The sequence below is a fragment of the Ursus arctos genome, unplaced genomic scaffold (genome assembly GCF_023065955.2).
Source record: "Ursus arctos isolate Adak ecotype North America unplaced genomic scaffold, UrsArc2.0 scaffold_16, whole genome shotgun sequence".
Lineage (NCBI taxonomy): Eukaryota > Metazoa > Chordata > Mammalia > Carnivora > Ursidae > Ursus > Ursus arctos.
The window spans coordinates 20,105,755-20,393,376 of NW_026622830.1; the positions used below are offsets into that span (position 1 = coordinate 20,105,755).

Sequence of the window (287,622 nt, forward strand, 5' to 3'; positions counted from 1 at the left end):
ATGGTGAAGGAACGGCTGCCCCGCAAGAGGTGGAGGCCCAGGGGCAGATATGCCGGGAGCCCGGCACTCGGGCAGAGATGACGCCGTGCTCCCTCCCGTCTGCGCACACCCCCTCGCCGGCACCATTTGTCTGCGCTCCCCTTTTGCAACTCCAGTCTCTCCGCAGAGGGTGTGGATCCTGTACCCTTTCCTCCTCCCACAGCAGCTTATCACGATCAGCCCTGGTTCTAAATTCAGACTTTATAAAAATAAGTGTTTCTGACCTCTCTACAGAAAGATCCCAATCAGAAACTGGCAAAAATTAGCACCTCTGTAGGACTTTATTTAAACAACATCCCCTGGTTTGCTCCCATGAGCTCCTGAGGGCGTATGGTCGTGCTGATCTTGTGATATGAGGCTTCCCGCGTCCACGGAGAAGCCAGAGCATCAGGTTTCTTAGCTAACATCAGACCCTCTTGCAGAAGAACTCACTGGACCATCTTAAAATACAGACCACAAGTACCACGGGCGGGAGGGAACACATTTACTTGAGGTACAAAGGTTTACTATTGTTAACAAGTTGTCACTATTATTTACATGTTTACAAAATGGAAATAAAAATGACATACACGTTTGGTGCCAAAAGTGGCACATCCAAACTAAGATCTGTACAAAAATAAAGTTTCAAGCCACGAGTTTTTGAAATAAAGGTCACTGAAACTGTAAGGGGAGAAACCCCGCATCGGGCATGTGCTAAATGCAAACGTCATCCCGGCGAAGCAGCCCTGGGGTGACGATGGAACCAGTGCCTGCTGGGAGGGCCGCCCTGGGTTCTCGCCAAACCCAAGCAAAGAAACAAAAAACAAATATACAAGTTATGTTCCTGAGCTACAGAAGCTTAGAGCCTCTAAACTGTTGTGAATTCCTGCGACAGAGGGTTCCCGCCAGGGTGTGAGCGGATGAGCTCACTAGTGCTCTGCTAGTGTCATACGCGAAGAGAAAGCTAAGCCCACTTGTGAGAGACAGAAATCCTTCCCTAACAAAGAACAGTGCACACGAGTCCTGTCTGCCGGCCACCTGCCACACACGGACAGGGTCATGACGCGGAGGGAAAACAGAAGCTGCTTGGTTGGAGCCCCTGTGCCCGCCAGCCATGCCCCTCAGAGATTCTGGCAGAAACTGCAGTGTGGTCTCATCCGTCCACAGACTCACGCTCATTCACACCCAGCAGCACAGCCGTGGCCCCGCCAAGGAAAGCAAGGGCGGCCCAGCACACCCCCCAAGCACCCCACACAGCGCTCCAGCCCGCCGTGGGCAGCTTCCCTCCCCGTGCCCCACGAAGCTGGGCCAGAACCGTGCACCTGCCGGAAGTGGCATGCTGGGTCAGCGGGGGCACTGCGTGAGTGCTGTGTGAGCAGAGAGCACGGCCCTGCCTACTCCCGCTCTGCCTAGGTGCAGCGCAGCGGGGTGCCCGCCCAGGCACGGATTCCCCCGGGATCCCAGCAAGGAACGCAGATGCCGAGGGGAGGGAAGGAAGGGGCTAACGAACGGGCTGCGGCCCACTTCAGAGCAGCAGAAGACTCCACGTGAGCTGAGGCCAGCTCGCCGCCCAGGGCTGGGGGGCCACAGCATGGAGGAGAGGGCGCCAAGACCCCTGCGGCGGCAGCCGAGCTCCGCTCACTGGTCCTGGACCTTGGCCCTTTTGGCTTTGAGGGACAGGTGCTGCAAGAGAAGAGAAACCATCATCATTAGGGGTCGCTCAGACTGAGAGATTGGAATCAACAGGACCCCCATATCAACAACCATGCCAGCGCTGCCCTCTGGTTCGCACATTCTCGGTACATGCCGTGCCCCTCAGAAAGCAGTGTGGAGGGGAAAAGCCCAAGGAACCAACAAAGGTGATGGCCTTCAGCAAGGCCCGGTAGCCCAGGGCCCAGCCTGCCATGGCCGACCTTGGTCACCCAGGGCTCTGGGAAGGTGTCAATGGGACACACTCTCCCTCTGCCACAGCCCCCAGGACAGCCACAGCCAAACCCCTGTGCTCAGGGGACTGGGCTCGGGCTGGATGTCACCTCACGTTTCTATGAATTTCTTGCAAATGCTCAAGGAAAGGTACCCTCCCCATAGGAACAAGGAGATCCATCATTTCACCAAGCACCTCCACATGCAGGTACATGTGCTCAGGGCCCTGGCCCTCAAGGACCTGCAAGCGCTCATGACGGAAGACACACAAGGAAAAGAACACCTCCTAGCGCCACCCTTTCCTTCCAGAAACATCACTCCCCACCAGTATAAAGAATACAAGATGCATAACATTATAATCACAGGCATCAGATAATAGGATTTAGGGATACAATTATACTTTACATTCTAAGATAAAGCCAGAAGTGCTGTCAATCCTAAAGCACGTGTTTAAGGCTGAGTATGTAAACAGAAGCTTTCAATAAAGGACCTCTGTTCACCAACTGACGTATCCCTAGTCCCCCTCAATCATCATAAGCAAACAACCAAGAGATACCCTAACACACAGTGGGATCTTCACATGAGGAACTCCCAACCTGACTGCTGGTCCCCAACATGCTCAGTGCCCAACCAACACTCGCACACCCACATGGGCTGACACATGACAGCAAGGCCACTGCTGACGGGGAACCATGGGCCCTGAAAGAATGCGGTGTGCAGGAGACCTAACCCACCGTCCAGTACCTGTACCCGCTGATGGAGTGAATGGGACAGAGGTCTCAGTGAGCTGCAGGAAGTGCCTTTCTAACCACATGTGCTGGAGAAAGGACCAGGACAGGTTCTTGCAAAGGCCTTGGTTAAGAGGGTTCTTCCTAGATCCCAAGGACACCTCTGAGAAGCAGGACACAAAATTAAAGACTGGAAGGCAACTCTCTGAGCAGGCCACCCTGTTCCTGGGGGTCTTGTTGCATTTCCATCATTTCTCTCCTCCCTGCACTTTACCTGAGAGGACCCCTCCAGCTACTGTTAGACACTCCCAGCCCTCACTTGGGAATGGGGCTGATGTCATTGTGCCTGTGCACAGGACCATTTTTGGTGTTCGTTTCTGAGAAGAATGCAGAGTATAAACACAGCCGACTCTGGACCATTTCAGGCCTCCATACAGGGCGAGAGTGACACTCTGAAAACAAGAGCAATGGAAAGTCACCAAATGTGCCAGGAACAGAGCCAGGGACCCTCTGTGGATGGGGGGGAGGCCACGTGTTCAACAAAGGACCGTCTACCATACATGGGCTGCCAGCGGAGACCTGCAGGGCTCTTGGGGAAATCCATTCATTCCGGACAAGTTAACAGTACAACTACCCTTGGACTGATTAGGTTAAGAAGGGGCCAAGGTTCTTGGGGGGTTTGGGGGCCCTCGTCCATACAATGAAGCTGTGGCACCAGATGACTCGTAAGATCCAGGCATCTTTAAAAATATTCTGATCATAGGCAGTGATCAGAATGGATCAATGAACGGGACAAGAAGCATCTAAAGAGAAGAGACCAATGCAGACATCTGGGATTGTCATTTTCTTCCAACTTCTGGGGCTACTTGCTCTAACTTGGTGGGCCTGAACTGTAGTTTTGAGATGAGAAGGGAAAATGACTCAGCTTCTAGGTTAATCCTGTTCTCTAAGGGTCTTAATGGATGTGAGACAACTTCGGGTTCACTCCCCCCTCAAATGCTCGCCTCCTCCAACTTGAACCACCAGCATTCCACTGAACTGTTCTCTGCTTCCAGCCAGCGGTTCTCCTCACTCCTCCTGGACTTCTGAAGTCTGCTGCTTCCCGCCTGAGAGGTTTTAGGGGAAAGACTCTCTCTCACTTGAGGTTCTTGTCGGCCCAACGCAGCACAGACAACACACTCTGAATGTGTCTTGGTGCCTGCCGCTCATCTGGTTTCTAGCGGAAGCATCTGTATGAGGATATGCGAAGAACTAGATAGGCTTGAAATAGTTTTCATTCGATCGGATACGATTTAAATACTTTAAAAAGGTTTTAAAAGGACAATTTCCCCTGACATTGGAGGGACGAGAAGAGCCTTCCATTTACGGGGTCACACTCAAATGTTTCCAGGAGTCGAGCAAGTGAAGCAAACAAGTGAAACAGGACTGCAGCACCTGGACCGCATCATTCACAGCGAGCAGCCGTTCCTCAGCCCCTGTTGATTGCTGCCAAGCAGTAATACCAGCCCAGCTCCGGCAGGTTTTCTTTCTTTCTTTTTTTAAAAAGATTTTATTTATTTATTTGAGAGAGAGAGAGAGAGAGAGAGAGAGAGAGACACTAAGAGCAGGGGGAGGGGCAGAAGAACAAGCAGACTCCCCGCTGAGCAGGGAGCCCGACGCGGGACTCGATCCCAGGACCCTGAGATCAGGATCTGAGCCAAAGGCAGCCGCTTAATGAACGGAGCCAAACAGGTGCCCCTAGCACTGGCAGACGTACCATTTCTTTTAGGAGGAACCTGAAATCCGTATATACTCTGAAGTCTCCCAATTTTTAAATGCACTTGTTAATCTAAGTTTTGGGTTGAATACACTGCAGTCTGGTTACAGCCCTGATGAAGTAAGAGGTCTGGACTTTCCTTTCTGGGATAAACAGTGGTAAAACTGAACAAACTATCTGAAACCACTGTTTTCAGGCATTGGGCAACAAAGAGCACAGGCAGTAAAAAAAGAAAGAACTTATTCAGACTACAGAATGCAACCAGCAACGCAGCCGACTTCAATCTAACCGTATCAACAACAGCATTAAGAGTGACTGCACTAAACACTCCAATTAAAAACATGACGCAGACCAAACAGAATGAGTCGATGGAAGTTTGTGAACCCTGACTTACCTGTTTTCATGCCAGCCTTCCAAATATAACCAGCACTCAATTACAGATCTTGTTAGAAGAATATATGGCCTTCCCCACCCTCCCAATGAACAGACGATTTTTGTGTGTGTGAAAATACAGAAAACAAAACTACGCATCTCCTCTACGAGGCTCACTACGCTGCTGGTCCCGCACGAGGGCCTGCCCCGGCAGCAGAGCACACACAGGAAAGCCAACGCCCAGCAGCACCACCGCCGTGCAAACCACCTTGAGTGTGAGCTTGCACACCAGTTTATGTTCTCTGTGGGGCAATCTTCATCAGACAGTATTTGTGCCACTCCTTGTGAACATGGTCCAAAGTGTGATGGAATTTCTTTTGAAGAAAGAGAAGCGGAGCGGGAAAGGAAGAGCCGAAAATACATTCTCTTTTTTGTCTTGTTAAGTTGGAGGGATGTATTTCTAAATGCACTTCACTATGAGCGAACAGTATAGTGCTTCCACCCAGTATGGGGTAGAGAATGGGAGTGGCCTTTCCACCCCACGCACTATTGGGGGGAACAAATTTAGGGCATGAAACTGGAGAATCGATGTGTACTTAAACATACAAAGAGGCAGCTAACAGGTGTTTTGAGGGATAGTCCCCATTCACCCCTACCGTTCCTTGTTGATAGAAGTGTGGAGCCAGCTCCAGCAGCCAAGCGGATTCGATAGCAGTCACGTCTCTCATGTAATACTTGGACGTCTGGATAACTTCATTGTAGATAACCCTGAAAGCAGGAGAAAACAGGAATCTCCTAAACCTTACGGTGAGAACCCAGAACCGCAGCAAGCAGAGCAGGCGCGTTCCCCCCTTTCCAGGGACCTACTGTGTGCGCCAGGGGCTACACTAAACAAGGGCACCTCAGCCTCATGAGCTGAGTGGTGGGTGACAGTGTGTCCACTTTATAGGGGAGACTCAGTCTGACATGACTTCCAGAACATCTCACTGCTCAGCGCAGGACCCTTCCGGATTCCCAGTCTGCAGAACTCACAACAGAGCACTGACTTTATCAGAAAACGGAGAAAGGGAAGTGAAGTCTTGCCTGATTCTGAAAAGGGATGGAAATTAACTGTAAAGAGACACAAGGCAACGTTTTAGAGAGATGGAAATATTCTACATCTTACTTGGACTATGGGTTACCCGGTGTACACAGCTGTCAGTACGCTCACTGTACAAAAATTATACCACTACTCACAGGGGAAAAGGAGGGGCGGGGGCCGTGCCTGATGCTGAGGTAAGAGACACCAAAGAGCCAAGAAGAAAACTTCAAATCCCCAGATTTCCGAGTGCATGTATCAGACAGACATCAGCTTCTCCGAAGTGCTGACGCAGGGCTCGCCTAACAACTACAAACACCCGGCCACACCGCCACTGTGCGCTCCTGGAAGCCGGCAAATGACCAGCTGCTGAAGGTCGGGCCCAGGAAGAGGGAGAGGCCCTCTGCAGAGGCCGGAGGGGAAGCATGCTCCCTTTGCCACCCTAGGATGATGGGGCTGCTTCAGGACTGGCTCTCTTCAGCCACGCTCTCTTTGCCCTTCAGGGCTCCCTGGGAATGAAGCAGGAAAAAGAAGTCTCCCAAATTAAGCAACTCCCAAATTAGTCACCCCAAAGTCAGCAAACCCTTGGGAAAGACTCTAGAACCGAGGTTTGCTTCCCTTTTGCAGTCACCCTTCATGCTGATGGACATCGGGTGAGATTTCTAAACCCAGAACTGACTAACCAAGTCTCGTTCCGGCTAAGCAGCTTCTGGATCTGCACGGGTTACAGGATAAAGTCTAATTCCTTGGTCTCGGGGAAAGGGTGTCAAGCTTTACCACCCATCAGAACTACCTGGAGGGCTGCTGGACCGCACTCCCAGTTTCTGATTCAGTAGGGCTGGGTGTGGCCTGGACATCTGCATTTCTAACCGGCTTCCGGGTGACGCTGATGCTCGCCTGGAGACCGCACTTTGGAAACCACTACTCCAGGGTGCCAAAGACCTTACAGTGGGCCTTTCTGCCTGCTCATTCTTCTACCATTATCTCCCCTCCCCAGGCCCGCTCTCTCCTCTGCCTTCTCCACTGATCTGTGGGGAAGAACCAGTTGTTTTTAAATTTTCCAATCCACTGTGAGAGCAATATTTTTCTAAAACACAATACAAATGAATTACTAGAAAAATGAGCTTTTAAGAAGACATACAAAAGACAGGCTCCAATTTTTTATTATCAAATTGGGCAGGCAAAAACTTAACCTACTAAAGTGCTATTAAAAGGTCTAACTGGGGCACCTGGGTGGCACAGCGGTTAAGCGTCTGCCTTCGGCTCAGGGCGTGATCCCGGAGTTCTGGGATCGAGCCCCGCATCAGGCTCCTCCGCTAGGAGCCTGCTTCTTCCTCTCCCACTCCCCCTGCTTGTGTTCCCTCTCTCGCTGGCTGTCTCTATCTCTGTCAAATAAATAAATAAAAATCTTTAAAAAAAAAAAGGTCTAACTGCCTCCTCTTGTGTGAATCTCTTCCTTCGCAGGCATGGTCCCAAACTCACTCCATCTCACAGACCGCCTGGGGGTAGCCTGGGCCCACCACACCAGTGACTCCCCACTTCCCAGACAGGAGGGTCCCTCACCTTCCCGTGGCTTCGCTTCTGCTCCTGCCTCAAGTGTGTATTCCCTTCACATCCTTTTCTGCCGGAAAACTCCTATCTGCAGGCCCCAGAGCAAATGTCACCTCCTCCACGAAGCCCACCCTGACTCTCCCTGGCACGTGAGGTGCCAACCTCAGTGCTTTACATCCCCCACACACACCAGGCCCTTCTCCTGAGCTGCTGGCATCTGTCTGACTTTGTGTCGCCATCAGGACTGTGACAGAACCCCAATCCACATCGCTGTGCCCAGTGTAGGGTTTAGCACCTAGTCTGTGCTGAAGATGAAAGCTTGCTGAGTACACGAGTGAGGAGAGGAATATCACCATTTGCGTAAGGAAATCTTTGATAAGAGCAGAACTTCTGTAGATGACTTGGCATAACAAAGTCAACAAACATGTATGGCAGGTGCCATGCCAGACCTGGGGACCCAGGGATGAACAAGAACCAGGCCCTGACTTCCGAGCGGTCACAAGGCTCAGAAGTAGGCGGTGGCTTACCAGCGAGGCGGCTTCTCTGCATAGAGGACCGAGGCAGGGTGGATATGTAATTCATGGTCGTCACGGATAGTCCTTGCAAACAGAAGAATTTTATCTGAAGTCAGTCTGAAATACTTCGAGTGGGACTCTCCCACAGATGTGTTTCATATTATATAAAAATGCACGGAGATGGTACTTCCCTCGAACAAACTATTCTCTCCATCTTCTCTAGTGCCCTGGTTGACCCCTCGCCCACTGCCACCCGAGAAGTCAAGAACAAGTCATACAAAAAACAGCATGTGGCTATTCAGGAAAAACATGGAAAATATACTGCTCTGCCCATGTTCATGTTTATCTTCCGTATATTCTCTCTCAAAACAATTTTCTTAGGGACAGAAATAATACATATAGTTACCTGTATAAACTTTTCTATTAAACAAAGTTAAATAATAAATATAAAGGCTATGGGGGACATAGTAATGGGGAAAAAGAAAACTCAGTATTGGACTATCCATTTGTCTGAGATAATATTTCAAATTTCAACTCAGATTTGATTCAATTTAATTCAAAAAATAATTACCGAGCACACAAATATCGGTAAGGTCAGATCACAAGAGAGCATCAACAGATTGGGAGGCTGCTGCCCAAGCCCTAATTATGGGGTGTTTCTGTGGGGTCCAGGGGCCTGTGTGTCAGGGAAGCGCTTCGAGCACCATGACTGAGCTCATCTCCAGCTCTGTGATAACATCAGCACCCCAGGGTCCTGGCTGTGGTACCAGGTGGCCTGAGCTGATCGACTCAACTTCTGCCTCAAAGGGACTGACTGACCATGAAGCTGACTTCCCCTCAGAAAACAGGAATGTCGTATTCTCTGAGCGGAAAAGGCTAATGACAACATCACATATGAAGGAAATGCGAAGAAGAGCTGGGGAGGAAGCTTTGGGATGGCTCCCGTATGAGAGAACAGATGCACTTTTAGACAGGCTGGGGTGACGCTCTGGGCCAGAATGAGCCGAGGTCCTGAGGTTATTAGGAGGGCATTCGTGACCAGTGATCTTCTGCCCAGGAAGTGGAACTGGAAGAAACGGGCTGTGGTCTGTGGCAGGAGGCACATCCAGCGCATGAAGAAACACTTGCCAACATCCAAAGACAGCAACTATGGCCACAACGTCCCACAGGTCTCTAGAAACAATGAACTGCCGACGGCCAGGGCTGTTTCTCCAGGAAAGATCATCTCTAACAGTCCTTTCTGTTAGTTCTGTTATTCTGTTATTAGAATGGAAATATTTCCAGCCTCCAGGCTTGTAATTACCATCCTTCCACAACACACAGATAAGCTGAATATTTGAGAATCATTTCCATCAAGTAAAGATACTATGCTGAAAGCTACGTAGTTAACCTCAACTCATCTTTGGAAGGAGGCAGGAGATAAAGAAAACCTATTTAACTTAATGTCTGTACTTCCCCGGCAAACCAGCTTTCTATGGGGTTTGGATCATTTTTAAGATTTCTCCTCTTAACAAATGACTCCACAAAGTATCGTGTTACCTATAAGCTCCGGTAGAATGAAACCTTGCTGCATTTGCAAAGAATCCCGAAACAATGCACCTCAGGACTGGATCTGGATCACCTGCACAAGGCAGCAAACAGAGTGATAGGTAAGTCCCTTGCCTGCCCTATGCTCTGCATGCTCAGGCCTGTGATGCGAGGCCCCAGCCCAGGCTGCTTTGAGCCGCCTCGCAAACCTCCCCTGAACCAGCCCCAGCCCCATGCCTTCCAGTGGGGACACCTGCCCTGGCACCATCTACGCCCGTTGAAGGAACCATGCTAGACTGTTTCTTTCACTTGGGATACTCCAACTCCACCAGGCCACAGGGTGATAGGAGCAAGGCTGGGCACCAGAACCCAAGAGAGCACACCACAGGCTGGCCAATGACCCCCAAAACTCCTTTTTAGGAGAAAATCTTAATGTTTCTTCCGTAAGACACAACATTACGTTATTTCTGTAGTTATAAGCTACAGCATGTAATTCTTCACAATTTTTCAACTATCCCGTTTTAACTGGTGTCTGTATTGCTACAGTAAACATCTTCCAAGGATAGAGCCCAACCATTTATTAGATGACTTCCACAGGATATATTCCAAGTGATTATGCAAAGAATAATGTCATGTATGTGGCTTATGACACATCACATTTCATCAAGTCTAAGACTCACTCTTTTCCCCCCTTTAACTCAATGAAATCAGGGCTGCATTTTTTAATTACAACTGGCAGTACTTTCTTCTTAGTGGTACATAAAATAGCGGTGTGCCTTACAAATGATGGCATCTTAGATCCAATGAAATACAGAACGTTGGTAAATAAGTTCCCAAAAGGCGGTATCATTTACAAAGCCATCAACAGAGCATGAGAATGTCAGTTTCACCGCATTCTTACTGGCAATGTTTTGGCAAAAAGGTACCCCTTCTTTTATTATACATTTATGAATTAACTATCTGTATTTCTTCTTTTGTGAGTTTTCTGTTCCTTTGTCCACATATCAACTTGGAAACTAGTATTTTTTCCTAAGCATGTTAAATGAACTCATTCTATGATAAAGTTTTTAATTTTTCATCTCTTATGTCTGCTAAAAATATTTTTACTATTTGCTTTTTAACACCTAGAAATTTTAAATTTGTACATAATTTATTGTTTCCATGATTTTCTCTATTGTTTCTCAGCAAAGAACTGATAAATCTCAAATCTACATTTCTAACCATAATCTGATCCAAGATTCAGTCTCTTCTCTCTAATTGCTACTCAAAAGAAACTTCTACGTAGAACATACATTCTTATTAGGGGGACATGGCTTCCAAAGGGATGAAAATTGGTTCTTCAGGGCAGGGAAGGGGGGATATCTTAGATACTGCAATGGCTGTGGCTCACCAAGGCTCAACCCTGCCTTACAAAATCGTATTTTCCTTCATATTTAATTTCTCTCGTTAAGTTAGGAAGAACTTAAATTTAATGTCACTTTTCTCCTGAGCAAGAGGTTGATAATGAAAAACAGGTTAAGAAACACAGATGGAGAAGGAAGGTTGTCATCCGTCTGTTACGTGACAAGCACTAGATCAGCTTCTCCCCAATTAGCTGCCTCTGGAAGGTTCCCGTTTCTATCAATGACACCAACTTTACCCAATCAACCCGGTTTCAACTCTCCCGTCTCCCGTAAGCTTCTTCATTCATCAATATTCTGAGCATCTAATATGGCCCTCACCCCAAGCCCGTCTCCACAGCCTCCCTGCCCCATGCCTGCTAGTGCAACCAGGCTGCTGGACTGGACCTGGCCACTCCTCGAAGCCTGCTGTGTAACCTCCCAGGCCCTGCCCCGCTGGAGTCCTTCCTCCCTGTGCTCCTATTATATCTGCCACCTCTGTTTGCCTCGGGTACTGACGGGTCTACTCCTCTAACTTCGAAGAGAACTGAAAACCTCCCACTGTAGCACTCTGTCTACCTGCATCAATCTCTCCCTTCACTTCACTGTTTTCTGAGAGTCAGAATGTCTTGGCCATTTTGTAATCACTTGCTGTTAGGGTAGAGGCAAAAATAAGGCTGAAACAGCAGGAACGAAACTGCCCGAGTTCGAGTTCTGATCCCAGCACACACTCCGTGTGTGACGTTCAGCAAGTTTCTCTTTGCCTCTTCGCCCACTGATCTCATCTATAAACAGGGACACGAGCAGCATACATTCACTGGATCGGCGTGAGCATTAAATGAACTCACATGTGGAAACACTCGGCACACCGCCGGCCTGCTCCCAGCACTCACGGAATGCTAGCAGGTACTCACGGTGCCGAGGGCGGCAGGGCGCCTGGTGCGTGGCTGGCACTCACTGGGCAATGGCCGAGTGAATGAGCAGAAGAGCCACCCCCTCAAAAGCACTGGTTATGAGCCACACAGATCCGGCTCAGCTGAACCAGCTGTGTTGTCCTCAACTCTACTGAATTTCTCCCTAGGGCTTTAGGACTCATGGATAGTATTACCCACACCTCACAGGGTGGGTGATTAAGTGAGGGAATATTTGTAGAACCCCCTGTTATGGTGTAAGAGTGTGTCCTCAATTAATGGTAGTCACAGTCACTGCCAGGAGCCAGAGACCGCGTCCGATGCAGCACTCATGTCTTAGCCTAGGGACTGCTGAGGCTCCACGCATGGGCTTGCAGAGTAATGCCTGCATTTGAACATAAAATGTAATTTATATAGAATAGCCCTAAATACTGTCCACTTAAAAGCAACTTTTCTTGCAAAGCCTACATGGGGAAATTAACTACGTAACATGCGATGATGTGAATGCTAATGATCCCGAAGTCTTGTCAGGGCTTGTCGTTTTTTGTTTTTTCTTCACTAAGAATAGCTCTCAGAAATACAAACGGACCTCCCTGGAAAAAACATGATACTTTTACACGCTCAGCTTTTCACCGACACGGGCAATTCCGTGTGAGCCCGGGGGAGATAAGGAGCACGCCGTGCCGCCTCGCACCAGCCTCGCACCAGCCTCGCACGGACCGTCTGGGAACACAAGTGAACAGCACGAACGGGGCGTCGCTGGGTGTGGGGGTTTGCTCTTACCTTCGCTAGATTTCTTGGGCACTTGAAACTTGACAAGAAGCTTCTTCAACTGCTCTCGCACTGTCGCCGCTCTGACAAGACCCTTGTAATTCAGGAAATGTTCCTGACACCACTGCGAGTTTTTATTGTGCTACAGGGCAACCAGACAGAGGGGGAGTGAGAGAAAGGCGACAGGTTCTGGACCACGGCTACACCGCGAGGCGCACTGTTTCCTCCTCCCTCGCTTGCTTACTCAGTGGGACAAGATCTTCCTGTCCTAATGGGCCCCTTTCCGCCCCCTCTCCCTAAACAGATGCTGACCACCACGTGCACCATCGGACCGCTCTTCCACCTCGTTCCCTGTGCCAAAGGGCAAAGGAGCACTAACTGACAAGCAGTTATTTTCAATCTGAAACACCCACCCGAGTGGCGAGTTATCAGAAAGAACCACTTCCCTATGGGTCTTTGTACATCAACTTTCTTTGAGTCCATCATTCCAGAAGACTACAGGCAAGCAAGGACACTTGCCAATTTAGAAATAATTTGCAAATTACTATTATTTATCCCCAACATATGATTTTTCTATCAACAGCACTTAATTTTATTCTACATTCTTAAGTAGGACCATTATGTCAGGTTAAATTACTGCTGTGGGGATGTACTTCTGCAATTCTACTCTAAGCCAGAAATGAAAGCGTTTTAAATAAGAAAATGTCATCCACAGAAGATTTTCCAAGACGGCGACTATACACGAATGCGGTGTAGACGTGCACCCGCCTTCCGCCGGCAGAGCAAGCTTCAGGGTGTGGACGGCACTCTGCGCTCACACAAATAAATTTTAACTGCCGTAGCTCATAATTCATGATGTCAGTAAGAGAGCAGGCTTTTCTGAGGACTGTTCACTAACTGAATAATCTCCCTTAGATCTCGGGTGAAACAAAAATTTAGTATTTCTTCTCTTCTGAGAGAGTATTTCAGAAACAAATACAAGATACTGAAAATCTGACATATCTAATTTCCCCCTCCCACCCTTTCCTTTACATAAGAGGTTTCTTACAGTTTTCATCATCTTTAGAGCTCTCTTTTCAGCAATTTTTAGTGAGAATTTTAAGCTGTGTTATTTGCTTAGTTTTATAAAACGTTGAGACTATTACAGGAAAACACAATAAAAATTAACACTGCCTATGGCTAAACAGGGTAGGGCATGTGACTAGACCGAGTCCTCCCCACACGTCCCTCTCACGGCCAGGCCCCACTGGAGGAGTGGCGGCTGACACAGTCTCAAACTCACAGAGACCGCTTTGAAGATTCAACTCAACACCACACACTCTTGGCCTCACTTATTTGGCAGAAAATAGAACAGGACTTGCTATTCAGATGTCTGCTAGTGCCGGCCGGCAGCACCGGTGGGTGTGAGACGGTTGCGGGGCGGGGGGGGGGGGGGGGGTGCACCGTCAGTGCGGGGCTAGCAGGTCACATCTCCAGGCAGGGGACAGCCAGGAGCAACTCCTGTGTTCTTCCAGGCAAAATCACACCACAGACCCAGATAGGGGCCCCACCCATGGATTGGAAGGACTGGCAATCATCTAAATAGAAACATACTGAGGTCTCTTGGCCATTCCTTTATAAACGGACCTTCTGGAAGCCTCACTCCTAGATCACCTTGAGTGGGCTGAGGGGCCTTTTGAGTGGGAGCTGTACTTACCTTGATAAATGCTTCGTACACGTTGAGCATGGTGAGATGGTCACCCTCCTCCACAGCAAATTTCCGGTGCACTCGAATCTGGAAGGAATAGAGCACCATCTAGAAGCCGACTGCTATGAGCCTCTGGCACTGGGCGGTAACATGACACGCGGAACAGCTCATGCCTTGCAGAGTCAGAAAGACCCGGTCTGCACCAGCTCTGGCAACCGCCACCTCCTGAAAATCTCAGACTGGTAATGGACCCTTTCTCGGCCTCAACTTCCTTATCTGTAAAAATCGGGATATTAAACCTACCACGACTGCTGTGGGATGAAGATGATACGCTGTAACGCCTGCCAGAGGTATCAGAGAAACGTTAATGCTCTTGTCTCTCTCCTCCTCTATCCAGTCAATACCATCTCTCTCAGAAGAACCGCCCCCCACAGCCCCCCGCAGCCCCGGGGGAATGTAAGCTCCAGGAGGGCAGGGGGCCAGCTGTCCAGCATGCGGTAGACACTCTGTATTCGGAGGCTACCACCAGCTGCACCATCCTTTCAGACCCCATCCCTCAGTTCTCCTTTCTGTAAGATCGGGGCAACACCACCCTGCTCTCCCATGAGTTCAAGCAGCTGCACATACGATACCTACATAAGCACACAAATATACTCAGTATCTCTAGAATTTTCTCCTGCCATGCCGGGGCACGACTCCTTACGTCACTAGCGTGGCACCCGGGTCACTCCCAGAGGAGCCTGAAGGCCAGTTCCCTTATGGGAAGGTCAGCAGGTCACTGTTAAGGCCAGGCACTCCGGACTGTGAAAGGCAATTGCCCCATGGCTGTGCAATCACAAATGAGTTACCTAACCTTTCTGTGCCTCCATCTCTAAAAATGATGAGAAGAGTGTTTACCTCCCAGGGTTACGGGGAAGACACTAGGGAACACGACCACATAAAATGTCTGGTACAATGTCAGGCACACAGCAAACACTCAGAATGCAAGTGGATCCCATCTGCACAGCCCTGTCTCAGTGGTTCCCAGAGAGTTTCAACAAGGGGAGCCCACAGTGAAAAAGACTGGTATGAATGGCTTGGGGAAAAGGCTAGACTTACTGCCTGAGACTTCTGGTTTGAGGGGACCACAAAGATATTCTGGATTTGCATCATGGCTGCAATGCTTAGAATTTCCTGAGAACAGCCAAAATTTCCTATAAAACAAAAAACATGTTTGATTTCAAACAGGTACTGTCAATGAGAGGTGAAAGACATTTTGTTATTTTCCTGACACCACACTACAAACTAAAGTCATATATTTATATTCAGTTTGTTCAAGTTCGTAACATATCAACACTTTACTCTGCTGAATGTGATGTCCCATATGAGGCCCAGATGAACGGAGGCCCAGGAGGACTCTGAGAAAGGGGCTGCTACCGCACGCAGCAGCTGGGACATCGAGGACTCTCGCTGCACCACGGCGGGGCCAGAGGAGCCACGTCACTAAGGGCAGGTTCACTCCACACCTGTTTCCTACTCCCATCAAAACAGCTAGAGTCCTGGCCAAAATCCGAGAGGGAAAGGGGGGGCAGGGAGTTTGTGGGTTGTGTCCCTTTTGCAGTCTCTCTCTTCCTAGGCCCTTCTCTGGGGTGGCCTCTCTCCTGACGGGGCTCATCTGACCTGGCAAGACCAAAGGCACGCCCAGACCAGGGAAGCACTCTGTGGGCACCGGCTGCTCACACCGGGGAACAGGGTCTGCAGCCGTCAGTGCTCCAGGGCACTGGACAGTGACAGCGAACTGCAGTGTCCATCCTCCTCCCCACAGCTTCCTGCCTCATGGCCGACACGCTCCCCTACCCCCAAACTTGAGTCCTCTTTCTCAATGTAAGCCTGAGGTCATCTGGGTGTTTCAAAACTAAAGCTAACTCTCACCACACTTAGTCTGAAATACAGCTCTGTAAATTGCTAGTGAACATACAAGTTAGCCAAAAGCAAGAAAAAATTCTTATTTCCTTTTCTGGGAGGGGTGGTGGGTGGGGGGAGAAACACATAAACTATATTCTCTAGATGATTCTGACTTGACCTCTAACTTATGAACTTTCGCCCCTTACTCCTATCCTTGCAAACATTTGAAGGTGTCAGAGAAGTTGGGCCCCTTGTGTGCTGGTGGCAGGAGTACAAAGGGGTGCAGCCTCTGTGGACAATAGTATGGTGAGGCCTCGAAAAATTAAACATAGAATTATTGGATGATCCAGCAATTCCACGGGAAGCAAATACGCAAAAGAAGTGAAAGCAGGGACTCCAACAGACGCTTGTATGCCAATGGTCAGAGCAGCCTTACTCACGACAGCCAGAAGGTGGAAGCAACGCAAGTGTCCGTCGACAGGTGAACGGTACATACACACAGTGAAATACTGGTCAGCCTTAAAAAGGGGCGTTCTGACATAGGCTACGACACGAATGAACCTTAGCAGACAGTACGTCAAGGGAAATGAATCTGTCACAAAAGGGTAAATATTGTAGGATTCCGCTGAAGGGGGGTTCCCAGAATCATCAAATTCATGAAGACAGAGTAGGAGGGTAGCTGCAGGGCTGGGGGCAGGAGGGAATGGGCAGTTGGTGTTTCATGGGGACAGAGTTCCAGTTTGAAAAGATAAAGAAGTTCTGGAAATGGATGGTGGTAAGGGCTGACTGACAATGTAAGTGTACTTAATGCCTCAGAACCATACACTTAAAAATGTTAAAATGGTACATTTTACATATTTTTTACCATAATTAAAAAAAAGAAAAAACTTCCCTGTTTAAAAAAAATCAGGCATCCATTCTAGGCCCCCAGGAAAACAAACAAAAGTGTTTACTGAATTAGTTAATGGTGACTGACACAGAATCCCCAGTTAACAACAGGCCCCAAATCAGACAGCGTTAGAGGAAAGCTCCTTCACTACTCGGAATATATCGTGCCCTCTTCCGCAGGGTGCACAAAATTCGAAGAACTAACGCTCTGACAGAATCAATGAGAACTATTGCTCTGCACCTACCTGATTCAAGCAGCATTTTTGCAAACATGGGATTCAAAGGAAACTCTGCAATTCTCATGCCAAGCGGTTCAGTTAGGCGACAGTCTTTGTCCAGACCTGCCGTAAGAACAACAGAAATCAGAAGGCGTGTCCCATTGTGTTGGAAGATGTACGGTTATCAGGAGGATAAACGATGAGGTACGCTAGGAAAAGGTGTCCAAAAGATGAATCATGCTGCCAAACTCAATCTTACATCAGAGTGCTGTTACACTGAAAGAAGAAAAGAGCCCCTCTGAGCTCCTGAACAGCCAATTTCGAAAAACTGATACTTCTAATAGCTTCTATTCAAGGACTTCATTCTAAGGAAACAGCCCTGCAGCCTGCTCTCGCTCTCCACTTCCCTCACCCACCCCAGAGACCGCTCCTCCCAAGTGCAAGTGCAGATGTCCCAGAAGGCCATCCTGAGCCCTCTGCCCTCCCACACTATGAGAGCAATCACAAGGCCAGCGACTATAAATCTAAATGTCTGCCCAGATCTCTCCTGATGCCAGCACCACAACCGCTCATCCAGCTGCCTGCTGGGCAGTTTACTGAACTGGATGGACTCAATTCCCCACATCCCTCCTCGCCGCTGTGCCACTAGCCAATATTCAGGTATGGGATTCCGGAGATGCTGACTATCGTCTTATTGATATTCAGACTATTCCCAAGGTGTGCCATTAAAATACATGCTGCAGAGCTCAGAGTAAGACAGGAAAGGTAATTTCTCTTCTGTTCCCATATAATCATCTCTTGAAAGGTGATAATTCAGCTTGTAAAACTGTAAACTAAGTTGGGTGGTTTCCCCTGCCTTCTCCAGCTTACTTAGGCAGTAAAGAAATATAAAATGTTTTAACTTTCATTCTGTTGGATTAGAGGCAAATCAATCCAAATGAAAAACTTCCATGTTTGTCAATGTTCTCTCATATCCGTTAAGATTATCCCAGGAAACCTTGCTTTCAGGGTCCTATTACACCCCTAAGAAAAGGGATGGGAATCTACTCCGGCACACACTCACTCTGGGCGGACCTGATGCAGACCCACCTAAAGGCCTTTTAAATCACTGACGATCTTTTACATCAGTAATTGGTCATTCTTTTGCAGGGAAGTATCACAAAAGGAATGAACGAAGATGGACCACGTATAAAAAATTTAACTCAAAAATGGAGCACAGCCTTACTACATGTAAAAGCTATTAACTATAAAAACTTTTCAAAGAAAACCCAAGAGAGAGCTCCATGCCCAAGGGTTGGGCAACGGTTTCTTAGGTAAGACACCAAAAGCACAAGCAACGAAAGAAGAAATACATACACTGAACTACATGAAAATATAAAACTTTTGCACTACAAACGATACCATCAAGAAAGATAAAAAGCCAACCCACAGAATGGGAGAAGTATTTACAAATCACAGATCTGATAAGAAACTTATACCCAGAACACATAAAGAACTCCTCCAACTCGATAATAAAAAGACAGTACCCCAAGTAAAAATGGGCAAAAGATTTGAATAGACATTTCTCCAGAGGAGATCGACACGTGGCCAATAGGCACACGAAAAAGTGCTTAACACCATTAGTCATCGAGAAATGCAAATCAGATCCACTTCATTCCCACTAGGATCCCGTAACACAGAAGACAGATAACAAGTGTTGGCAACTTGCTATCGTGGGAAGCAAGTGGAACCCTCATACCCGACTGGTAGGAATGTCCACCAAGAACTAGCACATAAATGTTTACAGCAGCATTATTTGTATTAGCCAAAAAGGGGAACAACCCAAATGTTCATCAACTGCTCAATGGATAAGGATATTATGTGGCATATCCAATCCATGCACTGCTGTATTATTCAGCAATAAAAAGGAATGAAGTATCAACACATGCTACAACACAGATGAACCTTGAAAACATCGTGTTGAATGAAAGAAGACAATCACAAAAGACCACAGATTATATGACTCTATATGTGTGAGACGTGCCGGACAGGCAAGTCTACAGAGACAGGGCTTAGATCAGGAGTTGCCTGGGGTTGGGAGGAGGGGAAAGGGAGTGGGGAGTGAGCACTCATGGGTACAGGGTTTCTTTCTTAGGTGGTGAAACTCTTCTAAATGTTCTAAACTTGGGGTGATGGTCGCACAACCCTGTGAATATACTAAAAACCCCTGAACCGTACATTTTAAATGGGTAATTGTATGGTATGTGAATTATACCTCAACAAAGATGTTAAAAACAAACAAACAAAACCATCGCAGAGGACAAAACCTCCACCGAAACTTCCTACCAAACCAGACATTATGCTCACTTGGGGCGACACTCACAGAAGACAGGTACTTCCTCAGCAGGTGAATTCAAGGCTACCATGTTCTCTATCTTAAGAGTAAACACTCCATTTTTAAACACGAGAATAGAGGTGTTCCAAAGCATGGTGCTTCCTTGCCCCCAAAGAATTCCACGGGCTGGTCATCGACCCAGTTCTCCACAGGGAACTCCAGGAATGGAATGAGGGAAAGCAGGGAGAGAACACTGAGCCAGAGGTTGCAGGATGGGGTGGAGGGACTGAGAAACAGGCCTGGAGAGGAAACATCTGAAATACTGGTAGGGAATATTCTAGATGTCTTTTAGGAGTGTGGCTCTAATGATGATTATTAGTAGCTCTTGATATACCTACATGCTTTATAAATTCATTGTCCTAACTGGAATTCATGTACTATTAATCTAATCATGGTCCCACCTTTTTATTTCCATGAAGCTTAAGGGTTGTTAAGAGGATTATATATATATGGGGAGAACCAGTCCCATCCCTGAAGATACTAAGAGCCCTAACGTGAATACGGCCTAACCAATACCATCTATTAGCGGATCAGAGAACACGTAAGAGACATGCATACCTCCCAGAGCATAGAGTAACTCCAACGCTTGAACCATCGACTGTGCTGGGGGGGGCTGTAAAAACATAAAAATCCTCCTAAATTAATTTCTTCAGGTAACAGACATAAAATGTGACTATTTCCTGCTCAAATCCGTTCTTCCCTCTTATGTGCCCCATACATCCCAGCCTCCGTGCTTGTATTCATGTTGGCGACCTTGAAACACCCTTCCTCTCCTTCTCAGCATCCTTACTACTACTTGGTCTTCAATCTCAGCTTGATTAAACACAGACCCTTGGAGCCCTCCCTCATGCTCCCCTCCACCAGAAGTGATGGGTCCCTACTTTGAACAACTTCCCTGTTTTCCTACACTCTCATCAGACACTTCTGATTTTTTCCTTCATAGTCTCAACCTTCTACTCCAGCAGCCCTGATGGGTAACACTGCACCACCCAGAGCCCGGCGTCAGGCCTCGTCCCCAGGGGGCACTGACATACATGGAATCCGAATTTCTGAAAAGAGAAAACACTAGGCAATCTGAACTTAATTTAAGCAAAGCTGCTACTGTGATCTTCAGTCTGATTATCCGGACCCAAATCACATCTCCAGGACTTTCCCCCAAACACACTGACTAGTATTTCTCTCTGGCCTCATCTGATTCGGGACTATATGCAAACACGTTAACATAGTTGCAAGGACCGCATATGGATAATTTTAGTTTGTTTTTCTGTATGGTTTTCTGTTTTCACTGTCTTTTGTTTTTTGGTTTTTCTAACCCAGAGAAACTTCACAGTGATTACTTGGGATGGCGGCATAATATTCCAACAAGGTCATACTCCATAAAATACACAACTGTCTTCCTCCTGGGCAACTGAGTTGTTTTCAGTTCTTTGCTACTTTAACTAACACTGCTAAATAAACAAAATTATATGTGGCCCATGATTTCAACTGTAAAAAAACAAAACAGAACAAAAACCACAGTTTCAGGAGAAAATAACTGGAAGGGAATACATGGAGATGAATGTGTATTTTCCTCATTCTCCAGGTGTCCAAAAGTTTGTGATTTTCATTATTCTATTTAAAAATTTAATATACAATTATACTATAAACATGATCATGCTATATACATTCTTTTTTTTTTTTTTTAAGATTTTTTTTATTTATTTGACAGAGATAGAGACAGCCAGCGAGAGAGGGAACACAAGCAGGGGGAGTGGGAGAGGAAGAAGCAGGCTCATAGCAGAAGAGCTTGATGTGGGGCTCGATCCCAGATCGCCGGGATCACACCCTGAGCCGAAGGCAGACGCTTAACCGCTGTGCCACCCAGGCGCCCCCATTCTTTTCTTTTTTTGAATTATTTTTTCAGGAGAAATTTCCCTGAGAAGAAATACCAGGCATTTCTACGGCTCATAAAATAATGTTAGAAAGCCGTCCAGGACTGAAGAGGAGTATGAAACTGCTTTCCCAACCTGGGTCAGCTTTGGACTTTCTCCTTTTTCTTCCTGTTTGGTCACTTAACTATTTCAATTTGCACTTACTTCTCTTCTAGAGAAGCCAAACACGTTCCAATGTTAGTTTACTATATCTTCAGTGGATATTCACTCCAAATGATGCTTGAAAAACTGCAGTTTTCGAGATGCTGATATGTCATTTTTGCCATTATACGTTTTCCTTTCATCTTAGATGGGAGGCTTTTCTTAAGCTTTTAATTTGCATACACTGTTTATCCTCTCTATAATTTCTTGCATACACCAATAATCAAAGAGTATATTTTTTCCATACTTATGATAAACACACAGTTGTTTGAGAGAGAGACTGATATTTTCTATTCCCTCATTCACCTAGTTCATCATGACATATATGACATGAGGGACTTTATTATCTGAGAATCCAGGCTTGTCACACCACATAACTATGCAGTTGGGACACAACAAGAGTTAAAATGCTAGTCTTCAAATCATAAAAATTCAAGAAGAAAATATGACTGAATGTTTACTAACTGACCTAGAGGTGCAGAAGTGCTTCATAAGGACAGGAATAACCGAAGAAATCACAGAGACAAAGATAGATTTTACTGTGGAAATACTTATAATGTCTGCACATTAAAAAAAAATTATTAAAAAAAAACAGTAAAATACAAATAACTAGAAAAACCATTTGCAAGAAATACTATAGACAGAGGTTAATGTCTTTAATAATTAAAGGACTCTTAAAAATCATAATAACACTAATTCTAACAGATAAATGGCTTAACAATTCAGAAGAAATATAAAGTGGACAATAAATGGGTTTTTTTTTTAAACTGTTTTTTTGAGAAATCAAATAAGGTACAGACATTTGTCCTCCCTCCCTTTCTCCCTCCTGACATCAATCAAATTAGCAAACCTCTAAAAGAAAGTAATGCGGCGTGACCGAGGCACAATGCATGGGGCAGCGCGCGCTGCTGGGGCTTACAGCAATGTGGCCACACATCAAGGATGTACAAAACGACTATGGCTGTTGGACCCAATAATTCCACTCCCGGAAACCAGCCTCAGGAAATAAGCAGAAGGGCGATCGGCCACGAGGACGGCCCCTGCAGCTCTACCACAGTCCTCCTGGCTCCCCCAGCTGTGATACTCCCTCACATAGGCCTCCACACGCTCTGCTGTCCCGGATCTCCCCCCACCCTGACCTGGTGATATCCTACTTGGGTTTCAGGTCTTACTTGGCACAAGACTAACCAGGCTGGGGGCCCTTTCTTTCTCTTTCAGAGCACTGGACCCACACATGGCAATTACCCACTTACTTGTCACGCCCCCCCACCCGGCAGGCAAGAACAGGAATTGCGTCTGCCCTGTCTGGCCCTGCTCCCCCATACCCTGCCCGGGGCCCGGTGCAAAGCAGGCACACAACACATGAGTTAAGTGGAAATTTAAAAAAAATTTTTTTAAAAAGTGATGCATTCTATCTAATGTCCCGACATTCACCCGTGGGCATTCCAGACAGAAGGCAGGACTTACCGACATGAAGTGGAACCTGAGGACGTTGTCGATCCCTAGCGCTTTCAGCTGTAGGATGACAGGCGCCAAATTGCTACGCTGCATCTCAGGGATTGTGCATTGAGGCAGCTTGTCAAAGGCTTCCTCTGAGGATAAGAAATCAGAACTGTTTGGGGTCAAATGCCACAATCAAACTCAATCATTATGCCCATGGGACAGTTTTCCTTCTCTAACAAGAGGCTCGAAGATTCTAGGATCAGATGCACTATGATATCATGACACAGAGTTGTTTCATATTTAGAAAAGACCATTCTATTTAAAAAAGACCTCAGCAGTTTATATCTTTATAAATTATACATCTTTATATATCTTCATAAAAGTCTGTTCTTTTACTTCAGAATGCTTTTTTAACGTGCTTTTGTCAGCAGAACATGAAACCAAAGCCACAGGTATGTGCTGGATCACGACTGGCACCCGGCACACCACCTCTGCGTGGGGCTGCAGTAAGTCTAGAAGGCAAGAACTGTACCTATAAGCAAAGAACAGTCTCAAAGTAAATCACCAAGATGGTAACCAGAATGTAAGAAGTGACCAAATCTTACAAAGAGCAAAAATGGTCCAAAGCTAACTTTTAAAACCAACGAGCCAGGCACGCATCACACTCAGAAACTAATGCTGCCCCAAACAGATGAATGAATGCTTACGTGCCCCATGAGGAACAAAAGCTGACCTCCAACAGGAAAAAGCACCACAAGGCACAGCAGTGCCAAGATGGGAGGGGCAGGAGAGGGGGCGGGGAGGAAGAGACTTCAGAGGCCTTTTCCTAAAAGCCTGACAAACAGGGCGCTTGGGGGGGGGGGGGCGGGTGAGGGAGGAAGGGATTAAATCACTTTGGTATCTATTCAGAAAGCTTACGGATTATACAGAGAATGCTCCACCCACAAAATCCCTCTCACATCAGTCAACAGTTTAACTGCGCACACCCTCCTTAAGACGAGGCTGGCCCAAGCTCCATGTAGATCCTAAGGCTTTCGTTAACTAAAGAAAACAACAACAAAAGGTGTCATGAAGAACTCAGCGCTATCACTGAAGAATTTTTTCAAGAAGGCTGTGAGTAAACAGACAACCAATGTTCTGTGGATGGACCGATACAAATGGCCACAGGCACGGGTCTAACTGGGAGGTGCTGAAGAACAGGCAACAGCAGGAAGTTCCAGATGGGATACTCCCTTGGAGTTTCAAGAACATTTTGGGGCTAGCCTTTTGGTAGGATAACCACATTTCCCAGCATACTGCTGACGGAAGGAGAAGCGAAGTTCTCAGATGCCAAGACAACCCTGCTGAGAAGCCACTCACAGGAAGCAGTGGGGCCCAAGAGTTAATGACCTTCAGTTAAACTCTACTGAAGACCGAGTGTGTGATGCCCTGAGCCAGGAGTGGCAGGAGCAGCTTCCAGAAGCTTCCGTGATATGAGAGGGCCGGGACCAAGACCAGAAACAGTCACCTCCAAGGCTGGATCCCAGTGAACAGTCTTCCTGAAGGAGAATGGAGGCTCAGGGAGTAAGGAGCAATCATTACAAAAAGGCACGTGAGGTCACTTCATGAGGGAGCTGTCATTTGAGAGAGGATTTGAAGGATAAAGGGGAATCTGTTGGGCAGAGGAAACAGCCCAAGGAAAGGTATCAAAGATAAGAGATGTGGATGTGGGAAAACAGAAAGTACGTTCAGGAAGAGCAGAGTGCAGCTGGGATGCAGTGTAGGGCAGGTATGTGGATAGGGGGAGAACATAAGCCAGGGAAAGTCCTGGACGGTTCTGGGAAATAGTTCGGAGTCTGAGCAGATAACACCCTGCTCAGGACCACACTCTGTGAAAGCTCATCTGGAAGCCAGTCAGCCAAGAAAGCCTAGAGGCTGGAGGCTAGTACACCCCACTACTATCGCGTGGGCCCTACCCAGCCCCTCTCCACTTTACTGCTCCTGCTAAGGAGGCCAGCGACCTTTCAACCGAATCGACCTGCCTGTCTTCAGTCTGCATTCTGTGACTTTATTTCTTTGGAGCATGAGATAATGCTGGCCATTTCCTCTTTAAAAATAGCCTGATGGGGCGCCTAGGTGGCGCAGCGGTTAAGCGTCTGCCTTCGGCTCAGGGCGTGATCCCGGCGTTCCGGGTTCGAGCCCCACGTCAGGCTCCTCCGCTATGAGCCTGCTTCTTCCTCTCCCACTCCCCCTGCTTGTGTTCCCTCTCTCGCTGGCTGTCTCTATCTCTGTCAAATAAATAAATAAAAAATCTTTAAAAAAAAAAAAATAAATAAAAATAAAAATAAAAATAAAAATAGCCTGAGTTCCTCAAAAAGTTCAACATAGAATTACTGTACGACGACACAACTCCACTCCCAGGTATATGCTCAAGAGAATTAAAAACAGGCACTCAAAACACACATTTTCATAGGAGCAGTTATTCACAAAAGCCGAAAGGTAGAAACAATCAACTGATGTGTAGATCAACTAGTTGTGGTATATCCATCCATGGAATATTATTCAGCATAAAAAAGAACGAAGTACTGGGGCGCCTGGGTGGCTCAGTCAGTTGAGCGTCCAACTCTTGATTTCAGCTCAGGTCATGACCTCAGGGCTGTGAGATGGAGCCCCATGTTGGGCTCTGCGCTGGGCATGGAGCCTGTTTGAGATTCTCTCTCTCCTTCTCCCTCTGCCCCCACCATCCTCCCTCTCCCTCTCTAAAAAAAATTTAAAAAAAAAAAAAAAAAGAATGAAGTACTAATACAACAGAGACGAACCAGGAGAACATTTGGCATTCATTATGCTAAATGAAAGAAGCCAGACACACAAGGCCACATGTTGTATGATCTCATTTATACAAAATATCCCAAACGGATAAACCCATGGAGACAGAACAGAGGAGTGGTTGCCAGGAGGCAGGGACGAGTGCAGAGAAACTGTTTAGGGGGTATGGAGTGAGGGAAATATTCTGAAACTAGACAGAGACAGTGATGCACACTGTGGATATAATTAAATCCCACTGAACGGTTCGATTTAAAATGGTTAACTTTATGTGATATGAATTCCACCTCAATACATTTGTTTTCAAGTATCCTGAAACTTTCTCTTCTAAATTTCCGGATGCACTTTAACCTCGGTTCTCTCTTTCCTCTCCCATCTTTCCTCCTTAGAGCCTTTGGTGGTGGAAGACCCTTACCACCCTGGCCTTGGGCTCTGCCTCCCCCCTCCCATAGACACTCCCCTTACCTGCTTCCTCCCCACCGAGTACACAGACATTCCATTCCCTCTGCCTGGGGCTATCCTTTCCCCTGGAGAACCGCAGGGCGCACTTGGCGGCCAGTAAGATCAGGCACAAATGCTCAGTTGTGAAGTCCTCCCCAGTGGGATAACTCCCTGCTCTCTGCTTCCAAGGCTCACTCCGGAATGGGGACCCTAACATACCGTAATATGACAATCTGTTTGCGGGGCTATCTCCACCACCTGGCTGTCAGCCATGTGCCCATAGACCACATCTCACCTAGCCCGAGATCTCCAAACCCCGGCACAATGGTTGCCCTATGGCTCTGTAAACATTCGCTACAAGAAAGAATAACATCAAGGACTGAACAAGGGTGATGGTTACCAGAAGTAAAGAAGAGACAAATGACAAAACTTCCGGATGTGGGAAGTGAGCATAGATGGATGTTCAACAGAGGAGAGGATTAAAAATGATGTGAAAATTGGGGCGCCTGGGTGGCACAGCGGTTAAGCGTCTGCCTTCGGCTCAGGGCGTGATCCCGGCGTTATGGGATCGAGCCCCACATCAGGCTCTTCTGCTCTGAGCCTGCTTCTTCCTCTCCCACTCCCCCTGCTTGTGTTCCCTCTCTCGCTGGCTGTCTCTATCTCTGTCGAATAAAATAAAATAAAATCTTAAAAAAAAAAAAAATGATGTGAAAATTAAGTCTGGACAACTAAGGAGAGATCTTGGGGCCATCACCCACCAAAGAGAGGCACAGAGAGAGAGAGAGAGAAGCTCTGGACACATCACTGTCGAAGGCAAAGCTGCCTTCAAGCTGGAGAGAAAGTTCCTGAAGGGCTGAGACCGTCTTTATCATAATTTTATCTTGCTCCTTCAGAGCCTAGCACAGTGCCTGGCACAGACCAGGAGCTGAACAAACATCTGCTTTCTCTCAGTGGTCTCAGCACAAGAGTCTGCCATTTTCACTCCACAAAGATGCTCTGAACCAGAGGCAAAGATGGAACCCACTGCAAGGCCCCCCCAGGAGTCAGGATTCTTGTTCCTCTCAGAACAAGAAAGCAGCACGTTAAGGTGAGGGAAAGGTAAGAAAGACAGGACCCGAGACACGTGGCCCAGGCTACAGGGAGGTCTACGCCCAGACGTTAGGCTGGAACAGGGGGACTCACGGGCCAGCCTCGGCCAATGGGAGCAGTAGCGAAGAAGTGCTCCATTTAGACTGAAGAAAGCAACGGGGGCCAAGGGACATAGGGCCTGGTGAGGGGGTCTGGATTTTATGTGAAGTTCTGCCCACGGGGGGAAACATCTGTGATACTCTCCACTGCTCAGGCTACTACGAGAAAGTCAAAAGCCCTGACGGAACGCCACACTAACCTGTATAAAGGCGGTAACATTTTCCCGAGCGGCTGCGGCCACCACGTCCTGCGCGCTGGTTGGCTGACGCCTGGGACACTGGGACCACCACCAAGCACTCAATGGCCGTCCTGGGATTGTAGGCTCGGAGTTTCACAAAGCCGCAGTCGATCACATACACAACCCCGCTGATTGTAATGGAGGTTTCAGCCACATTGGTGGCCACTATCACCTAAGTCCCCACAGCAAGAAAAGAAAAAAGAGAAGGTACTTGGTTCTTTTCACTTTTAAGAAACTACTCAAAATCCTGAAAGATTTATTAAAATATTTCCAACAGTGTAGAAGCTGTAAGAGGCAGTTTAACATACTGGAAAGAACAGGAGTTTTAGGGTCAGTGTGCCCTGGATCTGAATTCTCCAAGGTGTGACTCTGGACAAGCTGGACTTGTCCAGCTTGCTCAGGGGTGGTTTTTAATCTGGACTGCTGCACAGTCCCTCATCTACAGAATATTCACCCCCGCTTCTGGATTGTGGGGGGCATCAAACACGAAATATCCGTAAAGCAATTACAGCCTGGTGCTTGGCCCATAATAAATACTCAACAAATGTAAGTTTTTGCCTTCTGCACAACTAAAGAATATCACCACCTTGAATATCTTTATTCATTAATTCACTCACATTTAAACTATTTTCTGAAGGTCTGTGCTTTGCAGGCACTGTTCAAAGTACTGCGGATGGTGAACAAGGAAGACAAGGCCCCTGCTCTCCCAGAACCTGCATTCCAGTGTGAGTGTCTGGGTGGAGAAGCAGTGACCATAAACAAGCAGATAACCTCAGAGTGACCAACCGGTGAACAAAATGCAACAGAGCAGTAATATATTATATAGTATTTGAAGCGTTCCCTATGTATTATGTTATAATAGTGGGCTGTGTTACTTTGGATGGCCAGGGAAAGCTTCTCTAAAAGAAGATTTTGAGCTGAGCCCTGAGTAACAAGAGGCAGGCAATGCTCTAGAGATCCAGGCAGAAGAAATAGTTCACAGAAAGGAGAAACAGCCAGGGAGGGCAAAATCCAGAGGAAGGACGAGATGAGGCTGGAGGACAGCAAGGGCCAGACCACGTGCTGTCTCTGGGCCACTGTGAGGTGTTTACATTTTATTTCAAGTGCACCGGGCGCTGTCCCTGTAAGGTTTCAAGAAGCGAGGAACACATATAGATAGATAGCACTTAGAACTAAAGGTACTTTTACATCTATCATCTTATAAAAATCTTCCTACCATTTTTATCTAGTAGACACTTAAGATTTTATACCAGAGAACCACCAATCCAAAGGTTCTTATTTATGGTTCACAGCTGAAAAACTGGGCTCGAGGGTGAGTAACTCCGCCAGGCACCGAGTAACGCAGGCACAGAGTCCAGGCCGCCTGACTGGTTGGCCACAGCTCACATTTGGCAGGGCCAACTTGAGTTGCTCCAACCCAATGGCCATGAGGCTGCACACCTTCTTCCAAGTGGTCTGAATTGAGAGTGGACCCTCAGACCATCCCTCCCCTGCAGTCCTCTCTGCCACCTGCTGATAAACAGCTACAATAAGCCAGCTTCGGGCCCGTTCTATGCCTTCCTCATCTAATGGGGAGGAAAGCCGAGTAAGGCTCCGGGGGTGATGAGCAGGACGCAGACTGGCTGCCTGCTGGTACCTTCCAACCAGTGCTTCTCACCACACCCTTCCCCGCCCCAATTTCAAGGCTAAATATTTTTAAGCCACACCTTGAATTAATTGATTAAAATTTGGCTCTATAGGCTAGCTGATGCCTAAAACAAATGGTTTAGAAACCATTTGTAGTAACTTATCTATTGTTCCTGACTGATCACAATTCACCTGGACAGTCACTTAAGCCAAGCTAGTATTGTGCGTGGGGCAATACCGAGCAGAGAGAAAAGAGGCAAAGAGAAGTCACTTGCTCTGATAATCACTGTCAGAATGACCCTTGTGTGAGGCAGGTTTAGAAATCTCTACAACATACTATTTACTGTGTGCTTTTACATCTACTGCACAGAAACACAGACCTAAAAGTCTTAAAGAAACCTTCCTGTTAAGCAAGTTTCACTTCAATTAAAAAAAAAAAATATTTCCCAGTGCATAGGGAAGGGGCACCAGCATGACCACAGCTGGCTGCAAACACCCCTGGTCACCGGGTCAGTCTCACCTTTCTGACGCTGCGGGACACCCTTTCAAACACTTTCATTTGCTCAAAGGAAGGTAGTCCCGCGTACATGGGGAGAACCCGGAGGTGTCTCTTCATCCCAGTTCGACCTAGCGCCCGAGCCTGCTCGATCAGCATAGACACGACGGTTTCCACTTCTTCCTAAAGACATCCAACCAGGAACCAAAGAAACCGAGATCAATCTGGAGCATGTCATTTTATCAGACTTGAAAGAAAATGAAAGTCGGGATCGGAGTGTTAAGTATGGACGGATTCACGATTTCTAGGGTGACCGCACCCTGCTCGGGGGTGGTTTTTAATCAAATGCTACTGAACAGCAGTGCCTATGGGGTGAAAATTTGCAAGTGTCAGATTCATTACTGAAATCTATGCTATCTGCAGTGAAGAGAAGAGCTCCCGATAAACAAAACCAAAGCCTATCTTACTTGGCTTTCATGTACTGTGGCAAACAAAGCATGTCATACATGTGGACAAGCCGTAACATATGAAATTGCTAGAAGCTTTCCCCAGAAGAGATTACGGTACCGTGGAAAGTGCTGACAGTGGAAAAGATTACGGCTGGAGGACGGTTCTGAACAGTGCTCTTGGGCTTGTTCAGCTGTCCTTCCAGAGATGTGCCCACCTACCACCTCCAGGATGAGCGGTACCGCTGGGAAAGAGGCTTACGGGAGCAACACACACGCACAAAATGTACCCAACGCAATATTTCACTGTGGTAAACAAAACAGCCCACCGACTACATCATTTACTTTGGACTCAACTAATAAATTTAAAATATACTGAACCCTCTACAGATAGAACAGGTGGGAACTAATGATTCCCTGACAACTTGGTCAGCAGATGAATGACATCAATCCAAACAATTTTTTATGCAATTAAGTAAACACAAAATACAATAAAACATGAAATGAATGGCTAAGTAAAGGAACAGGCCCCTGTTTAATTTTGGTGCTGCCTTAACGTGTCTGCTCATCAGAGAAAATTCCAGTGGAATTACCTGTCCAGTCAGAAATGCTAATATGTCTCCATCTCCTTCTGTCTGGTGAATTTTCATCACAGTTTCTACAGTTGATTTGATATAATCTGGAACAGGACTGAAAAGATGTATGAGATAAGTTCATCACTAGGACATGCTCGTTAATTATAGATTAATTACCCTAATAATCTGGCAGCAAAGCTTCATGAAAGTTAGTTTGGGCCTGCCTGGCAGGTAAACAGTATATGATGAATAAAATAAACATTCACTCCCTTTTTTTCTTTTTTTTAAAGGCAGCATTCAAAAGTAATGCATAATTATATGTATACCATGATTCTTAGCTTTATTTGCAAAGAAATAAAAACCCATGCAAACAAATGTGCTATCGTTAGCGTGCGAAGATGCCTGGTCAATGCAAATCGGGGGCTGCGGTCCCAGTGCTAAATCCCACACTCTTTCCCCTTTCCCTCCCGACCACTAGCAGCCTGTCTGAGTACGTTGTTCAGAGCTGATGGATATGCTATCCAGCGAGAAAAACTCCCAAGTCACACCCACAACTCTCTGGATTTATCAACCACTGTACCATCTCCTGGTCTTTCTCTAGTGACTAGGTGGAGAAATTAGGATGGTCTCTTCCTATCTAAGGGGGCTCCTCCCAATCATGTCAACCAGGCCTTCTTGCTAAGATGCAGAGAGCTAAGAACCAAATGATTCGCATCATCAGTGCTGCCCTCACAGGCAGGCAGTCTGGGAAACCCCAGTTCTGAAGACTATCAAGCCTCCTTCCTGTAATCTTGTTACCACTTTGCTCTTTCCAACTGAGCTACTGACCACAGACTCATAGAAATTTGCACATCAGTGTCAAGAGTTTCAACTGCATTCAGTGGTGACACTGAGCAGGGTTCCAGAATATCCTATCAATGACAGGAGACACAAAACATGCTCCACTCAGCAAGCTGGTATATTGCCCTTGGGGCTGCAGGCAGAGACAGTGGCTTCTCATTCCATAACTCAGGCCCAGTTTGCTAATCACCATCATTAAAAATGCAAGTATCCTTAAGGGTTGCATACTTCTATGGAGTAAATCTGAACAAACCTACTCCTTTGGAGTAAAACTTAGTGCTTGCTGGTTTCCAATTGTAATTTACCTTCTGGTTGGAATCTGAAAAAATGAAAACCTAAAGAAAACAGGTGAAAGTTCCCTGACTATTCAGGTGAACACACACACACACACACACACACACACACACACAAATTCAAGTACCATCAAACCTTTGTAGATAAAAGATATCCACTGGAAATGTTCGCCCTTCTACTGTAAGGATCACACAGGTATCCCTTGTTGGGTCACTGGTTTCATTCTGATTAAAGAAATCTCGAAATTTCTATTAAGAAAAAAAAAAGAATACTTCATTTCTCTCAAAAAAAAAAAGTTCACAGTAACTCACTGAAAGAAAGAAAATAATAGAAAACTGGCAGAGCAGGGGATGGGTAGTAGAAACTGGATATCTACAACTCAGACTATGGGTTGCAAAGTAACTACTAAAATTCCTATTTTTATTATTGCAATTTTGAGGAATCACATTTCAATGCCAGACTCTTTACTAAGGTTTGAAAAAAAATAATAAAGGTTAGATTTCAAAACTGTATCATTCACTAACGCATCTGGGTCAATGTGTAGCGGTAGTATTACATCTTATTTTTATCCCCTGGATTTTATTCAATAGAAAATTGGGTCGAAAGGTGTGATTAGAATTAAATACAGAGTAAATCAGGTTGATGTGTAGTTTTAATCTGAAAAGCACATATCTGATCACATAAGGTTATCAATTTATAAAGAAAACTTGTATTTCTAGGAACACTAGGTATAGTACTAATATTACAGAGACATATATATATTTACTACAAGCTCCGCAGACTATTGGCAGGGACAGCGTCTTCTCCATCTCCCATGCCCTATAGGAGTTAACACAACCCCTTGTATGGGGTAGGTCATCCACTATACACTTCTCCGGCACTCCCATAGTACCCCGAGAAGAGAAGTAGCTCCTGGCAGCTTCTCCAGTAAAGGTGGCCACGTCTTCTTCAACGGCACTTGACCACCAGACTGGCAGTCTATAGGGAGGCCCGGCACGAGAGCTCTGGCCAAAGATGAGGCAGGGAGATACCACATTCCCTGTTAGGGAATGTGACCCCAGATACACAGAGAAGCTGGCGGGGGAGTGAGTGCCAGAGGGGAAGCGGCTCTGTCAGTGGCAGAGGGACATGGAAATCCTGGTGGGTGGAGTATGCCATCTGAGTCCCACAAAGGATATTCCAGTGCCCCTGAGGCCTGGCTGGGCATCGCTTTCTATTATCCTAGGAGGTCTGGCTATGTAACCCCACGTCCTGCCTCCTTCACTTCCCCGTGTATCTTTACAAACCATGCCGATGCCTGCTCCTGGACACCGGGAGCCCGGGGAGCACTGAGGACTGCATCGAACACAGTGAATGGACACGAAGGAGCACTTCTACAAGAGTCGACTGGACTGAACTACAGAATAATGGGATGCGATATGCTGACCTCCAGGTTGTATCTGAGAAGAGTAAGCACCGAAGTAAAAGTGCTTCATGCCAACAAAAGAACCATGCTGTGCTATGAAGAACCCCGTGGCACCGTTCTTCACTTCCCTTTTGGATCAGTTCAGTTCAATGACTTCAGCCCCCTGTCTCGCATGGGGTGCACAGCACAGGCACGCTACAAGTGATACACAAACAAGTGAGAAGAGACAGCGCCCCCACACCCCGAGAGTGAATAATCCAGGGGGACAGGCACGTCAAGAACCAATCATAACACAAACCGAGGCAGAACGACCACATGACCAGAAAAAAGCCCCAAGTTACTCAGAGAGAACAAAAGGTCAATGCTGAGCGGCTTCCAGGGAAGGCTTCAGGGAGGCAGCAGTACCCCTGCCAAAGTCTGAATGGGGGAGGAGGACTCCTACTGGCTGGGAAGAAGGGACAACCCTTCCCAGGATGACAGCAGAGTGTAGACTAAGACATAAAGGGGCCACTGACAATGGAGGGAGCCCAGGATCTAGGGCAGGAAAGCCCCGTTCTGAGTTAGTCCTCTCATCTACAAAAGGACAAACTGCCATCTACCCTGGGTGCGACTGCAGTCGGTACCGGTCTGGCCTAGAACGTGTCCTCAGTAAGTGATCGTATTATCACTCTGAAGGGGCCCAAATGTCATGCTTCATGGGCACTTCATTTGCTGGGCAAGACAAGGCAGCGAGCATGGGCATGACGTCATGAGACTGTGTTGCAGATGCCTGGCTCTGGTGGCTGTTTTGGAGGAGGGCAGGGGCAATAAGCGAGTGGAGGCAAGCTAATTCAGGAACATACTGGAATAGCTCAGAGGAGAGAATGAAGGCAAACACTGGGCAGGGGCCGGGTGAAAGCAAAGCGTGCAAGAAGTATGAGTGATGGGGCCTGGCAATGGCTGAGTGAGAGCACATGCACGTGCACTCTGGGAAGGATGGGGTTACTTCTTAGTCATGAAGAACACTTCCTAAAGCAAAGGAAGCCATAAGAGAGGGACTGACATAGAGAAGCCAACAGTCACAGGGCAGCAGGACTCACAGGTGTGTGAGTTTAGCTGGCTAACGACCGGCCAGCTGCTAACAACTCCAGCCGGAGCGCAGGAACACAAGACAGCCACAAGCACAAAGCGGTGGCTGAACCAGGGGCCATCGAGGTCGGCAGCCTCGAGGAGGAAGAGCAGCCGGCAAAGGAGTCTGAGGGAGAAGCCTCAGGGAGGCAGGAGGGAGGGGAGATGGCAGGTATCCAGAAGCTGCTGATAGAGAAAGATTTTAAGAACGACTCAGTGAACAGAGCTGAATGTTACCAAAAAGGCAGGCAGAACAGGGAGGATGGCTACGCCTCATTCCTGAAGATGTGGTGAACAGAACAGATCGGTAGTTACTCTTTCAAGAAATAAAATTCAGCATTTACTGAGATCTTTATGCTTAAGATATTTATCTTTTATCTTTACCTGGAAACATAAAATACGCACATACAGACAATTACAGGCTAGAGAGTAAATAAATCTAGCGTCAACAGCGTACGCCTGGTGGGCCAGTGAAGGAGCAGCAGGAGTGAGGTGAAGGGGAGTTCATTTCACCGGGAAAAGGAGAGTGCGAGTCAGGTTTTAAACAGGTGGGCTCACACCGACACAGACACACGGCAAGGAACATAATATGACAAAGAGCAAGACGACAGTCTATGAAACAGAAGGTAAATGACGTGGACATCTGCTGGGCCGTCCTCCCAGCTCACCAGCTTCCTTCGCTGGTAGCTGCTCAGACCTGACCCACAGGAGAGGGCTCCCAGCAGCCATGTCTACCCAACACACCCACCCTGGGCCAACAGCCCTTGCTCCATGCAGATTGGTCCCAAGTGGGTACCTGACCCCAGCTGACCCCCAGTTCCTTCTCTAGGACTCTGGAAAGAGAAATTAGTCTCTCTCCAAGAAGCTAGATAAATGAAAAAAAAAAAAAACTGTAGGAGTTGTCAGCAACCCTATTTCCCGCCACGTGGATGGAACCAAATAACAGAAAAACAATAGCTTGTGATACAATGGTCAATTAATACTTCATAATTAAGGGCGCCTGGGTGGCTCAGTCAGTTAAGCACCTGCTATCAGCTCAGGTCATGATCCCAGAGTCCTGGGATCGAGCCCTGCATGGAGCTCCTTGCTCAGCGGGCAGCCTGCTTCTCCCTCTCCCTCTGCCTGCTGCTCCCCCTGCTTGTGTTCTCTCTCTTTGACAAATAAATAAAATCTCTGAAAACAAAAAAACAAAATAAACCTAATTCCAGAAAGTCTATCTATTCCAACTATTGTAGGCGGAACAGAAAGAAGTTTTTTAAATCTCTGTGCCACACCAAAACGCAATGGAAGGATATTGGAAGCAATACGATATTAACGGTTCTAAGAAAATACTCGGACATGATAATTTTCAAACAAAGTAAAAACTGTTGGTTTTTAAAAGAGAGAAGAGGGGGTGACGAAGGTAAAAAAAAGTAAAACAGAGGAAGACGTTCTGTGCCACGTGGGCATGGAGGCGATGGCAGGAGGTGAGGCTGGGTGGAGCCCTCAAACCAGCGTTCCGGTGGGTGCCATGGCTTGGGGGGGGTGAGAAGTAATTCAAGAGGGCAACAAAGAGCTTTGATCCAAAGGCTATCAAGTGCAGACTGAAGACAACACACTCCTACAGCCTGTGAGAAGGTCCGAGAAACCAGCCAGGCTACACAGGCAGACACCCCTCTTAGCCACACTGAGTTTTTTCTCTCTCCAAGCTGCTCTGCAACCCTGAAGCCCAGGAAACCAGGAGCCAGGAGCCAGGCCCTTTTCCTCTCTCGGCTGGAGACAGAACTGGCCTGCTGACTGGTATCTGCACAACTACTCTTGCCTCTTCTACACAGCACCCACAGCGATCTTTCTAGAACTCAAATATGATCAAGTCACTGCCACACCTCACACCATCCCAGGGCTCCCAACCGGGTGTAGGGTAGATCCTTCCTCCTTTGCTTGGCCTATAAGGCCTTCCATCACCCGATACCTACCAACACCTCCATTTTAATCACCCATTGCTTCCCATTCTATCAAAAATCACTGAACCTAAAGCATCTACTCTGTGCCAGACACTGTTTTAGGTGAAAGGGATAAAACAATGGGTTAAGACATTCAAAGTCCCAATCTTCATGGAGCTTGTATTTTACAAATGGAAGACACACAATAAACAAACACTCAGCTATGCATGTAATGCTAGGTAGAAGTGCTCAACAGAAAAACTGAGCAGAGCAGGACGCTGGAGAGCAGCAGGGCGCTGTTTCCATCAGGGTAGTCAGGAAAGGCCTCGCTAACACATGGTCAAGACTGGACTGAAATGAGGGAAAAGTCATGAGAATGTGTGGGGTGAGAACGGTCTAGAGAGAGGGAGCCCCCGGAGTAGAAGCATACTTGGGTTCTTCTGAGGAACAGCAAGGTGAGGCTGGAGCGTAAGGAGCATGGGAGAGACTGGACGGAGAAGAAGTCAGAGAGGTGACAAGAGAGGTAACTGGGGGACAGAGACCATCCCCCACAGGCCCTACGGCAAAGTAAGACTCCAACCTTCACTTGCCTCCCAGCCCCTCAGACACATGGTTTCACGCCCGTGAGGTTCCATGCATATAAGACACCCTTCCCCACCCATGGCCCATCCGGCAGACTTCTGTGCAGCTTTTGAACCCAAATGGGATGTCTGACCTCTATGAAAGCTTCTGGACATCCTCCAGCCAGGTAGACTTAAGCAGCCCCCTCCCTAGCTGTCTCAGCACCTTGACCTACTGATCTGTAAACATTTATTTATGTGTCTGCTTCCCGAGAAGTCAGGGAGGGTTATAAATCACCTGCAGCCAGCACCTCGCTAAGCATGTACGTATATATATTCATATATTCATATTCATATTTACATATTTACATACATATATTTATATATAACTAGTGGTCAAAATTATTTGAGTTTAACTGCTGTTTGAACTAAAATATTAACTGGTAAGGGAGAAAAAATAGTATGAACTGAGCCATAAAAATTATAATGTAAATTACTACACGTATAGGGAAAACTTCAATTACACACAAAAAAATCTAAACCTAAATGCTACAGTCATAAATAAATTTCAGAAATACAACCTCATACTGAAAAAAAGTAATAAAAGGAAACTGCTGTGTGGGGAGAAACACAGTATGTAGAGAAACGAGACAAGTAGGTAATTACGAACTCAATTAATTACAGGCTAATTTCCACCCACAAGCTAAAAAGGAGTATCCTCCGATCATATGGAATCCAGGACATCAGATGGCCCCATAAGGAAGGTAGGCCATTCTGTCAAAGATAAGCTCTCACTAAAGATAACTTCCCAAGGACACGTCCAACAATTCCAGTGCTCAGAGGGGACAGCATGGGGAGGTGGGAAATGCTCCTACCTCTGCATCCAGAGTTGCTGAAGCTACAATCAGTCGAAGATCCCCTCGCTTTCTCTGAATCTAAAAAAGAAGGCATTAGGAAACAATGAAACAGTGCTATACGTACAGATGCTATCTTTTGGTACCTGCAATATACTTCGGAATAAATCAGCATGTATTTTGGGGGAGTCAAGGGGGGCTTATAGAAACAAGACTGACCACAGGTTGGTAAATACTAAAGTCATAGGTGAAAAGGTGGTTCGTTATACTATTCTTTCCAATTGTTTAAATAGCAAAATTTTCCAAAATAAAAAGATTAAAAAAAATGTTTATAGAAAGTTCAAAGGAGCTTTAGGAACTGAATTAGAATTTACCAGAAGTAAAACCATTTCTTCCTGATATTTGGGTCTCTGGATAGTCAGAATCTATGTATACCCAGTTGAAGTATGAAAAAGTACATTAAAAGTAAACAATAAAGGATAACACTAAGACAGAAATACAGACAAAAGATCTTAACGGTTACTCAAAGAAATGATCAACAGGCAGAGAAGAAACGATCATATAAAGTATAACAAAAATATATAATAGCATGACATTACTTTTTCATTTACCGAACTGGCAAAGATTTATTTAAGGCTAATACTCAGGGCTGGCAAAGATTCAGTGAAATAAGCCTCTTATTATACTGCTCCCCAGAGAATAATAAGCAGGTGGGATAATCCGTCGTTAAGTATCAAGAGCAGAAATCTTTTCCCAAAAAATAACATCACGAAAACAACAATGATAACTAACATGTACTGAGTGATGTGCTGTTCCCGGGTCTCTGCACACGGCCGTGCGTACACGCACTGCACAGAGATGTCCGGCTGAGGAGGCCGGGGGCGTTGGAGGTCCAGAACACCCTCCCCTCACCTGGCGGGGGGCCGCCTCCACGTGTGAGCATCTTGCTCTAATTTGTACACAGGTGGGCCTTCATAGTCTATTTGTGACTCTGGGCCAGGTACCATCCGAAGAATTTTACGCCTCACAATAAATGATGACCTAGAACAGCTCTGTCCAAGAGAGCTCCCTCCAATGATGGAGAGGTTCTGTCCAATGCACGAGCCACTAGCCACGTGTGGTTACAGAGCTCTTGAAGTTTAGCCAATGTGACAGAGGAACTGTATTTTCAATTTTATTGTATCTTAATTAACTGAAGCCTAACTGCCGCAGGTGGCTAGCGGCTGCCCAGAAGGAAGCGTAGAGACTTCTATTATCCCCATTTTAGAGAAGAGTAAACTCAGCAGGCAGAACCTGAACCCAGGCAGTCTGACCCGGAGTCCACGCTTTTAATCACCTTGGTCTACCCCTCTTTCTAGACTCCTGTGATTGGGAATATGTCCCAAGGGAGGAAAGGTAAGGCTGAAATAAGGCTGGCCATGAGTTGTGATAGCTGAATCCAGATAATGGGCACAGAGGGGTCATTAAACCCTTCTCTTCCTCTGCAGTATGTCTGAATAAAAAATAAAAAATATTTAAAAAAAAGCAAACAGAAATGCAACAGATTTCATTATAAAGGTTCTCACTGCAATATTTAAGATTTTTTTTAATTATTTATTTGAGAGAGAGAGACAGAGAGTGACAGAGAGCACAGGTGGGGAGGAGAGGACGAAGCCGATGTGGCACTCCATCCCAGGACCCTGAGATCATGACCTAAGCCGAAGGCAGATGTTTAACCGACCAAGTCACCCAGGCACCCCACACCGCAATATTATTTAAAATACTTCAAATCTGGAAGCCATATAAATGCTTAACTATAAGGGAAGAATCAAATACTTTATGGTAGAGTCATATGATTGCATAGACATTATTAAATACAATGTCTTCAAGGAATGTTTAATGACACAGAAAAATGATTTTGATATAGTATTAAGAAAAACAGGTAAGATACAAATTAGTGCACACAGTCCAATCCCTATTATGCCAAAAAACAGATGCACACAGACACACAAAAAGAAGAAATATACCAACATTCCACCAGTGATTTTCTCTGAATGGGTAGAATTATGCATCATTTTAATTCTTTTCCTTCATATTTGAGTGGATTTTCCAAACTGCTACAATTACCTTCCTAATCAAGCAATAAAACAAAATGAAAACACAAAAACAAAAGTCTGGCAGCGAAGTCACACCTTTTTCAGCAGGCCAATGGCAATGTCTGTGTACAAGGTCCTCTCGTGGGCTTCATCAAGCATGATGGCACTAAGAAGCAAAGGGAAGACTTGGTGAGCATCGAACAAACCACCCACGTAATCCCGCCCAGATCATCAAGGGGACTTGTGTGTGTCCAGTCCCCATGCGATCACCTTGTATCAAAAGTTGAGCTAAGTAACTCCCTTGACAAGGAGGGAACTATTAAAGCTAATAAAAATGGTGACATCAACGTATCTTGGTGAAGAAAGCCGTATATTTATTGCTACCTTTTAAGAGTTTTATAACCCACAGTGGATTCTAACAGGACCCTAATACCTAATTTTTAAATTACGATATAACACATAATCCCCAGAGCACATAAAAATCAGAACAAGGCCCCACCACCTGAAGACTGTTAAGCTTCAGAGAACAGCACAGAGACGCGTGATCACAGCTGTGTCGCGTGTGTACCTGGGACTCAAATGTAACGTCCTTCCCCAGAATACCACAGAGGCTGTGTAGGACAATGTCAATGCCAAGAGTAAGGGACAAAGACGCACAAAGAGGGAGACAGTGTAAGTAACTATCTGGACTCTGCATATCACGTGACACAAAACACTGCCCAGTTCTGTGCTGTGATCTGCAGTCACCATCAATCCTGGGACATAACAGAGGCAAGATAAGTAAGACAAGTCAACAGATTATTCAGATAATGACAGGGATTGTAATGTGCCCATTTTTTACTGTTAGTTAATTCTGAGAAAGCATCAGAGGTCCAGCCCAGGTAAAGAGAAAAGCTTTGGGGCAGCTGAAGGCGGTCGCTAAGTCCCAGCTATGAATTACAACCGCTTCTCAATCTACTTGGGGGCTTTCAAAACTTCACGAAAGTTACCATAGGAAAAACATATTTACCTATATCTTGTTAATAATGGATCAACCATCATTTCCCTGACCAACATTCCATCAGTCAGGAACTAAAAAACAAAAACACAAAGTTTTAGAAATAATTCATTTACACCGTACATTAATGATCTTTTCAAAAAAGTGCAAGGGTAACCAAATGCATACAACCCCTTCCCCAGTGTGTGTACGAGACAATTCCCACAAAGGACCATGAGGAAATGCCCCAACGCTTTAGGAATCAAGCAACGGCACTGGTCACAAACAAGACTTCAATCATGGGGTCCGCAGCTGGGGCCTGCAAATCTTCCAGCAGAATGCCACCAGCATTTACTATCTGAACATTGGCTCGGCCCTGTTTCCTCTGGGCCTGCGCTACTGGCACTGCGGACGAACAGGCAGTGAAGACAAATCCTGTCTGCACAAAGGAAGGCCACGAGTCTGAGATCGTTGCTCTTAAAATGTCCCAAAGACAGCAGACCAGCAGCTCTTGAGGCTACTACCGTCAGCGTCGACTGCTATTCCCTTAGAGAGGCTGCACAGGGCTGTGGTTAAGAACAGAGGCCTGGTGTCAGTGCGCTGGGAGCCCAGATTCTCATTCTGCCTCTTACTTACTAGCTGTGTGAGCCTTGGCCAAGTTACCTATCCTCTCTGAGCCTGAGTTCTCATTTGTAAAATGGAAATAATAAAATTATCTACCTCAGAGGGTTATTGTGGGACTTAAGAGAGACAGTACAGGTAAAGTGTTCAGCACAGGACCTGGCACACAGTGTTCAAGAGTATCGGGAGGGGCCTGGGTGGCACAGTCAGTTAAGCAGCCGACTCTTGATTTCAGCTCAGGTCATGATCTCTGGGTCATGGGATCAAGCCCCGTGTCAGGTCCCATGCTGGGCATGGAGCCTGCTTAAGATTCTCTCTCTCTCCCTCTCCCTCTGTCGCTCCCTCTCTCTCTAAAATAAATAAATCTTCAAAAAAAAAAAAGAGTATCAGCTATTATTATTTAGGATTAATGAATGTTTATAAAATGCTTCAGAAACATGCAGTAACAACACGTTATTACTGCTGCCCAAAATAACTCAGTACTTGAACAAGGTTAACCATCTCCCCTGCACGCTGTAGCTTAGCGTTTTTACTTTTTGTTTCATTTTTAAGAACAGGATATGTTTCCATCCCATTTTTCTTGGGCCTGGTACCAGTTGCCACACATACACACAACAGTGAGGAGGACCTGCCACGAATGACAGGCACCAGTTAAGAGCAGAGAGCCTACAACGATGACCAAATGGAATACAAAAGCTTTTCATGAAAGATTCAAAAACAACCATTTGGTTACATAACCCACTAAAAATTACCTACTTTAAATACAGTTGATGGTGCAGGAGAATATTCTCTTTACCCAGCAAAATGGATCTCAAAGGTAACAAAATACAAAAATTTAGAAAATAAGATCCCTATTCTTATAAATCACTACCTTGTCTGGTTCATCTGATTATTTTCAACTTTCCTCTGTGGCAATTGAGAGGAAACTGAGATTCCCATTAAGCAATTTCCATCCCACTGTTTTGCGGTACCATCCGACCCACACGACTCCAGCCCTGGGCTGCAGAGCACGTGCTCTGCTGATGGAACACTGATACCTACGGATACTCATGAGGTCAGCAGCAGCAACTAGGTCAGAGGACACGCAAGTAAAATCCATCATCACGCAAACGTGAAAAAGTCCTAACTTGTGAAAATAATATTTGTGAATTCTAGACTTTATCAATTTATACTGCCTTGTCCCTGTTTTTCAGTCTCTTACAGGCAAGTTTCTGTATTCTGACAGCTATGTGGATTGGTGGAAAAACAATAAAATACATATAAGAAAGGGCAGCCTTGAGTCTTGGCTCTATCACCAACGGTCACATACGTCAAGCAAGTCATTCGACCTCCCGGGCCCTCAAGCTCTTCATCTGTAGAACCAAGGGCTCAACCTTCCTCTCGAGGTCCCTTCTGGGCCATGATTCAAGGACTCTCTGAGACAGCTCCACACCTCCCCACAGACTAAACTCCCTGAGGACAGGGTGATTTCATACACTTTCTGCCCTAGTATCAGGGTCCCAGTTAGCAGTGATGTTACATGTCTTTAATTCCCCCCCAAATAATTTTCTTCCTGGTTTGCAGCAGCAAAAGCAGTGTGAGCACTTCACCTTGATTCTCGTGGCCAGCGGGTCGGTGCAGTCGTCAAAGCGGATGCAGTAACCCACCTCGTGGCCCAGCACTGCACCCCTTTCCTCAGCTACTCTCCCTGCAACCTTTGGGAAGAAAGAGCATGCTGAAAATAGAGACATAGAAATTACTGCACAAGCACATACTACGGAAAAGCTAGTATTTTTTAAAATAAGTATGTGAACACAGCAGAGAATGGGAAGAAAAGGGGCAGGTCATTAGAGAACAAGCGATTTATTCACTTTGTGTCTCATGCCTCCCACAACCGACTTGGGGCAACTTATAATTAATTTATAATGTATCCTATAACAATAAGCAACACAAATGGAATCACATAAAGATGTTACAGATCAGGACCACAGAAATGGCAGATAAAATGCAAAAGAGAAAAGCCAATGAGAAAATTTTAAAACACAGATATGCCTAAATTTTTCAGCTGAGCCACAAATCAGCTCAGCATTTCCTGGCAGTTGAAGCAAAAAGTGGAAGAAATGACAAGATTCACTGCAGTAAAGCTTTCTTAGCTGGGGAAACATTTTCACATCTTTGTGCCTCGAAATAAAGTACCTTCTACTGGACCATGAAGGCGGAAAGACCAAATTCAACATTGGGCCAAGGTCACCTTCTCTTTGGAGGCAGAACATTTCCTGAGCCAGATTACCTAAAACAATTTGCAACAGTGCCCCAGCTACCAAAAGCATTAAAAGGGGAAATAAAACAAGAATGCAGGTTAAAAAATGAAAGCAATGAAAAGAGGGAGAAAAGCGGATGAGAAGGTAAATGAAGAATCCAAGCTAACATAATAGTGTAAAAGCAGAAAACAAATACATAATAACATATTATGAAGACCACAAACTACAGATGTATTTTTCACTTACCAATATATGACAAATAAAAGGTGAGCACAGGAAAGACAAAACAAAAACCCAACAGCAAGATCTCCTTCTACCCCTAGAAGGCTCTTCAGAGGTTATCAAATTCTAATAGAAAATATTTAAAATGATAAATAAATCGAAGTGGAAGAGCAATAAGAAGAAACTAAAGAGTTGAACATTCATTATATAAACTGCCTAACTGTAAAGAACTAAAGGAAAACCATATGAGAGGCTTCCTGGGGACCTGGCACAGCGCCCCCCATGTGAGGCAGGCAGTTAGTGCCCCCCCTGTCTGCAGGTGAGGCCACCTCTCCGCGGACTCTGTGAGTCCTGAGCCTGGAACGTAGGCTGGCACAGGAGGTGTCCTGAGGCACGTTCCGCTACACCAGGCGTTCCCTGGCCATCGGTGTTTAAGAAACTGAAAAGCAGGTGAGGATTAGAGGGGCTCTGCCTAAGGACTTGGAATTCCAGATCTGGCAGGCCAAAGCAGAACCAATCATTCCGCAGCTGGTCCACAGCACGCAGTCTTTGAAAGCTCCTGAGGAGATCAGAAATCCATCCTACATTGTTGCCCTACCTCTGCCAGTTCTATGTCCTGCCAACCAGGATTTCACCGCGAAAATTTCCTTATTGTTTCAATTTCAACTCTACAGATCATTATACTACAAATCTCAGAAAATGGTACAGACAAAATGTGTACATAGAGCTATGAGGAGTTAATGGGAAAACAGGATTGTAACAATGAGTATAAATGGACCAACCCTCTCCATAAAAATATAATCATTTTATGGATCTAGAAGGTAAAAAGTCAAACATATTTATTCTTATTATTTCGCTGTTTGTATACATTTGCTATTAAACATATTTCATTTTAAACTCTTTTATTTTATTCTTTCATGTATGATCACACCACTGGACATTTGAAAGGTCAGATATTCTATCGGCTTTCTAACAGATTTTTACCTCTATTATTTAAGTTTTACTCCCGTAACTTCATCAATTGGACTGGGTAAATACTATCTATTTGACTCAGGCAAAGAAATACAGGGAAAGGGAGGCCCAGAGAAAAAGAAAATCCCCTCACTGAGCCCTTACCACCTGCAGGTTCTAGGCTCCAAGTTTTCATGAACTGTATCTCACTAAATATGCATGCAGCCCCCTTGTTTTTACAAAAAAAGAAACTGAAATAAGACAGGTTTAGAGCTTGTCCTGAGTCACAGGTCAAGGCAGGGCCTGGTCTGGAAGACAAACCCAGACCCTATGAGCCCAGTGAACATGCTCGTTAGTCTCTCACTGAGATCAAGCAATGGCTCATGCCATCTGTTCTTAGGCTCTGAGACTGTTTTCCGAGTTTAGTCTGCACACAAAGTACTGAGATGTACCATTTCAAACTTGACAGCTCTATTAATACTCCACCGTTAATTTATACACTCTTTGCTCTTTCAAGAGAAGGCATGGAGCTTCATGAAAATTATCCATAGCTACACATTTGGAGCTAAATGCAAAGTGATGAAGAGCAAAGATTCCCAACTACAAACAGGAAAAAGTGCTCTAATTTCTAAGTAACTGAGTCATCTTTCGGTGACATAAAAGGTTAAGTCTAAACACTGCAGTATAGTTTCCCAACTGGTATCTCTATATTTACTTAACACACACAAGACTCAGAAAACATCTATCAGGGCGCCTGGGTGGCACAGCGGTTAGGCGTCTGCCTTCGGCTCAGGGCGTGATCCCGGCGTTATGGGATCGAGCCCCACATCAGGCTCCTCCGCTGTGAGCCTGCTTCTTCCTCTCCCACTCCCCCTGCTTGTGTTCCCTCTCTCACTGGTTGTCTCTATCTCTGTCGAATAAATAAATAAAATCTTTAAAAAAAAAAAAAAAAAAGAAAAAAAAAGAAAACATCTATCAGTAATTTCTACCTTGAAGACAATTAGAAGGTGAACTCTGGGGAAAAGGATAACACAATAATGAAAACTTAGTACTGGGCAAAAGTAACGCGAGGCAACAGAATTAATTTCTTGTCCAGGTCAGGATGACCAAATAAAGGCACCCCTCATCTCCTCTGAGAGCTAATTTAAAACACCAAAAGAAGTAAAAATATTAGCAACCAAACCCTACATCTTCGATGAAAGAAGGAAACAGCCACAAGCCCAAACAATAAACTAGGAAGCACGGCTGCCAAATACTGTGAGGTCTGAGTCCAGAAGAGAGGCTCCGGCCTCCCCACAACCCCAGCGCACTGCTGGCTCTCTTAATATAAATGTCACCTCCCTACCAGGCAGGGCAGACAATGGTTACTTTAGGAAGACAAGAAGCAGCAGGGTGTTCAGGCACAGAAGACATAGGAAATGTTTCCAGAGACCCATTTTGAGAGCAAACAATCACGAGGGAGAAAGAACTGAAGGAGAGGCAGGCAGCAAGTATCAAGTCCTAAATCAGACAGCGCACAGCATTTCGTCACGCGCCATTACAGACCTCCGCAATCACTAAGGAGTGCACCTCCAGACCCTCATCCTCAACCTGTCCCAGCAAAAGAGGAGAAGAGATTTGGTGGGCGGCCTTGCACGAGCCAGACCAGCACAACCTCACAACTCTGCAGCCATCAGTGGTTCAACTCAAAGATAAGTAATTATGATCAAAGTCCGAACGCCAGCCCACTGCATTAAAGCTGACCAAGAAGGAAAGAAAGACAGGAAAACAAGCAAAAAAGCAGTTTAAAAAGAAACTTTAAAAGTATTTTCCAAAGAAACAGCAGAATTCAGTTAAAGGAATCCAGTTTCAAAGAAACCATAAGCTTGAGCTAAAAACAGCTTAAGGCAGAAAGACAAAGTCAAAGGACAGTCAAGGAGACACAAGGTCTGAAATGGACAGGTCAGAAGCCAGTCTGCGGAGGTCCCCCAAAACTCATAGCTCGGATATGACAGACACGTGAGAGGCTTTTCTCAAATTTGAGAACAATCCCCAAATTTATACAATGCTACAAACAACCAGTTATAAAGTTAAAGAAACTTTTCCACAGCGGCAATAATAAAAAGCAAATCTGAATCAACTATGTTAGGGAAACACTAAAATATTGCTCTACTCCCTCCATAAGAAAAGAACAGAAAATCATTCTCACGTGAAGAGGTGACCCATGAGAATGTAGCCAACAACTGCAGGAGAAAAAGATTTACAGAAATGTGTCAGGCAATGGGTGACTCAGTAGGTTAAGCATCCAACTCTTGATTTTAAGCTCAGGTCATGATTTCAGGGTCATGAGATCGAGCCCCACACTGGGCTCTGCACTGAAAACGGAGACTGTTTAAGATTCTCTCCACCACCCCCCCACCACCCCTCTCATGCACTCTCTCTTCGAAAAAAAAAAAAGAAAAAAAAAAAAAAGCAATGTGTCAGGCACATTTGAAATTGTTACAGGTAGTTTCCTGTTACAAAAGAGCAAAGGCACACTTACTCTTTGTACATGTCCCCGTTTGTTATGTTACTCTTCTGGATTTTTTTAAATGTTGTCATATTATCAGCTTTTCAATCTGTAATGTATTGTAATATCTCCTCCCATTCTACATATTCACTTCTCTTTTAAAGAAAAAAAAAAAGTGACTCAAAGAAGTGATTATGAGACCCAGGTAGACATATAAAGGAACCAAAACAGGATACCTTTGACTAAAAACAATCATGAACATTGTGAACAGGCTTAGAGACACCTTACAAAAGAAACTGGAAAAGAGCAGATGATTCCAGAGATGGTGATAAATACTAAAAACAAAGGAGATTTAATACACACTCAGCTGATGCCCTTAGAAAAAAGAAGAACATATATGAGAAGATATAACAGAAGAAAACCCAAGATTTAAACCTGAAGACTCAAAGTTCTTTCATATTTAAGAAAAAATGAGACTGAACAATCAGCATCAAGATACTTGGCACAAGAACAAGCTTATAAGCATCCAAGCAGGAAAAGGGAGCCAGGAAGGAAGTGGTGAGAGAGCCCGCTGGAACTCAGACTTCTGCACAGTGATCCTCCGTGTCAAAGGGCGGTGCACAACGTCTGCACAGTTCCCAGGGGAAGAGAGGGCAAAGCCAGAGTTTCATAACAAACACCACAACCAAACATTCTCAGGCTACGGCAAAATGAACCATTCAAGGTTAGCAAAACCATGGTAGAGAATTAGTGATGAACACTGCATCTATTTAAACTAGAATTGTTACAGAAAAGAACATGCACTTATGCCCTTGAAATGAAAGTCATAGCACTGCATCTATAACAAACAGAGGGAGAAATGCAGAAAGAATAAGCACGCCTTTGTTCTTCTGTAACAGGAAACTACCTGTAACAGTTTCAAAAACAAGTCACATCATAAAGCTTTCTATCATCTTGTTTCCTAGTTTTCAAGCTTCCATACATTCTCGTGGTGAACACATATTTCTCCAAAGTTCAGTAACTACTCCTGTTTCACTTCAGTTTCCCCTTTTGTGAAATTCAACAAAAGCAAATGTATAGCTGGCATCCCATTTCTGTAGAATTACTTCTATCCATCAATGCACCACGCAGCTTCATGTGAACATAACAGCAAAGCTTGGAATGATGTTCACAAATGCTCACAAGGTTTTCGCTGGGTGGTGACATTTTATTTATTTTTTCTTTGTTTTGACTTCCTCTGACTTTATCACTACTTAAGAATTTCTAATGTACAGGTGTCAATTTTACAAAAATAAGCAGGTCGTAGTTCTTTTTCGACTGAAGAATTAAACACTCTAGGAGCCACACCATATTCATTTGGGGATTTGAGGAAACAAGAAAAAAATAAGTCACTGAAACAGAAGACACAGATGGAGTTTTTGCAACATGGAAAAGAAACTCACCGTAACAGCAGCCACTCTTCGAGGCTGGGTCACTCCCACCACTCTTCCTTCCGCGGTCCAGCCGGCTTCTGCAAGGTACTGCAAATAAAACCACACCTAACTATGCATCTGACTCCACTTCTCCACAAACAATTTCTCCCAAGATAACCCTGTATTGTCTTAAAATCACTGAGAAAGTTAGTAACAGCTGGTTTTTATCCCAGCAGACGTTTTAGAGATTATTTTGCAAATGAGGGATCTGAGGCTTGGCAATGTTAAGTAACTTGCTTACATTCACACCAGGGCTGATCATCAAAAGAACCAAGGCCCAAGTTCAACATTCTGACTCCCCAGTCTTACACATTTCAGTACCAGAGCTGCCTGAAGGAATAAACAACAACTATCCATGGGCCACACGGAGCAGTGCTAAATCTATAGAACAGAAAATTTTAAAGTAAACACAGAGACATCTCAATGTAAGTATCAACCATACACAACATTTTTGTCAGATTAAATAAACATAACCAGATTTTGTACATGTGTATATATGCCATTACGTATCAGTACACATAAAATTCAATGGTATGTATTTATCTGACTTATTTATGTATTTATTTGCTATACATATTTATTTGTTATATATTTATTTGATCATATACATTTTTTTTTAAGATTTTATTTATTTATTTGACAGAGATAGAGACAGCCAGCGAAAGAGGGAACACAAGCAGGGGGAGTGGGAGAGGAAGAAGCAGGCTCGCAGCAGAGGAGCCTGATGTGGGGCTCAATCCCATAACGCCGGGATCACGCCCTGAGCCGAAGGCAGACGCTTAACCGCTGTGCCACCCAGGCACCCCTGATCATATACATTTTTAAAATTCAACATGGATAACAGCTGTTATCAGAGTTACATGTTTATAATGTCCAAACTGTTTCACAATGTATATTTTACAGTAGGAAAAAAATTAAAAATGCTACTACATTCATCTGCTCATTTGTTCAAAAGAAACAACAGAAGAAACTAAAGAGAATGGCTGTTTATGGAGGACTGGGAGGAAAGGAGGAGAAATGAAAACAGAGCAGCAGGGGATGAAGAGGGAATGACAATGCTCCAAGTAGATGTTTCTGGGGAGCTCCGACTCTTAGAGCCAGTCATGCTTCACATTGCTCTTCAAGTGCCCAAAACATAAACAAAACCAACCAAGATGTATGCAAAGGGAAACTAGGAGGAAATACAAACACTAACAAATGGCCCTTTCTATAGTACAAATGAGTTATGGGACCAAAGGCAGTGGAGAGGACATAACCTAAGTAACTGGAAAACAACGTCTGGACTGGATGCTGGAAAGCCAAAGACAGAGAACCATGATCTAGTTAGTAAATGTTGGCAAATAACCAAATGGGGGTATAGGTTAGTAATTCTAAAACTATTTTATGTTAATATTAGAATTCAACAAATAAGTTAACATATTGTAAAAACGAGGACTGAGTTACTCACTGTAGGAGAAATTTACAAACAAGGAAAGGCTATAATGAGCCCTATGGTGTTGGATTACAATCAGAAGCATCAGCATAAATTCGTGGTTTTTAATACATATACAGATTGATACAGATATACAGATGTGTTTATGTGTGGGGATTAGTAGTCATATATGTATTTCCTAAATCTGCCCACCAAGACTTATAGCAATGACACCTCAGTAGCAATGAGCACCCTAGCACCCAATTCTTGATTTCTAAACACCATTCTCCAGTAAAGGAACCAGGCCTCCTTGGAGAAGTGTTTGATCCCAGTGCAGGGAAAATATAAGCCTGAAATGCCCTGTAGTACTAGAAAGTAAGGAAAGATTCAAAAAAAGGATGGAGGGTTTAGGAAAGAACATAGGGCCTAACTAAAGGAGCTCCTAATGATCAAGGTAACAAACTAAAGAAGACAGTACTGGAACTTAAGCCACGGAACAAAAGATAAATCCATGAATCCACACTGATGTACATAAATAACTGAATAAGTAAGTAAATGAGGGAGAAAGAACAGTTCTTCCTTAGAGAAGATGCCATTTAATGAAGGAAAAAGGGAAAGAGAAAAGCATCAAGCAAACCCCGGAGTAAGTGCTGCAGACAAGATCCGCTGAGGGATGCTAAAATTAGGAGGCAAAAGCTTGACAGGAAGGAGAGTATCTACAGTCTGAAAACATCTCCCTGCAAGATATTTACCAACTACCAACAAAGGGCAAGACAGTAACTTTAGAGGCAAAAACCTGGCACCTGAACCAAGGTTAACCTTGACGTGTCAGACATGAGCACCTCAAACCCCGTCGACAACGATGCACTGAGGAGGACACACCATTTCTGTGGTATTCTTTCCCAAAATGCACCAGCTCATTCTAACCATGAGAAAACATCACACAAATTCAAACTGAGAGGTGTTCTAGCATATAAATGCCCAGCACTCTTCCAAAATGTCAAGGTCCTGAAGGATGAGGAGGAGAGACTGAGGAAATTCTCCCAGCCTAGAGAAGCATGGGGAGACGTAACAACTCACTGCAACATGAGGTCCTGGATGTCGGAACTAGAAAAGGACACGGGTGAGAACACTGAAGAGATGCGTAAGACCTGTGGCCCAGCTGCTGCGCTGTACCAGTGGTGATGCCTGCTTTTGATTACTGCACCAAAGGAAGTGGTGGGAGAGGTTTAAGGGAATTCTGTGTTATTTTTGCAACTGTTCTGTTAGTCCAAAATTAGCTAGAAATAATAGTTTAAAAAAATGACTGTAAGGAACAACATGTTTTAGATAATGTAGGTTTTTGCTATAAAAACTGTAAAGTTTTTCTCTCTTGTATTAAATACACACACAAAACACTACCAACCACACCAATCAACACAAAAGCAAAAACAGAACCACAAGAAATAACAGCTGAGATTCACAGACTACGTTATTAGGTGCCAGGAACCGTGTTGAGCAAGGTTGCATGCATTAGCCCATTTAATCCTCACAACAAATCTATGAGGAAGGTAAGAGCATCATCAACAATTTAGAGATAAGCAAACAAAGAGATCACATAACTTGTCCAAGGACCTGGGTAAAAATCTAAGAGCTGGGATTTAAGCTTGGCAAACCACAGCCCTGCCACATAACCACACAATTGTACCATCCAAAATAAAACACACATACTTGTAGTCAATCTCTTAGCAACAGTGGTAAGCAACAGAAAAATAATTTCCATAATAATCAACAACCTGCCCATGAAGCCAGTCTCCTCGATACACCTGTGATTCAGACTCCTGCATGCTTTCGACTGCTGACAGATGGAAATTTAAAGATGCTGCAAAAGCAGGAATAGTGGCGCTATCAAAAGGCAGTGGACGTCACGCTGAATTCCATCGTCAGTCTCTTTAAGGGTCACCAAATCTGGTGTTCTCATTACGGAGTGGGGTAAGGAAGCACTCCATCAAAAACAGCACTAATAAAAATGGTAGCAAAGAGCTTGTTTTCATAGTCCATTGTTTTGACAGAGCTCTGGGAAAAAAAATATCATCTGGGTTCCACAAATAGTTCGTGAAATTTCAAAACTGGTGTTTGGTGCTTCAGCATGCAGTACTTTTCCAAGGAAAGACATTATATAAATCCAGCAAGATGGTGCGTTGAGAAAAACCTGCTCCACGTTCTTGCCGTGACCTTCAGCTCCTCAGCCTGTCCAATATTCCTACGCCGTAACTCAAATTAGCATCACAAGAAGTTGTGCTGGTCTCAGAGAAGAAAAGCTGCGTGGTGAGGAAAGAGGGACGATCCTTCCACAAGAGGGGTGGTCGGTATTCAGACCAATAATACAACCAACTATCACAACAACCCAGTCTAGTTCATCAGCAAAGCTTAGGAGATTCACGCTTCACCGTTATTCTCTTGTGCTTTTTGAATTTTGTACCATGTGAATGTATTCAAAAAACACAGTGCTTATAAGGAAACAGTTTCTTAAAAGCAATTAAATTCAAATGTATATGCTCTCTGATCCAGCAACTCCATAACTACTGTATTTATTCTGTAAGTATACCCATACATGTGCAAAATTCTATGCAAATTGACTCACTGCATCTCTGTGATAATACAAAACTGGAAACAACCCAAATGCTTATCAACTGGGAATTGGTAAAATAAATTATGTGCAATCTATGCAACTGAAAAATGATACATTAAGTGGGGGGAAAAAAACAGTACATTAAAGCATGCACAGATGCTACCTATTTGTGTTTTAAAGAGGAGATACACACACACACACACACACACACTTCTTATAAATGAAGTTAAGACAATCTCTGAGGAACTAACGACATCAGTTATATCTGCATAAAGGAAATGAGCATCAGAAGACAGGGCAGAAGACAGATCTTTCTCTTTTTATGTCCTTTCGCATCTCTTGAATTTTAAACCATGTGAATCTATTAAATATTCCTTCAAAATTAAAAAAAAATTACCTGTGTTCGCTGCCACATTGCCCAGGCTGGATTCTCAGACCCTGCTCTTTCGTCTCCAGGCCATTCTTTCCCTGGACGCCCCCCTCAGCGGGCGCTCTCTGTTCCCTGGCAGCTAAGCCTTGCTGGGGAAAACGACCAGATCGTTTTGCTGTACCGTATCACAGATCCAAATATCTGCCACCCACCCCAGTGGGAGGATTCCACACACTGCCACCCCACTGCTACCAGGCCTGGCCATGAAACCTGCCTTGTCCAAAAAAACGTGAACAGAAGTCCCACTTCCAGTCACAAGTTCTAAAACTTGAGCCATCTCCTAATCCTGCCATTCACCCAAAGCCCCACATAAGAGCTGGGCCTCATCCTCGGTCCCAGTGACGTGGAGGAGCCATCTTGGGTCATCAACCCAAGAAGACCACATAATAGGAGGTAGAAATAAACCTTTGTGTTCTTAAGCCACTGAGATTTTCAAGTTCTTTGTTAACATAACAGTTATATTGAGCTGACTAAATAACCAAACAGACTTACTCCTAAACAAACTGAGACCATCTCACCTCATGTGGCCCATCTTTCACCCTGTTCTGTGTCCCCTCCTCTACATCGCTGCTCTCTAATGTCTTCAACTGTAAAAGTACCTGCTGTGCAGGGTCACGAGGACTAAACAGATTAATATATACAAAGTGACCACTTTACAAAGCACTTACTTATCACTTGCTTGATAATGATGATGACGATGGTAATGATTATTACTGCCCTTTGATAATCTCTCAGTAATTCAACATGGCCGCTGTTCTGTGTCTGTAAGAATCAAGTAATTTGCTAGGGTCTTGATACCACCTGCACATATGTTTCCCTCCAGGCCACTACATGCTCTGCTGTCCTTTCTCTACTGCTGTCCGTTCCCTTCTCCTTACCTTTCCCTAACTGCACATTAATCACTGGGGATCTTTTAAGAAATGCCTGTGCCTGGGCCACAGCCCAAATCCATTATTGGGTTGGGCAAAAGAAGCTATATTAACTCTTCCTACAAGTTCAAAAATAGAAATAATCTACGGTGTTAGAAGCCAGAATGAGAGACACCCTTGTGTGTTGCACAGGAAGCAGGAAGAGAGGGCAGGAGACCAGAAGGGGACACAAGGGGACTTCTGGGGCTCTGGTAATGTTTGTTACGTTTCTTGATCTGGGTGCTGGCAACACATATGTATTCACTTGTGAAAGTTTATCAAGCTGTACAAATATAAGTACTTTGTGATATACATTTTATAATTCAATAAAAATCTACATTAAAAAGGAAAGAAAAACCTGCAATGACTCTCATCCCTGACCACTTACATATCATTCTACACCCTCCAAGTCAAGGCTCATAAGACACACTCTGACCTCATCCTGTCTTTCCCAGCAATTGCTGAGTCCCAGACACTTCTCACACCCCAGTATCTCTGACCACAACATTCCCTGGATGAGAACATCTTCCTGCCCAGCTCCCACTGGTCGTTCAAAGTCTACTTCAAATGTTATTTTTTTGTACAAGGCCTTTCCCGATCCTTCTGTCCACTGCTGTCCACACCAAACAGGGGTTTGCCTTGTAACGGGGGCTCCTTCCACAGTACCATGTGATTCTTTGGTAGTCCATTTTTATTTACAACTAGAGCAGTATTCATTCATTTCACCCTCCTCTTCAATTGTAAGTACTTGAGGACAAAAGCCAGGCATTATACCTCTTTGAAGGAGTCCCTACTGTTCCTTTCAGAGTAGGGCTATTCAATCATTATTTTGGAATTATAATAAATCAAAGACGACTGTTACTTCAACGCTAATCAATCACAAGAGCCAAAAGTTGAATAAAAAATATCTAGTTGGGTTGAATATTTTCTGACAGAACATCTTTAAAAAGCAAGTTATAGTAAAGAGAGTTCTCAAGTTACAAAACCCTTCCAGCCAAGTGTAAGTGCAAAGACACATTTAAGTATATACTCACTTGCGGGATCTGCGTGCTTTTCCCACATCCCGTCTCTCCAACAATCACCACTGTCTGATAGTTTTCTACCAAGTATAATATATGATTCCTAAGCTGAAAAAGAGAACCGTACATTGTAAAGAGGCATACGTTTTCTCAAAAGACCTAAACAAAGATATTTAAACATTATGAAATGAGCTGTTTGCCAAAGGAAAGTAAATTTTATTTTATTTTATTTTTTTACAGATTTTATTTATTTATTTGAGAGAGAGAGAGACAGCCAGTGAGAGAGGGAACACAAGCGGGGGGAGTGGGAGAGGAAGAAGCAGGCTCCCCGTGGAGGAGCCTGATGTGGGGCTCGATCCCAGAATGCTGGGATCACGCCCTGAGCCGAAGGCAGACGCTTAACGACTGAGCCACCCAGGCGCCCCAGGAAAGTAAATTTTAAAAAGAACTATCAAAATATATTTCCATCTCGCAGACAGTGTTGGTGTCCGTATAAACTGAAACAAGTGCAATTGAGACCAATAATTTACCAAAATATACAATTCACATACCTTTAATTCAAGATTTTTACTTATAAGAAGTTATACTACAGACATACTAAGAATACATATGAACAAGCATAGTCACTGAAGTGTTGTTTATAATAGCCAAAAATTCAGTCTAAATGTTCATCAACAGGGTTAAATCAAATATGAAACACTCCACCAATGGAATATACACAGGTGTTAAAAAGAACAAATGTCTACAGGAAACAAACTGAGGGTTGCTTGGGGAGGGGGCAGAGGGATGGGGTGACTGGGTGATGGACATTAAGAAGAGCACGTGATGTAATGAGCACTGGGTATTATATAAGACTGATGAATCACTGAACTCCACCTCTGAAACTAATAATAAACTACATTAATTAATTGAATTTTTAAAAAAAGAACAAAGGTCTATTTGTACTGATATGGTATGGTCAGCAAGATATGCTAAGAGAGGAACTCAAGGTGCAAAACAGTGTAAAAAATATACTACCATTTGTGTTTTTAAAGAAAGGATACATATATGCTTTGTACAAGCTATCTTTGCAGAAAATAAAACAAAACAAAAAACTGGTCATTGTACCGTTTCCATGAGCAGAACAGGGTAGCCGGGGAGCAAGAGTGTGAAGGAGACCTTTACATTTCTTACAAATTATGTATTATCTAATTACAAATTCTTACATTTTTTAACGGGGGGAAAAAAGACAAAAAGAATATGCTTTCACCTCTACCTCTAAATCCAAGTTCGTAATAAAGCACCCATAGGTTACACCTATATTTCAACTGAGCCTTCCTTTACCCATTCGGTGTGAGCAGAAAACTCGAGAGATCATTCCAACATCCTATCTACTTCGCTTCAGACTGTATTTTTGTACCCACATTTGCTGAGAGATGCACCTAGTGGTCTGGAAAGCCATGAAGGTATTCCATAAATACCTGACCTGGAATGAAGTAAACCCTGCCGAGTACCCCCACTGACTACTGCTCGGCCCGTGTGAGTGGGCACCGACAACGTGGCGAGGACTGGGAGAGCGAACATGCTGCCGAACTGCCGCACTAAGGTATTGGCTGCTCTGGGTTTTTGAATTTGGTGTTATTTGGGAGCTAAGTATACAGTTCTCACATCTTAGTGTGAAAGCCTCTTAGGCTATTTGTCAGAAATGAAGATTCCTAGCCCTATTCCCAGGGTTTCTGATTCAGTAGGTGTCGGATAGGGCCCAGGAATCTGCATTTCTCAAGCCCCGCCCCCCCCCAGCAGATCCTGCTGCCGGTGGTCAGCACTAGTGTCTAGACACTTTTCTGTCAGTTGCCTGGACTTGGTGCTTTCTTTCGTTTTGGGGAGGGAAAGGTGAAAGGTTTGGGATCTTTGCAGGTATTTTGTGAATGGTAGATCCAACCAATGGGTGGGTGAATGGATAGATGGATGGATGGTAGACAGTCAAGGAAAACTTGAAAGATAATCTTAATAGACAGAAACAGACAAGGCATTCCAGGAAAGGGAAATAACATAAGCAAAAGAAAGAAGATGGAAACAAGCAAACAATACAAACTCTATCCAAGGGCATCATCAAGAGCCCACAGAAGGCTCCAGGTATGGTTTGGAAATGAGTTATGAGACAGGTAGTCCGGGCTTCCCTGCGGAAAGCCGTGCATTCAGAGCGAGGGTCTGGACCTTCCCTGGGGGGCTGGCTGGGCTGTCAGTGCTACACCAGACGAGACTGAACAGGAGAAAACTGAAGGCAGTAACTCACACCTCACATACTAGATATGAAGGGCTGCACATGGAGAAGGTCCAACCTGTGACATTCGAGAGAGACATGACAAGGCTTCCAGTCCGGAGACTGCGAAAATGACAGTAGTGCCCATGGGCGCAAGCAGGGAAATGGAGAAGGGCTGGTGTGGAGGAGGGGACTGAGCTTCAGGGAGGCAGCATGTAAGGGAATGAGAGACCATCCTGCATAGCAGTGTCCAGACCACAGCAAGACCGTCAGCCTACGGGAGGCAGTCGAGGAGAAAGCTGCCTTGTAATGGCAGCAGGGAAAAAGGAGTGACTTGAAATGTATTGCCCCTCTAGTCTCAATTTCGGTTTTTAAAGCTACTTTTGGTTTTAAATAGGGGAGGGGTTGGTGAATGGGTCACTTTCACCCTTTTCATCTTCCAGATTTATCTTTAACATCTCATGAGAGCCAATATGCTTAAATTCTGTTTTGGTTTTTACCCATAACCCATACCATTTTAACTTCCATCAATATGTTAAACCTTATTACTTTTTCATTTGTTTCATTTATCGTATCTTGTACGTTCAGTTGGAGGATGAAGAACAGTCAAGAAAAGGCCAAAATTAAGTACTTGGTGAACAGTAATTATCTTTGTACTTGAACACTTACGATGTATCAGGTACCTTGCTAAATGCTCTACGTGGATTATCTCATCTGGGCCTCGTAACGATACTGTGAGGCAGGTGCTATTGGCCCCATATTACAGATAACAATGCAGAGGCTCAGACGGTGAAGCAAGGCCACACAGCACGAAAACAACGAGGCTTGGGTCTGAGCTCTAAAGTCTAGCTCCAGAATCCTGATACTTCCCCAGCACTCACACTGGGTCCCTCAACAGTGAGGCAGCAACAGTGAACCTATAATCTTATCTCCTGAGGGGCAAACCAGCTTACACTCACACATACTGGATGAGGTTAACACCGGAGGGAGAAACCCCGAAATGCCAGTGAGTGACTAAAATGTTATGGGTCACATAAAACTCGAATCAAGGTGACTTGCCTAAATTAAGAAAGATTCATTTTGAATCCATTTGGAGAAAGCACATATTAATAGAAGAGGAATTATTAGCACAGTCTAGACAAAGTGACTCCATTAGTGTGAGAACTTGGCAGCTTTCCCCCAGCACCGTCCAGGAGAAAAAGAGAGAGCCACGGGTGCTGGTGGCCACACCTACTCGGGTCATTCCAGGGGCATCACGTGAGGCTGGGAAAGCGCAACACCCTTCATCAGGGGCTGTATGAAAGAAACATTCTTCAGCTCTATCTAAATGGCCTTTGGCCTAGAGCTCACTTCCTGATTACCATCTGGCTTCCCATGTGGTCTTGGCAATACAGAGAAAGTGAGCCCATGGACCATGTCTGCACCGGAGAACTACGGTGACAAACAAACGTATTCTGAATTCTAGTTTATGCTTTGGTCTCTTGTGAGATGAACATACGTCCATTTCGTGAGACCAATGAAAGCAAGTGCTGGATGAGAACACAGTACAGGATAACCACCCAAACCCCGTCACTGCGTCAGTGGGAGTTAACGTCTTCCACAGAATCCTCCTCAGATCTCCAATTAGTCTCGTTTAAAGAAATTCGCCTTTAAAAAGAAAGCTAACATTGGCCATACGCTAGTAATCTGTTGAAGCTGGAGGCACAGTTCATTGTGCTGTTTTCTCTACTCTCCTGTATGTCTGAGTTTGTCCGTAATTGAAAGCCAAGAGGGGGGAAAAGAATGTCATTCCACCTCTTCCAGTTTTTCAATTTGTAACAACATCTACCTAAAGAAATGTTAAGGACTTTCAAGATTCATGTGGTTAAGTAACACACACATATTCTGAAGTTCATCCCCTCGGATAAGGGCGGCTCCGAGCTCACTGTGTCCTACGGAATCGCTAAGAGGAAGAGGCCATGACTGACGTCGGTACCAAGTCTGCGGCCACCGCACACTGCTTCAGGCCGCCCGACCGCGCATGCTTGTTCGGCATACCTTGAACACTGGCAGCTTCTGCCTCTGCTGCTCTATAGAAAGCGCAGCGTAGGGATTGTAGACCACGGTGGCGGCTGAGTTTTCAGCTAGACTCTGTCTCTCTTCAGAGATGCTCACACCTGGTCCCTCTGTACCTGTAACAGAAATGCTTTTCTCAGCTTCTCTGATGCAACCAATGGACAGAGAAATATGCAGACGTTACAAATTCGAAGGCAAGGATACAACACAAGCCATGCATTGTACCTCAAACTACTAGGAGATACTAACCTTTAACTTCAGGAAAGCATCGAGGAAAGGACCTAGGAGAACACAAAAATCTTCCCTAAAAGCTTCACCGCGGCATCAAGAGCAGAGAGCAGCATCCCACCGAGCTCCCAACCGGCCACACGTAACTGCACTCCAGAGGACAAAGTTTTCAGGTCTGGCCCCGACCTGTTATATTAATTACCACTCATACAAGCGACAGAAACCCAGTGGGAACTGGCTGAGGCACAGGAGTGCTGCTGCTGCAGGACGGCAGCAAGGCCCGGGGACACAGATGCTGCCTTGGCTGGCTCCTTTTCGCATCCCAGCGCCTCTCAACCAGCTCCTCTTGGTCCCTAAGTCTGGCTCCTCAGTAGGAGCTGGAATCAAGGCTGTTCAGGCTCACAACTCCCCACCATCCAGGCACTCACCCGACAAGGACCGAAGGGTGAGATAAACCACAGGGAACACTCCAGATGCTACGCCCTACCCTCGTGGGGCTTACTTGTTCCTTTTACTCCTCCTCCATGCAGGCAGTGGTAATACGTGCTAAGGAGAAAGTAAAAGACTCAGCAAGGGGGTTTGGGAGACCCCTGTGTGTGTGGTCTGGAGGGGGGGAAGGCTCCTCTTCCCCCAGCTTAGGTCCAAAAACCAGCCTGATCCAACCAACCATGGCCAGTGGAGCGGGATGCAGGAGACGGCAGCCCCCATTTGGAATCACAAAACTGGAGTGCTTGGGTGTGAAGTACCATTCCAAGAAACCACTGTGCTGAGCCGAATAAACAACAGCTTTCCATAACAGCTGCTTGGTAAGAACAATGACAAACTGGTGCTCCGCATGGTGAAGAATAGGGAGGCCGTAACCCATCATGCAAAACTCTTCAAGGTACCACGGATTTTAGCCTTTGAAAGAAAATGCCTTAAGAGGAACATGGGTTCAATTTTTATGATCAGCTTTCAGAACTTTTCATGCCAATTTGTTTATGTAGCCCCTGGACAGAACTAAGAGTAATAAGTGACACATGGTTTGGAATTCAAGGCGACACAAGGAAGCTATTTTCAAAAGCTAGAGCTGTTGAGCACTGGGGTGTAATGCTTTTGTGAATCATAAAATAAAATTAAAAAAACCCTCCCTGGAAGTTCAAACACGGGCCACACAGCCTTCTGCTGGGGGCACTACAGGGGTAATTATCATCTCTCAGGACTTCTGAACTCAGAGTCTGATGCCATGTAAAAGCAAAGGGGCTTTATGACAAGCACCTTTAGCCCAGTGATTGTGATTTATTCTGACATTTTTTGGAGGTCCCAAATCCCTTTGACAATCTAATAAAGGCTATGGACTCCCTCTCCTGAAAAACACACCAGAATGTAATGTATCTGGATACAAAATGCTAGTGGTCCCTAGACCCCCTAGAGCTAAGTTTAGAGTCATTGTCACAGATCTCAAATTCCTTTTCATTTCTAGGAACACAGTTGTGTTCCAGAAGTCCAAGATTGCCAAAAAGCGGGTAAGTGGGACACTGATATATTGTTTTTGCCAAAATGCTGACCTTCCTTTCAACAAGATAAAAGACAGAGCAGGACCTGGAACAAAGCCTGAGCTCAAAGAGGCAGGTTTCCTTTCTTCCCTTATTATCGCCACATCTAAATAACTTCTTATAAGCCTTCCCCAAGAAAACGACTGCAAAGAATACCTCATCCTCATCCGCTCTCTTTTTGTTGCAAATTCACTCCTTTTCAAAACACGTTTTAAACCTTTCCAGCCTGTCTTAAAGCAATGTTAGCATTGTTCCTGCAAGGTCTCTTCCTCCCACACCAGGGTTTAATCCACCCCAGTGTCTTCTTCACTTCCCCACCCCTCCCTGTCTCTAGCCTACAGCCAAGTCCACTCAGTACACTCTGTCACGTGATGTTTTATAAGAGCCACTGTCAATCAATAAGGAGTACATCTCCTCCTTACAAAGGACTTCATTCAGCCAAATCAGGACTGCCTCCCCTCTATATACATCCCACGGTCCATTCTGACTGCCTGTGGTTGCCTTTCTCTTGAGAACATTCTCTATACTTAAGGGAGAAACAAGTTTGTAATCCTGCAAACCAGAAATGCCTTCATTTCTCCACATACAAAACAAGGCTGACAACAGCACCCCCCAACCACCCCCACCCAGCATTCCCTCTACTTTCAATTTTTTCAATTCAATTTTTCGATTTGAGTGATGCCCCATTAGTGGGTTATGAAATGAATGTAGCGGGGTCATGACCAGCACTTTTTTTTTTAACTAATGAACTAGAAACAGAATAGCGTTATCTCCTGCTTTACCCCAAAATATACCCTATCACTTAACACCATCTCACTACTCAATTATTTTGGTTTTCTGGACATTCCTGAGGCACACTTTGCCTTGGTCATGCTGCACCCTTTGCCCAGAGCTCCATACTCCTACCTCTCCAAGGAACAAAACCTTATCTGTGCTTCACAGTTCACCGCGAAAATATCACTATCTGTATGAAGTACTTCTTATCCACATATTCATCTTTCCCTCTCTTCTATGCCTCTGTGTAATTATAATAGTTAATATGTATCTAGTACTAAGAGCTTTACATGTATTCTCATTTAAACCTCAAAACAATCCTTTGGGTAGGTGTTGTTATGCCCAATTTACAGACGAGGTCACTGAGACTCTGAGCACTTAAGTGACTTTGCCAAGTTAGTAAATGGCAGGTTAGTAAAGGGCAGTCAAGGAGAGCTTTACAGTCTGACTCGTAGAACCTATCTCCCTTACCACCACTTCTTCCTGCCTCACGTTAATTATCTCTTCTGAAGGATATCTAACTTCACATTATAACTGAGAGAGAGAGGAAAAAAACAATAAATCTTGAGAGCAGAGCAGCGGCCTGGTCATCTGTATTTCCCTCCTGATCACAAGGTTGGGTGTTCAATAAGTACACCTTCAACAAAGGAACTAAATAAAGGAACAGAACTCTTCGAGTAACCCCGTGTTCTTTAACCAAAGTAGTATCCTGTTCTGATTAGCAACGATTCATTTGCGCCTTTATTGTATTTAACACTTTGACCTGTTATTAAAGGTTTGAATAAATAAAATAGAGAGTATCTCATTACCTAATTCAATCTTAGTTCTGGCCGCAAATAAAATTCAGGATGGATAACTGGCTAATGATTTGAAATACTGAATAAAACTGTCATTAAGGAACAATCCACAGATTTTTAAAAAGCATTAACACATCCCTTGCTTGGGCTTGTCTCCCACATCACAGTATGTGCATGGTTAGTATCTCAGGACACCACTCTAAAATACCCTTTAAAAGCTTTCCCTGTATTATTTTCTCCATCTTATTTCATTTTTGCTGCAATATACTTTGCACACCCAGACCTGCAGAGGCGCAGGTGGTGGAAAAATGCAAGCTGGTTAACTGTTAAGAAACTTTTGTTTTTCACAAGAAACTGATGAAAGGGGAGGAAGCAAGGCATCTAGCAGGATCTGACAAGTACACATTCAATAAAAGCCTGATTAACAAGGAAACTAAAACACATCAGGCAAAGCATTTTGTGACTAACATTCGTGTTTGCCTGAGAGAGAAAGCGGGTGACAGCCAATACCAAGGAGGGTGGTCACTTTCTGGTAGACACTCAAGATGGGCAAGAATTACCCTAAAACAAAATAAGGCACTTTCCCTTTTTTATGAGCACTTAGTCTGGGTCAGACAAGGCGCCGTGCTCGTTATTCAAGCCTACAGGATAGTTATTATTCTACCGTTTCACAGGTGAGAAGGCTACGGCTCAGAAAAATTAAGTGACTTGCCCAAAGGAACTCTGCTACTATAGGGCACAGGCGAAAAGTCGAACCCAGACAACCCGACTCCACAGCTTGAGCTCTTAAGCCCTGAGCAGCACCGCCCGTCCGGCCCCAGCGTAGCCCCAGGGCGGTAACAAGACACGCGTGGGCGCTTCAGCGTTTCCCCACCGTTAGGCAAGGCAGGCTTCACGAGTGAGGAAAACGAGGCCCGGGGAAGCTGAGACTCGAACAAGGTCACACAGAGAGTTTCTGCTCAGGCAGGGGGCGGACACCAGAATCTGTGGGACCACCGTGGGCGCCTGAGCCGCAGAGCCCACCAGCTCCAAGGCTGCGGTGGCCAGGCCGCCGAGGTCAGGCCTGCGAGCAGGTCCACAGGCCCCAGGGCGCCGGCTGCGGGGCCAAGACCAAAGTCAGGCCGCCGCATCTGCCCAGCGTTTCTCCAAGGGCCTTACCGGGTCGCCAGAACTTCACCGGTCCCACGGGCGCAGCCATGCTGGGGTGAAAGGTCACGAGGGAGACTCCACCCCTCCGTTGAGCGCGGAGGGGCCGGGGGGCGTGGCCCGCGAGGAGGCTCTGCCCAGGCGGTTCCGGCGGAGTTCCGGCAGAGTTACGGCCACGCCCCCGTGGCCGCCACCGCGCCCCCCCCCCCGAGCCACGTGATCTACGGCCCGGCTCCAGGAGCGCTCCGGCACCGCCCGCTGACCCACGTGACCAGCCCCGCCATATTGGGAGAAAGGGTACCGTTCTCCGAGGTTCTTAGTGTGGTGTGTGAGGGTTCCAGGTGGCCTTCCTAGCAGCATGGCCTGGGCCGGGTGGTGGCCGTATGCCCCCGGAAGGGCAAGGTCTGGGAGAAAATTGTTGGTGCGGGAGTCCCGTGGCTGCCAGCGGCACGCGGAGGGCACGGAGATAATGGATCCCAAAGTAACTGCTGAATACTGATTATGTTACAAGCTGTTCCCAGCTTGACTGTTTCTCTTTCAGTCTTTGCCGTATTTTCAAATGAAAGTTAATAGTTATCTCATGGGTTTGCTGGTCCAGTAAATAATTATTGGGAGCCCACTGTACGCCCCGGTACTGCAGTTTCATCCCCTTAATGCAGCGTCTGTCCAAGGTTGGGGCGAGGGTGAACAGTAAATAAATGCTCAATAAACGGTAGTGTTTATTATCATCGGTGAATAAAACAATGGGAAGTGGTATGGAAATCTCCTGGGGCCTTAAGAGTAATGCTGAAAAACGGGGGGGGGAATGGGTTGGAATAAGAGTCTTAGAAATGGGTAGGTCAGTTAGGCGATGGCACCCACCCAGTGTTTCCTCCAATCTGACTGCTTTTAGGATTCCAGGGCTTGGTTAAAAATACAGATTCTAAGCCCTGATCCATTCCTGAGTCAGAATCTCCAGGGGCATGGCTTGGGAACTTGCATTTTCGGAAGCTCTACGGATGATTCTTCCAATCAACAAGCTAGAGAAAGATTCCACTAATCCAAAAAAGAGGAAATATTTTATGGGGAGGCACCTAATTGGAAGGAAGAGGTTTCGGAATTTATGCATTTTTAGAGCTGCGATGAAAATTCTGCATTCGTTATAAGAAATGGCATACTCGTGGAAAGCTCAAGAGCTTTGAAGGTAAGTAGACATGATTTGGAATCCTAATTTTGCCATTTCCTCGGGCCTAGCTGTCATCTAATGTTAGTTGTAAAATGAGGTCTTAAAAGGTTCTGTTAAATGAGATAACATGTAAAACACCTAACAGTGTAAGACATAAGCATTCAGTCAGTATTAACTCTTGTAAAACTTAAAAAGAGCAAATCCACCAGGGGGGAAAATCGAAATTTACATGCATATATTCATTTTCCAAATATCCCCTTTAATTATAAATATAAAAATATTATAAAATATTATTAAAATAGGGCTCAATACATGATAACCTCTCTGCCAAGAAATCTTCATTCATCTTTACAGTATCTTTATATGGGCCAGCGCTAAGAATATTCCTAATTCACTGGCTTAAGCGTTTCCCCTCTAGACTCGGAACCTGTGTGCTGACTTTTGTGGTACCATTTAGTTGACCTATAGTTAATTTGCCTCTACTATTAACATGGGGAGCTTCTTAAGGACAAAGATCATGTCATATTCATACTCAGAACCCAATAACGAAGTACCTGTTGAGTAATGTATATGGGAACACCATGCTTTATACTTAGTTTTAATTCTTCATGGCGCTGATCTGTCCTTGTTTTATCATATTTTCAGTAATAGCTGAAGTATAGAAAATGGGGTTTATACATGAATACAAGGGAAAATGAAATAAATGCCACTTTTTATTCTTTCTGTATTTTATAAATTACTCTGACTTATGTGAAGAAGTCTTGTTTACAAAGAGACAGTAGATTGGCCATGCTCAAATTACTGGATCATAATCTTGAAGCTAGAGGAGACTTTAGTCAACATCTAGCCTAAATTCTTTGTTTTATGGGAGAAAAAAACTTTGGCTCATGGAGATTAAAAGGACTTGGTCACACTCAAAGAGCTAATTTTAGTATCAGAACTGAAACTAGAATTCAGCCTTTCTAATTCCCAAGCCAGTAAACCACATAGGCCATTTAAAACCATTAGAGCTTGGCTCTCCTAGATGAGAATTAGTTCATCTGCCTCAGAAAGTTTTCAAAGCCCAACTGTCCTAATGGGTTGTTTTGCTTTCACATACTTTTATTAGAGGAAACACCTAAGTAATAACTAGATGCTGATGGTGTGGTTTTATTGTCACAAACTAGCAGTGGTCTTAATAGACTATCTTTTCCTTCCTAATTAACTATTTTTGGAAAGATTGGCCTTAAATAACTACTCTAAAATTAAGATTTGTTTCTTAAGATGACATCCAGAATTTATTTACTTCATTTCCAACAATTCCATGAAAGTTTGATCATTTTTGTTACACGGGGGTATGTTTTGCCACTTCTGAATGATAATTGGTTTTTCAGAAAGAGAATATTCCTCAAAATTATGCTTCATGGATATGTTAAAGAGGTTTCTCTGTGCCTATGGTAGTTAATTGTTCCTTTCCGCCTTGAAACATTTCTAGTCTGACCATCTTAACCATGGTTAGGAAGCATAGGACTTAGGGGTTTTCATCCTAGTACAGGTTAAGGCTTTTATGTAATAAGTGATAGAAAACCCAATGCGTTCTCTCTTATGCAAAAATGGCTCGTATAATTTAAAAAGTCTAAGAGTAGTTCAGACTTGAGACACAGCTGCATCGGGACACAGAGGACATAATCAGGACTCCCTTCTGACCATAACATTCTGCGTTCCCCTGACATGAGTGACACATGGCTATGTCCGCTCACGCACCACATCCTTAGCACCAAGCCTCTTTCCAAAAATCCCTGGGAAAAGTATCTAACTGACCACATATCCATCCCTGAACCAATCACCAGGGCTGTGGAATATGACGTGCTGACTGGCTTAAACCTAGGTCACCCACTCCACCCCAAGTCAGGTGTGGTCAGCCTCACCAGAACTACATGGGCTAAGAGTTGGAAACAGAATGGTTCCTCAGAGGGAAATCTCAAAGTGAAATCAGCAGAGGTGGAATGAAGGAACCAAAAAGAAGAGATGTCCATTACGCCGTCCCTGGATTCATGTGCTAGAACCCTTGGCTTCCTAAGAAGAATCCTGACTGCCCTTGGGTCTCCTCCATGAAGCCAGATCAGAGAGAGCTAGCTATCCTCCAGCCTGAAAAGTAGTCCTAAGCAGAATTGCACGACGCTGGGATTTCCCCCTGGGTCTAGGTGTAGCCCTCTGCAACTTGTAACATCTGTAAACCTGTCTGGTTTGTTGGCTTGCACACAAACGAGCCAAGTTCACAGATATATTAGCATAAGCAAAAGTGTTACTTAGCCCCAAGGATTTGGGTACAGAGGCGTGGAGATCCACCAGGGAAGAGACTGAGCTACCAGGAGAGTCTCTGTCATGTCCGTCTGAGGAACAAAGCCCATCTAGGCAATTGGATGAGTTGGGGAGGGCCTCAGATCTGCCAGGGGCTTTCAAGATAGGATGACAGTATGGTTTATTGTCCAAATGGGACACTTCTCTGACTGAAAGGGGGCCCTCCCAGGCACAACCTGGAACTCCGCCAGGCAAACTGGGGCATCTTTGTAGGCGTGAGGCACCAGTGAAACTAGCGTAATGATGCTTATGTGAACATATTCAATGTAAGGTACATAGTCCCTGCTCACAGAGTATGTCCGAATATAAACTCATTAAAGCTTCAGACAGCGGTCCTGGTGGGCTGTCTGGGCACACCTCAGAGCATCTGTCGTAGGGTGTATCATCAGGACGTTTCTGTCTGAATACCTCACAGTATCATCTTTATTTCTTTTTAAGTTTATTTAAATCTCTGCACCCAACGTGAGGCTTGAAGCCATGACCCAAGATCACGAGTCACAGGTTCTTCCAACAGAGCCAGCCAGGCGCCCCCATAGTATCATCTTCATAGGAGGATCCTGGTCAGAAATTCTTACCCGATCTTAGTAGCAAGAATTCTTCCTGAACCTGGATTTAATCTCATAGACACTGCGAATGGTGGATCTGACAAGGTTTCTCTTTCCGCCTCGCCTACTGAGAAGCTGAAAGAGAACCGTGTGGTCTACCAGTAGGCTGGTCATCATGGCATGCACGTGCAGTAACCTCATCCCACTTCACCCTCGGGCTTCTTCCATGTAACTTTTCCTTTACAGGAGCTTCTACCTTAGGTTTTCTTGTAAGTCGCCTCAAGTTCCCTTAGTAAAAGATAAATACTCCCCAGTCCAACTGCCTATGGGGGTGGGGTGGCCCGCTCTTCAGCTGACTCCTTAAGTGTTTCAAAAGAATGTCAACCCTGCAGTCTGATTGGGTTGACCTTGCAGTTGTATGGTTCTCTGATCAAACGAATCAGCGGGGAGAAAACAAGACAACTGAATTTCAACACTATTTGCTGCTGTTGAGAAATTTTTATTAAAGTTGTTTAGGTAGGATCATGGAATTGTGGTTGTTTTTAAAAGTGAGCTGTTTTTTGTTTTGTTTTGATCTTTTACAGATACATACTGAAATATTTACGGCCGAGTTTGCAGTGGCCAAGTCTGACATTGGACATATAAGGGAATAATTCTCTCCCAGGAAGGGGCAACCAACATTTTTTTTTTAAGATTTTATTTATTTATACTGTATGGTGACTAACAATACAATAAAAAATCATTTAAAAAAAAAGATTTTATTTATTTGACAGAGAGACAGCCAGCGAGAGAGGGAACACAAGCAGGGGGAGTGGGAGAGGAAGAAGCAGGCCCATAGCAGAGGAGCCTGATGTGGGGCTCGATCCCACAACACCGGGATCACGCCCTGAGCCGAAGGCAGACGCTTAACCGCTGTGCCACCCAGGCGCCCCAGCAACCAACATTTTTGAACCAAATGGTCTGCCTTACTCACCCTCCCCTACCCTGGGAGCAGGGCCAATAGTGGACATTGTAAACAAGGACCCAGCTCACTCTCATGCCGGTGGTCCTCAGACCTCATCTTGACCAACCATGCCCTGGAATATTCTTTCCACACTCGGGTGCCAGAAAAGCTTTGCTCACTCTGAGAGACCTAGCCATTTTCTTGGGGTCCCATTATTTCTTTTGTTCTAATTTCTAAGCATTGGCAACACCTTCGGAGAATGACGTTAGTGAGATTGTTTACTCTCAGCCCATCAGCAGATTAACTGCCACTACTCAAGGTCCACCCCGTAAAGCCTCCACACTCCCTGCAGACAGACAGTCGTACGACCCAGTACTGGACTCACAGTCTGAAAACCTGTGTTCCATGCCTGTGTCACCGTTTACCAGCCTTGCGACCTAGAATATGCTACTTCATCTGAGTTTTTCTTTCTTTGCTCGATTATTGGGAATAAGCTGTCCCAGCCCTACTTTGTTGCGAGGGTCAAAGACAGAACATAGGAAATGATCTAAATCTGCAAATGGTTTCAACCAACAATATGGTTGTGTGAGGCTTAGGCCCTGTTTACAACCGGACATGAACTTGTTGTCTGGCCGGCTTCACAGCCCAGACTAAGGCACGAACCAGCAAATAACCAGCCCGGGGACCATCAGGGAGGCCCGGTGCACACATGAAAACCCACAGGCATGCTCATGATCCATCAGCCTGTGCGTGTGTGGCAGAGGACACCCTCCCCTGAGACAGAGCTCTCTTGCTTTGGCCAAATCAGGAGGAGGAGGCCATCCTTTCATTCTGCTTTGGTCTGTCCACACAAACGAGACTGGACAAAAACAGGATTCCACAGCCATACCAATCCGGATTAGCAGGGTGTAGAAACCAGTTGCATGGCCTGCCACCAGATCAGGAATCTGGGATAATTGTCAGTGTCCTCTTCTGCCCCTACTCCAGGATATGAGATTGCTAAATCCCTGTTAGTACACCCATCTGATGAAATTAGGCCCATGGGGCCACTAGAATTAATATCAGGGGTGAATCCAGGAAGGCACACAAAGGCCATCTTTGGCAGAGAAGCAGCGAACCAAGTTCCATGTCTAAATAGCTCAAGCTTTTTTTTTTTGAAGAAAAGACAAGCAGAGCACATGAAAAGACCTGCCTTTCCTGGCAAGTGCCCTCCTTCAAACTATATAGACAGTAACATCGACTTTCCTATCACTAAGGAGGGCACGACCCTGATACTTATTTTATGTCTTCTAACTTTTAAGTGGATATTTTCTCTTTTAACAGTTCAGATCATCTACTTCCCCATCCCAACACTATAAAAAAATAAGAATAAACCACGCTGCAAAAATAGCTATCACATACATGTACTTGTGACACACTCCTAGGGTTGTAAAGAGAAAAGTGCCAGAGGGGAAAAGTAATACTCGAGCCATCACCACACAAAAGTTGTTTATATTTATTTAATGCTAAAAACACAGATATCCTAAAGAAGAGACAGACAATACGAAAGTTTCTTCTAAACAGGATTTTGATCATAAAAGCCAATAGTTCAAATCCCTAAAACAGAAGAGCACACATACCAAGAAAAACACAAAACATATTTTCTCTCTTACCCGAATTAACCTGAGAACGCCTAAACACTCTCTTTAAGAGTCGTGCAAAGAAACTGTACCCCTAGTGTTTCAACCGTAAAACCAACACCTGGTTTATATGTGACAAAAATAAGATAAAGGCATGTAAAATAATGTGCAGCGTATAGAAGTCGGGGAAAATCGGGGTGACCAAAGGTCGGGTGAGCAAGCTGTAAAGCAGGGCGCTCGGAGCACAGGCGCTGAACGCCGAGCGGTCACGGGTAGGAGGGATACAGTGCAGTGTCTCTCACCACCAGCAGATTCACCGACGCTCTGGTCACATTTCCGGGATGAGAACCGAGATAGTTCTCAGTCAGGAACGTTCTCCTGGAGAGCATGGCCAGCATGTGGTTGAGCCGGGACCTGATGCCAGCAAAGTGAAACTGGCGCTCTTGGTTCAGGTTCCTAAAGGAGTCTCGCAAGCACAGATCCAAGTGGGGGGCGCCCCAGAACTTGGTGTGTCCTGCGGGGACAAAGTCAGTGGCTCTGCTGGACCCCTGGGAGCCCAGGGAGCTCGCCACAGAGCCCTGGGAGGACAGAGAGGAGGAAGACCTCAAACTGGAAGATCTCGACACGGACATCCTGGACACTGGCGACCCTTCTTTAGACTGGGTGCCCTGAGAAAAGAGAACATTCTCATCCACATCAGTCTGGGTGGTGGCTGACGTACACCGAACCGCGGTTTGGGAGCTCGCGACCCTGGTGGTGACTGCGGTCTGGGTCCCGGCACACACCGTGGGGACGCTGGCCTGGGTCCCCGCATCACTCACGCTCACTGGTGCTGCCTCCTCTCCCGGCTCCGTCTGAGTGGCGGCATCAGTCATCCTCCCGCCCTCTGGTTTGTCCCTGCGGCTGCTGAAGTCACCCTCGTCACTGACGGCAGAGGACTCCGAATCACCGCACTTGGCCTCTGCCCTGCCCTCAGTGGGCGCCTCGCACCCCAGCTCAGCCTTCTTGGGGGTGCTTGAGAGCCGGGCCAGCCGCAGGCGCAGCAGGCTGCCCAACGTGAGCTCCTTAGACAGGGGCTTCGGGTCGACTAGATGGTCAAACTTGCCGCAGATCCGGAAGTCAGACAGCAGCTTGGAGCTGATGGGCTTCGACTGCGCGTACAGGATTCGGAACTCCAGATCGAAGTGTTCGACCACTTGGCCAGACAGGACGACCAAGTTACTGCTATTTAATTTGCCATCCGTCCACGTAAAACTTAGGGATTAAAAACAAACAAAGAGAAGCGGGTAAGGATGCGCAATCTCCTTCCTGTTTACTTACCGTCACACTGAACAGTAAAGCCTCCAGGAGGCACAGCTCCGGTGACAGCATACCCACCACGCAGTGTAAATGCAGCCGGCCTTTCCCCGGTGTGTAACATACGTATGCATTAAGAGAAGTAAAAAGGCCAGCTGTTTACCAACACACTAAGACCTGCACCTCCTCAGCAACTAGAAAGGACTTTAAAAATACGTAGGCCAGCGTCCTCATTTCAGAAGTGAGGAAACTAGCTAGTGATGGCACAGTGGGACGCTAGTGGTGGACCCCAGACCAGACCCCCGTCCTTAAGCAGTGCTGGTGCTCTTGTCCTCCAACACCGCCATTTTCCAGGGGAGACAGTGCTGTCATTCCAAGGATGGTGCTGTTGCTCCGAGTGCATTCGAGCTCCCTCGCGGCCGTGTGCCCCTGCCTGTCCAGCATCCCTTCTCCTCCTAGTAATAGAACCCCGGCCACCCCAGCCAAAAGGCTTTCCTTCATGCATCTTCTCCAGTCACAATACGGGTGGACGTATGACCCAGGCTGGCCACCAGAGTACCCCAGCCCCTTGGGTCAGAGATCTACCCAGGGTGAGCACAGCCGGTGCAAACAGAAAGAAAGTGTCTCTCTTTGGGACACGGCTACTAATGGCCATGTAAGTAAGCCTGGATCTTTGCCTTCAAAGGGATAAGCCTGACTGAGAATAAAGATCAGCTAGAGAAAAGCAGAACCAGGGGACAATATTCTGATAAACATATGCCCTCCAGGTCAAGACGAGCTGAAAACCAACTGCATCTTTCCACACTTCCAAGTTATGGGACTCGATAAATTCTCTTTCGCACAAAGTACTTCGAGCTAGCTTTCTGTACTCACAGTCACCCCACTGATAAAGAAGTTTGTATCGAGAATAGGAGGTTTTAAATGAGATCATAAAACACAGTGTCAACTGTCCCTGGCAACCAAGAATCCCTGCTGGTGCAAATTCTACCTGGAGAACTGCCTTCAAAGCCTGCAAAGATTCTTTTGAAAACCCTCAATGAGGGTTGAAATTGAAAACCCTCAACCTTGCAAACAAGACACCTACCCAACACCAGGATTATGAAATGCCCTCAACAGACAGAAGCTATCATCCTCATCCTCAATGGTAACATATTTTTTTATGAAGAGTTATGTAATTTTTTATATTTTATATTTTCGAAGAGCCAAAAACCATTTGAGACTAAGTTTGTGTAATATAGATAAACCTATTTTGGATGAAAATCTAGTTTCCTCCAGTTATTTATAAACGTCTTATGAAAGGAGGTCTCAAGGAAGAGTGTGAATTTTGCTCTGAGCAACGACAGTACTGTCTGCAAAGACAGGCATCATGAGTTTCTTGATTTGACTCCCTCAGCTTCCACAACCCTTTCCATGTCCGCCTTTACCCAGGGCTGACACGCCATCATCACCCAGAGTTTCGTGCGTCTTCAAAAAGGAGTATCTCTTTTTTAAACTCAAGACATACCTCATGTAGACCGCTAGACAATCTAACGTACAGACACCCACCATCGGAGCCATGGAAGTTGGCATGGTATATCTTAACTTCTGGAGATTCATGTTAACCACTCATCTCCACCCTCTTCACCGTCTCGGCACCCTATCATAAGGTGCCAGTGCCAAGGTGAGCCTCCAAAGGTGGGGCCAGAAACAGACACCCGGACTTCTTAGACTAAAGCACTAGGTTACAAGGCTTGAAGGAAGGTGGAAGATTGAAGCGTAAGGTGACAGCTTCGGCTCTGGTCTTCGCTAATGCCAAGGCCTGTAACGGCCCTTACCTGCAAGCGAGCAGGGACGAGGGACGGGGGAGGTCAAAGGCCCCAAAAAATAGGATTTGAGACTGCTCCTCTCACTGGGAACCCCTGGTTCGGCCACTGCAGGCCTGGCCCAGGCTGGAATCAGGACTCATTCACTGGGGGTCTCCAGGCAAGTTTCAACGTCTGCACTTTAGTTTTGTGGCCCATAGGGCAGGGGAGGTGACCCCACACCCGACCACTTCCCGCAGGAGGAGGCTTTGACTGATGTACTCACACCCACGGATGCACACCTGTCAGAATGCCTGGCCACAAAGGCTCACATCGAGAGGAAAAAGCAGCTTTTACCTTTTTACAGCATGCCCCTTCTACCAAGGTTAGAGTAGCAAGCACGGGCAGGCTAGAGACTTACCTATAGGAGCCTGTAGCCACTCGAATGCCATCAATCAGTGTGAACTTTTCATGAACCTGCCCAACTATCTTAGTTCCCGACCTTGCATAGTAAGTATTTCCAGTAATGCTCCGAACGGTCATCAGCTGTCAGCGGGGAATGGGAGAACAAGAAAGAAACACAGTCCAGTGAGCAAATGATAAAGAGGGCTTGGTTTACAAGTCCCCAGCAGGCGCGCTAATTGGCAAAGGAGTGGTCCCCAGGCCCCTTGAGGAACAGCATACGGGGCACACGAGCCAGCAGGGCTCACGACTCAAGAAATGAGATCTCACTGAGTCCGTCTTCTTGTGCGCCCTTTGCTCACATGGACTTTTGAGACTCTCGGTCCATGTGTACATGTGCTCAAAAAGAAGACTGTTGGGGCTATGACACGACAGAATCCAAGAAATGATTTTGAAACAAAATGTGGGGGATAAAATCATCAAAGAAAACACGCTAGTAATAAATATCATTTTAACAAAGCCTTAAGGAAGCTAAGCTGCTGTTTCTCCTACTCTTTTATTTAACAGCATCAGTAATGAATAACAGCCCATCCTCACTTACCCCACACCATGAGTGCGGAGATCAGGACAAACCTTCTCTAACACGGGCCTTCTGAGGCTGAAACACTCCTATCACGTGAGGCTTAATCAGCAATGTCACAACTCTCGTAAGAGCGAATGTACCAAAAGGGCACCAGTACACTCGGGGCCCCACAGTGTGTATGTAGGCATAACTCTCCTTGTAAAATGACACTTGGAAACGTATATCCAATGGTATGATTCCATTTATAGAACATTCTCTAAATGACAAAATTATAGAGATGAGGACCAAATTACTGGTTGCCAGGGGTTAAAAATGGGGAGGAGGGCACAGAGAGGGGAGCCGATGGGACCACAATGGTAGCGAGAGGGAGATCATTGTGACAGAACGGTCATGTATCCTGACGGTGGTGGGACGTTCTGTATAGTGATGGCAGTGCTGGGTATGACCACGTGCGATGAAATGGCACAGAACTGCAGACACACACTGTACCAACCCCAATTTCCAGGCTTTGATTTCGTACCGTAAGTTACACGAATGTAACCGCTGGGGAAACTGGGTGCAGGACGCATGGAAACCTCCATCTACCTTTGCAACTTCTGTGAATCTGTCATTATTTCAAAATACAAACAAAAGCCAAAACAAAACACTACGGTGTGACGTAACATCACTTCTATGGTCTTACCAAAACACATCATCTGAATTTGGCCATGAGGCAACATCAGACAAACCCAAATTCTACAGAAAACTGGCAAGTGTTCATAAAAAGCATCAAGACCCTAAAAGACAAAGAGAGGAAGAGTTCCAGATGAGAGGATGCTAAGGAGACATGACAACCCAATGCAAGATATGGTGCTGGGTTGGATCCTGGACAAGAAATAGGGCATTCGTGGAATGATCAGTGAAATTGATAAGGTCTGTAAATTAGATAATAGTATTATATCAAATTTACTTCTCAATTTTGAAATCTGCACCAAGGTTTATAAGATGTTAACATTCAGACAGTTTGGGCAAAGAATGTTCAGGAATTCCCTATATCTGGGGGCGCCTGGCTGGCTCAGTTGGTAGAGCCTGTGACTCTTGATATCAGGGTTGTGAGTTCGAGCCCCATGTTGGGCATGGCGCCTACTTAAAAAATAAAAAATAAGTTAAAAAAGAAGGAATTCCTTATTTTTGTAACTCTTGTAAATCAAATTATTTTAAAATAATGTTAAACAAAAAAATTTAGGAACTTCCAAAGAGTTGTACATGTACACGGAGCAAGTGGGGGTGGGGAAGGCGGGGTGTGGGGGTGGGAGGGTGGGGGAGTGTCCCTTCCCGGAGGAGATGCTGATTCCCGATCCAACCTTTAAAGGATCAACATACAATAACAAGCACTAAAAAATATCACTATAGGTACATTTGGGTGTGGTTTTGTCCGTCTTTCCCTTTGGTGCTTATCTGAATGTCCTATAGGCCTCTGTGATTGTGGCCAAAGCACTTTTCAGTGTCTACACACAAATACGGGACCAAGTTCCTACAGAGAGGACACCTGTTCAGAACCAGCCGCAGAGCCAGGTGAGGGTACAGATTCACCAGCAGACGCACCCTGCTGAGAAGCTGCCAGAGAAGATGGTGTTTCTCTAGAACTTAAGACACTAGAAAATTGCTGAAGCCAAAGGTACAGACCTCCTTTTGACTCTTCCCTGGGGCAACAAGCGACAGTGTGCAACCAAGTCGGTCGATAACGCTGGATTTCTGCTGAGGGGATGGAGCCGAGCCAATCTCGCAGTCAGAACTGTGGCCAGAGTGGCTCTGTGATTTCTTGCTGCTGGCATGTGGCCTTAGTTTCAGACAGAGAGCCTCGGTGTTCCACAGCAGCGTCCTGCTTTGCCTCGCCTGGCTCTAGGTAAGAGCCAGCACAGGCTGGATGCTTGGCTACATGAGAACGTGCTTTTTCCACGCCCGACATGCGTTTTCCTGCCCCCACCCCACCTCCTGTTTCAGCTACTGCTGGGTCACGTGGCTGGCTCATTTCATTCCCTCCCTTCCCCTATGTTCATCTGTTTTGTTTCTTAAATTTCACCTATGAGTGAAATTATATGATAGTTGTCTTTCTCTGATTGACTTATTTCGCTTAGCATAATACCCTCCAGTTCCATCCACGTCGTTGCAAATGGCAAGATTTCATTTTTTGATGGCTGAGTAATATTCCATTGTGTGTGTGTGTGTGTGTGTGTGTGTGTGTGTGTACACCTTCTTTATCCATTCTTCTATTGATGGACATCTGGGCTCTTTCCATAGTTTGGCTATTGTGGGCACTGGGCTGCAGGTGCCCCTTCAGATGACTACATTTGTATCTTTGGGGTAAATATCTAGTAGTGCAATTGCTGGGTCACAGGGTAGCTCTATTTTTAACTTTTTGAGGCACCTCCATACTGTTTTCCAGAGCAGCTGCACCAGCTTGCCTTCCCTGTGGTTTCCTTTCTGTGAGATTTCAGGCAAATGGCTTTGCTCATGGCCTCAGCTGCCTCTCCTGTACTGGTGTCCCCCCCCCCCACACCCCGAACAGCCCATGTAGGTCGTGGACACTCAGCCATTACCGCTGATCGGGGGGAGACTGGGAACATGAACACAAACCTTCTCCCGCTCTGGATGCACTTTCAGATCCATGCACATATCCAGAAACTGCGAGAGCAAAGCCTGGTCCAGAAGGATGTAGACGGCAACTCCCTGTTTCCGACTTATTTCCTGCAGGTCCCTGAAGATGTCAATGTCCGTGAAAACATCCATCACCACCGCGATCACCTACAGAGGGAGGCAGCAGAGGGAAGAGCAGGCTGTCAGCTCATGGGAACACCAGCTTACAGCTCGCTGTGAGGACTCTGGAGCCCATCTCAGAGCCAGGAAAGGGTCCCTGCCCTACAGCACCCCTTCCCTCCCTTCTTCTGCACTATCGGTTTGCCCCCAACCATGGATACTCCTTCTCCAAAGACACTCAGGCCACTATACCCTACACATGTGGACTTGGCCCAGCTGAGCCTCCTGACCAGCGGCCCGCAGCCACTGTCCTCTGCACTGCCCTGGACCAGTCCTTCCTCCTCTCTAACAGCACGGCTCTATTCATGCCTGCCGTTCAATCTTCCACACTCAGCTCCAGTTCACAGCTGCCTCAGCCACGCAGCCCCAGGCAAATTACAGTCATTTCCAAGGTCTGGTCCTGAGTCTGCAAAATAGGTGTGTAGACAGAACTAAATGACTGTGTTACATGAAGTGCAGGGTACAAAAGATCCCTCGAGTATCTGTTCGTTGATTCCCTTCACCAGTCCAGAGAATGAGCTGTCCAGACAGTTCGACCCAGGGAGGCATCTGCCAGCTGCTGGCTTTCCTTGCTGGAGACAGGCCGCTCCAGGCACCAAGCCTCTTGTCATGCCCTCTGCGGTTTTCAGAGTGGGGCCCTCAGTGAAGTCCCGGCAGGGCTGTGGGGGTGTCGAACATGAAGGCTTAGTACAAGTCCCTGAAAACCAGGCCAGAGTCGGGGCCTGGAGCTCAGGAGACAGCTCCCTGAGCCCCCGATAGGAGCAGCCTGGGCTGGAAGGGGGTCTCCCTCCTCCTCACTTCAACTGTGAGAACTTGTGCCTCTTAGGACCACAGTAACTCCTTTTCTGAATGTTAAGGTAATTTATTTATGGGTCTCATGTCTTCTGTGGGAACGGAGCCCCTGGAACAGGATGAATTAGGCTCCGTGGCCCCAGAGGACTCGAGAGGGCACCTGATAGTCACAACACCTTAAAGCAGGTGGGTGTTACATAAGCAACACAGAGACAAAGAGGAGACTCTGTGGTCTTTCTCCAACATCCCAGTCTCACCTACCAGGATGAGGGACAATGAAACACCAGCTCCCGGGAAGTCACTGCTAGGAGGAGTCTGCGAAGACCAATTTCTCTCTCTGGCTGCCTTCCCCCACCCCCACCCCCACCCCCAGTGTTAATGAAGCCCCAGCTGTTGAGCTATTCTTGGCGAAGGATTTAGCTAAAACCCCCTGGACACAATGATTTAAAAAATAAGTGGTTGTTTTTGTTTTTTTTAGGTAGGCTCTATGTCCACCATGGGACTTGAACTCACAACCCTGAGATTGAGAGTTGCATGCTACAGTGACTGAGCCAGCCAGGGCCCCCAGATTAGTGTTCTCTCGGAATTGGTGGCATCGTCAGAAGTTTACAGCCTCCCACGTGGTTTTCTGCGTCCCACGCGGAGTTGTAGCCATCCCCCTAATCCAGGACATCTAACATAGTGGGCAAATGGCAGAAAGGCCTGGGCACCAATCCCAGCTCTGCAGCTCACTAGCTGTGTGACCCTAGGCAAGTTCTTCAGCTCTCTGAGCTTCAGTTGCCTCCTCTGGAAGAGATGGCTAGTAATGGCATCTACATCAAAGGGCTGTTGTGCGGATTCCACGAGACAAAGACAGGAGGACTTAGCTCAGGCAGGAAACATGGGCTCCATCACGCAGCTGCACCCCTTCAGAGTCGGCTGCCGGCCGAACCCTGGACTAGGCGGCAAGTCAGCTAGAAAGACTCTGACAGACACCGGACACACCCCTGGCTGCAGTGGACGTGCTACAGGCACGTAAACGTTCACCAGAGGAGAGCAGAGGAGGATTCCTGGAGGCGAGGGCTTTTGAGCTGAATCACAAATAAGGACCAGTTTGGACAGGGGAGTAGGGAAGAGGGCATTCGAGCAGGAAGCCAGGTGGTGGCAGAGGAAGAGGCAGGAAATGATGGAGTAGGGGCCAGTGTGGCCAGACCTGGCTGAGAGGTGTACAGGTGAGCCGGGTCGTGGAGGCCCTGAGTGCCAACCGCAGTCATCACCACACAGGCAATGGAAGGGGGAGGTTTAAGAGGAGTAAGGAGGGGGCGCCTGGGTGGCTCAGTCAGTTAAGTGACTGCCTTCAGTTCAGGTCATGATCCCGGGGTCCTGGGATCAAGCCCTGTGTCAGGCTCTCTGTTCAGCAAGGAGTCTGCTTCTCCCTCTCCCTCTCCCCTCTGCTCATGCTCTCGTGTGCTCTCTCTCTTTCTCAAGTGAATAAATTAAAAAATCTTTAAAAAAAAAAAAAAAAAAGAAGAAAAGAGTAAGGAGTTCCAGGGGTGCCTGTGTGGCTGTTGGTTAAGCATCCAACTCTTGATTTCGGCTCAGGTCATGATCTCAGAGTTGTGGGATCAAGCCCCATGTCAGGCTCCATGCCCAGCCTAAGATTCTCTTTCTCCCTCTACCCCTCTCATGAAAGAAAGAAAGAAAAGAAAGAAAGAGAAAGAGAAAAAGAAAAGAAAGATAAGGAGTTTGAAGTGGCGAACCCAACAGGAAAGAAGTGGCTGCTAGAAGACAGGTTGGTGTAGGTTGGAGATCTGGCCCCACTTCCCGCAACCCAGAAGGCACTTGGTTCGGCAATGTTTAAGAGGACTAATGACTGAAGGAAGAAAAATCAGGGGTAGGGGCTTCCACGATGGGCCAGGGAGGAAGCAAGGAGGGTTGCAGAGAAGGGTAGGGAAGGGGTCCATGCAGGAACCAGACAATGCACTATGCGGGGGAGGAGGGGCGAGGGGGGTGCGGCGGGGGGAGGCAGAGGCACACTCGCCTCCATGCCATCAGGAAAAAACCAACAAGCTTGAGAGGGAGGCTACAGAAGGCACTGGGAGGCCTTCACAGAGAGTTCGAAAGTACTCAGACAGGGTCGTGTGCAGAACTCACGAGAGAAACTAAAGGAAGACAAATCCAGGGTCAGTCCCTGTCCTCAAGAAACCCAGGCCAATGAGGGACACAGGCGACACCCAGTATGATGGGGCCGATGGACGTGCACCCAGGTTGCCCGTGGGAAGGGACCGAGGAACCATGCCAGGCTGGCTGCCTTAAAAAGGGTTGGAGGGGTGCTGGAGGCAGGGACCCAGGAGCCGGGCCCAGAGTATAAGGCGCCTGCCAAGCTGGACTTTGAGTCACCACTTCACGAAACAATCGTACAAACACCACCTCTGTTAGGTGGTCAGTAAGTATCTGATTTGCTCTTGGTTTCATTGTTTGGTTTTAAAGCCCCTGCCTTTCCTGCGTGCGTTGAAAATAATTGGATTTGAACACTAGGTGTTTAGAGGGTGGAGGGAGGTGTTTCTCCCTGTAACTTCCCCTCCTGTGCCCAACAGCCCCTCCTCTCTCACCAGAGCAGAAGGCTTGCAATGGAGGAACAGCCCTGTGCAGGAAAAGCAATCAGCCTGCCTTCTTTCAAGCCTTCATCCCACTCCCCTATAATCTCCCCCATGCTGGCCCTGTGCAATCAAGTCCTGATAGGCTAAACTAGATCGGAGGCTTCTCGAATTTCTGAAGGGACAGTCTCTTCACTGAGCTCAGCAATGACCTGGACTCCTTCACTGGCCCACCGAGTGCTGGCTTTCTAAGGCCAGACCTGTGTCTGAGGGGTTGGTGTTTCTGCTGCAGGCCGATGGGCCCTGGAAGGACACAACTTGGAACCAGTCATTGCTCCTGCTCCCTGAGGCATCGTGTGGGACGGACAAAGGAGAGACACATCTGGAACGCGGGCATCCTGTGCCCATCAAGCCCCCACACAGTCACCGTGGGCACTGCCCTGTCCCAGCCTGTGCTGCAAAGAGCCCGCCCGGTCTCTTAGGGCTAGAAAGCTCTGCAAAAGGTCACTTTTGAGAGTCTGTTGCAGGTCAACACCCATCTGCAACTGGGTGCCAATCAGTCATTACATGAGACCCAAGGAGGAAACATCCAGCTGCCAAAAGCTGCCACCCGCTACCCCACAGTTCCTGCACCTCTCCAGCCCCATCTAAAGTGACCACCCTGCGTCGAGTCCCACATCACCCTCGAAGGTGACAACCCTCCCCCAGTCACTCCAGCTCCCCCTGGATGATTTAAACCAAGGGACACAGTGATCCACAGTTACGCAGCAGCAACCGCTGTGCTATTCTCGGTCTTGGGGACAGGCACAGACCATTTATATTCATTTTCACATGATCTGGAACCTCTTCCATCTGCTTTCTTGCACAAAAGCTCTGAAGAGATATCTAGAGATTTCAAAACCCCAGTAATTATCTCCGGTTTCCTGATGAGAAAAATAAGGCCTGAAGTAGTCAGGTAACTTGTTTACAGTGACACACTGAAGCAGATGCGGGAGCTGGAGTCTCAGCCCGGGTCTGGGCGACTCCAGAGCCGCCTATGAGAAGAGCATCAGATGAAATAGTATTCCAGGCAAGCCTAAGGTTCGGTGTCCAAGGGCCTGAGAGCTTGGAGCGCATCCTGAAAGGATCCGTGGAGCATTTCACAAAGGACACGGGACGAGCCCATCAGAGGACGATTACTAATAACACGAACTAGTTTGCAGAACGAACGTCAAGAAAGCTTGCGGTGCCCTAGCACATCGGTACCTTCTCTCTGCAGGTGGTCCTGCTGACTAACCGAGAATGGACTCAGGCAGGAAACCTCGGGAGCACATTCTGTGGACAGGCTATAGGCACAGACCTGGACGTGGATGCCGGCTTCTCCACTTTGGAGCACCACGTTCCCTCTGACAAGATACCGAAGTTCTGCTGCCTCCTACAGCCTGCAGACCACTGCCCATTCCTCAGGGTCTGCGGTGGGCTCGGTCCAGAGAGAACCCCAGACAGCTCCTGGCCCACAGGAAGCCCTCACACGTCAGCACGTGGATATTATCCCCAATTCCGCCGCTGTCCCTGGGCAGTTCGTTCCACCTGAGCTCAGCGTCCCCACACGAGGTCCCTTCTAGCTCTGCGGTCTGACTCACATGCCGTCCACGGGTGGGGCTGGGCCCTGGCCAGGCACCTGAGCGGCCTCAGAGGGCCACTCATTCCAGCTCTCATTCCAGCTCTTCCCCTGCCAGAAGCAGGACATTCGTGTCAATCACCCCTTCCTACTGCACCGGTCTCCCTCCCTCACCACCCACAGCCAGAAAGCAAGGACACGTGTGCGACATGCCTGGAATTCTACCAAAGGTCTGCGTGCCTTCAAAGATGCCTCGGCCTGCCCAGCGGTCAACAACAGCCCGACGGCTGCATGCTTCCCGCCGACCACAGGACACTCGGCCGCCTTTCCTTCAGGTCCCCAGGGCTCCTGCCACTTACGCTTCCCGAGACAGAAGCTTGCAGAGCAAAAGACATCTTTTTCTCCCCATTCGCTACAGGTTTTAATAGAACAGAAATCACATCCTTGAAATTTCTTTAAAAATGTTTAAATAACTTGGTATTATCTTCAGGGTTTACAAATAAAAAGAGTAAATGTCCACAGGGGACCCTAAGTTTGCTCGTGCCTGCTATTGTACAGTTAACCATTTCAGTACCAGGACAGAGGCGCTGGCGTGGGGCCGGTCAGCAGCGGGGCACAGCGCCTCTCCAGAAAGACAGGGAGCAGCGCCCCCCCGCCCCCGCCCCATTGGCCCTGGGCAGCGCATCTCCTCAGTCATGTTCCAGGGTGAAGTACCTAGGCCAGCTGGGCTTTTAAAAAGAAAAAGCATCCAGAGGGGTTTTGGGGAATGCAGGGGGTTGTCGTTCTGAGTTATTTTTATGTTACACTTATGTAAAGCATTTACCTGGGTCCAAAGTCCGATCTACAAAACAGGGTGCTCTCAGTGTCCCCTTGCTCCCATCCTCGTCCCTTGTGCCTCCTTTCCCTTCCTCCTTTCTCCGTTACGATAAGGATTTTGTCCGTTCTTGGATGGTCTTCTGCTTTCCTAAATATAAATAAGTATGCCTATGTAGGTACACACACTGTCTGCTATGAACATAACATCTGTTCACTGTAACAACAGATAAAAGGCAGCACATGACTCACAACGTTCTAGAGCGATGCCAATCAACAGAACCTTCGAGAGCGTGGAAATGTTCTAGCTCTGTGCCAGCCACATGGTAGCCATAGCCACCAGTGGAGACTGAATACTTGAAATACAGCTAATGAGACAGAGAAACTGCATGTTTCATATTTCATTTTAATTCATATAAACTGAAATCGCCAGATGGCTACTGGTGACTTCACTGGTGGGTGCAGCTCTAGACACTTCGTCACAGGAAACAGAAAAGGTCCTCGCTCCTTCCTGAGAGCTGCAGGGGACCCCACTCTGTGGACGGGTCAGTTGACTTCGCACTCTACTGAAGGACATTCCCGCTCCTCGGGTCTCTCACTATTGTAAATAGTGCCGCACACAGCCTACTGCACGTGTCTATTCGTGTTTTTGCCAGTGTGTCTCTGGGACAGACACACGGACGTGGAGTTGCTCGGTCAATGGGTAAATACAACGGAGATGTTGCTGGATATTGCCAAATTCCCCTTCACGGGTTCTATCGTTTGCATCAGGATTTTTAAAAAGCCCATATATCTGGTACTTTTTTTGTGAGAGAACTGATCCTATATCCATAAAGGACCCGGGATGATCGGGCAGCCTCTCTGCTGTCTGACAGACGCCAGATGAAAAGAACGAAGGAATAATAGAGCAGAGTGTGGCTGCAGGGCCGAGGGGAGAGGGGTAGGAGTCCCTGTGCGATGGCGACCGAGCTGCAGTATGGGAAGACGACACAGTTCTGAGGCGGACAGCGGCGATGGCTGCACGATGCGACTATGTTAATGCCACTTCATGGTAAAATGGTAAATCTGGTGTATTTTATCACAATTTAAAAAAAGAAAGAAAGAAATGGCTAACGATTCCAAAATCCTTCACCTGACACATAAAATCAAAAGGAGAGATAAGTAGCAGCCACACTGTCTGGTGAGCACATCCTAAAATTGTGCATGAGATAGGCCTTCTAGGCCAGTGGTTCTCAACCAGGGGCAATTTCCTTTCCCAGGGGACATTCGGCAATTTCTTTTTTTGTTTTTTAAAGATTTTATTTATTTATTTATTTATTTATTTGACAGAAAGAGAGAGAGAGCGCATAAACAGGGGAGCGGCAGGCAGAGGGAGAGGGAGAAGCCGGCTCCCCACTGAGCAGGGAGCCTGACACAGGGCTCAATCCCAGGACCCTGAGATCATGACCTGAGCTGAAGGCAGACGCTTAAGCAACTGAGCCATGCAGGCACTCCTGGGCAATTTCTTTAAATTGTGGTAAAATACATGATGGATCCGCCATCCTCATTATTTTCGAGTGTATTTTCAATGGCATTAATTACATTCACAATGTTGTGCAATTGTCACCACTATCTGCTTCCAAAACTTTGTCATCACCCCAAACAGAAACTCTGTAACCTCTAAGCAATAGCTCCCTATCTCCCCTTGGGAGACTTTCGAATGTCCCAACTATCGGCAGGAGGATGGTGCTTCTGGCATGTAGTGGGTGGAGGCCAGAGACGCTGCCCAGGGTCCAAGGCGCAGGACAGCCCTCCAGGACAAAGAATTATCTGGTCCAAAATATCAACAGTAGTGATGCTGAGGAAGCCTGCTCTGGGCTGACCAGGGCATCCGGAACAGGACCGATCACGCTGCGGATTCTATTGTAACTCAGAGGAGCATTAAGCAAGATCGGGAGGCCCTAATTCTGATACATCCGCACGCTCGCCAGGGGCCTCCAGCAGATGTCTCAGCGGCCACTCCTCCCGGCAGGACTCTTCGTCAACACAACGACTGCTTCTACTAACGCTCGGGTTATCAAAAGAAGGCTCAAGGGTGCGTCACAGCCCAAGTGCCTCTTTGGAACACAGGCAGCTGGTGAGAACGATGCCTCTGAGAAGTGTGGAACCTCCTGGCAGAACGAGCTCCGCCCAGGAACTCCCATTCGAAACCCAGAAATACCCCAAGGGCCACAGCAAAAAGCCATCGCCCACGGAGGGAGGGTGTGCGGCACTTCCAGGGGAGTCTCTCCTCCTGCCTGATCCGCGGGGCCAGAGCCCAGCCACACACTGATTCACATGGCAACGGAGACACAGAACGAATGATTCATGGACAAACCCAGCAGCACAGGGAAAGACTCGGGAGCGCGTGTGTCAGGGAAACAAGTCCTGTTCAGTTCAAAATTATTCTAAAAATTCCTTCGGAAGCCAACCTCTTGGCTCTCCAGTCCAAAGCTCTACTTCCTCCAGCTTTGGAGAAGCGCAGCTGAGCACCAGGTCAGCAGTCAGCCGGCACTCGGAAGCCAGACTGCGCATGCAGGGCGCGGGTTTTTAACGCTGTACCTTACTCGTGTGGCAGAATGCCCACACTTTGAAAGGCGCACAGAAACCGAGCCAATGGAGGGCCCGAGAGGCACAGCCCCAGCCACACCTACTCAGGGACAAGAACTCGCTGAGTGGAAAGGCAGGTGGAGTCGCCCGCACTGTTTCGTCATCTGCCGTCCCGCCAACTGTGCCTGACACCCTGCACGCAGCAGGAAGCCTAGGTGAGGACGACACCTACCCAAAAACCGGCTGTCCGGGCTGCAAAGCTAAGATGCGACACCGCCATTTACCAAGTGACCCCGCTTTCTCGTGCCCGTATCCTGACCACTCCAGCCTTCTTCATGACAAGTGCAGAATATTAGTCCTGTCCTAGCTGTTCTCCTGGTTACAGGATAGGCAACGCGGAGATAAAAAGTCCAAGTCTTCAGAAACTGTTAAGAAACCTTCAGCCTGTTGAAACCTGCCAAGGTGCCAGTCCTCCCACGTGGCAGGGAACGCGCGTGGAATAGTGATTATGAGCGTGGGCTCCGGGGCTAGGCAGGCGGGCTTGAGCCCAGCTTTGCACCCCAACTAACTGTGTGATCTTAGGCAAGTGAAGTGCCAGGAGGGTTAAATGGGAGAATCCCAGTAAAGGGTTAGCACAGAAATGGACCCACTGGAAGCGATCAATCCTACCAGCAGGTGTTTTCACCATCACGACACGGATGCATAATGGCTTCTCTGGCAACTTCTCTGTGCTTCAGCTCTATCGCCTGTGAAGCGGGGATAAATGCACCTGCCTTGGGACTATTTCGAACATTGCTTAGCAGAGAGCATGATCATGTTCTTTTAAATAAAGGGGATGGCCTCAAGGCTAGCATGTCTCAAATCCAATTCCTCTCCCGGTCCCGACTCTCAGCCTTGCTCTCCCTCCTGTAATCTAATTTGGTAGCCTGGCTGCCCACCCAAGCTAAAAAGCCTCTATCCTCCCCAACCCTACCTCTCCGGTCTTCTCCTTCACCTTGCCTAGTCTCCTACCCCTCACTCAACACCCTCCCAGGCCACTGAATGAACAAGTCCTGTCATTAAAACTGATCCCCTGCCCAAGCCCCCAGCACTGCCTTAGCACCCACCCTCTGGGTGGTAGGCCCCTGGGGCCTCCTCCCTACAAGCACCCCCCATGCCAGCCTCCTCAGCCCTCTTGAGCCCATCCTCCCTCATGTCCCCACCAGAACTACTGCTCAGGAACACCAGTCTGATCATGCACCTCCCTCGAATCCTTCAGTGGCTCCCCATTGCTCTTTAGTGGGAAAGCCTGGCTCCCGTTTCCCCTTCAGCCTCCTCTTCTACCACCAACCCTCGCATACTCTCTGCTCCAGCTGTGAGGAACCTGGCTGCCTCGCAGCATGCTGGGTCCTTTCACCCTTCTGGGCCAGTCTCTCCCCTCTGGCCTGGCAAGCCCCAGGCATCCTTCTGGACCCAGCTCCAAGGTCACAACCTTGCCTGATGCTTTCTTTCTTCAACCCTTCCCCTGCTGTCTGTAGCAACCTCCCCACCCATTCCACCAGCAGCCTGTCAACTCTCAAGTGCAAGCAAGCATCATGCCCTTCACCTGTGGCCCTGGGCCCTCGCACAGCATCTGATACACAGTAGGTGCTGAATGAGCAAGCAATTAGGCATCTGGCGGACATAAGGTAATGTACCACCTTTCTCCATTAAAATCGCCCAGGTTCCAAATGCAGAATCTCCAAGATGTGAGTGTGTAGCTGGACTAGGGCACAGAACAGGGCAGGAGGTCCTGCCTTGGAATGCCAGTATTTCAGAATGCCTCCAGGACAAAGGAGAGTCTGAACACCAGCCTCACGCCCCTTTCAAGGCCGGCACGTGAGCCGATAGACAGTTTTCCACCTGGCCTTGGCTCCAGAGCCCCTCCACTACCAATAAAAAGTGCAGCTGGGCAAGAGATTAAGGAATTCCTCCCTCTCTTTCACAGAGACCTGTTCATTACTCTTTTAAGTTCCAAGTGCCCAAATTTTCCTCCTGGAGGTGAGCTCTGGAAATGCACCCCACCATCGTGCTTTTCTTCGTCTTTTTAATCTTCTCAAGGGTCTGCTCTATCCAAAGAGTCGGCATATCCAAAGTACTGTGGCATAACCACCACACCTACTCCCCCAAAGGCAAGGCACTAGTCCACACCACCCTCTACTCAGTGCAACCCCACCGTCAGGAAAACAACAGCCAGCTTCAAGAACACTGAGGGAGCGCCTGGGTGGCACAGTGGTTAAGCGTCTGCCTTCGGCTCAGGGCGTGATTCCGGCGTTCTGGGATCGAGCCCCACATCAGGCTCCTCTGCTATGAGCCTGCTTCTTCCTCTCCCACTCCCCCTGCTTGTGTTCCCTCTCTCGCTGGCTGTCTCTCTGTCGAATGAATAAATAAATAAAATCTTAAAAAAAAAAAAAAAAGAACACTGCTGAGAGTTGGGAATTGTTCCTGGACTTGGTAATTTCAGCCCGACTTGATGCAGATTTCATAAGCCACAGTCAGACACACTCAGTTACCAGCCTTACGGAGTCTAAGCATGGCCTGGGGCTTTACCTGCCATGTCCTCGGCACAGGTGACAGCCAGGAAGATGGGACCCTGCCAGTAAGCAAGCAAGGTGGCAGCTATGTGTCTGCCACCACACCCACCCTGCCCCCACCCACCTTGTGTGCTGCATTCTTTCTCTCAGACCCCTAGGTACCCAGCACCCTGCTGCAGTCAAGACTTCCCACCTCACCTACACGAAGAGTCAAGACAATAGCACCAAAACCCGCTGTGAAGAGAGATGACCCAAAGTAGGGGTATCTGCATTTTAGGAGGCTACTAACTGGATCAGCCAACCGCCCCCCCCCCCCCCCCCCCCCCCCGCCTTCACAGAAAGAAAGAGTAATTTCTCCTCTGGTCTATGGCAGGAGGGAAAGGGGCAGGGTTCTCACTTTGCCACTGGAATGTATATGCTTTCTACAACATAAGACACAGAGCTGTGACTAGCAATAACAGACTCGTAATGCCCCATAGTTGTCGCTGCGTGCAATCTTTCTGGAATTTTTCGCTGGGGAATGCACTTCTTAGGAGATGGGATCCAGTGTTGGCTGACGGCCAGGAAAATTAGCAATCTGGTTTGGTTTTCACTGAAATGTGGAACTGGAAATATTTCTGGTTCCCTCCCCCAGGGGATGTGAGTATCAGGAGTTGGACCTCGGACACAAGTCTCATCCTTGGGGGCCGAGGGTTCTCCCAATGTCTCTGTGACCCGAGGGAAGGCACGCAGAGAGTGGGGCGCGTCAGGGGTCCCCCCGGGCCACTGGGCCCGCGCTCCCAGCCGGCCTGTTTCGCGTTCCTGAGGGCCTCCCGTCCGCCCCGGGGCCCGAGGTGGGCCGCTCACCTCCCGCGCGGAGCGGAGCTGCTGGCGCAGCGCGTCCTTGCAGCCGTAGGGGCCGCCGGCGCCCACGCCGCGGGGCTGGAAGTGCGCCTCGACGCGCGTGGCGCCGCGATAGGCGCCCCGGTAGAAGGCGGGCCAGCCGAGCTCCAGCAGCGGCGGCTCCAGGTCCGACTGCTCGGGGAAGTAGGTGCCGGACGAGCAGTCGTGCGACGAGCCGAAGGAGTCCTCGGCCCCCGCCGCCGCCGCGCCCTCCTGGCCGGGCCGCTCGGCCGCCCGCAGGATGGCGCGCACCTCGTCGGGGTTCAGGAAGCGGCCCAGGCGCTCGCGCCGCAGGAAGGCCTCGAAGGCGGCGGGGCCGCCAGCCACCAGCTCCTCCAGCGCCAAGCGCCGCGCCTCGCTGTACAGCTCGGCCGGGTTGGGCGGCCCGCACGGCGACAGGCAGGCGGCGGGCAGCTCGTCCAGACCCTCAGGGCGCAGAGCCATAGCGGCGCTCTGACTGGACGGACCACACGGGGCTTGGGAGACCGCGGGCGTGCGCGCCGCTTTATAGGCATCTTTGAATCTAACCGGCCCGCGTCCCGGCCCTCCCATTGGCTGCCACCCCTAACGGCGGAGTCCGGGCGCCCAGCACGCCGCCGCGGCTCCGCCCCCTGACCTGCCATTGGCTGCCCCGCGGCACGGCCCCGCCCCGCGTCTCCGCGAGGGCTGCCGGCGGCGGCCGAGTCTCATCTCCCTCGCGGGTCGCAGCGTGGAATTCAAGCGTGGAGACGCCACGCCTTCTCCGATCAGTAGTTCCCGCTGCGGGCCTGCGGAGAGCCAAACTGTTCAGGGTCAGCTAGAGAAGTGGGTGCGGAGCCCTAATGGCGGTGCTGCCCGGGGCGGCGGCGCAGGCCCCCGAGCCCGAGCTGAAGTCCGAAAGCCGGGCCCCCGCCATCCTAGTGCGCCCCCTGCTGGCCGCGCTGCTCCTGAGCTCTCAGAGCTCAGGTGTGTGACCAGCCCGGTTGCCTTAGTCCCCTGAATTTAAGAAAGGGGGGGTAATCAGAAGGGGGAATGAAGCGAGAGACTATGGACTCTGAGAAACAAACTGAGGGCTTCAGAGGGGAGGGGGTGGGGAATGGGATAAGCTGGTGATGGGTGGTGGGGAGGGCACGTATTGCATGGTGCACTGGGTGTTAAAAGCAACTAATCAATCATCGAACTTTACATCAAGAACCAGGGATGTACTGTATGGTGACTAACATAATATAATAAAAAAGTATTATTATAATAAAAAAATAAAATAAATAATTCGTAAATTCTTTCAAAAATACTGGCCCATCATAAGCGTTACTCCTCTGATTACACCTTCAGGTAGCTTTCCCTTTTCTCACTCCATCAGGTTTTTGGCCTGGCGAAACCCTAAGCCTTAAACCCCCCTCTCCACCTACTTTCCACCTGCATCTGGGCAACCTTAGAGTGTTGGGGAAAAGAAAACGCAACCTGTGCCTTAAATTCACCATCTCAAGTGGGTCCTTAAGGTTGCTTTCTAGCCTACATTTCCCTTAGTCATTCAACCTTTTTATCTCTTACTCTTAGAATTGGCTTCCTATTTCACCAAGAAAATAGATGCAGTCAGAGAGAGCTTCCCACATGCTCCCCCCACATACCTACGCCTCTACACCTCTGTATGCATACTGGGCCTTCTGTTACTACCAAAGAACTGTTCCTGTGCCTAACACCAAGCCTTCCATTTGGGCATTTGCTGCCAGCCCTGCTACTTCTAACCTGTATCCCTACAGCAATTCTTTCCCGGATCGCCAGTTTCCTTTGTTTCCTGGTTCATTCCTATGAGCATACAAACATGCTGGAATATTTTTCATTATTAGATCCACCCTCTCTTGACCTTACATTCCCCTAGAGCTTCCTCTCCATTTTTCTGCTTATTTTTATAACATAAGACCCGAAACCAGTAGGTCTCTAGTTTTCCTCCCATTCCATCTTGAACTGGTCCAAACAGGCTATGCCTCCACTGCTCAGCCAAAACCTCTTGTCAAGATCACCAGGAGCTCCAGCACAGCACTGAATCCAAGAGTCCGTTTTCAGGCCACATTTTCTTTGTGTAAAGGGGAAAACACATGTATAACTGTAAAGTGCTTCTTCATAAACGTGAAAGGGTACCATTATTATTTGGAAACCAGTAAACATTTAAAATTGATGAATGCCCATTGCTGCAAAGATACCTCTATTCTTCCCATCCTCTCCCTACCCCCAGCCTATCCGTGAAGTTTTTCAAGCCTAAGTGGGGTTGCCTTCCATCCATGTGTTTCTGCTCCAATATATATATTGGATATTGAATGCGTGTGTGTGTGCGCGCGTGCACGCACGCGCACGCTCCATGTTATTCCAAAGGGAACATTTGACGAAGCGAAGTTCATTCCCAACCACCCTTCTTTTCTTGAATTCCTCGGGTTTCACCACCCCCAGTCTAGAAAGACATCGGCTCCATGTCTGAGCCCTCCGAGCTCCCTCTGCTTTAGGGGCCTCCCAGGAGAGCCCTCTGTGGTGGGGACAGGGACCAGGAGCCCTCCCCTGCCCTCTGTCCCAGGGATCACCCCTTTGTGAATTCAAATCAGCATGATTCAAGTGAGCTCACAGAAATGACCACAGCCACACTAGCCGGTGTTATTAAAAGGAATTTAATAATCTTAATTAAAAACTCTCAACAGTGAATTCTGTCACAGGCCTTGGCAGCTGGAAGCAACTCCAGGGGCATGCCCCTTTGGGTCGTGGTTGAGCCACGGTCTTGGATCGAGGCCCACCACTGCCACATGGCAAGGAGCTACCTGGAAGTTACTCCGATACAATATCAAAGATCCGCAAGGATTTTTTTTTTAAAAAAGTTTTAAATATATTAGACTCTCTTGATTGCCATTTTTACACAAAGCTGCTGATACAGTATACAGAGTTTTAACTTTTTTTTCACATAAAATACATTTTTCTTAAATGTTCTCTGTACATCAGTGGCTTCTGGTCTGGTGAATTATTGCGGAGGGCTGGGGGCCTGCAGACTTTTCCTCAGTGCGCAGAGCCGGGCCCCGCACTGTGGCGCTCGCAACGCCCATGGGAAGCAGGCCCTGTGGCGAACTGGCCAACAAGAGTCTCCTGTCAAGGAGAGGTCTACAGCTTCTGGCAAAGGGGGTCACTTAGGCAGAGTCAACCACTGACCACATGACCCTTTGCTCCTACGTGCACTGGGGTGGGGGAGGCTGTCCCCAAGCCACCATAGCAAGAGTTAAATACAGTCCTTCCGGGTATCTCATAAAAACTGCCCTTCTGGAAAGTGCCCCAGTATCGTGCTCTCGGAAAGCAACTGGGAGAGAGCTCAAGATCAAAAGGTATCTGACACCAATCACCGAAATGGTCTCCTGTTATTACAAAGCCAGCAAACTGTGGTGGGGGAGGACAGGGGACACCCCCCGGTTAGCCTTCCTAAGCCCACTGAACTTGACCCAACAGTACAGCGCAGTTTAATCGCTGCTGCATATTTGACGGATAATTATATCCTGAGCTCTTCAGTAGAGCTGGGTCTAGGGTTTATTCAACTTCCCTGAGCTCTTGCCAGGAACTCGCTATCCGATGATGGCCACCGATTTTCAGTAGTTTGGGGGCACGGGGTGGGAGCAAAGGCCAGAGCTCACAGTGAGCCACATGGCACATGCTTTGGAAGTGGCCTCCTTTCATTGGCCGGAAACTGCCGCCGGACCTGGGTCTCAGAGGGAGCTGAGCATCTGGTAGAAAACTTGCTAGCTTTCTTCCAGTTCCTTGATCCACACCCGCTGGGAGGAGAGGCAGACGCATGGGGAAAGGCTTCGGTGCTAAAGAAGTTCTTGCCTCCCATGATCCACTGGTGGGGCCGGAGGACTCCATAACAATGAGCAAGAGACAAGGAGTTTCAGAACCTGAGATGCATGTGGCAGCAAATTCCAGACTTTCGGTTCTTCTACATACTGACCTCAAACCGCTGTTATACAATGCCCCAAAGATGCTGGCCTGAAGGCAGCTATCCCTGAAAGTTCCAGACAGACTTGGAATGGTGTCTCCCTAGAACTCAAGATCCAGCATCTGCATTTAATAGCAAATGTTATTCAGGGACGGCCACGGCAGCAGATTCCCTGCTGAAGGGTTTCGTACTCGAGGGATTCCGGGCGCTAGAAACCAGGTTGGAGCAGGACCAGGATGCGGTCACTCTGTCTCAAGTGAACTGAATGGGCTGCTGCTATCTGCGGTCCTCAAGGGATGAAAACTGTAAAACGCGGTCTCCTCGCCCCCCCCCCCTTATCCGCAGAAGCTAACGCAGTGCCTGGTATGTCTCAGCTGCTCAGTAAACTATGTGAGCAAATAAATGAGTCACCTTGACCCCACCTGGTCCCTCAACACCAAGGAGACCCTTAGGGAAAGCTCCCCAGGTACACGAAGCCCTAATAGGGAATGGCCTACCCCGACGGAAAACGAGAGCTAAAATGCCCATGAGTCTGCAGTTGGCGCCTGTCAGGGAATCAGCTGGGATTCCCGGCCTTCTGGGGGGAGATGGATGGCCCAGGAGGCAACGGGGAAAGGAGGGAATGGCCAGAAGGGCTCAGCGTCGGCAGGAAGTGCCTTCAGTCTCTGGCTCCCGAGCAAACAGATGGGAAACCTGCACGGCCCTCCTAGGCTGCTTCTGCTTGCAGCTTACGGTGGCTCAGGAGGAATTCGGGGTCAGTCTGGTCTGAACACTGTTTTAAAGCCAGAGGTTATGTGTATTCGGGATCATCCTCTGCCCTGCTCCAGCCCTAGGCTGACACGATGCAGAGCCTGCCCCACATACCAGGGACGCGGGAGGCATCACGCCTACCCGTCTGCAGTCTCCTGAGCTGCCCCTCCTCCCTCGACTGGATCTGTCCTGGAGTTGGGGTGGGGCTGGCCTGGTGCTGGGACCCTCCCTGCACCCAGGAGCCACCAGGCGCACAGTGACCCCACTGGGCCCTCTGCTCTCTGGTCCAGTTGTCCTGCTCCTGCGGAAGCATCAGCCAGGCCCCTGGGATCCAGCTCCCTCTCTGGGCTATGCGGCCATGGAGGCCCCAGTGGGGACTGGAACTGACATACAGCAGAGCCCATTACTAGAATTGTGGCACAAGGGGGCTCCTCCAGCCCCAGACTCCTGCCTCCCTGCCCCGGCCCAGGTGCCCCTCAGGGAGGATTTCTCACAGGCTCAGAAAGATTAGAAGGAACCCAGAGTTGTCCCCCAATCCCGGAATCTGGACGAGGGGACACCTTCAGAGCTCTAAGGAGGTAGTTTTAGGACAAATAAGAGGCGCGCAGAGCAGGAAACAAACCCGCTGCTGATCAGCACACCAACAGGTTTTGGCTGAGCCTGCGGACAGTACCCAACTCATGGGTCAGCAATTTCAAGGGGCCTCTTGAGAAGATGCAGTGGAGAGGGGGTGGGCGGCCTGCCCTTCTCAGTCTCCCCTCCCCAGCATCAGGGAGACTGGGGCTATGAGACTGTTGGGCCGTGGGAAGGCCCAACTCCAGCCCCACCACCACTCTCCTGAATGCAATACAGGGTGTTGGCCATGGGCACCCTGGATTTGCAGCCTTGGGGTGTCACCACTCCCACGGGAGTAGGTTGGGAGCTCCTCGGCCTGGCAGGATCTCACAAGGGCCACCTGGCAGACTTGTCTCACCAAGCACTCCAGAAAAGGCAAAGCTGGGCCGGGGGTCCTGAGCATTGACTCGGGGAGGAGTGGGGGGCTCCCAGCAGTCCCTCTCTGCTCACTCTGATGGCTCAGGCTGAGGAAGGCTGGCTGACAGAGGCTGGACTGAAGCCACCTGAATATTCCCAGAGATCGCCCAGGGCCCTGGGCTCTGTCACGGCCACCGGAGATGCTTGCAGAAATTAATAACACCAACTCCCTCTTCTCCCTGGAAAGCCCTTCCAACGCAAGCGCCTCCCTTAGCTCCATGCTTCCAACACTAGTCAGAAAAACCTAGTGATCATGATACTACCCAGGAAAGAAAGCAAGAAAGCAAACTCCGTTATCTCCCACCTGGAGTACTGCAGCCTAAGAAAACCCTTTTATCAAATGCACTTTTGGACACACTGAATTTGTTCCCCCTTCCCTCCAATTTTTGATACTTCCATCCAGAAATAAAATGGGTTTGGATTATTCCAGGAATAGAAGAGCCCGGCTCTCGACCTCAGTCTCTGGGCAGTCCCACAGCTGGCTCCCGGCATGCGCAAGGCTCTGGGGAGCAGGCCACTGCCCATCTCACGGACCCATGTGGGTTCACAGCTCCCTCTGATCCAAGAGCAGACTTCTTGCTCCTTCCAGCTGTGGCTGGTGGCCCAAGCCTCGGTGTGACTCCGGGTCGGACTGCGAGCCTCAGCTTAGCAGGCCCCCCTCCCTGCTAAAGCCACGTTGGCAGTGGGTGACGAAACTGAGTCTTAGCCTCAATCCTTTTGGGAAGAGCCCACAAAATATCAGTCCCACCTGCTTCCCATGAGCCCAGCCGTGTCATTCCTACACATGGTGGAGTGTGTGTGTGTGTGTGTGTGCACGTGTGTGCACGCGCGCGCGCGCGCCTGGTGTGTGATATGCAAGTACTGATCCAGAGAAGCCTTTACCGACAACAGAACTGGAATCCCAGCCCCCCTCCCAAAATCTGACAGCAGGGTGAGTCAGGAAGCCACTACAGGCCTTGTTTCTGATGGCAGACAATGCAGCAGGAAGCGGAACCGTGGGAAGTGGCGATGCTATGGGCCGTTGGGGGAGGTGGGGTCAGCATTCCCCTGGAAAGCAGAGCCCACCTCCCCGCAAGCTGCCCTCTGATGTCTCCCTAGCCAGGGCTGCCGGGCGGGCCTGGACTCCAGAGACCCTTCCCCGAAGCTCTCCCTTCTCCGTCACCCAGAGACTAGGAGATGCGGCAGCAGCCGTGGACCTTCTCCTCCATCTCCTCCATGGGGGCCTTGAACTTCAAGAGCGGGGGATCTCCGCTGGTGACCGTGTAATAGACCGAGGTGCCATTGCTGCTATATGGTGAAGTTCTGCCTCCGATCAAGGGGGCCTTGCCTTCGCTGCTGCCCTCGCCCGTCCTGGCCATGCTGCTGCCCAGGTGGGTGCTCAGGAAGGGGTGGCTGAGCAGCTTGGCTGCCGCCCGCTGCCGCTTCAGCTCCAGAAGCGTCTGGGGGCTCTGTTCCTTGTAGCCACTCCAGGGAGGGGTGGCGTCGGCCACGCCGGGATTGCCGTAGGCCATGTTGTAGTCAGGCACCTCATGCACTTTCCAGACGTCCCCGTTGGACAGCGCGTACTGGTAGGTGCTGACCGGAGCCCGGAGGCCATTCTCAACAGGCCCATCCATGTCACTCCGTGGGATCTTGGTAGAGAACTCAGAGAGCAGCACGGGCTTCTCCAGCCGCGGGTTCTGAGGGGGAGAAGGACGACATTACCAGCCGGTTAGAGGATTTGAACTCACTCCCCACTGCATCTCTGCGGAGGGCATTCTTGTTGGGACCTGTCCTCCCTCCGTTTGCCCAACTGGGCTGATAGGACCTGCGTTCTGCTTTGGGGGACTCGCCCATCTAAGTGCTTTGGGAGAGCTGACTGATCCCCATCCTTGCCGCAGGGGCTGGACCATGACCCAGGCCTTGCCAGTCACCAGACTCACAGCAGCAACGGGTTCTTGACTGAAATGAATTCCGTGAAACTCAACGCTGGGACTTAGGCCAGAACAACTGAGACAGAGAAGTTCTGTGCGTGCAGAACTGGAGGGTGGTGGGAACGATGGAGGTGGGGGGCTGGGGAGACTGCACGTCAAAGGGCCTGCTTGACCCTGAAGCTGACGTGAAGGGAGGCCGAAGGAGTTTTTGGTCACTTGTAATCTTTCCTCTGTATTCCCAGCAAATATCTACTCCAAACAGCAGAGATTCTAACCCAGAAATCCCTGGATAACAAGAGCTTTAAAAGGAGCCGCTGCCTAGAAACTAAAAACTAAACTAGAAACTGGAAACTAGAAACTAGAATCTAAAAGACGGCTACATCTGGTATCACACAAATGTAAAGCATAGTAAAACTCACCAAAAATGAAGTCAAAAGACACATTAAAAAAACTGCAACGTACATGACAGGAAAGGGGCTAATTTCCCAAATAAACAACTCCTAAAAGATCATTTTAAAAAGCCCAACTATCTAACAGAAAAAAGCCAGCAAAGGAGACCGACGTGCAGTTCACAGCAATGATGATGATGATGATGATGATGATGATGATATTACTATTATTAAACATATGCTATTATGTTTATAGCATATAAACACAGGAGAAAATATTCAATCTCACTCATAATTAATGACACAAAAATTAAAGCAACAAAATATCTTTACCTATCACATTGACAAATATTTTTAAAAATGTGTTATGACTCAGTGTCGACAAGAGTGTGGGAAAACAGGCAGGTACGTAAAGTGCTACAATCTCTTTGGAGGACAGTATCCTATCACCCCCCACCCCTCCAAAATTCATTTTTAAGGAAGAATGCATACTTTGCACCAGGAAGCCCATTTCTAGGACTTCATTTCACAGATATACGTTCCCTTAGGGGAGAAAAGCCTGAAAGTCACCATTAGGCAGGAGGGAAATTATGGCAAGTACTTGTTCTGGAATGTTCCACATCTGGTAAAAAGAACGAAGGCAATCTTCCTGTGCTGACTCGTGATTCCAAGAATCTCCATTTCTTAGAAAGATCTCTAAGAAATATACAATTAGGTTAAGACACAGTAAGGTGAGGGGCACTTTCCATAGCAAGCTTCCACGCCTGTGTGTCTGCTCTTTTTGTTTTTAATGGCACCTCTGAGCCATGCAGGCAGACTGATGCCACATTTGGGGCATTTTTTTTTTCAGCTTGAATTTCTGTATCTATTTTCTTTGCTTCCGGAATGATCCTGGAAAAGACCATTCTTCATTACCTACATCAGCACTTCTCTGACTCCAAGTGCGTGTGAGACCCCTGGGGCTCTGGTGGAAAAGCACACACTGAATCGCCAGGTCTGGGCAGGGACTCGAACTCCAGCATTTCTAACAAAGTCCTGATGTTGCTCTGATGAGCACGGATCTAAGACACTAGTTCTCAGCTTCGGACGCGCACTGGAGTCACCGGGGGGGCTAAAAACACATGGACAATGGCCGTTTTGAAAAGGCTGCATCGTGGGATTCCCATTCTGTGACACTCTGGAAAAGGCAAAACCATGGGGCCAGGAAAAGATCAGTGGTTGCCAGGGGGTTGGGGAGGGAGGGCCAGGCGGAGCATCAGGGATTTTTAGGGCAGTGGAAGTAATCTGTATGAAGCTGTAATGATGGATATGTGACATCACACACTTGTCAACATCCACAGAATGTCGAACACTGAGGGTAAACTCTAACGTAAACTATGGACTTTGGTTAATGATCATGTATCAATACTGGCTCATCAATGATCACCGACCTACCGCACTAAAGCCAGATGTTAATACCAGTGGAAGCCGGGCGACGTGACGAAGGGCGTGTGTGGAAACTGTATGTACTTCTATGTATGTCTGCTACAAACTACAACTGCTGCGAAAAGTCAAGTCTATTAATTTTTTTTTTAAACACATCAATACAGTGCTTGGGCCCCAAGCCCAAAGATTCAGATTTAATTAGGTTGCAACCTAGACATCAGAATTTAAAAAAACAAAAACAAAAACACCTCCGCAGGTGATTTTCTGGTACAGGGAAGTTTGTGAGCCACTGGTGGAAGAGATGGGCCTGTTGCATCACTCCTGAGCCTCGTGCCAGGAAGTCAGCTCTGCGAAAGTAGGTGCCAAAGCCAGCCCTGGGGGCTAACAGGGAGCAGTCTTGGCAGAAACCCGACAAGCCAGCCCTGGGGGCTAACCGGGGGCAGTCTTGGCAGAAACCCGACAAGCCAGCCCTGGGGGCTAACCGGGGGCAGTCTTGGCAGAAACCCGACTTGCGGGTCAGACCGCGGGTCAGACCGAGCAAACGCTCCCTTAGATGAGCGGTTGTCAAGTTCTTGTGTGCATCAGAATCCCCTGCGGGGCTAGTTAAAACACAGATTGCGGGTAAAACCCAGAGCCCATGGTGCAGGATTCAGGGCACCTGGGCGGGGCCAGAGAATTTGCATTTCTAACACGTTCGAGGCGATGCTGCTCCTGCTGGTCCGGGGACCCCACTTTGAGAATGTCCACCTTAGAGACTCTCCCAGCCTTGCCAGTACCTAAAGTCTTGCACGGGGTAGGTCACAAAAGGAAGGAGCTCGGGGCTTCGTAGCTGTGCCCTGCCATCTCCTTGGTTTCCGCCAGGCTGGGACCGGGATCTGGGGCCCTGGACCTTGTCAGTGGTCCTTGGGGCTGGATGGCTGGGTGACTGGCCCGAAGCCCAGAGCTCCTCATTCCTTTTTCTTTGCAAAACAGCCCCTTTGTTTGCCTTCACCTAACTCCCGAACAACCCACAGCGTTGTTGATGAGGACACCGTAGGAGTTAAGGGCAAACTCAGGCCACATCCTCCTGCCCCCTCCCCTGCAGAGCTGATAATTTATGCAGCTCCACACCCGCGAGCACTTCTGGCAGAGTCCTAGGTCTGTGAGATCTGAACAAACACGGGGACAGGTGTGGAGGAGGAGCTGCTTCCGTGAGGATTTCTTTAAGAATCTCAGTCTCTCCCAGAGGTCAATAAGGAAAAGAGAAGCAACCCAACAAAAAAGGGGCAAAAGAACAGACCCTGCACAAAAGAAGATAGGCAGACGGCCAATAAGCACATGAAAACGTGTTCCCCATCATCCACCGTCAGGGAGATACAAATTTAAAATGCGAGCTCCCGCAGCAAGCCCGCCAGGATGGCTCGGATGAAAAGGGCTGAGTACATCAGGGACTGGCAAGAAGAGCTCAGTGGGGCTGCTGGGAGAGCAGACAGGTACAGTCGCTCTGGAAGATGGCTTGGCAGTACGTCTAGTAGCCTCCCCATGACTCATTCTGCATTCCTGGCTATACAATCCTACAGAAAATAGGGCTTATGCCCACCACGAACCATGTGTAAGAATGTTTTGAGCAGGGGCGCCTGGGTGGCTCCGTTGTTAAGCGTCTGCCTTCGGCTCAGGCCATGATCCCAGAGTCCTGGGATCGAGCCCCACATGGGGCTCCCTGCTCAGCAGGAGGCCTGCTTCTCCCTCTCCCTCTGCCCCTGCTTGTGTTCCCTCTCTCACTGTCTATCTCTCTCTATCAAATAAATAAATAAAATCTTTAAAAAAAAATGTTTTGAGCAGCTTTATTCAAAATAGCCCCAAACCTGCAACAACCCAAGTGTCCGCCAACAGGAGAACGGACCCATAGGTTGTAGCATATTTAAACAACAGAACTCTCCAGAGCAAGGAAAAAGAATGAACTACTGCCGTATGCCTGCACAGGGACGGATCTCATGGTCACGAAGGAAGTCAGACACAGAAGACTACAGACCGCCTGGGCCGATTCTATGCAGCTGTGGCCGCAAAACTCATCTTTTGTGCTCCAAGGTAAACAGTGGCTACTTTTAAGGTGGGAGGACCACTGAAAGAGAATCTGGGAGCTTTCTGGGGTGATGGAAATGCTCTACCCATTCACCTGAGGGTATACGTTTATAAAAGTTCACTGAAAAACCCGTTTAAGATTTGGGTACTGTAGGTAAGTTCAACTCACTCACAAAGGAAAGGTGAATAAATGTGATTTAATTTCGGTCTGCAGCTCCTTTCTCCCTGCCCCGAGGCACTAGGCAGAACAAAGCCTCTGCGCTGCCCTCTCTGTCCCCAGCCAGGGCTGCGATTGGGAAACAGAGACACAGACACACACAAGGAAGAAGGCCATGTGGCGAGGGAGGCAGACACTGGAGCCCTGTGAGAAAAGCCGGGGAATGCCTGAGCCACCGGAAGCTAGGAGAGAGACATGCAACGGATTGCCTTTCGGAGCCCCCAGAAGAAACCAACCCTGTTCGCCCTTTGATTTTTAGACTTCTGGCCTCCAGAACTGTGAGAGAATAGATTTCTACGGTTCTGAGCCACCGAGTTTGTGGTCATGTGATCCAGGGGTTCTAGAAAACCAACATGGCATCCGCTTAAGAAAGCAGTTCAGGGGCGCCTGGGTGGCACAGCGGTTAAGCGTCTGCCTTCGGCTCAGGGCGTGATCCCATCTTTCTGGGATCGAGCCCCACATCAGGCTCCTCCGCTATGAGCCTGCTTCTTCCTCTCCCACTCCCCCTGCCTGTGTTCCCTCTCTCGCTGGCTGTCTCTGTCTCTGTCGAATAAATAAATAAAATCTTTAAAAAAAAAAAAAAAAAAAAAGAAAGCAGTTCAAGGCCAGACCACTGGCTACGCATGGAGCGGGCTTCTTAGAGCTCCGACCAGTACCCTACTCAGTTTTTCCAAACACCTCCTCCAACCAGATGTGCTCTGTAAACACAATTCTCAACATCTAGCTCTGTTCCCCCCCAAAAGTTCTAGTGCCCTTAGCGCCCAGGGTGGCCGCTGTACTGAGCCTCCTTCTGGGGAGTCCAGAACCAGAGTTGCAGGCGCACAAGCCGGCATGCGGCAGGTGCTTCCTGTCTGTGACGGGACCCTGCTGGGTGCCAAAGCTCCCAGCTCGGACTCTCACGCCCCCGGGGCCGCCTCTAAGCTCAGGAGCCACAGCACCAAAGGGGATCCCGCTGGTGTACGGGCACCGCCCCGCTGCCCTCCCTCCGAAGGCTCTGACAGGAAGAGGCCAGGACCAGGCCGGGGCCCTGTCCTCCTCCCCAGACATCAGCCGACACTGAGGCAGGGCGCGAAGCCACTCACTGGGTCCTTATTCTCTTGGTCCGTCCTGGTCTCCCGGATGTCCCCGTTGTAGGTGGCGGTCCGGGGATCCTCTGCCGCGCTCCGCTGCTGCCACAGGATGGCCTCTCCCTCATACTCTTTCCTGTACAGGTTGGTCCTGTCCGACAGGCTGGCTCGACGCACCACCTTCCTGAGGGGAGAGAGGAGGTGCTGGAGGGCTGCGCCCAAGCGCCGCAGGCAGGGGCACCCCCCGGGGACCGCGGCCGGCCTGCCCTGACTCACCCACGGCTCCCCGCGCTGGACGTTCTCCGGCTCAAGGAGGACTTGTGTCTCAGCTGTGACTTCATGATGACGTCATGCTTGTGTTTTAGCTCCAACAGCAGGACTTTGAACTCCTCCTCCTCACACAGGTCTGAAGGGGTAGAGGAGGCTGTTGTGGGGAGCCGTGCAGGGACCCGTGGCCCCCAACGGCCCTCGAGACCACAGGAGCTGCCACCCCAATGCACTGAAAACTCCCAGCATCTTTTGGGGGCATCCAGGGAGGGGAGTAAACAAGGCTGGCCTCACTTCCTGGGCTACACCCCAATCCTTAGAGGACAAGAACAAGAAACCCAGGGCCCATACAGTCACAGCTCCTAAGGTTCTCAGCTATGATCAAAAGATCCATCCACCTTCAGTAGTTTCCAAAAGGAGTCATCAACTCTCCAGTGATATAAGAAGTATCAAGAGAAACAAGCAGGTAGTCTATGCAGCCCAAGCCAAAACTTATATATATCTCGAATCGGATATATCTACCCACTCAATCCACTCAATCCACCCAACCCCTTCATTCATCTATCCACCTACTCTCTGACCTAGCCATCCACCCATAGATCCATCCCCTACCCACCCATCCATCCATCATCTACCCTCCATCCATCCATCCTCCATCATCCATCCATCATCCATCCATCCATCCATCCATCCATCCATCCTCCATCCTCCATCCATCCATCCATCCTCCATCCATCCATCCATCCATCCATCCACTCATCCATACATTTATCTAACCATCTATCCATCCATACATTAATCTACTCTTCATTAATTTATTCATTCATTCTTCTACCCTTCCACACACCAATCCACCATCCAGCCAACTCTATATTTACCCAATTATCCCACTATCCACCAAATAATTGATGAGTACCTAAGTGTACTGGGTTGTATGCTGGACTTACCTATTGGCATCTCATCCATGGATGTCCTAGCACTGAGACTGGCCCCATGGGATACCAATAGCTCTGCCATCTGCATCTGAAACACAGAAAGAAGTCCACGTTCTCTTTGGGGGTCAAAAAGCCTAGGAGGTAGAGAGAGGATCTGACATAAAGAATGATGGGGCAAAGCTGGTTCCCAGGGAAGGCTCTGAACCATGGAGCCAGGGATCCTGGCAACACAGTGGGCTTGACATCTCCTCCAACATGCCTGGGCCATGCCAAGGGATAAAAGAAGGAGTCTGCGGTAAATCTAGAGCTGCCAGGTATCTAAGGAGAGACTGCAAAAGCTGCAGTCAGAGTTTATATCTGGGAAATAAAGGGAGAAATGACGCAAATCAGAAATGTGAGGAATTTTCTAATTGTAAATTTGATTATCTTCTTAGGACACAACTTATCAAATGTTTTCGTAAACTCTCTAGGTCTTTTCCTATCCCACAAACTAGTTGTAGTCAACACCTTAAGTGGGTCTTGTGAACCAACTGCCAGCCCAAAGGACAGCAGGTGGGTCCTGCGTGCCCTCCCTCACAGCCCGAAGCTGACAGTTACCTGTCCCCAGAAGGCAGCCGCGTGCAGGGGCTCCCAGCCATCCCAGTCCTTCACGTCCACACGCACTCCGTGGTCCAGGAGGAGCTCGGCTGCCCGCAGGTATCCATTGGCTCCAGCTATGTGCAGCTGAAGGCGAGGGGAAAGTGAGCCTTCCCTATGGATGCCAGTCCCACTTTCGGAGGTGGGACAGCCCTCTTCCCAACCCAAATCCCAACTCATTTCCGGGGACGGTAGAATGTAATTGAATGAAGGAGAAATCCAGCCACATTGCAAAGTATTATTAAGGCTGCTCTTCACCCTGTGGTTGGTCTGAGGGCCCCTGTGGTTAAGGCAACAGCACTTACTGAGTCCCTACCATGTGCTGAGCTCTGAGGAAGGGGTTCCAGAGGCCCAGCATGGTGGTTTTCAAACGTCTACAAATTCTCTGACACACCTCCCTCCAGAGATGAAGTTTAATTCCTCTTGCCTTGAATGTGGGCCAGAACAAGTGACTCACTTCTAACAAGTAGGACGTTGGTGGTGTGTGATTTCTGCGGTGAGGTCATAAGAGGCATCACTGTTTCTACCTCACGCTCTCTGGGATCAATCACTCCAGGACAAAGCAGCCATCATGCAGTACGGACCCTTAAGCATCCCTAAGGAGAGGCCGTAAGGAGGTGAAACACTGAGGCCTCCTGCCGACAGCCAGCACCAACTGGCAAGCCATGTGAGTGCGCCATCTTGGAAGTGGATCTTCCGCCCTGGTCAAGTCTTCAGATGACTGCAGCCTCCTGAGAGACCCCCAAGCAGAGCTACCCAGCCAAGTTGTTCCCAATTCCCTAACCACAGAAACCATGTGAGATAATAAATATTGATCGTTGCTTCAAGAGGCTAAGTTTTGGGCTCGTTCGTTACACAATAGGCAATCAGTACATCCAATAAAGGAAAGCCTCGTGCTGCAGCCACAACTCTTCTACCTGACACCATTCAAGGCCTCTGGTGACGGACACCACCCTGGGGACCTCACTTGTCGCATCTGATCTCCGGAAAGTACATGAAGCATTTAGCACGTGACAGACACTTAGTAACATTCTCAAAGAGCCGTGAGTAATGACGAGGTCCCCCGTGGGAACGGATGGATGAAGGAGTAAGGCGATAGGCAGAGGTGAGAGCCCAAGGAGGCCAGCAGAAGGCTCGCTGGGAGGAGACCAGAGAGCTCCGGGGGGCTGAGATCTGGGGCAACTGAGCTGCAGGCTGTGGGACAGAGAAGGCTCGGCCCTAGAAAGCAGCCCCTCAAACACAGCCCTGATGGTCAGACGCTGCCTCAGCCTGGGGTCTGGTTGCTATAGGTTCTGGCAAACAGAGGTTTTCCTTTATTTTTCAATTTGCAGAATAAGCCCGGGGTGTGATCTGGTCCAGGCATCCATGGAAATTAGAATAATCATCTGATTTATAAATGTGTGATGTTTGCCAGCTGTGGAGGATGACACCCGGCAGGGCCAGCCAGACATCACAAACTGTGCAGCCTCGTACTTGGAGGGAATAAAAAGGCATGACTGGGATAATGATAGCATTAGTAATAATAATGATACTGTGAACCACTAATATCTACTGAGGGTTTAGAGAATCCCATGTATTCCTCCCAACAGCCTGGTGAGGAAGGGGCTATTAGTTATCCCCACTTTACTGGGAAGGAAGACCCGAGGCCTAGTATGGGTCTGGCCCATGTGGTCTGGGCCACCCCAAGGCCAGCCTCAGTCCAAGAGGAGGAAACCCGTGTGTCTGGAGGGCCCAGCCACAGACCCAAGGGAGCTCCAGCCAGGGTGGGCCCTGCCCCAGGACAGCCTGGCTTTGCCTTTATACTGCAGCGTTCAGTCTCACTACGGGACTCTATCTTTGAGTGCGGGGCTGAGCAGGGACCCAGTTAATAGGAAAGAGTATGAGGCAGAGGGTGGGGCTCAGGAAGCAGGTGGGAGAAGCCCAGTGATTACACCTGAGCCAGCAGGGCAGGCCTGAGGGCCACTGAGGAGTCTTGGTACCGCTGAGCCCTACCTGGTAAGCGCAAGATTTTGAGGCTCCTGAGTGCTCACGGCCAGCATGGACCCCAAGCCAAGGCCAGGGCCCAGCCATCAGTGAAGGGGGTACATGGGCTTCCGAGCCCATGCTCTTGCTTTCAGTTAGAGCCTCAGAAGCAGACCCTCCCCAATACTGGGCTCCATCGCGCTGGAAGAGCCTATGGAGAGAGGCCAAAGTTGCCAGTCCCTGACACTGGAGCTGAAAGGATGAGCGGAGCCAATCAGGCAGACCCGAGAGAGAAGAGGGCTCCCTTGTTCTCTGTCTCCAGGGTCTAGGGAAGCATGTGGCACACAGGTGTGTGTGGACAGGATGGATGGATGAACTGACGGATGGATGGATGGATGGGTGGATGGATGACTGGGGGTGTCTGGACTCGGAAGTCAAAGAACCCAGGGGAAAGGCTGTTGCGGCGAGGTTCGGGGAGGCTGCTGAGGGGTGGGAGAAGAGATCCTAAGGCAGGGGAATGGACGGTGCAAAGCAAGGTGGCACGGGCGACTGGGTGGCTGGCAGCTCCAGTCTTTACGTGGGAGACACCCCTACAGGGCGACAACATAATGAGCTCGGACGGACACGTGGAATGTGAGGGGAAGGAGGAACTGGGAGACAGAGCTGGTGGACAGCAGGGCTCCTGACTCCCAGCCCCAGCTGAGACTGGCTGGATTCTCGAAGGCGCTAAGCCCCGCTCTGCTCACTCTGTATTCCAGGGGCAACCCTGGCCCCAAAGCCGGTCTGGAGGAGGTTCAAGGCCACGGACGGGCCCCAACTGTATCAGCTTAACTTCGACCAGGTGCTGGGCCCCTGCAGTCCCAGCCCGTCTGGGTTCTGGTACTGAGCCCCCCAGCCCCGGCCCGCCGGCCCATCTGCTCACCAGTGTGGCGCCCTGGGCATCCACCCAGTCAAGGTCCTGGCCCGCGGCGATCATACAGTGAATGTCTGCAATCATCTGCTGCTCAGGGGCTGCCCGCATCTCGTTGATTCTCTCTTGGGTGATGCCTGCATAGGAAGAGGGGATTGAGACGTCACCCCGGGCCTAGGCCCCACGCGGGGAGGGGTGGCGGGGCAGATGGCCGAGGCATGGCTCCTGCTCCGCAGGGTCTGCCGGGCAAGGGAGTAGACAGGCAGGCCCATAGGTCACTGTCTCCCAGGCCCAGTGAAGACACACCCACGGACCAGCCCACAGAACAAGGCCACTCCTGCCTGGTGCCCAGGAGGCACCACAATAGTTTTGGTTACTGTTGCATATTCTGTTCCTCTACATCAGAAATCCCTACCGTCCGCCTGTCTGCCTCCACCTGTCTGCCTCCACCCGTCTGCCTCCACCTGTCTGCCTCCACCAGCTCAAATGGCTGGCTCTGCCTCATGCTGTAGACCCGGCCAGGATCACCTCCCTTGCTGACCTCCTCTGACCACCTATCTGACCAGGTGTTCTGGTAGTTCCCCTCGTCCAGTCCACGGCTGAGTCTGCAGCACAGTGCTTCATGAATTTCCATTATGGGAATGAATGAATGAACAAATACATAACTTCTGAGTAGCAAGCTGAGTCAATTGAGGTGGAAGGACCTGGACAGACGTTCTGTAGCCTGAATCTCTGGCTAACAGTCTAAGTGTTCCTGGCGGCTACTAAGTGGTATTTAAGGAGGCGAAAGTGACATGTTCTAATCAAAAGTCCATTAGAGCGAACATTCTGGGACAGAATCTGGGGAATGTCTGTAAACTTGAAAGAAGGGGAAAAAAAATTACAATTTCATTCGCACTAACCTTGAGCTGAAATATCTCATTTCCTTCCATGAGGCCGTAAGCCAAACCCACAACAGAACTAGCAAGGACTATGACTGCCACCAACAGAAAGTGCATGGACCTTCCTAACACGCTATCTTGCTATTTCGGGAACTAATCAAGTTTCGACATAACACATTTGGAAATATTTTGGTAGCTATAGTTTAATATCATTGGGTTCCTTTATCATCAATCCTGTGATTGTAAGGACGGCATTTGAAAACACGATTCCTGAAGAGGGGCCCAGAGATTCACCAGACTGGTACAAAAACAAAGACTATCGACAGAAGACGGACAGGCAGAGCCCGGGTGCCGGGGGGATGGAGGGACCACATCGTGGCTATCACAGCATCCCGGGAAGGAACTCAACGGCAGAGTCCCGGCCGGCCCTCACACTGCGGCCAAGGGTCTGGATTTGAGCTGTCTTTCTGCGCAGACCTTCAGAAATATGTCCACGTGGTGGTGGGGGCGAGCAGGTCTCTGATTGCTACATTTGTTTCCTCTCTGAAGCTCATTTGTGAGCGGAGAACAGCCCACAGCTTGTTTACCCCGGCCCCTGGCAGCCAGCGTGGTGCCTGGCACAGAGCGGGCACCCGCGAATGTTCTTGACTCTTGATTATTTTCCCAAATGGGTATATATCTTTCTTGTGAATGTTTATTGAATTGGATTGTCACAGCTGACGAAGAGGAGACAGGGCCAGCTGAGGCCGCCCGCGTGTGTGGGTGACATGGAGGAGAACAATGCCTCCCTTCTGCACAGCACGGTTTTCCAAGGGTCCTTTTGTGTCCTCATCTTGCTAATCACCGGGCTAACAATCATAATGAGGACCTGTCCCATTTCCTGAGCGCTGAGCACAAGGCAGGCACGTAGCCAGCTCACTGGCGCACTGGTGCCCACGTTAGGGTGTGCCGCCCTGGCCTTACCCTGGTATGCCATGCACGTCTCGATGACATCCAGGGTGGGCTCATCCTCGCAGAGGTCATACGGCATGTTCCCATCCGAGTTGACAGCGAGTAAGTCGGCCCCGCTGCAGAGAGAGGTTGAGAGTGAGGGCGGGGAGGTGTGGCTGGGGTCGGTCTGGCTGCCTCTGCCCTTCAGCCTCTCGTCTGCAGCTCCACTATGCACACCAGCACCCCCTCCCTCTCCCCGGGGCACCCCAGCTAGGACAATGGCTTCAGGACTCAGCTTCTCCCAGAAGAGCTGTCCCAGCAGACCTCCTCCAGCTTCCTGCTCTGTTGGGCCAGCAGGCAGGCACTTGGGGACAAATGTCAAAGTCCTCCCTGGTGACCATAACACAAATAACACGAATGGCTGTATACACATATCATCTCTACTCTTCATACTAGTCCTTTTGGGTTGTTCCTGTTGGCCCATCTCACTCAAGAGGAAACAAAGACTCAGACAAGTTCAGTCGCTTGTCCGAGGTCACACAGCGAGGACGTGGGAGGGTCAAGACTCAAACCCCAGCTCTATTTCAACCTGTGTCCCATGCAGAAACATCCGCAGCTCTACCCCACCGTCTCCAAGTCCCATACCAGAGGCTGACAGAGGCCTGGGGCTCCCTGGCAGAGCCTCCTTTTTGGTCCAGTGGTTTCCGCGTGTGTCCCTGGGCTGCCCTGCACAGCTCCCCGGGCATCCCTGAAATACAGTGCAGCTTCCTGGACTCTACTCCAGACTCAATGAAACAGCCTCTGGGGGTGGGGCTTGGGAGTGGGTACCCTGAACCCACACCCGCCATGATTCTGGTACAGATCAGCATTGGGGACCCACCGCACTAGGCCGGCACTGCTCCCTTTCCCTCTAGGCACCATCACTGCTCAGGTGCTCCTGGCAGACTGAGTCACACCCAGGTTCCCATCAGAGGTGTGGGCATGGGCCACCATAAGTCGTCAGGCCAAACGGCCCTGCACTGAGACCTCTCTGTCTCCCCCTTGGGCAAGCTGAGCCACCTCTCTGAGCCTCTACTATCCCCTCCGTCGCCCCCCCCCCCAGGCACCTGATGAGCTCCTGCTGCTTTTCCGAGACCTCTGCAAAAGGTCACCTGCTCTTGGCTACTCTTCCTGACTCCCTGCACTCAGATGCTCTCCATGGCCTCCGAGGACCCACTCTGTCTCAGCACCAGCACTGAAATCCCCTAGTTCCCTGCCTGGTCCCTTAGGACTTCTGCCTCCCGGAGTGCCCAGTGCCCAGCGCCCAGCTCAAGTGCCCACCAATTATTAGATGAATTCAATCAAACCCACTTGAAATGGAATGTTGTCTTTTCTATGGGTTTACAGAACCTGAGCAGACTGGAAGGAATTCCAGGGCCAGAAAGGCCCATCAGAACAGCATATACAGAAATGGCCTGATTTCTAGGAAAAACATTGCTCCATGGTGCCCCTCAAAGCAGGTTTTGCCCCAAAGGAAAAGCATGTAAATAGCATTTGGGAGACAGGGCCAAGGAAATATGCTTGCTTTTTTTTTTTTTAATAGCAAGAGAAGCCAAAAATGGCAACAAGCCATAAAGAGAGGAGAGGAGAGGAGAGGAGAGGAGAGGAGAGGAGAGGAGAGGAGAGGGGTATAAACTCACGGACTCACAGAGACAGAGAAAAATTTTAAAAAAGGGACTGCTACCCTGATATGAAGCCAGACCAAGCCCCTACAGGGAACGAAATCTACAGGCCCACATCCCTCAGGAACACGATGCCAAAGTTCTCCACAAAACACCAGCAGCCCCAATGCGGCAGCACGTCAAAAGGATCACACACCAAGACCAAAGGGAATCATTCCCGCAATGCGAGGGTGGTCGAGCTTATGTTATGTGTCAATATTTTGGGGGGGAACAGGACCAAGGGAGAGACAGAATGAAGAGAGACAAAGAGGAGTGGGAAAGGCACACAGAGATGGAGGGAGGAGGGGAAGGGGGATGCAGAGGAGGAGAGAGAGAGAGGCAGAGACAGAGCTGGAGGGAGGGTGTGGGGAGAAAGAGACACCAGGCACCATGAGAGGCAGAGGAAGTGGAAAAGGAGAGAGAGGAGGGAAACGGAAGGCAGAAACAAAACAAAACCAACAGAGAACCACCAAAGGCAGGGCGGAGGCTGCCCCGGAGGAGAGAGGGCCACGTACTACTGAACGAGGATCTTCACCAGGTTGATGTGGCCGCAGGTGGCCGCTGCGTGCAGGGGTGTCCACAGCTCATTGTCCTTGGCATTCACGTTGGCACCATGGGAAAGGAGCAGCTTGACAATCTCCTCAAAGTTGTCGATGCAGCACTGCGGGGGGCAAAGGGGGACAGAGGCAGGGTCAGCTCCTGCAGGGCCCTGGCCCTGGGACACGCCAGCTTCCCCTCGGGAGGCCACAAGAAGGACAGCGGAGCCAAACTGAGTCTGAATCCAGCTATATGACTTACACGCCACGTGACCTTGAGCAAGCCGCATAACCTTTCTGAGCCTCAGTTTCCCCACGAGTAAGTTCATAATATTTAAGATACAAATACAAGAGAAACATAAAAGACATGAGGGGCGGCAAAAAGATGCCTTGCAAGTGTTGGAGACATGAAACACAACTTCGGATGAGGCTTTAAAATCTTCTTTTTAATTTCTGAATGCTTTCTTCAAACAAAATTGTGTGGACAACTCTGACTTAGAGAACGGATACATTCCAGGAAGGCTGCTCGGTTGGAGCAGGAGTGGGTGGCAGTGGGATGAGCGGGATATTGGGGGGAGTCCTTCTACCTGGCGGTTGCCTCCAAAGTGTGGCCCTAGGTCACAGTCTGATACCTCTGACTCAGGGACTTCTGACCCAGGAGCTCCGTCTTCGGGGATGCCCCAAGTAACCAAGCCTCCCCCGCAAAGAACCCACCTTCACATCACCCCTATATCGGGGTCCCACATGATCCAATGAAGGTCAGCCCTGGTGAGACAGAAGGCTCCTCGGCAGCCCCCCAGACAGACAAAGAGCTCTGCCAGCCATTAGAGGCCTCACTCCAGAGAGAGGCGAGGACAGAGGAGGAAGACAAGAAGTCACTTTATAGACCAGGATGGAGATGCCAGCAGGGGACGAAGCAGGGATCTGGGCTCCGTACTCCCCATCCAGGTAAGGGCTTGGCCCTCATGCACTGGGAGATGCTGCAGAGTTTTATTCAGAGGAGCAGCATAAGCAGATTAGTTTTTTTCTTTTTAATCTCCCCCTGGGTGCATGTGGAGAACAGACTGCGTGTGAGCACTTTTCGGGGAGGAGAGGCTATGTTGAAATCATCCAGTTAAGAGATGATGGTGGCTGAGCCTACAGCAGTATCTGTGACCATAGGGAGAAGTGACTGGATGTCAGCAGAAGAATCAGGGGCACCTTTGGGAGCCCACGACCCTGGGTGTGGGGATGGGATACAGGGCCATGGCGCCCAACCCTATCCCCAGCAGAGCCAGGGCTCAGCACCAGAAGGGCATGTGGGGAAGGAGCAGCTGTTTACACAGATGATACCAGAGATCCAGGTTCTCTTTCTGCTCCAGCCGGTCTGGGCTTGGCTGGGTCTAAGGGCATCTCTCCGGAAAGGCGGGGTACAGGTGAGTCAAGGAAGTGTGGCGCTGCCTCAGGTGGTTGAGAGAACCATGCAGTGGTAGAGCATGGCCAGCAGAGGGCGCCAAAGGCACTGGAGTGAGGCCGTGGGGACCTGCAAGGGGCCCCAGGCTGGCTGGCTGTCCTGGGAGGTGGGTCTGAGGAGTCCCTGTCCAAAGGAGGAGCGGCTCAGCCCATGTGTCAGCAGACAGCAGGGCCAGAGAACCCACCCTTAGGGCTGCAGAAAACGTGAGGATGGGGTGGCGGGGGAACTCAGGTTGAAAAGGAGGAGACTGTTCACCCAGAATTGCAAGCTTGTGAGAGGGGTGCCCAGCCTTAAAGACTCGGCCAGAGCAAGGGCTGGGTTGGGATACACGCTGGGGTGGTTGGTGGTGGTATGGGCAGCTTCGCCCCCGACATTACCCGAGGTGGGAAATGGCACCTGCCGTTGGATGGCTCCTCCCGCCCCCTCCCTTCCCACATCCATCCTAAATCACTGCCCCCTGGCGGGGCTTCACCGGCTCTCCCTGCCGCCCTGTCGCTCCCCTTCCCACCCCCTCCACCCTCACCAAACCATCCGTCTCAGGTTACAAACCCCGAAGGCTCCCTGTTGCCAAGAGGAGAAGAGCCCCACTCCTTTGCCAGGCCTGTGAAGCTGCTTCTTAATCTGCGGCTCGGTGGGATGGAGCAGCAGTGACAACGGAATGACAGCCCCGCGGGGTGACGGCTGTGAGGGCTTTGGGAGGAGCCACCGGGACCACCCTGTTAACCTCTGGCCGCGAAATGCCTCATTCCCTCCTCAGAACAACATGCCCAGTGCTCGAGCCCCCGTGGCTGGCGGCTACCGCCCTGCCCGGGGCAGAGGCACAGGCCATCCCGCCATCGGAGAAGACCCTACTGCACGGTGCTTCCCTGAGCCTCGGTTTCCTGAGCCAGAAAATGGGGATGATAACATTTCAAAGGGCTGTTGTGAGGATCAACCTAGGCTTCACATGAGCGAAGTGGCTGCACAGACGCAAACAACGTGACAGATTCTAATAACGATAATGCCATCTCGTATTTACGCAGTGTCGGGAGATGCCTCAGGGCTGTGTGTTCACTTAATCCTCACAACAACCCCATGAGGTGGGTACTGGTTATCCTGATTCCACAGATGAGGAAAGAGGCACAGAGAGCTTAAGTAACTTGCCCAAGATCACACAGCTAGAATTAGTGGATGCGGGACACCCTGTGGACAGGAAAAGCAGCCAAAGGACACATGGGAAGCCAGAGGGCGGATGGCTGGGGGCGGGGCTTGCTCCTGGGGCTCCTGAGTGGGGGCAGCGGCCAGTCGTTGTCCATCCTTTCCTGCCCTCGTGGAGACAGGGAGAGGCTCTCCAGTCCGGGGGGTCCAGCAGCCTGGCCTCCCTCCCGCCAGGTTGAATTCAAGTCCACCTGCTCAGAAACTTGGGCCAGGGCACAGGGAGGCTTCCGTGTGTTCATTAAGTCAGCATGCACATATTGAGCACCCACTGTATGCCAGCAAGGGGAAAGACGCTAGGACATACCAATGAGCTAGAGACACGGGCTCTGCCCTCACGAGACTGAGTCTGGGCAGAAGGAGGACATCAAATAGGCTAATGGCTCAAACGGCCACGGGGGGGCGGTGCTCAGAAGGTAAGGATACTACGTCACAGCACAGCTCTCGGGCCCATGCCTCTCACTGGGGAGAACCAGGGCATGTACCCACATGCCATGAGAAAGGCGGTGGGGAGCAGCCAGTGTGTGGACGGAACAGAAAAGCCACGTGACTGGAGCCTGGACAGCCAGGAAGCACGGAGGGCTGGTCAGGGGCCAGGCCTCAAGGGGCCCTGTGGGAAGACCCAGAGGGCTTCGAGTCACATCCGACTTTGGCCTGAACATCCCTGTGGCCACCGCGTGAAGAATGAAACAGGGCAGTGCAACTGAACGCCGGGGACCAGCTAGGAGGCTAGCCCTTTGCACTGCTAAGACAGCACCTGGTTCATGGCCATAGATCATGGCATGTGACCCAGGCAGGTCACACGGCCTCCCTGGCAATCACCTTTCTCACCAGGGTGGAGGGATGCCTGGTGGGTGCGAATAAACATGCTTCATAAACTTGAAGCTCAAAACAAACTTGCTTTGTTCGTCAAGCCTTTTGCGGGGCAGTGAGGACGCAGTGGACAAAGGCTCCCTGTCCCTAGAGGCCATGTGTGTGCTGTGCGCACGTGTGCACAGGGGCTCCGTGGGCGTGTTTGTAACGGACACACGTCTCTCCCCCAAGTAGAGAAGAGCCTTTCAGATGAGGCAGCTGAGGCTTCCCTTCCCTACCTCCTCCTTGAGGGTCCTGGGCAGGAAAAAGCAGGGAGACTGGGTAATTGTTCAGGTGGGGGGCAGGGATCCGGGGGCCCCGACGAGCCCGGCCTTACCTGGTGCAGGGCTGTCAGTCCATCCTCATTGCACAGATCAGGGCTGACCTTGTTCTTCAGGAAGTAGCGTACTGCAACAGACGGGACAGGAGTGAGCGTCCCGTCATGCACCGGATGCGCGGCGATGCGACGGGCCCGGGGAAGACCCACTTTCCCCCAGGTCCTGATGCTAACCGGCTTGTTCACTCTTTATTTTTTTTTTTTTTAAGATTTTATTTATTTATTTATTTGAGAGAGACAGCCAGCGAGAGAGGGAACACAAGCAGGGGGAGTGAGAGAGGAAGAAGCAGGCTCCCAGCAGAGGAGCCTGATGTGGGGCTCGATCCCAGAACGCTGGGATCACGCCGTGAGCCGAAGGCAGACACTTAATGACTGCGCCACCCCGGCGCCCCTGTTCACTCTTTAGAACAGGCATGGGAGGCAAGTATGAACGGCTCGCCTTCGTATGGATGAGAAAACTGCTGTGGGGAAACTAGGAGTGAGTCGGGAAGGGCGAGGAGGCCACCCGTGCCACAGGACAAATACCGGGTCAGCACCCCAGCAGGTGCGGGGCGGAGGGGGGGGAAGACGAGCTCTCAGGCGCAGTGGGGGATGGACACAGGCCCTCAGCTCCATCCTCATCAGGCCCAGTTCCTGACACCACAGCCCCACGGCATCCTGGGCCTTCATGTGACCTGGGGTCCACGCAAAGGTGAGTTTGAGGCCTCCACCAGCCTTCTGGCAAGAGGCAGCGTCTTCAGGAGACTGGGGTTAGCAGGGGCAGAATCAGCGGAGGGGACAGTCAGGGTCCCTGGAGCGGCCCTGTCCACCGTGCAACCACTAGCCACATTGGGCTATTATTATAGCTTTCGAAACTTAAATTCTTCAAAATTCAAAAGTCACATCCTCAGTCCCTCTGGCCACACTTCAGCTGCTCAAAAGCCACGCATGGCTACCATATTAGAAAGCGCTGAAAGTACTACAGGACAGTGCTTCTTTGGGGTATCATCAATGGAAATTAGCCCCAATGCCGTCAAAGGCCATCCATGGCTCCCCACTGCTCTGGGAACAAAATCCAAAACACTGACAAAGACACACAAGGTCCGCAGGAGGGAATCCCTCCTGAAGGCCTCCACTCTGCACAATCCAGGGGGCACCATTCACACTGCTGTCTATAAGACCGGCACTCCCAAGAGCAGTGCAGCACACAACTTGCTCAGCGGTACACAGCGTTCCTGCCTACCCACCTCTCCAGGCTTTTTTTGTTAAGACTCCAAACATCTTCCACAATGGACTTTTGTCAGGTAGAGTCACCTTACATCCTCTGGCCTCTGAGCTTTTGCATAGCCTGTTCCTACTGCCTGGAAGAGTCAACCATCTATCTGTTCATTCATCTACCCATCCACCAGCCAGCCAGCCCTATTCATGAATCCACCACTAACACACATGCATGCACGCACGCGTGTGTACACACACACGCACCTGCCTCACTCCTCAACCTTGAAGTCTCAGCTCCAACTCCCCAGATGAGGGCACTCCCCCTGTTACATACACCCACCAGCTCCCATACATCTCACTTATAGCCTTTCACAACTAGAATTACATAACTATTTGGATAATTAGGGGCATGGGGTCTGTCTGCGGTAGGACACTAAGCCCCAAGGGGGCAGGACAGTGACCTGGCACTGACTGTTCTTTCTCTAAGGCCTGGCACATGGTAAGTCCTCAGCCACTCTTCCTGGACCGTGACCTAATCAGCAGCCCCCTGGCTCCGCCCCAGGACGCAGCCTCTCCAGCTCTGAGCAAATCAGACCACCCCGCGGTGATGACCCCCATCGTTCACGCCTCTCAAACGCAGCGCTGCCTGCAGGCCCCTCCCAGGATGCCCCAGCAGCTGGTCGCAGCCTCAGGCCTGGGTAAGATTTATGGCAAGGCCACTGATCAACTAGGCCCAGCGTGCCCATCCGCGGGCCAGAGGGAATGGGGAAGGTTCTGCTCACATGCGGCAAGGGTTCGATCCCATGGAGGGGTGGAGGGTGAACCCGGCTTCCTGTCCCAGAAGACACTCCTTGAGGCAGAAATCACACACCAGCTGCCAAAAGCAGTGTTTGCGTGCAGTCATTATCGGGGTGTTCTCCTTGCTGCACGGGAGCCCCATGTGGAATCCCTCCCATGGCGGGCAGTTATTTCCAGCCCGAAGGTGCGACGAATCACCCCCATCTCTACAGAGCCATTCGTATGCGGGAGCCAAGGCCCCCTTGTAAGTGTGCTGTGCTCCAGCGGGGAGCCTGGCTCCGGACACCTCACCAGAGCCAAGACCCCGCTGCCCATACCCAACACACAACCAGGCTTTCCTGCCTCCGGTTCCGCACGGACAATGATTCCTACACCCATAGTGTCTTCCTACTGAGCCCTTCCTCTGCACCCAGGTCCGCACAAACCGGCTTCTTTCATGGGTCCCCGTCTCTAGTTATTCCCCTCGTGGAGAAGAGGAGACGGAGAGTCTGGGTCACACACAACCAAGCAGAGCACATCAGACCCAGACTGTTGGCCACGGGGCTGCTCCGCTCTGATCCTGAGGCCCGGAGTGGGAACCAGCACCGCAGGAGCGCTGACGGCTGGTGTGGGGGGAGGGTGACGGCAGAGTGACAGCAGCGGCCTCTGCTTCTGCAAGCATCGGGGGCCCGGGCCTCCTGCAGACACAGGGGCCCAGGGATCTACATGCAGGACAGAAGAAACACGGCAGGTCCTGGGGGGCGTGGTCAGGTCTTTCAGGACCGTGTGAAATGTGAGCTTGCCTCCTCCCACTTCCTGTTTAAAACCCTCTCATGGCTCCACTTTGCTCCTAGAATGAGGTTCACAGTCCTTCGGTGGGGCTGGCAAACTACGGTACGCGGGCCAAATTCGGCAGGCGACCTGCGTCTGTAGATCAGGTTGTTCACTGCAACACATCCGCGTTCATTTGTTTGCATGTGGCCTGAGACTGCTTTCACCCTACAACAGCAGAGACTGTATGGCCCTCCCAGTCTAAAATACTTACTCTCTGGCCCTTTACAGGAAAGGTTTGCAGACCCTGGTCTTCAAGGCCTTGCATGGTGGGGTCCCACCTACACAGTAGCCACCTTGCCCAATTCCAGGGGGGTGTCACTCTCATCATAGTCTGTGTGAATGGCTTGCCTTGGAGCGGTGCAGTGTGCAGCTTGCTCAGCTGTACCCGGAAGTTGCATCTCCCTACCTCTCCAGGCTCGTCTCATGTTCTCCAAGCACCTTGCACAATGGAGGAAGCTGGCTTGGGGGTGTCTCAGGGGTCAGCTAGGACTCAGGGAGCACAAACACAAGCGGGACACGCTCTCCCCTCTAGCCAGCCGTGTCCACACGTGGGTGCCCACACTTAGGTCAGCTCCCCGCTCCCAAAGCCCCAGCTCCCAATCTTGCCATCGGTGTGTCAGTGTGAGCCATATGTTCTTGCCCATTTGTTCAGCTGGGGCTCTAAGCAAGTTACTCCTCCTCTCTGTACCTCAGTGTCCTCATCTGTAAAACGGGGGTCACTGCAGTGGCTCCTCTGTGGGGCTGCCGTGAGAATTAACTAAGAAAATACCTGAAAGCTACTACCATCATTTATTTTTTTTAAAATACGAATGGGGGGCGCCTGGGTGGCACAGCGGTTAAGCGTCTGCCTTCGGCTCAGGGCGTGATCCTGGCGTTATGGGATCGAGCCCCACATCAGGCTCCTCCGCTAGGAGCCTGCTTCTTCCTCTCCCACTCCCCCTGCTGTGTTCCCTCTCTCGCTGGCTGTCTCTATCTCTGTCAAATAAATAAATAAAATCTTTAAAAAAAATTTAAAAAAATAAAATAAAATACGAATGGAAAACAACCACTACGCTCCTGCCTGGTCCTGCCAGGGGCTGGGTGCTAGGGATGTAACCATCGACATCTTTCCTAAGAACGCTTGCCCTGACTCTAGAGAGCTCCGAACACCTGCTGGTTCGAGAACCACAATGCAGTGGTCTCCACTGCCCCCCTCCCCCATGCAAGCAAGGTCCCACTAAGACGGCAAGGAGGTGGCTCCCACCCTCCTCTCCTATATTCCCGCTGCTGGCACCAACCCTGTCCCTCCGCCCACACCTCCCTGGCAATCTGGCTGGAATCTGGGCCAAGCAGGGCCATCTGCTCCCCTCCATCTCCAGCTGTAGCGAGTGAGGCTGAACCGGCCCATCTCGGCAGGAAGCGGGCGGCGGCTGCCTCTGCAGGGAGAAATCATTGCTGATAAGCTTATGGGGTTTTTTTGCCACCTGACCCCCTCTACCCCACAGAGCAGACTGCCTGACCTCGAGCAGGTCACTGACATGCCACCACAGGTGTGGCTCCTGCTCCCAGCCCGTGACGGCCAGACAGAGGTGTCCACCCATTGGAGGTGGACCTCGGGCAATACACGCCTGCCTGGGGCACTCCAGGGCCGAGCTGCTGCCACCTGGCCATGTGACTTGCACAATCATGTTTGTGGGGTACCCTCCTCCCTCCCATCTCACCTCCTTTTCCACCCAGTGCCCAGCAACGAGGCCCACCTTTCCACTGCCTCCAAGGCGCTGCATGGTCTAATCTCTGCCCCTCCCCAAATCCCTCAGCGACTGGGTCAGCCACGCTGCCTTCTTTCATTGCCCAAGTCAAAATGAAACAAAACAAAAACTTGGCTCCTCCAAGCTTTAGGTACACAGTTTCCTGGGCCTGGAGCCCTCCTTCTTCTCACTCTCAGGCCAGCAAACTCCTCTTCAAACTTCAGATTCTAGCTGAAATGTCACCTCCTCTGAGAGGCCTTCCCTGATCACTCCAATCTCAGTCAAGTTGCCTGAGTTGTTCTCTCCCACGGTACCTTGCATTTCTGCATTTCAGCTTCACAGTGGCACCTCTCCCGATTTGTAATTACAGGGTGATTAGTAGTATATAGTAAAGATACAATTCTTTGTTTAGTTTTTTGGGCTCCATGAGGGAGCCTGGCTCCTAGCAGGGGCTCCAGAATTATGTAATGTAGCAAGAGCACCTGAAATCTACTCTCTCAGCAAATTTCTAGTTCTCGACATGGTGACTGTAGTTAATACTACTACCCCTCTTACTAACTACAGTCACCACACTGTACATTAGAGCCTATATGACTACAACTTTGAACCCTTTGACCAACATCTCAGAAAAAAAGGTAACTGTTTAAGGAGATGCATATGCTAATTAGCTTGACTGTATTAGTCATGTCTATATACATATATATAAACACCCTGTTACATACTTTAAATATATACAATTTTTATTAAAAAAATAAAAATTAACAAAAGCAGTATCTATTGTGTGAATGAACAAAGGAAGGAAGGGAGGGAGGAGGGGAAGAATGCTCTGGGGCCCCACAGAGCTGCCTGCTCCTGGGGCCACAAGAAGGTGGGGACATGTGCACAGCCCTGCAGACACCCCACAAGGCGTGTGACTCATGAACTGAAAAGCAACAACGTGGATTTTGTACAGAAATGAAGCAGCAAATCTCTCTCCCGAAGCCTCTACAGGCAATGCAGCCAGATCAGGCAGCTGACTGCAGCAGTCCTGCAGCCCATCCCCAGGCCGAGCACGGGGCACCCATCGTACCCTCCCGCCCAGGATCCCCGATCTGACAACTCTGGCTGTTCTTTGTGCAATCCGGTGCTAACGGTGCTCGGCACTGTGTTAAGCCCTCTGTCTACCCATCCGTTAGTCCTCCTGATCCAGCATGAGGATTAATGACCTGCTATTATTACCTGCCTGCTGTTATTGCCCCAATTCACAGATGGGAAAACTGAGGCTCAGGCTTGAACAAGTGAAATGACTTGCCCAAGGGCACATGTCTGGGAATGGCAGAGCCAGGATTTCCAACCCCAGTTAGCTGCCTCTGAAGGCGGAACACTTAACCACTTGGCTAAAATGGTGCCAAACGAGGGCCGGGAAAGGGAACGTGGGCAGCGGAAAGATGAGGAGGGTGAATGCAGAAGAGAGCCACAGAGACGACAAGAGCTAAGAAAGTCAAGACCATCGCTGCGAGCTCGGCGTTCAGTACTCGATAATGACGGCAGTCATCACAAGGACCTCGCTAGTGCAGTTTGCGGGTCAGGATGTGGGGGTTACAGAGGGTACCACTCAGCCTGAGGCCCTTTGGCAAACAAGCGGCAGCTCTGGGGCCGACAGGAGGCTGAGCACCAACGCTTCCCTCTGTCTGTCTTCTGCTGCACCTCCATTCTAAGCAGACCCCGCCCCACTCGATTCCAGGCACCCTGTTGGCCTGCCGCCAGCTGCCACCCCCACCCACCAAGCTGCTCGCCCGCCACGGAAAGCCCTGCCCACATCGATCCCACTTCCTCCTCTTCCTCCGGTCCCAGGTCTGCCTTGCCTAGAGTCTCACAGGGTCCGGCAGGTACAGCCTGGTCAAACCAGTTCCTGTGCCTGCCCTTCGGCTCTCCCCCTCCCCAGGGTGCTCTCGGGGTTGCAGGGGGCCCAGCCTGCCGCTCAGACAATGCCAGAAGGACCGGCGCGCTCAGAAAGGTTGTCCTGGGTCCTCAATGCGGGGCGCCCCCAAAAGCACTCCACTGAGCAATTTCAACCTTTCCACCCACCACTGCTCCGCCCTGGAGCAGAAACAGCCAGAAATAGCTGCTTCCAGGGAAGCCCAGCCGCCTGGGGCTGGGGGTGGAGACTCAGTCAAGTCTGATGGTGACTTCTGCAGTGGCTGGTGTAGCCGGTCCCACTGCTAGGCAGTTCACCCCAGGATCCCGGGCAATGACTCAGCCGTGGTGGGGGGGTGGATGAGGAGGACCCAGGCTTCCCTCCAAGTCACATCCCCAGGCACAGACCCCGGGAGCCAGGCCTCGCTCTTCCCCCGGGGAGCCTCCCTCTGGGGCCCATCTGGAGAAAAAGGGTCAGACAAGTAACAGTGTTGGCAAGGAGGAAGGGACATTGGAACCCACGTATAGTGCTGATGGGCATGTGAAATGGAGCAGCTGCTGTGGGAAAGTCAGGCGGGGGCTCAAAAGTAAATGTAGAGTTAGCATGTGACCCAGTGATTCGGATCCTAGGTATGCACCCAAGAGGCATAAACACAAACGTCCGCACAAAAACTCGTACACAAATGTTTATAGTAGCATTATTTACAGTGGCCCTTAAGTGGAAACACCCAGGTACCCATCCATGGATGAATAAATAAAGGTGGTTTCGTCCTACCGTGGAATATTATGCAGCCACGAAAAAGAACAAAATGCTGACATAGGCTACGCCATGAAAACATCACACTAAGGGAAAGAAGCCAGACACAAAAGGCCACATATTGTAGGATTCCATTTCTAAGAAATTTCCAGAATAAGCAAATCCATAAAGATAGAAAGTGATTCGTGGTTGCCAGGCGCTGAGGGGAAGGGGCCCTGGGATGTGACAGCTAATGGGTACAGGGGTTCATTTAAGGTGATAGAAATTTTCTGGAACTCGATAGTGGTAACAGTTGTACCACCTTATGAATATACTAAAGGCCACAAATTGCACACTTTAAAAAGGTAAATTTTGGGGTGTGTGAGTGATATCTCAATTTAAAAAAAAAAAAAGAAAAGAAAAAGAAAAAGAGGAAGGGGCTCCAAGCTGGCCTTGAGCATCCTGCTGAGAGCTCATTGCCCTGCCAGCCCAGGGGTTCTGTGAGGTCAGCACAGTATCTGTCCCATTCATTACTGTACCCATAGTGCCTGGGACAGCAGCTGGTACACAGTAGGGGTTCGATTCTTACTTAATATAAGGGGAAGGAAGAAGGAGGCCGCTGGCCACCTGGTCCCTTCCGGGCCCTGCAGGATCTGGTCTCTGCCCACCTCTCCCAGCATCTTCCCTCCTAACCACCACAGATCCTTCCAGGACCACCATGCACCACCTTCTCTCTTGACTCTCCAGTCCTTCTCATGGGTTATCTCTCTGCCTGACTCCCTCTGCCTTCACTTCACCTGGTTAATTCTTAACCAGGTCTTAGGTTAAATGTCTCAGCTTAAATGTCACTTCCTCTGTGAAGTCGTCGCCCAGGCTGGGTGAGGTACGCTTCTCACGCACTTTCTGTTCCTTCTCCAAAACACTGAACACTGTAATGTATTTGTGTATGAATGTGTCTGTGTCTTTACTAGACTATAAGCTCTGGAGGGTTGGGAGAGTAGGAACCATAAATTTCTTAGCTACTATGACATGGTTTGAGCTCCTGGTCAATATCTGATGACTGCAGCTGTAAAAAGAGCCAGCCTAGTCTCTACCGGAGCCTCAGAACTGGCCAGAGCATCCTTTCTTGGGCCATTCTATGCTTCTTCCCCTGGACAACAAGGCTCCCGGGCCAGGCCACAGACATTTCCATCTCAGAGGCAATCTTCATCCCTTGACTTTATACAAAGAGGCCAGTTTCTCTCTTAGCAACTCTGATACTTTTAAAACTATGAAGACAAGGAGTCCGAGGGCATGCCAGGCATGTACCTATAATCTTTTCCTTTCCAGAATCTCCCTGCCCAGGACACATGGTTGTGCTGGACAGGAGCTGTTGACAGGGACTCACATCAGCTACCCAGACGCCTCTGCACATGTGTAACTTACATATGGTATTAGATGGATGCAGGAAAAGTGATTGTAGACCCTTTAGATATGCAGGCAAATCTTACCTGTCTTCTTATCTGGAGTATCCAGCACCTAGAGTAAGAGCTCAACAAATATTTGTCGAGAGACTTAACAAATAAAAGATTTCTTCTAAGCAAATAAAACTAAAGATACCAGGAAAATCTAAGAAAATATGTATATTATCTATATGAGCAAAACTAAAAAACCCTAATGAATGAAATCAAAGAAAAGTAAATGGAGAAATATTCCATGTTCATGGATAGGAAGATTCAATATTGTCAGAGTGTTAGTTCTTCCCAACTTGATCTATAGAGTCAATGCAATCCCAAACAAAATCTCAGCAAGTGATTTTATGAATATTGACAAATTGATACTAAGGTTTATATGAAGAGGCAAAAGACCCAAGGAGAACAAAGGTGGAGGACCGACACTACCTGACCTCAACACTTACTATAAAGCAACAGTAAGCAAGACAGTGTGGTATGGGTGAAAGAACAGACAGACATACCAATGGAACAGAACAGAAAGCCCAGAGATAAACCCACATAAATACGGTCAACTCTCATCCACTGCTGGTGGGAATGGAAATTGGCATAGAAGCTTTTGGTGATTTCTTATAAAACTAAACATACTCTTACCATACAATCCAGTAATCACACTCCCTAGTGACCACTCAAGAGTTGAGAACTACGTCCATATAAGGACCTGCACACAAATGTTCATAATGCTTTATTCAAAATCACCAACAGTTGGAAGTAACCAAGATGTCCTTCGGCAGGCAAGTGGGCAAACCACGGTACTTCCACACAATGGAATATCATTCAGTGCTAAAAAGAAATGAGCTATCAAGTCATGAAAAAACATGGAAGAACCTTAAATGCATATTACTAAGTGAAAGCAGCCAATCTGAAAAGGCTACATGTTGTACAATTCCAACTATACGACATTCTGGGAAAGACAAAACTATGGAGACGGAAAAAAAAATCAGTGGTTGCCAGGGGTTGGGGAGTGGGAGGGATGAATAGGCAGAGCAGAGGGGATTTTTTGGACACTGAACAAAGTCTGTACGATACCATAACGATGGATACACAGCATTATACATTTGTCCAAACCCACAGAACGTACAACACCAAGAGTGAGCCCTAATGTAAACTGCGGGCTTTGCATGATAATATGTCAGTGCTGGTTCATCAGTGGTAACCAAAATACCACGCTGGTGGGGGCTGTTGACGACGGGGGAGACTATGCATGTGTGGTACAGAAAATCTCTGTACCTCCCCTCATTTTTGCTGTAAGCCTACAACTGTTCTCCAAAACTAAAGTCTAAATAAATAAACAGAAAGAAACCAGGGAAACCTGTATACAAAATAAGCTACAGTCAACGCTCATGAAAAATGCATAGTCTTTCTGAAATGTGGAGATTGGAGAAGAATAACTTCCTAATGTAGCAGTGGATACTTGTACTGGATTTCTTCAAAGGGAGGGGGAACTGCATTTAACTCATCTAATAAGAGAAGATGTGGGTCTGCAAGGTTTCTTCAAAGACTGCCTGTTTGCACCTCAAACTCAAGGTGAGGGGACTGCGGGTCCAGAAACGTGACCCTCGTGGCTCCCCCATTCCATTTATGAACACATTATATTTTTTTAAAGATTTTATTTATTTATTTGACAGAGAGAGAGGCAGCCAGCGAGAGAAGGAACACAAGCAGGGGGAGTGGGAGAGGAAGAAGCAGGCTCCCAGCGGAGGAGCCTGATGCGGGACTCGATCCCAGGACTCTGGGATCACACCCTGGGCCGAAGGCAGACGCTTAACGACTAAGCCACCCAGGCGCCCCCATTTATGAACACATTAGACCCCAACTGTGCCAGGTCCCTGTTCTTCACTAATTCTGCTTCCAGAACACTCCTAGTACCTCTCCCTGCAGCTTCCCTGCAGATCCAGGAACCTGATCTCCCTTCTGCCGGGCAGCGCCTGGCCACCCGGGAACTCTCCAAGGTACCAGCTCTTTTTCCCCCAGTGGCCCTCCTCTCCCCAAACGCCCTACACTCCTCTTCCTGATTTCCTCCTGTTGCTTCCCCGATCCTGGCTTTCTCACCCCACTCCTCTGTCTACTTATCTCTCCTCGATTTTTAAAAAATTGTCTAATTATTTCATATCTCCGGGCAAGAAAGAGATAAAAATATTCCCAGCCCTCCGGGCAGAGGCTGAATACACATGAACACTGAAATGGCTTCAGAGCCATCGTAATAATATCTAACATTTACTGAATATTTTCCAAGTGTGAGGCACAACGCTCAGATGCTACATGTCTCATCCCAGTTAACCCCCACAATAATCCTATGACTTAGGCGCTATTATCAACTCATTCAACAGGGAACTTACATGATTTGCTCAAGCTCACTTAGCTAATAAGTGCTGAGAACCGATTCTAGTGTGGTTCTCTGCAGGCACAACTGGTGTTTCAGGCATAATTAGTGACGAGGGATTCCTCACCCAGACATAACCAAGAATAAAACCCATTCCTATCAATATTCAGGAAGAGAAAAGTTGCCTACAAAGGGGGAGAGTCCTCCAGCTCCCACCTGCCCATTTGAACACTCTGGTTTCCCTGGTTCCACTCTCCTGTCCCATAATCATGTCCTGCCCTCCCCATGCTTGTCTGCCTGGCTCTCAATTTTCTCCTAAAGATGCTGGGTCTTGCTTCTCTCCCTCAGTGCTGAGTTGCACAGGACAGGGGCAAATCCCACTCTGGGCTTCCACCTGGCTGGCTGAGGAAATTAAACAAGACTTTTGAAATTTTTAAAGGTAACCACCTGAGAAATCAGGATTTGTGTCTTCCATATCCATGGAAAAGATCAAGGAAAATAAGCACCGTATTCACTAAAGTCACAGAATGGAAGAAAGAACATAGAAACACAAACATCGCAAAGCCTGAGGCAAGATGACCAAAAAACCAAACATCTACTACAATAAATGAAATCATCTACCCTCCCCTATAAAGCAGTGAAGATTTGGTTGTCAAAAAGAAAAAAAAACAATGTCAACTCTGTGCTGCTTACAAGAGACACCTCCCAACAAAATAACAGACTAAAAATAAAGGAATGCTCAAATATAAACCAGCCAAATGCAAACACAAAGAAAGCGGGGGTGGCAACATTACTATGATGCAGAATGGAATTCAGGGCAAAAACAGGAGGTAAGCAATTTTAGGTTGATTAAAAAAAAAAATACTTCAAAATGAAATCATAAACAGAAAACAGATCAGTGTCTGCTGGGGAAGGGGGGGGACCGAGAATGAAGTCATTATCATGAGAAAACCCCGTGAATCACATAATCCACAAAGCAAAATCCAGTAAAACAAAAACCACCCGTATATAAGTTGAAAATACAGTTTTTCCTCGGAATCTCCAGCACATACACACACGAAAGAAAAGAGGAGGGGTGGGGGGAAAGATTTATGGACGAGGATGCCCACAGCAGCATTGTTTAGATACACTGTTTACCACCGAGAATTACCAGAAGCAACCCAAACGTCTACACAATTGGAGACTGATTAGGTAAACTGTGGAACATTCATATGATGGAATATTCTGCGGCTTGTATCTCTGAGGAATTTTTAATGATGTGGCAAGTGCCTGATATATAGTGTAGAATGGAAAACAAGAGATCAAAACTGTACGTTCAATGCAATCTTAATTGGAAAGGAAAACTGCATTCCACACAGGCACACACTGCTCCCTGGAAAAAGGAAATTAAGATATGAACTGTGGTTATCAGTGATTTTTATTTTACAGTGGCCAGAATTTTCCAAGCATTTAAAAATACGTATGTACTACCTTCCTAACCAGAATTTTCCAGTTTCTCTAAAAAACAAAAACCCTCTATGGAATGCTAGCCAAGTGGTGAGAACTATGTTTCTGGTGAAATTTCTAGGGCAGAAATGAGGTCTCAAGCTGGCTGACCCCGTGAAGGAAATGCTGAAGCGGAGACTCCTATGTTGGGTAGGAAGTTAAATAGGACCAACAATGATACACCCCTTTGTGTGTATCGTGCAGGGGTCAGCAAACTCTGGTCCAATGGCTCAGTCGTGCAATTCTGAACTGCTTGCAAGTTAAGAACAGTTTCTATATTTTTTTAACGGTTGGGGAAAAAAATCAAAGAAAAATCATATTTCATGACACAGGAAAATTATATGAAAGCCAAATATCAGTGTCGGTAAATGATGCTGAACTGGAACACAGGCTCATTTGTTTATTTATTGCTTTTGGCTGCTTCCTCCATCAGAACAGAGACGGGATGGCCCACACAGCCTACGACATTTCTTATCTGGCCCTTTACAGAGCAAACTTGCCGATCTCTGGTGCAGTGCTTTTTAGCTAACAAAGCATGTTGAAAACCACAGTCATTTCCCTCCTACAATAAAAGCCTCGTGGTCCTAGGCAGGAGAGGAAGAACTCAATATACATTCGAGGTAGACCGTTGCATCCTGGCCAGGAGGGGCGTGGACAGGTCAGGCTCAATGTCTTCACCTGCCAAGAAATGCGGGGCACAGAGCCCTGAGAGCCTGCTGTCACTCCTCACTTCTCTCTCCCCACCGGCGCACCCCCCCTCCTCAGCCCCAATTCAGCCGCCCCAAGCAGCTGAGCTTCCTGTCAAGAGCGTGACCTTCTGAAACCGGGGCGATGGGGGCTGCAGCTGCAGGAAGGAAGGTATTTTTATCCAGACCCTGCTTCCTGTTTGACGGCTGGGGGGTTTCATGTGTTGATGTTTGGTTTTGTCTTTTCTGGTACAGACTCCGCTCCCTGGCCACATCTGAACAGAGCTGTCTCCTAACAGAGCAGCTGCCTGCCACCCAGGCCCACCACCTGGGGCCCCCGTCCTTCGACCTCCCCAGGCCACTGCATGCACAGCCTGCTGTGCAACCTGCAGAAACCAGGGCACCTGGCTGGGCAGGGGGAACACGGGCGTTTCTGCTTCAGGACGTGGAAAAACCACTCTTCAATCAGAGGATAGCTGGCTGGGCCAGGAGGGGAGCAAGTCTGCAGGTTTTCCAGAGCTTCTGGAACCCACTGCTCTTAGCAAGGCCTGGCTTGGGGAGGACCGGGCTGCTGACGGAGGCGGAGTTCGGTCCGGGACTTGGGAATGTCCTCAGCCCTAGGACCTGGGGATCATTTGCTGATGCTCCCAGCAGCAGATGAAAATGGACCGTCCTCAACTGTCCTATCTCCAGGACTCAGCCAGATGTAGGAACAGACAGCAATCACATCATCATCTTACAAGCTGGTGATAACCAAGAGCGAACATGTACTGGGCACTTACTGTATGCCTAGCACTGAGCAGGAACTAGCTCACTGAATCCCCACAACAGCCCTGGGCAGGAGCGGGGCAGCCTCTCTGATCACTCCTATTTTACAAGTGGGGACACTGAGGCACAGGGAGTCTCATCAACTTGCCAGTCAAACCACTCAGCTGGTAAGAGCCTCTAGTGGCCCTGCACTTGAACTCCATGCTTGCTCTGCCAGGACGATTTCAATGCATGTCTTGGAGCTACGCCTGACCCCAGGTCTCAAGAGCTGAGGATCTGCCGCCCAGAACCTTCCTGTTTCCTATTCTGCCAGCACACCCGGTACCAGGCTCTGAGCCAGAGGAACGAATGGGTTAGTCTGACCTTTGCTACAATCATTCCCACCCTTGGAGAGAGGACACCAGAACGTTCCGTTGGGGGACAGGCAAGCCACCTAAGCATGGCACCTGGCATGCAAACACAGGTGTCACGGCTAAGGATTCAGACCCCATTAGCCAGTGATCTGATCCCAGGCATGTCATTTCCTCTCTCTGAGCTTCAGTACCCCTCCCACCCCGTAAAAGAGGAGTTATAACCTCATGAGGTTATCTGACAGGTAGATCATAAAGTATTGATGATGACGATGACGATGACAGCAGCAACAACAATGACAACATGAGTTAGCCGGCTCTCCCCTCACACAAACCCTCCACAGGAATGTCCTCAAGCTCTCACCCACCAAATGGTGGCTGAGGGCAGTAAGCATCTTCGGCACTCTTGTGGGTTGACCGCAAGACAGAGCCACAGGGCAGCCTGAGTGTGGCAGCCGGTGTCCGAACGCTGCCCACACAGGCCTTCATCCTAGGCTTCACACCCACTAGGGCTGACTGGCATGGGGCACCATGGGATGGAGTGTGGCTTCGGAGGCTGGGTTGCAAAAGAGAGCGCGGGCTCCATCCCACTCCTCGGATGGCTCACTCTCGGGGAATCAGCTGCCATGTCGGGAGGACACGCAGGCAGCCCAATGGAAAGACTACTTAGAGAGGACTGAGGCCTCCTGCCCCAGCCGTGCGAGCCATGGCGGAATCAGAACCTGTAGCCCCATTCAAGCCCTCAGGTGACAGGAGCCCTGGTGACATATGACTATAATCTCACGAGAAACCCTGAGCCAGAACCTAGGCCGCCCAGCTGCCCCAACCTGAGCCTCCCCGCCCCCCACAGTCAGCCAGATTTCCGTTAACCAGGGAAAGTCTGCGCTTGAGTCCTACAGCTGACTAAGGGTTTCCATTCCGCACAGCCCCCCGGTGCTGCAAACACGTCAGGCACCTCCTGGGTCTCTTTCTTGTGGTAGGGGCACAGCCCAGGCTTCCCTACTGCCTCAGAATGCACTGGGTCTTGAGGCACGTTCCTGAGCTAAGGTACCCCTGACCTGGCTAGAGAAATGGGGAGGACACTGCCATCCCCTGCCCCCAGCGGCCACCCACAGTTTCCTACATTGCAGACCTGGAGGTGATTCTCTCCCTCTCAAAAGCCTCTCATGGCTCCCCACTGCCTTCACAGTGTCCGTGGGTGAGCCCAGAGGTCCACACAGGGTGTCCCAGCAGCAGCAGCAGCAGGACCAGGGAATTTGTTGGAAATGTAAGTCCGGTGGCTCTACCTCAGACCCACTGGAGCTATGGCTTGACAAGCCCTCCCAGTGATTCAGATGTTCCGGCCTCCTCCGTCATCATTCCTTCCTGTGTCTATTGGGCTCTAGAAACACCCCACTTCCCCACCCTCATCTCCCCTCCACAAATATTCACCAGGCACTAGCTCTGTGCCAGGTGTGGGCACACATCAGTGAACAAGACAGACACCAGCTCCACCCTCCTCCAGTTTGCAATCTGCCCTCCCCTCGGTCTGGAATATTCTTCCCTTCGTCCCTCCAGCCAAATCCCTGCCCAGCCCTGACACCACTGCAGGAGACATTCAGTAATCACAAGTTGAACATTAAATGAGTGAATGAATACAAGACTGAATGCACCACCTCAGCTAAACCTTCCTTGACCTTGACTTGGGCACCCTCACTGGACAGTGTGCCCCTCACCCTGCACAGGGGCCCATAAGGTGCCATGAGCCCTTTGGGGCTGTGGACATAATCCAGACTGAGATGCACTGTGAGTGTAAAAGGCCCTGGACTAGAAGATTTATACAAATATATATATATATGGAAAAATGTCTCAGTAATTTTTTGTACTGACTGCATGTTGAAAGGATATATCGAGTTAAAGAAAATACATTATACAAGTTAATTTCACCTGTTCCTTTTCCACTTTAATTTGGCTACTCGAAAATTTAAAGTTAATTATGTGGCTCAGATTATTCTTCTATTGACCTGTACTGAGCTAGACTGCATTTAGTCACACGACTATGTGAGCTCCACGAGGGGTATTTCTGTCCATCTGTCCTTCCTCCCTCCCTTCCTCCCTTCCTCTCCACCTCCACCTCCTTCCCCCCTTCCTTCCTTCCCTCTCTCCTTCCTTCCTTCGTCCTTCCCTCCCTGCCTCTGTCTCTCCCTCCTTCCTTCCTTCCTCGCGTCCTCCCTCTTTGCCCCTCCCCTCTCCTTCTTCCCACAAACATTTATTGGCCATCTGCTCTTGTGCTCCCACCATGAGACCTGGCACAAAGTAGGTGCCAACACCATTTGCTGAATGAATAAACCAACACTCAGAAGCAGACTGACCCAGAGATGACCCTAAGGGAGTTTCCCTCCTATTTAATTCCCCATAGCTGCTTGTTTGGGTATAGTTTTCCCATTTCATCCAAAGGAAGCCAACCTCCAAGGATGTCCTTATGTAACTCAGAGCTGGGGTCAGTTCTCCTCTTGGATATGGGGCTCAGGTGTACTCAGGTCCTGGGGCCAGGACTCTGTGCGCAGGACAAATTGTTCTCGAAGCTCCAGAAGGCTGGCCAGAGTGTGGATCTGGGCTTGGAGCTTTAGTGCCAAGCTCTCCAGTGAGGGGAGAGCACTGGGCTGAGTCACGCACTGCCCTCCAACCCCATTCCCCATGAGCTTGGGAGGATGAGGGTGCAGGTAGGTCAGCAAGACTCAAGCTTCCAGGCCTGCTTTGGGGACTGGGTGAGAGTCACTGTGGGTATTACAGGCCTGTGTCCTCAAATCTCGGACTCAGTGCCCCTGACTGCACCCCTCCCCTTCCCCAGCCCCCAGCCCTCCAGTTTGAGAGCTTTACAGGCACTGGGGAGAGCCACGATATCTCAGAGGAGCTGCTCCTTGGGGCTGGGAAGGCAGCAAGAAGGCTGGCATTGGGGTGTGGCTTTTGACGCCCTGGGACCCACCCCCCGCTAACACGAGGTCACAGCCCCGACACCATGGCCCATCGCCAGCAGGAACATCCCTCATGCTCCCACTAGTTTCACACCCTTCCCACCTTAGCGCTGAAGCCCCCTCCCTGCCTCAGGGCCTTTGCTTATGTGACTAGTTCTGCTAGGATGCTCTCCTCCAGCCCAGCCTCCTCTATCTTTCTTCACGGCTGGCTCCTAAGGCCCTTGGAGAGACCTTCCCCAACTGGCCTCCCTAACCACCTCACAGTCCACCAGCAAGGCACCGCAGGGGATTTCGGGGACAAGGGGAGTGAACTGCCACCTATGCCTTCAAGAGTCTTATCTTCCCCTTCAACGTATTCCACGGGCCGTGACACAGTGTTTCAGGCATTCACACTGCACACCTCAAATATCTTCACGTGTAAGCTGAGAGAAAGAACCCTCCCACCAGGAGTCCATGCTGTTATTCCACTTGAATGACATTCTAATACGAGCAAAACTAACTGGGCCACTCACACCCACTAGGGTGGCTTTAATCAGAACGCAGACAAAACAAGTGCTGGCGAGGATGTGGGGAAATTGGAACCCTTGTGTATCGCTGCTGGGAACGTAAAATGGCGCGGCGGTTCTGGAAAACAGCCTGACGGTGCCCTAAAAACGAAAACAGAATTACCGTATGATCCAGCAATTCCACACCGAGGTACATGCCCCAAATCCCTGGCGACAGGAACGCAAACACGTCTACACTCGTGCGCGCGGCAGCACTATTCGCAATAGCCGAAAACTAGCCAAAAGGTGGGAAACCACCCAAGCGCGTAACATACCTTTGGTCACAAAAGGGAACGAAGTACCGACATGTGCTACAGCAGGGATGAACCTGGAAACGTCATGCTCAGTGAAAGAAGCCGGACTCTAAAGGTTACGTACCATTTATAAGAGAGACCAAAATAGGTAAGCCCATAGAGACAGAAAACAGATTGCTGGTTGCCAGGGGCTGGAGGGAGGGGAGAATGGGAAGGGACTGCTTCATGTGTACAGAACTGCCCTACTGGGGGTTGGAAATGTTCTGGAACTCCATGGAGGTAGTGGTCACATAACACTGTTGAACGTACTAAGTGTCAGACTTGTATCCTCGAAAACGGTTAATTTTATGTTATGTGAATTTCACCTCGAACAAACAAAACAACTAACCTGTAGTGGTTTTTTAAACACCCATCAGAACAGTATGTGCCGGGGGCGGGTAGAGGACTGGCTGGGGAGGTGCACGCGGGAACTTTCCGGAGAGATGGTGATGTTCAAGGCCAGCACCATCCAACAGAAATATAATGTGGGCCACATGTGCAGTTTTTCCAATTTTCCAGTAGCGACATCACAAAATAAATAGGTCTTAATAACAATACATTGTCATCTTAATATATTTTAATCTTAATACTGTATTTTGATCTTACCATCTTTTAATTTTTAATAATACACTTTATTTAACCCACTATATCCAAAATATTATCATCTCAACATGTCATAAATATTTTTAAATTCTGTATCCTGACTGTGGTGCTGGTCACACACATCTCCATCTGTGATTTTAAAAACTGCAGAGCTAAATACACACACACACACACACACACACACGCACACACACGCGCGCGCACACACACACACACACACACACGGTTGCACGGTTTGATGAGTTGTATCAATGTCAATTTCCTGCTTGTAAGATTACATAACAGTTTTTGTAAAATGTTACCATTGGGGTAAACTGATCAAAGCATAGAAGGGATCTATTATTTTTTTATCTGCACGTGAACCTAAATTATCTCGAAATAAAAAGGCATGAGTTTTGCTCACTGGAGCAGGGCCTTGGACTCCGGACACAAAAGGGGGAGATGGTGTGGGTGTGCAGCCGCTCACACGGACTTGCCAGGCACCTATGCTTGGCTGAGCCAAACCGGCCCCGGCCCTTGCCTCGGTGGAGGTCACAGGGACGCACGGTAACAAGATAGATGGATGGAACCATGCCACGAGGACGCCTGGCAGGGGCCAGGCCGAGTCAGTGGCTCAGCACCCCCACAAGCCTGCTAAGCGCCAACGGATACAGTCGAAGAATAATGACAGCTGAGAGCTACCACGCTTTGGAACCTTCCTCTATGCTGGACACTGTGCGAAAGCAAGGCTGCATCTTGTCCTCAGTACAACCCTTTTAAGTAAGCGATGCTATTTCTAATTAGCCAAAAGAGGAACTGAGGCACAAAGAGGTTGAGCGATTTGCCCAAGACCACCCAGCAAGCAGCAGAGCGGTGTGTTGAGCCCAGACGGTCTCGCTCCGAAGCCCTGGGTCTGACCCGTGCACGTTGGTGACGCCCAGGCTGGGTGCTGGTGGATCTCTAACCACCCCCTGGGACCAGCCCCCCTCCACCACTCCCATCAGCACCAGGTTGAATGTTTGAGCATTAATGCACTGGTGAGGTCAGAGGAACCATGACCACAGTGCCCTCTGCCCATCACTGCAGGGGATGGGCCTTAGGGTGGGCTGTCGTGTGTGTGTCCCTCTGGTCCCAGCCTTGCCCCTCCTCAAGTCCCTTTAAAAACAGCAGTTTCAAAACAAAAACAGAGACAAAATAAAACAGCAGTTTCTCCATCCACCGATGAACAGATAGACAAAACGCGGCCTATCCACTGGAAGGACTATCATCCAACCACAGAAAAGAGAGAAACGCTGATGCACGTGAACGTGGATGAGCCTTGAAAGGCTGGCACCAGGTGAATGAAGTCAGACATCAAAGTCACATACTGTAGGATTCCATTTACGTGCAATACCCGGAACAAGTAAATCCAGAGATTAAGAAAGCAGACTGGTGCTTCCTGGGGGCTGAGGGGAGTGGACCTGGGGAGTGACTGCTAATGGGAACGAGGTTTCCTTTTGGGATGATGACAATGTTCTGGAACTAGGTAGGGCTGATGGCCGCACAACACTGTGAATGTACTCAATGTCCCTGACTTGTACACTTTGAAACAGTTCGTTTTAGGTTGTGTGAGCTGCACTTCAAATTTTAAAAAACTCCGTAGGTTCCAGACTTCGGGGCACTTTAACTGCACAGGCATGCCCGGATTCCTGACATAACCAGGGAGAGCTGTGTCTGGGTCAAGGAGGCCCACCCTCCATCCCAGGCTGCCCCCTGCATGCCCGGCTGTACCCTCTCGGTGGGAAAAGACTTTCTCTGCCTCATACCCCAGACGCCCACAGTGTGAGCGGAGTGCAAACAGATTCCTTTGGGCCAGGTTCCGAGAAGCTAACCACAACAGGGGTACCGGTGAGACAACTGCCCGCATTTGTGGGACCCTTCCTAGGTGCCGAGCGCTTCGTATGCCATCCTATTTCGTCCTCATGACAACCGTGAGATTCATGCAGCTGTTACTCCTACTTCTCAGACGAAGGAAAGAGGCCCAGGGATCAAGCTCAGTGCTGACGCTCACAGGGCAGTAAGTGGTAGAACTCACAGGCGCCTCCCTCTTCCAGCTGCACACACACAGCCAACACAGGACCCACGCCTAGGGCTTGGGAGTTCCTCTGTTCTCGGGGGCCCACAGCCTGTGTGATTACTCTCCCTCCAAAACCAGGAGCGGGGGTCAAACCTCACAAGCTTTTGAAACGCAGGTGCTGAAGGCTGCCCTCAAATTAGAGACAGGCTCTGCACAGGCAGACCAAGACCGCACAGAAGCCAGGATACGGACTGACGGCCCTCGTCCGAATCCTGCTCTGCTACTTACTGGCTGTGTGAGCTTGGGGGAAGTCCACAATCTCTCTGAGCCTGACTCCTCATCGGTGAAGTCAAGCCCACATCACAGGCACACAGGTGACGCACAGGAAGGACGTGGCACCGTGCAGGGCGCAGGCTAAGTGCCGCAGGAGAAGCCAGAGCTGGGGCAGGCGCCTAGGCAGAAGGGTGCAGGGAGGCAGAGTGTGCTGGGGGCAGCCGCTACTTCTCCTCGCCTGGGCCCCGCACACCCCAAGCCCTAGGTCACTGTATACTTGCCACGTTGGACCTGGGGTTCTCCTGGGCCTGGACAAGTGTAGGATTTGTCTCACGCCCCCAACTGGAAACTTAGGTCGTTCGGAATCCAGCCTGGCTAAGGGGACAGAGCCCAAGGGACAGAGAGCCCTGTGGGACTAGGGCTGAGGCCACTGGCAGGATTTCAGGCCAACCCAGCCCATTTACTGGTGCTTTCCCAGCCAGAAGGAGGCCACGCTAATTAAGTGGAATGTGCCAGTCTGCAAATCGATTTCTGCGGCTCCAACCGAGAGGGGCCCGCAGCTCCCAAAGGGGGTCAGAGACTGTTACTCCGTCAGAGTCACCCAGCTGCTCCGACTTCTTACCTGCATCTCTGCCGGTGCACCTGGGCCCCACGCACTCCCCACCCCGGTGCCTGTGTTCGGGTCACTGACCAAGGTCTTCACCTCCAACGGCCCAGTGCACTCCTCCCTGGAGAGGCGGGTCCCCCGGCTCCACGACAACGCCAGGCTCAGAGTTCCGGGGGTGGGGGCATGGCCAGGTATCACGGCTGGCTCAGGGTCAAGGCACCTGGGGCTGCCAGCCCAGCTCATGGGTAGGGCCTAGCAGAACCTGCCGTGTTCGTCAGTGAGGACAGAAGGAACCAGCCCAAAGTCCAAACGGACGGCAAAAGGGGCATCTTGGGGGTTAAAGATTACCAGCTAGAAGGCCCAGGTTGAGGGGCAGAGCTCAGACAAGGCCTTCAACAGAAGCCATGAGCCGCGGCCCAGATATATGCTGGGGATATCCTAAATGGTAATAAAAGGTCGTGTTTCTCAGGGGCTCGCTGTATGCCAGGAAGTCTGCCCGTGCAGGTGACACACATTTCCTTATTTAAATCTTGCAGCAGGCTGTCAGTGTCTCCATCTTACAGATGGTAAAACGGAGGCTCAGAGAGATGGAGTGACTTGCTCAAGGCCACAGGAGAGTCAGAGCTGGACCCCAGGCATGGCTGACTGCCAAGTCCTTGCTCTCCACCATTTGCTAATCTGCTTCTTGACTCATGGGGAAATCTCACACAGGGCCCCCGTGGTGGCCCGCCAGGCTGCTAGGGCTTCACTGAGCCTTCCATTCAGAGGTGACTCAGTCACACTGGCCTATGATGAGCTCCCTGGGATCCGTGCTGCCAGAGCTGGCTGCCTGTGCCCTGTGGATACCCCAAGCGTCCGGGGGGCCTGACCAGTGGGGATGCAATGAGAGGGAGCCTCATGGATGTATCCACAGGAAACAGTGATGAGTCAGGCCCCCGGAGGACGTGGAGGGCTTTGTAAATCAAAGGAAACTGACTGAAGCTGGAACTTCCAGTGGAGAGTAACCTGAGACCCTGGGGGCAGTGGCTGCTGTCTGGCCAAGCCTCCATTTTGCTGGGAGGGTTGCAAGCTGAGGGTGGGGCTGCTCTCTGTGGACAAGTGGGGAGATGTGAAGAGGCTCTTGGTGGGGGTGAGTATGAGAGCGAGGACTGACAGAGAAGGCCGGGAGACTGGCACAGGGAACTGAGCTGGACGGCAGGGTGCTCTGACCAGGCGCTGCTGTGTTACAATCCTCTCCTCTGTCTCCCCACAAGGCTGTCAGTGCAACCTTCCCACTGAGAAAGCAAAACAGCCACAGTGCCCCCGGCACCGCTCCAGGACCACAGCCCACCCAGGTCCTGGAAGGTCCCTTGTAAAAGGTGTAGGAGGTCCTTACAGGTGGAAGAAGTCCCATGACCTCCTCTGTCCCACATACAGTCTGACCTCTGATTGCTACCGGGGGTGGGGGGACAGCTCAGTGTGGAGATGAGGGCACAAGACAGAATGTCAATGTCTGAGTTCAGTTCCCAGGTCTGCCACTAACTCGCAGTGTGACTTTGAGCAAGTTACTTTACCTCTCTGTGTGTATGTTCCACAACTGCAGAAACCAGGTAATCACAGAACCTCTCATCAGGTTGTTAGGAGGATTCAATGGGTGAATATTTATGAAGCCCTTCACAGGTCTGGCACAGAGCAAGCGCTACTACGTTGGATGCCACTTTAAGCCAGTATGGGCCGTGAGTCAGGGCAAGAGTACACAAAGCAAATCTTCCCCACCCTTGCTCTGAACCTAAGCAAAGGCTGCTGACCAGGGCCACCAGCACACAGTAGGTACTCCAAAAATTGTTGGCTGCTAGGGCAGCAGCTGCTGTGCGTTCACCAAACTCTGCTTCTTTAACCTCCTGGGCGCATAGCCAGAATATCTGTCCCCAACTCCCTTGTGGGACACGTAGTCTGGGCCCTGGTCCGTGGAATGCGGGCAGGAGTGGCGTAGGTAGAACCCTGTGGAACCCTCCTTTGCAATCCCCACACACTCTCCATTCCTGGCCTGAATGGACAGGACCTGGGGGTCTAGAGTCATACTGCCCGATCTGGTGGCTACAAGCCATATGTGGCCAGGGATGCTTGAAATGTGTCCAGTCCAAACTGACAGACAAACGGGTCAACACACACTGGATTTCAAAGCCTTCTATTAAAAAACCCCAGAATGTAAGGTATTTCATTAAAAGTTTTTATATTGATTGCATGTTGAAATAATATTTTGGATACACTGGGTTGAATAAAATATATTATTAAGTTTCTTAAAATTAATTTCACCTGTTTGTTTTCACCTTTTTGAATATGGCTACTAGGACAGTGAAATACGTGGCTTGCATTATATTTCTGTTGGACGACGTGGACATAGAGAGCAGAACCATAGATCAAGGAGCCTGGGGACAGGGTCACCGTGTGGAGTCACCTAAGAGGACCTGTCGGAGTTGTACAACCATCACCACAATCCACTTGAGAACATTTCGGCACCCCGAAAAGAAACCCCATGCCCATTAGCAGTCATCCCCATTCCTTACCTGCTCCTCCGGCCCCAGGTAACCCATAAACACCCACGTCGGACGGTTATGTGTGCAAGCGATAAACTTCAAAATGTTACAGCAATTAGAGCCTTGTTATAGATTAAAGATGGCCACAAATTGTGACCAATGAACTCCTGCCATCAGGAGATGGGGTCTCCATCTCTTCTCCTTAAAACTGAGCGGGCTTTGTAATTCTTCCAGGACTCAAGATACAGGCAGCTTCGACTTCCTAGACCTTGGAACAGGTGCTTTGGGAGCCCTGAGCTACCACCTAAGACGTCTGACTGTGCCGAGGCCGCCATGTTGGACAGGCCACGTGGAGACAGAGATGCCCGGCCAGCTCCAAGATGCCCTAGCCCCCACTACGTACGTCATCCTAGCTAAGGCCCCAGCACAGATGAAATTTCCCTGCTGTGCTCTATCTGAATTCCTGACCCGTGGGAGGAATTTCATTATTTTAATGATTAATAAGATGTTATTGTTTTAATAATAAAATGGGGGTTGTTTTAACCCACTGAGTTTTGGAGTGGGATTTTTTGTTGCTTTTTTTTTAATGTGGCAATAGAGAATCAGGACCCTTCCCTGGTAATAGAGCTCCGCTCCGCATCTCTACTTCCTTACACCTTTCTGGGTCACTTCAGGGATTTGGTCAAGCTCCTTGCCCTCTGCATGGTTTTGCAGACCCCAATCATAGCCCCCCTGCTCAAATCTTATGGTGCAAAAAGGGTGGCAGCTAGCAGGCCCATTTCATTTACCCAGGAGATCAGCTTGGTCTTTCCCTCTGCCTCCCTTTCTTTTCCTGTTCGCCAGAAAGCTTTCAAAGACCAGGATTCTCCTCCAAAAATGATCCATTCTGATTCTGCCAAGATCTGGGGATCCCAGAGCTCTTTCAATCAACAGTGGACTTCCCTCCAGCGTAGCCAGCCCTTGGGAATACCCTCCTAACCTTAGGGTGCCACTGTGTCCTCCTTGGAGACTCCCTACCAGCTTCTCCAGATTGCAAGGAACCCCCCCCCCAACATCAAAGAAGCCGGGCCTCTGGTGTGACAGCACAAAGGGCCTGCTACGGACTGAACTGTGTCCCCCTTCAATTTTATATGTTGAAACCCTAACCCCCAACGTGATGGTATTTGGAGAGGATGCCTTTAGGAGGTCATTGGGTTTGGATGAGGTCATGACGGTGGGGCCTTTGTGGTGGGATTAGTGGCCTTAATGAGAAGAGACACCAGAGGGTTTGCGTATTCTCTCTCTCTCTCTGTCACGTAAGGACACAGTGAGAAGGCGGTCATCCATAAACCAGGAGGATGATTCTCACCAGAAACCAACCGTGCTGGCTCCTTGATCTTGGACTTTCAGCCTCCAGAAACGTGGGAAATACATTTTTATTGTTTAAGCCACCTGGTCTGTGGCATTTTGCTCTGACAGCCCGAGCTGACTAAGACAGAGCCCTCGTGCCTGGCTGAGGTCTCCCAGCCATGGCCACCCAGGAAAGACTTGGGGGATTTTGGCTCCCACTGGCTCTGCCCTGGGAGACACCTTGGTCAAGGCAATAATCGGTCGCTGAGTGCCGTGAGTCAGAAGCTGTTTATTAGCCAGAGCATACCAAGACCAGAATACACTTGCCAAAAATGGAGTTTTAAGAAATCTACAGGGTTGTGTGGGCTTTATGAATATATTTTCAGCTGCAGAGACAAAGATGGTGTATTTGACATGTCCTCAAACCTACTTACCGATCTATCTGTGTAAAATCCAACCCCCTCCATTAATTAGAGCTTAATCTTAAGCTTCTTTTAGCGAAAAACAGTTTTACCAACCAAGAGCCTCTGGAGTGAATGGCTTATCTTGAAATCAGCGGCTTATTCAATAAGGCACCACGTCACCTATGACAACGAGATTGCACTGTTTTCATGAAATAAAGAGAACAGTCAGGCTCTTCAGGACCCAAATGTAAATCTTTTTTGAATTAAAACAATTTTCTGAAGCCTCAAGTTATTCCCATATAATGTTTGGCGAGCACCTAGTGTCAGAAAATGTTTTTGAAAATGTCAGCGGGACATGCCCCTTGACATGGCATCTGTCCCCAGACACGCTGGAAAGGACAGAAGAGAGAAGGACAAACTTCCCAAGCCCAGGAGCTTTTCTATTCCTATGGCTCAGCCTATGCAGATGATGGAAATTCACCACGGACTATAAATGTCTAAGTGCAAATGAGGTCTGATTGCCAGTGGTGGGTACATCCTGGGGAAGATGGGCTCTGAATTGTGACTTTATCTAACAGACCTCGTTGGGAATGGCTCTGGAACACAGCTAACAGGTGGCTGCACCTGCCCGCAGGTGGGGGCCACGGGCACTTGGCTTGTTTCTTTCTCAGGCTCTTTGCTCACAAAGGATACTCTATCTGAGCCCTCACTTCCGGCTCAGACCTTGCTAAGTGCTCCTAAAGGATGAATGGGGGAGGATTGGGCTTTTGAAGAGCGAAAAATGCTCCATATGGGTGTAATCCAAGACTGTGCCAAAAGGCTTAGAGTACAGACAGTGCCCGCTCTGCTTCTCACCTGGACAAGGGACTAGATCTTTTTAAGCCTCCGTTTATCCACTTGTAAAGTGGGGCTCTCGATAGTACTTTTTTATGGAGTTGTCAAGAGGCTGAAATGGGACAATGCTGGAGAGACTGACAGCACAGTGCCTGGCCTGTAAGGTCCAATGAAAACTGGCAGATAGAATGATGAAGGTGATGATGGGCCAGTGGGGGTTCAGATGTGGGCTCTGCTGGGACATCTGGCAGGCAACCTCACCCATCCTTTGAGGGGCTGAGAGAAGAGAGAGACCCTCCCTGAAGGGAAGAAACTCACACAGCCACACTGCATCCACCCACCACTGCCACAACACCAGCCTTAATCCTGGAGAGCTTCACCCCACTAGCTTGCAGCAGCCTAGATTCAAGCTCATGGATACACACTTAGAGTTTCTTTTTCACCGACAAGACCTAAGAAAGTGGCAAAATGGAGGCGCTTGAAGCAGGGCAGAATGACCCCTACTCCAGGTCTGGGACTCTTCTACTGTCCCACTGCAATAAGTCCAACCTTGTGCCTTACCTTCTTTATCCCGTTACTTTTCTATTCTCCAACTAGTCTTTCATTGCCCAGCTACTCCCTCTCTCCAACTAGTCCCTCCTTGCCCAGCTACTCCCCCTCTCCAGCTACTTACCCATTACCTTAGCTGTTCCTTCACTATCCAACTCTGTGCCACCCGCTCAGGTGATCACTCATCGCCCAGCTACTCTGCCACTCCCCAGCTTCTCTTCCATCTTTGTATTATCTAGAGTTCACCCAGTTTGGAACAATCGAGGGAATCCTGGCGTTAGTCAGGACAAACCTGTCCTGGTCTATATATACATATCTCTGCAGGAAATTATGTCTTTCTGGACCAAGTAGCTGATGTTTAGAGATGGAATGCTTCCTGCTTATTATCTTTGAGGCCTTTGGTCTGGGCTACTGGGAGTAGAAAGGCAAAGCCCACACAGTACGGGGCATGGAACACTGGCAGGCAGAGCCAGGATTCCCAGCCACAAGGGAGGAAGGACCCTGGTGGCTTGGGCAGCATGGCTGTGGAGTGGCTCTCCTGGTTCCAGATGTGATGCTAAGACTAGAGGCTCCTCCCCCTCACCAGGGCCCTGCCCATAGCATCCCTGCAGTTTGGGATGCTCTCTCCTAAAAGCCAGGAGAGCTTCATTATGGATCTGATTAAATCATAAGGAATCTCATCCCAGGCTTGCCAGAAAACAAGTTATTTTCAGCATCCGTGGGCAGCAAATGAAGAAGAAAGTCATGAGCCGGAAGGAATGACTGTGTAGAAACCTTGCCCATTCAGAGGAAGGTTGGCCACCATGTCTCTTTGACAAAATGTTAGGTGCCAAGGAACTTAGGAGAAGTTTTGTGAAATAATCTAGGGTATTTCTTTTTAATGACAAGGGAATGGTTCATATTAACTCCAAAAGGTTAGAGAAAGCCATTTATAGAAGCTAATTAGGGTCCTTCCAAAAGAGCTTTTGTAATTATAGATGGGTTTTGAACATTCAAATGGCTTAAGCCAAACAAAACATGTATTTATGGCTGCCTTAAGAGATGACACATGGAAACCAGGAGATCCCAGGCACCTCGAGTCCTACAGTCTCAGTAAATAGTCTGACAGAAGTTCTTAAGGGGGGCAGGCCGTTTCACTTTAGGGAGTCTGAAAGGGCTCTCTAATAGAAGAAGGCTTTAAGTGTTACATCATGTGGGGTGGCCAAAACCTTTCATTTCCCACTTACTTACAATGAAAATTGTTGTAAAATGTTTTCATTTTCATACTAAAGTGTAAATGACTACAATCAGGATATTCTTATATGAACGACTAATAAATAGTCTGGCACTGAGCAAATGGAGATAGAGGAAATAGGGTAGTTATGGTAGTGGGGGTGAGTGGAAGAAGGATAAGAAAGAAAACAGAAGAGATGTTAACCTTGCCACTAGCCCATCATAACCGAGGCTATAACTGCTGGCCAGACTTCATCTCTATGAATCTTCACTCCTCCTACCCCCATAGTCACCATTCTCTCCACTTTACAGATGAGAAATCTAAGCATAAAGACATTAGGTCATTCACCCAAGGCCACAAAATGAAGATGAAAACTTAGTTTTGTCTGACTCCATGCTAACTCTCAAGGTCTATCACCTCTCTGCAAAGCTTCCCAACCTTTCCACCCAGGGCCCCCTTTGATTCGCTTTTCCCTATGCCATCCATGTTTTGAAAGATTTTATCTATTGAACACACTGCGTTTGTGAACTAATAATTCGTTCCATCTGGCTGATGATTATTTTTCTGTTCCTGCTTCTGTTTCAACATTGATCCAGACTTTAACCCCAATTACTGAGGGTTCAACATAATATTATGAAATCACATAAATCACTGTCATGGCTATGCAGCTAATAAGCAATAAAATTAAATAAGCATAAGAGCCATTCCCTGGTGCTGAATGCTGACTGCCACATGGTTTTGGAGTCAATGCAAATCACATACTTGGCACGCTCAACCCAGGGTCCGGGGTCCCACAGGGTTTGGCCCACCTGGTACAATCCCAGACATGCAGGTGTATCGACAGCCAATCACAGCATTTGATCAAAACAATATGCCCAGGGTTATCGCATGGGGTTGCTAGAATTCCGGTCTAGAGCAAAGCAAAGTCTAGAGTGTGTGGTAGATTGTTAACCGTAAGAGCCCCACTGACTCAGGCCTTTCCGTACCCATGCTCATGGGTACGGAACGGCATGTATAGGCTACTCTGCATTGATCCTGAGCATGGCCATGTGACTTACTTTGGCCAATGAGACATCAGCAAACATGATGCAGGCAAAGGACCAGATACGTGCCTGGGCGCTGGAGCTTGCCTTCTTGGAACCCTAAGCCCACCAGGCTGGAGGAAGCCCAGCACAAAAGACCATATGAAGGGAGAATCCCAACCATCCCAGCTGAGCCCAGACACTGGCTGACCCAGCAAATAACCACAACCCCACACTGAGCCCAGGTAAGCCCGGCAGAAGTGCCCAGCCAATCCAAGGAAACACTAAGAAGTAAGCGGTTTTGAGCCACTAAGGGTTTCAGGGTGGTTTGTTACACCACGATCGGCAGCCAATCCAGCACAGTTCTTGAGGATGACTCACCTGGAGAATCGCCACTACTACCTTTGGGGGGCCCAGGGAATTGGGGATCCTTGTGCCAAAAAGCCTGTGTCCTCGGGTTTCTCTTGAAGGACTGGGAACGCTGACTCCTCCATCAAGATTTGGGCTTCGTTTAGCTTTTCATGTGTAAAGGACGAAGGTACCACTTGCCTCTCCCCAACTTAGCAGACTTTGTATCTCTTCTCTTAGTTTCCACCTCTGTTCTGGACACAACTGTCTCCACCAACTGGCAGACAGAGGACAGGGCGGTGGGGTCAGCTCTGTTTGTTGGCACAAACACGGGATGGGTGGATGTACTAGAAAATTTAATACTTTGAGCAGATTCTGGAACATTCTTCTATTTGCTAAACCCCAGCCTTCCTCCACAGGGTTATTTAATGACTTTGGCCTTGGTGCTTGTTTTAGAAGGGCTTAGGATTTGTTCATTGAAAGAGCTCCTCTGACGGAAATACTGACCCATCTTCTCACTCCATTATAAAGGAAACAGTGGTTCCTAGAAGCCAAGCAAGAATAAGTCATGCCCCAAATATCTCAACTATCTCCCCAGCAGGGTCACTAGACTGAGAAATGTGGAAGACAGGGACTATCTGGACTCCAGTGAGCATTTGACAAGCCTCTCATATATCTCCTTACGTGGGGAAGGGAAATGCTGGCTGGGTGTCATGGTGTTTTGAGTTTGAAAAGTTTCCAGGAGAGTTCCAGTTGGCTGAGTCCCCCAGGATGGCAGCCCATTGGTGACTGACCATGGTTTACCATGACTGACCCTGGTTGATCTACCACAGATGGCTTCTTCGGCCCAGAGTAGTTCCATACAACCTGAGCACAGGACGCTGCTGATAAAGCCACAGCACAGTCTCACCTGAGAAAAGGAAGTGTCCTGCACGCCAGAAATTCACTTAAGCATGGTTGACTCATTCTGCGCTGGTAGGCAGACCTGGCTGGGAAGCCAGGCTGTAATCGGGGGATTGCAAGGAGGTACAAAATCATCACATTTAATGGCATTACTGTCAAGATGGGCTGAAGTCTCCTTTTCCATAATCACAATGCCCTTAGCAAGGGGATGGTCATCTTCAAAGCTGTTGGTTACATTGTCCTCTCCCCTGTACAGTATTTACACGGCCTCGCTCGTCAATGATCTCCTAGCCTCCTTTTTCTAGGCATCTGTTCTTGACAAGACTCTCTTTATGACATTATTCACCCTTCAGGATATTAACACTGCGCTGTCTTCAAACTGACTTTGCTAGACTGTGAGCTCCATTACGGCCTGAGCCAGTCTTCTGTTCATGACTGAGCCACTGATGCTGGTCTGAAGATGTCCCAGACTGCGTTCCATGAACATCTGTGCATGAAATTCTACTCTGATCGCTTACATGCTTTGTTATAATTTAATCCTCAGAGAGAAAACTTCTTCCAGGTTTATGTAGTACAGGAAGGCTCTTTTTTTTTTTTTATAGGAAACTCTTGCTATTTGTCCCCACATACCAACTACAAAAACAGTATAGTTAAATTCATTTCAGTTGAACAACTATCCCTAATGGGTAATGATTGACTGGATACATTCATATGGAGGAGGTCTCTGGGGTTGTGCCCTAGGCTCAGTCTGTGGCCAACGCCTGTTTAACATTTTTATCAGGGATTTGGGTAGGGTCCAGGACTATGGTGTCTGATACAGTGCCTCTAGCCTAGCCACAGGTGATTGCTCAAATGATTTTAAATTAAAGAAAATCAAAACTTCAGTTCCTTAGACTTCTGGTCACATTTTACATGCTCAAGAGCCACGTGTGACTAGCGGCTCCCATAACGGACAGTGCATTTCCATCATCAGAAAAAGTTCTATTGAACAGCTCTGCAGTAGAAGGCAAACGCCAACTGCATTTGTGAACAGCGTGGAAGAGAAGCTGCTGGTGAATATTTCATCTCAGAGGCACGTACTTCATTATGGCCTGCCCATCATCCATTTTCCCTCCTCCTGGTAACCGTATCCCAATTTCCCTTGGGGTGGGTACAATATATATTCAAGTGTCAGCCCACGTGTTTTGGGAGGAGCTGACTTCAGGGGTGGGCATCTGCCTCAGATCAGACCAATCATAGCATTGCACCCCTGCTCTAGCCCCTGTGATTGGCTCAGATGCAGGCATCTTAGCCAATGAGATTCAATTCTGGGACTTGCTGAACCTGGGAGACTGTTGGAAAGAGAAATTATTCCTAATTAAGTCACTGAAAGTGTAGAATATACACTTCGAGCTGCTAACAGTGACCTACTCAGAGACACTTTTGGTAGCCCCCTGGATTCACATGGGCTTAAGTTAGTTTCAGTTGGATTTCCTGTCATGGGTAACACAGATATCTTAACATACCATTCAAAGTCCAAATTATTTGAGCAGGTGGGTAATGAGCTCAAAATTCAACAAGATCAATTCAGTGTCTTGCCTGTGTGTCCAGGATGGCTTCTGGGGTGCCGGTGATGTTCTGTTTCTCAATCTGAGTGAGTACTGGTTACGGAGGCAATGTGCAACATGTGAAAGTGGAACCCGTTTTGCCCTTTTCTGTATGAAGAACATACTTCAACAGATAGCTTTTTAAAAAATCACTTGCATAAGAACAGGATGGGGAAGATGTAAGTTCACTAATGGGACACCCACCACAGGGTTTCAGTTTCTTATAAACTCCAGATGAGTCAAGAGTGGTGGCCCAAAAAGCCAATGGAAATTTGGGCCATACTAACAGACAAACTCAAACAGAATGAGGAAACTGACATTCACCCTGGGGGAGCCAGATCAGGCGCTGGGAAAGCTACAGACGAAGGACAGCATGCTCGCGAATCTCCAAGTCACAGCTTATAAAAGTCAGCAAAAGGCACAGGAGTTGTGGGCCTAAGAGAGAAGAGGTGGGAAGACAGGTTATGGGCATGCCAGTCTCACCGAAACACCGGAATGAACAGACAACCTTATCATCTGCAAATAATGTCACTTTCTACACGAAAGCCGCGAAAGAACCTACTGAAAAAAATGAGACAGCAAAATGGCTTTCTACAAAATCAATATATAAAAACTTAAAGCCTTCTTTTCAAGAAACAAACAGGACTTACATAGTAAAACACAAAACAAAACAAAACAAACCCACAACAACAACACAAACCCTATAGCTTTCCCAAAAGACATCAAGGAATAGTTGCTCAGTAGAGACGTGTGCCATTTGCCTGCTTAGAAAAACTCAAGACAATAGTATCTGTTTGGCCTAAATTAATTTTTTAAATTGGGGTGAAATATACAGAAGATACAATTTATCATATTAACCACTCTCTACTGTACAGTGGCATTAATTACATTCCCATTGTTGCGCGACCATCACCAGCATCCATCTCCAACTTTTTTCATCTTTCCAAACGGAAGCTCTATACCCATTAGACAATAACGTTCCTTTCTCCCCTCTCTCCTATCCCTGGCTAAATTTTGGGAGGTGGTTTTTGTTTTTTCAATTTTTTTATGGTGGTAAAATATGCATAAAATTGACCATCAGAATCATTTTTAAGAGTACAGTTCAGTGGTATTAAAGTATTATTATATGTAATACATATCTATATATTATAATAATATTATAAAGAGTATATTCATAATGCTGTGTGCTGTGCGACCATCATTGCCATCCATTTCCAGAGTTCTTTTCATCTCGTAAAACCAAAACTCTATACCCATTTATAATATTAATCAATTTTGGAGGAATCTATTTTTGAGCTATTTTGAGGGAAAACTTGACCGAAGGTTCTTAAATATTACGTGAACAGCTGAAAATAACCAAGAACATTTTGCCAAAGAAGAGCAATTTGAGGAAGGACTCGTTCTATCGTACACTAAGCCACATTAGAAAGCTGGGATCAAAACAGTGTGTAACTGGCATAGAAACAGCTCGTTGGAACACAATAAACAGCTTGGAAAGTTACCCTTCTTCACAGATGAGGCTCGGGAGGACGAGCGTGGCATCGCAAACTCACGGGGAAGGGAGGGAAGCTGGACAACTGGAAACACTCAGGAAACAAAATGGAGATTGGCAGATTTTCACTGACGACTTTACGCTAAAATGAATTCCAGAAGAATTACGTGTTTAATTTATTTACATAAGGCCACAAAAATCTAGAAGAGCATGTACGTTAATATACATCACTGGATGAGGAAATGCTTTTAGAGCAAGAGTGAGCGAACTTTTTCTGTAAAGGGTGAGAGTGAATATTTTCGTCTTTACAGGTCATATGGTCTCTGTTGCAACTACCTAACCCTGTCGCGGTAGTGGGAAGGCAGCCATAGACAATATGTAAATGGTTAGGTGTGGCTGTGTTCCAATAAAACTTTATTTACAAAAACAGATGGTGGCAAGATTTGGCCTTCAAGCCATAGTTTTAGGGCCCCTGTTTTAGAGGGATAAAAGCAAAGAACAAAATAATGGGGGGGGGCAAATATCATTAGATTTAACTATGGAAAAATGATCTGTGAACAAAGTGGTAAAGCAAACACACACACACACACACATACACACACACACACACACACAGTCTGCAGAGAGCATGTGCACCAGACATGACAACCCACATCCTCCCCTCCATTTTCATGCTCTCGGTCTCCCCTCCTCCTTTCTCTCCTCTGTCACATACAAACCTTACCCATAATCATTGAAATCAATAAGAAAAAGAAACTAGTAGAAAAAATGGACCAAAAAAAAAAATGGACAACTCAGAGAAATAAAGAAACAAATGTCCAGTAAGATTACGATCAGGTATTCAACCTTAAACTTCTCCGTTATTTGTGAATTAAGACAACAGGACTATCTTCCATGTATCGAATCTCTCAGAACTTTACGCTTTCGGTGTCATTGAGCAGTGTCGATGAGCAAGGCAGAGGTGAGGCCGGCCTGGCACACAGGCTGCAGGGGGGAAAGGAGTATAAACTGACCAAATAAGCATTTCTACCAAAGCCTTGCGGATGTTTATATCTCAAATCTATGCACCTCGAGGAATCTACCCAAAGTAAATAATCAAAGCTGTGACCAAATATGTTAATACAGTGATAATCACCAGGGCATAATTTATAGTAGCAAAAATTGGAAACAACCTGCAAATCCAATCATAGGGGAGTGGTTACGTAAATGGCGGTACATTCAGACAGGGGACTAGGAAGTCGTCATTAACAATCTCTTTTGCAAAGACTATAGTAAGACAATTGAAAACTGTCCACCTCTAAGCCACATGCGGCTCAGCAGACAGACCTTTCTTCTAAACCTGGCTCCTTGCCTAGGCTTCTGAGATGCCACCCTACCCTAGCTGTCTTTCTTCCACCCTGCCAGATAATTATCGGTCTCCTTTGTTCTCTTCTTCTTGGCTCAACATGGAGCTACGGAGGCATCCCAGGGTTTTCTCTGGGTTTGCACTCTTTGCCCATCTACCTTGTTATTACTAGAAGAAAGGAGCCGTTAAGGTTCTTCCACGTCTTAAGTGAAGCGTTATCTCATTGTGGCTTTGATCTGCATTTCCCCAATGATTAGCGATGTTGAGCATCTTTTCACAAACCTGTTGGCCATCTGTATGTCTTCTTTGGGAAAATGTCTATTCAGGTCCTCTGCCTATTTTTAATGGGATTATCCTTGTTTTGCTGTTGAGTTGTATGAGTTCCTTACATCTTTTGGATATTAACCCCCTATCTGATATATAGTTTGTGAATACTTTCTCCCACTCTGTAGTTTGCTGCTTCTTTTGCTGACTCCTCCTTTTGCTGGGCAGAAGCTTTTGGGTCCCACCTGTTAATTTTTTCCTTTTATTGCTGCTTGTGCTTTTGGTGTAATATCCCCTCCCCCCCCAAAAAAAAGTGAGCTAATATTTTCTAACAGATAATACATAAAAAAAAAAAAAGAAAGAAAGAAAGTAGGCATGGGTAAAAGAACCGTCCAAAATGCACGATCACCAATGGATTTTAATGTAACAAAGTAAGAAAAGCTAAAAATCAATACGGTTTCAGATTCCACATTAAGACTAACCTTCAAGAAGCTACCACCTGTTGAATTTGGTTGCAATAGCAAAGAATATCCATAATGATCCGAAAAGCCAATCAAAATATTCCTCTCTTTTCCAATGACATATCTGTGTGAGGTAAGATTTTCTTCATTCACTTTAACCGAAATAACATAACACAACATATTGAACGCAGAAGCTGATAAGAGAATCCAGCTATCTTCTTTTAAGCCAGACCTTATAAAGATTTGCAAAAGCATAAAACAAGGCTACTCTATATTCTTTTTGTCTTGAAAAATATTAGTATTTCTCATAAAATATTTATGTTCACATGTGCGTTAGTTCTAGAACATGCCCGCCTAGTCTCCCTGCTTCAGGGGCGGAGCCTAATTCCTCTGCCCTTGAGTGTGAGCTGGACTTTGTGAATCAGTTCTAAGGAACAGAATGTGGCAGAAGTGATCATATGTGACTTAAAAGTCTAGACCATAAAAAGCAGTGTGGTTTCCTCCTTACTCGATCTCTTGGACCACTCACTCCGAAGAAAGCCTGCCGCCATGTTCAAAAGGCACTCAAACGGCCCTACGAAGAGGCTCATATGGCAAGACTCTGGGGCCTGCTGCCAAGAGCCGCAGGCGTGTGCCATCCTGGGGACAGATTCTCCAGCCCCGACAAATCATGAGGTGATTGCAACCTCATGAGAGATTCTGAGCTAGAACCACCCAGGTCACGTTGCCCCTGGATTCCTGATTCACAGAAACTGGGTGAGACAGTAAATGTTAGTTGTTTTAAGCTGCTGAATTTTGATCTCCTCTACAACACGGCAATAGATAACTAGTACAACAGATAATGGCTTTATTTTTATGTTTTAATGAGTACATATTTATTTTAATTCCTCAGCCTTAATTTCTAATATGACAAATATCAATAAAGAACCCAATGAAACAAAAGCTCTTAGGAGTTCTCAGTTTTTAACCATATAAAGGGGTCCTGAGACCAAAAAGGACAAGGACTAATGCCCTACGCTCTTTGGAAACTCCCCCTTTATTAAACTTTTCTGAAATCACCCCATGTGAGGGCACCATTTCTTTCCTACCAGGACCCTGAATAACAGAACAATACCAAAACACTGTCAGTAGTTGCTGCTGCTCAAGTTGGGTGTATCTGTGATTTTATTGTCTTAATGGTTTTTTTCCCTGTACTTTAACAATTTTCTACACCAAGGATGAATGATTTTTATAACTAAGAGAAAAGAAGCTTCCCTTTTCAAAATCGTCAGAAGTGAAAGTCAGACCTACGTTTCCTCTGGATGAGTCGACGGTTTAAGCACGGCACGCAGAGCCCAGGTACATCAGTGCACCTGCGGGCCGGGGCGCCGTCTGCGGGGCGCGTGGTGGGGGAGGGTCCAGTAGCCACCGCCCCCACCCCCACAGCCTCAGCCAGAATAGCTCTTTCACCCTCTTTACATATTGAGCTTCTGCATAATTTCACATAAAGAAAAGTTTCCACTGCTTTAAAAAAAAAAAAAAAGTTTGAAAAACTTCACCGTGAGAATAACAGTTGAAGAGTTAAAATTAGGCCATGGAAGAATCACTCAAACTTTTTTGGGACTGTGAACAGAGTTCCCATAAAGAAAACCCTGCACATTCTGAGAGAAGAACAGAAACCCTGACAACTTAACAAATGTTGGGTGGTTTCAGTGTGGCTTGCTCATGCGGCTGGGGAAAGAGGTTACAGCTTGGGATGAAGAGCTTATGAGGGGCCCCCCAGCGCCCAGGGCCCGAGAGGCTGGCAGGAGCAGCAAGGCCTTCAAGCCCCAAGAGACACAGATCAGAACCACAAGGGAGTGGCTCTCTCATTTCCTAGGGAAAAGCCAAAGCAGGAGATGCCAGGTCTGCCTGGCAATTAAAAGCACAGGCTTTGGAGACATCAGATGTGGGTTTGAGCCCCTGGTCTGACAGCAAAAACCTGTGAGATCTTTGGCAGGTGCCATAGCCTCTCGGAGCTTCGATGTCCTCATCTGTCAATTGAGGTTTGAGAATGCAAAAGGGGGCCGCCATTTTGGAAAACAGGTTAGCATTATCCTAAATGTTAAACCCAAATTTGCCATATGACCCAGCAATTCCAGTCCTAGGTAACCACCCAAGAGAAATAAAAACAGACGTGCAAACAAAGACTTACCACAAATGGAAGCAATTCACAAATGTGAATGGAAAGACAAAATGCAGCATAGCCATACAATGGAATACTATAGGGCCATAAAAGAAGTGAAATCCTGCACATGCCACAACCTGAACGCACCTTGGAAACATTACTCTAAATGAAAGAAGCCAATGGCAAAAGATCACATATTGGATGAGTCCAGGTAAGTGGAACGTTCCAGAAAAGGCAAGGGTATAGAGGCAGAAAACAGATTAGTGGTTGCCTAGGGCTAGGGGCAGGGGTGGGAATCAGGAGTGATTACAAATGGGCACAGTTTCTCTTGGGGGGGGGGGTGATGGAACATTCAAAAATTGGGTTGTGCTGATGGGTGCACAGCTCTGTAAATTTACTGAAAATCACTGAATCGCACACTTAAAATGGATGAATTTTGTGACATGTCAATTAAACCTATTTTGATACAGCTGTTTTTTAAAAATGGGATTTGACTCTCTACCTCAGAGGGGCGTCATGAGGATTCACTGAGATAATTTCTGATACAAAGGAAGCACTCAGTAAGTAGCAGTAACAGTGATAAACAGTGTATACAGTAGTATAGATTACATAGTAATCCATAGGAGTAGAGGTTACATAAGCGCAGACCACAGGTAATTCAGAACAGCTACAACTGACAGCCCCCAAGTCTACCCCTGAGCATCAACTTAGCAACGCTTCAACATATAAACTCGTTTTGGCCCCACGACAACTTGCTGAGGCAGCTGTATTATAGCATCCTCATTTTCACAGATGGGGAAACTGAGGCCCCGAGAAGTTGAGTAACTTTGCTGACATTGCACAGCTAGTGCGTGGCAGAGCTGGGATTTGAACCCTGGAGAACGGGCTCTAGCGTCCCTGCTCCTCGCCACGACAGTGCACTGCCCCTCGGTAAACATCGGCTGCGTACTGCCCTACAGCTCTAACTAGTGGTGCAGAAAAGGCTCACAGAATGCTCCCCAAGAAGGTCACTCAAGACCCAACTGCTAGGGTCATAGGAATCCGGGGAAAGAGTGTTCCAGACAGAGGGAACTATATATGCAAAGGTGGGGCGGTAAGAGAACTCAGGGCACATGGGAGGAAGCTGGAGTTGGAGATGGCTGGAGCACGGGGTGATGCCGGGCAGGGGCATGAGAGGGTGGGTTCAGGCAGGTCCAAGGCCAAGGAGGGTCTCTGGTGCCCGGATGTTAGCCTGAAGACAATGCAGTGAGGTCCTCTCCAGCACTGCCCTTCTCTGGGTCGACTCACATTGCCCTGGCAGGTGGAGGAGGCTGACTCAGCCCCTGCTGTGATCTCAAGGGAGCGGGGGAGCTGCCACCCCCATTCCCAACCCGCTGCGAGCTAACGCCCCTGCAGCCTCCCCAACACTGGCTCCGCCAGCACACAGAAACCATCCCCGCCAGCTGGGAGCAGCGGGCTCTGTCATGCTGCCAGGGAGCCGAGCATAGCCCGGCCAGATTGCCTGCTGACTGATGGAAGCTTCACACCCCAGCCCAAGCCCAGCCACCTGTGGACTCCAGGGGGACCCCTCACCCCACCCACAGCCCGCCACAGCGCACAGTGCTCCGGCCCTCCACCCCCACTTGGCTGCCCCCAGGCCAGGGACCAGCCGAAGGACCAGCACTTTTCTCATTCAAATTTAATACACATACCCTTACATCCAACACTTCCATTTTCCCACATCTGTCCTCGATCAACAGTTACCTGTGTTCACAAAATATTCACTTGGGCAAAAGCAAAACTACTGAAAAATCCTGCATGCCCAGCACTAAGGAACAAGTTCAAAACTTCCGCTGAATCCATGCTACGGAATGCTACACAGCAGTTAAAAAGAATCATACAGCTCTATTATTCCATGGTACTGGCATGAAAACACCTGCAAGGTATCTTGGTGGAGGAAAAAAAAAAGAAAAAGAAAAAGAAAACTGCAGAATAATGTATCCAACATGTCATCACTTATGTAAAAACAAAACAAACACCAAAAACCCCAACTAGACTCTGTTTCTCCAAGTGGACAAATACACAGGCAAATAAGAAAAATGCCTGGAAGGAAACACATCAGATTAACAGAGAGAAAGAAGAGGTGGAGGGAGGGACTTTCTACTCTGTCTGCTTCTGTGTTGATTTTTACAAGAAGAACGTGTTTGTGCATATTTGGGCTCTTAAAAACTAAGTGTTAAAACGGTCATCACCCTGGTGCAGCATTCAGGGTCACTTGTCAGAGAGCTGTCACATTGAGGGTCTTGTCTCATTCTTGCCACACCCCCTTGAGGACAAGGTTCAAAACTCCATTTTACAGATTAAGAAGCTGGACGCAGGGCAGTGAAACGAGCCGCTCGAGGTCACACGCAAGGCCGAGGGGGCGTGCGGTCCTGGACCCGCGCTGGGAGCTCCTTCTCACCAGTGCGTGTGGGAGGCCGGCAGGGTGTGGGGCCCACGCCGGGGCTGGGGAGGCGCCGATGTTCTGCAGCAGCTGTCAGCCAGCTCACAGAGTCCCTTCGGGAGGGGAACAGGGCTTTGTCAGGGAAGGAGGGAGGAAAAGATGAGTGGCAAAGAAGAGCTGATGAACTGCCGCCCACGACACAAATTAGACATCATTGATGTGCCGCCCACTGAGCGGGATGGGTCTGCCACGTCACCCAGCACCTCACGTGGGAAGCAGCCTCGCAGGGCCGGTCCCCCGAGCCCCACATTTCATGCCTCTCTCCCGGGGGCTGCTCACCCCAGGCTCTCCACTGCGCTCTTTCCAGCTGAGTAGTTCTGGGAATGCTTCTGCTCTGTTCCCAGAGCCCTCTGTGACCAGGGCGGAAGGGGAGTTATGCTTCTCAGAGGGTGCTAGGACCCGAGGGGCAATGTGCGTGAGACCCCACCCTCTCGTGCAGTAAGTGCCACCCCTCTCTCGATGACTGCCTCAGCACCGCATGTCTGGGGAATGTGCAGAGGCAGGAGGCCAGAGGGACCCAGGAAACACGGCTAGCTAGGCCTTTCCGGGGACAGCCGGGAAGGACTCCTCTACAGGTAGGGGACTGGAGGCTGTTGAGGGGAACACAGGACACACACAAACCTCAGCTGCACAATGACCCCTCAGAGCATCCTCAGAGAAGAGAGCTTTGGTCAAACCATGGATCCTCTAATCATTCATATGGTGGGAAACAAACCTTCAAGGCCACGAGGCCAGTGACAAGAGCTTGGATCCTGTGGTTCTGGTCCCAGCTCTGCCACCTTGGTCAAGGTTCTGAACCTCTCTGAGTCTCAGTTTCCCCATCTGTAGAATGGGTGTTTATTATACCTGCCTCTGGGGTGTCATGCTATCTGGGTCAGGGGACGTATAATAACATAATTAAGTAACATGTAACAAGTACAGGGTATCCATAATATCTGGAAACGTTATATGAGTGTGTATTTGCGTTCGTGTTTACTTATTAATTCGCTGTATAGAGCGAAAATGTCCTAGACAACGTTGTGTATATTCTTGTTCCCAGACTTTATGGACACTCTACATATAAACAATTATATTTATATATATATATGATACAAATGTGATATTATACAAATATGTATATAAACATACATTTGTTCTGTAAATACAATGAAATAAAATATAAGAATCACATAATGAAACATACTAATAACCACTCACAGAGTCCGGGGGACCTCGCCTATCCAATAACTTAGCGGTATTAGCTAATTTAATGCTCACAGTAAGCCCTTGAGACGGATACTAGTATTTATCCCCATTTTACGGGGGTGGAAACCAAGGTCCGGGGAGCCCAAATGACTTGCCAACTCGCCAGTCACACCGGGAACAACCAACAAAACCAGCCTCAGAAGCGAGGGCAGTCGAAGTGCAGGTCTGTGCCATTAACCGCGGCCCTACAGCACCCAGGCCGCCGCCGAAGCCCAGTAAACCCCAACAGCACACGCAGCGCCCGGCGCGGCTTGCCTGGCTCACAGGACGGGCTTAAGAAACGCCAGATCCTCCGAGTAGCGAGCTCCTGGAGGAGCAAGACCAGATCCAATTCTAGATGTTCGCCACATCTAGAACAATCACGCGCAAGAAGTGCGACGTGGGGGCACATTCGGAGGAGGGACGGAAGCTTAGTGTGATGTTCATTAGCCAAAGGCTGGAATCCTGAATTCCAAAAGAAAGTCGAAGATCAATTCAGAGCCCGGCCTGGGAACGTGCCCTTGCCAGCCCAGCACGTGCCGGGTCCGCCCGACCCGGGGAGAACCGGGGAGAACCCGGGAGACGGCCCGGCCCAGCGCGCACCCCTCCTACGCGCCGCAGACCCCGGGGGCCAGCACCCCAACCCCCCCACCGCGCCCACCCCTCGGCCGGGCAGGAGGCACCCGGGGCGGGGCGAGGGCCGAGCGGCCCGGGAGCAGAGGGGCCTACCTTCCTCGGCGTCGTTCCTCAGGGAGGCCTCCAGCAGGGCCACGCTGGCCTCGAAGGCCACCTTCTTCCGGCGGCCGCCCGCGCTGCGCTTCCGCTCGTGCTTGCGCTTGCGGTGCTGCAGGTCCTGCTCGTACTGCGCCCACTTCTTCAGCTGCTGGGCCCGGCGCTTCTGGGCGGCGCGCAGCCGCTCCAGCGTGGGCACCTTCTCCAGCAGCTGCAGCTCCGTCAGCAGGTCCACGTGGCTGGCCATGGCCTTGGCGCCTCCCCACACCCTGGCGGGGGCGGGGCGGGGGGCCTAGCGCGGGGCGCCGGGGGCCAGGGCGGCGCGGGGGCTCCTGCGGGGCTGGGGCCTCATGGTGGGGCCTGTGCGGGGAGAGAGACACAGATGGACACGCTGGTCAGGCTCAAAACTCCCATCTGAGCGTCGTACTCGCCCCGTGTTCCAAACACTCGCTTTTTCTATTATATTTTCTTTCTTTTCTTTTTTTTTTTTTTTAAGATAGAATTGACCTACCACATTGCGTAAGTCTAAGGCTTAGGAAGTGTGGATCCGATACACTTATCTATTGCAATATCATTGCCACTGTGGCCTTAGGTTAACACCTTCATCATGCCACAGAATTATTAATTTGGGGGGGTTACATTGTTATTTCATATACAGTTGTTATATTGTTATAACACATAAGGGGTTTGTTGTTATTTTTAAAGGCATTAATGCCATATTTTCAATTTCTCAGTATTTTATTACATGGTAAATTTGACAGATAACATCCACATAAGCAAAAGCTCTTGGGCACCCTTAATTTTAAGAGTACAAAGGGGTCCTAAGACCAGAAAGTTTAGTATTGCTGAACTACTGAGACCTAGAAAATCTTAGTTGAAGTTTTCCTCTTTGGATGACCTTAATTTTTTTTTTTTTAATCACACTTTTTGCTCTCACAGACCCTTAGACGACATGAAGTCAACAAAATTTCAGTCCGGTGCAAACTGGTCCCTGTCTTCATTTGGCACAAACCCTATGGGCTCTCAGACACATGGGGAAAGGGTCTTGGAACAATCACTTCAATCTCTTTAAGCCTGTTTTCCCACCTGTAAAATATTGTCTCCACCTCCCAGAATTGATAGGAATAAAAAGAGCTGACCAAAAAAGTTATATACCTAATAGCAGAGAGAAAGAGCTTGGAGGGAAAAGAGCAGGGACATGTAAACTCAGCCCATCTGGGACCCCACAGGCAAGGCTGGTGGAGAGTTGTGGGGTGTTGGGCAAGAGAAAGACCGGCACAGGTCTGCATCTGGGTAATACGGAAACGCCTGCTGGTCCCTGGGGGTCAGGACAGCCCTGGGCTTCAAGGAGTGATTGCTGACCTTCTGGGCTCCCTGCTTCACTCCCGGACTGCCCATTCTCAAGAGGCTAAGACCAGGATTCAGCATTAGCCTGCACCCCTGGGAGCTCAGATTGTTCCTCAGGTCCCTCCCAGCTCTGAGACTGGAGGGCAGACAAGCAAATGGGGAAGGGGTTGGCTTGGTCATGCCCAGAGGGCAAAGGTCTTCAGGGTCTGAGTGAACCTGACTTCCAAGGTAAACATAAGCCAAGGCAAGGCTCAGCAAAAAGAACAAGCCAACCGCCTTTGGTTGCTTTTATTTTGTTTTGTTGTGGATACCTTGTAATGCTTTTTAAATTAATTAATTAATTACACTTTTTATTTTGAGATCATTGTAGGTTCACACGCAATTGTAGCAAATAATATGCAGCCTTTGCCTAGTTTATCCCCATGATAACATCCTGCAAAACTATAGTCAATATCACAACCAGGAACCTGATATTGATACAACCTATCAATCTATTCAGAATTCCCTGGTTTTACATGTACTGCTTTGTGTGTGGGTGTGTTTTAGTTTAACACAATTTCATATGTGTAGATTCGTGCGTCCACCACCACAGTCAAGATACAAACGGTTCCATCACACAAGGATTCCCTAACCCCTCTCTCTCCAAGCACTCTTGTCCTTGCCCTTGGCAATCAACTGATCCCCATCTCTAGAACTGTGTCACTCCAAAAATGTTATATCAAGAGAACCAGACAGTAGGTAGCCTTTTGGGATTGACTTTTTCACTCAGCGTCATTCCCCTGAGATTCATCCAGGTTGTTGTGTGCACCCATAGTCCGTTCCTCTTTATTGCCGAGTAGTATTCCATTGTGTGAACGTACGACTGTGTGCTTAACATTCACTCGCTGCAGAATGTCTGGGCTAAATGTTTGGGGCTGGGGCGCCTGGGTGGCACAGCGGTTAAGCGTCTGCCTTCGGCTCAGGGCGTGATCCTGGCGTTACGGGATCGAGCCCCACATCAGGCTCCTCCGTTATGAGCCTGCTTCTTCCTCTCCCACTCCCCCTGCTTGTGTTCCCTCTCTCGCTGGCTGTCTCTATCTCTGTCGAATAAATAAATAAAATCTTTAAAAATAAATAAATAAATAAATAAATAAATAAATAAATAAATGTTTGGGGCTATTACCTTCATGTGCAGGCTTCATGCGAATATAAGTTTTCACTTCTTTGGAGTAAATGCCCAAGAGTACAACAGCTGGATCATTTGGTAATTATATGATTAGTTTTATAAAAAAAACAAAAACAACAAACTGTCAAACTCTGTTTTCCAGAGTGACTGTACCATTTCTCGTTCCCACCAGCAGTGCACGAATGATCCAATTTCTCTGCATTTGGTGGTGTCGCTGTTTTTGTATTTTAGCCATTTAGACAGACACTTTGGTTGCCTTTTTAAAAAGTAAGGAGTTCGGAAGAGTTGAATTCACAACCATCATATCATGACGGTCAGAGCTCACTGGGAGCTAGTGGATCACATGTTGACTTCTCCCCACTTCCTCAAGTGATCTAACATTTAATGGACGCCTGCTCTGTGACAAGCCCTGATTCAGAGATGGATCAGGGACTAGCTCTGCCTTCTAGGAAACCCCTGTCTGTTCATCTGCCTATCAATGTATCTACAAATTCTTTTAATCCTCTTGACAATCTAATGAGGTAGGTACTATCGTCATCCCCATTTCACAGAGAAGGAAACTGAGGCACAGAGAGATTAAGCAGTTTACCCAACAACACCACGTCACAGCTAGAAAATGCAGGGCCAGTCGGCCTGAGGCGATGAGGAAAGCGCTCCAGAGTAGGGGACAGCTGATTTGAATCTGAAACGATGAGTAGGAGTTTGCCAGATGAAAAGGACAGACATGGGCTGAGAGGGAGCTCGCCAATGTTCAAAGGCAAGCAGAGGGACTAGTCACCACGGAGGGAATTCTAGGAACCGACACTCAGAAACGTGGCTTGGGGAGGATGGGGCTGCTCAGCCCAGAACAAACAGAAGTCTTCGGGGCAGCAGGGAGCAGTTTGTGGCTAGGCGCCAGACTTAACCAGGAAGCCCCCTGGTCCCCATCATGTTTGGCTGGTTCGTTGGGTGGGCTTTGGACCCCACCATGTTTTACAATATAGTGATGTACTGCTAACATTTAAAACTTGAAGCTTTAATATCCAAAATCAGATGTTCAGGTTTTCCGAGACCATCTCAGCACCTGGCCACGCCGGGCTCCTACGGCAACAATCTGCAAATACAGAGTAAGACTGCCCCCTCCTTACCCCACCTGACCTCCTGCACTAATACCACTTGCTAGCTCCTGAGGTCACCTGAGTTTGCGAGCCCTGTCTTAGGCAGAACGAGACAGCAGTCTCCAAATATCCAGAAACAAAGAGAAGAGAGTCTACGTGTTTCCCCATTGAAGAACAGGACCCTGGTGGAGGGGAAGAGCGCTGTGTACCCAAAAGACAGACACCCAGCCTCCAGAGCAGTCCAGCAAGCAAGTCAGCAAGGGGCTTGTGGTCTCCGGAGTGGCAGATTCTCCATCGTGCGCTGGAGAACACCATTTCCACTTTTGCCAGATTGGCCTGAGTACTCTGTGAGATTGCCTGGGGCCCTAACATTCTGTACACAGTTACTCCTTTTTGCTCTGTTGGGCGTTTACTGATCACCTGCTTAAGTGGGAGGTACCGAAACCCCGCCAAGACTAAAGATAAGAATAAGCATACCAATCACTTACCCTGTTAATTAAAGCCCTTAAACCTTTTCTAAGGACTCCCCGGCCATCATCTCAGCCAAGTGTTTCCCTAAGTGTGGAAAGAGAATCCACTCCGAAGGAATTTTCAAAAGTTTGCGACAAGATTTCACATACCTTGGACTCACAGAAAGAGCAAGTTATGTTCCTCGCTTCTTTTTTAATCTACCAGGTTTTCCCCAGAAGAAAGTGTCAGCTGGGTACTAATAGACCTTAAACATCCATCCTTAGAACCGTGTCACTCTCCCTTGCAAACAAAGAGAAGGCGGGCCTCGGGCTCATAGCCTTGGGCAAGCAAGGGCGTCTGGGATAGAACGCAAAAACATTGTTTTGTTTTCCGTGACTTTGTTTTCACAGTTACTGTTTACTTATGGTGGTGATATAAAATGTCCTTTTTAAATAAATCTACTTCAGTGGAAAACTAACAAGGTGGTAGCCAAAAAATGAACTAATGATGGGATTCAATGTTGGCAAAACTGTAAGGGATTGGCATTGGGGAAATCCACCTGGCTACTGATCCTTGATGACAATCTTATAAGAGAAGCACTCATATGAACTCATGATTTCATCTGACAACTATCTAATGGGCACCTAGCACATGCCGGGAATTCGCTAAGGGCTAGGGGTACAGCAGGGCAGAAGACAGGCACGGACCCGACCAGTGGATGGATGACAAAACAGAGGCACGAGGGAGAGGGGAACATGCTCCAAGGAAACAGAGACTGAGCAGTAACTCAAGCCATGGGTGTGATTCCCAGGGCAGTACTCCCTCCCCGGGCCCCATGGGAGCAGGCCCCAGGCAGACGGACGGCACTCACTGCAATGCACTCCTTGGCTAGGGCAGTTTGTTCGGGAGGAAGGAATCAAGGGCAGTTAGTTGCCCAGCCCCCTGGAGCAAGATGAGGACAATGCCTCCCAAGGGCCAGTAAAAGGGGCCAGAGCAGATTTTCCTCTGACTTTGCTCTCTCTGCCAGCCCCTCCTGCCTCACCCCTCTGGGTTCCCTGGAGCTGGGGCTCCAGGACAGCTCCCTCTTGACTGCTGGTTTTCAGGTGACCTACTTTCCCCCAATAGACCCACACACCTCCTCCCACCCCCGTCCGAGAAAACCCTGCTTGGTCTAATTAAAGAATTGCCATCGTGCTAACACAGCAGCTGGGCGGCCCCCAAGACGGGGCACCTGCCTGGGTTCTGGGGCAGCCCACAGAAGTCCCGGCCCCCAGGAGCTGTGGCCTGGCCCCCTCTGAGACCCGGGTGCACCTGTGCACACTTCCAGAGGAAACCCTGGATGGTGTTAGGGACGCAGCCCCAACAGTCAGGACCTGGGAGAGCAACATCATCAACACTTACAGGGGATCCCCAAGGAGGAGGACCTCATTCGGAGGAAAACCAGCTCTGTGGAGAGATACTGAGCCCGCTGTTTTGTGGGAACATCCAAACAGACCAGCCCGCAGAGAACTGGGCACGTGGGGCCACGAGTCAGTGCAGCGGCCAGGCTGACGAGGCAGGTGTGGAAATGGTCTGCAGAGGCCAGGTTGAGGTGAGATTATCCAGGAAGTGTGTGTGATATGAGGAGAGAAATCAGAAGCAAGGGGAAATAGGGCAGGGTACTTAATTTTCCCACAAGTGGCTGTATGAGGTCGGGTAGATGAAACAAAATAGCCTGATTGTGGACAGCAGGAAGTCTGAGGCCAAGCCACTTGACCCCAGTGGGCCAGGACAGGCATTTGGGGTGAGCCTTGATTCAGCCTCTGGTTCCTGTCTGACAAAGTCTGAGCTTAATTCTTCTTGGCGCATCCGCTAACCCTTGCTGTCTGCTCAGGGAGAAACCGAGTCAGTGCACAACTAGGGAAGCAGGGGCTGCCCTCCAGAAAGCTGAGCCTCAAGGGGAAAGGGTGAAGAAGAGTGCTGGGGGTGGAGGAGGGACTGGGGAGGACACTCTACAGAACCCCCTCCTCCTCGAAAATGAAAAAGAAGACCATTACAGGAGTGGTGTTTGGGCAATGATATGCCTCCGGGGAAACAGGAAAAGGAAGAAAGGCATGGGTCCACTGAAAGGCACAGTGCGCTGGTGGTCTTTGTAGCTCCCCTAGCATTACTCCGTGCTGGGCCCCCGCTTGGCCAGAACCTGCCAGCAAGGGCCTAAGCCCAGCCCTGCTGCTGGGCTGGGGGGAGGCACATGACCTAAACTGGTCCCAGTCAGTAGCTCTCTTTTCCCATCACCCCTGAAGTGGAAGCATGAACCCCAGTTGCAGCAGGAAGCCAGCCTTGAGGTGAAGCCAATACTTGGGAGCCAGAGGAAGGGAAATGGGGTCCTTTCACTTAGGGCTTCTGGACTTCGGTGATCCAAACCAACAAAACCCCCTTTTATTATTCAAGCCAGTTGAATTGAATTTAGTTACCTGTAGCCCAAAGGACCCTAACAGACAGCAATGCTGCTTTTCGGGATGCAGGAATGGGGACCCGAGAAGGAAGTGCTTTCTGAAGCACGGCGAGTGGCCTCTTGTGGGGGCACGGTTCCAGGGACCGCCACTCCGCCCCCGGCTGAAGGCCAGCCTTGAGGAAGGGTGGGAAGGCCAAAGCTAGGTTCCGTCAGCAGCCCCCCCACCCCGGGAGGGGAGGAGGGGGGCCGGGGCCTTGAGATGCCTCAATGCCAGGGGAGAAGCTGGCTGACACATCTTTGGACTCGAGCCTAGTGCCTTGAGAAAAACAACACGGAGGAAGGTGAATTCAAATTGAAGAGTCTTTAAAACATGAGTCAGACAGTGTCTCAAAGTTCACACCGTCAAAAGAAAATGTTACGATTTTTTTCTTGTTCTTCAGCTATTCTTCTCCACACAATATTGGCAGCAGCCTAGAGGAAGACCGTGAGTGCTTTCTCCTCGTGCTTCCTGTGCTGCTGAGCACGAGGGGAGGACGAAAACAAAACAAACAGCGCTGGCTTGCCCTCCTCCTCGAGCTCACCTGGGACCCACTTTCTCTCCTAAAGGATATACGCCCCCACCCTCCCATAACACGCTGCTTTGAATAACAGCATATACCCCCCTGCCCCAGTATAAAAATGTTTTACTCCTGAGCGAAGAGACTTCTGGGGCCTTTAGTGCTCCAAATATCTGAGGGAGAAATTAGCTTTGTCACCCTCAAGCCCATCCTCATGGGATTTTATGGACTCACTATCCTAGCCCGGCTGGAATGTACCTTCTAGACTTCGAGCACGGTCATTCTACACAGGCATTCTGGTTTTAAATCTGTTGTGGGACTCAAGCCCCCAACAGCCTGCTCCTCGAGTCTGCCTCTCCCAGCTGTGCTCCTTCATTCAGACCTCTGAGTGGTGGCCCTATGCTTGGCCCTGACTTGTCATTGTCTCTTGAAGCCCATTTACTATGACCCAATTTGGCAAGGCTTTGAGGGGGATTGGGACAGGGGAGGGTGTCAGGATTCAACACCCACAAGTTCAACAAGAGCAAGGAGGGATCAAGTAATTAGTGCAACTTGAACTTTCTTGGGAAAAGAATCATGTCCAGCACTGGGGATAATCAGAGCCCAGAGGACCTCCGACTGAACTGGCTGGGCCATATTGGCAGTATAGGACCAGGCCTTAACAAAAGTCATGAGCTATTTTCCAAGTCTCTAGACGGCAGAGCTGGGATCACGGACAAGCACTGAATGAAGAGGTGGGATAAGCCTGGCATGAGGAAAAGCTAATACTGACAATTGAGCAAAGCCCAGCCGTGGCACAATGCTGGGGTCCCCACCACCAGGAACTCCAAGGCCACTCATGAGGCTGCGGACAGAGAAGGTCCTACTACCCATGTGGGCTGGTGAGTGGGACTGGCCCAGTGAGCCTCGATGCTGGCCTGGCCGACAGATCACCTGTATTCGGAGCAAGCACCCTGTCATGTGTATTTGTAGCCCAGAACTTGGTAACCACCCGGCCAGCTGGCCTGTAAGGGCTATTCCAAGTAGATACTGGTTGATGATGTTTTGGATTCATTCTTGCCTGTGATGGTGAGACAGCTTTCTCAGGCTCAGCTCCAAGAAAACTTCAAAGGAAACCACAGCTCGAGCAGGTGAAGGAAAACCCATGAACACATCAGTCTTTCACGCTGAACTTCTCCCCGTGAACCTGAACCCACAGAGAGGCCCACATGCTTGTCGATAAGAATGTCAAGCGTGGGGGAGGCTGCAGGGGCCGGAGGGAAGGTGCCGAGGATGGGGCACACACAAAGAGAGCTGACATGAGGTCTACGAACATTAGTCAGTCACTGTGCTACACCCAACAGCCAGGCTTCTAAAGGAGCTTATGTAACAGCTAAGCACGGGGAAACAGGAGTCAAATTACACATACTGTTTCTCCAGGCTTGAGTGAGTGTGGTCCACCCCCTCTCTTCGCAAGGAGAGAGAAAACTCCCTTTGCAGCTGGAAGGATCATTTTCCAAAGGAGGCCACCTGTGGCCACAAAACGCCCTCCTGGGTTACGCATTTATCAAACAGGGGATGGCCATTCATACTGGCTAAGCCCAGAGTGGCCTCCGTGTCCTCTGCCTCTCTCTTTCCACATGACATCATGGGCCAAGCTTTCCTCTGTGGCACCAACTCTTGGGTTGGTGATGGCTACTTGGAGCACTGTGAGAGGAGGGGTTCTGGGACCGTGCGTGTGTTTGTGTGTGTGTGTGTGTGAGAGAGAGAGAGAGAGAGAGAGAGAGAGAGACAGGAGGAATGAGCAGTGTGATCGATTAGTAATGTCTGCCATGGGGAAAGCAGTGAGGAGTGGCTCGGACGCAACTCTGCTCTACAACATGCTTGCCTAACCTTGGATTTCAATACTCGCCTGTGCCCCAATGTTCAAAATCCTCTAGTCTTAACACAAACACCTAGATGGTTATCAGCTTGAGTGGCAGGGCCCCTCAAATCCCAATATATCATCCAAACAACAGTACGGAATCCCCGTGGCCTCCATGGTAGACAAGAATCAAGACGATCTCAGGTTCCAGTAGGAATTTCTCTAATAACCCCCTCTCTTCTCTAACAACTTCAGGGGAGTAGGAAGAACTGTACTCCATTCTTCTACCCCTTAAATTGACGAGATCTGGATTCTAGGAAGCAGTATTCGTAGCCAGCTCAAGCAAAGGATGGCAGCTCCCACAGCTGACTGCCACCTGGCTCAGCTAGTCTCTCTTCTGATTGGTCTATGCCTGTGCCATGATGGTTTAGTATTTTTAATATCTTCCCTACTTGAAAAGAAGAGAAACAATGTCAGACAGGGAAGATGGCCCACGGAAGCTTGACTGGTAGCAAGAAGAGGAACCCATGAAGGAGGAAAAACAAACTCTATGCAGAGTGAGGATAACTGATTAAAGCCATAACTTCCCTGACTGTTGGAGCTGTCCCTACTTTTGGAGGCTGGGACAGGATATATATGTACAGTTGACCCCTGAGCAATGCAGGGGGTAGGGGAGCTGACCCCCACACCTTCGAAAATCCTCATATGCCTTTTGACTCTCCAAAAACTTAACGTAATTGCCCACTGCTCACCGGAAGCCTTACAGCTAACATAACATAACATAAACACACCTTCTGTATGTTATACGTATTACATCCTGTATCCTTGCAATAAAGTAAGAGAACATGTTAATAAGAAAGTCGTAAGAAAAAATACATTTATAGGACCGTACCGTATGGGAAAAAAATCCAGTTATGCGGACCCATGAGTTCAAACCCATGTTGTTCAAGGGTCAACTGTAATCTCACCCTTACATTTCATAAAACCTGCCTTCCAAACCCCTGTGGGCTCAGCATTCCCTTTCTGGGTAGGCACTTCCTCATTTTTACTTTACCCAGTAACTCCTGAGCCAGACTCATCCCAGCCACTGTCCTTTCTCCTCTACTTTCTGAGAGATGAAATTCAGTAGAATAAGCCAGGAAGTCTCCAGATGCTCTGCGTTTGGGTAAAAGACATTTCCGTGCATTATGTAGTCTTTGAAGTCTCTGCGTACTGGGTCCGTGACCTCCCGGGTCACCATGCAGAGAGGAGCAAACTGCAGTGGGGACTGCCCCGACATTACTTCCCCTGCTCTTTGATCTCCAGCCAGAGTTCCTTCACTTTGATTCACTCCCCTCGGCTCCTCGGGAGGGCACAGAACGCCAGGCAGACCTCTGCCTCCCCTCTGACCAGCCATCTTTCCGCTGAACATGGTAAGTTCTCCGTAAGCTGCAGACTCGATCCCATGAGAGTGATGTTACTGTCACAACTGAGTTTGTCTCCTTGTGTTGAAAACTCAGGTTCACTTTGTGGGCCACTGTGATCCACCCTCAGCGATCCGGGGCCCCAATATCCTTGCCATCCTCCACTCAACACTGTCCCCAGCAAATTACCGGACACCCTCCCAACTTGATACCTGGGACCATCCAGTTACAGCTGGTCTCGGGATTTTTCTTCTGGCAATTTTCTCCCCAGTTCGCTTCCAGTTTTTAAAATTTAGAGCCTAGGGGCGCCTGGGTGGCACAGCGGTTAGGCGTCTGCCTTTGGCTCAGGGCGTGATCCCGGTGTTATGGGATCGAGCCCTACATCAGGCTCCTCAGCTATGAGCCTGCTTCTTCCTCTCCCACTCCCCCTGCTTGTGTTTCCTCTCTCACTGGCTGTCTCTATCTCTGTCGAATAAATAAATAAAATCTTTAAAAAATAAATAAATAAATAAAATTTAGAGCCTCATGCATTTATTCAATAAACAAATATTTATTGCCATCTACTCTGTGCTAGGCAGTAAAATAAGGGGGTTCTGGGGGTTTCTTAATGAACCATTGATCAGAAAGGTTCTGCTTTTAGTAATGGGAGAGACAGTCTTATTGGACGTACAGTCTCACACATAACTATTATAAACTACGCACGCACACACACACACATAACCTATTAGAAGGCACTATGTTTGTTCAATTACGAACATACGGAAAATAGAGGGGAGTCAACATTTGAAAGAAAGAAAGGGCGACTTCCATGTTTTTATAGGTTTTTCCCCACGGACAGGCCCCAATTAATGTGCACGGTGGTTACAACTACACTCTTCCTGTCTGAGCAATTAGAGGCAGAATTCGGTAACTACACCCAGAAAGTGAGGAGAGGTATCTCAGAAGACAGCCACAGAACAGTAGCCCCAAACTCTGAGCATAAATTCCACCCAAATCCCCCTGAATGGTGCATTTATGGGACAAGTTCCCAGCAGCTCAACTCAGGCCAAAGAAACTGAACAAAGATTTTGAGCTGTTGCCCACACAGGGGAAATTGAGTTTCAAGTCTGAGTTCAGTCACGTTAACTGCCTGATAAAACAAAGGGAATCATTACTGTTCCGAGGAACATAATAAAATCAGCAGTCTCTTCAAGTCTCACTCACAATGTTCAGAATGTAATCCAAAATTACTAGAAAAAAAATTTTAAAACAAACAGGAAAAGGTGACCCAAACTCAAGAGGAAAGGCAATCAACAGAGATCTATCCCAAGATGCCCCCAGAGGTTGCAGTTAACAGATAAGTATTTAAAGCAGCTACTGTAACTTTGCTCCAGGGCATAAGGGAAACTAAATGAGCAAACAAAGTATGGGCCACAACGCAGCTCAAAGAAGAGAACGAAAGCTGTCAGATCTGCTCAATCCCCACCAACGCCTTTCTCTGCATTCACGGGAGTTGGGCTTTCCACCCGGGACAGTCACGTAGGTCTCGCTCATCTTGCCTTCAGTGGCTGTATTTTGAGTACCTTCCAAGTGCCAAGGATCAGGCAAGCTTTGAGGAGCAAAAACACAACACAAAATCTTAAACTCTGGTCCGAAAGACCGATTTTTCATCTGACAACATCCGTATAGACCACTAGCCATTCCCTGAGTCCTCCCCTTCTCTTTCAGGTCTTACATTGGAAGAAGAGAGTGAAGTCCCTCCATGGCCTCTTTCCAGTTTCCAGAACATTCCTGAGGGCCCCACGTGCCCCACATCAAGGACACAGGAATGAGGGGCAGGCTGTCAGGTGTGGTGCACCCCTGTACTCTCCTGCCACAGCAAAAGTACCCTCCACTGGCTGATTACACAGATCAGATCTATACAAAACTCTGGGTACAGACATCAGAGGGAGTCGATGGGGAGGCACTGGCCACTGTAACCCTCCTTATTCAGTTCCACTAAAGGCTGCTTTGTCTTTTCAAAGCCTGTTAGGAAAGCATTTCACAGGGACACCTGGGGGACTCAGTCAGTTGAGCATCTGCCTTCAGCTCAGGTTGAGATCCCAGGGTCCTGGGATCAAACCCCGAGTCAGGCTCCTTGCTCAGGGGGGAGTCTGCTTCTCTTTCTCCCTCTGCCCCTGCTCCTGCTCTCGCTCTCTCTCTCTCTCTCTCTCTCTCAAATAAATAAATCAAATCTTGGAAAACAAAAAAGGAAAGAGGTTCGCAAACTTGGCTACGTGCTGGAATCACAGGGAGATGCTAGGAAAATAGATTAAGATCACAGAGCAAGACTACTATATATCCACCGGAATGGCCGGAAAAAAAAACAAAAAAACCTTTTAAGACAGAAAATAGCAATTGTTGGCAAGAATTCTTATACACTGGGAATATAAATTGGTACAACCACTTGTAAAAACTGCTCGACAGCTTTAACCTAGCAATTTCATTCCTAGAAATATACCCAACAGAAATTTCTACATACACTCCCCAAAAGGCGAGTCAACAGCACTGTTAGAATGTTAACAGCACGGTTTGTAATTGTGCTAAGGTGTGTAAACTATCCGAAGTGCCCACCAACAATAGTCTAGAAAAGAATTACGGTACAGTCACACAAGGGAACATTGTACGGCAAAGACAATTAACAATTCACAATTACTCACTCGTCAGTAGGGGGACTCTCACAATGTTAACCAAACTAAGCCAAACACACACAACGAAGCATACTATACGGTTCCACGTGTGTGAAATTCAACAGTAGGCAAAATGCTTCTAACATTCATCAGGATCATGGTTTGGGGGTGGAGGAGCTTCTGCAAAGGGACATAAAAGGGGTCGCAGGCTTACTAGTAATATTCTGTTTTTTGAGCAGGATATGGGCTATGTGGGCATGTTCAGTTTGTGAAGGATTCATTCATTTAAGGTCTGCATACTTTCCTATATTTGTTTTACTTTAATAAATCGTTAAAATTAGGAAAAAACACTGATGTGTGGGTCCCACCTCTAATTTAATTGGTTCTGGGTGCAGCCAGGCATTGACATTTTTAAAAGCTCCCCAGTTGGGTTTCATGTTCATCCAAGAACCACTGTTAGAACTTGGCAATGCTCCTTACTATTTCTTGGAGCAAAAAGTGCTGCTGTTTCTCCAGAAAAGTCTAAAGCAAGGTGTTTTCTGTAGAACACCAGTAGCTCCAGGGATGGAGAATAGGTGTTACATAGAGAAAGGGTTTCATGATCAAATATGTCATTTAAAAAATTCTAATTATCAGCTTTTGTTGAGCACCTACTGAATTCTTAGAGCAAAGCTGATGCTTTATTGACACCACCACATTTATCACCACAGCAAGCCTGTGGGGAAGGTACTGTTAACCGTCATGTACAGAAGGGTTAACTACAACTCAGTGGGGTTAAGTAATTGCCAAGTTTACACAGCCAGTAGGCAACAGGGCTAGGATTCACATCCACATTGGCCTTGACACCGAAGCCCATGCTTTTACTCACTGCCCTAATCGGCCTCTTCAGAAAGTGCCTGACTGCAGGACTTACTAGAACTTCTTCTAGGCTAATGCAAGCCGCCGGCTGCCAAGACAGGATGGTGGAATGCAGCATTTCCCAAAGTGGTTCCCTCACCTCCATTCTTCACCTTCCAATCCACCATTCACCCCACTGGCAGAGTGTTCATTCTGAAACTAGGTCTGATCCTGTAGGATTTCCCTCATAAGGAAGGCTTTAATCCTCCCCATTGTCTCCAGAGTCAAGTCCAAACTCCTCAGCGTCACCGTCCAGCCCATCCGGTATCTGGCCTTGACGTTTTAGCTTTCTCTCTGGCCATCCCAACCTCCCTCCCCGTCCCCAACCGGCTAACGCTCCATTTTCCAGCTACGCTGAACCAGACTGATGGTTTCACGCCTCCACAATGGTAGCCCCCATATGCTGAGGCTCTGCTATGTGCCAGCTACCACACGCAAATTAACTTTAATCCCCACAATCAGCCTTTAAAAACAGATAGGATGATCCCCAATTGGTAGATTAGGACATGGAGGCTCATCTTGACGTCCCAAAGTCACAATTAGAAAGTGGCAGAACCAGGACTGGGACACAGACTTAGATTTCTCTGCTACGAAGCCCACACAATTTTCACGACACCACATACCCCACTCTCCTCACCTTCATTCATTCTGTTCCATGGGATGGCAATACCCTTCTTTCCCTTTACCCGGCATACTCCTCGTTCTTTGAGAGCTGGTACAAGTGCTGGGATGATGGTATCTCTCATCCCTTAAGTGCTTTCCAGGCACGGTGCTCAACACTCGCCTTGTCTCATTTACACAGTATTGTCTCAATGCTCCTTTTCTTCCCTCCGGGTTGTTCTTTATCTGCCCTGTGCCAAATGGGTTTCTTTCTCCTCCTCTCCAGTTCCAAGGCACGTGACCACTCTCTCCAGCGGTGCTCAACACTTTGTAGTAATTGTTAGTTTCAGATCTGCCTCTTCGCTTGGACCAGATGCTCTCAAAAGGCAAGAGAATACGTCATCCACCTTCACATCCCACCACTCAGCCACCCCCACACGTAGTAGGTATTCCTGGGAGATGGTGGACAGGAGACAGGAGACCCAGAGACTGAAAATTCGCTGAGATTATTCCATCCTTGGGTCATAAGGAGTGATCCTGGCTTGGAACCAGTGCTGGAGAATCAAACCAGACAGAACAGATCAGGCTGATGGGGGACGTGGGGGCATACCGAGGGCCTGGACACAGCCCCCAGGCCCCTGCCTTGCCTTCCACGGAGGGGCAGCATAGGATTGCCCCTGGCTTCACGGTCTCTTTTCAGCTCTGCATGCTGTCCAGTGGGCTCTGTGTGCGCCCATTCTGCATGCTGTCCAGCGGGCTCTGTGTGCGCCCACTCTGCATGCCGTCCAGCGGGCTCTGTGTGCCCCCACTCTGCATGCCGTCCAGGGGGATCCGTGTGCCCCCACTCTGCATGCCGTCCAGGGGGATCCGTGTGCGCCCACTCTGCATGCCGTCCAGCGGGCTCCGTGTGCGCCCACTCTGCATGCCGTCCAGCGGGCTCCGTGTGCGCCCACTCTGCATGCCGTCCAGCGGGCTCCGTGTGCGCCCACTCTGAATGCCGTCCAGCGGGCTCCGTGTGCGCCCACTCTGCATGCCGTCCAGGGGGCTCCATGTGCGCCCACTCTGCATGCCGTCCAGCGGGCTCCGTGTGCGCCCACTCTGCATGCCGTCCAGCGGGCTCTGTGTGCGCCCACTCTGCATGCCGTCCAGGGGGCTCTGTGTGCGCCCACTCTGCATGCCGTCCAGGGGGCTCTGTGTGCGCCCACTCTGCATGCCGTCCAGCGGGCTCTGTGTGCGCCCACTCTGAATGCCGTCCAGCGGGCTCTGTGTGCGCCCACTCTGAATGCCGTCCAACGGGCTCTGTGTGCGCCCACTCTGAATGCCGTCCAGCGGGCTCTGTGTGCCCCATCACACTCTGTGTGATCTGTTGTAAAATGATGCTCATGTTCATTGCACAGAAGTTTCAGATCTTCTCAACTGTTCCCTGTGTTGTATTGTTCTTAAGCCGTCCCAAGAGAATGAAGAGATATCAGGACAGTGGTCCAAAGAAAACGCACAGCTAAGGCATGGCTCCCCCCACGTGGGTAGATAAAGTGATCATACCCTTTCTAATTGGTTCTCTTTGAGTAGGAGGCCCCTTTACGAGACAGAGACATCTTCGATGTCCTCTCATTCACTGAACACCCATTCTGTGCATCTGCCCTACAGCGGGCACCGTCCGGAGCTCGCCTCCTTGTGACCCCTGGGGGAACCACCTATTCCTGCCACGCATGGCCAGTCTCTGTGAGGGCCACGGTTGTGCGTTCAAATCCAGCTTTCTGCTCCTCTGCGCTCACTGTTTCTGGACTAACGTACACATTTGCCCCGGTGTGAGTGATGCGTAATGAGCACTACAAACTCAGCCGGGTTTCTGCTCCACCTTCCTTGGACTAATGCGTTTCCATTAGTAAATCCAGAAACCACCAAAGTGCCTGTCTGAAAATCACCTGTCCCCCCCCCCCCACTTCCTAACTGCCCACCTCTTCTGCTCTCCCCACTAGGGGTAAGCTGCAGGATTTGTTTTGCTTCTAACCAAGTCATTTTCTTTTGAAAATGGATTCAAGTACGCCCACCGCTCCCCCCAGGACACAGTATATACTGTATTTTACAAATTCATGCGTGATATTCATGAAGATAGAGTTTACCGAGCAAGAGTTAGCTTAGCTTACGCATTCCTCTGGCACATTTGAACCGCACTGTTTTGTTTTGATTTGATTTTTCCACGTGTCTGCAGGAGACAAGGATCAACTTGAGAGCAGAGACCGGCTTCATTTAATTTGCTCTCTCTAATTCCAAGCACAGGGCCAGGTAAAATGCAGCTCTTGAATATTTACCAATCCTTATGTAGGCACCGTCTAAAAGGTTATAAAATCTGAATTAATGTGGCACCTGACTCAGAAACAGTCTTTTCAATTTATTCCTATCAGACCGGCAAAAATCAAAGTGGTTTGCCACGCGGTGTTGGAGAAGGGGGTGGGGAAAGAGGCATTCGCACACACTGTTGAGGGAATAGAAAGTGGTCTAGACTCTTGGGAGGACAATCTGATGGTGCCCATCAAGTTCAAACTGCAGGGAAATTTCCACAGGGATAACCTCATGCCAGTGGACAAAGAGATAGTCCACACCCGAGGGATACGGCAGCACCAGAGTTGCAGAAGGAAAAAACTGGAAACAATCTTAACTGTCATGAAGAACTAGAAAATCCAATATGACACATGTTTATTACTGCAATATCGCGCAGCCCTCAAGACCGACCTGTGTACCTCTACGTGTCGACATGTGCTCCGATAAATCAGCGGAGAAAGGAGGTTTCACAAGAGTGCTGTAGAGGTGTGTTAAAGAGAAAAAAGGATAGACACGTAAAGGAATATGGGTTTGTATGTATATAAGAAATTTATAGAAAGATTCAAAAAAAAAAAATCCAGGGATTCCTTCTGGGGAAAAGAAATGAGTGGCTGGGGATGAAGGCTGTGGACATTTTACTTTCTGTTTTCCACATTTCTGTGCTGTTTGGATGCTAATAATGATTTTGTATTCTTTTCGTAATTAAAAAGCATAAAATACAGCAATAAAAAAACCAAAAGCTTGGCTTTATATGTGAAAGAAGAAAACTAATGAAATTTGGGAGAAAATCTTCCCTATTTTTTTTTATAAGGTAATAGGCAATGTCTATAAGGCAACATTGGCACTCTGTCCAGTTCATGGGGGAGCCAATGATGTCTACAGACTTCCAGAAGGGAGCCTGGAGACAGGGACAGTCACCAAGAAGGACCAAGAGCCCTGAAGAAAGTAAGTGTGAGCACGCATGCCTTTTACTTGCTCTGGGAGGAGGGGAAATAAGGCCAGTTCTGATTGAGACTCTGAATCAGTCTGGGAGCCAAGAAATTCTGAGAACTCACCAGGCTGGCATGGACATGGGGCCTCCAACCAGGGCCAAGAAGCAAAGGCGAAGGATGCCTAGGTAAGTCACAGACATAAGTAAGTAACCTGGGTGAGCAAAGCAACCCCTGCTCGGCCTCCAGGGACATAAATGACACAGGGTTCTGCACACCTATCCCCTCTGCTCTCAAGCCATCGATCCTCACCCAGGCCAATACTGATGTAATAGCTATTGCTAATATGTATCGAGTACGTCCTGTGTGCGGAGCTAAATGGTTAATCACATCATCTCATGCTATTATTATTCTTACTCTACACATGGGGGATTGAGGCTCAGTGAGGTGAAGTGAGTAACTTGCTCAAGATTGGAGGAAGTGGTAGAGGTGGGGAATCAAACCCAGGTCTAACTCCAGGAGCAGCCAAGGTCACTGTGAGCCTTTCCCTGATCTTGGAAAGAAATTGAAAAAGACACTCCTTCAGAGTCGGGACAGCCCCACAAAGCACAACAGCACTTTTGCCCCAAAGGAAAGCCAGAGGGTATAATGATTTAAGTGCAAGGACGCTGAAGCCAGATGTCCTGTATTCAAACCCTGCCTCCAGCACTTAATGGCTGTGTGACCTGGGGTAAGTCACTGAACCTCTCTGTGCCTCACTTTCCTTAGCAGTAAAATCAGGGTAGCAGTAATGCCACCTCTACACTTTGCCAGGAAGACTAAAAGGGTTCAATAAACAGTGCTTGGCTCATAATCAGTACCAAATGTTGACAATTATTATTACTATTATGAAAAAGATGCCTTTCCTTCCAGACAGATGCAACCTGGCAGGGTGCAGAGCCTGGCAAGCGGAGCAGGCTAGGTTTCGGCCCCTCCCTCCGCTGGGTGCCACAGAGCAGTACACAACTCTACAACTTTCCATACCGCACCTGCTGAGCAAGGCACTTCCACGCGCCGCCGCCGCTTCCTGCCAGCTTCCCCTCCGCCAGCCTGGCCCACTTTTTAAAAATACAGATTCCCAGGGCCCGGTGGGTTCTGATACAGGCGGGTTGGGCTAGGACCCAGGAATCTGTATGTTAAACAGGCCCCCAGTGATCAGCTGACCCAGGAACAGCGTGTCCCTGGACGCCCATTGCTGGAAGCACTAGCTGTCCCCCACCCCTCTTCCTGCTTTTGGGAACGTGCATCCTCGCTTCCATGTTTGGTCCCAGGCCTGGGCACACAGAAGAGAAGCAATAAACACGTGCCTCTGTGAGACTGCCAGCACGGCAGATGGCTGGGCCGAGAGGCGTAACAAGCGGAATGCCTCTGTGTTTATGCGGGCTACACCAGGGACCCCTCACCTGTAGACGTGGGGTTCCCAGACCTTTGCTACACGAAGTGCAGTTCACAAGCCAGTGGATGGCTCCCCCTTGGGAGCTTGTTAGAAACGCAGACTGGAACGACTCAGACCTACTGAATGGGGTTCTGCATCTTACAGGAACCCCAAGATGATTCGTGAGCACGTTGGAGGCATATGTCCAAGATCCCTTCCCCCATCCGCATTAGTTCTAACTAACCTGTCCAAGCACACTGTGGGGCCAATCTTTTTTTTCAAAGTCCCAGAGAGAGCTCCAGAAAAACAGGCTTTCACAGCCCAGATCCATACTTAGTAGCAGCTGGGGCCCACGGTAAACCTCTGCTCAAACAAGTTACTTATTCCTGAGTCCCCGTTAAAATAAACCTTCCCGGTAAATTGAAAAAGAGACAACAATTCCAGCCTCTATAATTCTGGGGCATGAAACATTCCCTTCTTTTGTACAGAGTTGTGACCCCTGCTTCCCTGGCCAAAGCCATCCAAAGACATCAAATGGCCCAAAGAAAACAAGCCACGTCTTCCTGTTGGCCTGGCTTCAAGTTATCGGGCAGATTTCACACTGGAGCTTGACCTCATTAATCCAAGGCCTATCACATTGCTGTAAATGTCAGTGGAAAAATAGCCATTCAGTGGGTTTCCTTCATTCCACCAGAAAGGGAAAAACAGGAAGGCAACAGCAGCTGTGCCCCAGCTTGGCAAATCCCAAGGGCCCAGCTGACAGGGCGTTCCTTGTCAGCACCTACGTTCCCCTGCCCCAGCCTGCTTGTCCAGATAAAGGTGGGTCCCGTATCCACATGAGCAGAATGCACTGGTGACTGTGGCCATGATCATTTGCCCGCCCCCCCCCCCCCCAGCACCTGCTTGGGAAGGAAAATAGCTGGGTCGGAATTTCTTTGGCCGGAATTACCAATTGGCCGTTTACCATTCAGGTTCATCTAAATCTCTTCTGCCCATTCAAAATGTCCTACAAGCCAAACCTCTGGGACTCCAGGGGACACAAGGCCTTCCAAGTCCTCATTCATCCCTTTAAAGCATATCAACTGTCTCCCGTGTACCGGGCTTCACGCTGTGCAACTGAGGACACAGAGCTAAATGAATTAGACATAGTCACTGACCTAACGGGGCTCGTGGTCCTGTGCAACTTTTCTCAGCCTCGGCACTGTTGACATCTGGGATCGGGTGGTTCTTTGTGGTAAGGGGCCATCCTGTGCAATGGAAAAAACAGAGCAGCAGCCCTGCCTGGCCCGTGCACACCAGCTGCCAGTAGCAGCCTCCCCCTCTGCACCTCCCCAGTTGTGACAACCAAAAATGTCTCCAGATATTCCCAAAGGGCTCCTAGGGACCAAACTGCTCCCAGGGGAGAACCACTGGTCTAGTGGAGGAGACAGACTAAAAGAGTAATGACCACAAATAACCAGATCATCACAATTATGGTAGGTACCATGGAGGTCAATGTCGTGGATATTACACCAATGTTCTCTATGACACGGAAGCCAGATATTCTTTGTATGATTACAGATCTTTCTGAAAGCGCTGAATAGTGCGTGTGTGTGTGTGTGTGTGTGTGTGCAAATATTTGCAGATAAAGAAATTGAGGCTCAAGGAAGTGAAGAAATCGCCCAAGGCCCCAAAGCCACTGGAAGGCAGAACTGAGATTTGAACCTAAAGTCTGCCTCCTATGGAAAAGGAAATTTGAGCCTTTGCCTTCTGAAAACAGGTAGGGCCATGTGATGCTCTGACTAGCCATCATAAAAGGCTCATTCCTTCCTGGGGGTCACAGTGGAACTCAACCACCACCTGCCACATCCATCAAGTTGCAAACTGCCTGCCTCAAGACACATCTGGGGGACCCTGCGGGCCCGAGGAATGCTGCCCTGAACTCTGAGACATGCAGGAACACCTCCTCCCCTTTGCCAAGTGCCTGCCCCCAGGGCCTCCCCAAAAATCGGGGCAGGGAGAGAATGGGGCAGTGTCCAGGTTCCCAGGGCACACCCTACCATGACCCATCTCCAAGGTGCCTACTGTCCAGCATCCAACGGTACACAGTGAAGAAGTCAGACGTTCTGCAATCAGCTTTAGATATTTAGGAGAGGCATCAGTGAAGTGGTACAGGACAGCACATAGCAGCTTCAGAGACCCCCACACAGGAGATCCTGCCACTTATGAGCTGCATGACCTTTAGCAAATTGCCTCACCCTCGGTGCCTCAGTGTCCCCTTCTGTGCAACGGGGATAAATGCATCCACTTCAGTAAGTCACTATGAGGATTCCATGGCAATGCAAGCAAAGACCTTGGACAGTGACTTGGAAAGCACCTGGTACAATATTATAATCAATAAGGAGCCAAATCACAACACTTCCTCCACCCACATCCCCTTCCTTCAGATAAGAAACTGAGTCCCAGGAAGAGAGAAAACAGGTGCAGAAGTAGGAAAAGCATCTCGGGAAGAACGAGAGGCTCTCCATGCTTTCCTGGGAGAAGGAGGAAGGGACAGTTACCGTGTTGGCAGAGAAGCCCAGGCCAGCCCTCCCTCTCATGCAGAAGTTAATCCTAGACTTCCTCCGGTGTGCAGTCAGACAACCCTCCACGGGCAGCAGGGGGCCTGCTTCGGATCAGCGAGTGTTTAATCATTTGGGATCCCTTGGCAGGCTGGCCTCTGCCCACCTCCCTGGCCTCGCCTGCCGCCCCTGCCTCCGTCACGCCCTATGGTGACAGTGCTCCAGCTGCCACTCCTGCCCGCTGCTCTCGGAGACACCGTGCACTTCCGAGCCCCTGTGCATTTGCACAAGCTGCTCTCTCTGCTCAGCCTGCCCGCCCCTCTACTACCCGCCACCTGGAAAATTGTCTCTGAAGGCCTCAACTGTGCTCCCACAGCAAAGTTGGCCCACCTGTTATTGGTCATCATAGACCAGTAATAATAGCAACCAACATGTGCAAAGCTCTGATTAATATCTAAAGGGCCCTGAGCTGAGTATTTCAGCCAGGCATCTGCCCATCACCCCCCAGCGGCAAGGTGCCAGATTCAGGAGTGAAACCTGGGTTTGCCGGCCCGGGGCCACCTGTCCATCCGCCGCTCTACTCTCACGCCTCTCCTTGCCAGTCAAGCTGTTCTCCCACACTGTCCTTGCTACTGGGTTCCAGGCCAGCCTCTCTCTCGCAGAGGGGGCCCTGAGAGCTGCTTGATTCATCTTGAAATCCCGTCCTAAGCACAAGGTCTAGAATGGGGTAAACATCGCTTGAATGAATCCACAAATCCTGAAAAACAGCAGCCTGATGAGAGAGGCTAGCTCACAGACTTCCTGGGGACAGGCTCATGCTGGACTCCAGATCCCAGGAGTCAGGGCTCCCTGGCCGAGAGGCCTCCCCATTCCTGAGAGTGAGAGGCAGAAGAGGTCTGACTCCCCCAGACTGGAGGCGGTGGGACCTCTGACAGCCCAGTGCAAAGGAGGAAATGGTGGTGCTGGTGACGATAATCACTTCCTGCATTCCTGCCCACGCCAGGTGCTGTACTAAGCACTTTCTATGCATTACGGTCTCACAGAAGCCTCACAACCCCACGGAGTAGATATTACTATTGCTCCCATTTTACAGATGAGAAAACCAGGACTCAGAGAGGGTAAATAATTTACCTAGCGTCACAGAGCTTTTAAGTATAGAGCTATCATTTGAACCAGACCTGTCTGGTGCCCTTGCTCTTCATACTTCGGAGCTTTCTGTAGGAGGCGGGCTTGTCCAAGCTCTCCTTGAGCCCGTTCTCTAAGATGTGCTCAGGGAAAGAAGGCTATCCTGGTATCTGCTGGAAAAATGCCCGGTGGGACCTACTATACACCAAATGGTTCAAGTCCTGGGTGCAGGCAGGGTGCAGACTGGGGCAGCTAGTTGGGGGAAGGGGACAAGGCTGGGTGGGGTGCCTGAGGGTCCAAGCCCAGCGCATGAACCCAGGAATGCGCCTTCTGCTATCTGCAAAACCAGGCTAGCTGCAACCTCTTTTGGCCAGAGAAAGGGTGCTCTGGGGATGCAGCTGGTTTTGAGAAGATCCCGAGGCCCTAGTTTCCACAGAGCCCAAATGGGCTGGGCAGCAAGGGTCTTGCCTCGGAGGTAAATCCCACCTTCCTGGGTCAGCATCCTCTTCCCCCCAACCTCTCAGGCTCCCAAACAGACTTAGTGGCTAGATTAGAATTTAACCTTCACTCCAGCACCAAGTACCAGAATGAAGTCTGAGCAGACATTGGCCTTGCCTACATGTCCTTCAGTGCATGCAGGGGAGGTCCAGAGAGCAGCAGGAGGCAAGGAGCCCCAACACTCTAACCAGAGAACACTCAGGTGAACATCCCAGTGTGAAGAGATTGAGAGAGGGATAGGAAGGATCAGCTGGTCTTCCTGAAGGAGACACCCCAGGGGCTGGGACCAGGAGAGGGTTCAGAAAGGTTTCAGGGTGAGGGACACTGTTGGGTACACTCCAACTGACGGAAAAGTGCAAAGTTGAATGTCCAGAGTAGCCTGGGTGATATCTTGCCTCCACCATCCTGGTGGCAGGTGGGAGAGAAGGGGCGGGAGGGGCGGGGGGATGTGTGTGGGACTGCCCTGTGCGCAGGCAGGGAGCTGAAAGGACTCACCAGGGCCCACAAGCCGCCTGCAGGCTGGATCTTTAGGACCAGAGCTGAGGGAAGAAGATGTGGAAACTCCCCTGGCCCCTGCAGAACCACCCACCAGGACTCCACTTCTTCTCTCGCCTAAAAGAAGAGACACGCCCCACTCAAAACCATTATGAAAGGCTCCAGGATTTACCTAGAAGCATTCCTCCTGTCCTGCCCCACTGCACCAAGCACTTCCCATGGGGCCCGTCACCACCCCTGCCCACTGCCTGATTATTAGCCCCATTTCCTAGAGGCAACTGAGGTTCCCAGAGGCCAAGTGCCTTGCCCTCCAGCGGAGCGCTAGTCACTGGCTGAGCTAAGAGGCTTTATTACCAGCCTAGGGGGCAGGCCTCCCAGCTGGAGGGGTTTTCCCCCTCGGTGTCTCACCAGCCACGGGAAATGGCAGGGCACACAGGAAAGTACCACGCGGGTTCAGGCGGCTAACGACAGGCCCCTTCCCGGGAGAGCCCTGCGGGAAAGGGCGCCTGGTACCTCAGGGCCCTGGGTCCTCCACAGAGGGCGATTCAGAGGCGGCACCTGGTGCCCGGGGCCGCGGGGAGCTGGTGGGCGCTTCTGACAGCGAGAACAGGGGCCCATTATGTGGAATCCAATCACATGGGCGCGCAAGCAGCTCGGCTTTCGGTTCTGAGAAGCGCTTATGCAGCCACCTCTCTCTCCGCTCCCGAGGTGCCCGGGAGCACCGGGTCCCAGGCTTTGCGCGGCCCTCTCGGGAGCACCGGATTCAAAGCTCGCCTAGGCTCAATCATCCGCTCCGGGCTGGGAGCTGCATCATCAGCAGCTCGCCCGAAGCCGGGTCCGGACTGGGGGAGGAGGAGGAGGGAGGGAGTCTGCATCAGGGAAGGAGGCGGGCAGCGGGGGCCTCCCCCTCCCTGCTCTTCACTCGGGGCGGTCTGGGCAGCTCAGCCTGGGCGCTCCGGATGACCTTGGGGAGACCCCTCTGCGCGACCTCCCCAGGGCGGGCTACACGGGTTCTGCCCATCCCAGGCGCTCGGGGGCGCTCCTCCGGCCGGAGTCAGGGCGCGGGACTCGGGAGGAGAGGCGCGCTCCTGACGCCGGGGACCCAGCAGCCCGCGCACCGCGGCCCTTTGGAGAGGCCGGGCGCACCTCTCACCGGGAAGAAGCACGCGGGGTCTCCCGGGTCCAGCCGGCGCTGTCAGCGGGAGCCGGCGGCTGGGCGGGTCCGCACGCGGGGCGCCTGCCCTGGGGACCTTTCCCGCCCCGGGCAGGAGCGCTCCCTGCGGGGACCTGGCGCCACCACGCGAGGGGGCGGCGCCCCCATGCCGGGCCCCGAGGCTGGGCGCCCAGGCTGTTTGATGCTGGTTGGGGCTCCCGCTTCCCGGGATTGACACCCCCGGCAGAAGCAGCCGAAATCCCACAGGCTGCCCCAAGATCGGGCCACGGCGGCCCCAGCCAACAGCCCGCCGGTGCGCCCTCTACCCCGGCCTCGTCGTCGGCGCGCCAGACCCGGAGAACGCCCCCACTCCAGCCCGACTCCCCGGCCTGCGCTTCCGGCACCCGCCGTTCCAGTGCCCCCTCCCCCAATTCCCTCCAGCCGCCGGCCCTTGGCCCACGCGCCCCACACACCCCCAGCCAGACCTTCGGCGGCTGGGACCACCTCCCCGCCGCGATCCTCATCCCCGCCGTGTCCAGCCAGGGAGGGGCGGCGCCGCCGGGGAACTCACCCGCTCTCCCTAGCCCGGCCCCGAGCGGCTCCGGCCCTGGCTCTGTCAGTCCGTCCCCGAGCCGCAGCTGCCCGTGCGGCGACAGAAGCTGGCTGAGCCGGGCCGCCAGCCTCCGCACCGCCCCTCGGCTCCTCCCCGTAGGCGGGGCCTGAGCTCGCGGGAAGTGGGTGGGCACGCTCACCCGGCTCCTCTGGCTGGCGAGGGAGCTCGTGCAAGGGTCCCGGCGCCCCAGGTCGGTGCGGTTCCTCCTTTGAGCAGCGGGAAATCAAAGGCGATGGGACACCGCCAGTCTTCCCGATGGTCTTCCCCCCTCACTACCAACAAACGCGGAAAGGGGGAAGCCCGGGACTGTATTCTTGCTCCCATTCAACGCAAGGGCGTCATGAAGCCCAGAGGGGAGCAGTAACCTGCCCGAGGACACCCAGAATTAGTACCAGTGCCAGAAAGTCAGGTCTCCTACCTTGAGGGCCTGCGCAGCCTGAATCTGAAGGCTTCCTTGGACGTCGATGGAGGAGCCCAACTAGGCCTTGCCCTGGGGACAGGTTTGTGGGGGCAGGTTCCCCAGCTGAGAAGGCGGAGAGACTAGTGGGAGCTTGGGGGCTGTGGCCTGCAACGTGGCTTCGTATCACTTCCTCTTTCTTAAAAGAAAGGAGGTGAAGCTCAGGAGGAAGGAAGTGGTCGTACCTCTGCTGACGTCTGTCACCGAGGTGTAGATGGGGGCTGCTCTCCGCAGATGTACCGGTGAAGATGAAAAGCAAAACACGACGAGGTGCCTTCTATCCTCGAGTTCAAGCCTCTTTATGGGGCTGAAGGCTCCAGCCCTCTGAGCACCATCTTCCCCGCCCCCCCCCCCCCAGGACAATGGATTTAACTATTTTTAAGTTGCCATAGAGAGAGCCCTACTCCCCTTGCCACCCCCCAGGAAGAGAAGAGAAAGTTAACAAAGGGAAAACCCCATACCAAAACATTCTCTGGAATCCACACTCCCTGAACACTGGCTTTAGAACAATAGAATTCTCTCCTCCACAAAGGGCCTTGTTTCCTGAGCTTTCTCAGCCTCAGCTTAGAGCCCTAGGCAGCCCAGGGCCAGCCAGCGGGGGGTGCAGACAAGGTTTAAGTCTGGGGAGTTTTGGGGTGGTGCACAGTTATTTCAACTCCCAGCAGTCTGGTTTAAAGAATTCCTCTGGGTCATCACACACTTGCAATGTTCTTTTGAGGTGGACAGTATAACCTGAGTTTAGTGATTTCCTACTGGCTAAGGAAACTCAGTAACCTTTCTTGAGGAAGTGCAAACCTCAGGGCTGGCCTCGTTCCAGGTCCTCAGGCCCCCCAAGTCCTCCGAAACCCCCCTCCCTCATTCACCCCCTCGGCTCCCTCTTAGTTCATTAATAATCCAGTTGTGAATGACACTTTCAGTAAGAGCAATTAGGGAGCAGAGCAGGTAGGGAAGACATAAAGTGATGTTTAAAATAACCCAAGGGATCATTGTTCTCTGCAGAATGCTTCTGTTGATTTGTCATGAGGAGCTGTGGGCTAAGAGGGTGGGAATCCATCTCTCCAAGGCAGGTGTCGAACTTGGAGCCTGTGTTCCTGACATGAAGCCTTGAGGATGGGTCCCAATCCCCATGCTGTACTGTTCATTCACACCTCTCACCGTGTTTGATACCAAAAGTTCAAGTGCACTCAGAATAAGGTGGAGGACTCATGCTTTCTGATTTCAAAACTTACTGCACAGCTACAGTAATCAAGACAGTGCAGTATAGGTAATAAGGACAGACATATTGATTAATGGAATAAAACTGAGAGTCCAGATATAAACCCTTACACTTACAACCAACTGATTTTTAACAAGAGTGAGAACACAGGGGCGCCTGGGTGGCTCAGTCGTTAAGTGTCTGCCTTCAGCTCAGGGCATGATCCCAGCGTTCTGGGATCGAGCCCCACATCAGGCTCCTCTGCTAGGAGCCTGCTTCTTCCTCTCCCACTCCCCCTGCTTGTGTTCCCTCTCTCACTGGCTGTCTCTCTCTCTGATAAATAAATAAATAAATAAATAAATAAATAAATAAATCTTAAAAATAAAAGAGTGAGAACACAATTTAATGAGGGAAAAAATAGTCTTTTCAACAAATGGTGCTGGGACAAACGGATTTCCACCTGTGAAAGAAGGAGGACAGACCCCTACCTCACACCATAGACAGAAATTAACTCAAAACAGACCAAACGGATATGTAAGATCTAAAACTGCAAAACACTCATAAGAAAACATTAGCATGAATTGTGACCATGGATTAAGTAACTGTTTTTAAGATATGGCACCTAAAGCATAAGCAACACAAAAAAAATAGATGAGTCAGACTTGATAAAAAACAAACAAAAAACTCCTGTGCTACAAAAGTTGGGACACCATCAAGAAAGTGAAAAGAGAACTGTTATGGGTTGAATTGTGTCCTCCACCCCCCAAATTTCACATGTGGAAGTCCCAACCCCCACTACCTCAGAATGTAACTGTATTTGGTAATAAGGTCTCCAAAGAGGTGATTAAGTTAAACTGAGGCCCATAGTGTGGGGCCTGAATCCAGTAAGACCAGTGTCCTTATAAGAGGAAGAAAAGACATCAGGGATGTAGACATAGAGGGAAGACCTCGTGAAGACACGTGGAGGAGATAGCCATCTACAAGCCAAGGAGAGGAACCTTGGAAGAAACCAAATCTGCAGACACCTGGATCGTGGACTTCTAGCCTCCAGAACTGTGAGAAAGAAATTTCTGCCGCTTAAGCCACCCAGAATGTGCTGTTTTGTTACACAGCCCTAGCAAACTAATATGCTAACCCACAAGATGGGAGGAAATATTTGCCAACCGTGTATCTGATAAGGTCTTACATCTAGAATATATAAGGAACCCTTACAACTCAATAATAAAAAGGCAGATAACAGGGGCGCCTGGGTGGCACAGCGGTTAAGCGTCTGCCTTCGGCTCAGGGCGTGATCCCGGCGTTATGGGATCGAGCCCCACATCAGGCTCCTCCGCTAGGAGCCTGCTTCTTCCTCTCCCACTCCCCCTGCTTGTGTTCCCTCTCTCGCTGGCTGTCTCTATCTCTGTCGAATAAATAAATAAAATCTTTAAAAAAATAAAAAATAAATAAAAATAAAAAGGCAGATAACAATGAAAAAAATGGACAAAGTGTCTGAAGAGGCAGTTCACCAGGGAAGATATCTGAATGGCCAGGGAGTACTTGAGCAGATGCACGACATCATTAGCTCTCAAGGAAATGTGAATCAAAGCCACAACGAGGCACGATTTCAAACTTAATAGGGTGGCTACAGTCACAAGGACAGGCAATAACAAGTGTTGGCAAGGACGTGAAGAAATGAGAAAGCTCATACGTCGCTGGTGGAAATGTAAAATGGTTTCAAAAGCCGTCTGCCAGGTCCTCACAATGTTCAACAAGAGTTACCAGACGGTCCAGAAATCCCACTGGTAGGCGTGCACCTGAGAGAAATAAAGGCACACCTGCACACAAACGTGTGCGTGACCCTTCAGAGAAGCGTCTTCACACGAGCCCCGAAGTGGAGACCACCCAGATGTCCAGCCAACGTTGGACGGACAAATAAAATGCGGTTCTGCATAGCACGCATCAAAAGGAATGGAGCACTGACACGTGCCACAGCATGCATAAACCTCGAAAACATGGTGCCACGTGCAAGAGGCCAGGCGCAAGACCACAGGTTGCGTGATCCCACTGGTGTGAAATGTCCAGAAGAGGCAAATCTCTAGAGACAGAAAATAGATCAGTGGTTGTCTGGAGTTGGAAGACGGTTTGCGGGGGGGCAATTGGAGCATGACTGATAAAGGACACTAGATTCTTCTTGGGGCGATGAAAATGTTTCAAAACTGACGTGGTGATTGGTCGCCTATGAATATACCAGAATCCACTGAATTGTACACTTGAAATGGGTGAATTGTATGGTATACGAATTGTATCGCAATCAAGTTTTCCCTGAAAGAAGCCAACCGGTCCTTTGAAAGCAACACTGACCGTGTCCTCCAAGCCTCTGTCCCCAGGCAGGAACATTCTGAGCTCACCTACAGTCTGTGAGACATTAGGGTACAGTCCAAGGCCAAGGAGCATTCTAACAGATGAGTGGAAATGTTTGAGGACCCAAAAATAAATGGGTTGTCCCCATACATAAAATCTGAAACATCGGTGTTTACAAATACAGAATTAAATATCTCCGATAACTTTTGTGTTACTGGTCAAGTCCGGCTCAAGTGAACTCATCGTTACATACACATGACGCAGAAGGTAGAGCTGGGGCGCATTAGATGGTTGTTATGATGTAAAGCAAGGACTCCAGAAGAAGAAAGGCCCAGAGACTCCTGAGTCTGTGGGAAAATGAGCTAATCCAGCTCAAAGGGATTCATTTTCAAGGTGATCTGAGCCACTGGTTCTTAATGCCAGCCAGCGGGCCGGTGTTGGGACGGCTACATTCATTCGTTTAGCAAACACTGAGTCCGATGCCTGGCCCCCAGGGAGCCCTGCTAGGTGGCTGGTGAAGACGTTGGCGGCTGGCCAGGCCCAACAGACGTGCAGCAAGTGCAGCACAGGCTCAGGTGAAAAAGAGCCGGGGTGGGGGGGCGGGGGGGTAGAAAGGCCTTCTGGGTAAGGGTCCTGGCTCCACCGTGAACTCGCTGGGCGGTCATTTCCCCTTCCAGAGGGTCAGTTTCCTGGTTTGCGAAAATCCTTTTGTGCAAGACTTGCATGTGTTTGTGTGTGTGTGTTTTCCCACGTCCTCGTGCTTTTGAGGGAAGTGACCTTTCTTTGACCTCTTTTTCTTTTGTAAGCTTCCCAAAGAGCACAGTCAGAAACGTGTGCACACAGTGGGAGCCCCATAGAGGTGTAGAGGGGCACCAGATGTTTTCAGCTGGCAGGTGAGCTCAGAACTGCAACACTGGGAGTTTCAGGGTGACGGGGAGAGGGGACAGATGGGTTTTCATTTTTATATTCAGTTTACAGAGAACCCTCGGAACCCAGTGAGTGGCTGTCAACCTTGGCAGGATGTTGGAATCACGGAGGGAGCTTGGGAAAAGGTTGTTGGCCAGGCTCTACCCCAGGGCATTTGAATCCGATTCTGGAGGTGGGGCTCCTGCCTTTAGACACAGGCATATACGCACAGATCACAAAAACTCCCCAGGTGAGTTGAAAATGCAATGTGCAGCCAGGCTAAGGATCGCTACTTAAGTCTGTGTTTCTCGAAGTCTGGGAAGCACCGAATTATGCAGGAGAAGGGGAGGAAGAGAGTGTTAAAATGCTGCTTCCCAGGCCTGTCCTTTGCACTTCTTCCTCATTCTTAGGCGTAGTATATGCCTCGGGATATGCACTGTAACTGATTCTAAAGAACGGCAGGTACTAGTTAATGCCTGCAGCTACCAGGATAGTGACCTCTCATGCTCCTGCATCTCTTACCTTGATTTAAGCAGAGTTTCCTGAATTTCCTGAGTAAAAGAATCCCCTGGGGCACTTATTGAAAATGCAGATGCCGCTGTGCAGTCACCAATACAATAACAATTGAGGAGGCAAAGGCCATCAACAGATACCAGAGCCACTGAGTAAAAAGTTGCCGGATAAGAGACTATTCACGTGGTTCAAAGGATCACTCTCCCAAATTCTGTACTGATTAAAAAGGGGGAAATGGACTTTTACAATGGAGAGATCCAGAAGTCCCCACCTGAGCCAAATGATCAAACCCAACATGGCCAAGAATGGGACAACCTGACATTGTGTGCGTGCCCTGATGTGATGTAATATGACATACACGACATCGTCTATGTCATATTCTTGCCAAAAATACTTAACCTGATTTTAGCCATGAGGACAATTTAGACAAATCTAGAATGTGGGCCATTCCACAAGCCTAGACTCTCTTTTAAAAGTTAATTTTTTTAAAGATGGGGAATTATTCTAGATTAAAAGAGATTAAAGCGACACAGCCAAGAAATATATATAAAGCATGGACCTTGACTGGATCCTGGATTGAAAAAGTAAAGAGCCAAAAAAGAAGTGTGGTAGACCTTTGAGAATTAACTCCGGTCTCTATATTAGATACCATTACTGAATCAACGTTACTACTCTGAGCTACGATCACGGTATTGTGGTTGTGGGGGAAAGGTCCTTCCCTCATTCTTAGGGGCTGCCTGCCGAGGAGAGGGTGAATGAGGAAGAAAGAAGAGCGGAAATGTGCCAAAATGTTCACCATTGGTGAATCTAGGTGAAGGCCATCCAAGGGTTCCTTGTACTTTGCTTTTGATTTCTCTACAAGTTTGATATTTTTCAAAATAACAAAATCTGGACAGTGGGAAGGAGGTTCCTGAGCCCCCATCAGATTCAGTAGGCGTGGAGTGAGGCCCAGGATCTGTGTTTTTAAGGGGTGTCCAGGTGATTTTTCCCTGATGCAGGGCTTCACCATCCGTGGAGACACCCCCTCTGACAACCTGGCCGCCTTTCAGACTCCCCAGTGCCCCGCAGGGAACAGCCATCCCTCTTTCCTCTGCTTGATCTGCTGTTCCCTCTTTCCCTCTTTCCCTGCTGAACTCCCACCCTTCTTTCAGGTCTCAGCCCAAATGTCACTTCCTCAGTGAAGGCTTCCTAGAAGCCTCTCAGTCAGCCCCCTGGGAACACAGCTATAATTTGACCTACCTTTGTCACCCCTGGATTAATGTCTGCTCCCATTAGAGAGTGTTACGGGCAGAATTATGGTCCCATCCCTCCTCCATTCATATGTTGCCGTCCTCACTCTCAGGATCTCAGAATGTGACTACATTTGGGGATAGGACCTTGAAAGAGGCGATGAAGGTAAACGAGGTCATATGGGCGGGCCCTCACCCAATATGGCCAGTGTCCTTAGAGGAAGAGATTAAAGACAGACAAAACACTGTGAAGACACAGGGAGGGGCGCCTGGGTGGCTCAGTCGGTGAAGCATCTGCCTTGGGCTCAGGTCATGATTCCAGGTTCCTGGGATGGAACCCCACATCAGGCTCCCTGCTCTGTGGGAAGTCTGATTCTCCCCTTCTGCCCCTGCCCCTCTCCCTGCTTGTGCACATGCGCTCGCTCTCTCTCTCTCTCTGTCAAATAAATAAATAAAATCTTTAAAAGAAGAAAAGAAGACAATGGGAGAAGACAGCCAGCTGCAAGCCGAAGAGGCCTCAGAAGAACCAACCCTGCTGACACCTTGATCTTGAACTTCCATCGCCCAGAACTGTAAGGAAACAGCTCCCGGTGTGTGTCCCTGGTCAAGGCAGGCCTGACAAGCTGATACAGATGCTGTGCACCACAGACCGGGTCTGTTTTTCCGCCACCGAATTCCCAGGGCCTAACAAAGCCCGGCACGTATGCGCACGGAGAGGATCTGTGGAACGGCTGAAATAACCCTACTTTACAAGATGTTGGAGGGGTTTACGAAGAACCTATCACCGGTCCCAGCACGCCGCAGGGTTCAATAAGCAGCTCCGGGAAATGTGGCAATATTTTGGAAAGCAGACAGGTCTAGGTTTCCTTCCCCGTGATTTTTGTTCTGTTGTTGCTACCGTTCTTGGCCTCAACTCTGTGCCCGTCTGGCTGCTGTCACTCTTTGCCTCTGGGGAAGGACAGATGCCATGCAGGGCAAACAAAGTTGCTCTCCAGTCCCAAGTGGTGACACCCACGGCCCGGGTGGCACTTTTCATGTCTTACTGCCTTGTACAGGAGATGAAAGGGCTTTTGGAATTCTAGAAATCTGGGCTGGGAAGATGAAGAGGCACAGCCTGAGTGAGAAGGGAAAATGCTTATCCCCACATAAGAGATTGGCTGGAGAGGTGCTTGGCTTCGGAATCTTGGGGAAATGCAAGGAAAACATCCAGGAGAGAAAAGTTTGACAGCTGTCAGAGAGGCAAAGAAAGTCCTTTCAAGAACTTCTCAAACTCAATACACGAGAAACAAATAAACAAATAAAAAAAATGGGCAGAAGATATGAACACTTTTCCAATGAAGACATACAAATGGCTAACAGACACATGAAAAAATGTTCAAAATCATTAGCCATCAGGGAAATTCAAATCAAAACCACACTGAGATACCACCTTACGCCAGTTAGAATGGCAAAAATTGACAAGGCAAGAAACAACAATTGTTGGAGAGGATGTGGAGAAAGGGGATCCCTCCTACATTGTTGGTGGGAATGCAAGTTGGTACAGCCACTCTGGAAAACAGTGTGGAGGTCCCTTAAAAAGTTAAAATTGAGCTACCCTATGATCCAGCCATTGCACTACTGGGTATTTACCCCAAAGATACAGACGTAGTGAAGAGAAGGGCCATATGCACCCCAATGTTCATAGCAGCAATGTCCACAATAGCTAAATCGTGGAAGGAGCCGAGATGCCCTGCAACAGATGACTGGATTAAGAAGTTGTGGTCCATATATACAATGGAATATTACTCAGCTATCAGAAAGAACGAATTCTCAACATTTGCTGCAACACGGACGGCACTGGAGGAGATAATGTTAAGTGAAATAAGTCAAGCAGAGAAAGACAAATATCATATGATTTCTCTCATCTATGGGACATAAGAACTAGGATGATCGGTAGGGGAAGAAAGGGATAAAGAAAGGGGGGGGGTAATCAGAAGGGGGAATGAAACATGAGAGACTATGGACTATGAGAAACAAACTGAGGGCTACAGAGGGGAGGGGGGTGGGGGAATGGGATAGACCGGTGATGGGTAGTAAGGAGGGCACGTATTGCATGGTGCACTGGGTGTTATACGCAACTAATGAATCATCAAGCTTTCCATCGGAAACCGGGGATGGACTGTATGGTGACTAACATAATAAAAAATCATAAAAAAAAAAAAAGAAAGAAAGTCCTTTCAAGTGAAGGACAGGCCAGGGATATGACAGGAACCCCTGGAGCCGGAGGGGGCGGGGGAACCAAACACTGGTACAACCACTTCAATATTTAGCTTTGTTTGGAAAAGTTGGATATGCATGTCCACGTCCTGTGCCCCAGCAACTCCACTTTTAGGAGCACCTGGCCTGGAGAGAGACTCCCACCTCTGTAGGAAAAGAGAAGTCTAAGAATATTTATTGTAGTTTTATTTGTAATAGCAAAAGATGGGCAACATTCTAACTATCCACCAATAGGGGAATTGATACCAGTAAGTGAAGGGCTATTTGAATATGGAATGCTAAACAGCAGAGAAAATGAGCTGAAATAAAGCTACCTGTATCAACATAGATAAATCTGGAAAACAAAAGGTGAGTGAGAAAACAAAGCAAGTTGCAAATGGATACTTGCAATGTGATAGTTCTGTATTTAAAAACAGGGTAGCAACCAGTTAGGACACATACACATGCTACAGAAATATGAAACATGGCCCCTGTTCTCCATCTTTCACCTGCTCCGCACCACTGTGGGTTACGCTATAGAGGTTCCCTTGTCCTCTGACTTCTTGTAGCGTTTAGCCAAAGGGAGGTGCCAGAAAGACTCAGAGTGCTGAAGAAACAAGGCCATGTGAGTTGGCTGTGTCCCTCTACTAGAGACCACGGCTCCTGTTGGTGGCCCTCTCTGTGCTTTGGTAATTGCTCACTCCCCTGGCCTCAGTTTTCCCATTCATAAAATGGGGATGATAAAAATGCCCACTTTCATTGTGTGGACTTGGTGAGTGTAGGCACTTGGTACAGTGCCTGGTAGGTTATAAACCCTCAGGAGAAGGGACACCTGGGTGGCTCAGTCGGTTAAGCATCTGCCTTTGGCTTAGGTCATGGTCCCAGGGTCCTGGGATCGAGTCCTGCATCGGGCTCCCTGCTCAGCCGGGAGTCTGCTTCTCCATCTCCCTCTGCAGCTCCCCTCTGCTCATGCTCTCTCTCTCTCTGACAAATAAATAAATAAAATCTTTAAAAAATTAAAATAAAAAAAAAACCACTCAGGAGAAGTTAGCTATTATTATTAAGCACCCTTTCTCAATGCCTACAAGGAATCACTGCCCTCTCTTTTTTCTTTTTTTAAAAGATTTTATTTATTTATTTATTTATTTATTTGAGAGAAAGAGAATATGAGCAAGGCGGGGGGAGCAGAGGGAGAGCAGACTCCCCGTTGATCAGGGAGCCCGATCCCAGGACCCAGAGATCATGACCTGACCCGAAGGCAGACGATTAACCTTAATGGAATGAGCCACCCAGGCACCCCCATCGCCTCTTAAACATAAAAATCTCATGGGTTCCTTTAACGTGACTTCAAATTTCAAAATACAAGTCTCCAAGGAATCTCTTATCTGAAACCATGGGGACCAAATGTGCTTTGGAATTCAGGCTTTTGGATTTTATAAATGCAATGTGATGCATGTACTCTAGATCAGTGATTCTCATCCTTAACCAAGAACCAGAATCACTATTAGGGGTCCTTAAAGCACAGGTGGCTAGATCCCATCCCACAGTTTTTGATTCAGTAGGTCTGGGGTGGGGCCTGAGAATTTCCATGTTTGACAGGTTTCCAGTGGACATTGATGCTGCTGGTCTGGGGACCACACTTTGAGAACCAGTGCCCTCTATTATATAATGTCCCTAGAGGAGTCTAGGGCATCAGGCCATATTCAAACTCTAATATTTCTGCTGTGAAATGTTAATGAGAGAGGACACATAGCCTTATGTCAGCTCAGATTAGGTCTAGCTACTGAGCGAGCTTTTATAAATTGATGAAAACCTCTCAGTTTTCAGAGAATTTTGGATTTTAGAAGAAAGTTTAAGAGATTGAGGACTTGTAAATGAAATCTCATGAACAAAGTAAAAAACATACAAAAACCAGTAATGTTAGATTATGCTTTTTAAAACTACACTTGACCCACCACCATCAGGGATTGTGAATGTCTGTGGAATGAAAGAATGAGTGAAAATAAGTTCCTCTTAAAAAGAAAGGGAGTATTATCAACAATAGCCAGACTCTGGAGAGAGCCCAGATATCCACCGACAGACGAATGCATAAAGAAGTTGTATTATATATACACAATGGAATGTTACTCGGCCATCAAAAAGAATGTAATCTTGCCATTTGCAACGACGTGGCTGGAACTAGAGGATATGATGCTGAGTGAAATAAGTCAGCCAGAGAAAGACAAATACCATATGACTTCACTCATAGGTGGAATTTAAGAAAGAAAACAGATGAACATATGGGAAGGGAAAAGAAAAAAAGGAGAGAGGGAAACAAGCTATAATACTTTTTTTTTAAAGCAGACTCCACACCCAGCGTGGAGCCCAATATGGGGCTTGAACTCACGACCCCGAGACCAAGACCCGAGCTGAAATCAAGAGTCGGACCCTTAATCGACTAAACTATCCAGGCACCCCAAGAGACTCTTAATGACAGAGAACAAACAGAGGGTTGGTGGAGGGATATGGGTGGGGATGGGCTGGATGGTTGATGGGTATTAAAGAGGGCATTTGTTGTGATGAGCACTGGGTGTTGAATGTAAGTGATGACTCACTGAATTCTACTCCAGAAGCCAATACTGCACTGTATGTCAATTAAGTAAAATTTAAAATCAGTAAGTAAATAAATAAATAAAACAAAACCAAAAAAAAAAAAAAAGGGAACAGCGGTTCTTGCATTCTTTCCATTGGCCACCAGGTGGCAGCAACAGCTATGCATCAAGGCTGGGAGTGCACTGGATGGAGAGAGGGGGTCCTTGCCTTTATGGGAGTGAGCCAGGCTCCTGGCAGCTGCTCTAGAAGAGCCTTTGGGAATTCATGGTGCTGTGTAACAAACTACCTAAAGACTTGTTGAGGTAAACAACCATTTTATTATGCTCATAAATTCTGTAGGTCCCAAACTTGGGAAGGGCACAGTAGGGACAGCTTGTTTCTGTTCCACCTATATGGGGCATCAGCTGGGAAGACTCGGGGTTGGGGGTGACTCAACAGCTAGGGGCTGGAATCATCTGGAGGCATCTTCACTCATGTGTGTGCTGACTGGTGCTGGGTGTCAGCTGGGACCTCAGTAAGGTCGTCAACAGGAATGTCTACATGGGGTCTCTCCATGGGGTCCCTCCACGTGAGCTCAGGCTTCCTGCCAGCATGGCAGCTTGGCTCAAGTGTGAATGTTTCCACCCAGCTTCAAGGGATGAGAACATGGACCTCCACTACTGGAGGAACGTCAAGGTCACTACAGTAATTTGCTAAGGCTGCCACAACCATATACCACAGACTGAGTGGCTTGAACAATAAAAATGTATTTCCCATAGTTCTAGAGACTAAAAGTCCAAGATCAAAGTGTCAGCAGGTCTGGTTTCTCCTGGGCTTCTCCTCCTAGATTGCAGATGATGGCCCTCTTGCTGATCTCACCCGGTCTTCCCTCCGTGTCCTCCCCCTTGGGTCTCTGTGTGTCCAAATCTCCTCTTGTCAGCACACCAGTCCAACTGGATTAGGGCCCACGCTAACAGCCTCATTTTAACTTAATCACCTTTTTAAAGCCCTTCTCTCCACATTCCAAAATACTAAGGCTAGGGCTTTGACATATGAATTGGGGGGGACTCAATTCAGCCCATAACAGCCACACTGTTGGAAGAGCATGTGGGATGGGAGAGAGTCCTATGGCCTCTTGGGAAAACACAGTCTGCATGCCCCCCTCCTCCAGTTGCTCCAACGGCATCACAGTTTGGTAAGCCCATCAGACTCGTCCTACCCCCATGTCTTTGAATATGTTCTGTCTGCCCGGGACGCCCTCATCTGCCCTGCTCTAGTAGGCCACTCTCATTCACCCATCCAGAGCTCACTGCTCACCCGGAGCATTCCTGCCCTCTGTCCCCGGTCATCACTGACCATCATTCTATTCACCAGCACTCCTGCCACACTGGCCACAACCACTACCCTTCACGGACCGCTTCTTTGTGCCAAGCTAAGTTCTACTGATCTCATTTAACTCTTACAACAGCCTCTGAGGTCAGTTTTACAGATGAAGAGGCCAAAGCGGGGAAGTTCCTCGCCCAGAGCCATGAACAAGTAAATGGCAGTCAAGACCTGAACTCAGGTCTGCCTGTTCCAGAGCCTGTGTTTGTCACCTCTTGCCCTACTGGGCCTCTGATGGCCTCCTCTGGGCTGCCCCAATCCTGGTTCAACCCTCCTATCAGAGCAACAGTCCCCTGTAATAATTCGGACCGCACCAGCTCCAGCCCCACTTGCTGGTCTTACCTGCTTATGCTCTGGCTGCTCCAAGGAAGGTCCAACTTGAGCTCGTGAGTAGGGGCTGAGGGCCAAGCATGCCTTGCACATGACGTTGTTCATTCCATTGTAATGCTATCACATTAACAGTCTCCCATGAACCACACCTCTCCATATCCGTGCCTTTGTGTGGCCCCCTCCCACGTGGACTTGGGACTTGTCTGAGCGACTTGCCGTGGCAGGTGGGACGTCTGCAAATGGGATACAAGCAGGAGTTCCAAAGGCACGTGTGCACAAGCTTGTCTCTCTTGGAACACTGCCACCTGGTGCAGAACACTGGAGCGGACCCGAGGATGAGAGACCACGGGCAGAGAAGGACCCGGCCACGGGACCTGTCTCGGGGGTCCCAGCTGGGACCTGGAGATCCCGAGGTCATAAGCCAGTGCGCACGTTTGTGTCCCACGTGTGCCTTCTTCACTGACCTCTCAATCTCCGGAATTGCCTTTCTTTGCCCAAGTTCACAAAGCTTGTGAGTGGAGAACCCAGAATTCCAGCCCAGATCCGTCCATCTAGAAAGCTACAACAACAGCATCATAATAATTATAATAAATATAATACAAAATAAATTAAAATTATAAAAATAAATATAATGATAAATATACTATTTTATTTTTCTTTTACTTTTTTGCTATAATCCTCTACTTAATATCAAGGGCCTGATAGATTTTAACTTTATGTGATGTACGTTTATCACCATATTATGTTTTCAGGATAGCACACAATTCTAGAATCAGTGATGCTGCCTCCTTGCGTCTCAGTTATTTATTCTACTATATTAATAGAGCAGTATCCTTCCTGTTTTCTTTCTTCTTTAGTCCCTTCACTCTCGGCGCGTGGTCTCGCCCTTGGTCAGCGTGAGCCTGCAGCAGGAAGAAGTCAGGATCCCAGGCGTCCAGTCCCATCGCACCGCTGTAGTCACGCAAGCACAGTATGGTCCCCGAGAACATTACACAGAACTCCGCTTTTATTTCTCAAATACCACGAAGGGAACACAGACACACAACTCCCAGGAAGACCTACTCAAACCCTCGTTTCTCCAGCAGCTGCTCCCCGCACACACCCCCAGGCTTCCCCGTCTGCCCAGCTCCTCTGTCTCTCTCGACCGTCTCTTTCCCATCCTGCTTCCTCACTTTCCTCCAGCCTCTGCAGTGCTGTTTCCCTCTCCCCACTTTCTGGATTCTACATCGCAAGACTTGCTTCATTACCTGTTGACCACATGACACTGGAAAGGTCTATGATTTTCTACATTAATAAACCCACCAGATCATCATTTGGAGCATGGCACTAATAAGAGAGCTCTCGGGGGCTGTGAGATGCAAATCAGTGCTGTTGCTTTATGCCGGCAACAAACAATTAGAAAATATCTTCTTAGGGGCGCCTGCGTGGCGCAGTCGTTAAGCGTCTGCCTTCAGCTCAGGGCGTGATCCCGGCGTTCCAGGATGGAGCCCCACATCAGGCTCCTCTGCTGGAAGCCTGCTTCTTCCTCTCCCGCTCCCCCTGCTTGTGTTCCCTCTCTCACTGGCTGTCTGTCTCTGTCAAAATAAATAAATAAAAATCTTTAAAAAAAAAAAATCCATACGAAAAAAAAGGTACATCCCATGTCAAACTAGGTAAATGATATGAATGGGGAATGCAGAGAAAAAATACAAATGACCAGAAACCAAAGAAGTGTTCACTAAAACCACAATGAGATATAATATACTGAGCATTAGAAAAAGATGTTAAAGTTGTAAATATGCAGGATCGATCAGTGTGGAAAATGGGCAGATACCTATAGAAAGTGTATAAACTGGTACCGTTTTTGGACAGTAATTTGACAACATCTGTCAACATTTAAAAAACATCCTTTGGTCTAGCAATTTCATTTGTAGAGTGAATCCTTTCCAAATATGCATGTGTGCAGGGATATTTACTGTAGCATTATTTGTAATGGAATAAATTTAGAATCAGGTCTATTCAAATGCCATCAGAAGTGGAAGAATTAAATAAATCATGACACGAAACATCATGGAATACGACCCAGATGTCTGAATGAATGAGTTTACTTCACAGAAAAAAAGTGCAGGAAATAATGAATCATGGAACACTACATCAAAAACTAAGGATATACTGTATGGTGACTGACATAACATAATACAAAATTATTACAAAACAGTGCAGGAAATATATCAATAAAACTTTTGACGTCTACTGCGTGATGTGAAGACCTGAATAAAGGAAAAAGGCACTTTTCCATTTGGGGCTAGAAGATTCAATAAGGAAAAGATTCCATCTTTCATCCTTTAATCCATAATTTTAATGGGATGCAAACAAATACTCCAACGGGATTTATTCTGGAATTTCACTGCTTCCAAGGATCATGCAGGAATATAAAAATAAGTCCTTAAAAAGAGAGAGAGACAGAATTCTGGGGAGACAGGCTCTGCTGCATTTTAAAGTATGCAACAAAGTGAGAGTAATAGTTCATTATGAATTCAGGAAGAGACGGAGAGATGAATAGAGCAGATGAGTGAGCCTGGAAGTAGACCAAAAAATATAAGGTCATTTAATAAATAATAAAGGTGGCATTTAAATCAGTGGAGAAAAGATAGATTACTTCATAAATACTGTTGGTACAATTGGCTAGTTATCTGAAAAGGAATTCAGCTGGAGCTCCACCATAAACCTACACCAACATAAATCCCAGCTGGATAAATAAATCACGGTACACGCGTCAGTAAAATACCACAGAGCAACGGCCGTGAGTATAGAACCACAAGTAAAGGGATGGATCTTAAAGACCATGTTTAGGGATGCAGAATTCAGTGGTAAAACTATAAAGAGTACTGGAAGGAATACTCTAGAAGTTGGTACAGTGGCTTCTTACCAGGGGAAAGGAGCAGATTATGATCAAGAAAGATCATGCTGGGGGTTCCCCCGAGAGGGAGAATGTTCAGTTTCTCGACCACTGTGATTATGCAGGTGTTCATTTTATAACAAGTTGTTAGGCTGTGCACTTATATTTTATGCCATTATTTAGGTAATTTTATTTTATTTTATTTTTTTACATAAAAAGGTTTTAAAGAGGCACACCTGGGTGGCTCAGTCGGTTAAGCATCTGACTCTTGGTTTCAGCTCAGGTCGTGATTTCGTGGTCGTGGGATGGAGCCCTGAGTACAGCCCCGCGTTGGGCTCTGCGCTCAGCGTAGTCGGCTTCAAATTCTCTCTCCCTCTCCCTCCTGCTCACTCTCTCCCTCAAACAAATAAGTAAAATCTTTTTTTAAAAAGGTTTAAAAGAATTAAAAATATGGAAAGAAAACATAAGATTTTTTTTTCCATTAGCTCAGAGTAAGGCTTTGCTAAGTAGGAGATAAACTCCAAAAGCAATTTTAAAAGATGGCTTGATTTGAGACCATAAAGAATTCTGCATGGAAAAACACCCAACAAAGTCAAATGACAGATACCCATGACAGGAAAATGGTTGCAATTCTTATCACATTTCTTGGTATAAAGAGCAGAGGATTAGAGGGTGGTTTTTCAGAATCTTGTGAGTGCATTTTCTGTTAAACACGAGAACAAAGGAAAAAAGAAAATGCAGAAGCTCTCTTTGCACTGATGTGGCATGGTCTCCAAGATACACTCCTGTACTGTGGGTCGTCTGCTACTTTCTGTGGAAAAAGCATATATCTACGTCAGGGATACGCAGATCACCTTCTCCTGGAGCTGCTGGTCGTGTTTGTGACAGATACACACGCACATACATTTTTCAAAGATGAGAGAGAAGCCATTGCATATGCAGTGATGTTGCGTTAACATCTGAGACCTATTGTTACACGACAGACAAAACAAGGCTGGATGGGAGTACCAGTACTTTACTTTTTAAATGGGAAACTTCAAACACATGTAAAAGTAGAGACAGAGGGATAATGAACAGGGGTGTGCTATCGCCTCCCCCCCAACAGATGGCTGCTTTTCCTCTGTACCAACCCCCGATTCCCCTCCGCCCCACTTGATTACTCTGGAGCAAATCCCAGGCACATCATTTCATCTGCAAATACTTCAGTAGGGATCTCGATAAGCCTCCCCAACCCCTCTCTCAGCATAACAAGTACATCGGAAAATAAAAACATAGCAATAATTCTTTCATATCATCAACTATCCAGTGTTCACATTTCCCAGATTTTTTCAGAAGTTTAACAGTTGATCCATTACAATCAGGATCCAAGCAAGGTCCAAACTTCATATTTGTGTTGGTTTCAAGTGTCTTTTAATTTACAGGTCTTCCTTCCTTTTATCCCCTTTGCATTGGGGGCAGGGGCAAAGGTTAATTTATAGGTTTCCCCACTAGATCTCTTTTTTTCCCTCTTTGCAACTTACTTGATGGAAGGGGGGAAAAAATAGATCGTTTGTCCTGGAGAGTTCTCTACATTCTGAATTTTGCGGATTGCATCCCCATGGTGTTAGCACGTTTGTGACCGATTTTACTCATTTGCCCCACTCAGGTCCTCCTTCCACCCTTCTCCATGCTGGTCTTTGTGCCCCTGGAGGCTGACCTTTGTGGACGACATCCACCAGGCTCTCTCACCCTCTGGCTCCAGGGTTTGGCCAATAGGGAGCCCTGATGGGTATGGGAGGGAGGGATGGAGGAAAGAGAGGTCAGAGTGTTCATTTCCCTGGCCCCTTCCCTGCAAGGCCACATTGGGTTGGCTGTGCTTCTTGACCGAAGCTTGCTTCTTGTTCCTCTCAAGACACAACTCCCTTCCTGTCCAGGTTCTGTAACTTTTCTTTTTACTGGTGAAGGCTCCTCTGCCCCTCCTCCCATTCTTTCCACGCTGCCTTCACCTGGATAAATAACCCCTCTCGGAATTTTCCTAATCGGAGTTCACGACCTGCTTCCGGTTGGGACCCCAATGTATACCATGTTTCTCTGCTCCCAGTATTTCCAGGAAACTGGCAGTTAAATCTGGAGGCCTGGCCAGATTCAGAATAAAAATGTTTTGTAAGAGTACTTCATGAATGGTGTTCAGTATGTTGTGTTGCACCGCAACAGAAGGCACGTATCTGTCCATTATAAAGACACCTTCAGCTTTTCACCCGATGGCTTCTAGCAGGAGTTGATGATCCCCTTATCAGGAGTTGGACAATGGTGGTACTCACTCTATCATTCTTTCTTCATATCGTAGCTGGAAATCCTCTCTAAAGAAAAACTCCCTTATCATCTGTTTACCACAGGATACAGTTGGTACAGGAAAGGCCAGATCAATGCCTGCTTTTTTCACTTTATATCATTTGCAGAATTATGAGCTGGTTCCTCCAAAGGGAACAGTGATGAATCCGTGGATTTTAATATCTGATATGCTTTAACCCTTCATTTTTATTCTTCCTGATGCTCCAATGATCTCATTCCTCGGCCAGTGGGAGCCACTTCCAGTGGGTTCCTGAGTTCTTTCAATAGGATCCCAGGAGTCTTTGGGAGTCTTTGATAGTTTCCTTGATTTTTGATGCAACAAGCTAGTCCAGGTTCATCTTGTCTATTTCCTGCCCCAGAACTGGAAGCAGTAATTTCTCTAAGGAGCTCTGGTTCCTGTTAATGAGAAATGGTTCCTTTTAACGAGCCCTGGTTCCTTTTAATGAGAAACCACACTAGGGCTATTCCTTGATACTGGGCTGTTCATTCTTTCCAGATTGTATTTCAGCTAAGACCTTAATACTTTCAGAAAGAAAATACATCATGTGTTCATACTGATACTTATGACACAAAATTAGGATTACAGGACTTTTAATTTTTTATTTTATATATATATATATATATTTTTTTTTTCTTCTTGATTTAGAGAGAGAGAGAGACAGCATGCACACCGTGGGTGAGGGGAGGAGGGAGAGGAAGAAAGAGAATCCTAACCAGGATCTACGCCCAGCACAGAGCCTGATGCAGGGCTCGATCTCATGACCCTGAGATCATGACCTGAGCCAAAATCAAGAGTTGCACATGTACTGACTGAGCCACCCAGGTGCCCCTGATTTTATGTTTTTTATATCTTGTCTCTTATGCCAGAAATCCTGGTTTCTAACAACATTTATATAATTCTTTGCACATATACATATATGCTTATACCTTCAGAATAGCCATACCAATGCCATTACTAACAACGTAATTGCTGAAAACAGCAAGATTTCTTTACGGTCCTTTTTTGTTCTTAGACTTATCCCCCTAAAGATGTACATTCAACCACTGGTATTGTGAAAAAAGTCACTTAAAATAAAATCACCTAATTAAAGTCACCTCATTCAAGACTTATAAAATAAGACCTGTCTGCGTCAGTAAGCTACCAACCTGATAATTAGGTTCACTTGTTTCACTTTGCTTTTGATTTTTAAGGACTGTGCTCTTATTTTGAATAAAATTTAATTTTATGACTGCATATACCATATATACGATCCCAAAGCCAAATTACAATATTTGTACATTGTACTGTGTATCGTTCATTTAAAGTCATAGTCATAGAAGAAAGAATAAGAGGGAAATTACAAAGCTCCTCTGGCCAATACAGACAACGGACAAAGAGTTGTACCTTCATTTTTAAAACAGAAATGTCAAATGAAATGTTATTACTTGGGCGATACATAATTAAGCAAAGCTACTGATTAATTTTTTTTTAATTTTAAAGATGTCACTTTTTTAAAGATATTTTTTTTTCACAGCATATGATTACATTTCTCTGAAACCCAGATGACTTTAAAGAGTCCTTTGTTACAAATAGCATCTGCAGCCAAAATCAGAGCAGGGGAAGAGTCCCACATTTTCTCCGAACAGGCTCTTGGAAACGGCTTTCCGCTGTTCTTGGGAGACTGTCTGCTTTTCCAAACTTTCAGGGGAAGAGGGAACACCTCTTTTTCTTTCTGAGATTGTCTTCACCAGAAATTGTCAATAAGAGGCTCTCCGTGCTCAAGGAATCCCATTAGACAGCAGCGAATGAACAGAGCAGGCCTGGGAATGCCAACTCAGAATGTGGATTTGAAAAGAGTATTTAGAACTTTTCTGATTCTGCTCCCAGAGCTCACAAGGGGCCGAGGCCGAGGCACGTCACCTTCCCCAGCCACCAGCCCTGCTCTTATCTTCTTCCCCCAAGCAGGCTCCTCTGGAAGCTCTTTTGATTTGTGCCCTTCACCAAAACTGACCCCGAATTCAGAAAAGAAACTGTGGGATGTTTTGCATTCATGTCTTCTCTGGTGCACCCCCAAAGTGGGGGCACGACTTCAAGGCACCAAAGGGTCTGTCTGCTTGTCCTGTTTCCAGAACCCATGGCTCAGCACACACACAGGGAATGCCAGGATTCACCGGGTGTCCCCAAATTTCCCCATGTACCTCAATAATCTTGTAAGAGCTTCCCTATTGTCAGACCCGGAATGCGGGAAAAGCTGTCAAGGAGAAGAGGACAGATCTTCCTCCTCCTTGGGGGGGCCTTTGTAAATATCTGGTCCGTTTTATTCAGATTCTTATTTGTGTATTTTAGCCATCAGGTGTATCTCCTCACAGTGGCTGAAGGCATGCCTATGACAAAGGCCGACAGAATCACTATCAACAAAAGGACTTCCTTAATTCATACTGTCAGAATGTGCTATACTATGAATAGTGACCAGGGCATGATATTGGGGGCCCAATTATAAAGCCTTCTAGATTTAACAATACTTATATGAATCACAGTCCAAAGTATTGCTGGTGTCCCAAGCTGGGGAATGATTAGCAGGTCAACTCCTCCTCCCACAACTAAAGTTAGAGGGTTTCCAGAAGTCTGTCTAGACTGAGAAATGCCCATCAACTTGACTCCCAGGCAATCCCCAGATGGTTGCCCAGGCTGGGAAAGGGCAGGCAGGATCCAATACAGTCCACTCCCAGCCAGGTGGTCATCAAAATGTGACACAGTCTGGAAAGAGCCAAGCAGGTGAATTCGTCTTCCAGACAATTCTTGTTGTCCAGGTTGAAGAATGGCTGCAGGGAGAATCCCACTGCATTTCCTCTGGAAGGTTTCCAAAATGCTGTTTAGCTAGGCACTGGCCAGAGGGAAGCCCCTCCCCCATCCTGTTAGCATTCCTGAGAAGAATGTGCAAGCCCTAAGGCCAAGAAAATGTCTTCCCATTTTCTTGACCGGAAAGAGTCAACGTGCAGGTAGAAGACGATCTTTTTAGATTTCTCCAAAAGACTACTGGCCAAATTTAAAAAATTAAAAATGCATTATGGGGTTTAAAAGTAATAGTAAAGCTCATGATGCCAACAGCAAATCCCCAAAGTGAAAAATGGAGTTCTAAGTGGCAACATTCTGGGGCGCCTGGGTGGCTCAGCTGTTAAGCATCTGCCTTCGGCTCAGGTCATGATCCCAGGGTCCTGGGATCGAGCCCCGCATCGGGGTCTCTGCTCCACTGGGAGCGTGCTTCTTCCTCTCCCACTCCCCCTGCTTGTGTTCCCTCTCTCACTGGCTGTCTCTCTCTGTCAAATGAATAAAATAAAATCTTAAAAAAAAAATAAGTGGCAACATTCTTACATTGGTCATGAAGTATCATAGAATTAACCCATGGCAGACTATAATAATGAAGGATGCATATTGCAATTTCTAGAGCAATCACACACACAAAAAAAAGTCAGAGGTGGTAAAATGGGATGCTAAGAGATCACACAGGGCTAAATTATTTGCTTTGGCCAATGAAATCTGAGCACACGTGCTATGTGTCACTTCTGGGTGGGAGCATTCCAGAGCTAGGACTTGACTCTTGATGTTCCTGATCCTTCCTTTCACTGAGATGGCAGAATCCTAAGATGGTGTGCGGTGATTACCTGGAAAAGTGCATCCCCTCCCAAGCTACACACACGTGCTGACAATCACTGGACACACAGCATAAGAAATAAACTGTGTGTTGAGGCTCTGAGATTTTTGGTATTTGTGGCTACACTTGCATTCCTGGAATAAAATCCATTTGGTCACCATGTATTATCTTTTCATGTGCTGGTGGCTGTTTTTTTTTTTTTTTTTTAAGATTTATTTATTTGAGAAAGAGAGAGCATGAGTCAGGTGTGGGGGGCAGAGGGAGAAGCAGACTCCCTGCCAAGCAGGGAACCCAAAGTGGGGCTCCATCCCAGGACCCTTAGATCATGGCTTGAGCTGAAAGCAGCCGCCCAACAGACTGAGCCATCCAGGCGCCCCTAGTGGCTTCTGTTTGTAAATAATTGACTTGTATTTCAATGATAACTTTTAAGATTGGGCTATCTATATAGTTTTGTGTGTCTGTGTGCAACCGATCAGATTTTGATAGCATTTATGCGTAAAAATAATTTAAAGGATTTCTTTTGTTTTCTGTGCTCTGAAAAAGTTTAAGGGACATTGGAAGTATCCAGTCTTTAAAGGCTGATAGAATTCTGTGAACTTAACTGGACCTGGAGCTTTTTTGAGGGGGCAGCTCTGTGACAATGGTCTTTAGTTTCTGTATGGAAATGGGTCCGTTCGGACTTCATAAAGTTCTGGTAAATTCCATTTTTCTAAAAAAAAATGACGATTTTTATCTGTATTTCCAAATGTATTTGCAAAGAGTTGTACAAAGTAGTTATGATTTTTCTTGTTTTAATAATTATTTCCTTATTATTTCGTGTATTCTTTCCCTATTCTAGTTTCTAGTAGTTTTAAACTGTTGTTGGTCTTTTTTTAGCAGGTTTTCTAGTATTTCTTTCTTAAATTTTGTTGGGTTTTTTTTCCAAACAAGCTTATTTTACCATTTTTCGTTTTTTTATTATTCAATTTCTTTGGTCAACTTTCTAGTATTAAATTACACAGAGTGCTCTTAGAAAGTCTGATGACATCTAATCTTTCTTGATAGTGCAAGCCATCGTATCTTTTTGCCCAGAGGCCCAGGGGATATATTTGCCTAGGATTTTCTTAGAGTTGACTCTTCTGAGTCCTTCTTCCCAAGCATGCACAGCTGTGTCTTTACAGCTCTCGTATTCTAGCACTTTCTCCTTAGGGGGAAAGTATTACCAAATTACCATTTTAAATATCAATTTTTGTTCCATTGTTTTTCTTCTTTACAATACAAAATTCAGTATGTTGAATTTTCTTCAGCTACGTTCAACTTGAATAGATTTCCTTTGCCTCTTTTCCTTATCTGTAACCTTCTCTTATTTTATTTGGTTTTTCCTTTTCTTTCCAGTTGAGTCTCTCTCCCCTTTGTGCATCTTGGACTTAAGTTTCTGAGACCATTTTTCTTTTATATTGTTTTTTTCCTGGGTCCTGTCAGTTCCCATTTCACATCCACTTGGTCCTTTCTACTCAAAGCTTTTCATTTATTTTGTGGTATCCTCACAACGGCATTGCCTAATCATTTTAATTCCTGTTGGAATGCTGCATTACAGTTTTCTTCTGGCTTTTTTCCCCATGTTTTCTGCTCACAAGTTTGACTTTGAATTTTCTGGGTTTGGTCTTTTCTTGCAGTATCCCCATTAGGACGCTGGTTTTATTAATGCTCATTTTGGGCATGTTAGATGTACCTGAACAACTAGTAGCAGGGGGATATGGGTGAGGAGCAGGGCTGGAGAGAGGGTTTCCGTGGGTCTCCAAGCCTCTCAGGGGCTCCCCCTCCTGGTGCCTCTGCCAGGCCGAGTCTCCTGTATTCCACACATCTGTGGGGTGGAGCTTCCTCTGGTCCTCTGTTGCTGTCTAAGTCTCCAGGCGCCAACCGCTTCCACGCTCCCCCCTACACCACCTCGGATGGCCTGAGGGCTTCCCTCATCCCCAGAAGGGGCGCCTCTCCAGGGCTGTGAGCTCTGGTCCTGAGCACTTTCCAAACCCCTCCTCCCTCCTCTTTCACCGCCGTGACAGCTTATAAGGGGATAGGCCTTTGTTGTCCTCTAGGTCCTGCTAGGGCTAGGATTCCTTTGTCTTGTGGCCAAGTGATCTGCTTCTTTATGGCTAAGAAACTTCCCACCCATACCCAGATTCCTTCCCAGATTTAACCTGGATATCGGTGTCTGTAATAAATGACCACAAACATGATACCTAATGTAACGGAAATTTATTCTCTCACAGTTCTGGATACCAAATCAAGGTGTCATCGGGCCATACTCCCTATGACGGCTCTAGGGGAGAATCGTCCCTGGCCTCTTCCAGCTTCTGGTAGCTCCTGGTGTTCCCTGGCTTGTGGCTGCCTGACTCCAGTCTCTGCCTGTGTCTTCACATGGCCTTCTTCCCTGTGTCATTTCTTTAATAAGGACACCAGTCATTGGATTGAGGGCCCACCCTAAATCCAGGCTGATCTCATGTCCAGATCCTTAATTCTATCTGCAAACAGACTATTTCCAAATAAGGTCACATTCGCAGATACTGGGTTATGACGTGGACATGTCGTTTTGGGGGGGACACAATTCAACCCACTGCATCACCTTGAATTTTCCTATAGCAAGACTCATCTTGACCTCATGGTGACTTTGATCAGTGAAAATGTGTGCTATGGGAAATGCCTCCTGAGCCCCTGGGATAATTGGATTCCACAGGGCTCCCTGGGCCTAGGAAAGGAAGAGGAGCCCTGATGGGCGAGGGGCAGAGGAAGAGTGCTTGGGTCTTAGTGGATGCTCACAGACCAAGCGGAAGTGGGAGAATAAAGGAGAGGACATCATGGAGGGAAGGGAACAGAAAGGGAAAGCAGGGAGTAGATCAGTCTACCTGTGGGATTTCCCAAGGCTCAGCAGTCCCTGTCCACCCCTAGGGCTCATCTCAGTCCGAAAGCTCCGGTTTGCCTCAGTGCCTACTCATGGTTACCACTGGCCTTGATTTTTTGTATTCACTTCCGATTTCTATGATTTTTTATGATAGCTATGATTTTCTCTTTCAGGTTCAGCATTACAACTTTTTGTTTAGTTATACTCAATTTTTTGCCTAACTTTGTAGCAGGCTGGGGGCAGGGGCTCTTCTAAATCAGAAGTCTGCCACGTTGGCAGAAATCTTTAGGTGATTTCATTCACTATCTCATTTAATCCTCCACAGGATAAAAGAAATGATCATTCCCATTTCCTAAATGAAGGAATAACTATGTCATGCTATTCTCCTTATTTCATACTATTTTTTTATTTTTCCTAACAAATCCCTGTTTAATACAAAGTTAATGACATTTTTGTTACCTAAAACCTTCGTTGGAAAAATGCTAGCTGCTAGTTGCCTTATCTGAGACAGATAACGTCTCAGAGCTCTGCAGCTTAACGCAGTGAGAGTTTACTTCCTCACAGAGGGAAGAATTTACAGGGCCTCTGCTCCAGGCAGTCATTTAGGGACCCAGTTCCTTCCACTTCGTGGCTCTGCACTCCTCATAAGCCTAAGATGGCTCCCCATTCAGCAGGTGGTCAGGGAAGGAGGAAAGAGAGGCTTATAGAAGCCAGCCCTGGAAATGATGGGTGTCCTTGTGCCCATATTCCTCCAGCCAGAACGCAAATGGCCACGAGAACCACTGCAAGGGAGGCTCGGAAATGCAGTGCAGCCGTGGGCCCAGGAGGAGAGGAGAATGTACTTTGTGCACAACCAGGATCTCTGCCTACGCCTTTGAATCCTCTGGCATCCTATCATTTTCTAATTTTCTTGTAACAATTTAATGCCAAAGTTCTACAATGACAGATGTCACTTTATTCACTTAGTCCCTTAGGTAGACATAAAATGATCTTTGCGTATTATATTTGTATGAATCTGGTTTCTCTGATTCTTGGTTTAGCCTCGTCTGCGCATCTTTGAACACTTACTACACTCTTGTTTCACTTTCTTTTTACCTTCTTTTGTTGGTTCCTTTGGCAAAACTGCTTATTTCCAGAGATGCCACCAGCAGGCATAGGCAGCACAAGCAGGCAGCAGTTAGGGTGCCCCTACCATCGGGGGGAGGGGGGCCCAATCACTCTGTGGCCACCCAACCTTGAGAGCTGCCCTAACTCAAATCCAGAGCTGGGTGGTCCTAGAGAGCCAGGACAGTCCCTTCTCCAGGCTCTCTCCTGCCACAAGAGCACAAGAGCCCTAAGCTGGGCTACAGGAGTCTGTTTCTTCACAGTTGTCCCTAGAACATTCAGCTGCAGTCATGCCCACCTCTCCAGGAACAACCCCCATGGGGTCGGAGGGGAACATCAGATGCCTCAGTATGGCTGAGAGGAAGTCCTCAGTGTGGGCTCTTGATCTGTTCCTCTCAACAGAACAATCAGACTATTCTCAAATGCTCTCTGGTCACAGATTCAGTCATCCATTAAAAATCCGGTGAGCCCTCAGCACCCTCCAGGTCCAGCACTCAGCTGTGCATACTGCACACTGAATGGAACCCTTCCTGCTCTTGGAAACGTTTTTCTTTAGAGGAGACCGTCCTGGAGGAGAGACAAAGCCCAAGGCACACAGCGAGTGCTCTGCGGGCAGTCTGTGCCAGGCTGAGGGGACGCACCGTAGCCCATGCCGGCCCAGCGTGCTGGGGAGGGAGGAGCAGCCTCCCTGAGGGGAGCCACCATAAGCCCTAAGGCGGCTGCGGAAGGTCAGGCATGCTTAATGTGAGCGGTGAGAGACGAAACCGGAGAGCCCGAGGCTCAGCCCCCGGGCCTGCCTTTCACCGCAGCCCCACAGCTCCTCAGCTCCGGTCTCCAGGAACCCTGAGTAGCCCCAGCTACGTGACTATGTCTGGGCTTACCGGCCCAGCCCGGGGCCTCCCCAGCAGGGCTCGGCCTCCGTGGCTGTGCTGACCTCACCACTGTCCATCAGGCTGTTGAAACTGCTGACTATGGGAGAGAGACCCCCAGACCTACTAGCAGGTAGCGTGCTGCCTCTTGCCGGGAACAGGGTATGAACACCTCCCTCACGTGGAGGTTGGTCCTGCCGCCTTCTTGGCAACTATCCTTTCTTCACAGCTCATGCTTATCACCGTCTCCTCAGTCCTCGGGCACTGGGAGCCCCTGGGTTGGCCCGAGTCTTCTACCGTCTCCACCACCACCGCTGCCTGCTCCGGGTCTTTAGTTCCTAACCCGGGGGCTGCAGACCCAGGCCAGCGCCCCTGGTAAACTGCATGAGCCAACAGGTTCTAAGGCGGCCTCAGCAGAGGGATGGGCTAGAGGCTCCACGGGATTTAAGTAGACAGATTCTGTGACAGGACACTGGCGTCTCAGGGGCCTCTGGGCTCAACTACCAGAGATGTTTCAGAGTTACAGTTCACACCGAGCAATCTCCATAAAAGAGAGGGGTCGTGTGTCCATTTCAGACGAAGCCGCGAGGGTACGGGACTGAGGCAGCTACAGGATTCACCTTTTCCAGACTCCGTTTCTTCTGAAAGGCCTGAGGGAAGTTGAACAGTCAACAAACTCGTGGGCATAGAAAGAAAAATCCGCAGGAAGGCCTCAGATGGTGCAAAAGTTTCCAGCATAGAAAATATGGACAAAAATTAGACTAAGTCCTCGTATCTGCCCATTCAGAAAGTGGGTACGAAGCAGGTCCCTGATGGAGAAACTTTGTGCCGTTTGGTTACCCTCTTTGGGCCCTTTTTACTTATTTTAAGAGGAAATAATAGGAGGACAACATTTCCAGCTCCTGAGATCTCGTGGGTGACTGCTTGTTATACCAACATTATCTTTTTTATATACACGTGTGAAAGGCCTCCACCTGCTGGGCATTCACACAATTTCTGAACAAAGTCAGAAAAATATCTACACTGACAATATAAATTTTGCAGGATTTTTTAAAATAATTTTTTAAATGAAGAAATAAACTTTTTACATTGTGTACATCCCTGTCCTCCATTCCGTCTTCATTTACCGCTGCGGGAAGCTGACACCACCGCTCATCCTCGGTTCAACGGACACGAGAAAGTCACTTAAAGTCTCTTCCCTGCATGAGCCCCCAAGTGAATGCAGTTCAAAAAGGCAATTTCCAGTGTCCCTTAACTGTTCTCCCCAGGAGAAATCCACCTCGCAGCCCAGTGCTGCCAGCAGGCTCAGGATGGACCCAGCTAGCACAGCCATCGTCCATCACACTGGCCACCACGGCCCCAGGCCTCAGACAGCACGCACTACGCCTGTTCGCCAGCACTGCCTCCACTGGCCCCCGAGCCTTTGCCAGAGGCCTGTGTGTCCGAGAAGCGTGAGGCCTGCTTGGGCAGGCGGATGGGGACGTAGATGTTGGATGCACAGTGCTCCTTGAGGTACTCTCCTCCCTTCTCTTCATACTCTTTCCTGGTGATCCAGACTTCATCGTCGTCCAGGTGGTCCAAGGCCCAGTCCCGAGCGCCATACCAGGCATCCAGCACGGGGTTGGAAGCCAGCTGAACCTGCAACACAAAGAGCACTCAGCAGAGGGCTGTCTCCCCACCTGGGGATCAAGGAGTGAGTGCTCAGCTGGCCCAGCCGCAGCCCCCTACGTGGTAACCCCAGAAATGCACACGTGGGAGGGCCCCAGCGCATAACTGTCTGCACCCTTCAAGCACAGTGGAGCTGAGCTGCCGCAGACTCCCCGAGAGGGCACACAAGAATGCAGAGCGCATCAGACGCGACCTCACTGAATCGACGGCTGCCAGCTATTGCACGAACACCAGACCTGCCACTATGGGGCAAAGAGAGCCCAGCTGCCCCCCTCCTGTTCCAACGCTGTCGGCCACAAGCTGCCAGACGGAGAGAAGAAGTAGAGTGGGCACTCCACCTGGAGGAAAGGCCTTCCCGCCCTGATGCCCACTCTGAGCAGACAGAAGCAGGGGCTAATATGAGGTGGTTCTGGCCATGGTGACCAATGAGCCCCAGGAGCAGAGAGCAGAGAGGAGGGCGTGGGGTGTTGTCCAGGACGCTGCCCGTGCAGTTTCCATCGCTTATTATCGGAGCAAGGCCGTGGTCAGCAGCCCCAGGGGAGCCCCTCGACTCAGCTGACCTGACCAGAGCGGGGAACACCCTCTGTAGCTCAAACCAGGCTTCCTGTTTCCCGGAGTCGCCACCTGCATTCCCCCCTCCGTCCTACCTACCTCCCCCAACCACAGGAGCGCCAGGTTGGAGTGGTGGTTTCAGAACTTTCTGAAGTAACAAGCAGGCAACATAAAGTGGAATCAGCATGCACAGATGGAGGAGGATGAAGCAGAGACACACGAAAGTCAGGACACTGACTGACGGGGCTGACGTGGGAGGGGCTTGTGGAAGGGACTGTCAATCAATTAGGATAACAAGAGCCCTTAAGCTCTGGCTGGAGCCAGAGAGAACGAGTGCAAGGCAGTGGGATACTCCTGGCACAGACTCAGTATTCGATAAGCGGTAGCTAGCATTATTACCACTGACACATGGACTACAACAATGGACCACTGAACCGCCATACAAAAGATGCCCTGCAATGTACCTGCTGGCACAGAAAAACAGCAATTGGAAAAACTTTAAATTAAGAAGAAAAAAAAAAAAACAGGTCACAAAACAAGTCATCGACAATCTTTCTTTCTTTTTTTTTTAGTTAAAATCAAATACAAGACAAGAAAATGAACCAAAAGTATATACTTATATATAACTCACAGTGGCTGAACCACAAGTGTTTTGGCTTTTTTCTAGCCTCATTTTGGCTTGTTTAAATTGTCTGAGATTTTAGTAATGTTTTTAAATGTTTTGCTGGGGTTTTTTTGAGCTTGTATTGAGTTTATTCTTCATTTCACTTTCAGAACACAACTATAATATTAAAATGTTTTGTTTAAATAAGAAACCAACAGAAACTTAAAATATGTACAAGTACACATCTCAGGGTCTCCAATGGTTCACGTTTGAGCCGCTGAATACATAACCTAAATGCTGAGTAAGAGGGGTTAATTCCAGCCTGACACGCACTTATCACCTCCGCAGCTGAAAAGGAGCAGCAAAGGTGGAAGGGACGGAAGCTGGGGCTGTGCCACACGAGGCTGAACCAGCGAAAAGACCGCTGGGAAGAGTGATCTGGCAGCATTCCTACAGCTAGTGTTCACAAAGTAATTCACAGGAAAGGCTTTTGCGATGATCAAGAAATAGATCTTAGACATCCAATAATATGACGTGTTAGTTATGTCATCACAAGTCAAGCCCGCCAGTGCGCACCCGCGCTCTCCTTCTGTACCGTCACCCCCACCCCTGCCGTCTGGCCCTCCTCCTGCCTCTTCCACTTCTTTCTCAGCCTCCTTCATGGGCACCCCCACCCTCCCAAGGCTCTTAAATGCTGATGTTATGTAAGGCCTAATCATGGACATCACCTATCCTCCAAACAGTGCCCACTAACCCCACAGTTATGCCTTTCTCCGGAGTCCTCAGCAGCTGGCTATGAGTCACCGCTTCCTGGGCATGCCACTGGAAACCCAACTCAACCCGCCCCAGAAGTGGAACTCATTCTCCACCCTCAAGCCTGCTCTTCCTCTCCCATTTCCCAGTCCAGGGAATGTCATATTTGTCCCACCAGTTGCCCCCATCTCGGACTTGGGAATTGTTTTGGGTCCCACACTTCTCTCCCCAAATCCAACCTGTTACTCAGTTCTCACAACTTCACTCCCTTCATCTCTGACGCATGAACTCCCTCCTGTCCTCTCCCGATGCCTATTGCTTATTTCCTGCATAGCTACCCAGTGACACTGAGCCAAGACCAGGGGCATAACAATTCACAAGACAGTCCATCCTTCCCTAATGGAGGTGGGTCTAGTAAGGAATACAGGGAAGGACAGGGAAGGCTTCTGGCAGATGTCATCAAAGCCAGCCATGAGAGACATGAGTATCAAGCTGGGAAGGGTATTCCAGGCAAAGGGAACCAGAAGGTGCAAACGTCCTGAGGGGAGAAAACATAGCATATTGGGGAACAAAGTAGAGGGAGGAAGGGGGAGTGATGAGGGGCAATACTGGAGTAATTCAAGGTCAGATCACAGGAGACACTGCAAACTGGTAGAACGAGGACTCCATCTGAAGCCTGGGAGCTGCCTCCTAACTGGCCTCCTGCTTCCATATTTCTCCTGATACCCCATTTTCCACAACAGTCAAAAATAGCTTCCTAATATTCAAACTGAATGAAACGATTTCCCTGCTTAGACTCCTTCACGGTCCCATGAAGCCTAAGAGTAACAACAGCTGCGCAGAAAAGAGTTCACCCGCAGGCCTGACTGCTTCAAGGCTGTCCTTGGCTGGCACCTGCGAACTTGGACTTCCGGCGGGCCTCCACCACTGACTGGCAAGAGCAGCTCACTGCTCCTGACGTTTGAAAAATAATGTAGTTTATGCCGAACACCTGCTTCCTTCTGGGAGTCTGGAATCTGGGTATGTGCCAAGCAGCGGGTGCTTACATGATCAGCCCCCGGTAAAAACTCCGGGCACTGAGTCTCTAGCGAGCTTCCCTGGTTGGTGACGTTTCACGTGTGTTGTCACAGCTCACCACTGGGAGAATTAAATGTGTCCTGTGTGACTCCACTGTGTGAGAACTCTGGGAGCTTGTACCTGCGTTCCCCTGGACTTCACCCCATGCACCTTTTCTCTGTACTGATTTTGCTTTGTTTCCTTTCAAATTGTAGCCGTGACTATGATTATATGTGAGTATGATATGTGATTATAGCGTATATATATATGATTCCTGTGAGTCCTCCTAGCAAATCATGGAACCTGGGGTGGTCCTAGGGACCCCCCCCCCATACAACAGCTAATGTCTAAGTGTTCCTTTTGCACTGGCTCTATGCTGAGCACTTGACCTGCACCAGCACAACGTCCTAGTAAGAGGAGCTCTTACTACTCGTTTGTATCATTGACAAAACGAAGGCTTAGCAAAATTCAGTAACGGTGTTGATGGAGTAAGGACCAGAGCCCAGAGCCCACACTGTGAATGTGTAATGTATTGTGCAGCACAGGGGACCAAGGTCAGCCTCTCAGCAGGACGTGTGGGGCCTGCTGACCTCTCCACCCACCCCCCTCCACTCCTCTTTAGCAACCTTATGCTCCAGCCACACTCAACTGCAGCTCACTCCCTCAGCAGGCTTCTGGCCCCCGAGCCTTTGCTCCTGCTAACCCTTCTCTGCAATGCTCCCTCCATCCCACCCCACTCCACCATGTCTAGATGGCACACACCTCCTCATCCTAGGAAGACTCAGTTCCATGGAGCCCTTCCTAAATTCCAAGACGGACAGGTGCCCGTGCCTGGACGTCCAGCACGTTCTGGGCTATCACGGCCTACTCAATTGGCTGCTATCCCTCGGTAGCAAGCTCCTTGCAGCTAGGGGCTGTGTCTAGGACGTCTCGGCATCTGCAAGGTGCCTGGTCCTCGAAGGGGTCTCAGACCATGTTTCTTAGCAATTAGGGATTCGATAAATACACTATGGGGCATCCACACCATACAGAGGGGGAAAAAAGCATTTTGGAAGAATAATGACAAGGGAAAGCACTCATGGCAGGTTAAGAAATGCAGGTTACAAGGCAGGTTACTCTCATGTACAGAGACTCTGTCAAGAGAACCTTTGCCTGTAGAATGAGGGCCAGGTGAAGAGAATGACTACTCTCAGTGTGTACTCCTTGCAGTCCCTGAATTTTATTAAATTTGTGTTTTTTTCTCAGTTAAAAAAAAAAAACCCAGAGAAATAAATAAAACGTGATTCCCATTCTGCTTCAAAAATTCAACACATTTCAAAGACCAGAAGAAAAGCCCCAACAATGTTAACAGTGGATATTTCTGGATGATGGAACTGGAACATAACTGCCCTCCTCTACACCGTATTTATGACTTTTGTGATCAGAAAATGAATACCTAATGCTCTTTACACAACAGCTGGTTATGTTACAAGCAGTACCTTAAAAGCAGACTGGAAGGGCCTCATCTCCAATAGCTCCTTCTCAATTCTACCTTTCATTCCAGGGTACATCATGTTTCCACCGGTGAGGAAAACGTTCTGAACCAGCACGTCCTGAACGTCCTTTGAGTACCTAGGAGAGAGACGATTCTTTCTGGTACAGACCTACCAACGTAGGATCAGAGGAGAATGCCGATGTAGAAACGTAAGGTCTTGGCACAAAACAGAAAACATCTCCCCAAAGAGTGTTTTTAAAAAGAACTTCCAGGGGCACCTGCGTGGCTCAGTCCATTAAGCGTCCGATTCTTGATTCCAATGCAGGTCATGATCTCAGGGTTGTGAGACCTAGACCCACACTGGGCTCCATGCTGGGCATGGAGCCTGCTTGAGATTCTCTCAACTCCTCCCTCTGCCTCTCCCCACCCTCTAAAAAAAATAAATAAATCTAAAAAAAACCAAAAACCACCTTCCATTTTTTCACTTATGACTTTACAGGATTCATTTCCTTAGTAGGATTAGAAGTTTTGTGTCTTTTAACACATTTTTTTTTAAATTGACTTTATGAAGGACTGATTTCCAAACATTTTTTTTTGTTTGTTTGTTTTTAAGATTTTATTTATTTATTTATTTATTTATTTGACAGAAACAGGCAGCGAGAAAGGGAACACAAGCAGGGGGAGTGGGAGAGGAAGAAGCAGGCTCCTAGCAGAGGAGCCTGATGTGGGGCTCGATCCCAGAACGCTGGGATCACGCCCTGAGCCGAAGGCAGACGCTTTAACGACTGCGCCACCCAGGCGCCCCTGATTTCCAAACATTTTGATGAAGTCTGACAAATGTATACACCCCAGTAACCATCACCACAATCAAGAAACAGAACATTTCTATCACCCCAAAAAGTCCTGCCTCCCTTTTGCTGGCCCACCTTTCCACTTCCATGCTTTTTTTTCCTTCCTTCCTTCCTTCCTTTCTTTTTTTTTTTTAAAATAACAGCTTTAGCTTATACATGTTTGAGCACTTTCCTGCTAAGACAAAGCTCAAGCCACTCAAACACCGTGGCCGCAATAGCTTTTCTTCCTTGCTAGGGGCCAGTTTTCATCCTGTTTCAACCCACAGCAGCCGGGGAACTACAAATCGTGCTCTCTGCTTGTCCAGCTTGAATTATGAAAACTCACACTGCAGGTAAATGCCTGTATGAATGGGATGGGGGAGGAACATTTTATGGAAGTGCAAACTCTTAAATAAAATGTCTGCCAGAAAAAAAAAAAAACACGTTTATAAGCTCTGCACATTTTTAGGGTACTTAAAAATCACTAGCCTTCAATAATGTCAAGTTTTATATGAAAGCCAATGCGCACATAGTGTGGTGCTGCTTAAACGTCAAAGAATTTCTTAAAGCTCCTCAAGTCAACTGAGCATTTACATTTTTAGAAAAGAATTATAGAGCTCCCACGATGGGCCGGGGCTGGGGAGAGATAAGGAATACCATCGGAGCACAGCAAGTCAATGAAAAGGAGGGCGTGAGGCAGATTTTCAAATGCCCGACCGTCTCATCTACTATTCAGTGCAGAATCTGAGGAAATGATTCTGGAAAATCGAAGGAAAAGAAGGTTCAGTCTCACCTGTCCAGGATGTACTGAAGGGTCTCTGCTATCCCAGCCTGCTCTTCCCCTATGAGGGACGGCTGGAAGATGATTTCTGGAGCTCGAATTCTTTCTGTCCCAACAAACAGCTGATGATAGGCTGCCAAGTTAAACACGGGCTTTAAAAACCCAAGGTTTAGAAGATATTTTTAGGCCACAGTGACAAACATTCCAGCTGCCAGTTCCCTCAAACTGTATTTCTTATGCCAACATAGCCTATCCTTCGTTCCTGACAGAATAACCTCTCCCCAACTCTCCTGATAGGATAATTCCATTCTCTGCCTTTCTCCCACCTGCGTATTACAAATACCTTCAACTTTGCATCTTGACATGGTCCCCACGTTGCAGGGAAAGAGAGCTCGTGAAGAGCAGCCGCAGAAAAGGACCTGCCAGACCAAGCCTCCCGCCAGCACCCTGCTCAGGAGCCCGGTCCCTGCGCTGCCGGGAAAGCACTCTCCCAAGGCCTCAGACTCGGGTCAGTCTGTCTGGTTGCCATTCGCCATGACAGAAACGTAGGCCCAAATGAGGATTAAGCACAATTACACTGGCTTAAATTTAAACGAAACCGCTAAAGCCAGGCTTCAGATCTAAAGTCCTCACTTACTTGCCTAAATATTTCTACCAAGGCAGACTGTTTCCCACAGGTTCACAATCTTAGCGCTGGAACCCCAATCAATCAGTAGGAAAAGCCCTGACTTCAGATGTTTTAGTATTAGTACCTCAGTCCCCCACCTTTCTGGAAAATAAAACTGGAGATTTTTTTTTTTTTGCAAAAATATTCCTCAAGAAGCAGCCTAGACCAGACCGGTCATTTATGTCAGTGGTTTCAAAGCAGAAGCATGGTGCAGGAACACAGGGGCCCGACCTGGACAGTGGTGACTGGCTTCTCCACTTCAGGGGTTTCCTCTGAAAACAAGGGCTCAAAATCATTGATGCTTTCCACATCTTCCAGAGAAGGCTCTAGCTGCTCCAGGTCCGGGGTCTAAGAACAGAAGAAACAGACCAAAACAGCACCTGTAACTTCAGGAGGCCTTCTTCACTCTATCAGTTCACGGTCACGAACAAGAATTGGTGTTTTGCTCAATGTCCTAGAAGTTTTATAAAAACTATGACAAATTTTCTAAACTACTGAAGAAGAAGAGGAGGAGGAAGAGGAAGAATAAAGAAGATGACACGTGAACACAAGGATTAAAAGCCGAAAAAGGCACAGGCTTTGCTCCTGTCCCCTACCTCACACAAACCTCAACAACTCCCACCTTCTCTCTGAAGCCCTCTGGCGGGGCCAGCTCGGGGGGGGGGGGGGGGGGGGGGAGGCGCGCACATGCTGCCTGCGTCAGGCACACAACCACACGAACAACTCTGGGGGAGAGAGAGTAAGAGTTGATATCCTACAGAGTGGCCCAGACACCAGCAAAATTAAATAAATCTCTTTAACGATTAATAAATTCAAGTGCCAACACTAATGGGCTTTAATAAGCAGTCCCTTATCGGCCGATCCCCTGGGCTGGAGACGTGACTAAGAGCTCCTGAGGTGGCAGAGAGCTTCGGGACTGTGGTGCCCCGCAGAACGGGCTTTCCTCTTCAGCCACAGCGGACCTGGGTGGAACCTACACAGGCTGGCACCACTCCCAGTAGAGGGCTTAGGGTATATTGTAATTTTGACCTCGACAAAAGAATTTGGGCAGGGGGTGGTGTGGTTCTAGGTGATATCTATAGCCATCTGTCATTCCGCCATGTGAAAGGTAGACGAGTTTCACCTTCTGGACGCAAGGGGGAGAAGTTACAGGAAGAAATTCTATGCAAGAACACTCCAACAATGACAGCTGTCGTAGAAAGGACTGTCTTATGAGAAGGTGTCTGGGGAGCACACAGCTGACTCTACTACCACCTGGCACGCCCGTGGCGAGGGCCCTCCGTGCGGTACGTGCCCTCGGAGCCTGGCCTTACCCTTGGAGTCTGTGACGTATATAAATCACCAACATAACTCAGCACACTTAAATACAATCTCTAGAACATAGGCACATGTATTGCCAATGTAAATTAGCATTCAAACTTCCTCTTTCTTTTTTAAAGTCTTTTTTATTTTTATTTTTAGAGAGAGAGAGAGAGAGAGACTGCACATGAGTGGGAAGGGGCAGAGGGAGAGGGAGAGAGAAAGAATCCCAAGTAAGCTCCATGCTCAGTGTGAAGCCTGATGTGGGGCTCAATCTCAGGACCCTGAGATCATGACCTGAGCCAAAATCAAGAGCTGGATGCTCAACCGACTGAGCCACCCAGGCACCCCTCAAACGCACCCCTAAACGAGGCAGTGCCCTCCAACACTCCTCCGGCACACACACCAGAACAGTCACAGGCATATAGGGCTTATAGAATGGGGGCCAGTGTATCCTAAATTCTGTTCAGTCTGGAGGATTCTATCATATTTAAGGAGAGAGTAAACCCTGGAAAGGACGGGGAACATTCCTTCATCTGAGACTACAGAACACGAAGAGAGGGACTGATTTGTCAATAGGTAATTCAAGGAGGAAAGAGGGTGGGCTGGGAGGCAGGAACCCTAGGAGCTTGCTCTCAGGGAAGGAGGCGAGAGCCATGTGAACACTGACTCTGACTCAGGAGCCCGCAACCCGCGACTTCACAGTCCTCCCTGCAGGGATGACTACTGCACTTCATGGGGGAGGAAACGGGCTCAACAGGGGATCAAGACTTGCCCAAGATCACGTCACACTAGTAAGTGGTGGAAACTTGGCCCAAGACAGATGGCTTAGCTCCAAAGTCTTTGCGCTGCCTCGAGCTGAAATTCTTGCACGTCGTGAGTCTGAGTGCAGCAAGACAACGGGCTCTGCAAACGCGGAAAAGAGCTCCCTGAGGTCACGGTGAACAAGAAGACACAAAAGATTTATAAGCGGCAGCAAGGCCAGCTGAGCGAAATGACAGCAGGGGCCCCAACAGGGGCCACAGAGCGTGTGGGAAGGAATGCTTCCCTGGAGGTCTGCGGTCTCCTATCAGAAAGATTCTCATCTCCCAGAAAGAAGCCCCAACCCCGGGAGTGCCCGTGCCTGTTCTGGCTTGGCACTAAACTCAGGGGTCCCAACAGAGGATCAGAAACAGATCGTGCAAATTCTCTCATTTGGTGGCGTCGCCCAGGACGACAAGCAACCAGGAGCAGTGCAGTGTTACAGAAAGAGGCGAGGCTTTAGGGTCACATCAGTCCAGCTCTGAAAGGCAACCAAGATGTCTTTAAGGTCCCAATGGCACAGTCTGAGCCCACTTCCTCCTCTGTAAGCAGGGCGCACCCCTAGGGCAGCGGTGGGGTGAGAACTGAACACTTCTTCCTTCCTCTACCTAGGCACTCATTTTGGCCCCTTAGATAATTGTTACAATACCAGGCCGGAGGCACACAATGTCACCTGTGTATTTAAAATAACTACAGACGAAACCTGTGGGTCCTTCCCCCAAATAATAACGAGTAAACGCAAGCCTTGGACTCCATGGAGTTCTTTCCCACCTTCTGCTCTACTCCCCACACCTCCAACTCGCTCATCCACTCTCCTGACCTCTCTGACCTCCCAGTGATGACCCTCCTCTACCCACCCTGCAGCCCAATCACGGCTGCCACCCTCCACCCCTCCTCTACCTGCTCTGCTGCTCCACCAGCCACTCTCAGATCCTAAAGGGTCCCGCCCAATGCTCTTTCCACTTCTGTTCTGGGGTAGAATGTATTTTTCAAAAACAGTCACAATGATATCTTTCATCCAACATGCTCTTCCTCAAGGGGACTTTGACACTCCCCCATAAAGAGGTGGGGTTTATTTCCTCCCCTTGAATCTTAGCAGGGACCTGTGAGTCTCCAACCAATAGAGTATGGTGTAAGCGCTGTCATGTGACTTCCAATGTGACGTCATACAAGGCCACACAGCTCCCTTTACCTTGACCTCTTGAAACATCGGCTGTCTGGCTACTCTCCCTTGCAGAGCTCCCTCCTGGAAGCCAATTGCACATGGACAGGCCACGTGTGGGTGCTCAGGTCCACCATCTCGCTAAGCATGGCCTTCGAGTCATCCCAGCTCAGATGTCAGCAAACTGAAAAACCCTCCAGGGCTCCCAGTTTCCAGATGTCCAAGTCTCCCCAGCTAAGGCCCCAGGCATCACAGAGCAGAAATCCCTGCTACGCTCTGTCTGAATTCCTGACCCGTCAAATTCATGAGCACAACACAATGATCATGCCACTAAGTCTACAGTGTTTTTCTACATGGCAACAGGTAAGTGAAATACGCTTCTTGTGGGCAAGAGTGGAGAAAGCCCCAGCTGCTGCTGGTGGGCCTGCAGTCCTCTTCAGCTCCCCTGTGCATTCCCCAGAGCAGGTGTCTGCAACCCCTCCCAGCACTTCTCCTCTGCCCGCCTCCTAGTCACCACTGGCAGTTCTCAGCAGCTCATCTCAGGTCCTTCTATTTCTCCCGCATCCCCCTCTCCACCTAACCTCCCATCCTTCCATGCTCCCATGCCATCGCCCATCCGAGGCTGAACCCACCACCCCTGCTCTTACAACACTCCCATTGACCCTGCTGCCCTCTCATCTCTGCTCTTTCTCGGCTCTTCCCCTGGCTTTTCCTCGGCCCCTAGACCCCTAAGCAGCGGCCTTCCCCAGGCATTCTTCTCACTCCCCATGCGATTCTAGCTCTTTCCATGGCTGGGTCTTGGCAAATCCCACCTGAAGTCCCACAGAGACTTTGAAGATAAGGGGCTCAAACCAAAGGCACTACCTCCAGACACGGCCTTTCAGGAGCGCCTCTGTGGAGCCTCAGTGGGACCACCGTGCATCCGCGATCGGGTCGCTTGGGTCTGAACCTCAGCTGCGCTACCCCTAGCTGCGCACGCAGCCTCGGGCAAGTTCCTTCACTCCCCGAAGTCACAGCTTCCTTATCTGTCCCATGGAAATACAACAGTACTTAGAGAATTGTGAAAATTCATCAGGATGACACTTGCAGATGTGCTCAGCACAGGGTCTGGCACATGTCCCACATTCTATTAACAGCCACCACCACTCCTGTCACCACTGCCCCTAAGTGGCACCCAAATCCTTGGACGCTACCTCTGAAGTGTCTCCTCCACCCCCATCCCCATAGCTACTCTCCCACCCCCTCCGTCAGCTCTCTGCTGGATTGCAGTGACACATTTATACTCTGCCTTCCCACCCCCAGCCTCACCTCTCCCTAAACCCCTCATCCTAACCGCCACCAGTTCTTTTCCTAACATCAGGTCTCCTTGGATTACTTCCTTGCTGGACATCCTCTGAAGGTTGTCTCTGAAGGGTAACACCCAGGCTGCCTGACAAAGCCCTCTGTAGGCTGGCCCCCTGCCTCCCACCCCCCGCTCCATCTCCCACACTGCACACCCGACCTGCCGGGCTCCCTGCACGCGTGCTACTTTGCACCAAACCTCTCAATCCATAACGTCCTTCCCTCCTCACTTGCTACCTACTGAAATCATACCATCTTCCAGGGCCCGGCTCACATATTCTAATCCTTTCTCAAAGCTTCATCTCAGTTCCCACACACATCGACCATCACCCCAGGTAAGCTTCATTACAGTCAGCTAAGTGTGATTCGATAGCCTTATTTTTTTAGGCACCAAGGAGTGCACGAAATGTGCCTTAATCTGCATCGCGAGTCCCCAGCGTACCATGCCTACCGCTGAGTGGTGAGCCCTGGGATATACCCTTCAATTTCCCTGGACTGGAGGACTGTAAAATGTTCGAGTTTCAAAAGGCTTCCTCAGCTATAGCAGAAACGTCAGCATCCACCTCCACCGAGCTGTATTCAGAAGCATGCCACTGAGAAGATGATGTCTAAGCTTCACTAAAAATAATAAAAAGATATTTTACTTATCCTAATTCGTATGATTCACAGAGAAACAAAGCTACTAATTTCAAAGCAGACAACGGGCTACAGAGATCCCACAGAGAACAGACTCCTTGACCACGGCTGGCTTCTCTCTCTCTACGGTTCGCCAGAGTCCGCACGTGCACTGTGTGGCACTCAGGAACACAAACAGGCATCCTGTTGGAACTGAACGGAATGACAGCTTGCCGAAGCACATCCGAGAAGATGCAGCACGGTTCCCTGGAACGATACTGATTGAGCGGCGTAAGAACAAGCAGAGGCCAGGGGCGCCTGGCTGGCTCAGTCAGTGAAGCGTCTGCCTTCAACTCAGGTCATGGTCCTGGGGTCCTGGGATCGAACCCCACACTGGGCTCCCTGCTCCGTGGGGAGTCTGCTTCTCCTGCTTCTGCCTCTGCCACTCCCTTGCTTGTTCTCTCTCTCTCAAATAAACAAATAAAAAAAAAGAACAGGTGGAGGCCAGCTCTGATCTTGGCTAATCAGGCAAGAGAACTTTCTACGTCAACCTCACTGTGTTCTCCAACAAGCGACAGTGCTCTAAAACTGCTCCCCCCACCAACCACTGCTGTGCTTACAGTGACGGAAGGCCAACATCCTCTAGTCTAACTACTTCTTAGAGTGCTGACAAAGCCTACTCCTTTACAACATCCTCGTCACAGTACCTGCAGAATAGCAAGGGCCAGGATGGCCTGGTCTATTGGGAAAAAAATGGATTTTTAGAAAACACTGTGAGTTTAAAATTTTGCTGGATTAATCCAATTTAGCCCTTACTGCCTGGATGGCATTTCAATGTGAACTTTGATCCACATAAACCCATCCCCTCCACGCTAAATGAATTACATTGTTAGAAAACACTATATATACCGTTTGACAGGTAGAACTAGCCGGCCACTGCTGGGGTCACATTTATCCCACGAAAGTTACCATAACTGACCCTAATGACTAACAATCACCCTCAATAAATACTGACTGACCCTCAACATCTTGGGGACAGACCAACTCATCAAATTCAGTGTACACAGAGAAACTACTGGAAGCCCAACATTTCAAAACCTCCCCCAGCCCAGAAAGATTTGAATACGTATCCGCAGGGCACAGAACGAGTAGGGACTTAATAAGTACCTGCTAAATGTATGAAAGCATGGCTGAATCACAGCCTGTAACACATGCAGAAAAACGAACAAAGAGAAGGAAAAACTAGCTCCTCAGTTGCTCAGGAATCACATTTTACAGTCGTTTGGGCTTTTCTTTTTAAATCTGAAATCCCTCGCCTGCCCGCCTGCCCGTGGCTTAGCGGCACATCTCTGGTATAAAGATGCTGATGTCCTACTGGCGCATTAAGCACGATGAAAACTGAACACGGGTGAATAAATAACAAAGGCAACACGGGTCTGGATCCCAGTATCCAGCTGAGATCCGAAGCACAACTGGGAAACTGGGGGAGGCGAGCGAGGACAGGCACACCGGCTCTGCGAGGCTGACCTGGGATGCCACACCAGAGTAAGACAGCAGTCACGGCCCCTCGCCCCCACCTCAGCCATCCCAGAAGCCATGTCCAGGAAGCCTGACTGGGGGTCTGTCTGACGCATGCCCTGGCCGGCCGCTGGCCGCAGGAGTCCCAGCTGTGGGAGAGCTGGAGATGGGGCTGAGCACAGCAGGCGTGTGAGGGAGCCTCCAGCGGAGAGCCGGAGCAAGAACAGGCTTCTGCCGAGCCAAAGACACATCTGTAGTCAGTGGCAAGCAGCCGCACCGTGCCCGGCACCAAACTGGATTTTCCCATGGGACTGTTTTTCTAAAAGTACATGTTTTAGAATTTACAGAAAGTTGATTGAAAAACAAAAAGCCACCAAGCTAGACTGGTTAATCCTGGCCTAGAAGGGTCACAAGGCAAGGAACAAGTCCTTCGTCTTAGAACTCCAGAGCGGACAGATTCAGGAACAATGCCATATTATTAACTCTTTCTTCCTTTCTAAAGCCAGCGAGCCAACTCATGAGTACGGGCGTGCAGCGCCCAGTGTGAGGGTGTGTGCCACCTAGGGCCCTAACTCAGCCCTGCCACCTGCCTTTACACCACATCACCACTTAGTAACAGGGCAGAGAACACCAAAGAGCTTATTCAAAGAGTTACTTCTAGTGATAAAAGGCTGATCTTAAATCAACACATGGCTATTTTATTAAGCATGTCTACTAGCTACTGTAAAAAATCCATCAACTGTTATGAAGCATGATGCCTGTCCTTAGGGAACATCAAGATGGAAAGGAAGTAAGTGAAACAACAAGCACAATTTATTTAAGAAAATATCAGAAAAGAGTAGAAGGGAGCACGTGACTGCAAATAACCATCGAAGGAGAATGTCTGGATTTAAGAGGGCACCACACGGCTGGTCTGTGAATGCTCTTTCTACTCTACACACAGTTCCCCCTCCCAGGGGGGCCAGAGGTCTACAGGTCAAAGCCCTTGGGTCAGCACAAAGTCAGGGCCATCTTTGCCCCGCGCCTGTCCCCGTGGACGGCACTCACCATGCTGCTTTCCCAACTGTGGTCAAGTCTCTTTGATGTCAGCCTTCTCCAGACACCCCGCCCACCCTCAGGCTGAAGGACCCTGCGGGACCCCGCTCCCAAGGCCCTTGGCACCTCTGGCTTGCTGTCCACCACGTCCACCTCGAGGGTGACTTCTGCTTGGAGGATTTTCTGCTTCGCCTGCTCCACGGCCGAGCTGAGCTTCTGGATGTAGGACTGCAGCTCTTCCGGGGAGTCCATGTTCAGCTCCACCAGAGCTTTGTGAAACTGATCCATCTGGCCATCCTCTAGAAGTTCCTGAAACCCGAGTAGTCACAAGTCATCTTCGAAGATGACAGCACAGACATAAACAGGAAGGAAAGAGAAGTAGCTTGGAAGCCACACGGAAAAACGACAGCAGGAGGGGGCTCCCAGCACTCCCCTAGCCTGCCCCTCCACAAAATCTCACCTCCCACCCGCGGTTCACACGCCGCCCTCCTCCCCGGCTGTCTCTAGGCTGCATCGTATCACAGTCCCAGCACCACCTGAGTAGGCAAAACTAATCTATGGTGACAGGTGTCAGAAACGTCGTTACCTTTTGAGTGGGGAGACGTGGGAAGGTTGCTGGCTAACAGGGGATATGCAGGAGGTTTCTGGGAGCTGGGAGTGCTCTGGATGGCAGACACGTGGGGTGTTTCACGTTATGAAAATCCATCGAGTTACACACTTGAGATCTGTGCACTTTGTAGCACGTGTGCTACACTTCAATTAAAAAGTTATAAAACAAAGCAGATGATAGGCCAAAGTAAGTCCGAGAAGCCAAAGTCCACAGCTCTCTCAGAGACACCTGCTGCTCTGTACACGGTACGGGTCCTCTGTGCTGAGGAGCCCCACCCTGAGCACCCCCGGCTCCTTCTGGACCCCAAGGGGGACTCAGACGGTCACTGCACTTCCGGGCCGAGGAAGAAGATGTAGGAAGAAGCCTTTCTGGGACTGCCTTGTGCAAAGGCTGGAGCCCCCACCGGGATGTGCACATACCTGCACGTACAGCAGTCTGTCCAGCCGCTCCTGGTCCAGCTGCAGCTTCTCCTCCCGCCGGCGGGCGTTGAGCTCCTGCAGGCGCCGCAGCTGCTGCTGCCGCCTTTCCTGCTTCTCCTCCGAGCTCAGAGTGCTGCCGAGGAGCTTGCTGGAAAACGGGAGCTGCATCTTGTGGACGTTGTTTTCGTAATAATCAGGGCACCGCCATTTCTGCAGTTCTTTGGGGAAATAATTTTGCAAGTTAGAAAATGGAAACACTATCAGCACAGACATTAAAAAGTCACTACCAGGGTTCCAGATCCAGGTAAGATGGAGAAAGCACGATCCACCCAATCTCTAACTCCACCCAGCAGACCAAATGCAGCTGTACCACCTGGACGTGATGCCCACAGATCTGTTCTCAAAGAATTGCTATGTAAACTTCGCCAGACGGACGTGATAGCAGAAGGAAACGTGGAACGTCAGGAATGAAGGAAGAGAAAAAGAAAAGATGAAAACCTCGTTCAACGTGATGGACTAACCTCCTCCTGAGTTCTCTAAAATACAGTTGACAATTCAAAGTAAAAAACCATCGCAATGTCCACCGGGTTTCCAACACATGTACGTCTGATACATAAGACAACCCAGCATAAAGGAGGAAGGAGAAAGGAGCCTCTGGGGTGCTAACATTGCCACATTCCTCTTGAAGTAGTAAAACAGATTCTAAAAACACTGCAAAAAGTCTGTCAACTATAACCTCAGGGCAACCACTAAAAAACTACATAGAAAGACAGAGTAAAAACACAATAGATAGGGATGCCTGGGTGGCTCAGTCCGTTAAGCGTCTGCCTTCGGCTCAGGTCACGGTCCCAGGGCCCTGGGATGGAGCCCGGCATCCGGTTATTGCACGGCAAGGAGCCTGGCTCTCTCTCTGCCTGCCGCTGCCCCTGCTCGTGCTTGTGCGTGCGCACACGCACTCACTCTCTCTGACAAATAAATAAAATCTCTAAAAAAATAAAATAAAATAAAAACACAATAGATAAATTAAAATACCAACACCAAAACAAAATTTTTAAATATTCAAATAACCCAGAAGAAGGCAGGAGAAACAGGGACAAAGAGAATAACAGACGACAAATAATAAAATGGTAGAACTAAATCCAACATATGAATAATTAATTTTAAATCATCTTACCAGACTAGTTAGAAACACAGTGAATTAAAAAAAAAACCCAACTATTAAGAAACTCACTTTGAATATAATGCTATAAGTAGATTAAAAGGAAGGAAAGACCATTCCATGCAAGCACTCAGCAAAAGAAATATTAATGTCCCAATAGACATCAAAGCCAAGAAAATTGCAAGGGATAAAAAGGGATACTGTATAATGATAAAAGGTCAATTCGTCAAGATAACATAAGAATCCTAAATACATACCTAACAAAAGCACTTTAGATACTTAAAAGCAAAAACTGACAGAAATGAAAGGAGAAAAATTAAAAATTTACAATCATCCCTTGAGACTTCAAAACTCTTAATAAAATCAACAGAGCTAGAGCCTGGAAAAGGAACAGGGACACAGAAGAGGTGAGCACCACCATCAACCAGTGAACCTAAACATCATAGAATACTCCAGCCAACAGCACAGTCCATGTTCTTTTCAAGTATAAATGCAACATTTGCCAAAGGAGACCATGCCTGGGTCATAAAACAAAGCTTCACAAGCTCCACTGATACCACACACAGTTTTTTGACATAGTGAAATTAAACTAGAAATAAGTCACAGAAGTACAAGAGAATTTCCAAATACTTGACTATAAGACAACACCTTCCCTTCTTTTTTTAACTTTCAGCTTTCCACATCAACGATTTATTAAAATATCAAGTTGGATTTAACCCTTAAAACCTGAAGGTTTAATTTTTTTAAATTAAGGTTTTAATTCCAGTAGAGTTAACATATAGCGTTAGTTTCAGGCGTGCATTATAATAATTCAACAATTCCATACGTCAGCTGGTGCTCATCACAAGTGCACTCCTTGATCCCCATCACCTATTTCACCCATCCCCCCACCTTCCTGCTCTCTGGTAACCATTGTTTGCTCTTGATAAGTAAGAGTCTGTTTCTTGGTTTGCCTCGCTCTTTTTTTTTTCCTTGTTCATTTGTTTCTTAAACTCTACATATGAGTGAAATCATATGATTTGTCTTTCTCTGACTTATTTAACTTAGCATAATACTCCAGCTCATCGCATGTTGTTGCAAATGACATTTCATTCATTTTTATGGCTGATAACATTCCATCGAGGGGGGTGTGTGTGTATGTATATACACATATATATCTCACATCTTCTCTGTCCATTCATCTATCAGTGGACACTGGGCTGCTTCCCTATCTTGGCTATTGTAAATAATGCTGCTATAAACATAGGATACATATACCCCTTTGAATCAGTGTTTTGTATTCTTGGGGTAAATACCCAGTAGTGTGATTACTGAATCATTGGTGGTTCTACTTTTAACTTTTTGAGGAGCGTCCATACTGTTTTCCAGAGTGGCTGCACTAGTTTGCATTCCCACCAACAGTATAAGAGGGTTCCTTTTTCTCCACATCCCAGCCAACACTTGTTTCTTCTGTTTTTGATTTTAGCCATTCTGAGTGGTGTCAGATGGTATCTCCTTGTGGTTTTGATTTGCATTTCCTTGATGGCGAGCGATGCTGAGCATCTTTTCACGTGTCTCTTGACCATCTGTATGTCTTCTCTGGAGAAATGCTTGTTCATGCCTTCTGCCCATTTTTTAATTGGATTATTTGTTTTTTGGGTGTTAAGTTGTATCAGTTCTTTATATATTTTGGATATTAACCCTTCACTGGATGTGTCATTTGCAAGTATCTTCTCCCATTCCATAGGTTGTCTTTTAGTTTTGTTGATGGTTTCCTTCACTGTGCAGAAGCCTTTTAATTTTGATGTAGTCCCAATAAAACAACACATTTCTAAATAATCAATGGTTCACAAAAAGAAATCTTGAGGGAAATTAGAAAATATCTGAACTCAATAAAAATGAAAATATATCGAAATCTGTATACTGTAGATAAAGCAATGCTGAAGAGGAAATTTGCAGCATTAAATGCTTACATTAAAAAGAATGGTCTCATAATAATCTGAACTTCCACCTTAAGAATTTAGAAAAAAGAGAGCAAACTAAACCTAAAGCAAGTAGAAGGAAGGAAATAATAAGACATCACTGAGATTACCTAAACAGTCCCAGTCTATTAAATTGAATCCACAGTTAAAAGTCTTCAGAAAAAGAAATCCCCAGGCTCAAACGGTTCCACTGGAGAATTCTATCAAACATTTAAAGAAAAAATATACTAATTATCTGCATACTCTTTTCCAGAAAATAGAAAGGGGGGTGCCTGGGCGGCGCAGTCGGTTAAGCATCCGACTCTTGGTTTCGGCTCAGGTCATGATTTCAGAGATGGAGTCCCACATCAGGCTCAAAAGCTGAGCACAGAGCCTCCTTAAGACTCTCTCTCCCTCTCCCTCTGCCCCCTTCCCCAACAAATTAATAAAAAAAAAAAAAAAAGGACGGAACACTTTCCAGCTAATTTAACAAGACCAGTATCACCATGATACCAAGACCAGACAAAGACCATGTAAGAAAACTATAGATCAACATCCCTCGTGAAAATAGACATAAAACTCCATAAAATATTATCAACTCAAAGCAACATATAAAAAGAATAATATACCTGAAAAAGTGGGTCTATCACCCCACCTAATCAAGGCTAGTTCAATACCCAAAAGCAACCACTATAATCTCCCATATGACTAGTCCAAGGCAGAAACACCAGGATCGTATCACTGGTGTAGAAAACACATTCCACAAAATTCAAAATCCATTCAGGATAAAAATGCTCAGTAAAACTAGGAACAGAAGGGCATTTCCTCGGCTTGATAAAGGACATCTGCAAAAAACTTCACACTAACATCAGACACTTAATAGTGAAAAACTACATCCCCCCACCACCCCAAAAAGAGGAACTGGGCACGAGACAAGGATGCCCACTATCACCATTCCTATTCAACACTGTACTGGAAGTCCCAGCCAGTACAATAAGGCAAGATAAAGAAAAAAAGGCAAACAGATTGGAAAGGAACAAATAAAACTGTCCCTATTCACAGATGACACGTCTACACAGAAATTCCCAAGGAATCTACAAAAAAACTAAAATAAATTTAGCAAAGTCACAGGATGTAAGGTCAACACATAAAAATTAACTGCATTTCTATACATTAACAATGAGCAAGTAGAAGCTGAAATGAAACAAGCAAAGAAAGACTTAGGCATAAATCTAACAGAACCTGTACACGATTGGTATGTTGAAAACTACAAAATGCTGCCGAAAGCAAGCAGTAAAGACCTAGGTAAAGGGAAAGACCTCCTACACGTTCATATGTCACTTCTCCCCGGCACAGATTTAATACTATATCTTGATTTAATATTGTATTTGAATTTTTATTTAAAATGTTGTTTCATATCCAATCTAATCCAGATTTCAGATACTTCCAATCAAAATTCCAACAGAACATTTTTGTATATATGAACAAGCTAATCCTAACATCTATATGGAAAGGCAAAGGAAGTAAAATAGCCAAAACCCTTTTGAAAAAGAACCCACGTACATAAGTTATCAGTTTATTGAATAGTTTAAGTAAAAAAGAGAAGGAAGAGGGGATACTAAAAAGCGGAAGAGTCATCCTGGGAACAGTTTTAGGAACACCCTCGATGTACAGTATCTACAAGCCGCAGGCAAATGCCCTCTTTGTTACCTTCCACGTAATCTTCAGCAACATAGCTGTGCTCGTGCAGGATCTCCTCCATGCGGCTGAGAGTGATGGCTGCCAGGTGCCCGGGGTACTTCAGCTGCAGGAGGCGCTGGAGGTAGCCAGCTGCTTGGCTGCCTCCCAGATTGATGCGTTTGCAGTTTTTAGCATCTAACCTACAATCGAGGAATGGAAAACAGCACTGACATTTTGGCAACATGGAAGAAAGAACAGGGAACACTTTGCTGGGAGTTTGGGGGAAGGATAACAATCCAGATGAACAAAGAAGAAACGGACCTGCTGAGGGAACAGAAAACTTTACAGAGGAAGGGACTCTAAAGCTCCCTTGATTCAGCCTCTTACACAATGCAGGAAGTCCTAGTCCACACCCAGACACAGGGCATCTAACATCCAGCAAGAGTCTCAGAAGGAAAGAAGGTTCAATGGGAAGACCGTGCACTCTGAATTCAGACCCTTAAGTCACTTGTCAGGCATTTTTCAAACTGTGGTCCTTGTAGAATTAGGTGGGGGAAATGTTAAACATGCCAATTCTCAGGACTCATTTGCTTTGGGGTAGGCCTAGGAATACACATCTTAACAAGCTTCCCAGCTAAGTGCAGCACAGGCTGAACCCCTCCCCTAGACACTCCCCTTCTCCTGATGCATACACATTAAGTAAGCACACGCATACTGGCTTAGTGCAATCCTAAAAGGACCAGGTTCCTTTCACATGATGCGAAGGGGAAGAGAACCAGAATAACGCTTTTCTTAATGTGAGGAATTAAGAGGAGCAGAGCACTGGGAATTTGCTGCATACTGAAATGTTGTTGCTATATCACGCCTCACCAGCAGATGTCAGCACAGAGCACGACAGGCTCCACTGCGAACATTTCTTAGCTTCAGGTAAAATAGTTTTCTCTCAATATGCTATAAAAATCACTTAATGTTATTTTTAATTTCCACATATTCTGTTTACATAAAATAGAAAATTCCATATATCAGGAGTGTTTGGTAATGTGTAAAAGAAGTATTATCTTCATAAATTTTTGTAGAAACTTCAAGAGAAATGACCACTTTATGTCTCAATAAATTCAACATTTGACTTAAGCATTCAGACTCTTTTATAATTCACAAAGTGCCATCATCTACATTATCTCATTTCATCCTCAGGGTAGCCCCCCAAAAACAGTTTTTTCCCAATTTTACATGTTAAGAAACTACGTGAAGTGCGCAAATAACCTCACCCTCGGCAGGGCTGCGAACCCAGGCATTCAACTCCAAAGCCAGGGCTCGGCTCCCTACTTACACACCCTCTTTATGCAGTAAGAAACCTTCTCAGGAGAGCATGATGCTGGCCTAGTCTCTTCTCAGACAAAAAGTCCAACTATAAAATGAAAACACATTTAGGGGCGCCTGGGCGGCTCAGTCAGTTAAGTGTCTGCCTTCAGCTGGGGTCATGATCCCAGAATCCTGGGATGGAACCCCCGAGTCAGGCTTCCTGCTCAGTGGGGAGCCTGCTTCTCCCTCTCCCACTTCCCCTGCTTGTGCTCTATCTCTGACAAACAAATAAAATCTAAAACAAAACAAAACCAGGTTTAAAAATGACAGAAACTACCCTCACCTTTTATCCAACTTGGAAATACTTAATAAGTATCTATATTATGTGCCAGGCACTGTACCTAAAAACAAAAAAAATGGTCTAAACAATCATGATGAAGGAGCTTTAAATAAAAAAATAACCTCGTAGACCATTTACATTATTCAGGTAATTGATTCAAAACATTTTTATGGAGCATCTACTACCTGCTGGTACTCTGTTAGCTATCTTGCCATAAATCAAAATAGTAAAATTCTAGAATTATAGATTTGGACCTCGAAGACCGTCTACTGCAACTCCCTCCAGGAGGTCACAAAGGATGGAAGGGGAATTAACTTCACCGAAGTCACATAGTGAAGTATGTCAGCGCCAAGCCCAGAGGCTAGTTCACAGTTTAATACTTGTTCTTTCCACTTCTTCTTTCAAGCGGGCACCCAAAAAATGTTTCCCGAATGCTTCTCAAAACAGCACTCAAACGCTGCCAGTGCTACTCACCTCCCTTCTAAGATGGGTAAAATATGTGTACATTGGTATCCAGAGGAAATGATGAGCCCACTGGAAGTCAAGTTCTTTGGCTTATTGTGGTAGAAGCTGAAGAGGCTGTCTACTCCATAGGCAACCTTAGGAATCCCATAGCACTCAAAGAGCAGCTCAGACATCATTTGTCGAGAATACAGTGGGTTGCACACAGCTTCTGTCAAAACTATAGGATGATCGACACAGCCCTACTTTGAAAGAAAAGGGAGAACAGATGAGAGAGGGAGAACAAAAGAATACTTTTTTTAAAGCATAAAAGAAACCAAAGTCCTACTGTAAAGACTGAATTTGCTTTTGGTCTCCAATCAAAAACCTGACCAGAAGCAACTGTAAAACACTCTTCTTGTCTTTACTGGAGACTGTCTTAGAAAATATGAAAGTAGGGTCAATTTAAGGTTATTAAGTCAAGCCCCAACCAAACTGTCAGCAAATCATGTTGGCTCGATCTTCAATTTACCTCCAGAATCCAACTGCTTCTAACACATCCCCCTCCCCTGACCTCCTTCACCTAAGTCACCACCACCTCTCACTTAGGTTATTGCAATAGCGTCCTAACTGGTCTCCTGGTCTACCCTATGACCCATGCCAGTCCATTCTTCATATAGCAGCTATAGTGATCCTTTTGGAACAGAAGTCATGGCCCGCCTCTGCTCAACACCCTGCCGTGGCTCCTCATTTCACTTAAGTAAAGGCAAATGTGATTTCCTCCTCCACTTACTACTCTCCTCTCACTCTGGCTGCTCTCAGCATTAGGGCACACTCCTGCCCCAGGGCCTTTTCACAGGCTGTTCCCTCTGTTTGGAATACTATTTGCTCAGACATTCACATGGCTTACTCCCACAATCACCTCCATCAATCCCTGCTAGGACATCACCTTCTCCCTGAGTCCTACCCTGACCATCTGAAAAAATGTAATCCTCTCCTCTCCTCCTACCATGCCTTAGAATCTACAACTTAATTCTATCGTTTATTGTCTGCCTTTTCATACTAGAATGTCTTTCCCTTCCTGTGCTCCACAGCACAGGAAATTTTGTGTTACATTCATGGATGTATTCCAAACGCCTAGAAAAGTGCCTGATACAGAGTAGGTGCTCAATACAGATTAGTTAATAAATGAATTTGATTAAAAAAAAAAAAACGAGCGCCTGGGTGGCTCAGTCGTTAAGCGTCTGCCTTCAGCTCAGGGCTTGATCCCGGCGGTCTGGGATCGAGCCCCACATCAGGCTCCTCCGCTGGGAGTCTGCTTCTTCCTCTCCCACTCCCCCTGCTTGTGTTCCCTCTCTCGCTGGCTGTCTCTCTCTCTCTCTGTCAAGTAAATAAATAAAACCTTAAAAAAAAAACAACAACCGAGCACCTATGCCCGAATGTACGCTGCAAGAGAGAAGAACCGTTGTTTTGTTCACTCCTGTACTCCCAAGAGCCTAGCCCAGGGCTTACACATGTTGAGCGCTTAAGATTTACTCGACTGCCTAAATGAATGACTAAATGACAATGAAAGCTATCGTAGTGACTACGTCCTCACCGAGAGTGGAGCCGCGACCTCACCCCTCCCCTCAAGCCCAACCCACCTCCCCCCCCCGCTTCACCTGTGAGGAGACACCCAGGTGCTGGAAGCTGTAGTCCAGCAGCAGCTCCTGCAGCTCCAAGTTGACCGGTACGTTGCGGTCGAAGGGTGAGCGCAGCATCCAGCGCAGCGGCTCCAGGCTGCCCAGCGCGTTGCCCACCTGCGGGCCCGCCGCGCCCCGAGCCCCGCCACGCCCGCGGGCGCACACAGCGCGGAACTGCAGGCGCGGCTCGGGGCCCGGATCCGGCCCGGGGCATGCCCAGCCGGCGCGGGCCTGGAACGACCCGTTGTCCAGCACGAGTGGCACCGGCAGTGGCCCGTGTGCCACCGGGCCGGCCTCCAGCACTGGGTCTGGCGCGGCGCGGGCATCGCGAAATGGGAAGACGTTCGCCACCGGCCCGGCAGCACCGGCCGCCGCCATCTTGGAGCGCGCACGCTGTGCCCGCCTCTCGCCGCAGCGCCCGCCCAGAGGACGCTAAGCCCCGCCCCCACCGTAGCACCCGCATCGACGGCACGAGACTCCGCCCCGTGAGTGATGAGAGCCCCGCCCCCAATCCCCAGCCTCCTCCCCTCGCTATGCCCGGCCAGCCTTTTCGCGTGATTCGCCCCTAGGGACCCAAGCCGCCTTTGAGATCGCTAGGCCCCGCCCATCCTGGCCTCGAAGTCCCGCCTTTGCTTTACCTCGGCCCACCATCCGGTCTGGCCACGCCCCTTCGCTCTAGCCGGGACGCCGGCCAGTAAGCCCCGCCCCGTCTTGTAACACCACCAGGCCCCGCCCCTTCCTGGCCTTCAGAACTGGGCGCTAAACTATTCTGGGCCCGCCTTTTCGCCTAGCCACACCCCGTTTTCCGGGTAGCTCACCCTCAACCGCCCTTGGCTCCTCCTCCACAGGGTTTTGACGCCCTTAGCCTGATTGTCGGGGAAACTCAAAACTCTGGGGTATTGACAGTGTTCAATTTCTTGACCAGCGCTTGCTACGGACTTTAACGTTGTGAAAATTCATCACACTATCCACTTACGATTTGTGCACTTTTCTGTGTGTAATATTTTGTAATACAGTATAGAGTGTTTTCATAGTTTTATTATTATTTATTATTTATTAACTCTCACAGACTGTGCCCTCTCACTGAGATCTCAAAGACTGAGAAAAGGACTAATCGATCCTCAATATGTTTATTCTCTCTTCCTTTTACTGGTATAACTCCCACGCAAGGTCATCTAATATGATTATATGACTAAATTCTGGCCAATGGGGGTGGAAGTGGAGATATGACACCCCCCCTCCCTGTTTTAGCTCTAAAAGGATTAGGCAAGTTCTCCCCTACCCGATTGCCCCCAGCTAGGGGGGTACAAAATTTAGAGCAGCTGCCTTGACTCTACACTTCCAGTTTTGGAACATGTGACTTTGAGAGAAAAAAAAGCAAGTTAATTATAAAAAATGGCTCTGCATAAACTTTTTTAGCAAAAGATAAGACCTTAAACCTTTCTCAGAATCTCTGCGAACACTTCTGGCAAGAATGAGAACCAGCCTAGCGGCAAAATCAGATTAAGAGTGTTGCCTTCCAACACAAACCCATTGTCTCAGATATCTGAAAGCACCCAACCTTGAGCTGAGAAAGCAGGAATAAGCAGAACACAGAGAACAGTAACTATTAAGTGAATGTAAGTTTAAGGACTACATCTGTGTATACTAACATGGACAAGATTTATTTTTAAAAGAAAGAAGTGAAGGCCATATAGTGTACAGTGAACTCCCTTTACAAAAGAGAGGGGACAAATACACATGGTTTTGCTTGTATTTTCATACAGATAGAGAGAAAACGAATGCAAGTTTCCTCGAAAAGGAAGGAGCCAAGGTGGAAGGATCCGGTGTGGGAAACTTTTTCACTGCGTACTTTAAAACATTTTTAGCCATGTGAATGTATTACTTTTTTCAGGGGGAAAAAAAAGCACTATGTATAAGTAAGGTAGACAGGATTCTTGATCCCAGTTCTTCACTCCCATATAATAATAGAAGATTAGAATCCATACCACCTGCCACATAATTTTGTAGGGCCTCTCACTATAGATGTTGATACTGGGCTTGGCCATGTGGCTTGCTTTTAGCCAGGGATAACCAAATGTGATCTGAGCAGAGACTTTAAATGTGCTTTGTGGTTTAGACTGCCCTCTTGCACTCCTGCTGCTGGTCATGAGAAGAACATGCCCTAGGTCTAAAGATGGGAGACCCCTGGAGCAGACTGGAACACAAACTGCAGCCTAGAGCCAAGTCCAGCTGACCTGCAACCTAAAGTTGACCTGCGCTGTGGACCCATGAACAACAACAACAAAACTGTATGTCCTTATAATCTGCTGAAATTCTGGGTTGCCATGCAGCATTATTGCAGGAGAACACTGACAGCTACACTAGACCAATGCTGTCCAATAGTACTTTCTGCCATGATGGAAATGTCCTACAGTCTGCAATGTCTAATGCATGAGCCACATGTGAAGAATGCAACTAAGAAGCTGATTTTATTTTATTTTACGTTTTAATTTAAATTTAAATAACCATAGGTAGCTAGTGGCTACTCTGTTGCACAACCTAGCACTAGTCAAAATCTATGGCTGTGATTATTTGCCCATGGAAATGACGAGAAGAAAATAGATCAGAAGGCTTCTGTATTAGTTTCCTAGGGCTGGCATCATAAAATACCACTAACTGGAATGGCTGAAAACAACAGAAATTTATTCTCTCATAGTTCTGGATGCCAGAGTCCCAAATCAAGGTGTTGGCAGAGCAGTGCTCTCTCTGAAGACTCTAAGGGAGAATTTGTTCCATGCCTTTATCTTATATTTGGTGTTGCTTGTAGTCCTTGGCTTGCCCACACATCACTCGCCTCACTGCCTTCCAGGTCACCTGGCATTCTCCCTCTTCTTATAAGGACACCAATCATATCGGATTAAGGGCCCGTCCCACTTCAATATGACCTTATCTTAACTAATTACATCTGTACACCCTGTTTCCATCCCACCCACAGAGTGTTGTTGGGAGCTGCTGGAAGTGTAAAGCTCCTCCCCTGCCCCCCCCCCAACCTTGAGCTTGGCCCTCAGCACTGCTGGGTGTTTCTGGCTAGAGGCCTCTCCTCTCCTAGTCCCCGCAGGCTGCCACAACAGGCAGAGATGGCACCCACAGCATCACTGTGGGATCAGTCTCTGCCAGGCTCTTGAACAGACTCAATCCAAACCTCTAGGAAATAGAGCTCATCTCCCAAGCCCCTACCTCACTGAGATTAGCATGAGGCAAGTGAAGCATTCATTAGGAGAGCAAAATTTAAGAATGTGCAAAAAATTTCAATTAGATATATGATAAACTATTTTCAACATCAAAATTCAAAACTGAACTATAATGTTCAAAATAACATGAACAAAATAATAACATTTGAAATCAAGACCGGATCATTGCTGATATTTTCTTTTGCTTCAGAGTGAAGTGCTGCTACTGGTCCTATGCTCCTGAATGTCACTGTTACTGATCCTGCATGCTTCAGCAATAGGGAAATACACTGATGTCTGCAACTTTGAAATGCATTTTTTAAAAAAGTGGATTGCTAGATGGATAGATATGGGAGAGCTATTTCAGCATTGTAAAAATGTTAATTGTTCAGTCTAGGTGGTGGGCATATGGGCTGTCAGTGCAGAGTTCTTTTACCTTTTCTGTATGTTTGAAATTTTTCATCATGTTGAAAAGGAAAAAATTAAAGAGCGAGAAGGACAACCAAGGCTGGCTCTCTGGGGTCAAACCAGCTCCCTCTACTGAATCCCTGCATGTCCAGGTCTGAGTTTTCCATCACACCCTCACTGGTAGTGAAGACTAAGCCCTCTAGGTGGTCGGCCCCCTCTTTGACTGAAGCCTCTCTCTGGTCCTTGCCCTTGAGATCCTTTATCTCCACCAACAGAGTCAAGGATCCTCCCAACTTCCTGACTGGTCCCCAGGAGCCTGTTTGGCTCTCTCCCACCCTCCCAAGTCCCTAAAGCAGAACTGATCGGTCCCTGGGATAAAACATGTCATTTAATGAAACATGTTCCACGACAGAGCATCCTTTATATTTGAGGGGAAAACAATCAAAAGCCCATTTTGAAATATGGAGGATCTGAAAATAAAGCACTAGAGATAAACAGTGATTATCATCTGGGGGAGGCGGGGGGGAAAGAAAGAGTTTACCCAAATTTTGCAGAAAAAGTTTTTGCAGGAAAGAGTTTACCCAAATTCTAAAAGTGGAGAGCCTTCTTTGAGGGCCAGCAGCCTGCACTGTCACCGCTGGGGGGCGAGGCAGGGCCATCTCAGGAGGGGGTGGCGATGACTCCTGGGTTCCTCTCGGGGTAAGGGTCTTGGTTCCGGGCCAGTGGCCCAAGGTGGTGAGCCAGGTACAGCAAAGCCGGCTGCCGTGGATGCCGGAGGGGACCACTTATCAGTATCCGCGCTAAGAACTGCTGGGTACTGAAGGGCACCCTGGGGGAGGGGGCGGAGGTGGATTCTCCCCACCCCCTCCTCAATTGAAGATTCATTAGGCCAGGCCTAAGGGCTCCCTCGGACTCAGAAAGTGCCCTCCCCGCAGACCCAAAGCACAACTAGAGTGCTTCCTCTCAACTTCTACCCACGCACTTTGGTGTGTTGGGGCAGGTATGCAGAGATGGGTCCCAGCTACCTGCTCCCTATCCCCCCCCCCCGCCCCCGCAGCCTGAATGTGAGTCTGGAATGGATGTACTACAAGGGTGCGTGTAGAAGGCTGGCTCCCCTGCCCCGTCACCCTCAGGACCTCAGGGCTGACCAGGGCTCCTGCGAGCTGAGCACAAAGCTCGGAGCGGAACACGGGGGAGTGGATCTAGGCAAGTCCATGGAGGTGGCAGCCACTGCGTCCAGAACCTGCCTGCTGTCTCATTTGTCCTTCTAAAGACGGGAGGATGGAGCTGGTGCATGTGATGCTCCGACTTTCCCTTTCACTGCAGCAGTCTGGGCTTTTTCTGAAGACTACAGACTGCCATGAGACTCAGAGCACATCCCAGGGTCAGTGGACCAGCGCACCGGCCCAGGAGAAGTGGCAGGCAGGGCAGGGGGGAGGGTCAGCTTCCAGGCCTGGGAGACATCGGAAAGCCTAGGGAAGCTGGAAACTGAGGATCCTCTGGGCAGCTCTGGATCCTGGACACGAAACAATTGCGGCAAAGTGGTATTAGGCCGCTGACAGCTGGACATCTCAAATGGCCCGTTTAAATCGTCAGAACCTGGGGCAGCAGAGGGGACCGGATCTTATCTCTCTTCTGCTCAATGGCTGCAGAACAAAAGTGGTGAGAGGTCACCTCTGTCGCAGGCACACCCACACGGATGCTTTGGGCACGCGAGCACACACACACACACACACACACACACAGGCACACACATTCATCTAGGCTCTCACAAGACACAGATGTAGCCTTCCCCCCACCTCACACGCAGATCTTTATACCTCCTACACATGCGCTAGAGGCACCCACAGCCATTGCGGAGGGTAGGGAGAATGGACATTGTTCTTAGGCATTTTCGCAGTTCTTCCTCGCACAGATCACATCTAGAGAAATCGCTCCAAACTAGTCCTCTGCCTTGGTGGCAGAGACCAGAAACCTCCCGCATGGCTTCTCTCGCAGTGAGGACCCTAGGAATGGCCCAGCCTTCCCGCATTCCTGGACCCCATCTTTTAAGTCTGACTATGACCCTCTCTAAAGGGTCTGGAACTGGCGCCCTGGGGGGGATCCGCACCAAAAAAGGACTGGATCCTCTAGGTAATTGAAAATAAAAAATCTCAAACAGGCTGCTCAAGAAGAGGGAGATTGGGACCCAGATAGCTTGGGCTGTTGATTCTAAACAGCCAGCTTTCTTCACTTTGGCCATGTAAACCTCAGCTTGGACTTGAGTGGGGTTCTCCTGGGTGAGAGATACCTGGGAGGCCTGGTTGGCCCCTGGCCTGGGGAGCCTGGGGAGATACAAATCTGCTGCTGATTTCCTTTGTAGTTCTCTTCACAGTCCACAGCCAAGTGTGGATTTCTGCACGCCCTTGTTTATTGTCTCCCCACCACCCAGGATTGAAGGTTGAGAGAGTGCCCAGAATTCTCAGATGGATCCAACACCCAGGAAGGATTCAGAACAAATCTTGTCCTGGTGGCTATAGGGCCGAGGCTATGATGAAACTGCTGGGAGTACAGTCTGCTCCTTCCCTTGCCTCCTGCAAACACCTAGAGAGCGTCCTCTTACTGCAAACCATCCTCCTCACTCCCCAGGGCTCTCCCAGGACCCTTTACCTCCAGGTGCTCCTCCACCTACACCTGCCTCACCAGGCCTGGCCAGAGCCGGTTCCCCTGCGGTCCATCGCTTTGGGATCCCCCCACCCCCGCGCAAAAACGCAGAACTCACAGGAGGCGCGGGCCCCTTTGTTTCTTCTTTATTTGCGGATATAATTATGTACCGCACTCTAAATTAGAGATAGATTTTTTTTCTGATATACATTTCATCTTATTCACCACGAGCACACCACACGCACAGTAGAACAGTTCCACAACCTGATAAATTGCACAAGATGAGTTTGGATTCCTGAAAACTGGCAGGCAAGCCGGCCCTGCCTCGGCTTCTTGTCTCCCCGCTTCGCCGAAGGAAATCGCCCACCCGAAACGGATTTCCCGGCAAGCCTTTCCCTCTGCAGGGTTGAAATGTCTCTGGAATGGGAAGCGCTCTTGCTGAAAATGGCTGGACGCCGCAGATTCCGAGCACTGGATGGCTGTGAAATGTCCCCCCAAAGTCAAGTTTCTGCGCCTGCGAGCTATGCCCCCCTCCCTCCCTTCCCACCCGCCTCGGTGACAGGGACCAAAGGGTTGGGGTCCCTCCGGGAAGGACAGAGAGCCCGGCCCACAAATTCGCCCCCGCCTCCCCAGACACTAGGGTGTTGTGGAAAAGAAAGGACAACAGAAACGCAGACGCGATGGGTTGTGGATTCCTATCCCCTCCCACCCCACCCCCCATCCCCGATAATCAGAAACTAGGAACCAGAGATGTTTAAAGCTTGGCTTCCCAAGCGCGACGGCAGGGCGCACAGGGCTGGTGGGGGTGGGTGGGGAGGGTGGGAAGAGCGCGGGAGACCCGGAGCCCTGGCGCCCTAGTCCTCCGCGTTGGTTCGGTAGGCCTCGATGAGGCCCTCCAGCGAGTGCACGAAGCCGGACACACTGCAGATGCCCCCGATGACGAAGATGGCGACGTCGAAGAAGACTTGGTGCCACAGCAGCTTGCGCCAGAGCAGACGCAGGTGGAAGAGGCTGGGCAGCAGGAAGCAGAGGCCGGCGCCCGTGAGGCTGCCGGTGAGGCCCATGAGCAGCGCGAAGTGCGGCACGTAGATGGCCATGAGCAGCGTGAAGACGACGAGCGCGCAGCGCAGCGTCAGGCCCCACGATTTGAGGCGCCCGTCGCCGCCGTAGCAGGCGGGGAAGAAGGCGCGGCTGCCTTCCTGGAAGAGCGACTTCTCCAGCACCTCGACAGCAGCGAAGAAGGGCAGCGGGTAGGACAACAGCGCTTTGGCCACCAGGAAGATGTTTACCACGGCACGGATGGAACCAGGCAGGTTATCCGTGATGACCTCCTTGGTCTCGTCGGCCCAGGTGAGGTAGGCGACCAGCGCGAAGAGGCCTTTGAGCACGCAGGCGGCGATGTGCGTCCAGTTCATCATGCAGTGGAACTCGCTGGGCTGCTGCATGTTGCCCTCCAGCGAAGGCAGGAAGATCTGGGACGTGTAGCTGAACACGATGATGCCAATGGAGATGGGGAACTTCTTGACATCGATATAGAACTTGACCTTCTCCCAGGCCCAGTCGCGTGCCCGCGAGAGGCAGTAGGCGATGACCAGGATGTTGATGACGAAGTGAGCCAAAGTGCACAGCAGGCTGAACTTGGACACCGCCTTGAGGTTCTTAAGGAAGGCGCAGGGCAGCAGCACGGCGGTGGCGATAATGGACCAGGACTTCTGCGACACGGGCAGCCCTGGGAAGCTGTTGTACATGAGGTTGCCGCTGACCACCACGTACAGGATGCAAGTCATCACCAGCTCGATGATCTGCGCTACGTTCACCACGCGGCCTCCCAGCGTGGGGAAGCGCGGGGCGCAGCACGCGTTGGCTATGGCTACATACGAGTCCCGCACCCGCACCACCTCGCCGTCCTCGTTCTCCTCGTACAGGCAGGCGATGAGGATCTTGCCGGTGTAGCAGCACACCACGGCGGCGAAGATGATGAGAAACAACCCCAGGTAGCCGCCGTGCAGGATGGCGTAGGGCAGGCCCAGCACGAACATGCCCTGCGGAGCGGAAAGGTAACCAGACCCGGGCGCTCAGCGGCCGCTGCCTCGCCAGAGGGGACCTAGGGGCGTGGCTTAAGGCTGTAGCCGCAAGGGGGCGCTAAGTGGAGTGAGAACGGGGCTTAAGCCACCGCGAGTAGAGGTTAAGAGTAGGCTGGAATGGGGGTGCACCGAGGCCTAATGGGGGAAGCCCGGGCGTCTAGTCAGAGATGGAGAGGGAGGTGTTCAAGGCCGCAACTGAGAGGGAAAGGTGCGCCTACGGCTGGGAGGTGCGGAGGAGGCTGAGTGTGGGGTCAAGCCACAAGGAGGGAATGGTGTATGGAGAAGGGGCTGGAGGGGTCGTGGATAGAAAAGGGCACTGAGAAAGGTAGAGAGCTGAGCCTGAGCCATTAGGAAAAGGGGGCACGGGATTTAAGGTGGGGCTGGAATGGGGTACAAGGAAGCTAATGAGGGTCTATGGCCGACTGGAGAAGGGAACGCGAAAGCGGCAGTGGGAGGGCAAAGAGCTAAGGTAGGACAGAAGAGGGGCTGAGGGTGTGCGAACGCGAAGCAAAGGGAAGCAAGAACGGCGGGAATGTGAGGATGCTCGCAAAGGCTTTGGGAAGTTGAGGCCAAAGGCGCGCGGAGTGGGAGTCCTAGGGCAAGGCCTCAGTAGGGTGGGAGAAACTGGGGCGGGCCTAAGGAAGGGGCTGCGAGTGGTAGACGCAAGCAGGATAAGCGGCCTCCGGGGAGAGCGCGAGCGGGTGAGAATCTAAATCAAGGAGGAGTCAAGCTGCGGACTCAGGCGAGCGGACCGTGGAACGAGGGTTCAGAATCTACAAAGGGAAGAAAAGCTAACGAAATCCGGGGTTTCCGCGGCTTCCAGGCCTCCAGGCTCCCTCTCTGGCCTCCCTCCGGGCTTACGGAACGGGGCCTTCAAAGACACCCCTGGCGAAGGTGCGGGTGGCAGTGAGGCGGTCGCAGTCCCTTCCCCGTGTTTCTGCACGGCCGCCTCGCAAGGCCCGGGAGCGGGAGGCGCCTTGGGTCGGACCACTTAGTGCGCAGGGTCCTGCGAAGCCTGAGTCCCCGAAGCAACCCCGCCGCGTCCTTCCGCTCCCGGGAGATCCATGTTGTGCGCCCCAACGACCGTGCGCTCCGGGACGCCAGGGAGACCAAGCCACAGGGCCCGAGGGCTCCTTGGGCTGAGGCCTCCTTCTCCCCTCAAGCCACGGCCTGCCCGCCTTCGCCAGCTCCTGGGGTCGTTGTGCAGACTCCAAACCCGCTCCCGGCGGAGTTCGGCGCCGCCTGGTGGGGAGTGGGGCGTTGCCAGTAGGGTGAAGGGGTGGCAGGCCTGGAGACCAGAGGCTGTTCAGAGAATCCGCGGGCGGCTTCTCCAGGGTCACACGCGGAGAAGCTGGTGGCCTCTTTGCGGCGTAGCCGGGATTTCGGGCGAAAGGGGTGAGTCTATGCACTGGGAGCACTGAGGTACCACAGACTAATTGTGCTTGTGTGGGCACATCACGTATGTGCTTACGTTTGTGTGCACCGAAGAGGGCTGCACCTGAGAAAGTGGGCTGGGTGTGTTCGCATGAATCTGTGCTTGCGTGCCTGTGTATGTCCAAACAGGTTCGTGTGTGTGGTATGTACAGGTACGTGATTGTGTGGGGGTGTATGAAGGTGCATTTGAGGATAATCCTGTGGTCTATATATAGATGCATGCCGTGTGCACCTGTGCCCGCGTTTTTTCGTGCGGGAGGGGGGATGTGAGCAAGTGTGTCTGTGCCTGTGTCTGGGGAGGAGACTCCCAGCTCAGCAATCTCCCTCTCTCCTTTCCTCCTGAACATGCAGCTGTGAATCCATTCCGGAGTCCCAGGCGACACCGTTCCCTCCAATCCTGATTTTCTTTCTCCCGCTCCCCTCCTCCCGTTTCCCTCCCGTTTGCAGGGTCTCGGGGCAAGTGCCTCAGACCAAACCTCAGCCTAGCAGTCCCGCGCCTGGGGCCGCTGGAGGGAGTGCGGATCCGGGTGGGAGACACAGCTTGCAGGGTTGTAGATCCCCCCCGCAGGGCTGGGAGGGAGGGGGCAAGGTGAGATCTTGGGTGAGGGAGGGGCTCTCTCGGCTGAGAGCGCCCGGGGACTCGGACGGGGGCAGAGCCCGGTGCTCTGGAGCTAGAGGAGGTGGAGGGCGGGGGCAAGCAGAGCAGGGAATCCCGCGCTCACCTGGATAGCGTTGGTCACGTTCCAGCCCGCCTCCCACGCGGTGATCTTGGGTTTGTCGTGGCCCCCGAATTCGCCACCAGCCCCCACATTCTGGTCTTTGGAGCCCGAGGGTGGCAGGGGCGCGCCGCCGCCGCGCTGGTAATGGATGTCTCCCTCGACGGGCGGTTCGGCGCCCTCGTCCCCGCAGGGCTCACCCTCGGTTTTCAGGATGTCCATCTGCAGGCCCTGACGGTGCTCAAAGTCGAGGTCGTCGCAATGAGCAAAACCCACCGCTTCCTCGTCGGTGGCCGCCTGAAAACCCATCCTGGCGAACATGCCGCTAACCTTGGCCTGGGACTTGTTGGACACGGATGTGGCCACGTTGGACAGCTTGCTGCGGAGAAGGGTGGCCATGGCGGCGGCGGGGTCCGTGGAATGGACAGAAGGGGCTGGGGACGCGGGGGACGCGCGGCAAGGCGGCGAGGGCCAGGGGGGCGCGAGGCCGCTATCTTCGCTCGCTTTCCCCGCAGCGCCCCAGGGCGCTCTGGCTCATGACCCCCTCGGCTGGCGTTTGAGGCTCGCTCGGAGCCCACCCTGCGGGCAGCGGGGCTGGCGGGCAGCGGGGCTGGCGGAGCGGCGGTGGCGAGTGCACTGCGGAGCTGCCGCGGGGCGCGCGCTGGGCTGCGGAGGGCGGCGGCGGCGGCGGCGTCAGAGCTGCTACGCGAGGCTGGTGCGGCGCCCCCACCCGTGCGCAGCCCAATGCGCTCCCGCCCCTCGGAATCAGGAGGGGGGCGGGCGTTGGGGAAGGGGAAACACCCGAAGGCGGGGGGTGGGGGGAGGAGGGGAGCCAGAAGAGACAAGGGGCGCGAAGGGACGCCGGGGAATTGAGATGGGGGCCGGCGAAGGGCGCCCGCGGGACGGCACGGAGAGAGAGCGCACACGGAGGGGGCTCGGAGGGCAAAGTGGGGGCTGGAGTGCTGCATTTCTGGGGGAGGTGCTAAGCTCGGATCCTAGCCCTTCCCACCTCGCCGCCGCAGGGAGGGAGGGGGCCGGGACGTGATGATTCTCGCGGTCCCGCGGCCGCGACTACCGCCTCCAGAGTCCGGGAGCCTTTCGGCCCCAGAGCCTCTGGCCAAGGACTGGTCTGGACGTCCAGAAAGGCAGCAGGACAGTTACCTGTCTCAGGTGGCGCGGGCCGTCTGGGCGTCGATCTTTACCCATCACTCACACTGAGACCTGGCCGCAAGCCCCCCTCGGAGGCAGAAGTGTCGGTTCTGGACCGCTCTCAAGAATGCTCAGCCTGGCCTCGGTCACTGGGCTGTCTCAGCCCGTCCAGGGACGCCGCGATGGAAGCGATTCTGCGGTTCGCTCGCCACTGACCGCTCTCCAAATGTGTGCAGAATGGAGGCGAAAGGTTGGCCTTTCACTTTCTTTTCGTTTGGGAGTCTGGAAGGAGGCAGGACTTCGTAAGGGCCTCTCTCGATAGCGTCGTGGCTGGTCTGCGAATGTCCACGCCGCAGAGGGGCGCAGCCGGTGTCCCGCCCGGAGCAAAGGAGGGCTCGCCGCGCGGGCCCAGGGCGCGGAGGTGCGCGGTGCGCTTGCAGCCGTGGTGAAAACCTAGACCGTTTGTGTTGAGTAGGTGCGTATGTGCGCGCGCGAGTAAGACAGCCACCCCGAGACAAAGACCGATACTGTATCAGATACTGCTACGGGCCGAATCTGAGTGGACTCGGAGGGTGAGATTTGGTAACCGTGTTTATTCCGTCAGTGTGTGGTTTCCTGCCCATTTGAGCCTGTGCGTGCGCAGGGCTTGTGTGTTGGATTCTGTGGATAAGTGTTCCCGAATGGGTTGCCTGCGCTTTTGCCTGTGTGAGCCCTTTTGTAGTGGTGTCTCCCTGAGGGTCCACCGCTCGGTAGGGGTCCCTGCCTGTGTTCCCAGCTGGGCTCCCGCCGGGACACCTCTTGAACCAGAGCAGTAAACCGCCGCTTTGCGACCTGGCCTAGGTGGAGGACTGGCGGCTGTGACTAGGGTGATAGGGGTAGGGAGAAACTGAGGGAAACGAAAAGAAAGGGATCCCCTGTCTCCCCCTCTCAAGGCTCTGTCTCTCTGAGAACCCCAGTCTCCCCCTCCCCTGTAGTATTTCTAGATTAGCTCACGTCAGCGCACAAGTAGGGCGGCCTGAGGGCTATGACCAGCGAATGGGAGCTGCCAGGACAAGACAGGCTTCCCCCCTACTCCCTGCACCCGCCCCCCCAGTGCCTCACAGTCTTCAGCAGCCTCCTCTGCAGATAGGGAACCTCCGCCACATTGGACAGAGATGCCTCTGTCCCTCCTCACGTACCCCTTTAAATTCCCCCCAGCCTGCTTGCCAGAAACCAAGACAGAAACCCATCCCGCAAGTAACCTTCAAAATCCGTCCCCCTGCACCAGCTGCTATGACGGGAAAACCTTTCCATAGAGCCTGACCCCAAACACAGACCCTCCAAGTCATGATACACTCAGAACAAAGAGAACAGAAATGCTTCCTCTCCAAGCACAGATCATCTCCTCCAGAGAGGCTTGAAATAGAACTGATCTCCCATCCCAGAGGTTTGCCCTATTACAGAGACCCTCCTCCATCCCCATCCCCAGAGGCTGGGGGGAGAGGATCCCTTTTCCTGCAGACTCCTACAGACAAAGGTCTTCACCTGCTAATCCTCAAACCTTTTCTGTTCCTGGTGAAATTCTTTAGTTTCACACAAGGTGATCCGGGCAGAAACTAGCCAGTCCCTAGTGCCTGCCTCTAGCCCGTACAGACCAGACCTGAAGGCGGCCATCGATGCCTTCTTTGACAAGTGAAGCAACGCCATGTATGTATCAGCTGGTCACTGCTGACTTACGTGTGGATTTTATGAGAGTCCAAAATGCTTACCCTTGCTTTCCTTTTCCCTTATGATGTTCGCTGCTGGATGACCCATGAGGGCCTGTGAAGTTCTTTCATTAGTGAGAAATGGGGCCATTCATTCATTCAGCAAACCTTCTCACTGCCCTACTGTGCACGTGACTGTCTTCGCACTGTTGTGGGAACCACCAGGACAAGGCGAGCATAGTCCCTGTCTAGGCTGCCCGCTACAATTCTTGGGTCTATGGAGACATGAAAGAGCACGTAGTCCAATCATCTTTTCTGTGATGCTTAAACCACCCCTAAAACACCCCTTCTTGTAAAGACAAGCACACACAGGCCTGGCAGTGAGGTGTCCTGTTCAAGGTCACCCAGAGTCCAGGAGAGAGCCGGGCTAGGCCCCAGGAATCCTGATGCTTCTCCTGCGCCTTCCCTTCCATGACCTTCTCTGTCCTTCCATCTCCCCTCCCTGGCTGTCTGGTGTTTGGCCACCACACGGTCAAGGTCAAGAGACGACATTCAAAGCAGACACCCATCCCTCTGGCAGTCCTCAGATGCCAGCAGTTGGAGGAGGAAAGCCTCTATATCTTTCTTTTCCTGATAATTGCCGTAAATGCCTCTTCCCAGGCCAGGGTGGCAAGCTCCCAAGCAGCCTTCCCTTATTGGAAAATTCTATTCCCTCATGGACTAGCTATGTGACATTGGACTACTTACTTAACTTTTCTTAGCTTCTACTTCCTCGTCACTAAAATACGAAAATAATAGTAACAGCCTCATTTGGTTCTTGAACGGATTCCGTGAGTCTTGTATGTAAAATGCCTAGCAGTGAATGCTCAGTGCCCGGCACATGGTAGCTATTCTCCTATCGTTGTTGCTGCTGCCATACCGAATGGCCATGTCTCATTGTTCAGAGGAAAGTGAACGTGCAAGAAAAAGCCCCGTGATGTGTGTGAAAGTCAGAGTAAGTTGGCATGTGCACTCTTCTGTCTTTGCTTCGCCTCCCTGTCCTCACCCCTTCCAGGGAAAGGAATGGAGGTCAGGAGTTGGGCAGAGGGCAGAGGACCTGGCAGGCAGCCCCAGGAAGCAAAGAGGACAACCTGCCTAGCTGGTAATGAGCTGGGCATGCTCTAGAGAAGGCATCAACCTCCAGATTCTCCTGATAAGCTCCTCAAAGGCACCCCTCTGGAGAGAGGAATTTGCAGCAGCATGGCCTCCTGCGTTGAAACACATATACACATACTCTCACACGCAGAGAATGACAAGGCAACTGACAGATGGACAGAGAAGCGAGCGCCAGTGCCCAGATTCAAGAACACTGGCAGAAAATTACACTAGGCAGCGCACCCAGGTCAAGGACAGGCCAGCACACAGACACGCAGAAGATCTGAACCCTGCCACACAGAGAAACCAGGACAGACACCCCTAGATCGAGCCCCATGGGTATCGTCACCTACATAACAGACTTAGACACAAGGCAGCACAGGACAGGCATGCACTCAGAGAGTTAGTCACACAGTGACAGACACCCAGACACAGACCACCCATACACATATCACACCCAGAATAGTCAGGCACTCCCCCCCCCCATGCAAGAATGTAACCCTTATAGGATTACTGAAGGGGAACAGAAGGGAGAACAAAGGGAGGAAAGGGGCAGAGGAGACATACAAAGGAACATGCTAGAAGAGGGAAGAGGGAGACAGAGAAGGACATGCCAGGCAGAGGCACTAGCCAGCAGGGCACAAAGGATACAGAGGTGCCACAGCCTTCCTCTTAGCCTGGGCCAGAACCCAGCTCCAAATGGGAGCTGGGAGGGTGTGTGGGGAGGGAGCAGGAGCCATCCCTGCTGCCCACCCTGGGAGTGGGGGAGGAGGCTCTCCTCTCAGGGCCACACAAGGTCCCACAGTCTTGAAGGGATTGGGGGGGGGTCCCAGGAATCCTGCCAAGCCCCATGAAGCGAGGACAGTATTCTGGATCAATCCTGAAGTCTGGGCCCAGGTGGAATGCGCACCCCTCTCACAACATGAGATCGGTTTCTGTTTTTGATGCTTTCAGGACCCAAGGGGTTAAAAGCCTGGCAAATGGAGATGGAGGCCACTTTTGGGGGGAATAAATAGGGTTAAATAGAACTGGGCTTATCTCCCAGAGCAGACAGCAACATGGGGGGGTGGGGCAGGGAGCCCTTGAATTAATGGCCTGGAAAGCCAACATCATGAGCAACATTTTGGGGCTGAATGATCACAGACAGACACCCCCCCCCTTCATTTTCCAGAGCAAGTTCTGTCGGTGAGCCTTTTCCTGCTGAGGGGACAGATGCTGGCTTTATAAATCATCCTCCCTCCCTCAAGCTGGGGCATTGGTGAGGTTTTCCTGCAGCTGGAGAAAGCCATAACTACCTTGCCCCAAATCAGAACTCAATTTCCTGATGCTGTGTCTGTGGGCACAAGGGAGGAGAGGGGGCCAGCAGGGCTGAGGGCTCCAAGTGGGCAGCCCCGTGCCTAGAACAAAGACCCTGATTCTTCCCCCCTTTGGTGTGACAAATCAGGTGAGACCATTGGGGGTGTAGGTGCTGCCTCTGATAGCTCAGGGTACAAGAAATTAAAATGTATTAATGAGTAAATATGAGTGGTTTTCCTTGCTAAATTAGCACCCCATCTCTGAAGGCATATAGACAGAGGCTGGATGCCTATCAGCGACAATGTCCAGGGGAGTCCTGTCTCAGGGCAAGGGAGGCTGGATTTCATAACTTCTGGGCTTCTAGATTCAGACCTTCTCTGCAGATGGCTCTGAGAAAAGGCCAGGGAGCAGGGGACGTGGGGACCCAGCCTGGCTCTCAGCAGCCTTGGAAACCAGAAAAAGCTGCCTACAACAGAAGAAGGAATGCTGGACCAGAGTTAGTGGGCTAGAGCAATGGTTTCTGCCCCTTTCTGAGAACACAGCCTCCTGTTATGCAGGGAGGCAGGGAGCACAGCGACCTCACTCCCCACTGCGACCCCAGCACACAGTAGACACTCACAAAACCATCTGCCCCCCTGAACCTTTAGTGTAATTGGCTGAGGAAATGCACATACACAGTGACCACAATTCAGCTCTGAATTTTGGGTTCCGTAGCCCCGTCTACACAGATTTGTCTTCTACACGCACATCACCTCGTACAGGGTTGAAAGCTAGTTATACATACATGTGCAAGATGTGATCTTTGTTCAGAATGGGCTTGGGGTGCACACCCTGATTCAGGGACTCCTTTCGAGAGCACTTAGGAATCTGTGGGTCACTGGTTCCAGCGACTGGGAGAGACCACTGTGGGGGAGGCTCTGACTCTGGTGAGCTCCAGGGCTGTAAAGGGGCTGGGGAGGGGGCGGTCTGACCTCCTAGATCCTCCAACCTTGCTTGTTCTCTCTGCCACGTGAGGACACAGTGACAAGCTGGCCATCTGCAGGCCAGGAAGAGTGCTCCCCAGAAACCGACCCTGCCAGACCTTGATCTGGGCCTTGAGTCTCTGGAACCGTGAGAAAGTGAACTTCTGTTGGGTGAGCGACCCAGTCTGTGGTGTTTTGTTATGGCGTTCCAGCTAGCTTAGACACTGAGTGCCTCTGCCAGCCGCTGACCAGCACTAGCTTAGTGGGCAAAGATTTTTCTAGGTCACAATCCCTTTGGACGTCTGATGAGCTGAAGGTCCTCTTTCCAGATGCATACACGTGTCACACAGAGTTTCACATCCTCTATAGCCTGTCCATGATGACTCCATGGCCTCTAGCTTAAGAGCCCAACCTGTAAGTTTCTCTTCCAGCTGTGCTGACAGCTGGAGCCAGGTGAAATGTCCACGTTACTATTTAACGAGTGTTTATTCTACGCATGTTCTTTCATGATTGTCTTACAGCGTCTCTGTGAGCTTGGGTCGGTTTCATGTCCATTTACAAGATGAGGACACCGGAGTATAGAGAGGTTAGGTAACTTGCCCAAGGTCTCCCAGCTAGGGTGTGGGGGATCCAGGATTCAAACTCAGGTTCAGAGCTGTCCTTATAACCTCAGCACTCTAGGTGAGTCCTCCTGGTAGGGCTTGGACCCTGGGCTCTGGGGAGGGGCTACAATATAGATCTGGCTCCCACTGGCCAGAGAGCTCTCCATGCACTGACTGGTATATATGTCTACTCTGGCCACGCTCTTCTCCCCCCGCCCCCCCCCCCCCCCCCGCTATACAGGCAACTCCCCTGGGGCAGGGAGATGGGGAGGCACAGAGCAGGCACATAGTAGGTGCTCAGAAGAGCTTGTGGATTTCACCAACGCCTGGGTGCGGTCTGGCCTCAGAGGGCTGCACCCTGTGTCCTGGGCTTTCCAGCCTCCAGAGAGCATGACTCTTCCCACAGGATGGCTTAGCCAAGCACAGTTGATAAAGGCTCCTGGGGCATCAATTGTTTCCTAACCTGGGATGTGTGAGCTCTCACCCAGAATTGGTTCATTTTATATTATGTTATTATTATTATTTTTTAAGATTTTACTTTTAAATCATCTCTACACCCGGTGTGGAGCTTCAACTCACAATCCTGAGATCAAGAGTCACACGCTCTACCCACTGAGCCGGCCAGGTGCCCCTGTATTATATTATTTTATATCTAAAAAATCTACCAGCGGACTCTGAGTCTCCGGGATGACCAAAGTGCTGTAATTGTCATTGGCCTCATGACAAAAGACCAGAGGGGGGCTAAATGCTGAAGCATACAGAACCACACTCATTGTGTAAGTAGCAATTTAATTTCACCTGTACATCATCCATCACATGAAATTAATTGGGTTATTTTGAATCTTTTTATTTTGTAGCTTTGTTTGTATCCCACTGGCACATTGTCTTAGCTTTTCTCGTTGTATAGAGCTAAAAGGATAAGCATTTCTACCTAGCTCTGTGTTTGTGCGTATTTCAGTAAATTGTAATAAAGATAACTCATGAATTGTTGGGAAGGGGCTGTGATTTTTTTTCCCCTTTAAAGTGGCTGGAGTATGACTCAAGTGTGAGCGGCATGCATTTAATTCATTCTGACCAAGTAGAAAATAAGCTTCGCACATTGGTGCCCCACACACAGCCCCTGCCACCTGGATGGGTCCCCATCCTCCGTTTGGCTCCCCCACTGCTGCCTTCGAGGGGAAATATGACAGCGTAATGAACAGTTGTACGACGTGCTATAAAAAGGCAATTAAGGGAACTATTGGACTGGGACAAGCCAGCGTGACCTGGTTAATAGCTCTGAGCGGGAGCTGGGCCGTGGGGAGGAGGGGCGGGAGGAGGGGGAGGGGGCTTGCTGTTCTACAGTCGGGCTGAGGCTGCTGGCCCACTGCCTGCCATGCACCCGGGGCACCCAGGCTGGCCTTACGACCAATGGGTCCAAGGACAGCTTGAGGGGGATGTTGGTTTGGAGCTCAGCTCTGGAGTCTCCTCTGCCACCCCTGGTTGAGTGACCCTGGGCAGGTGGTTCAGGGTCTCTCAGCCTCAGTTTACCCATCTATAAACAGGAATAAAAATGATTGTCCTAGAACTACGTCCTGGCAGTGGGAAGCAGGGGTGGCGCGTGTTCACTGTTAAACTCGTCAGCTCTCAGAAACGCACGCGGAGTCCCAAGGAAGATGGGAGAGAGGCTTTCGCTGTGTTTTCAAGTAGGATCTTTCAATTCAACACAACCTGTGGCTGTGGGGTTTGTGTGCTATTCTAATCAGCTCCCCCAGTCTCTGCAGGACGGGAGTTCTGGGAGTTCTTTGATCAGAACTCCTGGAGTCCTCATGTGGCCATCCACCATGAAACGACCCCTTCCCCCTTCCGTTTGGACCCTCTCTCTTATCTCCTCAGGCCATCAGTCTTTATTCTCTCCAAATTCTTCCATTTCTGAACCATCTTTGGCGTGTGCCAACCTTCAGGATGGAGACGGAGAGAAACACTTCCTGCCCCATGCAAGTGTCTGTTGCGCTCTCCTAAACAGTGTTGGTGGGAAGATTAGTGAACCGTAACCTGACAAATAGGCAAAGAAGCATCTGGCACATAGTAAATGCTCAGTAAATGCTAGCTAGCTATTCTTTTTTAAAAAATATTTTTATTTATTTGAGAGAGAGAGAGAGAGCATGCGCACAAGCAGGGGGGAGGGGCAGAGGGAGAGGGACAAGCACACTCCCCACTGAGAAGGGAGCCCAATGCGGGACTCGATCCCAGGACCCAGGGACCATGACCAGAGCCGAAGGCAGACACCTAACCGACTGAGCCACCCAGGTACCCAAAGCTAGCTATTCTAGTTGTTGTTGTCACAACTGGAAAATCTCTGGGTTTATATTTAACACCTTGCACAGTGCCTGACACACAGTAGGTGCTCAATAATGAACGAAACCTCCACGCTTTACGATCTGTGAGCCTGCATGACCCCCTCCCTGAGCCTCCGTTACTCATTAGTCTGCCAAGGATATGATCCTACCTCACGGTCAGAGATGTGCCTTTTAAACTGTGAAGTCCTGCCCACTGTGGAACTGTTCTGTTCATCTCCACCTTCACCCCCACTCGTCTGTGCCTGGCACTGGGGTCTGAGAGCCTGGGGGCGGGCCGGCTCAACCCCCCACCACAGGCATTTATCCTGAAATAGAAAACCAGCAGAGCATATTGGTCTGCGTGGCCCCCATTTCCTCCTCCCCACAGCCACAGATGGAAGTGGCATTGAAAGCCAGCCCAGGGACAAAGGAGCAATCAGGAGTCATTACGGCTCATTTGGAGGAGGGGGCTTGGTGATTGGCTGCGAAGCACCAGCTATTTCCTCACTCAAGATGAAGAGGGTCTGCAGCAGGCAGGCGGCTGGAAACCCAGCCCCTCAGCTCCCTCCCTCCAGCGCCTGGCCCAGAGCCGGAGCTCCAAGCTCCAGAGGCTCCGAAGGCGGGGCTCAGAAGGGGGCTCAGAAGGGGGCTCAGCGGTCCAGGGAGGAAGCTGCATCCAGGCCTAGGCAATGCCATCCGCAGCCACCGAAGGTTCCTCTATGGGCGCGATGCTTACACGGCAGAGTCTGGCCTTCTCCGTCGTCCAGCCACCCTCACTGGCAGAGTCCAAACTCCCTCCCCACCACTCACAGTCTAGGAGGCCCTGTGAATTCCGACCCAGGCCTGCCTTAACAGCCTCCCATCCAGCAGGTCAGTGGGATCTCTTTGCTCCTGCTACAGGGAGGGACCTCTTCCCACCCCTGCTCCCACTCACCCTCATTCTGTGGTTCAGAAACCACACTTAAACCAGGCAGGGCCGAATTCAAATCCAATCTCCACCATTTTGTAGCTGTGTAACCAGGAGACTCACTTCACCCAACACAGCCTCATCTGTTTAATAGGGATAATCAGCCCTCCCTCTACGGTGGCAGAAAGGATTACCTCAAAGGCTCGAAAGCATCTAAAAGAGCATCCTTCATGGATATTAGCTAGTATTATTATGCATTCTTAGGTCACTGTTTGGATGTCACCTCCTCCTGGAAGCCCTCTTGGATTCTCCAAGACTGGGATTGTCCCTCCCAGGTATTCTCTCTGCACTTGGCCCTGGCCTGCTGCACGTACATGCAGGTGTGACTGGGTCTTACTCGTCCTTGCATCCTGGTGCTCAGCAGAGTCTGTCATGGACGAGGCCCCTCACAGGCCTCTGGACAAACCACTGTGCTGATAGCCAGGACCACATGGGGCTGCCAAGCACCCGCAGCCCCCAAGGCCCTGGACCAGAGAAGGTGGGGCTGAATCCCCAAGCCTCCTTGCTGTATGCTTCAGCCTCCCCGTCTCCCTGTGCCAGCCCCCAGACCATCGCCCAGACAGCACTGCTGTGGGAGCGCCTTCCACCCTCCTCTTCCGCTCACAAGTCTGTCTTGTCTAACGGGCTTTCCGGGACCACCCAGCTCGCAGTAGTGTGTGAAAAATAAAACCTGCCCCTGTTCCCTGCCACAGGCCCCCTCCCCGGTGAGTCCGTGTCCTCCTAATTAGAGTGATAATAGCTACCAGTTAGCAGAGACTTATTTTTTCCATCCAAGGGGCTAAATGTGTTATCTCATTTATCCGCAACCTCAGCCCCTAGCTTAGGTCCAAAGGGGGCATTCCTGGAAGCATGTTGGGGTCTCAGGTAACGACAGAAGGGAAGGAAGCGACAGGGCCTCAGGAGAGCTGGGACCGGGGACCCCTCTCCGATTCCCACATCTGTGTCCTCAACACGTCACCCTTGTGTTCTGACTGACTCTCCATGTGGAGGGAAACAGGACTGCCGACAGCTCCTACGACGCCCGTATCCTAGCAGTGGCCAGCGGAGTGGGACTGGCTGCTGCTCGAAGCTTGGCTTGAAAAGTCCCAGGCAGCTGGAGACATGCGCCTACCTCCTGTCGAGGTTGATGCGAGGACTCAGTGGGATGATGTGCGTAAAATCGCGAGCCTTTTAGGAAGGGCTCATGAAGTGGCAGCTGGGGTTAGCATGGGTTTGGTTGTTAGTAGCGGCAGAATTACCAGCGTGGACCCCGCTCAGCCCCAGAGGATGCAGCAGTCCCAGGTGGGTCTGTGAGCCTGGAGTCAGGCCATGTGGGTCTGTTCTGAGCATGAGCAAACCCTGCTCTGAAAACCGTGCCCCAGACCCAGCCTGTCACCGCAGCGAGTGGTTTGACCAGGCTCCAGGTCAGGTTCAAAGGATGGGGCTCTGAAGGAGCCTGCGGGAGGCCTCCCTCTGGCCTCGATCCTTCCAGCTGCAGACCAAGGCTGGGGTTTTCCTCTTAGGGACACACAGACTGGGCTATGTCGTCAACGTGAAGGTCACTGAAGGGTCAGGAGGCCTCCTCCAAGCCAAGATGTAAAAGCCAAATGAATGTGCTTACCGAAGGGCCTCTAGTAGAGGGTGTCCGTCGGTGTCAGAAATTCCAAGGCCATATGCCTTCTCTCCGTGGGGTCTCTGAGTCTAGATCCCATAGACATGGAAAGATCCTGGTGCCGGGACAGCCAGACCCAGCTGCTGGCCTCCTTCCTTTGGCTCCTGCATCAATCTGACCTCAGGTGTGGGTGCTGCAGACGTCCCCCTCCCCGTCCTCCCAGCTCATGGTGCTGGGCTCAGCCCCCGGGGCCCTCAGTGCTCCGTGCTGCATAAAAGCATTTGTGCTCCTTCCACATTGGACGATTATAAATGTAGCCCTGATGTCAGCGGGGTGCTCCCTGCCTCTGGAGATCCGGGAGAGGGTGTCCACACAGGACTGTCCCCTACCCAATTACTGGCTGGTGGCTCTTTCCTGCTACCCAGCAGGGGAGTGTGGGAAGAGGTGCAATGAAGGCAGAAACAAAGCTTCCTTCTTTTTGCTCCTGGGTCTCTCGTATTCAGGCCTTTGAGCTTCTCCCCTTCCTCTTCACCAGGACAGCCTCTGGGCCCCCCCAAATTCTTTCCTGCCGCCTGTCACCCCAGTGGCCGCCACCAGCGCCATGCTTCTGCCAGCACAGAAGGGTGCAGAGGCTACAAGAGAGATGTGGAGTGTAGGGAAATGATTTCAGAAAGCCCGGAGCTCCTGGGAATTCACCTAATACTTTCTGGTCCAAGATCAATAGGTTAGGAGATCTCTAAGCCCTTAATTAAACTAAGTCCTTGGGAAGATAACTAGGCATCCCTTGCCTCCCCTGGCGTCAAGCCTGGGGTGACTCTTGTATGTTTCCTTGCAGCAGAAATTTCCTTTTTTTTCCTTTTCTTAATTTTTTCCACATGTCTCAAAAACAAATGTATATATGTTATATCTGTTATATATATATAATATTTATTATATATAACATATAACAGAATATAATTATATATATATATAATATATATTATATATATTATATAATGAAGTCCCTGTAGCTTCTGTTCCCCACCTACCCACTTTCCAATTCTCCCAAACCACCGTTACCGGTTTCTTTTCTTTTTTTTTAAAGATTTTATTTATTATTTATTTGACAGAGAGAGAGACAGCCAGCGAGAGAGGGAACATAAGCAGGGGGAGTGGGAGAGGAAGAAGCAGGCTCCCAGTGGAGCAGGGAGGCTGATGTGGGGCTCAATTCCAGGACCCTGGGATCACGCCCTGAGCCAAAGGCAGACGCTTCACCCCTGAGCCACCCAGGCGCCCCCCGTTACTGGTCTCTTAAGTACCTTCCATTTGCCTGCACAACATGTCCAAGTATATAAACAAGTACGAGTATGTGTCTTATTGTCCTCTACCCCTTTTTAAAACACAGAGGAGCATATTGTACATTCTGTTGTGTGCATTGGTTTTTTTTCATCTAATTTGTCTTTGGAGAGCTTTCACATCAGAATATGGAGATTATGCAGTATTCTAAAGGAGCCGAGAATAGACAGCACTGTCTAATCATTTCTCCTTCCCTCTTTTCTTGATACTTAATAGCTTCCCCCGAATAGATATGCCATTCACTCTTTTTTCCGTTCATTCATCTGTTCCTTTATACGGCATTCGCAGACTCCCTGTTCAGTGCTGGGCCTCATGCAGGGTGCTGGGGTGACTTGAGTGAATTCTCTCAGCCCCCCACCCCAGGGCTCTGAGGCCAGGGGAGCCAGGACACCCCCAGCAAGCCATGCGTGGGGGAGGGGACAATCCCTGGCTCTCTTTAGTTGTGTGTGACTTCTCTCTGTGTGCCTTGATCTGGCCTGGGCTGTGCTCTTTTCTTCCCTTGACTGCACCATGGCTCTGCGCTCGCCAGGCTGCCCATCTGGACGTCCAGGAGAGCCAAGTTCCCTCGTTCTGGGGCAATCATTTTGCAACCAGGTTGGGCGATTTCTAACAATCTGCGGCAGGAGTGTGTGTAGAAGTTTACTAAAAGCAAATTCACCATCAGAATGTACGTGGCTCATCTGGAAACAGACAAAAATTCCCGTTATGTTCATAATACAAAGCACGGGAAGTGAGAGCCAAGTGAAGGGTCAGCTGGTGAGAGATAATAAACAAGGCAGAGCGAGAAGATTCAGAACGTCCCTGAAATCTTGTAAATGACAAGTGCTTGAGCTTCTCGGGCCTGTCATATGCGTAGGGTGCACACAGTACCTATTACGACCCACCCTGTGCATCGAGCGCATTTGCTGTTTTAAAGTTGTCGCGGAACAAGGTATAAGAGCGTCTACCTTTTCAAGCCACACAGCTCTCATTCATTGAGTGCTTCCCTCTCAGACACTGTCCTAGCAACCCTATAAGGCAGGGGTGACCATCATCACCCCTTTGTAGATGAGGCACAGAGAGGGTGAGTAACTGGCCCAGGGCCAATGAGTACTGAGGGACATGAATGGGTCTCGCGCTCCAGAGCCTGTGCTCCAACCACAACATTATCCCAGCCCCCCGAGAGCCCACTTCACTTCTCTGGGCCTCAGCCTTCCTTAGCTATGAAAGAGGGGTATCCCAGCTGTAAAAGAGAGCTAAAAAAATTCCACCAAAGACTTTCTTGAACGTTTGAAGGGAGAATGCTTTAAAGGATGTAGGACATCACTCAATACACTGCAGCTAATATTATCAGAGACTAATACTAACAACACTCCTGTATTCAGGCTGCCGGGAAAGGACCGCTTCTGAGCAGGGCCCTGAGAAGGCTGTGCCTGCAGCCAAGAGGCTGAGACAGGGAGGAAGAAGGCATCAGGAGAAGCTCATTGTTTTAATAAACTCACCTCTATGTCCCAGCCCCTCCCTGGCTCCCCAGAGCTCACCCTCTGCTGAGCGGACCCGGGGTCCCTCTGGGCAGGGGAGTCTGTTTGAGTCCCATTTCCATTACACACTTGGCTGAACAGAGTGGGAAGGGGAGCCCGCAGCCGCCAGGCAGTAATTAATTGCCTATTTGGCCGCCTGCTGTCTCCTGGATGGGGGATGCAGGATGGCTCCACCTGGGCTGGGGGTGGCTGACTGCTGGGAAGTGTCCCTGCTCAGCCTGCCCCAACTGTCCCCTCTGAATCCATGCCCAGCCATTTGGGGAGGGATCATGACCGAGTAGAGGCCCTTTCTGTCCACTTGTGGTCCTGGCCAGTGGGACTAACGAGGGCCTCGGGGTATCTGTGTGTGGGGTTTCTTGAAGGTAGTAAGGGTCACTTTGTTTTAACCTCTGAGGTGCGGCCCTAATGAAGGGAAAAGCATCCTGAACTCAGAGTTTTAGGACCCTGGGTTTTCATACTGGCACTTCCACCCTTTGGCCGCATGACTTTGGGCAAGGCCTCTGCTATCTCTGAGCATGCGTCCTCCTCTGGGAAACAGGGTGGGGGTAGGCAATCACACGCACTCTTTGGACCTCCAGCATCCATTGTCTTGGAGAATCACCTGCTCCCCACCCCATTTCATAATCATCCTTAGTACATACAGTACAGCCGGGGCCCGCCCTGTGGACCCCAGGGTCAGAGAGGTGACCCGGGCCTAGACATCAGCATTCTCTGTGGAGCTTTTTTTCAAGCATGTTGGAGAAAAAAAAAAAATCCTCTGTTAGTGACAACCTAAAGAAGCCTGCCTAAAACAATGACCTCTCTTTGGAGGTTGGAGTAAGCTATGGAAGGAAGGTTGCTGATAGTACTTGCAAGCCTCAAGCCACCATGAACGTCTGTGAATAGGGTCATCATCACCACCATCACCATCATCATCATCACCATCATCGTCCTTGCTGTTGCCTGGGACCAAAGACCTTTCCTCAAACGCAAATGGATTTTCCAACCCTTTGGCCGTGGTTTGCAGGAGCCCTGGATTCTGAAGCTAAGTGTATGTAGGTGGGAAGGGTTATCTGATCCGCTAGTGATGTCTGCCCCGGGTGTAGGAGGGGATCACAGATGTCCTGGTCATGCTTTCTTCCCCATTCCTGGGTTGGAGGTGGATGTTCAACGTTAAGTGACACCTCTGGTGTTAGAAGCCAGCTCAGGACCTCAAACTACAAACCAGACTGGGCCCAGAGGGTACTGGGGTGAGTTTTTCCAGTCACAGCCAGAGCCATGGGAGTCTTTCCTGCACCAACAGTTGGGAGCATGGCTTGGATGTGAGAGGAGAATTAAAGACCTCCAGGAAGGTGCTATGTTCTTAAGACTTGGAGTGCTTCTGGGCCGAAGAACTGGCAGGAAGCTCAAAGCCGATGACCAGAGCTATGTAGTCTGGGGGTCTATAGTTGACGCCCCCTCTAGCCTGGGTGGTACCCTACCTGCCCAGGCACTGCTGGTTGATGGATAGCTCACCCACCATCCTCGGCTTGGAGTTTGCATTTTGGTCAAGAGATGGGAAACTGCTAGCGGACCCAGAAACTGTCCCCCGGAGCTGGACATGAGGTTGGAGGTGGCCGAGGGAAGGTGGGCAGGGTATCAACAGCCCGCTACCATTCTCCACTCCAGGCCATCAGCAAGCCGCTCCACTGCCCTCTTCTGAGCCCAGACACAGCTTCACACTCTGTCTGATCGTGGTGCCCTGGGCAGCCAGCTGTTCATTGGGGCGGCATTCACAAGGAAACGTATTTTGTTCTTCAAGTGAAGACCCGTGCACCTGAGAGTCACACCCTGAGCCCCCACTTTCCAGCACTGGGGGAAAGGCTGGAATGGTACTGTGTATATTAAGAAGTGCTGGGCATTGAAATGACCCCAGAACAAAGCCCAAACACTCTACGCAGAGGGGCTGACCTTTGAGCAGCTGGGTCTCATCATGGGGGGGGGGGTCTATTCTCACACAGTACATTCCTGCAGGAAATTGCCAGAGCAGATGGTGGGGCTGCCCTAGGGAGACAGGCTGGGTTTACGAAAGAGCAGCAGCAGCCGACAGTGCGGACACCGCTTCCAAGCAGCCTGAGCGGAGGAATTCCATCCAGATGGAGCTGGAAAGAAGGCTGATCCCCAGGGCAGGGGCTAAGAAGGCGGCCCTGGAAGGTGCCCTTGAGTGGAACTGCTGGGGGTTACAACTTGTGGCCACAGCAACAATGTTGGGGAAGTAGAGATTTCTAAGGATCCATCAGATTGATCAGGCACATCGAAGACCCGAAGGGAAGCAGCTATTCTGAGAGAACCTTCACTCATTCCCCAGGGGGTGGAGGGGGCAGCCCTGGCTCCCTCCAAAAGCAGGGGAGGATCTCAGCCAGCCAGTGGGAGAGGAAGCTTGGGATTCCCCTCCCTCTCTCCCACCTGCTCAGCTCCATCTAGCACCCCTTGATTCCTCATGCTGAGGAGCTTTGGGGTTTCTTCCCCTCACCTGTATTAGGTTGAAATCCCCAAGAAGCCAACCCTGAGACAAGGAATGTGAGTGCCAGTAGCTTACATGGCAAGTGATTCCAGGAAGCACCAGCAGGAGAGCAAGAGAGAGAGTGGGACGGGAAAAGAGCCCTAAAGAAATGGGAGAGATGGTTAGTGAGCAGGTTTTGCTGCGGACAAGTGCAGTTCAGTCCCACCGGGGACCTCTGGGAGACGGAGCAGAACTCGCCTCCAATTATACTGATTGTACCACCTGAGGAATGAGGGAGCCGGGCATTTATGTCCACTCCCATGCATCCTGGGTGGAGAGCTCCTGGGGGGGGGGGACTAACTCCCAGGCTCCCAGGGGCTTGGGCTGCCCGGTACACAGGCTTGGGTGAAGAGTCCATAGGACTGGGCACAGACTGGACTGGGGGAGTGCTTGGGAGATACAGGCAGGGACCAAGGACACCTGCTACGCTGTGGTCTCCAGCTCTTCCCCCCCTCCCTCCTTGTCTCCTCTTGTTTTCCTCCTCCTCTGCTCTAGATCCTTGCTGTACCTCATGGTCTCAGTACTTTTTCCTGGGGTTCCTGGAATCCAGGGTTTCTTAAAGTATGGTCCTGACTACCTGGGATTCTTGTTAAAAATGTAGACACCACGGCCCTGCCCAGCCCTCCTAAATCAGAATCTTTGGTTATGGGTCTAGGAACCTCACGGAAATAAATATCTCAAGCGATTCTAATGCGTGTAGAAGCTGCTAGTCTAACCCCACTACGTCACAGTGGCAACAGGGATTTGCTGGTCAGTTCTGGAATCTTCGGACCTGCCCTTGCAGCCCCCCACTGGCCACTGCCTCCTCGGGCTTGGTGGCCACTGTCTGACTGCCTGACTTGTCCCCAGGTTCTTCCCCCATCCAGCTGCTGGGTTGGCTGCCTCTTGGATGTTGCTTTTGCTTTTACCGGATGCTTCCTAGGATTTAGGGTTGGACTTATACCCAACAGCTGAGGAGAAGAGGTGCCGCACCCCATCGAGCATCCGTTCACATTGGCCATGTCTGGCCAGACGCTCCTCAGGGTGACCCCTGGTCTACTGGGAAGGGAAATCAGAGATTTAGATCCTTCTGTTCACGCCAGCAATCGCAATAAAGCATCCTGCCAAAACACAGTGCCTCACAGTGGCAACCTGACCTCACGGCTTGTAGCCCAACACCCAGTTCACGGAGTTACAAGCAGTCACAGCGTTGTTCAAGTACTTTTGTATATGACCAGATGGCACAATATAGCTACGTACGGGCTCAGGGACAGTTTTACGGTGCGTGTGCAAACAAACACACGCACACAGAGGAGACGTCTCACAGCACACCACCAAATCACACACAGGGACGTACCATCTCAACACCCAGCGCACAAACTGCCACCACATGTAAAAAGACACTTGAGTCTTATGGTGACGTAGCCACACATCACACAGTAGGGTTGCACAGCAAGATGGTGTTGCGTGTGCGTGCATGCGCGCACACACACACACACACACACAGTAACTCAGTTCACAGTAGCTAGCACATGTAGATTCTTAAATACTGGCAAAAAGAAATCCACACAGGGCACAGCCCCAGAGAAGCCCATGGTCACGGTCATGGTCATAACTTAACAACATACCCTGTTGAAATAACAGAGCTTGTTACAGCTGGGGTACAGACAGGCACTACACACAGCCCAACCCAATGGATTCAGCCACAGGCGGGGAGTGGGGGGGTGGTTTGCAGTGGAGACTGGCCGGGAGGGGAAAGGTTGGCTTTGTTTGAACAGATGTCTCGGGTAAAGGAGCACTGGTGTTATTTAGCTGCTTTGATGAGCTAATGGATTCCAGTAGCTCCAGAGCCTGGGGGGTTCATTAGTGGCCCCAAGAGCAATTGCTGCTCCTTCGCACTCCTCCACCCTCACTGATTTCTCACTTCCTTGCTAGGCAGCCAGCCTCCATTCCCAAAGCAATGTCCTATTTGAACAAGAAGGGCAGAAGCCGAGCAAATATTTATGTCTTCAGGCCTCCCTTGGCACTCCCTGGGATAGGGGTTTCTTTCTGGGATTGAGAACAAGTCTTTGCCAGGCAGATTCTGCTCTGCTTGGCCTGGGCAGTAGGCAGGGGTTCAGGGGGTTTTGTCCGGGACCCTTCATGTCGCCCTGGGATGGCCCTGCTCTCTCTCTCCCTGCACTCCCCATGCTGCCTCCCCTTGATTCACAACCAGCCTCTCCTAAGACTGGTCTACACCTGCTGCCTCACACCCAGGCATTCCAGACCCACTGGAATCCGGCTGCCACTCACCACTCCCCCTAACTGCTTCCTCCAAGGGCCGCAATGTCATCTTCTTTCTCCTCAACCACTTGGTGGCCTGTGAAGCTTTTGGCCAAATTCTCTCCTCCCTTGTCTGATTCCCAATGTACACCCAGCCCTGGCTTCTTTCCCTGCCTCTTTGCTTGTCTCTTCCTTCCCAAGGGCTTCCTTTGTCCTTACATGCCTGTGCTCCCCAGCTCCCCTTCACTGCTCCCACAGAACTTGGGAACTCCCACAGCCCAAGCCGCCGATGCCCCCTTCTGCTGGGATGGGGGCATCCCATCCATTCTGTCACGGATGGCAGTCAAGAGCACGTACTCCCTAGATTACCTTAGTCAAACCCTTCCTTTGACATTTGCTAACCGTGTGGCCTTGGGGAAGTTACTTTGCTTCCGCATGCCTCGGTTTTCTCATTTGTAAACTGGGGGCTATGTTGACTTCCTCCTCATAGGTCTTTTTAATGGTTAAATGAGGTAATACATGTATGGTGTTTAGGACAGTGCGCAGATGTAGTGACTGCCCCATAAGGGTTGGCTGTTACATACCCAACATGGTGGTAACTTACACACTGCGTTTGTAACAAAAGAAAAATGCACTTTACTAGCTACTCTCATGGAGCTGGAATGCAAAGGGAAATGAACAATCAAACACCCACACATGTTCCCCAAAGTACAGGCAGATATGACTGAGAAACTCCCAACTTCTGAGCAAGCATGGTGGCTTCCCCCTTGGGAACATCTCCCACTGTGGTAAATAGCCCCCAAGACGCCCCCAGTGATGATCGCCTCCCGGAATTCATGCCCTGGTGCAGGTCCCTCTCACACTGGATAGCGTTGACCTGCATGACCCATGGGGTATTGTGGACATGGTGACACCTGACTAGGTCAGAAAAGACATCACAGGTACCACTTCACTTCCTCTTGGATCACTGGCTCTGGAGGAAGCCAGTCACCATGTTGTGAGGGCATGTGGGCAGCCCTAGGGAGAGGCCTGCGTAGGGAAGGACCGGGGCCTTTCACTAACAGCCAGGGCCAATCTGTCATTAAGTCCCTTTGGAAGTGGATCCTTGGGTTCAGTCAAGCCCTCAGATGACAGCTGACTTCTTGACTGCAATTTCTTGAGAGGCTCAAATCAGAACCACTTGGCTAAATTAATCCTGAATTCTTAACTCCCAGAAACTATGAGAGGTAATAAATATTTGTTGTTGTTTTAAACTGCCAAGTTTGGGGTAATTTATTTTTACCTAGCAATAGGTAACACACTCCCATTTTCCCATTCAGCATTCTTGGGAACTGACAAAGGAAGAGAGATTACGTTATTATGCCCATTGGAGAGAGTGAACAATGCCTGCTTCATTTTCATTCATATCTCTGTTCTTCTGATCAGATTCTTGAACTCTCCCCTTACCCTCTGCGCCCTGACGTGAGGCAAGGTTGGTGTATGGACTGAAGGCAACATAAGATCAGCAATTCTCAGGCCAGAAAGTTGAAAATGTCCGTGGAGTTCATCTAATCCACAAGCTCTTAACTGGGCTTTGTGGAGTCTGTGAACTTTTTCTGAAATTGTCGGTGGAATGCATTTGCAAGGGGACTTCTCCGGGGAGAGAGTCCAAAGCTTCAGCACAATTTCTGAAGGTGTCAGGACGTGAAAATATCTGGAACCCCTGACCCAGTGCAGCATCTGAGACCGCCCAGCAAGACCACGGAGAGGCAAGATTAGAATCCACATGTTGGGGGATGGTCTCTTCCGTTCTTACATCACATACAGCGTAACCTCATTGTTCAGAATTAATAGACCTAATGGCCTCTGGTTTGTTTTGTTTTGTTTTGTTTTTGCAGAGATTCAGAAAACAAGGTCATCAGACTAGAGAGATTCAGGAAAGTTTTCATAGGGGAAGCTTAAGAATGAGGTAACGGTTGAGACAGTCCCTGGGGAACAGAAAAAGGAATGTAAGCATATAGAAGGACTTCTGGCAACAATGACGGTCCAGAGAATGTTGGAAACCAGAAATTTTTTAGGAACACTCAGCATCCCAAACATAAGAGCCAAGAGTGAATTGGATTGGATTAAAATTCTGGGACTTTAGAGGAGAATTAATGTCTATTTACTCGCCATCGTCTCTCTAGAACCTAGCCCTCTGCCTGAGCATATTACATGCTCAATAACGATGTGTTGGATAAACAAATGAATGAGTGAGTGAATAAATGAAGGCGGTAGGAGGACAAGAGAGCCATTGACAGAAAGATGTTTCATATGATGAATCAAGGGATCTTAACCAGGTAGAAAGGCTATCGTGCAAGCGGAGGGCAGGTATGCTAGTAAAAAAAAAAAAAAAAAAAAAGTAAGTGGTGAGAAACTGAAGATCTTAGTGATGTTGGAGAGAAGGCAGAGTGGAATTAGAGAACTGAGAACAGTTTAATATTTCAAAGACGGGAAGGTCATGGGTGAATGCAAAGTCTAGAATATATCTGTGGGTACAAACAGAAAGGGTGAGGGGGTGGAGGTAACTGGAGCTGAGAGGTCAACTCCAGGATGTTGGATGGTCACCCATAATGACATCAATGATATTCATTAGTATTAAAATATGGGCTAGATAAATGCAATCCTTTGCATACATCCCTCACTGGCAGCAGGTGAAAAAGCAGAGTGAGGTGTAGAGATGTACATAAACCATCAGCAAAAGGACAAGAGGGAGAACAACTGAGTGACAGAAATGGAAGGAAAGAAAGCAGGAGGGCATCACAGAGGTGAGCCTAGAGGCTGGACCAAGGAGCAGTCACATCATAGACATGGAAGAAGAGGAGCAGAAAGAACAGAGTCACCCAGAGACACCCAGGCTGAGACCCAGCTCTGCTCCATGGGCCTGTTTAGTGGAGGGTAAATCTCAGACCTCCCTCCTCCACTAGAACTTCACACCACCTGGTAGATCTGATAGTCACACATTACTAACCCAATTTATGGGGGAAAAACTGAGACCAGGTAGCAAAGTGACTCGTCTATGATCCCTAAGATCACTCATCAAAGCTGGGCCAGAGAAGGGACCAAGAACCCAGGCAGGCTGACTCTCCACTTCTTGGCTGCTGTGACCTGGTAGGGAAAGGAGTGTGCAGGAATGGGGGAAGGGTAGAGCAGAACCAGGGCTGCAGAATCCATCCCCAAACCAGGATGCAGGTGTGCGGTCAGCAGCTTTGCTCTGGTGGGGGTGGATGGGGGTGGGATGGGAAGACACCAAAAATGCTACTAACAGCTCCCCCATGCCCACCCTCCTCATTCGTCCAGAGTCCAAGTTCGGCCTCAGGTTTGTCTCTGAGGCTGACTTGAGTGGTCTGATCGTGGAGAAGGCTGTTAATGTGGAATCTGTGGTCTGGGTAAACCATCTGGAGGAAGATCTGTCTATTTTCTACACAGACACACACACACACACACACACATACACACACAAACACATACACTCTCTCAGCAGGCTCTGTGGGGCAGGGAGGTAAGAAAGAAACCTCTTGTCTGTTATCATCCGTTAACACCTGGGCTCTAGAGATAACATGATTAACTCCAGAAAACAGGGGTCGGAAGGTGGGTGTGTAATAGGGGCCAGGGTTCCTGAGTGACAGGAGGGAGCTCTGGGGGCCTGCTGGGAAGAGGGAGCCCAGGAGAGTTGTTAGGGTCAGGCAAGCTTTAGCTCTTGCTGCTTTGCCCTATAGGCTCTGTGCAGGCCCCTCCCTAGATGGAGTGGTTGCTCATTGTTCCCTTATCTCTGGGAGCCAGTGACAGCCTAGCCTCCAATGCTGCTGATCACATGGCATTGTTATCATCCTGTGCCTGTCCTGGCCAGGGCTGTGGGGCTGTTGATTTCTGATGAACAGCACCTGAGCGCCAAAGGGAATCTGTTCTTGGTCTTATCTCCAGCCTGTGTATCCTGCTTGGGCTCCACGTTCATGGTCCCAGTGGAGCCATCACTGTGCCAAAGCAGTCCCTAGGGTACCCAGATAAGGCACTAGCTGTTTGTGCTCTGAGCTCTAAAGTCAATGACTGTGGGGAGGGGCAACACCTAGGCTGACATCTCCAGTCCAGGTCAGTGTCTCTGGACATCTTTCTTTTTTTTTTTTTTTAAAGATTTTATTTATTTATTTGACAGAGATAGAGACAGCCAGCGAGAGAGGGAACACAAGCAGGGGGAGTGGGAGAGGAAGAAGCAGGCTCATAGCGGAGGAGCCTGATGTGGGGCTCGATCCCATAATGCCAGGATCACGCCCTGAGCTGAAGGCAGACGCTTAACCGCTGTGCCACCCAGGCGCCCCTCTGGACATCTTTCTGGGGCTACTGTGGCAGTCCCGGCCACACCAAAGGTACAGAACTTAGCTTGGGAAATGTCCCAGCTTCAATACTCCCTAGCTGTGTGGAATTACACGTATTTTGATTTGCATACATAGTTTCCTTCCCCAGCTGAAAATGGGAGAAAAAAATGAGTCAGTGCCAAGGAATGGCACATTGTTAGGCTTTCCACTAAGAGGTGGAGGGAAGGAAGAAAGCGAGGGAGGGAGGAAAAAGTGAGGGAGGGAAAGGAGAGAGAATGGTGAAAAGAAAGGAGAATTCTTTTGCAGGGCAAATAATGGTGTGTTATTTCTGGGTCTGTACTTTTCAACTTGCCCAGTGGTTGAAGAAAAGACTATTTGGCCAAGGCAAGGTGAGTGAGAGTAAAAGTTCTCTGACCATAGACAAGAAGGACTTGGGGCGACTAGGTATTCCACACCAATAGTTGCCAGAGAAGGAATCGGAAGGAAGGGATGACAATCATAAGTTAATTTACTGTGCCTTGTTCTGTGCTAAGTTCTTTATATGCTACGACTCACATAATCCACCAAGCAACCTTGGAAAGTAGGTGCTATCATGTCCCCAATACTACAAATGAGGAAACAGAATATGATCATTTTCTCTACCTAATTTTCTTTGGAAAGTCAAGAAGGGCTTCACTGTCTTGTAGCATACTCCTATCTGAGTGCTGAACTCGAGTTCCACACTGAGGATGGAACTACAGGTGGAGATAACAAAGCATCTGTTAGGGGAGCTTGACAATGGGCAAGATGAGGGTAGGTGGATGGCAAATGGGAGAAGGTTTGGGTAGCCAAACCAGGATAAATGAGAATTGTCACATACTCTGAGTCAGAGATCCTCCCTAATGCTTCATGCACATAGAAATTCTCAAGAACATAATTCCTGGTGGTCTGGTAGGTCTGACTTTTCCGATTTAATAAGCCAGAGAATGTAGAGGGATATTTTGAAGAGAAAAATCAATTAATAGGTAGTGTGTGCCCAAGAGTGCAAGCTTTGCAGACAGACCCAGGTTCAGATTCTGGCTCAATGATTCCTTAGTTGTTTGACCTTGGACAAGTTGCTTCAGTGCCTTCCGTCTGGGGAAAGTTAAGTTTGAGAGATCTGTTTAACCCCCCAAGTTGACAAGTCAAGTATGCCATTGGATGTACAAGGATGGACATCAGAATCTAGAATGGGGCTAGAAAATAAACATAGAAGCCATGGTAATGAATGAGTTCCATGGGGGAGGTTGGGAGAGAGAGATATATTACTTTGGACAAGTTGTTTAACTATCCTGTGTCTCAGTTTCTTTGTCCTAAAAATAGGGATGATAATAAGCTCATTGGATTGTGCAGAGGGCTAGATTGAGCTAACACCTGTTCTAGCACTTAAAGTCTGGTAAATCCTCAATATGGAGAACAATGCTATTGTTCTTCATTCAGCACTTCAAGACAGGTGTAATCTTCTCCACTCTACAGACAAGGAGACTGAATCTCAGAGAGTTCAAGGTCTTACGGCTGATAAGCTGCACATCAATGTCTACATGCAAAGTCCATGCCATACTGCCACTACCTTTGTGGAGGAATACCATATGAACACATTTTTTAAAATACAAAGGGTGAGCTGTATGAGTCTGGCTACAAAGGACAAGGCTGACCCTCCAAATAGTGGTGATAGGAGACTCTGGGCTCAGTAGAAGGCATGGTTGGGTGAAAACTACCATGATCCTTTAAGGGTAAGTTCTTAGGAAAACCCCCAAGTTATGTGCACACCCACCTCCCTATCTCACATATTTGCATGCCTCCTGGGCAATGTTTTCAGTGATTCCAGCTCCTCCCAATTCCAGAAGCCAATGAAGCAATGCCCATGCAAGAAGTGACTTAAAGCCAGTCCCATTTGCCTTCTCAGATGAGCCAGTGAGGCAGAAAATGTAGACAATAAAGAGAGTTAATGACAGGCCTCCCCAGCTGGCTGAGCTGGCCCTTGGGGAGAAGGAGTCAATGAGCTCTCACCATTGCTGTGCTGGCTTCTCGATTTCTTCATCTTCTCACTCCAGCAGAGCCCCCTCCCTGCCTTGCTTGCTGCCTTGGACATTGATTGCAAGAGCTCATGCAGGGAAATGAGACCATGCAGGCTCTGGGGTATCTCTAGGTCAGTGGCAGGAGATGAAGCAGGGGGAGGCAACTTGACTGTCTTGGCAAATGATTGTGCAACTTCCCTAGCTCCTCAAAAAAGGATCTCCCTCAGGAATCCTGTGGAGATAGTATACAACGAGAGTCCCTGGAATTTGTGGTTGATAATGCCATTAACAATAACTAACTGATGCGGGGGGGTTATTTTGTCAGGCACTATGCCAAGTGTATTATATGCAGTACCTCATTTAGTCTTTGCAACAGCCTTCCAGAGCTGGTATTATTAGTATTCCCATTTTACAGATGAGGAGACTGAGCTCAGAGAAGTGACAATATTTCCCTAAGGTCATACAACATGTATTTGGTAGATTTGGGATTCAGACCCAGTTCAGTATTACTCCAAACTCGAGGCTAGATTGCCTCCCTCTTTACAGTTTGCTATGTAAGGCAAAGAGTCCGTTTCATTAATTTATTCAAACATTAGCCAGCCTGGCCAGGTAATGGTCACTAAGCTAGGTGTCTATTACTTCCCTACTGGCACTATGTTTTTAGCAGTAAAACCTCGGGTTGTGCCTTCTCTTGATACCAGCTGAATCATATGGTTGACATTTTGAGTTTGCAGTCAACTAGCCACTTCAAATATTTTTTGTATGAACTGGGATCAAGTCAGTATTGCCTGGTCTGAATTCACACAAAGTACAATTGTCTCAGGAGTCTTTAGTACCATAGGGATTTGGCATTCCTCCTCCTAAGTAGTCTAAAATAGACATATTACATTTGATTGGATTTCACTTATTTCTGCTTTTTTTTAAATCAAGGTAAATAATACATGGTAAAGTGCACTAATCTCACGTATTTTTCCAGCTTAATTAATCTCCACCCAGATCAAAATAGATAATTTTTCCCCTGTAAGATTCCCAGTCAAGTCCTTTACCCTAGAATGATCTCTATGGGTTTCACTTTTTTTTTTATAATGATTTTTTATTATATTATGTTAGTCACCATACAGTACATCCCCGGTTTTCGATGTAAGGCTCGATGATTCATTAGTTGTGTATAACACCCAGTGCACCATGCAATATGTGCCCTCCTTACTACCCATCACCGGCCTATCCCATTCCCCCACCCCTCTCCCCTCTGTAGCCCTCATGGGTTTCACTTTTTACTTTAAATATCCACTCTAGCTAATTATCAACTTTTGCAAAATGAGACTTAAAAGTGTAATAGGATCTTTTCATCCCAAAAATTAAAACTGTTCACCTTTTCCTTTTTTTCAATTGTTTCTAAGCTTTGACAAATCCATTTTCCTCCTGAGATTTGATAACTTTTTGATTTTATGTTTTCTGTTTTAAAAATACTTTATATGTTTGTATTATTTATATTTAAGTATTTAATTCATTTGGAACTTAACATGATGACTGCTCTAATATGAAAGTCAAAATAGATTTTTTCCTAACCAATTGTCCTTATACCATTTATTGACTAACTGCTCCCCTCCAAATTGATCTTGGAGAGTTTTTAAAATTATAAACATAAATTCTGATATGTAACACATTTCTCATACTCAATTGGGATGCTAACGATGCCCACATCACAAAATGAGAATAAACATTAGATTATGAGGGATCAAGTAGGTATAGCATCTGTCACAGACACAGTTCTGGTGCCTAGTGGATTCTTAATAAGTGCTAATTCCATCCCTTTCCACTCACTCCCATAGACACTCACTTCATCCATATTCAAGGCTCTGTAACCACCAAAAGAGGAAGAACTTTCTAAAAAGACTATCCAACAGGCTGATCCTGGAGGTCAGATGTGCACCCATCTGTTATGTTAGATGACCTCTGATTAGGATGTTTATAGAGATTCTATTTATTTCTATAGGGCTTTCATGATGAATCAATTACTTCCAAATGCCAGTTTTGAAACTGATGCCAGTGTATGGTGAAATTTTCTGTGGCTCTTAGTTAAATGAGAAGAATAAGGACAATGAATTGCATTTTTACAGAGTCACTTTAAATAACTGGTTTTCATTGTGATTATGGCTTTCCTGCATTTTCAGTTTTAAAACTCCTGTTTTCTGTCAGAAGACGGAGAGAGTAAGTGATAGCTGATGTTCTTAGATGTCTTTACTTTGAATTGCCCTTGGTTGTTTTAAAATTTTACTGGTTCACGAAATCTTTAAATCTTCGAATAATATCAACATCAAGGTTTACTGAAAAATATACAGAATAAAATCCAACGATTCTGGGTTGACATTTTTTTCCCATTCCTCAAAGCACTACCCAGTATGCACAGTAGGTGATCAGTAATTTTTGTAGATTGAATGAATGAATGGTATTGCAGTATAACATCTGGCAGTGTATTTGTCATTGGTTGGAAAGAAACTGATGAAAGAGGCCAAATCTGATGGACTGAGAACTACGGGCCAGGCGTTTACCTCTAGCAAGCTTTTCCTCTCACCCAACCGTCAGCACCTTGGACAGCTCAGCTACAATTACGCAGGCCTCTGAGGAAATCTATCTAAACACAAAGGCATTTTTACATTATCTTTTCTCCACTTCATTATTTAAACAAGCTGTTCTTGTTCATACACAAGCCTTCCTCTTTGCTCATTTAAACCCTCCCCTTAGATTGCTTGCTTCACAGTCTGCAATTCCCCAGCAAAACAGCCAGCTCCAACCCAAGCTACAGAAATGCCAATTTTAATTAAAAGTGCAATTTTCAAATCCACCTAAAGCTCAGATAGGATATGGCACACTTGCCGCCCTGTGATCTTTCTGGATGCTTTGTTGATTAAAATGGGTGCTGCTTTAAGTGCTTTGTCATATCTTCACAAAAATGAGGAGAAACTGACATTTACACCTTTATACCAGCAAGGAAGTGATATATTAGATTCACCCCTATTGTCACAAAAGCTTGCTTTTGGCTTAAGGGCAGCATGAGGCCAACAGGTCCCCTGTGATAGCTCTGTTTTGATGCTTCAGCTTTAAGGGCTCTCTCCTCAACTGGTGGTGATGGGGGGGGGGCTGGGAGACTTACTATGCCATTTTCCCACTGACTTCTCCATCCCAGACAGTGCCATTTGTGCCTATGCAAGGACTTTGAGCTTTTAGGGCAATGGTTCCCTAATTCTGGTGAATACAACAAAAACATAAGAATCTCTCTTAGAAGATTCCTTGGCTCCACTTCTAGAGACTCTGATTCAGGGTTTGGGTATGGCCCCAGAATCTGAATTTTAATGAAGCATAAGATGATGATTCTGATGAAGGAAGATGACACTCGGAGAAAATTTATTCTAGCAATTCCCAGAAAATTTACCTCAAGGGTCTAAGCTATGGCGTGGGCATGGGAAGAAACCCTGTGCAGGGAATCTAGGACTGTGCCCCCATCCAGCTCTGATAATTGCATTCTGGTGTCCTTGGGCAACACACTTCTCCCCTATGTTATGACTCACTATCTTTATTAACAAAGGGTCATACAGTAGATAACAGGTTAATATTCTTAATATGCAAAGATCTTCTGAAAACCCATAATGAAAAGAGCAAACACTTGATACAAAGGTGGATAAGTGATACGAACAAGCATCTCTTGGACAAGAAAATACAAATGATGAACAAACATTTGAGAAGAAAATCAACCTTAAAAATGCCCAGGTAAGTGCAAATCAAAATAACAATAAGAAGGGGGGGTGGTACGGTTTCTTTGTTTTGATCTTTTTCTTTTGCTCATTTGTTCATCATATTGGAGGAAGAAAATCTTGTGAATTGAGAACAATGAAGCCATTGTTAGAAAGGGAGTAGAGAAATTAGAATTCCCCTATATCATTGGTAAAAGTGTGAATGACGGGGCACCTGAGTGGCTTAGTCAGTTAAGTGTCCAACTCTTGATTTCAGCTCAGGTCATGATCTCAGGGTTATGGGATTGAGCCTGGCATCAAGTCCCACATCAGGCTCTGTGTTCAGTAGGGAGTCTGCTTGAGGATTTCTCTCCCTCTCCCTCTGCCCCCCGCCACAGCTTATATGCGCAGGCTCTCTCTCTTTGTGTCTCTCCCTCTCTCTAAAATAAATAGATAAATCCTTTTTTTTTAAAAGTGTGAATGGGGCGCCTGGTGGCTCAGTCATTAAGCGTCTGCCTTCGGCTCAGGGCGTGATCCCAGAGTCCTGGGATTGAGCCCTGCATCAGGCTCCCTGCTGGGAGCCTGATTCTTCTTCTCCCACTCCCTCTGCTTGTGTTCCCTCTCTTGCTGGCTGTCTCTCTCTCTGTAAAATAAATAAAATCTTAAAAACAAACAAAAAGTGTGAATGACTACATTTAGAGAAAATAATCTGTCAGGTTTTGTTAAAAAATTAAAAAGGGCATTTTTTATTCAACCATTTTGTCTAGAGAATCTATCCTACAGAAAAAAAAAAATGTATCAGGACCTATGCATATAATGGATATTTAGTGAATATTATGGTTAGTGGCCAAAATAGGAAATTACTTAAAGGTCTATCAACAATGGACTGGTTGAGTAAATTATGCTAGATCCAAACTGAGGAATAGTCCCCAATTATTGAAAGTCTCTCTATTAAATCTGGAAGGGCTGATTTTAAATGATGTCTATGATATATTGCATTGTGAAATGTCAAGTTACAGAGTAATGCTATAATATGATGCCATTTTTGAAAAAGAAAAAGAAGAAAGCCCCAGATTGTGTTTGTATTTATATGTCTGAGTTAGGCATGCATGTAGAAGGAAATATATCAGGCTATTAATACTGATTTCTTGAGGGGATGAGATTATAAGGGGATTTGGGGGAAACTATAATGCTTTCTTTGTTCACATATTGTATGACTTGTTCCAAAAGAATGTATTTTTCTTATAACTGAATAATTATAAAGTTGACTTTAGACTCAGTTAAGAGCCAAAAATACTAAGGGCTGTACTCAAGGGATCACTTAGATCCATTCTAGCTCTGACCACCTTGGGACACCCATTTCCTTCCCATACCCTACATCAAGGTCCATTCACTTGAAGGTTCAGAGTTGCCCAGAACCACCCCATATTTTCATAGTGATGTCCATTCTAGTGCACCCACCTTAGAGACCATGTGGTAGAGACCCAAGCTCCTGAAGTTGGATTTCATGACCAGACTGCATCTTTAGATCCTCACCCACCCTGGGGACTCAAGTAAAAAGACAAAGCAATGCCCTGTATCTCCTCAGGTTCCCCCAGGGCATCACCTTGCTCCTTTCAAACCTGTACAACTCACCCAAGTATCCCTGAGATTCTCTGAAGACAGAGCCATGCTATATGTCATAGAGATAATTTAAGGGGACTCCTAAGGATTTCAGGTCCCAGGAAGCTCCTGGTATTACCATTGTGAGAGTTGCCTATGGGACACACACAGATGCACACAGAAGGAGGATGTTGGCCCTAGTCTCTGAGAACCACCTTCGGCCCTCCCATTGGCATGCCAGACTGCTCATGAATATGAACAGAGTAGAGACCCAGGGACTGATGCCACACTGATGCTTTCTTTTTTGCTCCTTTAACAAAAATTATGAAATATACCACACAGAAATTTATGACATAAACGTGGAGTTATTTAATAACCCTGAAGTAAACACCTGTGTAACTACCACCCAAATCAAGAAATACAACATTGCCTGAAATTCCCCATGTGATCCTTTCCAATCATGCTCTCACCCTCCCACTAGAATAAAGCACTATTTCATCTGCTATGGTCAATCATTTCTTTGCTTTTTTTTATGGCTGTACCACTTTTGTATGCATCCCCAAACAATATTTTAGTTTTGCCTACTTTGAATTTAATATAAATGGACTTACATTGTATTTATTCTTTGGTGTTAATATAAAAAAAGACTTACTCATGTTGCTATGCTTAGCTATAGTTCACTCATTTTCATTGTTGTATAGGATTCTGTTGTGTGATTACACCACAGTTGATCATTCTATTGTTGATGGGTATTTGGGTTGCTTCCAGTTATTGGCTATTACAAACCATGCTACTATGATCATTGTGTATGTGTCTCCCAATGTCATATACACAAGTGTTTCTAGAAAGAAATGAAATTGCTAGGTCACAGGGCTTGCGTATCTCCAACTTTGCTAGATAATGCCCAACTGTTTTCTAGAATGTACCAATTTACATTCCTACCAGCAGTGACTGAGACTTCTTAGTACTCCACCTTCTCACCATACTCTTAACTTTTCTCAGAGTCTTTGAACATGCAGATCCTTCTTCCTAGAGCATTCTCTTTTCCTATTTTCTTATTTATCTTGCTAACTGTAAGGTGATAATTAAGGACTCTCCCTGCTGGTAGTCTTTCCTGACTCCTTAAATCTGGGTTATGTGCCCCACCCCATAATCCCCTCCATATTATATATCACACTGTATTATAACTATTATAACTTCCTATTCACTTTTCTGTCTTACTCTACTCCTCCCACTCTCACCAGACTGAGGGATCCCTGAAGGCAGGAGGTGTAACTTGATCTAATGCAGTGCCTGGCACATAGTTGGTGCTCGAGACATGACTACTGAGCAAATAGATAGAATCTATTTCTTCTCTCAACTCATGGCTCCCTTCAACCATTGGGAAGCCAGGTGAGTATTAAAGCTTTTCAGAGAATTGTTGCCAAAACAACAAATAATAACTCTGGGGAAATTAATTGTCAGAACTGGCTCTTTCATTAGTGGCTCATCAAAGGACTGTGAGCCCCCAGGGGGACTCTTAAAAATAAGTAACCAATCAGCATGGAAGGAAGGGCATCCTCTTCCCAGCACACCCCCCGCCACCACCACCACCATCACACAAACAGACACACCTCCTGCAAGTTGCAGTCTGGCCATTTAACACAGTTATTACCAACTCCCACTTAGTGAATTATGAGCAAGAGCCTTGAGAGAGCTTTCAAAGATCTTCAAATGAATGTTTAAAAGCCTGTGGTTGCTCAAACAGGCTCAGCTAATGGCATTTATTACTTGGAGGATAGGGTATTTACATAAAGCTGGATTTTTATTATAATGGTCAGATGGTTCCCCAGAGGAAGGGTAGAAAGGAGAAAGGAAGGTGAAGATGCAAACGTTCTACTTAAAATTGATGTCAACTGATGTTGTCAAACCTAGGGTAGGGGTTGAGTAGGTGACCAAGGGGCAGGAGGGGCCAGATACAGAGAACGGTACTGAGTTCCTCTCGAACAAGAGTTAGCACCCTGGACAGCTCATGGCATCTGCCATTGATCTGCTGGTAAGTACACTCTCAGACAGTTCTCATTCTCACTAGGGTCCTTCCATGGATGATCTAGGGAAGGTCCCTCATTTATCCTAGCTATACCTAGAGTGGGGCTAATCCAGGGTATTCACTGTCTCCTGGTTTCATCAGTGGTTCTAGGGATCTCTATGTACTCATGTGCATGACAGTGGTCAAGATGAAGATGAATTGAAGCCAGTTGCTGCTGACTTCAAGAGCTTTTATTAGTTGTGTATTACAGCATAATTAGCCACTCCCAAAATTTAGAGGCATAAAGCAACAATTATTTATTGTGATTCTGCTGATTGGGTGATTCTTCTACTGGCCTTGCCTGGGCAATTAATGCAATTGTATGTAACCAGCTGGTGGATCTGTCGGGGCTGGAGGGTCAGGCAGTGAGTATGAATTTAATGGAGGAGTTGATGCCAGGGATGAATCTGGAAGATGTGTCTTCCAGATGGGCATCACTGAGAGGAATATTTTAGGAAGAAGCAGCAGCATGTGAGCAAAGGTATGAAGTGATTGGGAGGTGTTTGGGAGCCATAGAGATTGGTAAGTGGTTCTGAGTGACCAGATTATAGGAAGAAGAATGATTTCAGATGACTCTGGGGAGGTGAGTAGAGCATTAGGTACTATGTAGGGGATTTGGCCATTATTCTGTAGATCTTGAGGAGAGCTGGAGTGATAATATTTAAAAGAACAATTACTGCATACCAGGTGTGTTACTGAACATGGGAGATGTAGCATTATTTCATTTAATCCTTGCTATTACCACCAGTTTACACATGAAGAAAGAAACCGGCAGACCCAGGGACACAGAGCTAGTAAGTGCTGAGAATATGATTCAGAATCCAGGCAGTCTGGCTTTAGAACTGGTTATTTTAGGGGCCCCTGGGTGGCTCAGTCGGTTAAGCATCCGACTCTTGATTTCGGCTCAGGTCATGATCTCAGGGTTGTGGGATAGAGCCCTGCATCGGGATCCACGCTGGGTGTGGAATTCTCTCTCACTTTCCCTCTACCCTCTCCCCCCAAAAATGAACTGATTATTTTTGTTATTATATTCCATAGCCCTTTGGCGGGGGGGGGGTGTTGAGTTGGGAGTGGGACAATTAATGAGAAATGAGGCAGGATTAAATTTTCATTTAACATCCCTGAAATAAGTTAAATTAACTCCACATTTTCAGGTGGCAGAATTATCACATCATTTATTTCCTTAAACCAAATGTAATCAGTTTAAGGTCCCCATCCAGCTGGCCAGGAAGGAAATTCAGGTAGTCATAATTGAGCTTCCTCCCCATCACCTCCACCTCTGCCAACTGAATGAAGGTCACAGGGTTTCCTCACAGCAGGTCATTGTTCCCACGGGTCACTTTTGACATGCGCATAGCCCAAACTCATATAGTTCTTGAAGGCAGGTGACTCTGAGGCCTGAAGGCCAAGCGTGGACACAGGGACCCATGCAAGGTCTGCAAACTTTAATAATATGCTTTCTACAGATAGGCTTCCAGGGCGCTTTCGTTAGCATCCCAGAGTTCTAGAAGTGGGTGTGCAGATTGTCACATACACACACTCCCTAAATGAGACTCTTATAATAGTGTGCTGGAGAACAATGAAAAGGAAGGGATCATTGAAATATGTCTTCCTTTATCAGCCTGATTCTCCAAAAAAAAAAAAAAAACTGATTGACTCCAGCACACTTAATTTAAATGAAATGCACGTTCTTGGAGCTATAAAAATGACTTTATCATAGTCAAGAAAAGAACGATTAAAAAAAATGAATATGTGGGTGATTGAATCCAGGATGTCCAGTGACAGGGGATGGAGGACTCAGATTGCTATCTGATTCAGCCTCAGCTGGGTTTATGATGCTCCCGGGGGCTGCCCCATCCCTGAGCAGGGGCAGGATGGCCACAGAGTAAACTCTGCCCCAGTCCCATCTGGCACAGAGAATGGTTGGCTGGGCTGGCCTGGCAGCACCCAGCCTCCCACTATGGTCAGTGCAGAGTAAGCACAGAACGTAGGACCCTGGGTTTGGATATCAATTCTCCCACGTAATAGCTGTGTGGCTTTACATAAGCTGGTTACCCACACTACACCTCACTTCCGCCTTCCAGAGAATGGGAATACTGGTAACAGCAGTTTTACCGAATTGCTGTGGAGATTAAATATAACACACATGAAGTAGAGTGACAAACCCACTGGAGGCCGGGGCTGGCTGGCTCGGTGATGCTGTTTTCACTCAGACCTGCGCTGCTTTTCTGGACCTGGCTGGGGGCAACAGGGGGCCTCTGGTCCCTTGGGAAGGGATCATCTTACCTGAGAGGAACCCTGCATCTGGCTGTGGGCATGCCTTTGACCCTTCTAATAAGCCACAGCACCCAACTGCTGTAACTTGGTAACAGTACAGACCCTGAAGCCAACTTCTTGGGTTCAGATCTTGGCCCTGCCACTTACCAGCTATGTGAATTTGGTCTCATTATACCACCTTTCCGGGCCTCAGTTTCCTCATCTGTGTAATGGGACCACCCACAATCCTTACTTCACAGGGTTGATGTGAGGATTAAATTTGAGAACTCTTCTATCATCCTGGTGGTATCTGATGGTATGCCTTCTCATATTCTGACTCTAGATTTCATCTGCTAGGTGTTGAAGCAACCATCCATTCATTCCTGCATTTATAAAAGAAATTGCTACTTAGTGCTGGGTCTGAGATACACCAGCAGGGGAGACCTGGTTCCTGCACTGCCCCATTCATTCATTCATTCATTCATTCAACAAATACCAGCCAATGCTGCTCCAGGACCTGGAAATACTGCAGAGAACAGAGCTCCAGGAGTACAGTCTAGTGGGAGAGACAGACAAGAAGCCAACAGACAAATCCAAATACAAGTTTAGGTGGTCATTATTGTGAAGAAAGAGTGGGCAGGAAAAGGACATGGGGAGCGACGGCGAAGGTCTTGCTGAATCCAGCAACCTCAGCTCCTCTCCCGCTCTCAGGAGCGGTGTACCTTCCACCCACGAGGGTGGAGAAATTCACAATCCCAAGGCGTCCTCAACTCCTCCTCCCCATTCCCGTGAAACCTAACCAGCCACTAGTTCTGTAGATTTTACTTCCCAAATAGCCTACAAGTTTCCACCTGTTCTCTATCCCCCAGGCCCACCCTTCCCAGGTCACATCCTCTCCCACCTGGACAACAGCAGTGGCCTCTTCCCAGGTCCCCTGGCTTCCAGTGTCACCTCCCCACCCCATCCAGCCCCCAAAGCCAGAGGGATCTTTCTGGAACACAATCAAGACCCCTCTATCCACCCCCCCCCCCCACCGTTCCTGTCTCTCTTTGGATTCTTGCTGCCCTCAGGTAGGGCCCCACCCAGGTCCTTTGCCGGGTATTCAGGGACCTCCAAGACCTAACCCTACCCACCCTGGCTCCACCAGCTTTTCCCGGATCCCACAGGTCGGTTTTGGGCGCCTTGCTCTGGAGCTCCCAAAGTGCCTGATTCCATCTTCCCGATATTAAATATGGATGTCCACACTGGATGTAGGTACATAGGAGGGGGCCAGCCCGGGCTGAATGCGGGGAGAGCCGGGTCCAGGGCTTGACTCAGGACTTGGCCGAACTCAACTTAAAACTCCCTTCGCACCTGACACTCCGGGCAGGGTGGGAGCTGGGGGCGCGGGGGGTGGGGGTGGGGGTGGAGCTCGCGGCCCGCGAGCCGGTGCACACCACACCAGCCCCGCCCGGAGCCTCGGAACAAAGCACACTCGCGGGCAGCAGCTGCTGAGGCCGGGGCGCGCCCCCCGCCCCGGGGACCCCTCCCCCGGGCTCCCGCAGACGCGTGCTCTGCGCCTGCGCGGGGAGAGGCCCAGTGCCGGGTCTCCCGCGCCCAAGCAGGTTCTGGGGCCAGGTCTGGGAGAGCGATGAGGGGGTGCCCGCCCCCGGCCTGCGGCCCCGATCTCCCGAGCCCGTGTGCTTCTTCCCCAGCTGCGCGGCGCCTGCTCCGCCGACGTGTAAAAGCCGCACTTCACATTAGCCCGCGGCCGGGGAGCCGGGCAGGAAACCGGCTGTTGCCAAGAAAAGGGGAGCGCGGGACAAAACAATGCGGGAAGGGGCGAGGACGCCGACCGGGGGCCGCCGCTGGCGTCCCCACCCTCCCGCGCTTGCTGAGCTGGGGAGCGGGAGAGGAGCTAAGGGACCCGCGATCGGAGGAGGGGACGCAGCTCGGGCGGGGGGGGGGGGGGAGCAAAGGCACCAGGGCCCTGCCGGACTGGGCCCAAGCTTGAGGGTTTCCGGACACACAGTTCTTACCGGGGCACTGGGTTTGGGCCGGCCTTTCTGACGCCAGGGCTTGAATGAAACCTCGACTCCTCACCGTGGCCCATGGGACCCTGTGTGATCAGGTCCCTGTCACTGGTCCAGCCCGTCCCTAACATGGTGCCCTTTAATGTGCCCCCACAGGTTCAGTGTCCTTTCTCTTTCTCGGACAAACCAATCGCTCTCCTGTCCCGGGCCTTTGGGCTTTGTCTCCCTGCCTGGAAAGCTGTTACCTATGCTACCTGACTGGCCTCCTTCCGGCTCAGCTTAAAAATCACCCCCTCCAGAAAGCCCTCCCTGACCCTTCTCTCAGAAGTAGAATTCCCACCCCTCTGTTAGTCCCTATATTGCCCTGTTCATTTCCTTCGCTTTTAAGGCATTTATCAAATTTTGTAATTAAACATTTATTTATTGAAATTGGACCTTTATTTATCTCTTATAAGAGCAAGGGCTGCCTCTTTTTCACTACCTAAGTACCCAGTGGGGTGTCTGGCCTATCTTGGGTTCCTTTTCTCCTTTGCCTTCTCCTCTTCTATCCCCTCCCTCCCCTCCCCTCCCCCTCATGCTCCTCCCTGAGAAGTAAATGCTAAAGGGAGCCCGGATGGAAGAGAAGGTGAAAGGGTGGACAGAGCACAGAGGGATCCGCTGGGTAGGGAACGTGGGTGCTCAATGTGGACAAGGCCTTGCGACCCGGCTCCTGAGGCCACTACCCCAAATCCAGCCTCAGGCCCTGAGCCCCTTGCAACCTGTCCCTTTCAGTAGCTGGTAGCCACGTGTGACCGTGGCCGGTGTGGGATGTGGCGAGTCCCACTTGAGATGTGCAACAAGTATAAAATGCAGACTCAACTTCCAAGACTTAGTGTGAAGAAAAGCATGTAAGTAGCCAATCACGTTTTATATTGATTATATGTTGAAATGACAATATTTCGGATCCATTGGGTTGAATAAAATGTATTCTTAAAATTAACTTCACCTGTCTGGCTACCTTTTGAAAATATGGCTACTAGAAAATGTATAATGATACATGCAGCTCAATCTGTGGCTTTCCTTCAGACAGTGCTGAAGAACGCGTCTGATGTACGCCTGAGGTCTGCCCCTTGGCCAGCCACGTTCAAGCAGAGGGGATTAAACTCCACCCTTGACCTTCAGTGTCAAAGAATTTCCGGGCAAGTTTTAAAGTAACCACAGTATGCTTGGCTCTCTGCCAGCCAAATAAAAACGCTCTGGAATTTGGAAGATCTGGGTCCAAACTGGCTCTACCATGTACCCACTGCGTGCCCCTGGGCAAGTCCCTTCGCCTCTCTGAGCCTCAGTTTCCCCATCTGTGACAAATGGGTAATATTCTTTGCCTCACAGATTGTTTGCAGGATTAAATGATCCCGCAGTGTGGGTGACTCTCGACACAGTGAGCCTTGTAGATAGTTGCTGACGTCATATTATTTAAAACCACCGGAAGGTCATCCCAGGGGATGACGTCCACACCCTCCATCCCTACCCCCACCCTCCATTTCTGGGCTCCCAGAGAAACTTACACACAGTGGAAACTGAACGAGGACAAATGGAGCTGGAGACAATGCCTGCAGCCACATAGCCCAAGCAGAGCGCAGGTGGGCTGTGGCTAGCCCGAGACGCTTTCGGAGCTGACACATTGTCTCCTTGGTGGAACTCTAGCCTGGCTCCTCGGAGCCCTGTTCTTGGCAAGGCCTCAAGCTGGGCCTATAAAGACTTGAACAAATGCTAATATCCGCAGGGCTGTATCCCTAAGATGACCCTAGCCCCTCTTAAAGTGCCTGCCTGAGAAAATGCAACGCTTCCAAAAGAAATGACCGTTTCTTCCAGAGGACACCTAAGGACAGGGCTCCAGTGTGCAGCCTTAGTGGGAGGGGAGAAGCAAATGGGTTTCACATGGACCAATCTCCCCATACACACTTTTTATAAATTTTCACTGCCCTGACTCTACTGAGCCCCTGCTCACCCCCTTCCCTAATCCCTCATTCTCCCTTAAAATCACCCAGTCGTCTCTGCACAAACCACAGCTGAGTTCAGGTCACACTGGACTCTTCCCTTTTGCAATACTACGTGACTGATTAAAATTGGTCCTTACCGGGCACCTGGGTGGCTCAGTTGGTTAAGCATCCCTCCGACTCTTGGTTTGGGCTCAGGTCATGATCTCAGGCACGGGTCATGGGATCTGAGGGCCACTGCCAGCCCGCGATCTCCTCCAGGCTTCTCTCTGAAAGCTCACCCTCTTACCCTCTGAAGGTCGAGGCAGCGTTCCCTATTTTAATCATTTGCAACTCACCATTAAAATGTGTGCTTTACCCAGGTGCCACCCATACTGTTAATTACTTAATATTGTTCTCTAAATTGACTCGACTATTTTACAACTACTTTCCTAATTTCACTGTTATTACTTACTACTTTTACATTTATTTAAATGGGGAATCATAGCATTGAAAACCAGTATCTGGGGGTTGGGAGGAGGGAAAGCAAGGGGCCAGCCTGGCCTCCATCACAGCCCTGAATAGTTAAAAAAAAAAAAAGCACTTCCGGTGGTAATTTGCAGCTCTGCAGCATTCTGGGCTACAGCTGAGAGTGCAGGGAAGCTGAGGCTGAGGGAGGGGGGCTGCCGGCCAGGGCCAGGGCCGAGGGATGGTTCCCTGGAGATCTTACTGGCCGTGGCCGTCGCCGTGGCCGTGGCCGAGTCACAGCCGAGACGCTGGCTCCTTGCCCCCAAACCTAGTGGCCCCTGGTTCCAGACAAGACACATGAAGGGCGTGTGGCCAGCACTTGGGGCCAGTGGTCAGGCAGGGGCTGCAGCCTCCAGGAAGCCTGAGTCTTGCTCAGGAAAATTGCTCATTTTCCCTCCCTCCTGCAGAGACAAGAATAACAACACTAACAAAACGACATGTGTTCATCCGTTGGAGGCAGGCTGCCTGTGGCTCACCAGCCCCGTGGCGCTGGTCCTTGAAACAGGCAGAGTGACTTTCCTCTAGGAACCCATCTGCCTCGAGTTAATACTTTGCTAAGGGCTAAGGGCGATCTTGGCCCCACCCCCAGGATTCTGTAAGTCTACTTTAAGATATAAAAATTATTTTGGAAACTTCCTTTATTTCTACCCCCAAGATATATGTTGGCAATCATCCCCCAAGCATATGACCCACCGATATACATCTGAAGGGTCTCATGACTAAGGTTTTATTAGACAGTAATAAATGATCTTTTCCCTTTTTTTAAAGATTTTATTTATTTATTTGACGAAGAGAGAGAGCACAAGCAGGGGAAACAGAAGGCAGGGGCAGAGGAAGAGGGAGAAGCAGGCTCCCCGCTGAGCCTGGTATCATGATCCTGGGATCATGACCTGAGCCAAAGGCAGATGCTTAACCTGAGCCACCCAGGTGCCCTAAACGACATTTTCCTAACAACAGCTAGCCCCTCAAGATCCTGGAAACCTTGCTTCCAAATTGCTTAGAGACTTACGCTATCCCTAACTCCTTCCCAACTTCAAAGTATATTATGGGTCACTCCTCATGACCCCAGTGCAGCTCTTTCTGTGCACCGGTCCTGTCCCTGTGCTTTAATAAAATCACCCTTTTGCACCAAAGAGGTCTCAAGAATTCTTTCTTGGCTGTTGGCTTCGAACCCTAACATCTTTCCTACATCAATAGGGCATTATCAGGTGCCTGTGCAGCCCTTGGCATGACACTGGGATGACAAGCTCCTTGAAAGGCAGTGACCCTAGGCAGGGTGCTGGGGATGCTTTGCTGAGCAAGGAGCCCAAGGTCCCTGTCTATGGTGGAGGAAGAGTCAGTTACACATTAGAGAAGAGCACAGAGGTGCTGCAGTGGGGAAGTTTAAGGGGGCTGGGGGTTCATGGTGATGGGGGAGGGAGCACCATCCACCTGGAGAGTGGGGGAGGAGACTGACAGTCAGGGAGGGCTTCAGGGAAGTAGCGGCAGGCCAGCGAGACCCGGAGCTTGTGTGAGTCAGTCAGACCAAGAGTAAGGTGAAGGGGTGGAGGATGCTTCCAGGGGCTTCTTTCTCCATAACTTCTCCATCAGCCAATCCACTGGTGCCTGGCGGAACCCTCTCCAGTCGTCACACATGGGAAGCTGATCATCTCTTCCAGAAATCAGAACGTGGGGACTGAACTGTAGGAGTGGTTGACGTGACACTCGTACACAACGCGGGCACATGAATAAGGGAATTGCCCACAATTACCCTTGATTGTGCCATTGTGACTGATGCTGTAATTCAGGGCAAAAGTGTCCTCAAGCGGGAGAGAGATAAGGACAGACATTACCTTCAGGTGCTGCCCAAAGAGAGGGAGAGGGCAACCCTGCCTCCTCCCACAGCTTGTCAGGGCGGCTCCATGGAGGAGGAAGTCTTTGGAGGCAGCTGAGGGGGTCCTGGGCCTGCAGGCTGCCCACAATGCCTCCTTGCCCCACAGCAGACCCTCTGTGGATCCCTCTGCTCCTGCTAGC

The 287,622-nt window shown here is 48.9% G+C and overlaps 5 protein-coding genes and 1 long non-coding RNA gene across 11 annotated transcripts; 1 reads left to right on the plus strand and 5 right to left on the minus strand.

Moving 5' to 3' along the window:
- Positions 1–509: 509 nt before the first annotated feature.
- Positions 510–64,181, minus strand: DHX35 (DEAH-box helicase 35). 2 transcript variants are annotated; one of them, XM_026503502.4, is made up of 22 exons: positions 64,103–64,181; positions 59,593–59,726; positions 55,329–55,421; positions 48,905–48,982; positions 43,151–43,255; positions 40,974–41,035; positions 40,061–40,130; positions 37,911–37,970; positions 32,177–32,289; positions 30,926–31,022; positions 29,911–30,069; positions 27,726–27,936; positions 23,120–23,244; positions 20,139–20,193; positions 17,234–17,329; positions 15,315–15,409; positions 14,226–14,303; positions 12,542–12,671; positions 9,481–9,562; positions 7,954–8,025; positions 5,454–5,565; positions 510–1,701 (listed from the first exon to the last, which is right to left on the minus strand). In XM_026503502.4, exons 1-22 carry the CDS (start codon positions 64,140–64,142, stop codon positions 1,657–1,659), a joined length of 2,112 nt encoding a protein of 703 aa, XP_026359287.1. In that variant the 5' UTR covers positions 64,143–64,181; the 3' UTR covers positions 510–1,656. The 2 variants fall into 2 exon arrangements, with proteins under 2 accessions (XP_026359287.1, XP_044241759.1); XM_044385824.3 differs by lacking the exon at positions 64,103–64,181 and having other exon boundaries at positions 43,151–43,275; positions 59,593–59,682.
- A 137-nt stretch (positions 64,182–64,318) lies between these two features.
- Positions 64,319–68,867, plus strand: LOC113258602 (uncharacterized). 3 transcript variants are annotated; one of them, XR_003317292.4, is made up of 3 exons: positions 64,319–64,387; positions 64,983–65,273; positions 68,725–68,867. It is a non-coding gene; the product is annotated as an uncharacterized LOC113258602 (long non-coding RNA). The 3 variants fall into 3 exon arrangements; XR_008959365.1 differs by having other exon boundaries at positions 64,351–64,571; XR_007190720.2 differs by having other exon boundaries at positions 64,364–64,414.
- A 1,687-nt stretch (positions 68,868–70,554) lies between these two features.
- On the minus strand, positions 70,555–89,835 carry FAM83D (family with sequence similarity 83 member D). Its single transcript, XM_026503501.4, has 4 exons — positions 89,308–89,835; positions 77,381–77,548; positions 74,201–74,325; positions 70,555–71,956 (listed from the first exon to the last, which is right to left on the minus strand). The coding sequence occupies exons 1-4, from the start codon at positions 89,785–89,787 to the stop codon at positions 70,969–70,971; spliced, it is 1,761 nt and encodes a 586-aa protein (XP_026359286.2). The 5' UTR covers positions 89,788–89,835; the 3' UTR covers positions 70,555–70,968.
- A 2,128-nt stretch (positions 89,836–91,963) lies between these two features.
- PPP1R16B (protein phosphatase 1 regulatory subunit 16B) lies at positions 91,964–182,738 on the minus strand. Of its 2 annotated transcripts, none has more exons than XM_044385823.3 (11): positions 182,648–182,738; positions 157,157–157,519; positions 114,731–114,801; positions 110,874–111,019; positions 108,692–108,795; positions 106,860–106,984; positions 103,937–104,062; positions 103,352–103,427; positions 102,414–102,543; positions 102,153–102,317; positions 91,964–96,744 (listed from the first exon to the last, which is right to left on the minus strand). In XM_044385823.3, exons 2-11 carry the CDS (start codon positions 157,404–157,406, stop codon positions 96,489–96,491), a joined length of 1,449 nt encoding a protein of 482 aa, XP_044241758.1. In that variant the 5' UTR covers positions 157,407–157,519; positions 182,648–182,738; the 3' UTR covers positions 91,964–96,488. The 2 variants fall into 2 exon arrangements, with proteins under 2 accessions (XP_044241758.1, XP_026359285.1); XM_026503500.4 differs by having other exon boundaries at positions 102,153–102,321.
- A 14,226-nt stretch (positions 182,739–196,964) lies between these two features.
- Positions 196,965–235,672, minus strand: ACTR5 (actin related protein 5). Of its 2 annotated transcripts, none has more exons than XM_057312527.1 (9): positions 235,252–235,672; positions 233,624–233,853; positions 231,538–231,707; positions 226,729–226,946; positions 225,826–226,008; positions 218,160–218,276; positions 217,274–217,413; positions 215,655–215,787; positions 196,965–197,425 (listed from the first exon to the last, which is right to left on the minus strand). In XM_057312527.1, exons 1-9 carry the CDS (start codon positions 235,648–235,650, stop codon positions 197,288–197,290), a joined length of 1,728 nt encoding a protein of 575 aa, XP_057168510.1. In that variant the 5' UTR covers positions 235,651–235,672; the 3' UTR covers positions 196,965–197,287. The 2 variants fall into 2 exon arrangements, with proteins under 2 accessions (XP_057168510.1, XP_026359282.1); XM_026503497.4 differs by lacking the exon at positions 196,965–197,425 and adding an exon at positions 206,294–211,181.
- A 6,717-nt stretch (positions 235,673–242,389) lies between these two features.
- SLC32A1 (solute carrier family 32 member 1) lies at positions 242,390–246,168 on the minus strand. Its single transcript, XM_026503496.3, has 2 exons — positions 245,776–246,168; positions 242,390–243,577 (listed from the first exon to the last, which is right to left on the minus strand). The coding sequence occupies exons 1-2, from the start codon at positions 246,166–246,168 to the stop codon at positions 242,390–242,392; spliced, it is 1,581 nt and encodes a 526-aa protein (XP_026359281.1).
- Between the last annotated feature and the right edge of the window lie 41,454 nt (positions 246,169–287,622).

Excerpts from the sequence above, each read along its gene's own strand:
- DHX35 (XM_026503502.4), bottom strand. The coding sequence starts at position 64,142 with ATGGCTGCGCCCGTGGGACCGGTGAAGTTCTGGCGACCCG. Across the intron at positions 20,194-23,119 it reads TCAGGTTCCACTTCATGTCG|CCCCCCCCAGCACAGTCGAT; the intron begins GTAAGTCCTGCC and ends ATGTTTTTACAG. Across the intron at positions 5,566-7,953 it reads GCAGAGAAGCCGCCTCGCTG|GGTTATCTACAATGAAGTTA; the intron begins GTAAGCCACCGC and ends TCCTGCTTTCAG.
- FAM83D (XM_026503501.4), bottom strand. The coding sequence starts at position 89,787 with ATGGCTCTGCGCCCTGAGGGTCTGGACGAGCTGCCCGCCGCCTGCCTG. Across the intron at positions 77,549-89,307 it reads AGCTCCGCTCCGCGCGGGAG|GTGATCGCGGTGGTGATGGA; the intron begins GTGAGCGGCCCA and ends CTCCCTCTGTAG. Across the intron at positions 74,326-77,380 it reads TGCATCCAGAGCGGGAGAAG|CTGATGACCGTTCGGAGCAT; the intron begins GTTTGTGTTCAT and ends CCCCGCTGACAG.
- PPP1R16B (XM_026503500.4), bottom strand. The coding sequence starts at position 157,406 with ATGGCCAGCCACGTGGACCTGCTGACGGAGCTGCAGCTGCTGGAGAAG. Across the intron at positions 103,428-103,936 it reads CGGCTGCCTTCTGGGGACAG|ATGCAGATGGCAGAGCTATT; the intron begins GTAACTGTCAGC and ends TCTGTGTTTCAG. Across the intron at positions 102,322-102,413 it reads TCCAGCGCGGGGAGCCGTGG|GAAGGTGGTGCGTCGAGCCA; the intron begins GTGAGTCAGGGC and ends CTCTCCCCTCAG.
- ACTR5 (XM_026503497.4), bottom strand. The coding sequence starts at position 235,650 with ATGGCGGCGGCCGGTGCTGCCGGGCCGGTGGCGAACGTCTTCCCATTT. Across the intron at positions 233,854-235,251 it reads ACCTGGGTGTCTCCTCACAG|GGCTGTGTCGATCATCCTAT; the intron begins GTGAAGCGGGGG and ends CTTTCAAAGTAG. Across the intron at positions 226,947-231,537 it reads TGCTGAAGATTACGTGGAAG|AACTGCAGAAATGGCGGTGC; the intron begins GTAACAAAGAGG and ends ATTTCCCCAAAG.
- SLC32A1 (XM_026503496.3), bottom strand. The coding sequence starts at position 246,168 with ATGGCCACCCTTCTCCGCAGCAAGCTGTCCAACGTGGCCACATCCGTG. Across the intron at positions 243,578-245,775 it reads ACGTGACCAACGCTATCCAG|GGCATGTTCGTGCTGGGCCT; the intron begins GTGAGCGCGGGA and ends TCCGCTCCGCAG.